This window comes from Hemitrygon akajei, chromosome 32, assembly GCF_048418815.1.
Source record: "Hemitrygon akajei chromosome 32, sHemAka1.3, whole genome shotgun sequence".
Lineage (NCBI taxonomy): Eukaryota > Metazoa > Chordata > Chondrichthyes > Myliobatiformes > Dasyatidae > Hemitrygon > Hemitrygon akajei.
In genome coordinates, this window is record NC_133155.1 from 9,632,133 (window position 1) to 9,920,490 (window position 288,358).

The window sequence follows — 288,358 nt, forward strand, 5'->3', positions numbered from 1 at the left end:
TATTCATGTTCATAGGCTGAGTTTTGTGTGTGTGTGTGTGTGTGTGTGTGTGTGTGTGTGTGTGTGTGTGTGTGTGTGTGTGTGTGTGTGTGTGTGTGTGTGTGTGTGTGTGTGTGTGTGTGTGTGTGTGTGTGTGTGTGTGTGTGTGTGTGCTAAGTGGCCTAATTCTTCTCTTATGCCTTTATAGTTTTATGGATTGAGATATGCTTACAATTTAAAAACAAGCCAGCTAAAAAGTCAATGAAACTTTAACCAAAACATAAGAAGGAACAACCTGGCAGAAGTGATGCGGGTAGTGGAATGGGAATGGGATGACCTAACTAATCATTGGAGACATCTGGCTTGTCACAATAAACGGAAAGATATTGCTCTGCAGCATAGATCTCCTGGATGAATTCTTCAAAAGGCAGTGCCCCATATAGGCGACATCCATCCTGAAGGAGCCTCCCCATCCAGGCCATGCCCTCTTCACATTATCACCATCAGGGAGGATGCACAGGAGCCTGGGGATGCGCACTCAATGTTTCAGAAACAGCTGCTTCCCCTCTGCCATCAGATTTCTGAAACGTCCGTGAACACTACCTCACTATTTTGCTCTCTTGCACTATTTATATATTATATATTTCTTTGTGTAACTTTAAAGTATTTTTTATGTGTTGCACCTACTGCTGTACAAATTTCACAGGGTATGGCAGTGGTAATAAAGCCTGATTCTGATTCTGACTACGTCAAACATTTTATCAACGGCTTGACCTTAAGGGCCACGTGCCAATGATGGCCCTCTCTCTCTGTTACCATCACTGAGATTTGTATAGATGATTGCCTTCAAAGATGGGAAGTTTGTTGATTCAATATAAGCTAATATATTAAGTTCAACTGACTGCACACGACATTGCTCTGTCAATTTCCGAGTGCACCCTTGCCCGTGTATCTCTGTTGGTGCTGATGTCACCGGAGGTACTATCCATCGACAAAGCATTTTGCCAGTGGGATTTCTACTAAACATGGACCCACACAGTCAGCAGCTTGCTAAAGATATACTGTAGGTCAAAAGCTGGTATGTCACAATCCATCATTTGCTCCGCGCAGAGAGAAGAGAACTGGGGCCTGTGCTTCGTTCACAGGCAGCTACAATTGTGTTGGTAGCTGTATATATCTCCCTCCTACCACCCTCTGCAAATGCCAGCCAGGCACCTCGTGAGCTCCACAGCTCCATCAGTGACTTTTACACCAAACACCCCAAACAGGCGATTTTAACCACGAGAACCTAAAGACAGTCCTGACTAAATTCCACCTGCACGTTGATTTTGCTACCAGAGGTGAAAATGCACCAGGTCGGTTTTACACAAACATACTAGGTGCCTATAAAGCAGTCCCTCGACCCCACATTGTAATGTTAATTCCAGCATACAAACCAGTGATCAAGTGGGTCAAACCAGTTGTAAAGATGGTGAAAACCTGGCCTGAGGGTGCAATCTCTGCACTGTAGGACTGCTTTGATCATTCAGACTGGGGAATGTTTGGGGAAGCAGCTGCCTATGGCAACCGTGAGGGATATGTGGGTTCCGTCACCAGCTACTGAATACATCCGGGTGAGGGCAAATCAGAAGCCATGACTTCCTGCAGAGGTCCATGCACGGCTGAGGGATTGTGTTGACCCCTTTAGATCAGGGGATGCGACAGCTCTCAGGGAAGCAAGAACTGTGCTTTCCCACTCCATCAGGAAGGTGAAATGGGCGCATCCTCCGAGAAGTTACGGCCACTTCGGCGATACCGGCGTCAGGAAGCACATGTGGCAGGGAATTCAGAGGATTACGGACTGCAAGCCTACCCCGCACGCCAGTGACCGGGATGCTTCGCTCCCTGAATGTCTTCTTTGCCCAGTTTGATGTGCAGAGCAAAGTGCTGGTGAGGAAGGCACCCCTCCCCCCCCCCAGGGGAGCAGACAGTCTGTCTGGCTGAAGCTGAGGTGAGAGAGACCCTGGCCAGAGTCAACCCACACAGAGCTGTGGGGCCCGATAATCTACCAGGTGGGATTCTGAAAGACTGCACAGTCCAGCTGACGGAGGTGCTGAGGGATATATTCAACATCTTTCTGGAACAATCCATTGTCCCCTCGGTTTTCAAGGTGGCAACCATCGTTCCAGTGTCAAAGAAGGTGACAGTAATCTGCCTAAATGACTATCATCCGGGGGCATTAACGTCAACCATTATGAAATGCTTTAAGCGGCTGGTCGTGGAGCACATTAAAGCCTTTCTCCCGGCTATATCGGCCACAGTCAATCCACGTGGGCAGCAATATCTCTCATCCCATTTCGATGAGCACTGGCGCTCCCCAAGGCTGTGTTCACACTGCTGACGCGCAACTGTATCTCAGGATCTAGTCAAACCCAGTCACCAAGTTTGCGGATGACACAACAGCAGCTGGCCCTATCGAGAACGATGACGAGATGGAGTAGAGAGAGGAAGTGGAGTGGCTGGTGGATTGGTGTGTGAACAACCTAAGGCTGAAAGTGGAGAAGACAAAGGAAATCATTGTGGGCTTTAGGAAGGTGCAGCCAAACCATCCCCCTCTGAGAATACATGGCCCCTCCATAGAGAGAGTTAAGTGCACCAGTTTCCTGGGAGTTCTCATCACAGATGACCTCACATGGCCCCTTAATGTCCCCTCCCTGAACAAGAAGGCACAGTAGTGCCTCAACTTCCTAAGAGGATTAAGGCAAGCAAGGCTCCCACCCCCCATCTTAACTACATTTTACTGTCGCACCATTGAGAGCATCCTGACAAGTTGCATCTCCATCTGGTATGGAAGCAGTCGCGCATCGGAGCAGAAGTCCCTACAAGGGACTGTGGGAACAGCTGAGAGGATCCTAGAGGTCGCCTACCATCCATCAGGGCATTTATCAGGAATGCTGCATATGCAGGACCCTTAGTCTTATTAAGGATCCCACCCATCCATCCAGAATCCTCTTTGACTTTCTACCTTTAGGCAGGAGACTCTGATGCATAAAAGAAGAACAGTCAGGATGGGAGACAGTTTCTTCCCTCAGGCCATTAGGCTTGTGAACGCCTTGCTGCATCGTTTTGATGTTGGAAAGGATGCAAGTGACAGAATAGATGCTGCATCTCCCTCAGTGGTAGAGTCATAGAAAAATACAGCCCAGAAACAGGCCCTTCAGTCCACCTAGTCTGTGCTGAACCATTTAAACTGCCTACTCCCCTCGACCTGCACCTGGACCATAGCCCTCCATACCCCTACCATCCATGTACCTATCCAAACTTCTCAAACATTGAAATCGAGCTCACATGCATCACTTACACCGGCAGCTCGTTCCACACTCTCACCACCCTCCGAGTGAAGAAGTTTCCCCTCATGCTCCCCTTAAAGTTTTCACCTTTCACCCTTAAGCCATGACCTCTAGTTGTATTCCCACCCAACCTCTGTGGAAAAAACTTGCTTGAGGGGGTTGAGGAAAGAGGGGTAGGTAGTAGAGGAGTTGGGAGAGGGAACTAATAGGATTTGGAGGGAACAGTGCTGGAGGAAGAGGGCAGAGTGAGCCGGCTGAAGAATTCCCCTCATGGGCTTTCAGATTACTTTCACTCCATTAACATGCATCCTACTGCAGCCATCAGCAGCATGGCATGCAGCTTAGAGTGGCCGCCCTGAAGCTTTGGTATTGTTTTCAGCCGTCGAGCAGGGAGGTGTCGGACTCGGCAAGCTCCACTGGAGGCAAAGTGTTATGGCGTCCGAGCTGGAGTCGGTGCTTCCCCCTAGTGTTTGCTTGGCAGAAGACAAGCTATACTGTGTTCAACTAGAGATTTCTGCAACATTCACAGACTCAGGATCTCAGACTATTTTTTGTGTGACTGTATTTTACTGATAGCTTATATATGCTTGCTGTCTTATATGTGCTGTATGTGACTGTCGGTACTGTGTTTTGTCCCTTGGCCCAAGAGTAACGCTGTTTCATTTGGCTGTATTCATGGGTATTCATGTACGGTTGAATAACAGTAAAACTTGAACTATGAACTTTGACTTAACAGTCTTCCACTCTTTACCTTTTCACGGTATGTGGAAGGTTGGCTGCCTTAAGTCGATGTTCAGGGCACCCTCACTTGCTGAGCAAGTTAGATGTAACAGCCTGAGACAATCACAGGAGATGTGTGGGATCAAAGTTATGTGACTCTGCAAGGATCTGCCACTGGGGGTCTTTAGGTCCTCATTGTGACATCCACTATTCTTCAAAAAATACTCCTGACAAACACTTGTTCTTCCATCTAATCTCCCTGCACCTGTGGACATGTTTGCTCTTCCTTTAGGTTCCTGCAGGTCATTCCTCTGTAAAATAGAATTCTTCAGAGGTTCTCCACCCAGAAGGAAAAGTCTTTGGCCAAAGCCACGGGAAGTTTAGAACTTTCTATTTCCCAGGCACATTCAGTAAAGTGAAGCTAGCCACTCATCTCTCCAAACTTTCTAGCACTAGCCCAAGATTGCTTGAAATATTACCGAGAATGTTTGCTTCCCAATTAATGCCAGAAATTCCTCTCTAAGGACTGTCATCTTATCATGATGGAGAGGCCAGAGATTTCCTGATGTCCCAAGAGCGATGTATTGTCCATAAAACTGTTTTAAAATATATATATATATATTTAATTCAACATTTAAGAGAAATTTGGATAGGTACATGGATGGTAGGGTATAGGGAGCTATGGTCCCAGTGTAAGTTTACGGGAGTAGGCAATTTAAACAGTTTCAGCATGGACTCGATGGGCCAAAGAGCCTGTTTCTGTGCTGTACTTCTCCATGACTCACTGAGTGTCCAGGAGATGTAGTAGTAAGTCTACAAGCACAACAAAGTAACTTAAATCCAGTTTATTAAATAGATAGCATCAGTAAACCACACAAAATACCACATAGCAAGTCACAAACGTTTCTGGGCTTGCAATTCCTAGTCCAACTCAAAACCACCCCTTGGACCCAGGCACTGATCCCGATCCCAGTCTGGGTGAAATTCCAATGAAGACTCGAAAAGCAGCTGCATATGTTCACAAATACAGAATCATCAGAGACAGGCACATCCTCTGTTTGTGTCACTACCAACATGGACACATGTCGTTTTCATTCAAACAACACATGTGTCCATTAACACAGTCACATAAATCAATTAGAAATTTTAATGGTCACTCCTTGTTATCTCGTTCCTTCATCTCACAATGTCCATGATACACAACATACCTTGGCTTTACACTGTAATCTTTACAGCTAAGCAATAAAACCAAATTCCAAAAGGATCCAGCTATCAAGCTGCCAACAAGCATTTCAACAGTCCACAGACCTCACATGCTAAAAGTTCAGAAAGAGTTAAGTTGTCACCCAACTTGACAGATATTCAATCATTACTCTAAAAATTCCAAATGCCACAGGGTTGGAATTTTTTGTAAAGTTGTTTATGTTTATAGATTTTTATAGGTTATTTTCATCAGAGTCAATTTTCATTTCATAATCTTCAACCAAGTGATTAAATCTGTAATAAAACGGTTGGGCAGTGCCTCTGGGGTTAATTTCCAGATCATTTGATTAGAATTATTTATTAATAACATGAAAGAAAAGACATCTGCAGATCTCAGTTTTTCTGAACATTAATTATGGCCGGCTGGTTGTTCCCTTGCTTCTGTGGGCAAGTTCCTACATGGGTTGACATATGTAGACAATTTGGGCAGAGGTGCAGGGTGTAAGCGAAGGGTGCATGGGCTGTAAATGTGGAAAACCCATACCAATGACAATCTGCACAAGTATAGATCTTTGTAGCCAGGCATTTACTTCCAGTGATCTTAAACATAGATTATGAACTGAGCAAGAAACCTGTTCCTGAACTCTACTCCACTCTACGCCCAACCCATTGACACCACCCTTCCCCTTTCCTCTCTAACTTTTCCTCAACAGCCAGGTCCAAACCTAGTCTGGAGTTGGACCTCTGAACCAATTAACATCACTAGGTCAAATGTAGTGACTCCCTCCTCATCTCACCCTTCTGAGGAGGAGAAATGCTGGAACATTTGCCACACTGGTAGTGGCGGTTATGTTCTATAACTTCAAAACATTAAACTAATTCAAAGGAAAACAAGAGAGTCCAGAGAGGTGAGTCTTAGTTTACTTAGAAACATAGAAAATAGGTGCAGGAGTAGGCCATTCAGCCCTTCAAGCCTGCACCCCCATTCAGTATGATCATGGCTGATCATCCAACTCAGAACCCTGTACCTGCTTTCTCTCCATACCCCCGATCCCTTTAGCCACAAGGGCCATATCTAACTCCCTCTTAAATATAGCCAATGAACTTGCCTTAACTGTTTCCTGTGGCAGAGAATTCCACAGATTCACCACTCTCTATGTGAAGAAGTTTTTCCTCATCTCGGTCCTATAAGGCTTCCCCTTTATCCTTAAACTGTGACCCCTCGTTCTGGACTTCCCCAACATCAGAAACAATCTTCCTACATCTAGCCTGTCCAATCCCTTTATAATTTTATACATTTCAATAAGATCCCCCCTCAGTCTTCTAAATTCCAGTGAGTATAAGCCTAGTCGATCCAGTCTGTCTTCATATGAAAGTCCTGCCATCCCAGGAATCAATCTGGTGAACCTTCTTTGTACTCCCTCTGTGGCAAGAGTGTCTTTCCTCAGATTAGGGGACCAAAACTGCACACAATATTCTAGGTGTGGTCTCACCAAGGCCTTGTACAACTGCAGTAGAACCTCCCTGCTCCTGTACTCAAATCCTTTTGCTATGAATGCCAACATACCATCTGCCTTTTTCACTGCCTGCTGTACCTGCATGCCCACCTTCAATGACTGGTGTACAATGACACCCAGGTCTCGTTGCACCTCCCCTTTTCCTAATCGGCCACCATTCAGTTTGTGCTTACTTTAAGTGAGTCACGCACGTATCACATGGTAGAGTCAGAATGTAAGCATTTCATGTATTTTTACACATAACTGGTAATTAATTATTTAAACAAATAAAGAATGCTTAACCAACAACATATTTACAATATTACTCAAGTATTACTGAAGTATTAATAGCCTGAAAGTTTGTATTGGGATTTGGTAGTGAGCTAAGGAATAGTCAGGAGTGCTGTTTTTGGGTGGATCTCAGTAACCGGAAGAGCTGTGAAAATGACAGCAGCCCTATAAGACCATAAGGTATAGGAGCAGAATTAAGCCATTTGGTCCATCGAGTCTGTTCCGCTATTTCGTTACTGTCTGTTTCAAGCTGGTTACCTTCAAATACTCATCTCTGGTCTCCAGGACCTGGAACTCAACACCTCCCTTTGGAAATGACCAACAAGCTGCTCCACCTCCGCCACGAATATTCCCAACACTGCTGCCCCACAAGGCTGCAGCCTTCATCCCCCATGCTACCTCACGTGCACTCACGAACACTCGAGCGGAATCACGGACAGATTCTGCTTTAGCTCCATTTGTAAATTTGCAGGTGTTATCTCTGTAGTGAGCTGTATCTCAATTAACATGGTGTCATGACACCAATCCCCCAAAAAATAAAAGAGCTGACCAGTTGGACACCCCCACCGCTCCCCCCGTTGCTCCCCCAGAGATCCAAAGACACACTACAACAAAAATTGAAAAAGGTGAACAGAACTCTGATCCATTGCACCCACTACACCATCATGTGCCAGTTCCCAACCGCCAAAAATCGAGGAAAAGCTTTGGTACAGTGGAGGAACTACTGCACGGAACATCCCCCCGAACATACAGGATTGACCTCTGGCAACAAACAGAAGCCAGAACCCCACCGAACAATACAGTGCAAGACCCACAGAAATGTGGCCAGATGGGGCTTTGCTTGACAGACGGAAGTGGTGCACTCTCAACAGAGCGAGAGCGGGAGTTTGTAGGACGGGAGAGAATATGGTGAAGTGGGGTTTAAAGACCAGCAAATCCTGTGAGTGTGGCGAAAGGGTGAACATGTTCTGCACAACTGCCCAATCTCACTTGATTCAGCTGACACTGACCTGCTCAACATCAACCAAACAACACGAGAGTGGCTGGCTGTCTGGTGTGACAAGCTATGATGATGATTTGGACACCTGGACAAGATGGTGGTGCACTCAGACACAGCGACAACTCCAGGTCCAATCAAAGATGTATTTGTTTGTCTTGCATGTCTTTTTTACAATTGCAAGTCACTGCTGGATACTAAGAACATCAAGTACTGCAGGACTATCCCACCAACAAGTTACTCAATAGACACAGAGCTGGACTTTCTGTGTACTGTTGTTGTGTTGTCACCTGAACTTTTGTACCACTGGATGGTGCACAGTCCAAAAAAAAAGGGATGAGTGATTGTCTTGGATGCTTTTTTTAATTGTGATTGCAAGACAATGTTGGACACCGGTAAGGGGGAATACAGTAAGTCCAGATCACTGGTTCATTGGCAAGACCGATGCAAGGGAACTGCATTCCCTTAGTTGTGGTGACAAATAGGTCTGGGCTGCAGAGTCACCTGTAGCAGTCGCCCAAGGGACGAGACATCGAGGTGGTGCGGGACAGGCCTCGTGATATGCTGGAATCCGTTTTGGATTGGGGGCTGGCCACTCTTGTCAGCACTGCCCTCCAGAGTTCACTTGTGGAAGAGCAAGCCAGACCAGATGGTTTAGACTTTTTTTGAATCCATGACCAAGTGTGCTATTTGTGCTATGTACTATGTGCAATATGCTGGATGCTGTTGGAAATGTGTTTTGCACCTTGGCCCTGAAGGAATGCTGTTTGATTTGCTTATATTCATGAATGACTGAATGATAAATAAACTTCAACTTAAACTTGAATTGACTTCAGGAAGGGGGTGTTTTATATGCTCCTTGGTGCTGAGGTTGAGAAGGTTCATATTTGTAGAACTGAACCTGCCCTGGTCTAACCTCATAATTTGACATAAAGTAATTTGGCCTGACTCCTTTGACCCTCGTGAATTGTTATCGAAGCACCATAGAAAGCATCCTATCTGGATGCATCTCAGCTAGGGAAGGCAAATACTACGCCAATGACCGCAAGAGAGTTCACGCTTAACAGAAACCAGCCTCACCTCTGTCTTCACTTCTTGCTGCCAGCATAATCAAGGACTCTATCCATCCCAGGTATTCCCCCCATTCCCATCAGGCAGAAAATACAAAAACCTGTTAGAACATACCACAGGCTCAAGGACAGCTTCTATCTCATTGTTATAGAAATATTGACTGGTTCCCTGGTACGATAAGATAGACTCTTGACCTCACAATCTATCTCATTATGATCATATACCTTATTGTTTACCTGCACTGTACTTCCTCTGTAACTGTAGAATAGAATCGAATAAAACTTTATTGTCGTTGCTCAAGACAGCGAGATTGTAGCGCGACTCCAGTCTGAGGAAAAACAGGTATTTATGGTGCATGCAGCACGGTTTGATTTTTTTTCCATCCAATATTTTTATTAAATTTCACATAGGAAAATACAGAATTCATGAGGATACATATTATGAATCAAAAACAGATAGAATAGTACAAAATGCACTATATTTAAATCATGCTATTGCAATCACAGTACCCCATATTTATAATCAAACAAATGAATTAAATTGAATTGTAATAGTTTCATTAGTATTATAACAAAAGAATCTAAACCCACGACCAAGGTCGAAGCTGTTTGGTAAAGAAAAGAAAGACAAATAAAAACCTTATCACATAGTGATTTATGTTAATAGCCAACATCTGTACTTTAACGCCAGATCAAAGGTTTTGAAAATAGCTCAAAAAAGGTCCACACTGTGTTTGAAAGTCTTGATTAAAATCAGAAATTGAAGAACAGATCTTCTCTGAATTTAAGCATGATGTAATATCACGTAACCATTGAGCGGGAGTAGGCGGAGTAACGTCCTTCCATATAAGCAACACCGCCCTCCCATATTTACATGCAACAGGTGACATTGATAGTTCAAAGGCCATTGGCAAACCGGGTGTAGCATTATTCAGCTGCACAACAGCCCTCGGGAACAAGCTGTGTTTCAGTCTTACTGTCTTGGCTAAGATGTTTCTCTGTCTCCTACCAGGTGGCAGGAAATTGAACAGACAGTGTCCGGGGAGGGGATAGGTCTTTACTGATGTTACGAGCGTACTGTAGGCATCGAGAGTTGCCTACACTTTGTTCTGCGTTCCGTTATTGTTCTGCCTTGTAGAACCTCAATGGCCTGTTGTACTGATTGGATGGAGATGGACAGTATGTAGTTTTTCATTGTACCTCAGTACATGTGACAATAATAAACCAATTTCAGCAATTTGTAAAAAACTACCTCAATGGTACTCAGCTGCATCTATCACTGGGTGTTTTTATCTTCCATCATGATCTTCCTTGGAGAGAAGGTAATAGACACGATTGAATATCTGAGTGCAAGGCTTGATTGTGCCATGTGGGTGGAGGGTACATCATCACTGAAGGGATTGGAGTTAAATCTCTGACTGATAGCACTTGATGGGCAGTGATGTGTTAGCTTGCTTGTCACTCTTTCTATCAGTATCCATCTTGCCAGTGCTGTGTACTTGAATAATAGGTCCCATGAGGATATAAGTGACTCGGAACTGTGATCTAAATCACCAGAGAGACACTGAAGCTGGTGATACAGAAATGTTTATTCACCTCAACAAGCAGGCATCATTCTGAAGACACTTTCAAGAGAGCCTCTCAAACCCAAAGGTACATCATGTTTTATAACCTTAAAATCAAAGGTAACAAGTGCTTCAATACAATTTCATCTCTGGATTAATAACACAGGCCGCTCAATACTGGTCCAATGAATTAACAACTATGACGACACAGCCCTGAACAAAGAAGATGTTGATCTCCAACACCTGGGAGTCCCAATGGTTTATTCCACAATGATTCTGGAATTGTTCAAAGCTTCATTAAATCTCATTTATTAGTCCTGGGATTTGAAAACACATCTTCAGCCTAGAATGAAGCTTAACTTGTGGAGAGGAATAAGCAGATGTTTTAGACTGTAAAGTAAGTGGGAAGAAGACAAAGGCTTCTCATTTTGGCTTCTTTCCCCTTCCTTTCCAGTATTAATGAAGAGTTTTGGTCCAAAACTTTGACTATTTATTCTTCTCTATAGATGCTGCTTGACCTGCCGAATTCCTCCAGCATTTTGAATGTGTTGCTGTAGATTTTTAGCATTTGTAGAATCTCCTGTGTTTGAGATCAGATCTAGGATCAGATTTGGAAATGAGAGTTTGCTGCACCTAGGTATCTCAAAGCAACTTCTGGATGAACATGCAATTGTGAGCTATTTGGATGGCAGGAGTACCATTCATTCAAGATAATTTATCTCCTCGGGTAATCAAGAGCACGATAAAGCGAGAAGAGTTTAGGAAATAATATTGTCAAGGTAATAAAGCAATTCCTTCAAGAGGACCACAACCTTATCTTGGTTTGGAGGCTTGCGTGCCTCAATGCTCCAGTGAGCTATGTTGGGTGGAGGGCTCTTGGTAGGGTCATGCTAAATAGGTTAAAGGTTAGAGGCTAGACTAAGAGTGGTCCACCAGTCCATCAGGTTCAGGGGTTTAACTCGGGGCTAACAGCCCTGACTGGTAAAACAAAATTGTTACGGAAACAGCAATGAAGAATCCTTCTGCACCTGAGCGTGACAGTATTCCCAAGTCTCCACCCGGGACTTGCATGACTGACAGTGGTGAAAACCATTGGGAAACCTCGGACATGATGATGAAAGCCCTTAAGGTCATCAGAGATGGAGGATGTTTGTTGCTGCCCTAAACCCCAGTAGACATAGCAGAGAGAAGTAAGTAACAAATAAGTAGAGCAGCAAGCTCTACCATCTCTCAAGAGGGTAAAATAATCTTAGAAATAAAATGAAAAAAATAGATTTTGAGTTCCTAGCCTGTTTCTTGCACTGTAATATGTTGTATATATAACTTGGGAGGAGGAGTGGAGATACATCTCTACCAAAGGAGGTGTAAGCTGCTCCTTCCCTCCGCTAGCCTGCAGGTCACCCTTGGGCAAGGTGTAACACCTGCTTAGCCTCTTCAGTCAGGGTCACACGAGGCCATGGGGGCAGGCAGTCGATAGTCATATGAGCATATGGTGCATAGCATAAGTCCTAGTTATGTTATAAACTCAGTCAGCTCCATCCTGGGCACAGGCCTCCCCAGCATCCAGGACATCTTCAAGAAAGGCAGCATCCATCATTAGGGACCCCCATCACCCAGGTCATGCTGTCTTCTCATTGCTACCGTCAAGGAGGAGGTACAGCAGCCTGAGACACAATGTTTCGGGAACAGCTTCTATCCCCCCACCATCAGAATTCTGAATAAACCTTGAACTTCAGTATCTGCTTTTTCAGTATTCCACCTCCGTATTTCTTCTCTCCCTTTTTACTCGATCTATTTAATTATCTATATATATATATATAAAGAATTGTAATTTATAGTTTTATTATTATGTATTGCAATGTACTGCTGCTGCAAAACAACACATTTCACAACATTTGCCAGCAATACTAACCCTAATTCTGATGGAATTTAAGTGAGGGGTACGATATCAGAGCAGGACTTGTACAGTAAGGCTCCAAGGGAAACCTTGGGGTACTGTCACACAGATCCCTGAAAGGGGCAACACAGGTGAAGAAGGCATTTGACACAGTCGCTACAGGAGTTGGGACATCGTGTTGCAACTTTACAGATTGGTGGTGAGAACACTGGGAGCTTTGTGTGTAGTTCTGGATGCCCAGATATATGAAGGGTGTCATTAAGCTAGGAAATGATGCAGAAAAGGATCATGGGGATGTTAGCCAGACTGGAGACCTTGAGCTCTGAGGAGATGCTGGATAGATTGGGATTTCCCCTTTCCCCTTTCCCCTGGGTTGCACGGGGCTGAGAGGTGAACTTAAAGAGGTGTACAAAATCATGAGAGGAACAGATAAGGTGAATGACTGCATTTTTTCTCATGGTATGGGCATTTAAAACCAGAGGACATACATTTAAATTGAGAGAGGTCAGATTTAAAAAGGGAAACTATTTCACACAGGGGGTGGTGAGTGTACGGAATGAACTGCCAAAGGAAGCTGAAGGGTTACAATGTTCAAATGACATTTGGACAGGTGCATAGATAGCGAGCGTGTAGTAGTGATTCCCAATCTGGCGTCCACAGACACCTTGCTTAATGGCATTGGTCCATGACATAAAAAAGGTTGGGAACCCCTGGTTTTAGGGGATAAAAGCCAAATGTGTGCAAATTGGACGAGCTTGGATAGACAGGATTGCCTGTTTCTCTGCTGTATAACTCAATAACTCTCTGAAGTTTACAAATAAACCCTTTCAGTTGAAGGGATTTTCAGATGAGGAGAGAATGAAGAGTACCTGTCATTTGTATGGAAACTGGCTTTTAGAAAGCAGCTGACGTCTCTGTCTTCCTGTCCTTCTCAATGCTTTGTTGCAGCCATTTGGGAATGAATGAAATCAACGATGCGTCTAACAAGGCGTTTGTGACATGTTTAATGCAGTGCAGGAGCTATTGACTGACAAGTGTCACCAGAGGCTGTCCGGAGAGCATCACTGCACATAACAGCTCCGTGCTGCTGTCACCTTCACAGAGCAGGGCTCGAGAGAGCCCTTGGTGAGGTGGTTCGGAGCTAGCTTTCATCAGATGGCACACTGCCATCATGGTGTCAGGAGAAAATTCCAAATGGGATCTCTCTGGTTCATGATAATTGTCGTTTGCTAGTTTACATGCTCTGCATCATTTCATCCTCCACGTCTTCAACCTTATCCATGCAATACTGAAAATCCAGAGAAAAACATATTAGCTATTTTTTGATCTAATCATATTACCATAGGATGCTCAGAAACAGAATTGTGGACCGGACTCCTACTGAATTAGAATAAGGTTTATTATCACTGACATGTTGTTGAATTTGCCATGTTTGTGGCAGCAGTATAGTGCAATTATCATAAATTAGAATAAAGATAAACAAATAAATAAACCAACAAACAAATAAATAAATACATAAATGAATAGTACAAAAGGTGAATTGTGAGGATGAAAGTACTCATTAACCATTGAGAAATCTGATGGTGGATGGGAAGAAGCATTGAATGTGCTGCTTCTGGCTCCTGTACCTTCTCCATGATCTCAGTAGGCACGAGAAGAGGGCATGCCCTGGGTCGTCAGCGCCCTTAGTGATGGAAGCTGCCTTCTTGCGGTGTCGCCTTTCGAAGATGTCCTCGGTGTTGGTGAGGTCTGTGCCTGTGATGGAGCTGGCTGAATCTATGACCCTCTAACACCAGGCCATGATGCAACTAGTCAGAAAGCTCTCCAGGGTTCCGAAGGGTCTCGGCCCGAAACGTCGACTGTTTACTCTTGTCCATAGATGCTGCCTGGCCTGTTGAGTTCCTCCGGCAGTTTGTGTGTGTCACTGAAACAGTGATGTTGGTTGTGTGTCATATCCGATGATGACAGGAAACCTGTGCGAGAGGGCTTTTAAAGCAGAGAAGCTGTGGCACTGGGGTAGTTCCTCGCTTGACCTCAGAGGTCGCGGTCTAGTGGTACAAGTAGTCATCACTTCTGGGGTCTTCCTTAGTTTCTGTGGCTGAGTACGACTTCTCCTGAGCTAGTCACAATGGAGTGTTGCAGAACCACCTTCCTGGCCATTGGATCTCTCTGTAGAGCTCACCCGCCTGGTCCGCTGGAGCTGACTTTGCCTGCTGGGACAGGCATGTCCCCATCTCACCAGGGTTTGAGGTCCGCCAGCTACCCTCACCAGGTTTAGCCCACCTGTCGAAGCAGTATGCTGAGGTGTGGCCGCTGTCGCATTCAAACAGCTTCTTGGAGTCACAGGTGAGAGCTGAGTATCTGGTGGGGACCAAGGGTGAGTGAGTTGCCCCAGATTAGACGTGACAAGGCACCTTCACTAAATGTACTACTCCTCCCTGGACACCCCATACACACCATCAAAACAGTGATGACAGACAAGGTAAAACCTGAGAGGCTCTTACCTCAGGAAGGTAGGGAGGTGAAAACTCAGAATAAGGGGTCAACCATTTGAGATCAGGATAAGGAGAAAGTTTCAACTCAGAAGTTAGTAAATCTATGAAACTAAGATTCAGCGGTTCTGGATGTTCAGTTGTGAAGACTGAATTTGATAGGCTGTTTGAATCAAAAAAAGGCAATCTTCCTCAAATACAGAGGATCAGCAACTGGTTAGTTATGAAATGCAGAGCACCCAGAGGGATCACTTCCCCGTGACTTCCTATCATTTATAGAGTTACCCGTGACTTTCTGCTTCATTTAAATGTGCTTCCTGTGTCACACTGAGTCAAGGAAGGGAGATTCTCTTCTCTCCCATTTTGTTTGCAGTTACAAAATCCCAAAACTGAAGAAACTTTGTAATGAAAGACCAGGTCAGGTTACTTCTTCAGTGCTGGAATGAGAATTTAAATAGTTTCAGCAGCTAGACTAGTAGCTGTTCATTTCTGCCTCTCATACCATGATATTTGCATAAACTTCCATTTAGAGCAGCTGTGCCTCATTGCACCAGCTCTGTAATTTCCAGTACCGCTGTCTGTTGTAATGAACCCTTCTGTGCAATCTGACAACAATCTGCAAATTACTTACTTCTACCCTTTGATCAGTTTGAGGATTTTGCGTGAAAACAGAACTTTAGGAAAGACTTGGTTGTTCACCTGCACAAGCCAAACAAAGCACGGAGCAAGCTTACAAAAACTGGCGGACACCGCTCAGACCATCAGAGGAAAAGCCCTCCCCATCATTGGGCACGTCTATCAGGAGCCCTGTCGCAAGGAAGCAATATCCATCATCCAGGACCCCCTCGCCATCCAAGCTATGCTCTTTCCTCACTGCTGCCATTGGGAAAGAGCTACAGGAGCCTTGGGTCCCACTCAGCGGATTCAGGAACAGTTATTACCCTTCAACCATCAGGTTCCTGAACCAAAGTCACTCACCTCAACGCTAAACTGGCTCTACCACCTACGGCCTCACTTTCCAGGGTTCTACAAGTCATGTTCCCGGTATCTTTTTTTTATTCATCTATTTATTTTGATTGCTTAGTTATTATATTTGCACAATTCAAGGTCAAGTTTAATTGTCATTGAACCATATGTGAACACAGCCAAACGAAACAGCGTTACTCCAGGGCCCAGGTGCAAAACACAGTGCCAATGTTCATACACCGCACAAGGCACATAGAAGATGGCAGTACAGTCACATTGAGAAATATCATCCTGAGACCATGAACGTTGCAGCAGTCTGAGGTCGAACACAATACGGCTTGTCTTCTGCAGGACAGCGCTGACGTCTCTGGCACTGACTTGATCCCTCTCTCTTGGACGGCTGCAAACAGGTGACACCGCGGCCTGAGGCCTAGTCCTTGCTGTGACCAAGGCCACGCAGCTCCCCCGCCGTTCGCCAATAGACTCGTGAGCCGGACTTGCGGCATTCCACGCCACCAGTGTCCAACGGGGTCTTGCAATCGCGAACAAAGACAATCTCTCACTGCTGGACTGCGCACCGCCTTCGTGCGCCAACTCCGATGCACCTCTGTAGCAGGCAGCAGCACAGTCTGCATCAAGTCCGGTTTCTCTGCCGACGAGCAACTCGCTGTAGGAGTAGACCTGCAGTACTTTAATTTCAGGGCCTTGCAGTTGTTAAAAAATACGCTTAAGGAAAACAATAACACGTTTAGTTGGCCATGTCGAAGTCGTTGCGTCTGAGTTCCCTGCCATCTTACTGGAATTATCTTCTTTTGCACCTCGATTACTTGTCAGTCTTTGTGTGTATAGTTTTTCATTGATTCTATTTGATTTCTTTGTTCTACTGTGAATGCCTGCAAGAAAACAAATCTCTGGATAGAATATGGTGGCATATACACACTTTGATGAGAATAGTATCACCTCATTTGTAAGCTGTAAAACAAGATCGATATTTTAATTTCTGGAACAACATACCATAAGAAAGCGTAAAGTTATTAACCTTTCTTGCTTTCACAGAATGGAGAGGTTGAAAAACTGAAGTTGCCATCTTTACCAGATTATAGGGTTGAGAGGGAGAATGAACCAGCCATGATCGAATGGCGGAGCAGAGCTAATGGGCTGAATGGCCTCGTTCTGCTCCTTGTAGTCTAAATTACATCACTGCAATGGCACCAGTGGTTAGCACAATACTTTACATTACAGCCAACCCAGGTTCAATTCCTGCTGTTGTCTGTAGGGAGTTTGTGCGTTCACCTCGTGACCATGTGGATTTCCCCCAGGTGCTCCAGTTTCCTCCCACAGTCCAAAGATGTACTGCTTTGTAGGTTAGTGGTGGTCATGGTAAATTGTCCATGGATTAGTCTAGGATTAAATCCGGGGATGCTGGATGACATGGCTCGGAGGCCAGAAGGGATTATTTTGTCCTGTATTTCAATAACTAAATAAACTTCTGCATACATCAGTGAAAGGTTAAAGCCATATGTACTGGTGACTACGGTGAGCAACAATTCATGTTCGACAAGACAATAAATCCATTCATTTCAATAATTATCTCTGAGCAGAACTGTGGCAGCAGCTTGGTCTCCTTGTAGTATTACTGTACTCTGTATGAGTTCCTTGACCTTTGCCTCGAGATCTATGCTGAGCACATCTATATTTTTTTTGCTCACATGCATGTCACTTTCTGTACATACAATCAGTCTATGTCAGGGGTGTCAAACTCATTTTAGGTCACAGGCCGGATTGAGCAAAATGCAGCTTCATGCGGGCCGGATCAGTCGGACGCGTGCGAACGCAGCTTTTGTTGCCTCCGTTTTTTCAGCCTGCTCTCATGTGTCTCAGTCTTTGCTATAACTACAAAGTGTTTCACTTTACAAATTCCGTTTCTTATGAAGAAGACTGCCGAGCAAGACTGCCGAATAAACACTAAAAACCCTGAAAACCTGGTACCTGAATAAACTCAGCATTAGCCATATCATACGCCATAGGCGCTTCAATTACTGGGGCCAGCTTTAATAGTAATTAGATATCATCTCGTGGGCCAAAGATGATTCCACCGCGGGCCGGATTTGGCCCGTGGGCCTTGAGTTTGACATATATGGTCTATGTATATAACAGTTCTTTGTACATTGTGTTTTATATGATTACTTCTATATTTATATTTGTTGATTTTATTGTTTTGTTTATGATTATTGTGTTTTTTTATGCTACTTTGGATCTGGACTAACAATCATTTAATTTTCTTTTACATTTGAAACACCCTGGTTTCCGTAAGTCTAGGGAAGACATTCCCAAATCCCGCCAAACTCGTGAGATTGAGGTGGCTCGTCCCACCCCAAACCCCGGTTTGTGTGGATGCTGTGTAATTTGCTACCCTGCTACAAATTAGTGCCACGAAATAACAGACAGTACACGCATACGATTAAAGGAATTATATTTATGAATCTTTACTTAACTAAAAGGTTTGTAAAGAATAACAAAGAGAAAATGGCCCATTCTAATTAAACAGTCAAATTGAGATCATCCCGACGTTCTCTGTGCTGGGCCCTCGGTCAGTGTGAAAACACACACCACCTTCCGAACGTTGCTCGCAATCCATCTCAAACATCGAATGCTACGACCGGTTCTCGCCAGCATCTTCTCTCTCCATCTCCTGCCAAGCACCAGCCCGAGACCAGTCTTATTGTCCCTCACCAAGAAAACCTCCTGCTAATTGGATGGCACACATTCCACATCATCCCTCATCTTGAACAGGCTGAAAGCAGAACAGACGGCTCTTGCTGAGCTGCTAAATGAAATAGCTCCAGCATAACAGTAAAGATGTGAGCCAGGGCACTACATACTCCTATACTGATGAAAAACAATAAACTATCTTTCATCTTGAATCTTGAATGTCTTGTGGTTACATTTTTATTTTAAACCTCCTTGCTGTCAGTCAAGAAGTGAAACCCTCATTCGGTCTTCAGAGAGCTTTTAAATGTAACAACACAGAAGAGCTTTGGTTTTATCCTTCAGTTTTTTTGTATTCATGCCAATGATCTCCTTTGTCCATTATTGTCTATTCCTAATAGCCCTGAACGAGTGCTGGCTGCACTATTTCAGAGGATATTAAGGACCAATGACATTGGTACAGATTTAAAGATCATTTTGACCCGAATGGATAAAGAGCAACACAGACAAAATGCTGGAGGAACTCAGCAGGTCAGGCAGCACCTGTGAAAATGAGTAAACAGTCGACATTTCGGGCTGAGACCCTTCATCAGGACTGCGAGGGAAGGGGGAAAAGATGCCAGAATAAAAAGATGGGGGAGGGGTGGAAATAGGCTAGCTGGGAGGTCATGGGTGAAGCCAGCTGGGTGTGAAAGGTCAAAGGCTGGAGAAGAAGGAATCTGATAGGAGATGAGAGTTGACAATGGAAGGAGGAGGGGACCCAGGGGGAAATAATCGGCAGGTATGAAGAAGTGAAAGGTCAGAATGGGAAATAGAGGAAGGGAGGCAGAATAAGGAGCAAGAGCCCACTGCCCCAAATGGTGCTTCATTGCTGCAGTTAGATTAACAGCATTCTCTGTCATTTAAAGGACATTAAAAAACAGGCTGTTTCTAGGGGTGCCTACTCATTCATTCGTGCTGTGCAATATGACATGGGTGATCATGATCTTTCCATGACCATGATTGTTCTGGGCAAACTTTTCTACAGAAGTGGTTTGCCATTGCCGCCTTCTGGGCAGTGTCTTTACAAGACGGGTGACCCCAGCCATAATCAATATTCTTCAGAGATTGTCTGCCTGGTGTCAGTGGTCGCACAATGAGGACTTGTGATCTGCACCAGCTGCTCATATGACCATCCACCACCTGCTCCCATGGCTTCATGTGACCCTGATTAGGGGGAAAATCAGGTGCTACCCCTTGCCCAAGGGTGACCTGCAGGCTAGTGGTGGGAAGGGGGCTCCTTACAACTCCTTTGGTAGAGACGTATCTCCACCCATGTGATCTGCTGGTGGAATGTTCTCTATTTTGTGAAAGAAGAACTTTGATCTGCCAATAGCTTGTTGCCTTCCAGCAAAAACAGGCGTCCACAACCCAACACTGCTGACTGGCAGATTCCAAAGCGCAGTAAAGCCAGCTGAAGATGCACCGAAGGTCAGTACGGCCACTGCAAAGTGAGGCTGGACCATTACTGAGGACCAATGCTCCCTCTAATTTGTAATGACCAGCATGCATAAAGATCTTGTGCTGTGCCATTTTCTGCCCAGTGACAACAACATGTGCGCAGTGAATTTTTAAGTAGAAGTAAACCTGAAGCTATTCTAAGGATAATAAACTTTCTTTCTCAATCTTTTTTATTAAGTTTTGAATTGATAAACATAATGATAATGATATGAAGAGATGGGGATTACATTAATAAGGGTTAACGTATACAGACCCAGACTCCGAGTAACGTGTAATCTAAGCCTCCCAATCTCTTAGTAACTGAACACAAAAAAGATTCAAAAAATTTTATACAAAAAAAGCCCCCTAAAAAAAGGATAATTATTAATAAGGATTATTAAGGATAATAAATTATCAAGTCCAGTTTGTTGTTCACTGTTCAAAAGAAATAAAATAATGCACACCAATGAGTCTTATTTCTCATATACTGTACAACAGCATGTAATAATATCCCATCTTTTCACATGTTATTAGAATTGTTTGAAACGGTCAAACCAAACTGATGCAATTACAAAGCTAATTGACACAGTTCGGATCAGAAACCGGAAAAGGAAATGTGATTGTGTACGATTGTGAAATACGCTTAACATGCCATCCAGGTAGAAGCTGTGCGCAGTTTAAAGTCCTAAAGTCTAGTAACAAAAGGTGCGTGCGCGCACACGGGCGTACCTTAGAGGGAACGTTACTGAAGATTGAGGAGACGCACAGCCTCTCATACGCTTCGCAGGAATATTCAGAAGGGAACGTGAATGGCATTGATGCATTGTGAGAAAATGAATTGAATGGATAGTACAATGATTGTAGAGAAAGGTGTGCCCAACTTGCCTGAGAAACTCAGCAGGTCAGTTAGCACCTTATGGAGGAGAATACACAGTTGATGTTTCAGGCCGAGATTCTCCATCAGGGCTGGAAAGGAAGGGGGCAAGAGGCACAATGGTGTGGTGAGGGGAAGAAGTACAATCTGATAGGAGTAGGTGAGAGAAGGGTTTGAAGTAAGAAACTTCTTAGGGAAGTTGAATTGTGAGGTGTGCCCTGATTGTATTTACTACATTTATGGGTAGATATTAAGAATAAATTAAATTTTTGAAAAATAATAGGGAAACAGTTTTAAGCAGTTTTACAGTCCTGATAAAAGAATTCCAAACTTCATTTCAATGAGCACATCTGAAGTCTTCTCCTTTGGCAGTAATCCAGGTTTCTGGATTAGTTATCCACTAACAACTAAGATAATGCGTCCCTGAGGTTGGATGTGCCATGTGACAGCTTTAACAAATGACAGAACAGATGACGTTATCAGACATTTATTTTATTGACTGAGAATAGGCCCCTCTGGCCCAGCAATCCCCAATTTTTAACCCTACCCTAATCATGGGACAATTTACAACGACCTTCCAACCAATCTGTCTTTGGACTGTGGGAGGAAACCCACACGGTCACAGACGGAACGTACAAACTCCAGTCAGGCGGCAGCGGGAATTGAACCCGGGTCACCTGGACTGTAAAGCGTTGTGCTGACCACTATGCTACCGTGCAGTATTCCTACTCCCAGTTCAAGGTCCAAGCAACCTGCTACACACCCCACTCCTCTCAGGTTGAACTTTGGATGTTACATTTAATTCTGACAAAGTCAACCAGTGGATGAAGAGCAAATGAAGTCATTGTAATGATTAATGATCCGTGCCCTAACTTGTTAACTTCCACTTGCAACCAGCCTGATAGCAGGCACTCACCCGGTGTCACTCTGTGACCTCTGACTAAGGGCAGGCTCTTTATGGGACTGCTGCAAGGCTTGAATACAATGAGCACAGCAAATTAAGTATCCACCAAGAGAGTCCATTTTCATCGCAGCCGCATATTGGAGCTTAGAAACTTGCTCACACCAATCAAAAAATGATGTGTAATTGAAAATCAGCAGAGTGATTCTGTGCACGTTTCTGGGCGTCGTGTTGCCTGTTGGGGAATTTAATTCCTGGCTTTCTGCCGTGATTTTTTTGGACCACCTTAGCCAGTTTTGTTTTCAGGTTTTTTTTTTCCATTAACATCCTCAGGTGCAACGAGCAGAATTCATTTGCATTTAAATATTCAACTTCGCCATCTGAGAAGTAACTATCCTTAATTTGCAGCACAACAGCCATGTTTTACAAACTCAACCCCTAAAACATGACGAGTCAGGAATCAGACCGGATTCTTTGTCCCCGCAGGGCTCGGTGATCTCCTGCAACTCCCAATGCCGCCTCCGCTGCGTCCTGCAACACTTTTTCATTAAAGTTATAATTACTTCCAGGATTATTCCGGGCTGCTTCAGCTCAGTTCACAGCTCCCTCTTGTATGAGGGAAATCATCCCAGCTTTGTCCTCTAGGAGAGGAGACTTTACCTCCTTTTCTTTCAGACCACAGGAGAAATTTGAGTAAGCACGGGCAATTGTTGTTATTGCAGACCTCCCCAATGTACAGGGGAAGAAAGGAAGGTTCTGGAAGGTTTTGAAAGCTCCATGTCTCTCCTCACTGGGTAAAAGCCGATGAAGGGCTCATTGACTCTTCTCTACATAGAAGTTCAAAGTATATTTATTATCAAAGTATGTATACATTGGTTCCAAGGTTGTCAAGCCGAGGGGTGGTGGTGGGGACAAGCTCCCTCTATCTAAAAGTGCTCCTCACGGCATGCACCTCAAATAGCCTCTGACAACCAAGGCCAACTCCTGGCCTTCTCGTGTGGCTTCTCCTCTAAGCCTGGCGGAACTGTTTCTACTGACAGGAGAAGGGGCGAAGGCAGGTCCTGGCACCTTAAAACCAGTGCTTTGAGTAGATGGAGCTCATCAGCCTGGGAAGGCAGTCCGTCTAAGAGAGGGAAAACTCTGTTTTCAAACCTCCGCTGCCTTGCGGCCATACCCACTCATGGGAAAGGCTTCGGGAGTAAACCCTGAGGACAAATCCGGAGCTGGAGTCCCTAAGGCTGTCCGACGTTGCCTTCAACCTCGCTCTGGCAACTCCTGCGACGTCACTGGTGCCAAACTGTATCGGCCCTTCCCCTTCCCTTGGACAACATCGGTGTCGTGGAGAGGGGAGACTTGCTGCTTGGGCAACTGCCAGTCTCCCATACAACCTTGCCCAGGCCTGTGCCCTGGAAACCATTCCAGGCACAGATCCATGGTCTCGCGAGACTAATGGATGCCACCATGTATATGTTATACAACCTTGAGATTTAGACCATAAGACATAGGTGCAGAATTAGGCCATTCAGCCCATCGTGTCTGCTCCACCAATCCATTATGGCTGATCCCACATCCCACTGAACCCTATACACCTGCCTTCTTGCCATATCCTTTGATGCTCAGACCGATCAGGAAATGATCAACTTCCGTCTTAAATATACCCACTGACTTGGCCTCCACTGCAGTCTATGGCAGAACATTCCACAGATTTACTACTGTCTGGCTAAAAAAATTACCCCTTTCTTCTGTTCTAAAAGGTTGCCCCTCAATTCTGAGGCTGTGCCCTCTAGTTCTGGATACCCTCACCATAGGAAACATCCTCTCCACATCCACCCTATCTAGTCCTTTCAACATTTGGTAGGTTTAAATGAGATCCCACCTTACAGGCAGCCACAAAACAAAGAAACCCAAAGGAACCCATTAAAAAAACCGTCCAGCACCCAATGTGCAGAGAGAGAAAAAAAAATCAAACCGTGCAAACAATACAAGTGAGGAAATAGTATTTAGAACGAAAGTGAGTCCACAGGCATGGAGTCTGGAGCAGCCAGAGCAGGCCTCAGCCTCAGTTGACCACAAAGCCCGAGTAAACATTGTGGAGCCCTCAGACTCAGAGCACAGAGCAGCTGGAGTAGGCCACAAACGTGAAGCCCAGAGCAGGCCTCAACCTCAGCCTCAGTTTAGTGCAGAGCCAAGTAAACATTGTAGAGCCCTCAGACTCAGAGCACAGAACAGACAGAGCAAATACAAAAATAAAAAGAAAGAATATTAATAAATAAGTAAGCAATGAATATAGAGAACATGGGACGAAGAGTCCTTGAAAGTGAGTCCAGTGGTTATGGGAACAGTTCAGTGATAGCAGCAAGTGAAGTTGAGTGAAATTATCCCCTTTGTTTCAAGTGCCTGATGGCTGAGGGGTAGTAGCTGTTCCTGAACCTGATGGGTGTGAGTCCTAACAAACTTTTCTAACGAACATCTACAGATGTACTGTTGAAACTGTCCTTGCTGGTTGCATCATGGTCTGGTACTGTCCTCTGAAAGGACAGGAATGCACAAAGCTACACTGGACTCTACCCTATATATCACATGCCTCTTTAGTTTCTACAGGAGGTGCTGCCTCAAAGGGGGAACATCTATCATCAAAGATCCCCACCATCTTTTTGCAGCATTTATCAGGCAGGCAGTAGAGAAGCTTGAAGTACCACACCACCAGCTTCAACAGTGGCTACTTCCCTTCAACGGTTCAGTTCTTGAACCAACCAGTAACACCCTAACTGCTGCATTTTAGCAACACTACAACCATCTTGACAAGCTTGCACTAAAATTGACTTTTTATTTGTGTTTTATCATAAATATTATGTATAATTTATGACTAATTTATGTATTTCTTGCTGCTCAGAGGATGCTCTGTGCCTGTGATGCTGCTGTGAGAACGTCCTCCATTACTCCCGTGCACACATGGACGCATGCATGTGACGGTAAACTTGACCTGACTTTGACTTTGAAATAGAGATAAGAAAATTTGCATTTAATGGAACAAAAAATAAGGAGCATGAAATTAATTATAGGCTGTTACTACCCTTGCAGAATTTTGAAGTCTCTTTTCAACAACTCTTTCAAACTAATTGAAGAATTTCATGTAAAACTTCACAAAACCCACTTCCTATGATGTTAGTCCGCAGTGCAATCTGCCAAGTAAATTTCAAAAGCACAGTCTTATCATCTGCTCACAGTGTGTGCCAGGCCTATGGACTAATTCCAATATTTGCTGTTCAGTTGATTCCGCTTTGCTTTTCGTTCTAATTATAATTTGCCAGAGATGAACAGGACAGGGCACACACACACACACACACACACACACACACACACACACACACACACACACACACACACACACACACACACACACACACACACACACACACACTCAGCAAGACAGACCCCTGGGCACCCTCCTCCTGCTCTTTTCCTATGGTCCACTTTCCTCTCCTATCAGATTCCTTCTTCTCCAACCTTTGACCTTATCCACCCACCCCATTTCACCTATCACCTTCCAGCTGGTTTCTTTCCCCCTCTCCCCACCTTCTTATTCTGGCATCTTTCCCATTCCTTCTCAGTCCTGAAGAAGGGTCTCGGCTCAAAACATAGACTGTTTACTCTTTTCCAAAGGCACTGCCTGACCTGCTGAGTTCCTTCAACATTTTGTCTGTGCATCCATGGAAAAGAACAATCAACGTTTCAGGCCAAGAACTTCATCAGTTCTGTGGTGTTGATGATAAGCATTTTGCCTCCTTTTGAGGAACGTTCATAATCAAGCCGTCTAGAAAACTGACAGAGAATTTACTGCACTTGACCTCTTGAAGCAAAGTTGTAACACACATTTAAAGAGATAAATTATTTGCAATTGAAGTAAGCAGAGTATTGATAATTGAGTAGGGGTTGATGTCTGATGCTCAGTCTGTTGGATTCCAAGATGACTCTAAATTTATTGATTGTTTGGGACGGGTGATTTGGTGTCACAGACAGAAATCATGCTAACGTAATCTGCTTAACCACACATTTTCCAAATGGCAAGAGTGCCAATAGCTCCACAGCGTTTATAGATAGCCTATGCAATTTAACGTGGAGAACCTCAAGGGGTGAAGAGTTGCCAGCAAAAGGAAATGAAGATAAGTACAACAGGGGGATGCTGAAGGGGGCAGAGCAATAGAAATTTGCAGAAGTAGAAAGCATAATCCTTTAAATGTGGCAGCTAGTAGATAAAGCCAACTACATTGTGGGTGTTATCAATAGGACAGTAACGAATAACAAACAGATTATAATGCATTCTTCAAAGCAAATAGGATTCATTATGGATGGAAGGACAAATCGTCAAGCTGGTCAAGTGGTCCTACTCTACTGTAAATAGCTTGAATCACTAACCTCCGTCCCTGGTCTTAACCCTGCAAACGGCCTAGCTGCTACTGCTCCCTCACCTTCGTTCAGGGCCCCAGACACTCCTTCCAGGTGAGGCAACGCTTTACCTGGGGATCTCCCAGGATCGTCTGTTGTGTCCAGTGATCCCGATGCGGCCTCCTCTACATTGTTGAGAACTGTCACAAATTGGGGGGATCGCTTCGTCAAGCACCTTGGCTCCATCCATCAAAAATGAAACTTCCTGATGGACCAACATTTTAATTCTGATTCGCCTTCCCATTCTGATATGTCGGTCAGTGGCCTCCTCTTGTGCCACCCTCAGGGTGGAGGAGCAACACCTTATATACTGTCTGTGCACCCTCCAATTTGTTGGCATGAATATCGATTTCTCCTTCCAGTAAAACAAAATTTACTCTCCCTTCCTCTATTCCCCACTCTGGCCTCTTTGCTTTTCTCAGCTGCCTATCACCTCCCCCTGGGTCCCCTCTTCCTTCCATTTCTCCTATGGTCCACTCTCCAATCCTATCAGATACCTTCCTCTCCAGCCCCTTACCTTTTACCACTCACCTATCACCTTCCAGATATCCTCCTTCCCCTCCCCCCACCTTTTTATTCTGGTGTCCTTCCCCCTTCCTTCTCAGTCCCGAAGAAGGGTCTCGGCCCGAAACGTCAACTGTTTATTCATTTCCATAGATGCTGGCTGACCTGCTGCGTTCCACCAGCATTTTGTGTGTGTGTGTGTTGCTTTGGATTTCCAGCACTCACAGATTTTCTTGCGTTTTGAACTTTTTTTCAGTATACTAATCAGAAAACTGTCAGAACTGCACAAGAAAACATCAGGAAACACTAAGCTCTCACTTCAAAAATCAAAGTGCTGATTCTCACCTGGTTATTTTGAGGGAGAAGTGGAGAAAATCCTTGGAGTAATCAAATCCCCAGTAAAACATCCAGAAATCTATCTGCTGCTTTGTATATCGGTAGTGTATTGTAATTGCCAGGTTTTTTTCCTGTTCTTTCATTTCTCCTGAAATATAATACCCTGTAATTTAACTTCGGCGAACCATTTTATTGAAGAAAAAAAAAATACAGGTAGTAAAAACTTGGAACAAAAGCAGAAAGTGTGGGAAACACATAGCAGGTCAGTCAATAATCATGCTGAGAGCAGAATTATTAATATTTCAGGTATGGTCTTTTATCTACCACTTTCTCCTGCAAGACAACTGTTAACAATTGCAGATTAAAGGAAATAACTGAAAATTGTTTCTGTTAACAATAGCGGGGAGAAATAACCTGTTCTAAGAGAGCCAAGAGCTATAGGGAATTGAATAAGAATGAGACACAAGCTCAGGTTTTGGTTGCTTAGTTCAAAAACCACTATGGTGGTGTGTTTCAAAAAAAAAGAATTGCAACCACAATAAAGAGCAGATAACAATTGTCTAACTTTGTTTGTGTAATGAGCTCTTCTGACCTGTGTGGGGCGCCAGGGAGCATTGAGCTTCAAGGCCACCTGAATCAGTTAACTGTTGTTTAACAACAGTCGTTAATCGCTCAGCGTTCCTTGCGTTTTTCTCGAGCAACTCGCTCCTTGTGACGCGGTCTCCTGGTACCTTGTTAAGTTTATTTTAATAGGCTCAGGGATTCCATGTTACTTGTACTATTTAAGTGGATGCCTGGTTAGCGCCAATCGCGGGGTCCTAGTTTTGAGGAGGTTATTTCTCACGGTGTCCCTCAATGTTCTTTTAGAACTATTATGAATAAGCTTCCGCTGCCGTCTCTGCATCGGAGTCTGTCGTCCCTCTGCGCTTGGATCCCAATATTGCCGGTGCACATCATGACTGATTGTCTTAGTCACATTACTGAATTTTCAGGATTTATGAGAAAAAGTCCCTTTTTAACTTAATCAGAGGTCACCACAACCAAAATGTTAACTTTATTGCAATTTAGTTGTTTATTTAACAGTAAAATAACTAACATTTCACAGACAGAGGTTCAAATACCTTTTAATGCAGCACCATAATTTGAAGCTCAGAATTATACTGCTTCCACAACTGCAGAGTTCAATGTTTGATTAACATCCTGCAGAATCATTTTCTGGACTAACTCTTCCTTCATCTTACAATGGCTGCTCCCTTTTCCATTCTAACTGGCAGAAACAAATGTTGCAGTGCTTTTCCCTCCCAACTTATGTCAAAGTAAGGGCTGAAATCTCCTTGCTGCAAAGTCAACTGAGAGAACTGTGTACGTGCGTGGGTGGGAGGGAAGAAAGTGGTTTGTTTTGCTGTTGGTGCTTTGTTGCTTGTTGTGTTCTGTGTTGTTCTGCTGAGCACTGTGGACGTGCTACGCTGGCTCAGTGATACTTGCATACTCTCCCCAGAACCCTTGGGTGTGTTGGTTTTAATGCAAACAACACATTTCACCTTATGTTTTGATGTGCACTTTATAAATAATGTTAAATCTTGAGTCTTGGATCTTTTCATTGAATAAGGAAACAACTAGCACCTATTATGGTTCTCAAAGGCTACTGACACGAGAAGGAGTAAGGACGGATTACTGGTGCCTTTATACCAGTTTCTCCAGTCAGATGGGGCTCATCAGCTATGGTCGGCAGCTCATCTAGGAGAAGGAAAACTGATCTCAAAAGTCCACTGAATTACAGCTTTGTTTCCTTCCTACATGCAATTTTTCAAATTTGGCCAACTTTCTTGATTTTCTTACCAACCACAAGGCCTTTAGCAATTAATGAACCCAGGGCTCTAGTCAAAACTTTCCTTGAAATCTGAGTTTGAATAATCCAACAATCCTTCTTAATCTACAGTATGTCTTGATCAGCTGTTGTACCAAGCATGAAAGAATTTAATTGCACCTCTTTCTGCTTCAACTATCATTCATCTTGACTGATGTTCTACCCCCATGACATTGCACATCCTTCCTTATTCCATCCAAAGCTTGAAGGTCTGCATTGGAAAATGATGAGCTTCTAAGCTTTGTCCTTTCAATGAACAGGGAACATTCTGTCCCTGATTCAAAGATTCAATGTACATTTATTATCAAAGTACTTATGCAGTATACGACCCCGAGATTCATCTTCCCACAGACAGCCACTAAACAAAGAACCATGGAACCCCTTCAAAGAAAAAAACATCGAACCCACAACATGCAAAAAACAGAACAAATCGCACTAACGGCAAAAAATGAAGGGATATTAAAAAATACCAGCGCAAGTGAACAGATCTCTATCGTGCATAACTCTGTGACTTCCAACTGAGATGAAAACTGTTTGTGAAGGAGGGCAGTAATTCTTTGCTTAAATTCACAGAACATACAGATTGGAAGAAATAAAATCTCTTCACACGGCCTTGAACCATATAGGGAATATAGCTTAAATTCCAGATTTAGGTGTCAAGAATGACTGTGTTTGATAACAAGGCAGCATTTGATTGATTGTGGCATTCAAGAATCCAAGAAAAATTAAAGTTAATGACAATCAAGGGAAATCTCTCCTCTGGCTGGAGATTTATGAGAACAAGTCTCATCTCCTTAACTTCCTCAGCGTAGTACCTCAGCATGGACCTTTTCCTCCATGATAAGATCAGAGGCGGGGATGTTGCTGATGATTGTACAGTGTTCAATACCATTTCTAACTCCTCAGGTAATCAAACAAGCTGAGCCAGTGGGCAGCAGGACCTGGAAACGATTGACCGACAAACAGCATTGACCTGGTATTTAGATTCCTTCTGGTTGAAGAAGTTTAACCACCTCTCATTGATACTCCATCGGCCATCCACCCCACGCCCAACATCAAAGTGAGGCCTCTGTAGGTAGGGGTTGACCATCCTAGTTATAAGACCATAAGATACGGGAGCAGAATTAGGCCATTTGGCCCATTGAGTCTGCTTCGCCATTTCATCATGGCTGATCCATTTTCCCTCTCAGCACCAATCTCCTGCCTTCTCCCCGTCTCCCTTCATGCCCTGACCGAACATCAATCAACCTCTGACTTAAATATATCCAATGACTTGGCCTCCATGGCCGTCTGAATTCCACAGATTCACCACTCTCTGGCTAAAGAAATTCCTCCTCCCCTCTGCACTACATGTCCGTTCCTCTATTCCGAGGCTGTGTCCTCTTGTCCTAGACGCTCCCACCATAGGAAACATCCTATCCACCTCCACTCTATTGAGGCCATTCAACATCCGACAGTTTTCAATGAGATCTCCTTTCATTTTTCTGAATTTCAGTGAGTAGTGGCCACGAGTCATCAAAAGCTCCACCAATGACAAGCCCTTCAACCCTGGAATTATTTTCATAAGCCTCCTTTGAACCCTCTCCATATAGATCAGCGGCTCAAAACTGCTCACTTGATACGCAAGCAAGGGCAGTACGACATGGAGACCAATTTGTTGCCCAAAGGAAGAGCAGAGACCGATACACTTTGGCTCCAGCAGCTTCACAGGAGTTACTAGACAACTTTAAACTCAACATAGGACTGCCTTATGGACTCCAGCTTTGGAATTTTCCTCTGGCTTTAACCTGAACCCTTCTCCATGATTGAGTTTAGCCACAGGGCTGCAGATGTCTGAGATCAGTTTTCCTTCTCCAAGATGCACTGTCAACCATGGCTGACGAGACCCATCTGCCTGAAGCGACTGGTTTTAAGGCACCAGTAACCTGCCTTTGCCCCTTCTCCTGTCAGTAGAAAGGGTTCTGCTTGGCTTAATGGTTAAGCCACACATGAAGGCCAGGAGCTGGACTAGGTTGTCAGAGACTTTTTTGAGACACACACTATTGGGAGCATTTACTAAGTAGTGGGAGCTTATCCCCTACATTACCTGGCTATGTCAACCTTAAGGATCCCGGCCATCAATATCCCAGTATCAACATTGGCCAGAAGCGTGAAAAATCCAGATAAGTAATCCAACCATAGGGGAATGAAGGGTTATGGGGAAAATGCAGGTAGGAGGAGATGAGTCCATGGCCAGATCAAGCCATGATCTTATTGAATGGCCGGGCAGGCTCAACGGGCCGGATGGCCAACTCCTGCTCCTGTTTCTTATATTCTTATGTTACCAGCTACAGGAGCCGTTCAGACAGAATCAAATCGGGTTTAATTTCACTGAGGATGTCGTGAAATTTGTTGATTTGCCGCAGCATTGCAGTACAATATACAAAAAAAACCCAATAAATTACAATAAGAAATATATATTTACCTTATATAAGTAATGCAAAAAGAGCAAAAATAGTGAGGTAGTGCTCACGGGTTCATTGCCTGCTCAGAAATCTGACAGAGGAGGGGGAGAAGCTGTTCCTAAAACAGCGAGTGTGTGTGTCTTCTTGCTCCTGTACCTCCTCCTTGATGGTAGCAATGAGAAGAGGGCATGTGCTGGGTGATGGAGGCCCTTAATAATCGATGCCGCCTTTTTGAGTCATCGCTTTTTGAAGCATCGCCTTTTGAAGATGTCCTCGATGCTGGGGAGGTGAGAGCCCATGATGGAGATGGCTCAGTTCACAACCCCCTGCAGCTTTTAACAATCCTGTGCAGTGGCCCCTCCGTACCAGACGGTGATGTGACCATTTAGAGTGTCCTCCACGGTACCCCTGTAGAATTTTGCCAGAGTCTTTGGTGACATACCAAATCTTAAACTCCCAGTGAAATATAGCCGCTGTTCTAGACCCACTTCTGATTGGAAACTTCCATTTTAAATAATTAGTCCCTCTATTACAGTTGTAATATTTATTTCAACAAAATACTTTGTGACAATTAGCCAAACCTTTTTCAGTGACACTTCCCAAACTCTAACATCTCGAAGAACAAGACAAAAAGACATAGCTGTAGGGCTCCCACCAAGCAACAGAACATTCTCTAATTGCGATACTTCACTTTGCCTTCATCGGTGCTTGGTCTTAAGCACGGTGAGAAGGTACTGATCAAAAGGACAAAAGCAATTCAAGAATATGGTCCACCAGCACTTTCTCAAAAGCAACTGGATTTGAGAAACCCCAACTCTCTTCCAACTCTTCTGTACTTCTCTGTCTCTTTTGCTTCATCTCCCCAGCCTTCCACAGCCACTCTCCACTCAACCTAATATGTTGTATCCCCACTGCCCAGGAATGATCCCAATAAACTCATCTATTCCTAAGATGCAGCCTCATGTCACCAGATTTCCTGCAGGACAGGGAGATGCATCTTTCAATCAGGATGGTTTTCTGCTGGACAAAATGCTATGAATACCACATTCTTAAGGCTTTTGGGGGAAAGTGATTGAAGCATAACTCGTTCTCCTTTCTCATTCAAACTTACCATCAATAACACAATTTCAAGACTCCACACTACATAATACTTGCTACGGTACATTATGTAAGTTATGTGTGCTTAGAACAGCTATATCTATTAATTATCGTGTTCTTGTTTATCCTGCATTAAAATATCTGGGTGGTTACCATGGATTTTTATGTCTGTAATAATGGATCAGTTGTAATATAATTTGTGGGACTCTGATTCTAAAACTGCATCAGGTTTATATTTATAGTAAGGTATGGTTATTATTATTGTTGTATGTCTACTTTTTCTCAAGTATGGTGTGTTTTATGAGTTTGTATTTTAAAGCAAGATCTTGATGAATGGTGATTGTGCCTATGTAAGTAATCAGATTGAGTTAAACTGTTACAGGATCCTGTAATGCACTGGATTGTTTCTGGTTTCTCGTGGCATTGTCTGCATTTATCACCTACTATTTGTTGGTCTTTTATTATGTTTCTGATCTGTTTCTTTGAACAGTTAGTCTTTTGCACATTGGTTGCTTGTCAACCTTTGTGTGTAGTTTTTCATCGATTCTATTGTGTTTCTTTGTTCTGAGGTGAATGCCAACAATAGATTGAATCTCAGGGTAGTATATGGTGACATATATGTACTTTAATAACAAACTTACTTTAAACTGTTCAACATTGTTCAGCTTTGCAAGTAAAGTTAGGATCCACTTGCACAAGGCATTCAAATCTATTTATCTGCAACATCTTTTAAGGAGAAAGAACAGCATGATTTATATTGCAGTGACCCAGAAAGATAGCAAATGCCATTAATCTGTGATATTCATGATTAAGTATCCATTGGTGACTCTTTTGCTTCAAGGTACTTGTGAACAAGACCAATTACTTGCTTTCTGTTTTTATTTGCAGAGCAGGCTCCCTTCAGACTGGGATAGTTAGGTTTTAGACAGTGAAGTTAGGCTTTCTGACTTAGTGATCCATTGCAATTAATTGCACATTGGCTACTGAGGATAACTCTCAGAATATAGCCAACACAAAATGTACTGATGTGTAATAATCAGCAGCCTTTCCAGTTACCCTCTGAAACAAACAACAGACAATGCTTTCGGCAATGTACTGTTCATTTTGAAACAGCAAATGTTTCAGGAAGGAGGTACAGGAGCCTCAGGACTCACACCACCAGATTCAGGAACAGTTATTACCCCTCAAGCTCTTGAGGCAAGGGGGATAACTTCACTCACCCTATCACTGAACCAATTTCACAATCTATGGATTCATATTCAAGGACTTTTCATTTCATATTCTCAATATTTATTGTCTATTTATTATTTTGTTCTTTTACCAGTTGAAGCTAGTAAATCTTGAGGTACAGGCATAGTCAAGCACACCTATTTCTCAATTGCTAGGAACTTTCAGACTATTCTAGTGGTGTTTAGTATTGTGGCTTTCTGAAGATTTATATAAATATTGCTGTATGCTAGTGTGTAGTGACTTTGTGATGATACCAGACGTAGGTATTACTATTGGGACTGTGTGTGTGTGTGTGTGTGTGTGTGTGTGTGTGTGTGTGTGTGTGTGTGTGTGTGTGTGTGTGTGTGTGTGTGTGTGTGTGTGTGTGTGTGTGTGTGTGTGTGTGTGTGTGTGTGTGTGTGTGTGTGTGTGTGTGTGTGTGTGTGTATATATGTGTGTGTGTGTATACCCTGTTCATGTTTCCATAGTCTTTCAATTTCCTCTTTTAATTCAGCTTATTTCTGATGATTTTCACTTACAGATTCCATCAGTTTAGGGTGATAATGATTATTATTATTACTTTGTTTTTGTTTATTTGTTGCCTTTTGTTTGTTGCCTTTTGCATATTGATTATTTGTTCGTCTTGTGGTGTGCAGTCCTTCATTGATTGTATCAGTATGCCTGCAAGAAATTGGATCTCAGGGTTGCATATGGTAACGTACAAGTACTTTGATAATGAAATGTATTTGAACTTTGAACTTTGAAATTTCTAATTCAATCTGGTTCAGAATGTCATTAACAATTAATTTTATAAAAGTACAACACATTTAACCCTTAATATTAGATCTAACTTCAAACTCAAGTATTGATGTAGAATAATAGAAAATATCGGCAAGCGAGGCTGTGAACGTGAAGTGAGAAACAAGAGTCAACATTTCAGATCTATAAACCGTTATCCTTGCTTCTCCTTCTGTAGATGCTGTCCGGATTTAGAACAGTACAGCACAGTACAGACCCTTGTGCCCTCAATTTGTGCCAGCACTTTAACCCACTCCAAGATCAGTCTAACCCTTCCCTCCCACATAGCCCTCCATTTACCTTTCTTCCATGAGCCTTTCCAAGTCTCTTAAATGTCCTTAATGTATCTGCCTCTATCACCACCGCTAGCAGCGCATTCTATGCACCCACCACTCAGTATATAAAACTTACCCCTGACATCTCCCCTTTATTTTCCTCCCAATGCCTTGGGTTACATTAACTTGAATTTGCTTTTCATGCCCTGGGAAAAGGGTCTCTGCCTGTCCACTCGACTTATGCCTCTTACCATTTTGTTCACCTCTATAAAGACACCTCTCATTCTCCTACTCCCCAAAGCAAAATGCACGAGCTTGCTCAGTTTATTCTCATAAAGTATGCTTTCTAATACAGGCAGCATTGTGGTAAATCTCCTCTGCGCCCTCTCTAAAGCCTCCACATCCTTCTTATAATAAGGCAACCAGAAGTGAACATAATACAAGTGGACTAACCGGAGGTTAATAGAGCTGCAACATTACCTCACAGCTCTTGAACTGCTGGATGATAATGTAGTGGTTAGCACAAAGCTTTACAGTACCAGTGACCCAGGTTCAATTCCTGCCACTGCCTATAAGGAGTTTGCACGTTCTCTCTGTGACCGTGTGGGTTTCCTTCCCAGTGCACCAGTTTCCTCCCACAGTCCAAAGACATACTGGTTGGTAGGTTAATTGTTCATTGTAAATTGTCCTGTGATTAGGCCAGGGTTAAATCAGGGGTTGCTGGGCAGCACGGCTCGAAGGGCCTGTTCCTCACTGTATCTCAATAAATAAATAAATTAACAATCTCAGTTCCCTGACCAATGAAGGGTGATACACCTTAGACCTTCTTAACCATCGTACCAACTTGCACAGCAAGTGTTCCTCCACACTACTCAGCAATCTGCCATTAACCCAGTATCCTGCCTTCAAGTACGAACTTCCAAAGCGAACCCCTTCACATTTTCCAGACTGAGCACCATCCGCCACTTCTCAGCCCAGCTCCGCATCATATCAAGGTCCTGTTGTAATCTGCAGCAACTTTCTAAACTATCCACAAACCCCCAACCTCCTTGTTACCTGCATACTTACTAACTCACTCTTCCACTTCCTCGTCCAAGTCATTTATCGGAGAGTGGATGTGACCCTGAAGTGATTCAAACATGCAGCCTTCTGATTTTGAGCCTGGTGCACAACCATTGAACTATCAGGTCTTTTCTAAGTATTTCTAGCAGTTGCTGTCTTAACATAATTTTATTTAATACTTCTAGAAACTAACAATTAGCTTTTGGATTGAAGTTCAAAGTAGAGTTATTATCAAAATACATATACATCAGCATATGCAACTCTAGATTCATTTTCTTGTGGGCATACTCAATAAATCTATAGAATAATAGCCATAACAGAATCAGTGAAAGACCACCCAACTTGGGTGTTCAACCAGTGTGCAAAAGATAAAAACTATGCAAATACAAAAAGAAAGGTATAACAATAATAAATAAGCAATAAATATTGAGAATGTGAAGAGTCCTTGAAAGTGAGTCCATAGGTTGTGAGAACATTTCAATGATGAGGCAAGTGAAATTATCCCCTTAGGTTCAATAGCCTGATGGATGAGGAGTAGTAACTGTTCCTGAACCTGGAGGTGTGAGTCCTGAGGCTCCTGTACCTTCTTCCCGATGGCAGCAATAGGAAAAGTGGGTGGTGGGAGTCCAGGGAGTCCTGTGGCTTACAGCAACTCATTGGTTGCTCTCATAAGTGTCAGAAAGCTGGAGGAACTCAGCAGGTCAGGCAGCATCTATGGAAAGGAATAAACAGTTGACTCTTTACTCCCTTTCCACAGATTCTGCCTGACCTGCTGAGTTCTTCCAGCATTTTGTGTGTGCTACTCTGGATTTCCAGCATTTGCAGAATCTCTTGTGCTTAGGGTCATAAAGCTGGAGGCATTGGAACATCCCTCAGTAGAAAAGGAAAATCAGATGTTGTTTTTGATACTGAGGGAGAGTGCAGAGCACACACTAGGAGGTCAGACTGAACTTTATTGATAACACTGCTTGTACAATTTGTGAACTCCTGCTATGTAGGAGTGGCTAATTGAGTGACATAGGGGTAACACTATTACCTACCACAACATCAGACATGTGAATATAATTTTTATTGGCAAGAGTTACTTCCCTGCAGAATTAACAATTAATAATTGTAATAATAACTTTATTTATATAGCTTATAGCACCTTTCATACATTAAGATGCAGGCTCAAAATGCTTTACATTGATTGTAAGGATAAATCAATATGGTCATAAAAATACAAGACAAAATTAAATGGCATTAGTGAAGGCAAACATTATAAAGAATAAAAGATAATCGAATATACCAAATTACATAAATGTAATCAACATCAACAGGCAGTACCTAATCTTACAATTAACCAAATTTAAAAAATAGTTTTTTTTAAGAAGTGGTTTGAAATGTTCCATAGTACTAACCTGGTGTATTTCAGTTGGTAGAGTATTCCAGATTTTTGTTACATAAAAGCAAAAGGCTGCATCACCAGTTCTTATAGGCTTGGCTCTAGGAACACTAAGCAAACCAGTATTCGCAGATCTAAGATTATGATTCGGGATGTAAGGGGATAGACACTCCAAAATATACGGAGGAGCTATATTATTTGGAATCTTATATACAATTAAGAGTATTTTTAAATTGATCCTAAAGGACAGAGGCAGCCAGTGTAATGATGCCAAAACTGGTCAAATGTGCTCAGATTTTCTTTTCTTTTTGTTTAAGATTCTTGCTGCTGCATTTTGAACAAGCTGCAACCGATTTATATCTTTCTTCGGCAGTCCTGAAAGGAGTGCATTACAGTAGTCTAATTGGCTAAAAACAAAAGCATAAATCGATGTTTCCGCATCTTAAGATGCTATAAGAAATCAAGCTCTTGCATTGTTCCTTAAAGGAAAGAATGCAGTTTTAATAATATGGTTAATAATGTGAGTTAAAATTTAACTCAGAGTAAATAATAGCTCTTAAGTTCTTTACTTCTGGCTGGATTTGTAAGGCCAGATGATCAAGTTTATTTACAATTTCTGTTTTACACTATTTTTAATCTAACTATTTAATACACACACACACTTACTGTAATTGGTTTACCTATTTTTTTCTTCCTACACTATCATGTATCGCATTGAACTGCTGCTGCTAAGTTAACAAATTTCACAACACATGCTGGTGATAATAAACCAGATTCTGATTCTCATCCATTCTGTGATGCTAGTAAGACACCAAACCAGAGGGTCTAGAGCCTCAGGGTCATCTGGCATAATAGATGCTAGGCAGTTAGGTGTCTAAGCTGTAGTCGAAGCTCATTCAAGTGTTTAGAAACTTTCCAAAAGTCTATTTGTTAAGATTTGTCAGCTTCCTATTCCAGTATGGAGAATATACAAGTGTACAACAGATGTTTACTGAAAGTACTAACAAGCGTATAATCAGAACTCAGTAAGAGTCATGACTTATGGATTCAGGTTTGGTTTGGGAGCCTGATCCTACATTTTAATTTCAATGCAACTTCTCCATAGTGTTTCATATCCCTGCACATGCCTAACTTTTTCCCTAGTTTATACTCTGTTTAATAATACGAGGGGTGATTGGTAAGTTCGCGGCCTAAGGTAGAAGGAGTCAGTTTTAGAAAACCTAGCAAAATTATTTTTCCTACATTTACAAACTTAGTCCAGCAGTCATGGAGCATACGGATGCCTTCTTTGTAGAAGTCAGCGTCTTGGACCTCCAGAAGTAGTCCACAGCATGGGGTGATTGATAAGTTCATGGCCTAAGGTAGAAGGAGATGAGTTATTAACTTCAAACTTTCTGCATAATCACTCAAAGAGTTGAACTGCACGTGCATGTAACGAGAGCTGTATAACTCATCTCCTTCTACCTCAGGCCACAAACTTATCAATCACCCAGTGCGGTGGCCGATGGGCCTCGACCTCCAGACTTCCATTTTGACTCTCAGGCCTCAATCCAGTCACCGAGCATCAGGCCTCAAACTCTAGACTCACCAGTGATGGCCCTCCAAATATGAGGCCTCAAACTCCAGTGCCGCTGATTCACGAACCCAATCGTTAATTGGACCTCATGAATAGCATGGTGGTTAGAAACAGATTGCTTCCTCTTTTATTCAGTTGCCTTTCCCCTTCCTTAGAGGAGTCGAAGGCCCAATGCCTGCCTTTCCAAATCTGCTGCACGCTGGAGGGTGAAGAAGATGGGTCTTTCTTGGGGAGAGAAGACTGCGTATTTGCGTGGGTGGGAAGCAGTAATGGGGCTTGTCTTGCTGCTGTTGTTTTGTTGCTTGTTGTGTTCTATGTTGTTCTGCTGAGCACTGTGGGCATTGTGTGGCGACACCAGTGGGCTGTCCCTGGCACATGCTCATGTGTGCCAGTCACTAACACAAATGCCGCATTTTGCCTTATGTTTTGCTCTACAGGAGATAAATAAAATTGGATCTTGGATCTTGAATAATGGCAAGATAATAAATTAATTCTGCTAACAAATTAGGCATTGTGGGCAAAGCCAGAGTTATATATTAAAAAAAAATTGTTTTATTTTGGAGAACAAAAAACAGTTCTGGTCACCTCACTACAGGAAGGATGTGGATACTATAGAGAGAGTGCAGAGCAGATTCACAAGGATGTTGCCTGGATTGCAGGGCATGCCTTATGAGAATAGGTTGAGTGAACTTGGCCTTTTCTCCTTGGTGCGACGGAGGATTAGAGTTGACCTGATAGAGGTGTATAAGATGATGAGAGGCATTGATCGTGGTGATAGCCAGAGGCTTTTTCCCAGAACCAAAATGGATAACACAAGGGGCATAGTTTTAAGGTGTTTGGAAGTAGGTACAAGGGGCATGTCAGGGGTAAGTTTTTCACACAGAGGGTGGTAGGTGTGTGAAATGCACTGCCAGTGACGGTGGTAGAAGCAGATACAATAGGGTCTTTTAAGAGACTCTTAGATAGGTACGTGGAGCTTAGAAAAATAGGGCTATGCAGTAGGGAAATTCTAGGCAGTTTCTAGAGCAGGTTACATGGTCAGCACAGCATTGTGGGCTGAAGGGCCTGTAATGTGCTGTAGATTTTCTATGTCTTTGTATTTCTATTTAATAGAACAGGCTTGCTTCATTTCAGCCCACCTAAATGTACTATCTCTACCTTCATCTTCACTCTGATATGAGATGATTCCACATCTCTGCTCCACACCTGTTTCTAAACCTGATTTTCTAAAAGACTCGATTTTATTGTACGCCCAGTCTGATTTTGTTTATCTCCCTGGCCAACTTCTCAGATATCATAGCATCTGCATCAGCGGAACCTTTCATCTGTCAGACTGCTTTGCAAAACAAATTAGTTCTTATTTCAAAATACTGTATGTGGAAGCCGAACCGGACAAGTGACACATTAACAAATTAAAAGTGTGTTTTATGCTAGTAGTTCCTTCAAGCTTCCTTCTTTCTATAAATCTTCAACCTTCTATAAACTTTCAGAACTAACCGATGACACCAATCATCATGAAGTGCTTTGAACGGCTGGTAGTGGCACATTATCAAAAACTTCATTCCTGCTATCCTCGACACTTGCCAATATGCTTGCTGATAGAAATGCTCTACAACAGATGCCATATCATCTGAAAAAGAACTAATTTGTTCTCCAGAGCAATCAACATAGCAACTGTTATGCACCAGCCCTCGACACACCAAGAAAACAAGGACACTTAAGTGTCTGGATTCTGTTTCTGGATTTCAGTTCGGCATTCAACACCACTGTCCCATCGAACCTGCAGCGGATAGTGAGGTCAGCTGAGAAAATCATCGGGGTCTCTCTTCCTGCCATTACAGACATTTACACTACACGCCGCATCCGCAAAACAAACAGCATTATGAAGGACCCCACGCACCCCTCATACAAACTCTTCTTTCTCCTGCCATCTGGGAACAGGCACCGAAGCATTCGGGCTCTCACGACCAGACTATGTAACAGTTGCTTCCCCCAAGCTATCAGACTCAATACCCAGAGTCTGGACTGACACCAACTCACTGCCCTCTACTGTGCCTACTGTCTTTATTGTACTGCCTGCACTGTTTTGCGCACTTTATGCAGTCCTGTAAGGGTCTGTAGTCTAGTGTAGTTTTTGTGTTGTTTTTACGTAGTTTCAGCGTAGATTTTGAACTTTTTCATGTAGCAACATGGTGCTGAAAAACATTGTCTCGTTTTTACTGTGTACTGTACTAGCAGTTATGGTCGAAATGACAACAAAAAGTGACTTGACTTGACTCGAACTTTGACGAACAAACTCCTACTCCTCGGTCTAAATACACCACTGTGCATATGGATGTGGGACTTGCTAACCAACAGACCTCAGATAGTCAGGATGCAAAATTGCTCCTACCTCCCTATCACCCTCAGCATGGGTGCTCCCCAGGGCTGTGCGCTGAGCCCAGTGCTGTACACTCTCCTCACACATAACTGCACAGCCAAACACCCGAGCCAGCACATCATCAAGTTCTGTCATGACACGTCAGTGGTGGGGCTCATCAGCAGCAGTGCTGAGACGGTGCACAGAGGGGTGGCGAAAGGGCTGGGAGCCTGGTGCCTCTTCCTCAATGTCAACAAGCCAAAGGAGATGGTTAGACCATCCTAACAAGCTGCATGGGTTGGAAACTGCACTGTGCCGGCCAGGAAGGCTCGACAACAGAGTCAAAACTGACCAACACATCACTGGCACCAGCCTACCCACCATCAGAAAGGTGCTGGAAAAAAAAGGCCAGTAATATCATGAAGGATCCCACCCACCCTACTCGTGGAGTGCTTGCCCCACTCCAATCAGGGAAGAAGCTATGTAGCATCTGTGTCAGGACCACCAGACTCAAAATCAGTTACTTTCCCCAAGCAGTCAGGCTGATCAACACCCCCACCCACTAACCCGCCCCTCCACACCCCCAACCACCACTACTTTATCATTTCCTGTCAGTCACTTTATGTACAGACACTCCTGTGCCTAGTGTCACTTTATGGACATAGAATCAATCTATGTATATAACCTATCTTATGTATTTATATTTATTGTGTTTTTAATTATTATTTGTTATTTATTTTATTGTTTTTTTTTGTGCTGTATCAGATCCAGAGTAACAATTATTTGATTCTCCTTTACACTTGTGCACTAGAAATTACGTTGAACAATCTTGAAACTTGAATCTCTTGAATCTACACCAACTATTTCAAGAGCCGCGAGGTGATGTTGCAGCTCTATAAAACCCTGGTTAAACCACTCTCAGAATGTTGTGTTCAGATCTGTTAGCCCCGATACAGGAAGGACGTAGAAGCTTTAGAGAAGGTGCAGTCGAGATTTACCAGGATGGTGCCTGAGTTAGGGAGCAAGGCTTAAGAGAATAAGTTCAGCAAGCTTTCAGGTCTGCTTGTGTTGGCACCTCCCAGTCTCCACCCCCAACTAGCAGGGCTCACCTGCCACTTGCTCCAGCCTCACCACCCTACCTTGCACCGGGGCCCACAATTCATCCTCCGCTTCCGGTGAACCTTCCGCTGCCCCCCCGACACCTCGGTGAGTTTGACCTCCGGCTATCGTCCGCAGGCCAATGCTCAGTCAGAAAGAGCCAATCGGCGAGTGGAGGTGTTTCTACACGATGCTTCGCCGCATCTAACCCTTCCACATGGGAGACCCTCTGGGACAGAGGGTCCCACAGTCCACACACCTCCACTGCCACCCTTCTCTGTGGATAGTCACCTTGTCGTGGTGGAGAAGCTTGTGTGGTCCTGAGATCCTGAGAGCGATGCCATCTGGAGCTATGCTCCTGGTAGGGTCACCCATGGCGGTAAGGTCGAGGGTGAGGATCCTGACAAAGAACAATCCAACCAAGACCTCAACAGTGGAACAGGCGGACGAAGTCACTTCAAAGTCAACGGCTGTGAAGGCGGATGAAGGCTGCAACAAATCCATCAGCTCTGATCGTCGTGATTTCCATGCCTTCGGAAAGTATCGTGAAGTATTGTGAAGTATCGTGTGCTTCTAGGAGTGCAACATCAAGTACATGTTAAACGAATACACGCACAGGCATCTTCGCTCTGTGGGCCACATCTGATCAACGGAACAAAGACCATCATCCATGACCTCGAGGGATAGCCACCACGACGACGACCCTTTGAAGTTCATCATGACTACCAACCTCCACTTCTCCCCACTGAAGAGCGCACAGTGGAGGTCCTGACCCCAGAGCCCTGGTTCATCACTGCTGGAATGCTTGGAGGAGGGCATGGGAGGGCCATCCTAGCTGCCAACTGCACCTACTGCCACCAGGTCAACCACCATTGGTGCCCAGCCAGACTATTCCGGCCTGGGGAATGTGTCTGGTTGTCCACCTGAGATCCACTCCTGGGCACCGACTCCCACAAGCTCTCAACCCAGTTCACTGGTCCCTTGAAGGCCTCCCATCACATCCATTCAGTCACTCACTGTCTCCAGCTCCCACCGTCCCTCAGGATCACACCTACCTTTCACGAGTCTTGCCTCATGTCCGTTGTCCAGGGATTACCCTACCCACCTGAACCTGCACTTCCAGAGCCTGGGATTGTGGAAGGTGATCCATAGTATACAGTTTGGTGGTAAATCGATTCCTTTGCCAAGGATGGGGTGTACAGTTGGGCGAATGGAAAGGGTACTGCCTTGAGGAGAGGTCTGAATTGCTGTTCAGTTACATCTTGGATCCATTGCTCATTGGTGAGTTCCATCGGACTCATCCGAATTATCCTGAGCATTTGGGAGCCAGCCTTGGTGGAGAGGGGTCCTGCCAGGCCTGCTCCCGTTGACATTTTCCAGCCTGCACTTGAACACCCCTCCCAATCTCCACCCAGCTGGTAGGACTCGCCCGCTGCTCAATCGAGACTCATCACCTGCAGCCTATTTAACCCCCATTCTCATCCGCAGTTTGTGTTCACTCATCGAACCAGCCATCCTCAAACAGTTCCAGCTTTCACTCTCCCGGCCCAAAGTTCATTACATTGTGTTTCGTTTCTGGTTCTCTCTTGTCTTGGGTCCCTTTGTGACTTGTTATTTTGTGATCTATTATTAAAGCTATTATTCACCACTGATTCATTTCCACTACTCTGCCTTTGGGTCAAGCCTCCTCTACAATTCCTGACACAAGCTAGGGATTTTCCCTTTGAAGCAAAGGAGGACGAGAAGCGATGTGATAGCAATGTACAGATGATAAGAGGCATAGATCGAGTGGATAGCCATAGACATTTTTCCAGGGTGTAAATGGCTGATATCAGGGGGCATACTTTTAAAGTGGCTATCAGAGGCTAGTTTATTACCCTTCTTCGGCCCTTAGCTCCCAGTGGAGCATAGTCCATTGATGAGCTCCTGTCTTTGTCATCCAAAGTCAATGATGTGGGTGGAGTTCATCAATGTTTGTTACAATCACTATGTCTACTGTTTATTAGGAATTAAAGATATGGGGAGAAGGCAGAGATGAGTCAATGGTCAGATCATCCATGATCTTATTGAATGGCAGAGCAGGCTCAACAGGCCAGATGGCTTGTTCTTGCTCCTATTTCTTATGTTCTTATGTTTCCTGTTTGTTAGTCAGTCCTCCAACCACGTCGATGTGCTACATCCTGCACTACACCTGCTTTTCCTAACTTATAAAAAATATGTCACTATACGCTACCCTAAGATTCATTTTCATGCAGGGTTTCACAGTAGAACAAAGAAATACAGTATAATCAATGAAAAACTACACACAAAGACTGACATACAACGAATGTGGAAAAGAAGACAAACTGTGCAAATACAATAATAAATAAACAAATAGATAGATAGATAATTCTGACTACATAATTTGTAGAGTCCATAGGTTTTGGAATCAGTTCAGTGTTGTGGTGAGTGAATTTGGCCATGCTGGTTCCGGAGCCTAATGGTTGACGTTAATAACTGTTCGTCAACCTGGTGGTGTGGGACTCAGTCCTCTTGTAACTCCTTCCCAATGGCAGCAGCGAGGAGAGAGCATGGGCTGGATGGCGGGGTTGGGGTGGGGGGGGGGGGGGTGCTCCTTAATGATCTTTGGTGCTTTATTGTGGCAACGCTCCTTGCAGATGTGGTCAATGGTCGGTACAGTTTTTCCTGTGATAGCTGGGCTGTACCCACTACTTTTTATAGACTTTTTTTCCCGTTCCTGAGCATTGACGTTTACATTCCTTCCATAAATCCATAAATAGACAATGGGTGCAGGAGTGGGCCACTCGGCCCTTCGAGCCAGCACTGCCATTCAATGTGATCATGGCTGATCATCCACAATCAGTACCCCGTTCCTGCCTTCTCCCCATATCCCTTGACTCCGCTATCTTTAAGAGCTCTATCTAACTCTTTCTTGAAAGCATCCAGGGAATTGGCCTCCACTGCCTTTTGAGGCAGAGCATTCCATAGATCCACAACTCTCTGGGTGAAAAAGTTTTTCCTGAACTTCGTTCTAAATGGCCTACCCCTTAATCTTAAACTGTGGCCTCTGGTTCTGGACTCCCCCAACATCGGGAACATGTTTCCTGCCTCTAGCGTGTCCAATCCCTTAATAATCTTATATGTTTCAACAGATCCCCTCTCATCCTTCTAAATTCCAGTGTATACAAGCCCAGTAGCTCCAATCTAAATACATGTTCGGCCTGGTAAATTTCATAGACGGTTCACATTTAAGTTGCGGGTGCCTGACTTTTTGGAAATACTATATTATAACTTTTTATTTAACTGAACTTGTTCGCTATCTGCTCTGGGTGGAATTGCAAACACCTAAATAAAGCGTCTTTGTTCCGGCAGGATTTTGCAGACAATCCATCTTGGGCGTACAGCCAACGTTCTTTTAGACAGGTTTCGGTGTAAAGCCCCGTCTGATCGCGAATTTTGAAGCCTCAACAAATGCGCTTTGGTTATCTGCGAAGAAAGGAATTGCAAAGTTGGAGAGCGATCAGCGGGCAGCCGCGTTCCGCCGATCCATTGGCCTGCAGTTTCCTGCGTTCCTCGGTAGCTGGCGCCCTCCAACTGCACAGACAGACGCAGGGATACAGCAGCGGATCATTTGCGTTTGGAGCAGGACGCCGATGGATAGCTCCCTGAAGACGATTGCACTGGCTTTGGGCGATATATTGTTGTAACCTTTTGGTGGGATTTCTCTCTTCTCCGTCTCTCTCTGCTGACAAGGACCCTCGCGTTAAGGGGGAAAAAAAACTTTGCACCCGCCGTCTGGGATTCTTACCGGGAATTCTAATGCAGCTCTCTCCAAGGTGCTGAAATGCAGTCCGCCGGTTCGGAGGTGGCTACTACGGGCTTCGCAGCCGAGAAGTTACATCGCAGTTTCTAGCGCAATGGCACGTGAAGATCTTCACTTCTGATGCCGAGGGCGTTCGCATTCCTTTCAGGATGTACGGCAGGGTTTGACGGAATGGGCCGTTTTCTGGTGTGCTTAAGATCAACTGTGCTGCTGTTGTTCAGCTATTTTAACATCTGCCTTATCACAGCAGGTAGGTCAAACACCGGCTGCTGCCCGTTCCCTCGGCCCCTGCAGCGAGTTTGTCAAGAAATGTTCCGTGCCGTGCATTTGATCGTTTTGTTTTGCCCCAGTAAGTCTGCCCGTGGGTACTGAACGGGGCAGCGGCATAGGTAGTCAACGTGAATTCATCCGAAACTGTTCTGTGCTGGTATGAAAACAGGTGTCAAATTTCCTAAAAGACCGATCCTAAACATAGACCTTTTGTTTACGAAGAAAAACTTGTAAGAAGGGTCGGGCGACCTAAGCAGAGTTGCCCCGTTTTATAACCTCTATTTCCCATGCTGCTCATTTATAAATAAGCTGCCAAGATTCGTTCCTCGATAAATGCCGCCGTGTACGGTATATGTTTTACGTTTATTGAAACAGAAAGCAGAACTACCTGATCTCGACGTACCTTAACCCTCACCTTAACCCTTTTAGTGCTGCGCCCAGTTAGAGTACCACGGTTCAAGGCGAGTTCCTATTTTTCGCCATTGACCCACACTTACTGGTGAAAACGTAGTTCTGTTTTGTCATAGTACAGCAAAATTTAAATTTGCATATTGTTTATAGAGGCAGACTGAGAAAGCGTGAAAGGCCATTTGGAACCGAATGGCTTTGTCAACAGGGTGCCCGCAACTTGGAAACGTGCACAACGGTCGGGCGTAAACAATTCAAAATGGTTTTTGGAGAAAAATTCTACAGATTGAGAATGGGGGGGGGGGGGGCTACTGCACAGGATCGAATTAGGCTGCAGAGAGTTGCAAACTTAGCCAGCTCCATCGTGGGCACTAGCCTCCGTAGCATCCAGGACATCTTCGATCAGCGGTGCCTCAAAAGGTAGCATCAATCATTAAGGACCCCTATCACCCAGAGCATGCCCTCTTCTCACTGTTGCCATCAGGAAGGAGGTACAGAAGCCTGAAGGCACACACTCAGCGATTCAGAAACAGCTTCTTCCCCTCTGCCATCCGATTCCGAAATGGACATTAAACATATAAACACTACCTCACTACTTTTTTTTTAATTTCTGTTTTTGCACTACTTATTTAATATATGGACACTTACTGTAATTCACAGATTTCCCCCTCGATATTCTCATGTACCGCTGCCGCAAAATTAGCAAATTTCACGACACATGCCGGTGTTATTAAACCTGATTCTGATTCTGAAGATGAATTTTCTGAGGGAGACCCACACATGTTAAATCGCTATGTTGTCTTTTGTAAACTACGCTGTGTTGCCGCCCGTGTCTGACCATCTCCAATGTGAACTGCGCCCGTGGCTGCGTTCTGACACTAGTCAGGGGTGGATGATCAGTGGGTTGTGCACGCTGTTTATTCCCGTCGCAGCATGTTGCATACTTTTGGAGCTACCTGAACCGGATGTTTGCCGGTGGTGACTAGTCGTGAAAATTGCAGCATCGTAATGAAAGGAAAATGAGTGAAGCAAAGCTTGTCTGATACTTCCAGTGCATTGCGGGATGTTAAATGGCAAAAAAAAAAAGAGGTTATCAGTCTTACAGGGGAATAAATGTGGAAATGCGAGTAAAGAGTGATAAAATAGTAATTACTTAATGAAGTACTGATGACAATTTAATGGATAATAAAGTTTCATTATCACAACGATTTTAATACTATCTTCTCTAAAGTAAAACTATTATTTGCTGTGGTAAATGAGTGTATGTGGGGAAAAAAACTAATTTTTATTCAAAATGTAAATTTAGTGCAATGAAATATGAAAATGCTTAAACAGTAATTTTGCCAAGGCATTACTTCAGTATATGAGATGTCCTGATTTTATGACCTAGCAATGATGAAGGTCTCAGATTTTTAATAACAGATGATTGCTTATGACATATATTCTCAATTCACTAGTAGTCTGCGGAGTCGACTGAAAAACACGCACTGTGCTAATATATTGAATGTTGAAAGGCCTCCGTAGAGTGGATCTGGAGAGGATGTTTCCTATGGTGGGGGTGTCTAAGACCAGAAGGCACTGCCTCAGAATAGAGGGGCGTTCTTTTAGAATGGAGATGAGGAGGAAGTACTTTAGCCAGAGAGTGGTGAATCTGTTGAATTTATTGCCAAAAGCAGCTGTAGAGGCCAAATCATTTGGGTATATTTAAGGCAGGGGTTGATAGATTCTTCTTTATTCAGGGCATGAAGAGATTTGGGGGGAGGGAGGACAGGAAGCTGGGGCTGAAAGGGAAAATGGATCCACCGTGATGAAATGGCAGAGCAGACTCGATGGGCCAAATGGTCTAATTCTGCTCCTATATCTTATGGTCTTAAGTACGTGTAATAGACACTAAGTGAGCAAATATTCAGGGTATGCCCTGAATTTATTTTTGATAAATTGAAAGGAATAGATGTATATTTTTCTTGTTTTCTATTTAGTGTGAATGTTCCTAACATTGCCTTGAAAGGGTTAAAACATTAGACTAATCTACCATAACACTGGCAATACTCTTACACAGAATGGGCACCAAACATAATGTATTAAGCAGTTATTTATTCCCTACGTTATAATATGCTGATTACCACAGTAAATCTGAATGAAAAAGCAATGAAACTCCTATAGAAAAGATCATCAATGGTGTGATCTTTATTTTACCCTATGAAATTTTCTGCATCCAAAAAAATGTTCTTAATTCGTTTCAAAAAATCCAATCAAGATATATTTTCTTTAATTAAAACCACTCTGAACATCTGTGCCTGTGGAGAAATGATTAAAGGCAATAGCAACTGTGGGTACAAATTTAAAATGCAAGAGGAACAATTTAATGTGAAATTTGTAAAAGCTCATTCAAATAAATTTATCTTTGAATTGCAGTAACTGGGTATTGTATTCTTTAACGTGAATTCCACCTAGCATTAAACATAAAAATTGGTTGGTGTAGCTGTCAACGAAATAATTGGCAATGCAGTATATTGAGAGCAAGCCTTTGAAGCTGTGAAATATTAGAAGTTTAAATTGACAATGCCCCAACTAACATTGTCATCCATGCCCTGCCAAATCATGAACAGTTCACACAGTAAGTGAAGGAAATTATTCTTTAATCAACGCCACATTAAATAAATGGAAACTTTCTGATTCTGTAATTGGTGTGTTAACCATCATGCTGAAGAATAAAACAATGACTCCCAAATACATGCAATCAGTGGCTATTTTATTAGGTACACCTGCTCCTTTTGAAGTACCCACTGAGAGTATGCTTATGGTCATCTGCTGCATGTGGCCTATTCAATTCAGGTTTGACATGTTGTGCGTTCTGAGGTGCTCTTCTACACACTACTGTTGTAATAGGACCATAGAACATTGGCCCTTCTTGGCTGTGCCGAACCATTTTTCTGCCTAGTCCCACTGACCTACACCTGGACCATATCCCTCCGTACACCTCTCATCCATGTACCTGTCCAAGTTTTTCTTAAATGTTAAAAGTGAGCCCACATTCACCACTTCATCTGGCAGCTCATTCCACACTCTCTGTGTGAAGAAGCCCCCCCCCCCCAATATTCCCTTTAAACTTTTCCCCCTTCACGCTTAACCCATGTACTCTGATTTTTTTTCTCCCCTAGCCTCAGTGGAAAAAGCCTGCTTGCATTCACTCTATCTATACACATCATAATTTTATATACCTCTATCAAATCTCCCCTCATTCTTCTACGATCCAGGGAATAAAGTCCTAACCTATTCAACCTTTCTCTGTAACTCAGTTTCTCAAGTCCCAGCAACATCCTTGTAAACCTTCTCTGCACTCTTTCAACCTTATTAATATCCTTCCTGTAATTCGGTAATGTGTGGTCATTTGAGTTTTCTCCCATCTGCTTGAACCAGTCTGGCCATTTTCCTCTGACCTCTCTCATTAACGAGGCATTTCCACCCACAGAACTGCCACTCACTAGATTATCTTCTTTGCACCATTCTCTGTAAACTCTAGAGGCTGTTGTGCATGAAAATCCCAGGAAATCAGTAGTTTCTAAGATACTCAAGCCACCCCATCTGGCACCAACAATCATTCTACAGTCAAAATCACTTGGAGAGCATTTCTTCCCCATTCTAGTGTTGGGTCTGAACAGCAATTGATTCTCTTAACCATGTCATTGAGTTGCTGCCACATGATAGGTTAGTTAAATATTTGCATCAACTAGCAGGTGTAACTAATAAAGTGGCCACCGAGTATACTTTTACAGCTGTTTATACCAATGTGTGAAAAATCAAAAGAAGTGAGGTTTGGAGAGCTGAGTAAATCTGTATTAATTGAATTTTGAAGGGTAATCTGTTAATTAATCAATGAGTGAATGAAATATGGATTTTTAATTAAAAATAGACAACTTTTAAATGAAAATAAGCACTCAAGGCAAAGTTAGTTTTGTAAGACATCAGAGTAACCCCAGGACTGCTGGAAGGGTAGATATGGCTGGTTTGCAGTTAAAGAATTTATGAAGAGATTATTTAATGCTTAATTTGATATTTTTTCCAAAATAGTTTAATGATTGATCTAATTATTTTAATTGGTGTTTTAATATTGAAAATGCAGTTTGGGAAAATCCTCTGTCCATTCTATATGGACATGAGATTTTACATTAAGAGTTTACCATTCAAATTATGAAATAATTTCCAATTATTAAAATGTTTGGAAATATTAGTTGTAAATAGAAGGAAGATTTTAATCATTTGCTCTCAAGCATTAAATACCTCAAATGCTGGAAATCTGAATGGAGAATGCTGGATAATGATAGATATCTGAATGGAAAGATGGAGAATGCCAGTTATCCTCAGCAGATCAGACAGCATTTGGGAAGGAATTAATGGTTCAAGAAGATGACATTTCATAAATCTGATATGTTACCTCCATTCCTATCTCCATAGATGCTGTTTGGCTTCCTGAATATTTCTGATAATTTCTGTTACTGACAGTCAATTAGACCATAAGATCTAGGAGCAGAATAAGGCTATTTGGCCCGTCGAGTCTGCTTTTCCATTTCATCATGGCTCATTCATTTTCCCTCTCAGTCCCAATCTCCTGTCTTCTTCCTGATTTATCCTAAATGACCTGACTAATCACAAATTTATCAACCTCTGCCTTAAAATATACTTGCTCTAACGAATTCCACAGGTTCACCTCTCTCAGGCTAAAGAAACTCCTCCTCATCTCTGTTCTAAATGAATATCCCTCTATCCTGAGACTTTGCCCTCTGGTCCTAGACTTTCCCACCATAGGAAATAATCTCTCTAGATCCACTCTATCAAGGCCTGTCAACAGTCAATATGTTTCAATGAGGTCAACCCCTTTTTCTTCTGACTAAAGGGTGACACATTGAAAACATTTCTTCAGAACACACACAATCACCCACATTCTCTGGTCTGTCGCAATGGAGGATATCGGTACTAATCTCAAATAACAACCCCCCCCCCCCATGAAGATTCAGAGCTCTCTCTGACATGAATTTCCTCTTTCTCCTTATTTGTTGTTTACTGCTATATTTGTGAGAGATATCTGTCACCCAATAACAATGGTACTTTCAATCTAAAATGAAGACAAAAGGTGATGGGAGCAGCAGATTAGACAGCATCTATAGAAAGGGAAATAGAGTTAACATGAGCCTTCATCAGAGTTGGAGAAGCAAGAGAGGTTAATGAAGGGAATTCCACAGTTCAAGAGCTGCATAAGTAAAGGCATAAACTATTAATGGTAAAGGAGGCAGCGGAGATCAGAAATTACACAAAGAGGAGAAGATCTGCAGACGCTGGAAATCCAAGCAACACCCACAAAATGCTGGAGGAACTCAGCAGGCCAGGCAACATCTATGGAAAAGTGTAAACAGTCGACATTTCGGGCCAAGACCCTTCATTAGGACTGCAAAAAAAGATGAAGTTAGAGTAAGAAGGTGGGGTGGGGTGGGGAGGAAGAAGTACAAGGTGATAGGTGATGGGTGAAACAGGGAGAGGGGGAGGGTGGTGAATACAGAGCTGGGGAGCTGATTAGTGAAAAAGGCAAAGGGCTGGAGGAAGGGGGAATCTGATAGGAGAGGGCAGAAGAAAGGGAAGGAGGAACAGCAGAGGGAGGTGATGGGCAGGTAAGGAGAAAGGTGAGAGAGGGAGACAGGAATGGGAAATAGTGAGGAGTGGAGGGGCAATTACCAAACATTCAAGAAATTGATGTTCATGCCATGGTCAGGAATGCTCACAACGTCTGCATTGGAGGATTGCAGGGGCCTCTGACAGCCACTGTGCAGAGGAACAGATAGAATTGACAACCAGCACCTCTTCCCCAGGGCACCACTGCTCAATACAAGAGGACATGGCTTTAAGGGGGATATTAGAGCAAGGTTTTTTACTTGGAGAGTGGTTGATGCGTGGAATGCACTGCCTGAGTCAGTGGTGGAGGCAGATACACTAGTGAAATTTAAGAGACTACTAGACAGGCATATGGAGGAATTTAAGGTGGGGGGGGGATATATGGGAGGCAGAGTTTAAGGGTCAGCACAACATTGTGGGCCGAAGGGCCTGTACTTTGCTGTACTATTCTATGTTCTATGTTAAAAACTTATAAAGAAAAGGATCAGAATCAGGTTTTCATATCACCGGCATACATCATGAATTTGTTGTTTTGCAAATGATAAATTACATTAAGAAATATGTACAGTATATATATATATATATAAAATTAAATAAGTGGTGCAAATAGAAGAATTAAGAAGTCTGATGGTGGAGTGGACAAAGCTGTTCCTGAAACTTTGAGTGTGTGTCTTCAAGCTCCTGTACCTCCTCCTCGATGGTAGCAATGAGAAGGGGTCAAGTGCTGGGTGGTGGGTAGGATCACAAAAGAATTTTAACACATGGATGTTAACTTTAAATTAAAAGCATTCACGACTGAATGTTGATCAAATTAACAAGCAGAGGTCAGAGTAGAATGAGACTCCCTATCAGAAAGGAAATGTGCAAGAGAACTTTCAATGGACTTTAAATTTGCAGAATGCGAAATGGGAAACCAATTGAGAGGGCATTCAAGGATTTTGGCAGCAGGTGAAATGGGGCAAAAATGGAGATAGCTGAAGTTATAAAATGACACCAGCAGACCTGGTGATGGAGAGAGAATTGAGCAGTGCGTTGCTGATCTCTGGTCTCGTTGCAGGAGTGACTTCTCTCTTCCTCGATGGAGAGAGGGAGAGCCTGTCTGAGAGACTGAAGTGCTTTCTCATGGACTGTAGTCTTGATGGATTTTGGATTGGGATCTCTTTGGGGGGCTTCTTGCGTGGAGGGTGGGTGGTGACGTTGGGTCGGTGCTTCTGCAAGCACGCGTGGTGGGCATGGGGGGGGTTCATTGCTGTTGTTGCTGCTTGTGCAAAGGAAGGGAGAGAGGGGCTTCAGGGGCTTCAATATTATTCATTGTATGAGGCTCTTGTTTTGTGGATGTCTGTAAAGAGTAAGAATTTCAGGTTGTATACTGTATACATTCCCTGATATTAAAATGAACCTTTGAACCTTTGAATAAGAATTGTTATTGGAGATAATGGAACCTCAAGCCAAGATTATAACCTGCTGACAATTTTATCAGTTAAATGATCGAGCTTCTGGAACATTTTATTGGTGGGTGGATTTGGTTGAAATATTCTCCTATTTTGTTTAGTTCCCTTTGGCAACCAAAATCTGTTTAGTGTCTGAAGAAATCTATGCCCCATAAAGATCATTAAATGTGTTCCTGTACTTAGCTTAGGTTTTTGTTTATTTATTTATGTGCTATTACAAAGGAAGCAAAATAACATAAAGAAATTTATCGAGCTTTAAGATACCTGGATTTCTAAGGGGATTAACAGGGATGCCAAGATGCTCAAATTTTAAAATATGTCAATTAGCTTTTCTCTTAGTATTTTATTATTTTTTGAATAATAACAAATGAAGAAAAAAATATCTCCCACCCCCATCTATTCAGGCCTTTTTACCTCTCAGTTGTCTAACACCTCCCACTGGGTCCCCTCTTCCTCCACTCTCCACTGTGGTCCACTCTCCTCCCCTATCAGATTTCTTCCTCTCCAGCCCTTGACATTTCTCTTCATCTTTCACTTTTTAGCTATCCTCCTTCTCCTCCCACCACCTTTTTATTCTGACGTCTTCCCCCTTTCCTTTCCGGCCCTGAAGAAGGGTCTCGGCCTGAAACTGTTTATTCATTTCCATAGAGACTATCTGGCCTGCTGATTTCCTCCAGCGTCTTGTGTGAGTTGATCTGGATTTCCAGCATCTGCAGACTTCCCAGTGTTTATGAACAAATGAGGGAGCCTTGCATGCAAAACTACAAGTTACTGGGGTCATTATGTGAGCTCTATTTTCTAGTGAATAATCTGCTGTCCTTTGAGTCGGTACGTCAGAGGTTAATAGCAGATGGCTTGCCTTAGTACTGGCGAGGTAAATAACAGGTCTGCACAGATCTCTGAATGCTCTCTCACCCAGCTGACGGTGTTTTTTATCAATGATTATAGAGTAGCTAAGAGCAAGAGTGTGTCTGTAATGGTTGATGCTCTAGAGAATGCCCTGCTGGCAAGCACGTACCTAGTGTGACAGATGTCAAGGAGCTCTGCAGACTAGACTGCAGGTTATCATAGTAAGGTAGAATGCAGTGTGCTAGCACTTGTTACACACTCAGTGGGGCACTTCATTAGGTTCACCTGCATGCCTGCTTGTAATGCAAGTGTCTAATCAGCCAATCATGTGGCAGCAACTCAATGCATAAAAGCATGCAGACATGGTCAAGAGGTTCAGTTGTTGTTCAGACCAAACTTCAGAATGGGGAATAAATGTGACGCCAGTGACTTTGACCATGGAATGAATGTTGGTGCAGGACAGGGTGATTTTGAGTATCTCAGAAACTGCTTATCTTCTGGGATTTTGATGCACAATAGTCTCTAAAGCAGGAGTCCCCAACCTGAGGCACATGGACCCCTCGGTCCATGGTAATGCTCCATGGCACAAGAAACGTCGGGAACTCCTGCTCTAGAGTTTACAGAAAATGGTGGGAATTAAAAACATCTATTCAGTGGCATCTCTGTGAGTGAAAACATCTTGTTAAACAAAGAGACTGGTTCAGGCTGACAGGAAGTTGACAATAACTCACATAGCCATATGTTATTGGAGTGGTGTGCAGAAGAGCATCTCTGAACACACATGTCGAACCTTGAAATGGGTGGGCTACATTAGCAGAAGATCACACCAGGTTCCTTTCCCATACCTAATAAGTGGCCACTGAATGTGTCAGATTATTTTGTCCTCCAAAAATACAGCTGTTAGGAGACTATTATTATAAAAACATAGAAAATAAGAGCAGAAGAATGCCATTCAGCCCTTCAAGATTTCCATATGATCATAATAAGACCATAAAACATGGGAGCAGAATTAGGCTATTTGGCCCATTGAGTCTGGTCCGCATTCAGTCGTGGCTGATTTACTTTCCCTCTCAACTCCATTTCCTGCCTTCTCTCCTAACCCTTACTAATCAAGACCCTTAAGCCCTTGCTCATCAAGCACCTGTCAAAGTCCACTTCAAATCCACTTGGTCTCTATAGCCATTTCTGGCAATGAATTTCACAGATTCGCCTCCCTCTGCCTAAAGATGCTCCACCTCATCTCTGTTCTAAAGGGAAATCCTTGTATTCTGAGGCTGTGCCTTTGGCCCTAAACCCTCCTACTATTGGTAACCTCCTCGCCATGTCCACTCTGTCTAGGCCAACATGGTGATCACTGACCCCTCAGTGAATTGTAGGGTCCATGGCATAAAAAGGTTGGGAACCCCTGATCTAAGCCTTTTCAGTATTTGAAAGGTTTCATTGAGATCCTCATCATTCTTCTTCTGATCATCCATAGTTGTTCCTCAGTTTCCCGACAGTTTCTGATCCCTCTAGTCCTGAGAACTATATCTAACCCCTGCTTAAAGATATTTAATGGTTTGGCTTCAGTTGCCTTTTATAATATATCCTTATATTAATCTATTAATGTATTTTGCTTTTTCTAAATAATCATGTCATATTTTTTGGCCTAAACCTATTGGTTTATATTGAGGTTTTGGCAAAGTCTTAGGAAAGAAATGAAATAATTCCCAGGGTGAAATATATTTATTGTCTGGATAGCAAAATCAAAGACTTGCCATGTCTTATCTGAGCAAGGAATGGAGTCAGGGATGATCTCTCCGGGGTGCGCGATGTTCACGAGTCCAATGGAGTTTGGAGGCCCGGAGGTAGCCTGTCCTGAGGTTGGAGGTCTGTGTGTGTGTGGGGGTTATTTTGCTGTTGTTGTTTTGTTGCTGTTGCTCCATTGTTGTTGTTTGTGTTGTTTTCCTAAACATGGTGGTGCTTGCTAAATAGGCACCAGAATGCGTGATGGCGCTGGTGGGCTGCCCACATCTATATGTTGTGTTGGTTATTCATGCAAACAATGCATTTTACTGTACATTTCAATGTATATGTGATAGATAAATAAATGTAATGTACATAACGTGTGCATGATGAGATCACAACGTGTCCATGCAGAAACTGAAATTAGAAACTGATGTGCATTCTGAAAAGTGTGTCACAGGAGCGCCAATCCTGGAGCCACATCAGAAAAGCTCAGAGGCATTTGAGGCTGCAAATTGTTGAGCCTTACTGAAGCTCTGTGGAGTGTGAGTGTAGGGATTTAGGGTGTAATTGAATAGGTTAGGACTTTATTCCTTGGAACGTAGAAGATTGAGAGGAGATTTGATAGAGGTATACAAAATAATGAGGGGTATAGAAAGTGTAAATGCAAGCAGCCTTTTTCCACTGAAGTTGGGTGGGACTACAAACAGAAGTCAAAAGTTGAGGGTGAAAGGTGAAAAGATTAAGGGAAATTTCTTTACTCAGAGGGTGGTAAGAGTGTGGAATGAGCTGTCAGCACGAGAGGTGCATGTGTAATGCTTACCCAACAGTACATTGTACACGTGCAAGATAGATTTCAACATCTAAGTTTGGACAAGTACATGGATGGTAGAGGTATGGAGGGCTATGGTCCAGGTGCAGGTCCATAGGAGTAAGCAGTTTAAATGGCTTGGCATGGTCTAGAAGGGCTGAAGGGTCTTCTTCTGTGCTCTAATTTTCTATGGCTTTGACTCTTTGTGAAGACCATGTGTTGGGGTTGGGGACAAGGACAAGAAGGTCCAGCAGTCAGGGCCCAATTGATGCCTTTTGATAATGGGTGGTCCTAGATAGTGGGATGAGTAACATAGCTCAGGGCCTCAATTATAGATTACAAGGTGTTGGAGAGTTCATAAAGTTGGAGACAAGTTCATCAGTGGTCTAGAAGAAGGATGTCAGGGTGGGCAATGGGAAGGCAGGGTCTGGGGCAAATAATGAATGGGATTTATCTCAATAAGACCCTTGGTCCAAGAATTCTTCTCTTCTATTTTGTCAGGGGAATATATTAATATATACACAGTTCTGTGTAAAAGCCTTAGGTACATATATATATAGCTAGGGTGCCTAAGACTTTTGCACAGTACTGTATTTGTCAACTTGGAGTGGATAGCCTGTTTGAATATCTGGCGTGAACAAAAGATGTTGGGAAGGTGAGGTTCGGGTGCCTCTGGAGGGATGTGGGACAGGTGGCAGAGACAGAGTGCCAGGGGTGGGGAATGGTGCTGGTGCAGTTACACCTAGCCCTTGAGAAACCATTTGATTCCAAACAATTGGTTTATTGATCATTACAGAATGTCTCTCTGGTGCTTCCTGCTCCCTCCCCTCTCCCTTCCCCTTTTCCCAAACATGAATCTCCTCTCCCTGCCCCCTTCCCACTCTCAGTTCACAATAGAGACCCGTATCAGAATCAGGTTTATCATCACTCACATATGTCATGAAATCTGATTTTTTTTTTGTGGCAGCGGTACAATACTACAGTACTGTGCAAAAGCCTTCGGCTCCCTAGTGATAAATATGTACCTAAGATTTTTACACAGTACTCTACAGATGAATTAAGAGCAGAATTATGTTACTTAGCCTGTTGAGCCTGTTCTGTGATTTGATAAGATCATAACTGGTCTAAATGTAACCTCATCTCCATGTTCCAGCGAAACCATGCTAACCTTTCAGCCCCTTGTATATCAGAATCAGAGCCAAGTTTAATATCATCGGCATATATTGTGAAATGTGTTAACTTTGCATACCTGTCTGCCTCAATCTTAAAAATATTCCAAGGTTCTGCATCCAACACCCTTGGAGGAAAGGGGTTTTAAAGACTCAAAAATCCTTTGAAAGGAAATTAAATTCCCTCAACTCTATCTTAAATTGATACCGTTTTTTGTCTGTAAGGAGTGTGTTTGTCCTTCCCATGAACACATGGTTTACTCCGGGAGCTCTGGTTTCCTCCCACATTCCAAAGTACCAGTTAAAGGTTAATTGGTCATTTCCAATCGTCCTGTGATTAGGCTAGGGTTAAATATGTGGGCTGCGGTATGCTGTGGCTCACTGGACCGGAAGGGCCTGTTCTGTGCTGCAACTCTTAATAAGAATAAATAACAATTTTAAGCAGTGATTCATATATCTAGGTTCTCCCACAAAAGGACGTGGCTCTTTTATGTTTCAATCAAATCGCCCTCTCACTCTTCTACATTCCAGCAAACAGACCTTTAGCCTGTCTAAGCATTAGTCTGATAAACCATCTGTGAACCGCTTCCAATATTTTAATATTATTGCTTAAATAAGGAAACCAATACTGTTCACAGTATTCCTGATCAGGTCTTTCCCAATACCATACATAATTGAATGTAACATTCCTACTTTACTGATGTCAATTGACCGGTGCCCGGTGGGGGGTGTTTAAAGGTGAAGGTGAAACTAAAGGTGAAACTGGGCTGAATATGCCTACAACCGCAGATTTCCAGCATCTGCAGATTTTCTCTTCTTTGTGATTTGAATATGCCCAGTTGAATTCCCAGAATGGCAAAATTTTACCCCCAAATAGTTACAATTATTTTTTTACTCCAGAAAAGAAGGATATACTGGCTTTGGAGGCTGTGCAGAGGAGGTTCACCAGGTTGATTTCCAATACGAGGGGGTTAGACTATGAGAGATTGAGTCGCCTGGGACGGTACTCACTGGAATTCAGAAGAATGAGAAGAGATCTTATAGAAACATATAAAATTATGAAAACTATAGATAAGATAGAGGCAAGAAAGTTGTTTCCACTGGCAGGTGAGACTTGAATTAGGGGACATGGCCTCAAGATTCGGGGGAGTAGATTTAAGACAGAGATGAGGAGGAACTGCTTTTCCCAGAGGGTGGTGAATCTGTGGAATTCTCTGCCCAATGAAGCAGTGGAGACTATGTCAGTAAATATATTTAAGACAAGGTTGGATAGGTTTTTGCATAGTAGGGGAACAGGGGAAAGTCGGGTGGGTGGAGATGAGTCCATGGCCATATCAGCCATGATCTTATTGAATGGTGGAGCAGGATCAACGGACCAGATGGCCGACTCCTGCTCCTCTTTCTTATGTTCTTGTAATTAATTTACAAACACAACCTTGAAAGGTTCAAGGCCTGTGTGTCTCCAGGGAGAACCATGTCTCAAGATAGTCAACAGCAGTTAAGGATAAGATATTCTTCCTATGCCGAAAACTAATACATCTATGGAACAGATAGATTGCTCAAGTCCTTAGACCCTACTGAACCAGCATGGAGTCTGCAAAGGAAATCACTACATTGGAGCCCGGGATCAGGTCACAGTGAGGGTTCAGACAGAAGAGAGGGCCAGTGGAAGGAACACAACCTGGGCATGGGCCAGTGATTCTAGCTTGCAGATCAGAGCTTCAGTAAGACAAAGTTCAGAAGGTTGGAAGCTTGGGAAGTTGGGGTGGTTTGAAGGAGCCGGTAGTTAGGATGATTTGGGGGGGGGGGTGGAGTGGTCAGGGGTGAACTGTAGAAGGGCAGAGCCCCAGTTAAGTGATAAATACTGTATTGCATCCAGGTCAAAGGGACATATCTCTGGCTTAGTTAGAGATATGACATGTTAGGCATCTGATAATATTAATCTGATGAGGCCTCTCAATGATTGCAAAGTCTCATTATGTCAGGGCTCTGGAGCAGGGATCCAATCACAGACCCAGTACTGTGCACTCAGTAATATTAATTGAGTAACAAATCCCAAGGTGCAAACAACGTCAGTGTTAAAATTCAGGCAGAGATCAAAACATCCAGAGAAATCCAAAAACCAGAATCGGGAAACAGGCAGAGTCAATATTCAGACGGACAGAGTACAAATACGGATGCTAGAAAGGCTCAGGAAAATTCACTGGCACAATCTGGCAACAAACAGGTGAAGACACAGGACTGAAATACACTGAGCAATAAACAGAGAGGCAGATGATAGGTGGAGCACAATGAGACACAAGTAGCAGCAAAACAGGTAATAATGAGAAACAGGTGAGAGACGGAGTACTCAGTGATACAGGGGATGGAGGAGAGCAGGAGTGGGGACAGGAGAAACACACAAAAAGACAGAGTTCAACTGGAGGTACTGACACATTGAAATGTAAGATTTTGAGACTGATTGAAGGTTAGAAACTGAAAGTCCATTTGCTCTGGATGGAGAGCCCAGAACTAAGCAGAATGGTCTCACCGTAAAGAGAGGAATATTTATAACAGATATGCGGAATAATTTCTATGCTCATTCTCTACAGAGTTTGTTCACGATTGAAATCCATCTATCTTTGAAAATGGGATGAGGTACAGAATGATCCACAATCTTCTTCCTCTTCTTAAGTCCATCACCCCTACTGGGGTATAGGCCGCTGACAACAGCTCACTGGAGTCCCCTGTCCTGGGCCAGTCTTCCAGTCTTTCAAGGTGTTGCCCTTCAAAGATCCTTTTTTTCCCCAGGGATGAGATCTTTGGAACTTCTGTTGGCTTTTTTGTAGCGCTGGAGTTTTGACGGGATGGAGTTGCTAGGCCCATACCCAACCCTCCTCCATTTGCAGCCGGACTTGGGACCATACATGGTGGGGTTCCACAATCGTACAGTGCATGAAGAATGTTTAAGGGTCTGGAGGACATGATCCTGTTTCCTCTTCTAACTGCACTCTTGTGGTTTTCTGCACTCATTTGCCACCAAGGAAGTCTGAAAACAATCCTCCATCGGTACCAATTTGTTTTTGTGGAAAGCCCTTCCTCTGAGTGCACTCAGCTTCTAAGTTAAGGGTAGATCATATCTACTGTCACAAGACATAGATGGATCATAGCTCTATTCCCATTTTGTGTTTTTTTTGTACATGGGTGCTTACATTAAAAAAGCCTTCAGTGACGAGAAGCCTAGGTAGGGAGTATTGTGATTTCATATTAACATAAATTGTTAAAGTATTATATTATCAGTGCTTGCTTAGATGATGAGCCAATTGCGAGACTGTTTCTCTACACCATTAGCAAGTTAACAACAGAGTGAAGCCTGCATTCCATCACAGTAACATGCATGAATATAAAGTACTGTGAAGGGCTATCTGCTCTGAGGCAGGGAGCTAATGATAACTTGCTCCTTTGGAAGGAGCAAACTTGCCCTTCCATTAATCTGACTAACCTTTGAAACAAAATGCTTGGTAAAGCTGGCCAAGAACTCACAGACCAAGCAATTACTTCTACATTATTTGTGGTATATTTATTCATGCTTTACTTTCCATAAACTTCATCTCCTTCCAGCGCCTCTTTAACTGTCAGGAGTTTCTGGTGTCCATTACCAAAGGGAAATAATGAATGGCTGTCTGGCCACTTCTGATTAGCTTTCTGCTCTGAATTCTGAGTGCAAGGATTCATTCTGAAGTATACCTTATATTCAGTTGTTCACCTCTGTACTCTTCAGAGATGATTAACTCTGATTACACTTTTCTTTCATATAACAAACCATATCCTTACAGCAGACTACATTTGGAATGAGCATAAAGATCAGTGGAGAAAATCAAAGATGTAAATAATATTGAAAGAATACAGAGAAAATTTACCTAGGATGTTATCCAGTCTGGAGGACCTGACTTATAAGGAAAGATTGATTAAGTTAGGACTTTATTCCTTGGAACTTAGAAGTCTGAAAGGATATTTGTTAGAGGTACAGAAAAAATTATGAGGGGTATTGATAGGGTAAATACAAGCAGGCCTTTTCCACTGAGGTTGGGTGGGACTACAACTAGAAGTCATGGGTTAAAGGTGAAAGGTGAAAAGAAGAGGAACATGAGGGGAAACTTCTTCACTCCAAGGGTGGTGAGAGTGTGGAAAGAGCTGCCAGCACAAGTGGTGCATGCAAGCTTGATTTCAAAGTTCAAGAGAAGTTTGGATAGGTACATGAATGGTAGGGGTATGGAGGGCTGTGGTCCCGGTGAAGTTCAGTAGGAGTTAGCAGTTTAAATGGTTTTGGTATGGACTAGATGGGCTGAAGGGCCAACTTCTGTGCTGTACTTCTCTCTGACTCTATGAGTGAGAGAAAGAGTGAGATTTTGATAAATAGCCACTGACCTGAAATTTAAACTCTCTTATTCTTTTTCTCTCCACGGATATCGTCAAACTCCCTCAGCATTTACAGAATTTTCTGTTTTTATTTCAGATTACCAGCAGCTGCAGTATTTTATCTTTCTAAAAATAGCGTAAAATATTTCTTGTAGTGGATTCAACAAGCAAATACAACCAACTATAATCCCAGTTAGTCCTGACGAAGGGTCTCGGCCCGAAATGTCGACAGTGCTTCTCCTTATAGATGCTGCCTGGCCTGCTGTGTTTCACCAGCATTTCGTGTGTGTTGTTATAATCCCAGTTGTACTGAATTTATCACACAAACAAGGATAATCCCAAATGTAAAGAAATTAGAGATTTTGAAGCTCGGCAGAGCAGCCAGGAAAGACAGCTGAGAGTGTGTCGTCATCATGGTTATGTTCTGTGCTGTGTAACATGGGCGATCGTGGTCTTTGATCATGATTTTTCTTGAAAAATAGATAAGAGAGCATTTTTACAAAAAGAAGTATACTGAAATAACTAATTATAGAACTAACCTTTACAAAGTAGTTTCGTTTGTAAGGCTGACAGATAAGTTAGCTTTGCTAATAATTAAATTAAGTACAGATAGTAGATTTTTTTATCCTAGGAATGCAGTTCTAACAGAGCCAATTATTTCTCACCCTTGACAATTTTTTAGTTGTAGTAGCAAATGAGATTATAATTTATTTATTTGTTCGTTTGTTAAGAAATATAGCGTGAAAACAGGCCCGTCCGGCCCTTCGAGACATGCTGCACGGCAATCCCCCAATCTAATCCTATTTTCGACTGTCAACACAAAATTTTGGAAAATCCAAAAAGACTACAGCTTGAACATAGAACACGTAAAGGCCCTTTAGCCTATCATGTGCACCAACCATGATTTCAGTCTACTTCCATCTGCCCGCATATGATCAGAATCAGGTTTAATATCACTGGCATAGTTCATGAAATTTGTTGTTGTGTGGCAATGTGTAATAAAAGATGATATTGTAAATTTCAGAAAAGAAGTATATGTATTTAAAAAGTTAAATAAGTAGTACAAAAAGAGAAATAATAAAGTAGTGAGGTGGTGTTCATGGGTTCAACGTGTATCAAGAAATCAGATGGCAGAGGGGAAGTAGCTGTTCCTGAATTGTTGAGTGTGTGCCTTCAAGCTCCTGTACCTCCCTCCTGATGGTAACAATGAGAAGAGGGCATGCCCTGGGTGGTGGGAATCCTTAATGAAGAATGCCATCTTTCTGAGGCATCGCTCCTTGAAGATGTCCTGGATGCCACGGGGGCTAGTGTCCATGATGGAGCTGACTGAGTTTACAACTTTCTACAGCTTCTGTCGATTCCACCCCCCAAACCATACCAGAGGGTGATACAGCCAGTTAGAATGGTCTGCACAGCACATCTGTAGAAATTTGTGAGTGTCTTTGGTGACATACCAAATCTCCTCAAGCTCCTAATGAAATATAGCCACTGCCGTGCCTTCTTTGTCACTGCTCCGATATGTTGGGCCCAGAATAGACCCTCAGAGATGTTGACACACCAGAACTTGAAACTGCTCACCCTTTCCACTTCTGGCCGCTCTATGAGGACTGGTGAGCGTTCCCTCGTCTTACCCTTTCTGAAGTCCACAATCAATCCTTTGCTCTCACTGACGTTGAGTGCAATGTTGTTTCTGCGACACCACTCAATCAGCTGATCTATCTCACTCCAGTGTGCCTTCTCGTCGCCATCTGAAATTCTGCCAACAATAGTTGTGCCGTCAGCAAATTTATAGGTGGCATTTGAGCTGTGCCCAGCCACACAGTCATGGGTGTAGAGAGAGCAGAGCAGTGGGCAAATGCTTGTGGTGTGCCAGTGTTAATTATCAGCAAGGTGGAAATGTTACCTCCAGTCCACACAGACTGTGGTCTTCTGGTGCGGGAGTATCTGTTTATTCCATGATCTGTTTCCTTTTATTCCCTGTGTGTTCATTTGTCTGTTTAAATCCCTTTTAAATGTTTTTTTTCTGTTCCTATTACCAGCCCAGACAGCATGTTCCAAGCACCTATCTGTGTAAAAAAAATTTGCTTCATAAACCCCTTGAAACCTTCCCATCCATCCTGAAACCTAAATCCTATTGTATTTGGCACTGCCACGCCAGGAAAAGTACTGTGACTATATTGGAAAATCCATTTTAGGGCAATATATTACAGGGTGGAATTTTGTCACAAAGCCATTCACTAAATTTGATCTGGCACTTCATTAGCCAATAGGAATTTTGTTTGGAATCTTCCAAATAAAAATATAAAGGGACACCCAAAGTCTGAAGTGAAATCAAACCATGCAGAGCACTCATTTAGCCATCACTTGGTGAAAGTTATGGTACCGTGCAAAAGTTTTGGGCACCTTAGCTATATATATGTGCCTAAGAATTTTGCACAGTACTGTATTTGTCAAGCTGGAGCAGAGAAAGTTTGTAAATCTGGCAGGAACAAAGGATGTTGAGAATGGCAAGGGTGGAGTGCTGCAGATGGTGTGTGGGGCAGGTGACAGAGAAGGAGTGACGGGTGCAGACACACCCAGCCCTGAGTCACCAGGCAAGGCCATTTGATTCCAAACAATTGGTTTATTGATCATTGCAGAATGTCTCTCTGGTGCTTCCCACTCCCTTCCTTTTCCCAACCATGAAGTAAGTGTGTGTGTGTGTGTGTGTGTGTGTGTGTGTGTGTGTGTGTGTGTGTGTGTGTGTGTGTGTGTGTGTGTGTGTGTGTGTGTGTGTGTGTGTGTGTATATATATATATATATATATATATATATATATGCAGTATTGTATTTCATGCATACAACACCAGCTGGCGATTCTGGTCTTGCACAGAAATGCCTCCCTTGCCTAGCTGAGCACTATATTGGCAAACACACTGGGACAGTGCCCGTGAGTCTGAAGCAAACACCTTCTCCCTGGTAGACTCTCTTTTAAATCCTTCTGTTAATGATTGCTCGTACCTCACACTCTCTCTTCAGACCCCATCCCAACCACATCGCATGAACCTGCAAAAGTGTAAATTAATGAAGTAGGAACAAAAAGGGGGGGGCACTTGCCTCTTCCCCTCCTCTCCACAAACTTGCTTTGGCATTTAACTAGATTATGGATTATCTGATTGTATCCCCCAACTCCACATCTCTGACCACTCACTGGCTTCATTAGCAAGTCCTCTTCCAGTCTGAAGGCCTCTTCCTCTTTTGAGTAATCATCTATATCATCGTGCCAATTCACTCTATTCCCCATCATACATCCAAAATGTGCTGATCCCTGAGAATGTCTCCTTCTCTGCGTCTGGCTCACTACCTCTGAAAGCTTGGCAATGGTGTAAGTTCACAAATGAAAGGACGTGTTTAGTGTGATTAACGGTATGCCTGTGTGATTCCTTGGAACTCTATGATGGACTATCAGTCCCCATTAATCTCTTCCAGCAGTCCATCCTGATACCTGTTTAACGGTGGGGGTGCATTTTTTTACCTCTGTTTCTGTAATCATCCTGCTTCATTCTCATGCGAAATGGAATTTGTGTCCAGTTACTTTACTTAGTCCTGCTGGAATGATATTTAGTCGACATTTTCAAAGAGACTCATTCAATAAATTGGCACTGCTTTACTGCTTCTTGAGTTTTATAAAGTTGCAACATCACTTCCTAACTTTGGAACTCAAAACCTCAACTAATAAAAGGCAGGCATGCCATATGCCTTCTGTAACGTTCTTGCTCGGGTGTGACGGAACCCGAATTAAACATCGAGTTAAACCGTAGTCAATGAAAACAAGGTCGCAGTAAGATTAACCATTTACTGTTCACTCTTCGCATTAACGTATGGTGAAAACTGTTGATAAAACAATACAAGATTGGTACAGTGTTTGTTTCCTTCTAGATATCACATTTACATCGTGAATACTTGCAAAGGTAAAACTACAATAACTACATTACATTAAAGTGCAGCATACAGTCAGAATCTACCTGCTCCATTGACTGCTTTAAATACACTTCAATACAAACTATCCCGACTCTTTAACTAACGAAAACATAAACCTTATTGACCGTCGTTACTTTTAACAGAATCGGCGTTAACATTTTAACTCAACATATCGATTATCTAATGGCTTACAGCGTTGCTTTCACTGTGTCTTTGGTGCGTAGAGAAAACTTAACTAGCGCTGTGGCGCCACATCTGAGCGACCCCCACCCTTGCGTTTATCCCAAACCGGTATTTTCCCACAAGACGCGGCGAAACCGGATGTGACGTCATCGCAGCCGCGATATATTACAGACAAATGAATTTACTTAAACAATCCTAACTTTAACTAAAAAATGCTAACAAACGAATTACTAAGCAAAAATATTATAAACTAAATAACTGCCATAAAGGCAGCACACCTTCTTAACTACCCTATTAACCTGTGCAGCCACTTTCAATGAGCTAAGAACTTGGACCCGAGGATCCTGTCCCTTTGTGTTTGACCTACCAAGGTACAACACTTTACATATGGCCGGGTTAAATTCCATTGGCCATTTCTCCACCCATATTCGCCACTGACCTATATCCCGCTGGATTTTTTGCCAGTCACCTACACTGTCCACAACACCACCAATAGTTGTATCATCTGCAACCCACTCATCTACATTTTCATCCAGATTATTTATATAAATCACAAACAGCAGAAGTCCCAGTACAGATCCCTGCAGAACATTTGCACACCTCCAGCTAGAGTAAGTCCCTTCACCCACCACCCTCTGTCTTCTATGGACAAGCCAGTTCCGAATCCAAACACCTAATTTACCATTAATCCCATTCATCTTAATCCTCTGATTGAGGCTCCCATGAGTGATATGGTCAAATGCCATACTAAAATCCATGTGGACAACATTCACAGCTCTTCCTTCATCAAACACCCTCGTCACCCCATCAAAATCTCAATCAAGTTAGTAAGAAATGATTTGCCCTGAACTAAGCCATGCTGTTAGGTTTTCCAAATGCTCATAAATCCTACTCCTAAGAATTCTTCCCAGAGATTTCCCTACCACTGACATCAGACTCACCAGTCTAGAGTTTCCAGGATCATCCCTGCTTCCTTTCTTGAATAATGACACAATAAATGCAGAGAAAAAAAATCTCTGTAATCTGTAAAGATGGTGCAATGGTTATTTTTTAATAAGTATGATTGAAGCAATATTTGTTGAAGTTTAAATCAGCAACTCCATTTCTATTGCTTTCTCTTTTTTTTATTACCTGACTAACCCGAGTTACTTCAACCATTGATTCAAAGGCTCATTTTCTCAGAGCCACTTACACCTCCCCAGCTTTAACTTGGCCCCATTCCTGATTCTGCAGCGATGTCTCCTTATTTAATTTCCACAATGTTTATTTTAATTCCTCCCACAACTGTTGGCATTCTTCCAAGACATTACGAGTTGTTGCTGCTGCATGAATTTCGCTTTCTCTGAACTATGGCATATTCAGCTATTAACTTCTCAATGAACTTCTCCCTTACTTTTATATAGAGTCTTACTGTCTTTTCAATGTGCTATTAAGTATCATCATATTTAACCTCAGGGTGGAGGAGCAACACCTCATATTGCACCTGGGCAGCATCGAACCTAATGGCATGAACATTGGATTTTCCTCCGGTAAAATTTTTTCCCTCTCCCCACTCCTACCTCTTCTCATCTGCCTATCACCTCCCCCTTGGTCTTCACCTCCTTCCCTTTCTCTTATTGTCCAATCTCCTGTCCTATCAGATTCCTTCTTCTCCAGCACTTTCCCCTTCCTACCCACCTGGCTTCACTTCTCGCCGTCCAGCTAGTCCTCCTTCCCCTCCACCGACCTTTTTAATTCTGGCGTCTTCCTCCTTCCTTTCCAGTTCTGAAGAAGAGTTTCGAACTGAAGCATTGGCTATTTGTTTCTTTCCATAAGTAGGAGATATGCATCTGTATTGTATTTTTTGTTGTGTGTTTATCGTGAGTAGTTAATCACATGGGTTGAGGCACAGTCCAAGAGAAGAGTTTAATTATGTAGTCATGCTTTGTCTTTACACCAGTCTAGTTTGGGTGGAGCTGGAGAGTGGGCAGGGTGATATCTTTTTGTAGACCGCTTTAATATACCTAAATATGCTTGAATACATTTGAATTTGCTAAATAGGCTTAAGTATCTTTAAACACTGTTTATTTTGTTATGCCGCTAGTTTTAGATTTTGGAGTTTTCATTGTCTTAAGATTGTTTGGTTTGCTAGTTTCTTAAATGATCAAAAGTATTCTTTGATTTTGGAACCTAGTTATTTGATGGATAGCATATTGTGCAGGATCAACCACATCCCCCCCCCACCCCCGAACCATGCTTATAGGTTTCAAAGGTATATTTAATGTATACAATATACATCCTGAAATGCTTTTTCTTCACAAAACAGAGCAGTGTCCCCAAAGAATGAACGACAGTTAAATGTTAGAACCCCAAAGAACCCCAAAGTCTCCCCCCAGCTCCCCTCCCTCCCATGCGCAAGTGGCAGCGAGCAACAATTTCCCCTTCCCCACCGGCAAAAAAGTACCTGCCACCGAGCACTCAGGCGCGAGCAAAGCAACAGCAAAGACAAAGACTTGCAGTTACTCCAAAGACTACTTGTTCACCCGGCATTCGACATACCGCAGGCTCTCTCTCTCTCCCTAATAAGGGAGAAAGAGGCATCTCTGTTTCACAGTGAGAGGGGAGACATAACAAACAACTCGCTGGTTTATGACGTTAAAGAGGTAAATAAGGTTGAAAGAGTACAGAGAAAATTAACAAGATTGTTGCCAGGTCTGGAGAGCATGAGTTGTAAGGAAAGATTGAATAGGTTAGGACTTTATTCATTCGAATGTAGAAGACTGAGAGGAAATTTGATGGAGATATACAAAACAATGAGGTGTATAGATAGGGTAATGCAAGCAGCTTTTTCCACAGGGGCTACAACCAGAGGTCATGGGTTATGGGTGAAAGGAGTAAAGTTTAAGGGGAACATGAGGGGAAACTTCTTCTCTCAGAGGGTCATAAGAGTGTGGAATGAGCTCCCAGCATAAGTGGGGCATGCAAGCTCAATTTCAATGTTGAAGCAAAGTTCGGATTGGTACATGGATGGTAGGGGTACGGAGGACTATGGTCTCAGGACAGGCCAATAGATGTAGGCAGTTTAAATAGTTCAGCATGGAGCCAGTTTCTGTGCTGTATTTCTCGAGTACTCTAAGCGGCTTTAGTTCATCTTCAAGTAATTGCTACACCGTAGATGCTGCCTGACCTGCTGAGTTCCTTCAGCATTTTGTGTGTGTTGCTCTGGATTTCCAATATCCGCAGAAAATCTGGTGTTTATCATATTTAATAACCAAGATTCATTGTACACAATAAGTATGCTTTCACCTTCCTTTATTTTCTTCTGAGAAATAAATTTGCTATTGATGCATTCTGTACTTCCTAAAACCATACATTAAAGAAAGGCAATTAGTGTTTGCAATGGTGGACATCAAAAATAAAATTGAAGACTGGAGTTTGTGCTGCACAGGAGATTTAATTTTACGTGCAGTCCCTCAGCAGGGTCCAGGCACCAAGAGCGTATCGAGGCAACCGAACCTGATGTCTGGACGACGATTTCTGCATTGGGCCAAGTTGGAAAGATTGGGTACAGGCCAAGTTGAGGTGGTGGGGCCCAGGAGCCAGAGCATTTTGAAGTGACTGAACCTGATGCTTGGATGATGTTTCAGGCACCGGGCCATGTTAAAGAAGTCAGGTTGTTGGGGCCCAGGGTGAGGGTTGGGCCAGTTCTGCTTGCTTTTCCATGACAATACTCAGCTCTCTAAGGGTCTCTCTTTGTGAGCTTCCGTTCAGAACACTATTTGCTTACTCTTATTGTTTGCGTGACTTGTTTTTTTGGGAGCTTGACGGCCTTTATTTTAGTGGGTTCCTTTGTGTTTCTTTGTTTTGTGGCTGCCTGCTAGGAGACGAATGTTGACCTTGTATAATATATACATCCTTTGATAATAAGTGTACTTTAAACTTTGAACCTTAATCTTTTTATTGTTAGTGGAACTGCAGGGTAGCATAGGGGTTAGCGTAACACTATTACAGTTCCAGCGGTCACCAAGTGGGGTTCAATTCCCATCGCTGCCTGTAAGTAGTTTGTATGTTCTGGCTGTGGCTGCATGGGTTTCCTCCCACAATCCAAGGGCCTATGGGTCAGGGTTAGTAAGTTGTGGGCACCAGACGACTGCTGATACTTTGGCTGCCCCCATCTGATATTCGGACTGCGTTATTTGTTGGTGTAAATGACGAGTTTCTCTCCATGTTTCGATGTATACATCATCATCATTATGTACTGTGTCGTGTGACGTGAGTGACTGTAGTCTTTCCATGACAGCAATTGTTCTTAGTAAATTTTTCAGCCGGTGGTTTGCCATTGCCTTCTTCTGGGCAGTGTCTTTACAAGACTGTTGACCCCAGTCATCATCAGTACTATTCAGAGATTGCCTCCCTAGCGTCAGTGGTCGCATAACCAGGACTTGTGATGTGCACCAGCTGCTCAAACCACCACCACCTGCTCCCATGGCTTCAAATGACCCTGATCCAGGGCGCTAAGCAGGTGCTATGCCTTACCCAAGGGTGACCTGCAGGCTAGCAGAGGGAAGGAGTGCCTTACTCCTCTTTTGGTAGAGACACATCTCCACCCCGTTATCCTGTCAACGTACACAGTATGTGGCAAATAAAGCTAATCACATCTTTATCTTAATTTGCAGTTGGGTTGTGGGATCCTCTAGTGATTCCTGTTATGTCTTAGGAAAACCAAATTTGTTAAACCAAGTTGAGAGAAACCTTTAACATTCTCCATAATCTCCACACGTAACACTAGACAACAAATTTTTTTGAAAGTGTTGCTTCCTCAGAATTTGTTTTTTTGTTTATGATAGACGGCTTGATGCTGAATACAAATATAATTCCAGACTCTTAGTATCATGTAGAGATTTGGAGAAACAAGAAATTAACTTTTATTGAATATAATGTAGTTAATTGCATAATGGCACTGGTGCTTTACAATAAATCAACTAAGCTAAAATGTTTTATTGATGATTTTCATTTGTACTCAGTGTCTGAGGCGTCTCGCTTAAGTGTCCAACAATAATCAGCCAGCACTGATGGATTCCAGTTGCCCTGATAACGTTTCTCCATGACCACAATGTCCTGGTGAAACCTTTCACCGTGCTTGTCACTGATAGCGCCGAGACTTGCAGGAAAGAATTCTAACCGGGAATGCAGAAAGTGAATCTTTAGTGACATGTTGCACTTCACGTTCTTTTATGCTTGATGCATGTTGGCAACCAGCTGCATGTGGTCTGGTGCTCTGTAGTTGCCAAGAAGATTTTCAACATCTTTGAATGCCTTCCATGTGATTTTCCCCAGTCCTGTCTTTGATGACCTGTTTGATTTGTGGGCCAACAAAAACGTCTTCCTTAATCTTGGCATCAGTTACGCTGACTTCAATTATGAATTGAAGTAACAAATATACGTGATTTCAAAAAACGGTGCATGATAGGGGAATTTCATGGTGATTTTCATGATCGGCAGCCCAAAATCCATAAGGTATACAGTAATGCATGAATCTATTTCTTTTAGCACCCTTATCACTAATTATTGACTCAGTTTACACATGCATTTTGATTAGTTGCTCTCTCTTCAAAGTGAATATACACGTTAACTTCTTCTCTGTGTGTGTGCCTTTATTAATTTGATATGTTGTAGTACATCTGCAACAATTGACAATGAGTATGAACCTGAATATAAGTGAATATCACCAACTGTACCAATAGTTAGGAGATGACAGAATTCGGAGGGAAGGGGGACAGTGAAAGTGAAGAGGGAGCCAATATGGAGAAGACGGTCATGGATGCTAGAAAAGGGTGTGTGAGCAACAGTGCAGAGTACACAGTGAAAAATGCACAGCTAACAACGCTAAAATAAAAATAACGTTATGGTGGCCTTAAGTGGGAAAGTTGATGAATTTGATAGTGAGGACTGGGAATCGTATATCGAGAAGGTCGAACTGTATTGTAATGCTAACAATGTGGATGAGGTAAAGAGAGTCTCCACACTTCTTAGCTTAATGGGTGCTAGAACGTCAGTCGTTTGTGCAGCTTAGTGACTCCTGAAATGCCAGCAAGCAAGATGTTCGACAAAATTGTTGCAATTTTTCACTTGAGCCCAATCCACTAGTAATAGCTGAGAGATTTAGCTTTCACAAAAGGAAGCAGTCAAAGGATGAAGGCATTTCTGAATACATTGCAGAACTGTGCAAACTTTTTCAACACTGTGACTCTAGAGATGGACTTTCTGATGCAATAAGAGACAGGCTTGTGTGTGGCATGCATAGTCAAAGCTCTCAAAAGAGGTATTGTCAGAAAGAGACCTAACCTTAGAATGGGCATTGACTATTACAATATCATTAGAGACTGAAGTAAAGGATGCCCCAGAACTACAGAAAAAGAGTTTAGAATGTGAAACGCACAAGCTGACCCTAAGTGGGGCAAAAAGCTAAAAATGTTATTGATGTGGCAGCTCCTCCCATAATGCAAATGATTGTTGGCTCAAAGAAAAACTTTACAGAAGGTGTCACAGACAAGGCCATGCTGAGAGAGTGTGCAGGTTGGACAAAAGGCACAGCCAAAGAGAAAAAAAAACACGCAGAGTGAAAAGTTTTCAACACAAAACTAAACAAGTGCATAAAGTGACTAAATGTGAAACTGAATCAGATAACACAGAGTCTGACAAAAGTGCGCTGTCATGCCTAGAACTGTATAGCATTACTAAAGCAGATCATGAAATCATATGGATCACAACAGATGTGTCTGGTGTAAAACTGAAAATGGAGCTGATTACAGGGTCAGCTTTGTCTGTAATTTCAGCAGCTGACTACAACAGACTGTTTTCTAAGCTGCCTTTAGAAAAGACCTCATGATACTAAAAACCAACAGAGGTGAAAAAGTGTCTCCCAAAAGTAAACTGAAAGTGAATGTGATGTATGGTCACCAGACACAGCAATTAGAACTTTACGCGTTGAAAAGTGGGGGTCAGCCATTTTTGGATGTGAATGGTTGAGAAAAATCCAACTAGACTGGCACACAATCAAAGCTCTCAATGTGTCATCGACAGGCAATGGCCACCCAAATGGTAGCACTAACCAGAGACTGTCACAGCTGCTTAATGGTAATAAGAACGTGTTTGAGAAGGGGATTGGTAAACTCAAAGGCATGAAGACCAGAATTAAACTGGATGAAACAACAGCACCCAGATTCCAAAAAGTGCATCCAGTGCCTTATGCACTACATCCTAAAGTGGATGCTGAACTTCAAAGCTTGGAGGCATCTAGCTTTCTCTCCAAGGTTGAGTTGGGCGATTGGGCCATGCCCATTGTCCCAGAGATCAAGGATGGGAAGGCTGGAGCTGTTCATTTACGCAGGGACGTCACAGTGAAAAATCAACCGTGCAGTGTTCCCTGCCGCAAATAGAAGACATCTTTGTATCTTTAGCAGGTGGGGAGAGGATTTCAAAGAATGACTTGTCACAAGCCTATCTGCAAATGGAGATTGAGGAGTCAAGCAGGAAACTCCTCTCAATCAATACTCACAAGGGACTGTTCCAGCATAATTATCTTGTTTTTGGCGTCGCATCAGCTCCAGCAATTTGGCAAAGAGCAATGGGCCAAGTGCTCCAAGATATCCAGGAACACGATGTTACCTTGATGACATCATCATGACTGGCAAGAACCTTGGTAAAGTGCTGACCAGGCTAAGTGAGACAAATGTGAGTTTTTCAAGAATGAAATCTCATATTGTAGACATTTCATTGACAAGCATGGCTTACACAAGTCACAAGAAAAGATTGAAGCAGTGTGGCAGACACCCAAACTGGAAAATGTGTCACAGCTCAGGTCATACTTGGGCCTTGTAAACTACTACTACTAGTTTCTTCTAAATCTTGCTGCAGTGCAGCGCCCATTGAACGCATTGTTACAGACGGGAGCAAAGTGAGGATGGTCGGAAAGATGTGATAAAGCATTCAAGGAAACAAAGAGACTAATAACATCTGATGAACTGCTCACCCATTATGACCCATCCCTGCCCATCAGACTGGTGTGTGGCATGTCCTCTTATGGTATTGGTGTTGTTTTGTCACACCAGTTGAAAGATGGATCTGAATGGTCAATTGTATTTGCTTTAAGATCACTGATGTACACAGAATGCAACTGTGCACAGATTGACCGACAGGCCCATAATCTAGTATGAGGAGTTCTACCATCACCTCTGTGGACCAAATTCTACTTAAGTGGCAGACCACCAATCCCTTGTGTCCATTTTGAATCCCAGGAAGGGAATCCCAGTGATGTTTGCTACCCAGTTGCAGCGTTGGACACTTTTCCTAGGAGCCCACTCTTATGACACAGAGTTCAAGGGTACCAGACAACACAGCAACACTGATGGCTTGTCGCATCTTCCACTGTTGGCAACTGAAGAAGAAAAGTCTTCATTCTGTGACCCAAAAAAGGTGCTCTACACAGCACTGGGGGACCAGCTGCCAGTACAAATTCTGAAATTCAAATAGAAACAAGGAATTCTTTTTTCCTCCAAAAGTACTTTATTCAGAAATATTACAAAATAAAGTTACATTATTTACAATAAAATAAAATTATTAACGATAAACATCCAGGCGTTGACTCCCATTCCTTTACCGAAGTTCCTTTACGGGCTATACATTTCCAGCCACTCCTGGGGCACCATGTTGATTCATCTATCCACACTGCTGATGAGGGTTATTCTCCTCCCCACCTGACCCCTCCCACTTCTGTGGGTGATGAACCTTAAACTGTGGTCCTTCCCCACCGGGCCTTCGCGGTGGCTGCACCAAGCTTGAGTGCATCCCTCAGCACGTACTCCTGCAGGCGAAAACGTGCCAGCAATCAAGGAATGGCCTGACGTTGTCAAAATTCTGTGACATCACCATGCAATGATGGCCAGCTCATGATATTCCTATGATTCCAGAGTTCTCAGTGTGATGGGACCGACTGTATTTCACAGAATGCTGATGTGTGAATCTTGTGTTGTGGTTCCCTCTAAATTGTGCACCAGAGTGTTAGAAAATCTACATGACGGACATCTAGGTACAGTCAAGATGAAGAGTCTCAACTGGAGCTATGTGTGGTGGCCGGGAATAGATAGACAGATTGAAGTTTTGACCAAAAACTGATTGGGATGCCACAAAGTTCATAATGCACCCCCACAGACACCAGTACACCCATGGAAGTGGTCGTCCTTGCTATGGCAAAGAGTGCATATTAACTTCGCTGGGCTATCATGTCTCTGATTGCTGTGGATGCTCATTCGAAATGGCCTGAAGTCACAGCAATGAAGTCGACCACATCAGAAGAGACTGTTTCCACTCTGAGGACTATTTGATCCAGAAATGGCTTACCAGAACAAACTGTGAGTGACAACAGACTACAGTACACGTCAGAAGAGTTCAGGCAATTCGTGGAGAAAAATGGCATCAAACATTTCAAGTCAGTTCCTCACCACCCAGCAACAAATGGGTCAGCTGAAAGGTTTATCCAAACCTTCAAGAAGTCCATTAAAGCTATGGACAAGGAGGACATTTCTCTCCAGCACGAGGTGGTCAATTCCCTTTTAGAGTATCAGAACTCTGTTCGTGTGCTGAGGAACCAAACATCTGCAATGCTGCTCGTGAGCAGGAATCTGAGATCTCCCATAGACCTCCTGAAACCAGACTTATGGAGGGAAGTGCAGAATAAACAGTTCAGCCAGTTGCCAAGTAAATCAGCAAGGAAGTCCTAGCGCCCGATTACTAAGACAAGGGGACACCCAGTAGGATAGCGACAAGAACCGGACCACTGATGCACACAGTGGATGTTGGAGATCATGTGGACCAGATGCTGGATGTTCAGCTAAAGAACACACCTGAGTCAACTGCATCCAACAAGACGGACGCATTACAGCCACCAGACTTACCTCTCAGTGATGATCATGCCACTGAAAGCAACCTGACACTGGCAAACGAGAAAGTTTCCTCTTTAATAAGACACCTGCCAAACCTAATGCCTCTTCAGGGGTTCAAAGGCACTATCCTGAAAGAAACAGAGCACCACCTAAAAGACTGAATCTTTAGTATAGTGGAGTTAGTTATGGCCTGTTATTGTGAAAGTGTGTTTATCTGAATATGGTTTGTTAAAGGGAAACTGTTACAAATACAGTTTTATGTTACACTAATCTAAAGGAGGAGGAATTGTAATGTATGATTCTATTTCTTTTAGCACAATGACTCCCCTTAGCACTAACTTACACGTGCACATTTATTATTTTGCTCTCTCCGCAAAAAAATCCACAAGTTAACTTCTTCTCTGAGTGCGTGCCTTTATTAGACACAACACTCACCCAAACATATTCTGGAAGCAGAATCTTTGTTGTCCAGTGTTATTAAATACTGTTTCAGCAATGAAATCACATGCATTTATACTGTATGTAGTACCCTTCATATCAACTCTGTGACCCTGAGATGCTTAGCTGTCACAAGGATTACAAACAGGCAGCCAGTGCTTTCGCAATGGGGCCCTACAAACAGCAACTAAGTAATATCAATAAATCTTTATCAGTGATCTTGACTGAAGGGCTGCCGCTGGCCAGAACTACCCTGCCTAGTGGATAGAAAGGAGTCTCTCACTTCTCTTGTGAACACTTCATTATTTATAATCAGAATTAAACAATCCTTAGTGGACAGAAGCCTTTAAGCTTTTGTAAGTCTGTTGGAAGCCAGTGCTTAGCACCCATTTAATTTATATAATATGAGCCAGGCTCCTAATTTCTCATCTTTGCCGGGTTCAAGTGCCTCGCTAGCTTATCGCGTGGCATCTCAGTGAAGGACGGATGAGATTCACCCAGCTGAGACAAACGTGTTAATTCGGCTGGTGAACTACAGAAGATTTGCTCTTTTTTCCCTTCAGTGGTAAACATGCACTTTGCTGGCAATAAGTATTTAATTGAGATGTTTTTTTCAGAACTGCGCGATTATCATGCAGGTGGTTTAACCTCTCCTTCCAGATCAGTCGACCTATATAAGGAATCAGGTTGGTGAACGTAGTTATTCTCCCCATCTTTCACATGTACTTAGATACACAGTCTTCCAGTGGACGTTTCATGAAGTCAGTTATGTCAGCGAGATATCTTTACTCCATTGCATTTGAGGCCAAGTTACTTTACGTTGGTTAAGTTACTGCAGGTCAGTAACTCTAAATTCCTTGGCATGATCATATTGGTGGATCCCTCCTGGGATCAGCAGGTAAGTGCAATTACAAAGAAAACATGACAGCGCTTCTACGTTCAAAGGTTCAGGGGTCATTATCAAAGCATGTACCCATATACAACTCGGAGATTCGTCTTCTCCAGATAGCCACGAAACAAAGAAAGAACATGGAAGTCGTTTGGAGAGAAACAGCAAACCCAGGCACCCCCCCCCCCCAGAAAAAAACAGCATCCCAATCGGCAACCCCCATACCCCCTCCCCCATGGCACAAAAAGAACAGAATCCCAGTCAGCAACCCCCATATCCCCCTTACCCCCCACACACAAAATGCAGCAAGAACATCGATCCCCAACCCTCCCTCTCCCCACACAGAAAACTAACAGAACGCAACAAGAATATCAACCCCCAAACCCCCTCCCCTCACACAGCAAAACAGGAAGTCTTGTGCAGATACCTTCACTCACCTCAACACTGATTGGTCTCACTTTCAAGGACTCTAAAACTTATGTTCTCAGTTTTATTTATTTATTTGTTTGTTTGTTTATTTATTTATTTATGAGTTCTTATTTTGTATTTACACAGTCTGACTTCTTTTGCATGTTGGTTGTTTGTCTTTGTGTATAGTTTTTCATCTATTGAAATGCCTTGTGCAAGGTTACTAATTAATTCTCACACAAAATTCTTCAGGAACTCAGCAGGTCAGGTAGCAGCAATGCAGAGGAATAAACAGTCGATGTTTTGGGCCACGACCCTTCATCAGGACTGGGAAGGAAGGGGGGGAATAAGGTGTGAGAATAAGAAGGGGGGAGCTGATGGAGTACAAACTAGAAGGAGACAGATGGAGGGAGAGCGGTAGATGGAGAAAGAAGCTGGGAGGTGATAGGTGGGAGAGATAAAGCGCAAGAGAAGAGAAGAAGGAATCTGACAGGAGAGGAGAGAAAGGGCAAGAGGAGGGACGCCAGGGGGAGTTGATAGCCAAGTGAGGAGAAGAGGTAAGTGTGGGGAAATAAGGGTGAGGAAGCCCATTGTTTTCCAGTCCTGATGAAAGATCTTGGCCCAAAATGTCAACTCTTTATTTCTCTCCATAAATGCTGTGTGACTTGCTGAGCTCCTCCAGCATTGTCTGTGTGAACTGAGTCATAGAAAAATACAGCACGGAAACAGGCCCTTCAGGCCATCTAGTCGATGCTGGACAATTTAAGCTGCCTACTCCTATCGACCTGCACCGGGACCACAGCCCTCCATACCCCTACCATCCGTGTACCTATCCAAACTTCTCTTAAACATCAAAAATAAACATGGACCACTTGTGCTGACAGCGCATTCCTCAATCATCACCCTCTGAGTGAAGAAATTTCCCTCATATTCCCCTTAAACTTTTCACTTTTCATCCTTAACCCATGACTTCGGGTTGTAGTCCCACCCAACCACAGTGGAAAAAGCCTGCTTGCATTTATCCTATCTATACCTCTCATAATTTTGTATACCTCTATCAAATCTCCTCTCAATCTTCTATGTTCCAAGGAATAAAGTCCTAATCTATTCAATCTTTCCTTATAACTCAGGTCCTCCAGTCCCATCACCCCTACTGGGGCATAATTCCCATTACCCCTATTGGGGCATAACTCCCATCACCTCTACTGGGGCATAACTCCCATCACCCTTACTGGGGCATAATTCCCATTACCCCTACTGGGGCATAATTCCCATTACCCCTACTGGGGCATAATTCCCATTACCCCTATTGGGGCATAACTCCCATCACCCCTACTGGGGCATAATTCCCATTACCCCTACTGGGGCATAACTCCCATTACCCCTATTGGGGCATAACTCCCATCACCCCTACTGGGGCATAATTCCCATTACCCCTATTGGGGCATAACTCCCATCACCCTTAATGGGGACTAAGCTCTGTCACCTCCTACAGGGGAATAAGCTTCATCATCCCTTCTGGGACATGTCCCATCACCCTTACAGACAGACAGACATACTTTATTGATCCCGAGGGAAATTGGCTTTCATTACAGCCGCACCAACCAAGAATAGTGTAGAAATATAGCAATATAAAACCATAAGTAATTAAATAATAATAAGTTAATCATGCCAAGTGGAAATTAGTCCAGGATCAGCCTATTGGCTCAGGGTGTCTGACACTCCGAGGGAGGAGTTGTAAAGTTTGATGGCCACAGGCAGGAATGACTTCCTATGACGCTCAGTGTTACATCTCGGTGGAATGAGTCTCTGGCTGAATGTACTCCTGTGTCTAACCAGTACATTATGGAGTGGATGGGAGTTATTGTCCAAGATGGCATGCAACTTGGACAGCATCCTCTTTTCAGACACCACCGTCAGAGAGTCCAGTTCCACCCCCACAACATCACTGGCCTTACGAATGAGTTTGTTGATTCTGTTGGTGTCTGCTACCCTCAGCCTGCTGCTCCAGCACACAACAGCAAACATGATAGCACTGGCCACCACAGACTCGTAGAACATCCTCAGCATCGTCCAGCAGATGTTAAAGGACCTCAGCCTCCTCAGGAAATAGAGACGGCTCTGACCCTTCTTGTAGACAGCCTCAGTGTTCTTTGACCAGTCCAGTTTATTGTCAATTCGTATCCCCAGGTATTTGTAATTCTCCACCATGTCCACACTGACCCCTTGGATGGAAACAGGGGTCACCGGTGCCTTAGCCCTCCTTAGGTCCACCACCAGCTCCTTAGTCTTTTTCGCATTAAGCTGCAGATGATTCTGCTCACACCATGTGACAAAGTTTCCCACCGTAGCCCTGTACTCAGCCTCATCTCCCTTGCTGATGCATCCAACTATGGCAGAGTCATCAGAAAACTTCTGAAGATGGTAAGACTTTGTGCAGTAGTTGATGTCCGAGGAGTAGATGGTGAAGAGAAGGGGAGACAGGACAGTCCCCTGTGGAGCCCCAGTGCTGCTGACCACTCTGTCTGACACACAGTGTTGCAAGCACACGTACTGTGGTCTGCCGGTCAATAATCCATGACACCAGGGAAGCATCCACTTGCCACATTGTCAGCTTCTCACCCAGCAGAGCAGGGCAGATGGTGTTGAACGCACTGGAGAAGTCAAAAAACATGACCCTCACATTGCTCGCTGGCTTGTCCAGGTGGGCGTAAACACGGTTCAGCAGGTAGACGATGGCATCCTCAACTCCTAGTCAGGGCTGATAGGCAAACTGGAGGGGTCTAAGTGTGGCCTAACCATAGGCCCAAGCTGCCCTAGAACAAGTCTGTCCAGGGTCTTCATGATGTGGGAGGTCAATGCCACCGGTCTGTAGTCATTGGAGCCACTGGGGCACGGCGTCTTCGGTACAGGAACGAGGCAGGACGTCTTCCACAGCACGGGAACCTTCTGGAGACTCAGGCTCAGGTTGAAGACATGGTGAAGTACTCCACATAGCTGGGGGGCACAGGCTTTGAACACCCCGGGGCTGACAACATCTGGGCCTGCAGCCTTGCTTGGGTGGAGACGTTTCAGCTGTCTTCTCACCTGTTCAGCTGTGAAGCCCACCGTGGTGGTTCCAGGTGTGGGAGGGGTGTAGTCACGAGAGCAGGGTGGAGGACTGTGAGGAGGGGTAGGAGGGGAGAGTGGAGTATGTGTTGGTTGGGGGCCGAAAACAGATGAATCATGTGGGGGATGGGCAGGGGCCACAGTGTCAAATCTGTTGAAGAACAGGTTAAGTTCGTTGGCCCTGTCCATACTGCCTTCAGCTCCTCTGTTGCTAGTTTGCTGGAACCTAGTGATGGTCCTCATCCCACTCCAGACCTCTCTCATGTTGTTCTGCTGGAGCTTCCACTCAAGCTTCCTCCTATACCTGTCTTTAGCCTCCCTGATCTTGGCTTTCAGGTCCTTCTGTATTGTCCTCAGCTCCTCCCGATTTCCATCTCAAAACGCCCTCTTTTTAGCGTTCAGGATGTCCTTATTGTCTTTTGTTACCCATGGCTTGTTATTTGAATAACAAAGGACAGTTCTTGCCGGAACATTGCAGTCCACACAGAAGTTGATGTAACTAGTGATGCACTCTATGAGCCCATCAATGGGACATAGAGCGCATCATAAACCCATCAATGGGGCAAATTACTGGGGCATAAGCCCCATCACCCCAATGGGGCATAAGCTGCTGATCACCAGAGTCTAGAGTCACCAGAGGCTTGGGCCTTTCTTTCATGTTGTCCACTGGTGTAGCCCATCTTCTTGGTGGATCCTTCCTCTCCCAGGGATGAGGTCTTTAGAGCTTTTGTTGGCGTTTCTGTGGCACTGGGTTTTTTTTCAGGATGGGGCTGCTAGCCCCATGGCCGACCTTTCTCCTGTCACAGTAGGGCCTGGAACCATCCAAGGTGGAAGTGATATTACAGTTAACACATACCAAATACTGCGGGAACTCAGCAGGTCAGGAAGCACCTATGGAGAGGAATAGACAGTCGATGTTTCAGGCTGAGACCCTTCATCAGGTCTGGGGGGGGTGGGTAGAAACTAGAGTAAGCAGGTGGTGGAAGGTGGGGTACATGGGTGGTTATGGAGGGAATGAAATGAGAAGCTGGGAAGTGATAGGTGGAAAATGTGAAGAGCTGAAGAAGAGGACAGGAGACAGGACTATGGTTGATTGTTTATTCATTTCCATAGATGCTGCCTTATCTGCTGAGTTCCTCCAGCATTTGGTGTGTGTGACTTGAGTTTTCAAGCATCTGCAGAATCCCCTGTGCTTGTGATATATAGTTACCTTGCTGTTCTCAGTCGATCAGCTTCCTAATTTACATCAGCTCCCCTTCTGACACTGCAGGCCTCTCCGGTGTTTTTCTAACACCTTCAACTGTGTGAAATAAGTACCATAAAGATCCTGAATATATTTGCACATTCCCTGTTAGCAAACAGGAAGGGAAACTGTTGTTGTTGTGTAACAGTTCAAACATCTTCCCCCGATGCCTGCTCTGGTAATGGCAGTCCGATCGCAGTTGACAGGAGCAGACCGTTGTCCTCTTCAATCCAAAACTCTGTCAGTTCATAGGATTTTTATATTTTTATGTCATTTAAAGATACAATGTAGAATAGGCCCTTCCTATCTTTCAAGCCCTGCTTCCCAGCAATCCCCCAACTTAACCCTAGCCTAATCACCGGTTAATTTACAATGACCAATTAACCTACTAACAGTACGTCTTTGGGCTGTGGGTAGAAACTGGAACACCCAGAGGAAACCCACATGGTCATGGGGAGAATGTACAAACTCTTTACAGACCTGGTTTTCTGCGAACAATTCTTAAGCAAACATATGGACCTCGATCCTATTTAAGAGCCGATGTGGGCAAAACTCCAGACCACGACACACAAAGTTTGCAGAGCAGCCGATCAGATTTCCTCCCCACATCACAACTGAGTTTCCGAAATGATGTCCAGTCAGCTGATTGAAAAGTATACAAAGGCCGAGCATTTGGAGGACACACCGCAATCTACAGTGCACTGATGAAACACTTGCAAGTAAGTTGCTAAGATCAAAGAGCACGCAACCTAACAAGCATTTCAACTGTTTCAAGGACTCTGCGGTTTGATAGAACCATGGAACCACAGAACATTACGACACAGAAACAAGCCTTTTGGCCCTTCTTGGCTGTGCCAAACCATTTTTCTGCCTAGTCCCACTGACCTGCACCTTTTCCACACAGTAGGCTTATTCAGAAAGTCAGAAGGCATGGGATCCAGGGAAGTTTGGCCAGGTGGATTCAGAATTGGTTTGCCAATGGGGTGTTAGCTTTCATAAGTTGAGGGATAGAGTTTAAGAGACGCGATGTAATGATGCAGCTCTATAAAACTCTAGTTAGGCCACACTTGGAGTACTGTGTCCAGTTCTGATCGCTTCAGTATAGGAAGGATGTGGAAGCATTGGAAAGGGTACAGAGGAGATTTACCAGGATGCTGCCTGGTTTAGAGAGTATAGATTATGATCAGAGATTAAGGGAGCTAGGGCTTTACTCTTTGGAGAGAAGGAGGATGAGAGGAGACATGATAGAGGTGTACAAGATATTAAGAGGAATAGACAGAGTGGACAGCCAGCCCCTCTTCCCCAGGACACCACTGCTCAGTACAAGAGGACATTGTTTTAAGGTAAGAGGAGGGAAGTTCAATGGGGATATTAGAGGAAGGTTTTTCACTCAGAGAGTGGTTGGTGCATGGAATGCACTGCCTGAGTCAGTGGTGGAGGCAGATACACTAGTGAAGTTTAAGAGACTACTAGACAGGTATATGGAGGAATTTAAGTTGGGGGTTTATATGGGAGGCAGGGTTTGAGGGTCGGCACAACATTGTGGGCTGAAGGGCCTGTAACGTGCTGTATTGTTCTATGTTCTATGTCCCTCCATACACCTCTCATCCATGTACCTGTCCAAGTTTTTCTTAAATGTTAAAAGTGAGCCCACATTTACCACTTTATCTGGCAGCTCATTCCACACTCCCACCACTCTCTGTGTGAAGAAGCTGCCCCCCCAATGTTCCCTTTAAACTTTTCCCCTTTCACCCTTAACCCATGTCCTCTGGTTTTTTTCTCCCCCTAGCCTCAGTGGAAAAAGCCTGCTTGCATTCACTCTATCTATACCCATCATAATTTTACATACCTCTGTCAAATCTCCCCTCATTCTTCTACGCTCCAGGGAATAAAGTCCTAACCTATTCAACCTATCTCTGTAACTCAGTTTCTCAAGTCCCGGCAACATCCTTGTAAACCTTCTCTGCACTCTTTCAACCTTATTAGTATCCTTCCTGTAATTCGGTGACCAAAACTGTACACAATACTCCAAATTCAGCCTCACCAATGCCTTACACAACCTTACCATAACATTCCAATTCTTATACTCAATACTTTGATTTATAAAGGCCAATGTACCATGTTTAACAATCTGTACGTTTTTGCTCGTTTTCTGCCATTTTCACGATTTATTTCTTCTATTTGTGTGTTGGGTGCTTGATATTTGTCTTGAACGGGTTCCGTGATGTTCCCTTGATTTGTGACTGTCTGTGGGAAGACGAATCTCAGGGTTGTATACTGCATACATACTTTGATAATAAATGTACTTCGAATTTTGAACTTGTTGACAGAAGGGCTCATTCCCCTCGTAAATCAGACTTTACATTTACAACAGCACACCAAACCATAATGAATTATATGTGCCAAGATGTGATAACGAGTCGAGAAAACAAGGACTCGCCAGATACATAAGAAATATATAAAAATGGCCAATAGATTACACTGTTCCTTCGTTTAACACTACTTTATCATTGCCCTGTACTTAAATGTATTTGGAAATTCCTCCCGAAGTCTGCAATGATTTATAATCAGTAACCAGCTCTTAACATGAATTTTCATCTCTCGGGACTCTCTGCTGTGTTGCATTGATTTTAATTTTTGTACGGTCCTGCGGCAGTGTTTCTTAACATAAATACAAAAATTATTAAAGCAACAATTCTTTTGTGACACAGTCACTAAGACTACTGGGTGAAAGGTGTCTGGAATAAAATATGCCGGTATAACCGCATGGGGTCCACAGCCTCAATCACCAGGTTACTGTAACACATCAGTTTGCGCAGATAAAGATCCTTTCTGGAAAAGATAAATTTATTTCACCACAAATAAGCAGCAGGTGATAGGAATGAAGAGATTTACTCATTAAAGAGTTGGAACAGTCTCAATAGGCTGAATGACTCGATGCTTTACTGAAGTTGTGAGGTGGAACGTTACATAGGATTCAGATCATAAGAGATGGGAGCAGAATTGGGCCATTTAGCCTAGTGAGTCCACTCCATCATTTCATCATGGTCTCCTTTCTCCTTCCCTGTAACCTTTCACACCCTGACTAATCAAGAACCTATCAACCTCTGCCTTAAATACAAGATTCCTCAGAGGCACATTGAAAAATCACTGTCCAGACACCTGAGACCAGTTTGACCCGTGTAAAATGATCTACCTGTATTGGAATCAGAACCACTTTGCTGCCTGTACGTGAAACATACTAGGAATGATTGTGGTTTGGTGCCAAGCACAAAACACAAGACTATAACGTAACAGACAACACAATATTACAAGACAACAGTGCAAACAGCTACGAGTAATCAAAAATTAGCGGAACAGTCACATGCGCAGAATGGTCAGTAAATGTGATCATGTGAACAGGCTGAATTGCTTTCAATGGAACAAGGATAGCAGGAAAGACCTTTTGTACGTCTTGGACTCTTACCATTGACCGAGGTGTCCTTGGATTCCAGGTTGGGAACCCCCGATTAAACGGATGTTAGTGTGTTACAACTGAGTGAGCTTCGTTGTGAAGCTGGATAGCTTCAGGAAAGAAGCTTCGGAGATGACGTGTAGTCCTGGTGGTGGTAATGGACTTGTAGCATCTCCCTGAATAGCAACAGGCAGATGATTGATCGTAGATGCAAGGGTAAGATTGTGGGGACATGTTTGTGGCTGTAAGAGGAACTTTTGTAAATGATGAATGATTCTTTTCATCATTTCAATGATGAAATCATTGACGAATGATGAACAAAGTTCAAAGCAAATTTATTATCAAGGTACGTGCTGTGTATGTCACCAAATTAGGCCATAAGAGACAGGAGCAGAGTACTCATTCTTGTTAATGTAAATAATTAATTATGGTTATAGGTAAATATAGGTGAATTGCATATGTCCTCATGCTACTACGTGATATGTGTATACCTTTTGAAGAGATGTGACCTGTAGGGCTGTGGACCTTGTGCTGCACAGAGGGATAAATTTAGCTAGACTCTATCACCTGGCTCAGATACTATGGGCCAAAAGTCCTCTTTCTGTGGTTAATTTTTTAAAAATAATTATTTGCCAATCATTTCATTGCACCACAGTAGAGTAGTGATTAATGTGACGCTACTACAGCTCGGGGCATTCCAGAGTTCAAAGTTCAATTCTGCCACTGTTCAGAAAGGAGTCTCTTTACGTCCTCCCTGCGGAATGTGTGGGGTTTCCCTGGCTGCTTCAGTTCCCTCCCACAGTCTAGAGACACACTGCGTAGGTTAATTGGTCATTGTAAATTGTCCCGTGATTAGATTTGTGTTAATTGGGTTTGTCAGGGTTTACTGTCGTACTGTGACTCGAAGGGATGGAAGGCCCTATTATTCTTTCTGTTCAGAATAATGACATTTTGCAACGGAGTCAGCCACGTCAAACACTTCTGTGCAAAACACTTCCTTCTAAAACTCTATCGTCATATCAAAGAACTACCTCTCAGGCCTGCACAGTCACACACCTCGCAGCCTCCACCCAGCTAACTGGAATCATCTGCCAGTCGTTTCTAATTCATCACCTGCAACCTATTTAAACCCAGCTCTCCTTCACAGACCTTGTCCGCCCCTGGATCAAGCCAGCCTCAACCAGTGGCTCCTAGCCTTCAGCCAGCTTGTTGTCTTGTTAAGTATCTGTGTCCCTCTCTCACTTCGTGGCCCCTCATCGCTTGTTATTTTACAGTTCACTCAATGCTAAATCATCCCCGCCGCTCTGAGTTTGGGTCAAGCCTCCTCTACATTTCCTAACACTATCAGGACAATTCTGGTAGTTATTCTTTAAAGCAATCCATATTGAGCTAACACTATTGAGGGCAATGATCACTCAGCCGGTCCAGCAGCGTCTGAGCAAAGAGAAATCAAGTTAGTGTTTTGTATCCATCATACTTCTTCAGAATGAGTAAGTTCTTTTTGAATTTTATTAGATATTATTTGTATGTTTCCTCCCAACAATCTGGCCCCTAACTCTAAGATCCAGTAGGTTAATGCTTGCGTCATTGAATCCCCATTGATGCCTTCTTTGGACTGAAGATGACGTGACTCCACTGGATTTTGTGGGGCATGAGACCTCCATGCCCGAAGCACTGACTGGAAACCCCTGCCCCGGTGAGCATTCCTAGGTCTAATCCTCAACAACACAGGGTATTGAGCATCTGTATAGTTGGAGCTTAAAAATTAACGAATTCGTGGGAAATGCTGGAATCTGAGTGGGTCACAGGGTGCTTGTGAGATGAGGTGAAGTCATAATCAACATGAAGAGCAGGAACTGGAGAACTTTTGAAGAATGAGCTAGAAGATGACTGACGGTCAGAAAACTGATCAAACACTTGGAAAATGTCCTGGATTATTGGAAAAAGTATTTGGTATTGAACACTGTCAAATATTTGGAAACATTTCCGCCCCCCCCCCCCCCCCCAGGGCTGTTGTAATGCTTTGTAACTTGAAAGCATTACACTAATTCAAGAGAAGAGACGCGAGTCCGAAACCTGAGTCAAACTTTGTGTTTACTTTAAGTAAGGCATACACGTATCATGTGGTAGCATAATGATGTATTTTTACATGTAACCACAATGAATTATCTAAATGAACAAGAATGCTTACTCAAACAATATATATATATACACAAGATTACTCAAATATTATTGAAATATTAAATTCACAACAGATATCACCAAACATTTCTCAATATCCATGAGTCAAATTCAAGCATTACTAACAAAGCATTTCCTTTCAAAAACTGAAGTAGTTTAAGATTTGTACCTGATTAGTTTTTATATCAACCAAAGTAGACATACATATTGAACCAAAAGCTTGAGCAATGTAGATACTTCTTTTAAATCAGTTGGCCATAAGATATCGTTCGTTTGTTATGTGCTGTGTTGTATGACATGGGCGATCACGGTCTTTCCATGACCATGATTGTCTTGGCGAATTTTTCTACAGAAGTGGTTTGCCTTGGCCTTCTTCTGGGCAGTGTCTTTACAAGGCGGGTGACCCCAGCCTTTATCAGTACTCTTCAGAGATTATCTCCCTGGAGTCAGTGGTCGCGTAACCAGGACTTGTGATCTGCACCAGCTGCTCATACGACCATCCACCACCTGCTCCCATGGCTTCACATGACCCTGACCAGGGGGTGTGGGGGCTAAGCAGGTGCTACACTTTGCTCAAGGGTGACCTGCAGGCTGGTGGAGGGAAGGGGCATCTTACACCTCCTTTGGTACAGACATATCCACTCAGACATGGACACAGACAGAGGAGCATTATAAGGCCATTCAGCCTATCAAGTCTGTTAACCCATTCCATCATGGCTGATTTGTTATCCCTCTCAACCCCATTCCTCTGCCTTCTCCCTGCAACCCTGACTAATCAAGAACCTATCAACCTGTGCTTTAAATATACTCATTAACATAGTCTTCGTAGCCATCTGTGGTTGTGTAAGCATTACAGTGTGAAATGTTACCACATGAAGCTGCATTCTGCTGTGAGATTAGGTATGGTTCTAATGGGAAAAACAATTTTAAGTCATAATATTGATCTGTCACTACTGCCTGTCATCACTTTATATAGTCATTAAATGAAATTCCAAAGTGCACTTAGAACCAAAACTGTTACGTGGTGACAGGAGTGTTTTTCACCATGCAATAGCTGTGGCAAAAAAGCTAGACAAAAAGGCATTCAATTTCATGGATTTTTGTTACTCATGCAGTACATTCAATGGTTACAGTTCAACCCACCCTGAAATGACACAGTTTGCTAAGAAACAAGAGTAAATGTTCATCGTTCACCCAAAGAAAGTTTTGTAGAGAAAAAAATCAAAAAGAAGCAGAAAACAGCACTGGATGAGGTGATGTAGAATTGGGCATCTGCATAGTGTAATTTGCAAATTCTGAGAATATTATACTGTTTGAACCTCCTCCCTGATGAGAATGAGAAGAAGCTCCCTCATGGGCACTAGCCTCCCACCATCAAAGCATTCTTCAAAAGGCAATGCACCATGAAGGTGCCATCTATCATTAAGGGCCCTTACCATCCAGGCCCATGCCCTCTTCTCACTGGTACAATCAGGGAAGAAGGTACAGGAGCCTGAAGGTACATATTCAACATTTTAGGACCACCATTAAATTTCTGAATGAACCATGAACCCATGAACATGGGTGGCATGCTAGCCTGGTGGGTAGCACCATGCTTTACAGTACGGGCGATCCGGGTTCAATTCCCATCGCTGCCTGAGAGTTTGTACGTTCTGCCTGTGACCGCGTGGGTTTCCTCCCACAGTCCAATGACGTATTGGTTGCTAGGTTATTTGGTCATTGTAAATTGTCCCATGATTAGGCTGGGATTCAATTGGGGGATTACAGGATGGAATATCTTGAAGGGCTGTTAGGGACGATGCCACACTGTATCTCAATAAATAAATAAATAGATAAACAAACAAACACTACCTCACATTTTGCACTACTTATTCATTTTTATATTTCTTAATATGATGTATACTAAATTTTTTATGCATTGCACTGTACTGCTGCAAAAAAACAACAGATTTCACAATATATATCAGTGATAATAAAACTGATTCTGATCCTGAAAAAAATACCAATATTATTTTTACTTCTCTGAACTTTTAAATTGATTTAAGAAAGTGACTGAAAGTTTACTCTGTTCAGAATGGACTAACATGATTTTACTCTGTCTTGGACTGCTGAGACCAATAGAGGGCATTTCACGTGCAGAGCAAATAAGCAGTTTTATTGAGTTGCTCCATTGTTGGATCTGGATATATTAATGGGAAAATGGAAATCATAAAAATAGGAGACCAAAAAACATGGAGCAGAATTAGTCCATTTGGCCCATCGAGTCCACCCTGCCATTCAGTCATGGCTGACCCTTTCTTCCCCTCAGTGAAAAAGGAAGCAACCTGAAGAAGCTTGAAGTACGGCAACTGATTGCTTCACAAATTTGTTGCAATTGTAACATCATTGCTGTGAAAGGATTGCACATATGGTAGACCCACTAGCTGAGTTCGATTCTGAACTGCACTGTTCTTTGAAGTTGTGGAATCTGGAGCTTTCCCCACAGACTGAGATAAGAGCAAGTTGGGAATAGATGTGAGAAATGCATTTCACTTGTATATGTTAATAAAATTGAACTCAGGCAGTTATAATAAATATTGCTGTACAGTGTAATCAGATTCTTTCATCACCGCTTTAATCTTTGGGGATACCAGTCCGCTCCAATTATAATCCCTTACTTTTAGGGCACACTTTAATAAGTGTAATCAAAATCTGATATAACCACTGCAATGTTAGGGCCATAGAGACATGAAACAAAATTTATACTGAATAAAACAATTATAGAGAGTGGAAGCACTGTTCCTGAGACTGCTTAATCCATTAAGTTGCTAAGATACAAAACAGCTACAGTTACCTAGGGTAGAAACAGGCCCTTCGCAGTTATAGTAGTCAATTTCCTTATCAATGTACATAACTGTCTTACGCAAGCCTCCAAACCCTATGACAAGGTGGTGATCCTCTTGTAGGTTCTTCCATGTCAGCTTATTTTTGAATTGTTACACTTTTAGTTTTAAAATGTGTATCCCAGAAGAAAGTATTATCTGAATCAAACTGGTCCAAAATATATATGAATTAGAATAGATTAGTGGCACCTGTGACTGGGGTTGCACCCTGACCTCTATCTTAATGAAGTTTGCACATTCTGTCTCTATGAGCTCATGGCCTTTCTCCAGACTCTCCAGTTTATTCCTAAATCACAAAGCTACGTCCTCCTAGAAGAGCACAACCTTGCCATAGGGTTTGGGGGCTTGCATGCCTCAATGACCCAGTGAGATATATTGGCTGGAGTCAGGGTTTTATGCTTTGGCTCTTGGTCGGGTCATCCATGCCAAGCAGGTCAAAAGGCAGAGGCCAGACTAGGAGTGGTCCACCGGTTCTCCAGGTTCAGGGGCTCCGCTCAGGGCTAACAACCCTGACTGGTAAAACAAAACTGTTACAGAAACAGCAATGAGGAATCCTTCTACATCTGAGAGACTGACTATAGTGAAAACCAAGAGAAATATACTGACATGCTGAGGGAAGCCCTGAGCCCTGTCAGAGATGGAGGACCTTCATTGCTGCCCTACATGCCAGTGGCATAACAGGCAGACTCTGACATGGAAGAAATATTAGCGAAAGAACAGAAGGATTTGACGCTGTGATGGCATTTTCAATGATTTCCCAGGACCATCTGATAATGAAGCAAAAAGATGATGAGATATTGCTCTTGTAGATACCCAGGGGATGAATTATAACTAAACAGCAAAAAGTATGTTCTAAATAATGAAGTTCATAGATGAGAAACATTTACACATGTTGCAGTGAATTGATAAAGTAATCCAACATGACTTCAGGGCTAATTAAGATGCAGTTAAATTTTAATTTAATTTACTCTATGGTAAAATCAGCAAACTCAATATGGTAGTTAAGGAGATAAGTGCCGGCTTCTGTTTAAATCCTCCCGAAGTCAGTTAATGATATTAATGTTTACAAATTAAGTCCCTGATAATTTACAATGGTCACATTTTGAGGCGTGATATGGCAGAGTCCATAAACATTCAGCAGTGAAACAATAGATTGGCTATAAACCCCACCTGCCCCCCCCCCACACCAGTCAGTGACGACAAACAGGTGGTTCAATGGGAGAACCAACAAGTTGCTGTCCAAGTTTCCCAAGAGAGAAGGTGCACGGGGAGAGTAACTCTAACAGGACTTTGGTAACTTCAAGGACCGGTGCCTCAGAAAGGCACTGTCCCACCACCCAGGTCATGCCCTTTCTCACTGTTACCGTCAGGTAGGAGGTACAGAAGCCTGAAGGCACACACTCAGCGATTCAGGAACAACTTCTTCCTGATCTCTGAATGGACATTGAACCCATTAACACTACCTCGCTATTTTTAAAAAATTTCTGTTTTTGCACTACTTATCTTAATTGAGCTATTTAATATACATATATACTTACTGTAATTCAGATTTTTTTCTATATTTATCATGTATTGCATTGTACTGCTGCCGCTAAGTTAGCAAATTTCACAACATCTGCCGGTGATTTTAAACCTGATTGTGAGCCAGTTTCCCACAGGAAACTGGCGTTGTGGTTTTGTGCTCCAAGTAGAAGTGGGTTCAGGAGGTAGCAATGAACACATGGATCAAATATGGAGAAAAATACAGAAAAACAGTTAAAATAAAATCACCATAAGACGATCAGACTTTAAGATCAAAATTAGGCCACTCGGCCCACTGGGTCTACCCCGCCATTCCTTCAGGGTGGCAGAATAGGGTAGCGGCTAGCTACACTTTACGGTACCAGCAACCTAGGTTCAATTAACACGGCTGTCTGTAAGGAGTTTGTACGTTCTCCCCAATAATGTCTGGGTTTCCTCCAGGTGCTCCAGTTTCCTCCCACAGTCCAAAGACGTACCAGTTGGTGGGTTAGTTAGTTGTTGTAAATTGCCCCATGATTAGACAAGGGTTAATTGGAGGGAGGGGAGGGGGGTTGCTGGGTGGCATGGCTCTAAGAACCAGAGGGGCCTGTTCTGCACTGTATCTCAGAAAATAAAATCTTGCCTGATTTATTACCCTTTACAAATCCATTTTTCCACCTTCTCCCCATAACCTTTTATACCCTGACTAACCAAGAATCTATCAACCTCAGCTTTAAATATACTCAGTGACTTGGCTTACACAGCCAGTCGTGGCAATGAATTCCACAGATTCACCACCCTCTAGCTAAAGAAATTCCTCCTCATTTCCATTCTAAATGGACGTCCCTCTATTCTGAGGCTGTGCCTTCTGGTTTTAGCCATGAGTTTTCACCTATGAGTCTAACATCTTCTCCACATCTACTCTGTCTGGGCTTTTTTATTCGACAGGTTTCAATGAGATTCCCCCCCACCACCATTCTGTACTCTAGCAAGTTCAGGCCTACAGAAATCAAACACTCCTTACACAGTACTATGTAATAGTCTTAGGCACATAAATATAGCTAGGGTGCTTAAGACTTTTGCACAGTACTGTATTTGTCAATGTGGAGCAGACGGGGAGTTTATAAATCTGGCAGGAGCAAAGGATGCTGGGAATGGTGAGGGTGGAGTGCCATGGGAGGGGTGTGGGACAGGGGCATAGAGTGGGGTGGGTGCTGATATAGCCAGCCCTGTGACACCAGGCAAGGTTGATTCCAAACGATTGGTTTATTGATCGTTCCAGACTGTCTCTCTGATGCTTCCCACTCCCTCTCCTCTCCCTTCCTCTGTTTCAGCCATGATTCCCCTCTCCCTGCCCCTTTCCCGCTCGCAGCCCACAATAAAGCTGCTTATCGGAATCAGGTTTATCATCACTCACATACGTCATGAAATTTGTTATTTTTTGTGGCAGCAGTACAGTGCAAAACATAAAATTACTACATTACTGTGCAAAAGACTTGTGCACCCTAGTTAGATATATGTGCTAAAACATTTGCACATTACTCTACGTTAACACTTTATATAAAACCGTAGGAGATTGGAGTAGAATTAGGCCATTTGGCCAATCAAATTTGCTCTACCATTTGATAATGGCCGATCCATTTCCCTCTCAACTCCATTCTCCCGCTTTCTCCCTGTAACCTTTCACACCCAGACTCAAGACTGATTCCACCTTAAATACACTCAAAGGCCTGGCCTCCACAGCCACCTGTGGTAAAAAATTCCTTAGATTCATCACCCTCTGGCTGAAGAAATTCCTCCCCATCTCTGTTCTAAATGGACATCCCTCTCTTCTGAGGCTGTGCCTTCTGATCTTGAACTCCCCCTCCTCTTAGAAACATCTTCTCCACGTCCACTCTAAGTCTTTCAACATCTGATAGGTTTCAGTGCAAACCCTCTCATTCTTCTGAATTCCAGTGAGTACAGGCCCAGAGCCATCAAACACTCCTCAGATGATAAGCCTTTCAATCCCAGAATCGTTTTCGTGAACCTTCTTTGGACCCTCTCCAATGACAACACATTCTTTCTTAGATAAGGGACCCAAAACTGCTCACAATACTCCAAGTGAGGCGTCACCAGTACCTTATAAAGCCCAGGCATTACATTCTTGCTTTTATATTCTAGTCCTCTCGAAGTGAATGCCAACATTGCATTTGCCTTCCTCACCACCGACTCAACCTGCAAGTTAACCTTTGGGGAATCCTGCACGAGGACTCATAAGTCTCATTGCACCTCAGATTTTTGAATTTTCTTCCCGTTTAGAAAAACAGTCTACACTTTTATTTCTTCTACGAAAGTGCACGACCTTTCTCTTCCTGACACTGTATTCCATCTGCCATTTCTTTGTCCATAATCTTAATCTGCTTTAGTCCTTTGCAGACTCCCTGTTTCCTCAATACTACCTGCCCCTCCAACTATCTTCTTATCATCCACAAACTTGGCCACAAAGCCAACAGTTCTATCATCCAGATCATACAACATAACAAGTAGTGGTCCAAATAGCAACGTACGTGGAACACTGGTAGTCACCCGCAGCCAATCAGAAAAGTCTCCATTTAGTCCCACACATTGCTTCCTGTCAATCATCCAATGCTCTATCTATGCTAGTATCTTTCCTGTAATACCATGGGCCTTATCTTGCTAAACAGCCTCATGAGTGGCACCTTGTCAAAGGCCTTTTGAAAATCCAAGTACACAACTATCCATCAATTTCATTTGTCTATCCGACTTGTTATTTCCTCAAAGGATCCTAACAGATCCTAGATTTACAAGGATGTTGCCTGGATTGGGGAGCAAACCTTATAGGTTGAGTGAACTCAGCCTTTTCTCCTTGGAGAGACGGAGGATGAGAGGTGACCTGATAGAGGTGTATAAGATAATGATGCATTGATCGTGTGGATTGTCAGAGGCTTTTTCCCAGGGCTGAAGTGGCTGCCACAAGAGGACACAGGTTTAAGGTGCTGGGGGGTAGGTACAGAGGAGATGTCAGGGGTAAGTTTTTTACTCAGAGAGTGGTGAGTGTGTGGAATGGGCTGCCAGCAATGGTGGTGGAGGTGGATATGATAGAGTCTTTTAAGAGACTTTTGAATAGGTACATGGAGCTTAGAAAAATAGAGGGCTGTGGGTAAGCCTAGTAATTTCTAAGGTAGGAACATGTTCGACACAACTTTGTGGACCGAAGGGCCTGTATTGTGCTGTAAGTTTTCTATGTTTCTAGATCAGTCAGGAATGTAGGTGCTTCAGATCCCTCCAGACTAAGACTAATAGGCACTGGAGAAGTTTTTTCCCTACTGCGGTCACTTTGCTGAACAGTTAACTGCCGGTTAACTGTCGGCTAACTATTACTTGGATTGCACTACCTGTATGTATAATCTATATTTTCATTTATATTTATCATTATTATTGTTATGAGCAGAGAGACAACATCTGCCGGAAGTAAATTCCTTGTATGTGCATAGGTACTTGGCGATTAAAATCTGATTCTGATTCTGATGTATCATAGGCCTCTAAGTATCCCAACACCTCAATCTTACCAATCGACTCCACCATCTTCCCAACTACTGAGATCAGGCTAACTGGCCTATGATTTCCTTTCTCCTGCCTCCCTCCCTTCTTGAGGAGTATTGATGTTTGCAATTTTACAGTTCTGCAGAACCGTGCCAGAATCTTGTGATTATTGAAAGATCATTACTAATGACCTTTCATTACTTTAATTCCTGGAATCGTTATCGATAACCTCCTCTGGACTCTATCCTTGCTCTTCTATTCTAGTCCTCTTGAAATGAACGCTAACATTGCTTCTGCCTTCCTCACCACCAACTCAACCTGCAAGTCAACATTTAGGGACTCCAGCGCAAGGATTCCCAAGTCCCTTTGTACCTCTGGATTTTGAATTTTCTCCTTGTTTAGAAAAGTCTGTGACTTTACTCTTTCTAGCAAAGTGCATGAACATACACTTTCCTACACTATATTCCAGTGGCCACTTCTTTGCCCATTCTCCCGATCTGTCTGAATCCTTCGGCAGTCTCCTGTTTCCTCAATACTACCCGCCACTCTACCTACGTTTGTATCATCTGAAAGCTTCATCACAAAGCCATCAGTTACATCATCCAAATCATTGGCATATAACATAGAACGTAGCGGTCCCAACACAGCCCCTGTGGAACACCACTGCTCACTGGCAGCCAATCAGAATAGGCCCCCTTTATTCCAATTCTGCTTCCTGTCAATCAGCCAATCTTGTATACAAAGTTCAAAGTAAGTTTATTACTAAAGCTCATATAGGTCTCCATATACAGCCCTGCGATTCATTTTCTTGTGGGCAGACACAGTAATTCCAAGAAACATAACAGAATCAACGATAGACTGTACCCAACATAACAGACAACCAATGTGTAAAAGACAACAAACTGTGCAATACAAATAAATGAATAAATAAATAAATAAACAAACAAACAAATAAACAATAAATATTGATAACATGAGATGAAGAGTCCTTGAAATTGAGTCCATTGATTGTGGGAACAGTTCAGTGAGGAGTCCTGAGGCTCCTGTCCCTTCCTCCTGATGACAGCAGTGAGAGGTGAGCATGGCCTACACAGTGGGTATCCCTGATGTCCGATGCTATTTTCCTACAACAGTGCTCCGTGTAGATGTGCTCAATGCTGGGGGGGAGGCTTTACCTGTGATGGGCTCAGCTGAATTCACTGCTTTTTGTAGGATTTACCATTAAAAGACATTGGTGCTTCCATATCAGACTATAACCATATAACAACTACAGCACGGAAACAGGCCATCTCGGCCCTTCTAGTCCGTGCCGAATGCTTACTCTCACCTAGTCCCACTGACCCGCACTCAGCCCATAACCCTCCATTCCTTTCCTGTCCATATACCTATCCAATTTTTTTTTAAATGACAAAATCGAACCTGCCTCTACCACTTCTACTGAAAGCTCGTTCCACTATGATGCAACCGATCAATATACTCTCCACTGCATGTCTATAGAAGATTGTCGAAGTTGTAGATGTCATGCCGAATCTTTGCAAATTTCTAAGAAAGCAGAGGTGCTGCTTTGTTTTTTTTTTGTAAAGGCACTTTTATACTGGGCCCAGGGCAAGTCCTCTGAAACGATAACATTGAGGAATTTAAAGTTGCTGACTTACTCCGCCTCTGAACCCTGATGAGGCCTGGCTCACAGACCCCTGGTTTTCTCCTCCTGAAGTCAATAGGCAGCTCCTTTGTCTTGCTGACATTGAGTAAGATGTTGATGTTCTGGCACCACTCAGCCAGATTTTCAATCTCCCTCCTATACCCTGACTTGTTACCACTTTTGATTGGACAAAGGACAGTGGTGTCGTCAGCAAGCTTATAAATAGCATTGAAGCTATGCTTCACCTCACAGTCAAGTGTACAGTGAGAAGAGCAGGGGTCTAAGCACACAGCCTTGTGGTGCACCTGTGCTGATGGAGATTGTGGAGGAGATGTTGTTACCAATCGGAACTGACTGGGTTCTGCAAGTAAGGACATCGAGAAGGTATTGAAGCCAAGGTCTTGAAGCTTAATGATTAGTTTTGAGGGGATGATGGTATTGAATGCTGAGCTGTAGTTGATAAAGAGCATCCTGATGTGTACATCTTTGCTGTCCAGATGTTCCAGGGTTGAGTGAAGAGCCAGTGAAATGGCATCTGCTGTGGACCTGTTGTGCCAGTCAGCAAATTGGAAGGGATCCAAGTTGCTCCTCAGACAGGATTTGATATGTTCCATTACCGACCTCTCAAAGCTCTTCATCACAGTGGATGTAAGTGCTATTGGATGATAGTCATTGACACAGGTCACCACGCTCTTCTTGGACACCGGTATAATTGAAGCCTGTTTGAAGCAGGTGACTACCTCAGACTACTGAAGTGAGAAGTTAAAGATAATCGGTGAACACTCTGGTCAGTTGATCAGCACAGGTCTTTAGTACTTGGCCAGGTACCCCATCTGGTCCGGAAGCTTTCCGTGAGTTCACTCTCTTGAAGGATGCTCTCACCTCAGCCTGAGAGACTGAAATCACAGGGTGATTAGGGGCTGTGGAAGTTTGTGAAAGTTCTTCCATGTTTTGATGGTCAAAGCGAGCATAAAAGGCACTTAAATCATCTGGGAGCGAAGACTTGGTTTCACTTTGTAAGAATTAATAAAATTCAAGCCCTGCTACAGCTGTCAAGCATCCTTTGATAATTTGTTTAGTCTGGAATTGCCTCTTTGCATGTGAGATGGCTTTCCAGAGATCCTATCTGGATCTCTTGCATCTTGCTTGGTCGCCAGACCTGAATAGCACTAATCTAGCCCTCAGCAGGTTGCAGATCTCATGGTTCATCCAGGGCTTCTGGTTGGGAAAGACTCTGGATGACTTGATGGGGACACATTTGTCTACGACTGTTTCCATGACAACCGTGGTGTATTCATTCAGATCCATTGAAGAGCCCTTGAAAACATTCCTGTCCACTGACTCAAAGCAATCCCGTAGCTTCACCTCTGCCTCCTGTGACCACCTCTTTGTTGTCTTTAGAGTCCTGCTCTTTAGCCTCTGCCTGTATTCAGGTAGGAGAAGGATAGCCACGTGATCAGATTTCCCAAAGTGCAGTCTAGGCATGGAACAGTAGTCATTCCTTATCATTGTACAGCAATGGTCGAGTGTGATTAGGCTCCTGGTGCTGTAGGTTCTACGCTGATAATTGGGCAGAGATTTCTTCAAACAAGCTTGATTGAAGACCCCAACTATGGTTTGAAATGTGTTGGGGTGGGAAGTTTCTTGTTTGGTGCCGGCAGCATTCAATATCTTGATTGCCTGATTAACATCGGCTTTTGGTGGTATGTGAACTGCATTCAGGATCATGGAGGAGAGCCCTCTTGGTTGGTAGAACGGTCGACACTTATTCATGAGAAGTTGTAGGTCAGGGGAACAAGAGTATGACAAAACCCGCCACAGCTGAGCACCGCAATGAGTTTATCATGAAATACAGGCTCCCACCTTTTGTCTTCTCCAATTCAGCAGTTTGGTCCAGGCTGTGGTTTGAGAGGCCTTCAGGACTTACTGATGCATCCATCATGTTTAGAGTGAGCCATGTCTCTATGAAACCCTGAACACAGCAATTCCTCATTTCCCACCGATACAGCAATCTTACCCTTAGGTCCTCAATCTTGTTCTTCAGTGACTGTACATTTGCTAACTAGGTGTCAGGTAGAGGGAATGTCATTCTTTTGTGTCTTAGCCTGGCTTGGAATCCTTCCCTGCTCCCTCTCTTCTGGGCATGGCAATGTACCTTCAACCTCTTAAACGTACCGTACCTGCATGCTTGAGAGTTAAGTCCACTGACTCCTTCAGAAGATCATCGAATCACTAGTTCATATAGACAGTTCAAAAGTAAGTTGCTTAAAGGGAAATTACAAGCTGCAGATTGCAATGAGATTAATTCAGAAGAGGTATATTTAGGAGTTTTGTAAGCAGACCCCAACATGTTGCCGTGGTTCAGAGGCACCAACTTGGAAGGCGCCATCTAAGAAAATCCTTGCTAGACTCTTTCTAAGAAGACTACAGGCTCTTACCTTGTTTAGCAGTCTCATGTGCAGCACCTTGTCAAGGACCTTCTGAAAATCCAAGTAAACAGCAACCACTGACTCCCCTTTGTCTATCCTGCTTGTTATTTCCTCAAAGAATTCCAACAGATTTCCCCTGAAGAAAACTATGCTGACTTTGGCCACTCAGGGTCCCAAACAGTTCTTCCAGGTGAGGCAACACTTCTGTTGGGGCCATCTACTGTATCCGGTGCTCCTAGTGTTTCTTCCTGTATATTGGTGAGACCCAATGCAGACTGGGAGACTGCTTCACCAAGCACTTACACTCCGCCTGAAAAAGCAGGATCCTGAGTTCTACTTCCCAGTCCCATTCCGACGTGTCAATCCACGGCCTCCTATACTGCCACATTGAGGCCACACTCAGGTTGGAGGAGCAATACCCTATATTCCTCCAACCTCAAAGTTCAAAGAAGAAACCTTTGATATCCTCTTTGATTTTATTGGCTAGTTTACCTTCATATTTCATCTTTTCTCTCCTTATGTTTTTTATTTAGTTGCTTTCTGTTTGTTTTGAAGTGTCTCAATCCTCCAATTTCCCACTAATTTTTGCAATATTATATGCCCTCTCTTTTGATTTTATACTGTCTTTGACTTCCCTCATCAACCGCAGTTGCCTCATCTTCCCTTTAACATACTTCTTTATCTTTGAGATGTATATCCTGTGCCTTCTGAATTGCCCCCAGAAATTCCATCCATTACTGCATGCTGTCAGCCCCGTCCCTTTCCAATCAATTTTGTCCAGTTGCTATCTCATGCCTCTGTAATTCCTTTTACTCCACTGTACTGCTGATACAGCTGACTCTACCTTCTCCCTCTCAAACTGTAGGGTGATTTCTGTCATATTATGATCACTATCTCCTAAGAATTCCTTTACCTTAAGCTCCCTAATCAAATCTGATTCATTACACAACACCCAATCCAGAAATGCCTTTCCCCTAGTGGGCTCAACCACAAACTGCTCTTAAAAAAAACCCACCCTGTAGGCATTCTACAAATTCCCTCTTTAGGATCTCGCACCATCTTGATTTTCCCAATCTGCCTACTTATTAAAATCCTCCAGGACAATAGTAACACTGCCCTTATTACATGCCTTTTCTATTTCTCATTAAAATTTATATCCCATGTCCTGGCTGCTGTTTGGGGTAGTGTATATAATACTCATCAAGGTATTTTTCCCTTGCAGATTCTTAATTCTCCCACAAGGATTCTACATCTTTCAATCCTATGTCACCTCTTTCTAAAGATTTGATTTTTCAAGTCAAGTCAAGTCACTTTTTATTGTCATTTCAACCATAACTGCTGGTACAGCACACAGTAAAAACAAGACAATGTTTTTCAGGACCATGGTGCTACATGAAACAGTACAAATACTACACTGAACTATGTAAAAACAACACAGAAAAAAACTACACTAGTCTACAGACCTACCCAAGACTGCATAAAGTGCACAAAACAGTGCAGGCATTACAATAAATAATAAACAAGACAATAGGCACAGTAGAGGGCAGTAAGTTGGTGTCAGTCCAGGCTCTGGGTATTAAGTAGTCCGATAGCTTGGGGAAGAAATTGTTACATAGTCTGGTCGTGACAGCCCAAATGCTTCGGTGCCTTTTCCCAGATGGCAGGAGGGAGAAGAGTTTGTATGAGGGGTACGTGGGGTCCTTCATAATGCTGTTTGCTTTGCGGATGCAGCGTGTAGTGTAAATGTCTGTAATGGTTGGAAGAGAGACCCCGATGATCTTCTCAGCTGATCTCACTATCCGCTGCAGGGTCTTGCGATCCGAGATAGTGCAATTTCTGAACCAGGCAGTGATGCAGCTGCTCAGGATGCTCTCAATACAACCCCTGTAGAATGTGATGAGGATGGGGAGGTGGGAGATGGACTTTCCTCAGCCTTCACAGAAAGTAGAGACGCTGCTGGGCTTTCTTTGCTGTGGAGCTGGTGTTGAGGGACCAGGTGAGATTCTCCACCAGGTGAACACCAAGAAATTTGGTGCTCTTAATGATCTCTAGAGGAACCGTCAATGTTCAGTGGGGAGTGGTCGCTCCGTGCCCTCCTGAAGTCAACAACCATCTCTTTTGTTCACATTCAGAGACAGGTTGTTGGCTCTGCACCAGTCCGTTAGAAGGTGCACCTCCTCTCTCTATGCTGACCCATCGTTCTTGCCTATGAGACCCACCACGGTTGTGTCATCGGCGAACTTGATGATGTGGTTCGAGCATTTTATACAAACAGAGCCATTCCGCCCTTTCTGCCTGCATGCCTGTCCTTTAGATACAATGTGTATCCTTGGATGTTAAGCTCCCTTCTATGATCTTCTTTCAGCTATGTCTCAGTGATGCCCACAAAGTTAAACCTGCCAATCTCAAAATGTGCTACAAGATCAGTCTACCCATACACTGCATGCATTCAGGTATAACGCAGTCAGTACTCAATTCATCACTTTTTTTTGATTTTTCCCAATATTACACTTCAATTCCCGCTGACTGTAATTTTGCCTCATCGTCACCCTGTCCATCCTCACAGTCTCACTGCACACTGCATCGACTTGTATACCAACTGCCCCATCCTCAGCCCTATCACTCTGGTTCCCATCACCCCTGCAAACCCTCCCGGACAGTTCCAGGATATTAGAACCCCCGGGTTCAGGTGTAACCAAAAATAAGAATAAATCTGCAGGTGCTGAAAATCTAAGTTATACACCTAACTTTTTGGACAGGTCATGCTTCTCTAGAGGAGATGCCAGTGATGCAGAAATCTGAAACCCTGCCCTCTGCACCAGTTCCTCAGCCACTCATTCATCTACACTATCATCCTCACTATCAGGTGACACTGCATGTAATCCAGAGATTACTGCCTCGGAAGTCCTGTTCTTCAGCCTTTTCTCGAACTCCTTACACACACTGCACAGGACCTCTTCCCTCTTTCTACCCATGTCATTGGTGCCAATGTGCACCATGGCCCCTGGTTGCTCACCCTCCCTCTTGAGAATCTTCTGCAGCTGCTGTGAGACGTCCTGGACCCTAGCACTTGGGAGGCAGCACACCACCTTGGCTTCTCCTTCACGTGCACAGAAACTCCTGTCCATCCCCCTAACTGTGGAGTCTCCTTTCACCACCGCCCGATTTGACTTTACCCTTCCCTGCTGAGTCTCAGAGGTCACCCTTTTAGATCATCCTGCCCGGCAGTATCCAAAGGAAAACGAGGGGGACAGCCACAGGGGAACCTGTACTGACTGCTTATTCCCCTTGCTTCTCCTGGCAGTCACCTATCTACAATCTGAATCCCGCATTTTGAGTGTAACTGCCTCACTAAACTCATTTATGAGGTTTTTGGCCTCCCGGATGGCCCTGAGTGCATCCAGCACCACCCCCAGTTCCTCCACCCTGTCGATGTGTCTGATCTGCTTTGCCTGGTTTTTGTGCGGGAGGGGGCATGGGGGGGTTCAATGTGCCTGTTCCGTTTTAGTTCATTTTTTTTGCGGGAAGAGGGAATTTGGGGCCTGTAGCGGTGTGCTACACGCGGCGCTAAAATAACGACACAGTGCTTGCTGGAACCATAGGTGAGGTCGTAGCGTCCAGAAGCTTGGCAGTTTCAATGAAACCGCATGAACAGATGCGGCGTCAGTGATCTCCAGTCCAAATATCGTTTGGACCGTCGGGGTCACCAATTGTAGCGGTGTGCTACACGCAGCGCTAAAATAACGACACGGAGTTGGTAAACTGCAATCAAAGATAATTTTATTCGAACTTCACAGCCTTGCTTTAAAGCCTCCCTCATCCCGCCCTCCCCGGGCGCGGATGCTCTAAGGGACACGTACTCACAAACCCCCGCAGGCTTTTTGCCTTTGTTGTGGACCTGGCCTTTGTGCCTGCGCGCTGGCTAATTGTGAGCCGGTTCGAGTGCGCTAGGAAGTGGGTCGCCACAGGCCTTTCTTTTCTTTCTTGGTTTCGTGGCTACCTGGAGAATTGAAGAATTTCAGAATCGTATACTTTGAACGCTCAGTTTAATTGACAGTTGTGGCAGATTGTGAGCTGCGGTGGGAGCATGGTGGAGTGTAGGGCCTCAAAGATGTTGCTGTCAGTGCAACCAGCTCCTTGCATGTAGCAAGGCCCTCCGCTGCTCTGGCATGTGCTGATGCATTGGGACATAGGTTCCTCAAGGATGATTGTATCAGTGACCATGCTGGAAGATACAAAGTGGTCCAGAGTGCAGGAGACTGGTGAACCCAGGGTAGCAGAAAACCTGTCCCATTAGTGGTGCAGTGGCAAAACTCATTGCCTCGTGGCTCCAATGAACTTGGTTTGATTAGAATCTGTGCAGAGTCTGCATGTCTGTGTAGTAGTAGGCCTCCGTTAGTCTCGATAGACCACGGATTTGCAAATTGGAAAGTTTCCAGGGCGTAAGCCTGGGCAAGGGTTTTTTTTATGGAAGACCGGCAGTTGCCCAAGCAGCAAGTCTCCTCTCTCCACGCCACCGATGTTGTACAAGGGAAGGGCATTAGGACCCATACAGATTGGCACCGGTGTCATCGCAGAGCAATGTGTGGTTAAGTGCCTTGCTCAAGGACACACACACACAGCCTTAGCCAAGGCTCAAACTAGTGACCTTCAGATCATTAGACGAATGCCTTAACCATTTGGCCACTCTCTGTGTAGAGTTTATACAATGGAGCATATTCTGCCTAAATGGCCTTTTGCAGGGATCTGCTCTGGGACCCCTTCTCTTGTGCTTTACTGTTCTTTTACCTAAGGCGGTGTGCATTTCCGCTTGGGCAGGCTGGAATTCCTTTTGCATCCCAATGACATGCGGTGTGCGTTGCAGGTTAAATGCCCAGTGTATTTTGCTTCTAACATGTAGGTGAGTGGTGGAATCTTCTATTAGTTAATGGCAATGTTGGAAAGATAAAATGGTATTAAAGTAAATGAATGTGTGATAGTTGGTGAGGACCAAAAGGGCTGGTTCCTTGTACAGGAACTCATTTGATTATTAGGGTTAGGAACACGTGTGTGTCAACGTTTACAGTGTCCAAATTCAGGCATGGGACGTGGTGTGAGTACTGTCATTTACTTAGTTGGCAAATCCTTGTTAAGTTTAAAAATTGAATTTAGAGCAACAGCAAAAATAATTCAAAGTTCAAAGTTAATTTTATTATCAAAGTACATATACGTCACCACATACAACCCTGAGATTCATTTTCTTGCGAGCATTTACAGTAAATACAAAGAGAAAGGGGAGGTGCTCTGTAGATGTGTCTCTGCCAAAGGAGGTGTAAGGTGCTCCTTCCCTTCACTAGCCAGCATGCCATCCTTGGGCAAGGTGCTTAGTCCCTCCCTGCTTAGTCCCTCCCCAACCCCGGGATCAGGGTCACATGAAACCATGGGAGCAGGATGTGGATGGTGAATGTGAGCAGCTGATGCATATCACAAGTCCTGGTTATGTGACCACTGACACCAGGCAGACAATCTACAAAGAGTATTGACACTGGCTGGGGTCACCCATCTTGTAAAGACACTGCCCAGAAGGCAGCAATGGCAAACCACCTCTGTAGAAAAATTTGCAAGAACAGTCATGGGCTTGGAACCATGATCAGCTACGTGATATGACACAGCAGATAATGATGGAATAAAGAGAAAAATAAATAAAAAATAAGCAATAAATTTTGAAAACGATGATTCCTTGTAGGCTCTTCCTTTGTTTAATTGCAAAGGAAGTAAAAGTTTCAGAACTTATCCTCTGAGTTACTGATCAAATGGTAACTAGAAGACACAGCTGGGAAGAAACTTAAAAAGTGACCAACTTACACCTCCCTGTTAATAAAGGATTCAAAGAATTCAAAATATTATCAAAGTATGTATGCTGTATACAACCCTGACATTCATTTTCCACCACAAAACAATGAAGACCATGGACCTGTGCAAAAATCTCCCCATATTGTGACAGGAACATCCAGGGCCCCATCAAAGGGCAATTTGAGAGAACAACTCTGATGAACTCTGCTGTCACAAAGTTAACAAATTTCACGACATGTGCTGGTGATATTAAACCTGATTCTGACGAACATCAACCCTCCCCCACATGCTAAACAAAACTAATCGCACAAAACGGTGACAAGAAAGAATGGAAAGAATGAGCGAAATCAAAGAAAATTAAATACAAAATCAAAAGGGTCTACATTCATTTCGGAGATCAATTACATCTTCTTGGGAGAGTTTAATACCTGATAATTACACTATAAGATGCCATTGACATATCAGTTCTACTTTGAATTGCACTCTGTGTACAATCGAGATTGTGTGATACTTTGTGTTTCATTTATCTGACTTATTGCTCATGGGCAGTCATGCCTCATAACAGTAAGAATAGAAACAGTAAAATTGAGAACAGTATCATTTGGTTCTAATCAATGCAGTTTGTGGATTGGACTTCGTATATCACTTTATGACATGCTGTAGTTCTTGTTGCCCCTTTCTTTGTTGCTATTTTTGAGCGATTTTTGAAACAGGGTGTTCTGCGGATAATGAACGCTGAGCAGAACGATACTGAGATATGCCTTTTGATTTTGTATTTTCATATTCTGTCTTTTTGCTCATTTTTTTGTTGCTGTTTGTGCAATTTGGTTTTTTGCAGGTGGGGAGGGTGACGTTTTCTTTGAATGGGTTGGTTCCGTGGTTCTTTGTTTCAAGGCTGTCCATGAGCAAGATAAATCTCAGGCTTGTATACAGCATACACACTTTGATAATAAGTGTACTTTGAATCCTTTGAATTTGGGTAAATATGCAACTTCAAGCAAAAAAAAAGCACTTTTCCAGTAATTAGAAACACAGAAACATAGGAATCTACAGCACATTACAGGCCCTTTGGCCCACAATGTTGTACCAACCATGTAATCTACTTTAGAAACTGCCTAGAAGTTCCCTACCTATTCCCTACCTATGCCCTCTATTTTTCTAAGCTCCATCTAAGAGTCTCTTAAAAAACCCTACTGTATCTGCCATCGCTGGCAGTGCATTCCACTCACTCACCACTCTCTGTGTGAAAAACCTACCTTTGGCGTCCCCTTGTACCTAGTTCCAAACGCCTTAAAACTATGCCCCCTCCTGTTAGCCATTTCAGCCCTGTGAAAAAGCCACACGATCAGTGCCATCCCATCATCTTGTACACCTCTACCAGGCCACGCCTCATCCTCCGTCACTCCAAGGAGAAAAGTCCGAGTTCACTCACAGATCAGTGTACTTTAAAGAAGTCAAAGAGATTTGTTTTAATGAGATTATTTTCTTTGTTTGTAGACATAATAGCAGCCCCTGTCAATGTCACGGTGCGACATCTGCAAGCCAACTCGGCAGTGGTATCGTGGGAAGTTCCTAATGGCGATGCAGTTATTGGCTATGCTATATCACAACAGGTATTACTGCATTTACTTTTTAGAAACTTTTTAATACAAATTCCTCCCACCTGATTTTGTGTTCGTGCCTTATCTGTTCCGTAAACTGTGAGAAGGAAACAAGAAATAAGAACTTTTTTTGAAGATCCAAATCTACCAAAAGTAGATTATTTTCTTTGCAATCCAATTGCTGTTTAAGTAAGGACTGCTAGTCTTTTGGGTAGAACTCTAGGCAGGTGACGCTAAAGCACTAAATGAATTCAGAATTACTATTTCAGATATTACCTGTGTTTGCTCTGGGAATTGTAAATGGAAACAAAATTCTAAATAATTAGGCATCCTTAGGTTCTTAAATATTAATCAAGCTGCTAAATATTAAAATTTGATGAGTTTACTCTGTTGTGTGCATAGAGACAAAATAGTCTTAGTACAGCAAAATTATTACAAAACAGAACTGTTTTGATGAGCGTAGAGTAAATTAGTTTCTTAAGGCTGTTATAGCGGGGGTGGTAGTAGTGATAAGCTCCGACTGCCTATTAAATGCTCCAAATGATGTGTGTCTCAAATAGCTTCTGACAACCAAGTCCATCACCTGGCCTTCATGTGTGGCTTAGCTACTAAACCCTGTGGAACTGTTCTGCTGACAGGAGATTGGGCAAAGGCAGGTTACTGGCGCTTTAAGACCAATTGCTTCAGGCAGAGAGGGCTTGTTAGCCATGGCTGGGCAGCACAACTAGGAGGAGGAAAACTCTGATCTCAAACTTCTGCTGTTTTGCGGCTATACCCACTCACGGGGAAGGTTTTGGGGGTAAACCCCAAGGAAAGTACGGAGCTGGAGTCCCTAGGGCAGTGTTACGTTGAGTTGAATTCTGACTGAAACCTCCTGCGACACTGCTAGCAACAAACTGTTCCAGTCTCCGCCATTCCTTTGGATTCATCAGCTGTCTGGAGAGAGAGAGCTGACTACATGGGCAACAGCTTGCTCTTCATTTCATACTGTCCTGGCTTGCAAATCATGTAGACAGCTGGGACACAATACCCATGGTTGACCCCAACCAAAGGAGGGCCTCAAACAAAGTGAATTCCCCTTTTACTGGGCGCCCCTTGCTAACAGCCACTCGATTCCCACCTTCCTCAGGCTTCGTATGTCCGGGATGTACACGACTTTTGTCCCAGCAAGCCCGTGAGGTTGGGATATCTCGCCCACCCAGAACCCAGTGTGAATGCTGTGTGCTCTACTGCCCCTGGCAAGGAATAACAGATTCACTCTTAAACAGTTAAATATGCACTTAAGTTGGAGCTCATCTTGAAATTGTCTGTCACTCATGCTCTGGACCCTCGGTCTGTGTGAAAGCACACATCATCTTCAAAACTTCATTTGAAATCCATCTTGAACAAATGGGTCTCCCACGGAAGCACTGGTCCTTCCTTCCTCCTTGATGCCATTCATCTGCACAAAATACCTTCTGCAACAGGGACAGAACTCTTCAGCTAACTCCCGCCGACAAAGACCTTCGACCCAGCATTCTCTGGGACCTTCTCCCAATACCTCTATCCTGATTGGCTGACCGCACATCCCTAAGTTGAACAACAAAGCTTCTTATCTCAGCTCAAACCCAAACAGGCTGGAAGCAGAACAGACTGCTGTTGCAGAACTGCTAAAATGGAATAACTACAGCATAGCAGTAAAAATCTTACCCAGGCTGTTACAAGAGTAAATTAGACATTTGCCACCAGAGTTGAAAAGCGTAGAGAGAAAATGAGAAACCGGCCAATTTTGAGGATGTGAGCATCTCTTGTGAGGCCAGCATTTATTGCCACTGCTTAATTCTCCTTGAAGAGGTGCTGAGCCAGTTCCTGAACACTGCAATCTCTCTGCTGAAGATATACGCACAATGGTCAGGATTTAAATGCAGTAGCCGTGGAGGAAAGGTGATTTAATTCCAAGTCAGCGTGTTATTTGAGTTGGTGGGGATTCTGCAGGTGGTGGGGTATGCCTGCTGCCCTTGTCCTCCTTGGTAGCAGAATTAGTAGCTTGGGAGATGAGCAGCCTAAACACATCTTTTCGATGACACATGCAGCAATCATTGTGTACTGATAGCACAGGTCATGAAGATAGATACGAGCATTTGACTGGCATCTAATCGCTTCTGGTAACATGAAATGAAATGTGATTATGGGTCATGAAGAGGATGCACAAAGACTTCTAAGAGACACACACAAGCTGAGTGAGTGTACAACAGCATAGCTGAACATGATGTGTAAAAAATATGAGATTGTTTACACTGGAGAATAAAGTAAAAGGGCTGAGTATTTTTGATACTGAGTGGGAGACAGACTAATGTTTTTCTTTAAGTTTGAAGTAAATTTATAATCAAAGTACATAAGTGTCACTATATACAACCCTGTGATTCATTTTCTTGTGGGCATACTCAATAAATTCATTATAGAATAATAACCATAATAAAATCAATGAAAGACCACACCAACTTGGGCGGTCAACCAGTGTAAAAAGACAACGAACTGTGCCATTACAAAAAGAAAGAAATAATAATTAATAAATAAATAAATAAATAAATAAATAAACAAACAAACAAATAAGCAATAAATATCAAGAACGTGAGATGAAAAGTCCTTGAAAGTGAGTCCATTGGTTGTGGAAGCATCTCAAAGATGAGGCAAGTGAAGTTGAGTGAAGTTATCCCCTCTGGTTCAAGAGCCTGATTGTTGTGAGGTAATAACTGTTCCTGAAACTAGCTGTGTGAGTCCTGAGGCTCCAGTACCTTCTTCCTGATGGCAGCAGCGAGAAGAGAGCATGTCCTGGGTGTTGGGGATCGTGATGATGGATGCTGCTTTCCTGCAACAACATTTCAAGTAGATGTGCTCAATGGTGCGGAGGGCTTTACCCACGATGGTCTGGGCCGTATCCACTACTTTTTCGTAGTACTGTACTTTCCATTCAAGAGCATTATCCATCTCTACCCATTAAGCCCACAAATATTTTGCATTGATTCAGCCAGTCAATATACTCTCCTCTGCGTTGTTGGTTGATGTTCAGTGGGTGCACCAATTAGGAAGTAAAATAGTACTTAATTTTTATTGAAAGAAGACCGTTGTGATCACCTTATCTGAGGATGAATGTATTTGCCTTAGTGGGAATAACACAGACTCCTGGAATGGCAGGTCTGTCATATACGGAGAGACTGAGCAGGTTAGGCCACTATTCCTTGAGTTTAGAAGAGTGAAAAGTAATGTCATTAAGACACGTTGTGCTCTGTGTTGTTCTGCCAAGCGTGGTAGCCATGTTGCCCTGCAACCCCACAGCCCTGATTAACTCTAGCCTAATCACGGGACAATTGACAACGACCAGTCGACCTATCCAGTACGTCTTTGAACTGTGGGAGGAAACCGGAGCATCTGAGGAAAGCCCACGCATTCCACAGGGAGGACGTGCAGAGACTCCTTACAGAACGACACCGAACCAAACTCCAAACTCCGGAACGCCCACAGCTGTAATAGGGTCGCACTAACGTGGTTCCCCGGTTTTGGCACCGGAATGTGTGCGACACCTGTGGGCTGCCCCCAGCACACTCTTGGGCATGCTGGTTGTTAATGCAGACGACGCATCTCACGTGATAAATAAATCTGAACACAAAAGGCTTTGCGAGCTTGACAGGGTAGAGAAGGAGGAAATGTTTCCTTCGACCAAGAAGTCTTGAAGTACAGAGTTACAGTCTCATAGGCTTTTAGGACTGAAATGAGGAAAAATTTCTTCACTCGGTGGATTGTGAACCTTTGGTATTCTAAACTCCAGAGGACTACGGATTTAATAATTGACGCCATTGAAAACAGAAATCTAAAGATCGACTGAGTGACATTGAATTCTTTGCCGCTGCATTACTATGACCATTAAACGCTGCCTGATCTGCTGAGTTCCTCCAGTGCCTTGTGTGTTGCTTGCTCCGTCAGCTTGAATCTTCACCGCTTCCAAGGTGAAGCCTGGCACAGTTGTGTCTCCACTTTGTGGAGGAGTTGAGAATCAACCATATCTCTAAGGGACTGGCGTTATGGGCAGGCAGGATGAGAAAGAAAAGCACATTTCCTTCCCTGCTGGACCTCAGTGAAATAGTTGGCATCACTGGAAATCATAAAACCAACACTGGCCTTTCATTCCAAGCTATTTAATTAAATTTCCCTGATGCCACAGTGGGATTTGAATTCCTGTCTCTGAATCTTTGCTCCAGGCTTTTATTTCACTAATGTAACTGTTTTTCTTACTGCCTGTTATCTCACTGGTGTTTAGGGCAGCAGTGAAGGTCCCTTATCTCTGTCTGAGTTCTTCATCGTGCCAGTAGAGTAGCTTCCTCTCGGTTTTCACGACTGTCAGCCATGCAGTTGCCAGCTGGAGACTCAGGAATACCATTGCATTCAGATGTAGAAGGAATCTTCATTGCTGCTTCCGTAACAGTCAGGGTTGTTAGCCCTGAACCTGGAGGACCGGTGGACCACACTTAAGTCTAGCCTCTGCCCTTTGACCTGTTTGGCATGGGTGGCCCTACCAAGAGCCAAAGCATAAAGCCCTGACTCCAGCCAACATAGCTCTCCAGGTCATCGAGGCACGCAAGCCTCCAAATCACAACACAATTGTGGACCTCTTGGAAAATTTTTACTTCAAGCCTTACCTAATATCCCACCATACCGTTCTCTCTGGATGAATTTCACGGCGAGTGAACAGACTGTGAGTTACTGAAACAGTGGTATTGAAAGCAGAAGAGAAAATCGGGAATCATCCAGTGGGCATTTCTGTGAAACTCAGGCTGGGCATTGAAGTGGCAAAAACACAAATTAGTTGACACCCCACATTATCCACCTCACTTAATCGAGAGAGGATGCCATGGAGTCAGGCCAAGCGATGGAGTACAATATTAAACTGCACAAAATTGAGGAATTAAGATTTGAAGTGACTGCCTGCTGGGAGGGCAGTAAACTCAGATAAGAATTTTAATAAGTGCAGGCAGCAGAGGGAGAAACTCAGCATGCATTTCCTCAGAATTACTTTCAATCCCTGAAATAATTACGGCACTTTTTTTGATAATGCAATCAGCACATGGAATTAAATAGCTCTTGGAAATTTGTATAATTTATCCAGAAAGTTGAAATTTGAATTATGCCCTTAGGCTTTGCTGAGGCAATTCTCAAATATAATTTCAATATTTTCTTGGAAGAAAGCCTTAAATTTTTTCTTCTTCCTATTACCTTTACAGATATTTATATCAAAAATGTGTTCACTTCTGTGGAAATAATTTATGGACTGTTTAATTTATACCATGAAAAGATTACATACTAGAAGCCTTGTGCCTTTAACTCTAGTCTATCAAAAACACACTGTTAAACGAGGAGGAATTTCTTTAGCCACAGAGTGGTGAATCTGTGAAATTCTTTGCCATGGAATCTGTCAAGGGCAAGTCACTGGGTATATTTAAAGCAGGGGTAGATTGGTTCCTAATTAGTAAGGGTGTCAACCGTCATTAGGAGAAGGCAAGAGAATTGGGTTGAGAGGGATAATACATTTATTTATTTATTTATTTATTGAGATACAGTGTGGAATAGGCCACACTGCCCAGCAATTGCCCGATTTAATCCTAACCTAATCACGGGACAATTTACAATGACCAATTAACCTACCAACCAGTACGTCTTTGGACTGTGGGAGGAAACCCACCTGGTCACCATTTGGTAACCTTTGTCATCATCATCATTATGTGCCGTGTTGTATGATGTAGGTGATCGTGGTCTTTCCATGACCATGTTTGTTCTTGGCAAATTTTTCTGCAGAGATGGTTTGTCATTGCTGCCTTCTGGGCAGTGTCTTTACAAGACGGGTGTCCCCAGCCATTATCAATACTCTTCAGAGATTGTCTGCCTGGTGTCAGTGATCACATAACCAGGACTTGTGATCTGCACCAGCTGCACATATGACCATCCACCACCTGCTCCCAAGGGCTTCACGTGACCCTGATCCGGGGCTAAGCTGGTGTCACACCTTGCCCAAGGGTGACCTACAGGCTAGCAGAGGGAAGGAGCGCTTTACACCTCCTTTGGCAGAGACGTATCTCCACACTGCCTCCAGTAGTCTCCTTACAGCCCAAAATTAATGGCCTTACTTCACTAATCTGACTGTTATTAGGAAATTAATTGCAGAACATAAAGAGTCCTGCTGGCACTAAGCAATTGTGTCCAGCTTTCATATTCTTTTCCAGCTCGGTTGTTTCCTCGAGAATGTTCAAAGGTCAGTTTAATTCTGGTCCGTTGTTAAAAGTTTCCTCTTTATTTCTAGAGGAAGGATGTGCGAATGCTACGCCTGATTCAGGAAGTGAATACCACAATGCGATCCTGCGTGCTGTGGGACCTGGAGGAGGACACCGAGTACACTGTCCATGTTCAGTCCATCAGCCTGACAGGCGTTAGCCCGGCCAGCGAACCCATCTCCTTCAGGACCCCAAAGGAGGCCGAAAAATTGGCCTTGAAAGGTAACAGTGAACCTGTACCCTTTAATAGAACCGTTTAATGGTGCAAGTTCAGTTACCAGCTGTATTCTGCAAAATTAGTAATTTCAGGGACTTGTCATCATGCTTAACTCTGTATATATGAACAAGCTACTTCAAATAAGTGTCTGTTGACTTATATTAATTTGGCAGAAGATTCATTAGTAATCTCTTAACTGAAAATATAAAAGGTTTTATTTTGGCAGTGAGTGAAAGTTGACACAAAATGGATGCAGTTCTAATTTTTAAATATGTTTGTTGAGATTCAGCGTGGAGTAGCCCCTTCTGGCCTTTCGGATCACATCGCCCCAGCAACCCCTGATAAACACAATTAACCCTAATCTCAGGCCAATTTACAATGACTTATTTACCCATCAGGTACGTCTTTGGACTGTGGGAGGAAACCGTAAGCCTCTAAGACATAGGAGCAGAATTAGGCCACTCAGCCCATCGTGTCCTCTCTGCTATTTCATCATGGCTGATCTATTTCCCTCTTATCTTCCTTTTCTTGCCTCTTCCCCATAACCTTTCACACCCTGACTCATCGGAATCCGGAGAGAACCCACACATTCCACATACAGAGACTCCTTACAGAACAGCTCCAGACCTGAAATCCTAACTCCAGAATTCCCCTTGTTGTCATAGCCTTGTTGCACAAGGGCTCACAATCTCATTGGGTTGAAAGTCAGAATTTTTTTTCTTTTGACTTATATATCTTCTTGTATTCTTCCATGCAGAAACTAATAAAAGTATTGAAAGAGAAAGTCTGAATTTAGCACTCAATTTGCTCCTAACGTTTGATTAACATGACGTGAATTTACCTGGGGATGCTAAGTCAGAAACCTGCAGGGGTGGCATTCAAGAAATGTTTAGAAACATAGAAAACCTACAGCACAATACAGGCCCTTCGGCCCACAATGCTCTGCCAAACATGTACTTACTTTAGAAATTACCCAGGGTTACCCATAGCCCTGTATTTTTCTAAGCTCCATGTACCTATCCAGGAGTCTCTTAAAAGACCCTATTGTATCCACCTCCACCACCGTCGCCGGCAGCCCATTCCACGCACTCACCACTCTCTGCATAAAAACACTTACCCCTGACATCTTCTTTGCACCTACCTCCAAGCACCTTAAAACTGTGCCCTCTCATGTTAGCCATTTCAGCCCTGGGGAAAAAGTCTCTGACAATCCACACGATCAATGCCTCTCATCATCTTGTACACCTCTATCAGGTCACCTCTCATCCTCCATCGCTCCAAGGAGAAAAGCCCGAGTTCACTCAACCAAGGCATGCCCCCCAATCCAGGCAACATCCTTGTTAATCTCCTCTGCACCCTTTCTATAGTTTCCACATTCTTCCTGAAGTGAGGCGACCAGAACTGAGCACAGTACTCCAAGTGGGGTCTGACCAGGGTCTTGTGGTTAGATTCATCCTTACTGGTAGTATAGGTGGGCTAAGCTACACCAATTTCCAATGATGGTTTGAGGTGCAAACAACAGCAGGCAATAGCATACTGTCTGCTATGGTCCTCAAAGAGGGATTGGAGGTCTTCTGGAGAAGGCAGAGTGAAGGAGAATGTCCTGTGTCCATGCACAGAAGGGGCTTTGCCCCCACCCACCTTTGCAACTCACATAAAACAGCAGAGCATAGAAGCAGAGCCTTGGGCCCATCATGTTGGTGCTAACCACAATGCTCTTGTGCACTAACCTATCTGCCTGGACATGCATTCCCCCTCTGCTCATTTGTCTGTCTAAATGGGAAGAGAATTTAACAGAAGCAATCTTGGAAAATAAAGGAATGAAGACCAGGAAAGACACAGTTGGGAAAGGAAGTGGGAATGTTATAAATGTGGAATTTAGAAGCAGGTAAGATATAAAGGGCCTGTACAATATTGAAAAGGAGACCATGGGCGGAGCTTGCATCTGGATTTGATAAGGCAAACAGACTGATTCAATCCGAGTTTGTAATCTGGTTCCCATCGGGTGGGTGAAATGAAAACCAAAACAGTGGAGAAGAGTTGAAGGAGGGTGATGTCAAAGATAGAGAAAATTCAATATATTGAAGATGTGATGAAAGTAATCCCTAGATGTTAATGTGTTGCTTTAACTGAAATTGTTTTGTTGCGGTGTCAAGAATCGGGATATCAAATTTGTGAGATCCAAATATGAGTTATTTGAAAAGCTGGAGTTAATTTGGAAGAGATCCACTTGGAAGTAAAATATCCATTGAAGATTAGTAGGGATCTTACAAGGGCAAAGGAGTTGGTGGTGATTATCTTTAATTAAGACTGTTTTAAAAGAAGCCCCCAACAATACCAAATGTGAGATACTCCTTTACGTCAGCTGTTGTAGGTGTCAGTAACAGAAACCGGGTGGTCACAAAATTAGCAAGAATCACATTAAAGGAGTGGGAAGACTCTGCTGAGATTCCCAACCTGGTGTCCACGGATCCCTTGCTTAATGGTATTGGTCCATGGCGTTAAAACGGTTGGGAACCCCTGCTCTAAGGCAATGATATTGGATAAAATGTCGTGAGTTGCTGGAAGCTTGTGAATAATTCATGTAAATTGACAGTTTAAGCAAAAGTGATTATAACCTTAATAGTGCAGTAACCTTTAGTAAGTAGTACTTAAGTTAAATGTTGGACTTCATTAGTCATTAGCTTAGGAGTCTATTGACATCCTTTATGCCACATCCCATCATAGGGAGACATTTTGTTGTCGAGTACATTTTGCTTCTGTTGGATCAATGTTTAATTTCTGATCCTTAGGGTCCTTTCAGGAGTCAAAAATGGTGAACAATCATGTTTCTGAGATTTCAGTTTATTTAGAGTACAAACATACATACAAATACTAAGCAAAGTCAATAAAGAGCTGAGAAATGGTGCTAAGATTGGTATTAATACTTAGGGATGTAAGACAAAGGAGTAAAAAGAAATATAAATGGCACTTCTGAAAAATCTCCTACTTTTGTGGATAAGATGAGGGAAATTCCTTACATAGGATTAAACTAGTTAATAGGCTACATAATTAAAACAATTACATCACGTGGGCAATGTGCTAATACTTAACCAATGAAAAATGGGAAAGGTGATAAACCGTTAGTTTAGCTGCCATACCGCTTTCTGCCAGTGACTGTGAAAAATTCATGAGTGTATTAAAAAGTACAAATCTTATTAAAAACATTATTTTTTAAAAAAACAGAGGTTTCCAATACTTCTGTGATGGTGTTTAGTCAACACTAGGTTACAATATTCCTCTAGATCCGGCTGCAATAATGTGCAAGTACTATACAAAAGTAATAATAATAATCTGAAAACAATTAGTTTAACATCGGAAAATTGCACGTAGAACACTTAAGCTATGATTATTAATTTTTTCTGCCATGTTTTTAATATAAGATATAGGAGTAGAATTTGGCTATTTGGACCATAGAGTGTGCTCTGCCATTTCATCACGGCTGATCCATTTCTCTCTCAGCCCCAATCTCTTGCCTTCTCCCCATATCCCTTCATACCCTGACCAATCAAGAATCCCTTGTCGTCTGCCTTAAATATACCCAACGCCTTGGCCTCCACAGCAGCCTGTGGCACAGATTCACCACTCTCTGGCTAAATAAATTCCTCTTCACCTCCATTCTAGATGAACGACACCTAATTTTGAAACTGTGTCCTCTGGTCTTGGACTCTCCCACCATTGGAAACATCCTCTCCACATCCATTTTACTGAGGCCATCACATTCGATAGGTTTCAATGAGATGCCCCTTCATTTTTCTGAATACTGGTGAATACAGGTCCAGACCACCAAACTCTCATCATGTGACAGGCCTTTCAATCCTGGAATCATTTTCATGAACCTCCTTTGAACCCTCCCCAACATCAGCACACTTAGGTAACAGGACCCATCTGCTCATAACTCAACAAGCGAGGCTCCAATGTCAGCACATTCTTTCTTAGACAGTATCCAATGATGTATATTTTCATTTCCTTGCCATCCAAGTTCTTTATAGCGCATGTTTGACATTATAATACGCTGTGTGGCACCTAAAACATATGCATGGCATTGGAAATTTTATAAAGGAGGAAACCATTACCCTAGAGGTAGTCATTGTAATAAAATAAATCCTCTTACGAGCAGACCAAGAGGAAAAAAAAGCTGTTAAATCGAATTACTTCTGTTCAGAATCAGGTTTATTATCACTGGTATATGTCATTAAATGTATTGTTATGTGGCAGAAGTACATTGCAATACATGATAATAAAAACTGTGAATTACAGTAAGAAATATACATATTTTTTTAAAAGTTAAGTAAGCAGTGCAAAACGAGGGGGAGAAAAGTAGTGAGGTGGTGTTCAAGGGTTCAATGTCCATTCGGAAACCGGGTGTCAGAGGGGAAGAAGCTGTTCCTGAATCGCTGAATGCTGTTATAAATCTATTTTAGAAATCTTGTGAGCATTTCCTATTATTTCTGAATAATAAATCAAAGCAACACACACAAAAAGCCAGAGGAGCTCAGCAGATCAGGCAGCACCTGTGCAAATGAATAAACATTCTGAGTCCTGATGAAGGGTCTCGGCCCAAAAACGTCAACTGTTTATTCATTTCCATAGATGCTGCCTGGCCTGCTGAGTTCCTCCAACATTTTGCATGAGTCACTTTGGATTTCCAGCATCTGTAGTCTTTCTCCTGCCTGTAATAAATCGAAGAGCTGGTGTCAAGGCAATGGAAAAATGTAGTGACAATGTTGGGCTTCAGCTGAAATTATACAATAATCAATTGGACCAACAAAATGCATGGATGGATGAAATGAAACTTACAATGACTTACCACTAGTGTCTTTTATGTGTAGAATTAATTTCAGTTTATTTATCTTGCATAATTGTTTGTTTCTTTGAGTAAATGTAAATAATCAGCATTTAGAATTTTTAATATACAAATTGGAATAATGGGAGTGTATGTCTACCTACCTTCCTGCTCTACTACTGATGTATTGTCTCAGGTAATACTCTGAACTACTTCATTGACTGCCAATTTCTTGATGCACTGAGATTTTGTATATTTATCAATTAGTAAAACTATTGAGGCGGAGGGAATCTTTAACTCCCAATATAAGTAACCTGCATAAAGAAATAAGTCTTGAAATTGTGTTGTGGCACGTTATTGTACAAATTCCGATTCCCATTCAAAATGCCAATCCATGGCCTCCACTTGTGCCATGATGAGGCCACCCTCAGGGTGGAGGAGCTCACTCCACCTGGGTAGCCTCCAACCAATGTTCCATGGACACGGCTTAACCTCGTGGGTTCCTCCAGCACGTTGCTTTGATTTCCACTACAAATCGTTGAATGTTCTTGTGACATTCAGTGTTCTAGTAATTTTAAACAACCTAATATAATAAATGAAAGAATCTCAGACATCTACACTTGTTGCTCATCCATTAGTGTCCCACACTTCATAACAATGGAATATACATAGAACAAATAAACTAACACAATCTTACTCCACAGTCATTCCCCCGGTACTGTAGGTCAGCACTGCTGACAACTTAAGAGGCACCAATTCTTAAACCACCCTGTGAGCTTATATTCTTGAGGTTTGCGAATTGATTGAGAGTCAGCATAATTCTACACTACCCAAAGTAAATCCAAATTTTATTTTCTTACTTATTGTCCATTACTCCGTTGGTGCTTAGGAAAGCAATGGGAGTCCTCCACCACCTTCTCTATTGTGCCCCAGATGTGGTTCAGCATCCTCATTTCTGCCTCTGCAGAACGGTGCCAAGTTGGCTTTGGTCTCCCAGATTTCCTCTTCTCTTCAGAAGGCCAATGAAGTGCTGTCTTGATGATGGAGTTGGCTTCTCTTCTTGTCACATGGCCAATCCATCTCCAATGTTTCCTCATGATGATTATGGCCATGTCCTCTTGGTGCCACTGAAGGAGTAGGGCGTGGTTGGAGATCTTTCTTGGCCAGAAAATATGGAGGATCGTCTGGAGGTTCATGGTATGGAATGACGACAGCTTGGCAAGGTCCTTCTCTGCTGCGCTCCAGCATTCTGACTCGTACAAGAGTGTTATCAGCATGTAAATCTGTTACTGTTTCAGGGTTAATGCTCTTATTTAGTTGTTCTTCCAGTAAGTTGTAACAGCAAGCTTCATCCTCTGCATCATTACTTGATTCAGTTCTGATACTGGGGTGAAAGCAGGAGAAAGGTGGAAAAATCTGAGGACACTATAATTAATTGTCAAAGCTGAAGACCAACTACAGCCTCAGCCCAGATCACCAGCAGGTTTGCTCGCCACGCCGTCTGACCGGCCACTGCAAGTCGATCTTGGCAAGTAATTAAAGTTCCCTGGCTTGATAACATCATTGTCAAAGCTGGGGACCAACCACAGCCTCGGCCCAGATCTCCAGCAGGCTTGCTCACCACGGCGTCTGACTGGCAACTGAAAATCGATCTTAACAAGCAATTAAAGTTCCCTGACTTCATTGCATCATCATCCCTGAGGCCTGACACGGTCGTTCTGTCAGCAACCTCGGAGCAGGTGGCCATGGTAGAACTGACAGTGCTTTGGGAACACCAGGCTGAGGAGGCATTTGAGTGTAAGAAAGCCAAATACCAGGAGCTGGTAGAGCAGTGCCAGAGACGGGGTGGAGATCACAATGCGAGCCTGTAGAGGTGGGGTGTGGAGGTTTTGCTGCCTGCTTGCTGTGCAGAACCTACTCTCTCCTTGGTGTTACAGGGGCTGCAAAGAGAAAAGCCATCAGGGCCGTCACAGAGGCTGCTGAGCGAGCCACCAGATGACTATAGATCAAGAGGTGTGACCTGTGGACCAGTGCTGTTGGAACATAGGCCAGAGCTTGATCAGCCCAGGTTGGGTCACCCAGACAAAGGTGTCTGATGTTTAAGGTTCAAGGTACATTTATTTTCAAAGTATGTATGCAGTATACAACTCTAACATTCATCTGCTCCAGACAGCCACAAAACAAAGGAAACGATAGAAGTTGTTCAAAGAGAAACATCAACCCCCGCGCCCAGGTGCAAAAACAAATTGCACAAATGGCAACAAGAGCACCAACCCCCCCCCCCACATGCAAAAAGCAAACAAGTCACGCAAGTGACAAGAACATTAACCCGCCCCCATGTGCAAAAAGCAAATAAATCACACAAATGACACAAGCATCAACTCCCCCCCCACGTGCAAAAAACAAACAAATCGCGCAAATGGCGGCAAGAAAGAATGAACAAAAATGTAGTGCATAAAAACATAAAATCAAAAGAGTCGAATTGAAATACAATCAAACTCCGATGCACTCTATAAACTGCAGACCCAGAACTTTGGTCCCATCCTCCAATGGCATTGGAGGAGAAAGAGAAAGACCATCGAACATAGGGGCCTTCTCTTGGGAGCAGTGTGCGAAAGGGAGAGAGAGTCTGTCACACACAAACACCTTCCTTCAGTAGTAGTGAACGAGAAGCTGATAGACAGCACTGGACACTCACTCGCCTCGATGTTTCCAATCTTCCTCAATGCTTTAATCTGCGAGATTGGTGAGAAATGGAGTCGCTCATGGGCTTGCTCACCACTTAGCTTGAAGTCTCCAAGTTTCTTGGCCTCGAGGTCGCTCAGCTCCTGGAATCTCCTCAGAGACAGCAAACCACCAGATCAGTCAATCAGCTCGAAAACGTGCCTTCAAACTGTAGATCACAGACTCCTACAGTACCAGAAACACACTTCAAAGGAAAAGAAGTTCAAGTGAAAGTTTTGTGGACTCTCTGGAAGACGTCACCCCAGGTAGTGTTGTTTGCTGGCACTATCTTGAGGTGAAGACCAGATGTTGAAAGACCCGAAACACCCGCTGACCCAGGTCACATCACGGATGATGTGTCCCAGCGCATCCATGGATGTTTCTTGGTATCAATGCTCCCAGGCCATAGACAGCGAATAACTTATTACTGTGTTTATTCCTAATCATTGTCAGAAGAATACCATTGGAAATCATGACATGCAAACACCAGGGAAGATTCAGATTGATGTAATCACTGACTGGCTTCACACAAGAACTTTGTTAGTTTTGTTTTCACAGAATCGGAGCATTGCTAGCATAATCGATATTTATTGCCATTCTATTGGTAACAGCCCGTATCATGATGTTGTGTTTCAATAAAGAGTGTAAACAAGAGCAAGATTTTGCTGTTGTACTGAAGTTTCTTGGGCTAAAGACCAGAATACTTGTAGAAGGGCCATTAATCAATGTGTGGTATGTGGGGAGAATGTCATTGTGACCCAGCTGGAGATCATATCATATGGTATCACCTCACTGAGAACATGGCACTGACATCCATGATACTGCTTTTAGGGTGGGGCTTTCACTGCTGCCTGCTGACTATACGAGTTCACATTTCAAAGTTTAAAGTACATTTATTATCAAAGTATGTATACATTAAACAACCTCGGGATTTGTCTCCTTACAGGACGCCATGAAACAAAGAAACCCAAAAGAACACGTAAAAAAAGACGGTCAAGCACCCGATGTGCAGGGGAAAAAAACCAAATTATGCAAACAATAAATGCAAGCAAATATCGTTCTGAGCTGAAGTCCACAAGGAAAGTCCATCCCCAAACCCATAGTTCATTGCAGAGCATCGCAGCCAGTTGAGCCTGCCTGTCCCCTGACTCGGACCCGACATCCTGACCTCCTCAACCTGGCCTGGCTCCTAAATCGTCGTCCAAATATCAGGTTCACTGTGACACACTTGTGCCTGGCGATGATGATATTCGTTGGCATCTTTCATGCTGTTTGTTCAAGGTTGCAGCTTTGCAAGCCACATCAAACATGAGACTCTTGCAGTTTTACAAATTTATCCGGATCCGAATAAACTCTTCTCTGGCTTCCAGCCGGGTACAAGTACTGATTATAGCTGATGTTTCGATGACAAACTCTGCCATTTTCATCGGGGATGATGCCTGGGCATGTCTAGTCCAGTGGTATTTATACCCCCATAGCCTGTCCCTCCTGATTGGTTAGTCCTCATCCAATCAGGTTCCCACTCTCCCACCTTGTTTACAATTGAATTCCAGTTCTTACTTAGAGCGAGAGTTTCGTCTTTGTTAAAATTCTTTTCCTCTAGTTTTATTTCAATGGCTTCCTTCCCGAGGTGGTCCCAAAAGCCATTGGCGCGGCACAACAGTTTTATGCCATCGAAGTCAATCCTAAGGCCATTGCGAATGCAGTGTTCTGCACTGCTGATTTCTCCGGGTAATCCAAACAGATGTACCTCCTGTGCCCCTTGATGCGAGTTTCCACCGTGTGTCCCGTCTGGCTGATGTACGTTTCTCCGCATTCGCGGGGAAATCTGTAAATGTCTCCCTGAGGAAGTAAGACCATTACGCACGATGTTCCTACAGAATGGCTACAAGGTGAAGGAAATCAAACGGGCCCTTAAAAGGGCCGACGAAAAAACCAAGAAACCTCACCAGGAGGAGGAACCTGTTGCTACCACCTGTCTTCCCTGTATTTCCACGGTTTATGGAAGGATCGCCAGGATCCTGAAGAAATACGGGATTAATACCATCCATAAGCCTGTAAGGAGGCTTAAATCAGGATTCCCTGTGAACGCGAAGCAGCGTATATCAGCCAGACGGGACGCACGGTGGAAACCCGCATCTAGGAGCACAGGAGGTGAATCCGTTTGGGTTACCTGGAGAAATTGATGGTAGCAGAACATTGCATTTGCAACGGCCGTAGGATTGACTTCAACTTCACAAAACTACTGTGCCGCGCCAATGGCTTTTGGGGCCACCTGGTAAAGGAAGCCGTTGAGATAAAACTAGAGGAAAAGAATGTTAACAAAGATGAAGGTTTCGCTTTAAGTAAGAACTGGAATTGTAAACAAGGTGGAACAGCGGAAACTTGATTGGATGAGGACTAACCAATCAGGAGAGATGGACAATGAAGGTATAAGTACCACTGGACTAGACATCCCTGATGAAGAAGGCAGAGTTTGCCATCAAAACATTGGTTTTAATCTATACTTGTACCCGGCTGGAAGACTGAGAGGATTTTATTTGTCATATACGCTGGGAAAGCACTGGATCCATTCATCATTTAAACTGCAAATCTATCCTTTAGTGCAGGGGTTCCCACCCCAGGATCCACAGACCCCTCAGTTGATGATAGGGGTCCATGGCATAAAAGAGGTTGAGAATCTGCTTTTTAAATATTCCCAAAATTTCAATGACTCAAGAACTCTTTCAGCAGAACTACATATGGGTGGCATGTTGCCAAGTCACACAAGCCTGCCCATAACGATTTATGATGACATAAGCACAAACTGTCTCTTCAGTTCTTTAATTCCTTGTGCCTAAGTTATAGCTCTCTGCTATCTATAATTGCTCTGAATTAAAATATCCTTCAATCTGTCTGAAGAGAAGAGTTTTACTTATCTATAAAGCTTCCATTTTTTTAAGCTTGTGAAAGGTCTCAGAACCAATCTCCAAAGTCTGTTAATAATCTACATTTTTTGGCCTCTTATTTCAGTATTCCATGCCTGCAGGTTCTCAGCACTATCCTGTACTTCAAAGGTTTCAAAGGTACATTTAATGTCAGAGAATTGTATACAATATACATCCTGAAATTCTTTTACTTTGTGAACATCCGCGAACACAGAGGAGTGCCCCAAAGAATGAATGACAGTTAAATATTAGAACCTCAAAGTCCCCCCCCCAGCTCCCACCACCCACACATAAGGAGCAGCAGAGTAATGACCACCCCCCACCAGCAAAAAAAGCATCAGCGCCCCCCTCCGAGCACACAAACGTGCAGCAAAGCATCAATAAAGACACAGACTTGCAGTAGCCCAAAGGCTACTTATTCACCTGGTAGTTCGACATACCACAGGCTCTCTCTCTTTCCCTAATAATGGAAGCAGAGGTGTCCCCATTTCACAGCGAGAGGGGAGACATAACAAACAACTCACTGGCTTACGATGTTAAAAGTCTGTTGTGTTGCTTCTTCTGAGCTTCAAGAGTATTGTCCCTCATAAAGAACTAATCCAACCCTTCCACGTAAGGTGGGGGTGTTTCATAATCAATTGGATATCACCACCTATCTAGAAAGAATATCTGTGTCCGTGCCACTTGGTGATTCTTGCTGCCTGAACAAAAACACCATTGCCCTTATCGTTTGTTTATTGGGATTTGATTTTTTTACTGCCTGTTACGCCACCAACATTTAGGCCAGCAATGAAAGTCCTTCATCTCTGGCAGTGTTCAAAGCTTCCTTCATTATATCGGTAGCTTCCTCTCGGTCTTCACTGCAAGTCATACAAGTCCCGGGTGGAGGCTCAGGAATACCATCACACTCAAGTGTAGAAGAATTCTTTGTCACTCTTTCCGAAAGTTTTGTTTGACCAGTCAGGGTTGTTAGCCCTGAGCTGAACCCCCCAAACCTGGAGGACTGGTAGACTGGCCTCTACCCTTTGACCTGTTTGGCATGGGTGACCCTATCAAGAGTTAAAGTATAAAACCCTGACCACAGCCAACATAGTTCTCTACGTCATTGAGGCACACAAACCTCCAAACCTAACCACAAGGTTGTGGTCCTCTTGGAGGGGAACTGGATATGAAATTAGTTTAGTATTGGCACACGTCCCAAGATACAGTGAAGATTTTGTCCTGTAAAGAGTATATTTCTTACATTTAGGTTACACATGACCCTGGTCTTTGAATTTTTTTTGTGTTTAATTGCAACTGTCCATGTAAATTTCTTTACTCCCTTTTGCACCCAGGAGAATGTTGGAAAGAAAATCCTAAAGGGCCTGTGGACACAGGATGTGGCAAAAATATCTTCTCTTTCTGAGCAGATATGTGTTTACAATCCTTGATACCAATTGTGTATTAGCAGGGGGTCTGTGTGCCAGTCTTGTGCTTGTCAATTCTGATTATAAACATCTCTAGGTACCAGGAGGTTTTGGAAGAAGGATGTGCTCTTTATAATAGGCTGATGAAAGCTAATGAGTAGGTACCTAAGACCATGAGACATAGGAGCAGAATTAGGCCATTCAGCCCATCGAGTCTGCTCTGCCATTTCATTATGGCTTATCCATTTCCCTCCCATCCCATTCTCCTGCCTTCTCCCTGTATCCCTTCATGCCCTGACTAATCAAGAATCTATCAACCTCCGCCTAAATATACCCAGTGACTTGCTCTCTGCAGCTGCCTATGGCAACAAATTCTACAGATTCACCACCCACTGGCTAAAGTTCTAAATGGACATCTATCCATTCTGGGATTGCACTCTCTGGTCTTACACTCCCCCGCTGTAGGAGACATCCTCTGTGCAGTCACTTTATCTTGGCCTTTCAACATTTGATAGGTTTCGATGAAATTACTCCTCATTCTTCTAAATTCCAGCACGTACAGGCTCAGAGCTCTCAGACGCTCCTCACATGATAATCCTTTCTTTTGAATCATTTTTGTGAACCTCCTTTGAACCCTCTCCAATATCAGCACATCCTTTCTTAGATAAGGGGCCCAAAACTGCTCACAGTACTCCAAGTGAGGCCTCACCAGTACCTTATAAAGCCTTAGAATTACATCCTTCTTTCTAAATTCTAACATCATCAAACCTTGTTTTTTATATTCTTCCATGTGAAATCATTCTGATACCAGCATGCATATTGAGATTTTTGACATATACACTCAGTGGCCATGTTATTATGTAGCTCTTGTTCAATGTGTTGTGCGTTCACAGATGCTATTCTGCACACCACTGTTGTAATGTGTGGTCATTTGAGTTACTGTCGCCTTCCTGTCAGCTTGACTGGCCATTCTCCTCCAATCTCTTTCACTAACAAAGCATTTTCGCCCACAGAACTGCTGCTCAATAGTTTTTTTGTCCTTCACACCATTCTCTATGAGCTCTCGAGATGGTCGTGTGTGAAAATCCCAGGTGATCAGCAGTTTCTGAGATACTCAAGCCACCCCATCTGGCACCAACAATCATTCTACGGTCAAAGTCAACTTGATCTAATTCCTTCCCCATTCTGATGTTTGGTCCAATCAACAGCTGAACCTCTTGACCATGTCTGCATGGTTTTATGCATCAAGTTGTAGCCATGCGATTGGCTCATTAGATATTTGCATTAACAAACAGGCGTACTGGAAAAGTAGAAAAGAGCAGTGAAATACAGGTACAATAAGGTACAAGGGAGAGCTGGAGCAACAAGTCTTCTGCCAGAGGAACTACTGGATTGAGCAGCATCTGTGAGAGGAAAAGACAAGGTTTCGACCCGAAATGTCAGCTCTTCTTTCCCTCCCACAGAGGCTGCTTGAACTACTGAATTCCTCCAGCAGGTTCTTTGTTGCTTAGTGAGAGGCTTGCCTGCCACCTCATAAGCACACTAGTACAGATACCACAGAATATAAATTATACCGATATATTATACAAGATTGTGAAAAGAGAATTTTTTGACTAAACACATTGACGAAGGTAGAGCAGTAGATGTAGTGTACATGGATTTCAGCAAGACATTTGATAAGGTACCCCATGCAAAGCTTATTGAGAAAATAAGGAGGCATGGGATCCAAGAGGACCTTGCTTTGTGGATCCAGAACTGGCTTGCCCACAGAAGGCAAAGACTGGTTGTAGGTGGGTCATATTCTGCATATTCTCCATATGATGGGTCATATTATGCCTCAGGGATCTGTTCTCGGATCCCTTCGCTTTGTGATTTTTATAAATGACCTGGATGAGGAAGTGGAGGGATGGGTTAGTAAATTTGCCAATGACACAAAGGTTGGGGCTGTTGTGGATAGTGCGGAGGGTTGTTAGAGGTTAAAGCAGGACATCAATAGGATGCAAAACTGGGCTGAGAAGTGGCAGATGGAGTTCAACCCAGATAAGTGTGAGGTGGTTCATTTTGGTAGGTCAAATATGATGGCAGAATACTGTATAGTATTAATGGTAAGACTCTTGGCAGTGTGGAGAATCAGAGGGATCTTGGGGTCCAAGTCCATAGGACACTCAAAGCTGTTGCGCAGGTTAACTATGTGGTTAAGAAGGCGTATGGTGCATTGGCTTTCATCAACTGTAGGACTGAGTTTAAGAGCCAAGAGGTAATGTTACAGCTTGATAGGACCCTGGTCAGACCCCACTTGGAGTACTATGCTCAGTTCTGGTCACCTCACTACAGGAAGGATGTGGAAACCATAGATAGGATTCAGAGGATATTTATGAGGATGTTGCCTGGATTGGGGAGCATGCCCTATGAGAATAGGTTGAGCGAACTTGGCTTTTTCTCCTTGGAGCGACAGAGGATGAGAGGTAACCTGATAGAGGTGTAGAAGATGATGAGAGGCATTGATCGTGTGGATAGTCAGAGGCTTTTTCCCAGGGCTGAAATGGCTAACAGGAGAGGGCACAGTTTTAAGGTGCTTGAAAGTAGGTACGGAGGAGATGTCAGGGGTAAGTTTTTTACGCAGAGAGTGGTGAGTGCGTGGAATGGGCTGCCGGCTGCACTTGCTCATTCACCTTCAGTGACTGATGAACAAGGACTCCTAGATCTCTTTGTATTTCTCCCTTACCTAACTCTACACCGTTCAGATAATAATCTGCCTTCCTGTTCTTACTCCCAAAGTGGATAACCTCACACTTATTCACATTAAACGCCATCTGCCAAGTATCTGCCCACTCACCCAGCCTATCCAAGTCACCCTGAATTCTCCTAACATCCTCATCACATGTCACACTGCCACCCAGCTTAGTATCATCAGCAAATTTGCTGATGTTATTTTCTATGCCTTCATCCAAATCATTAACGTAAATGGTAAACAGCTGTGGTCCCAATACCGAGCCCTGTGGCACCCCACTAGTCACCACTTGCCATTCCGAGAAACACCCATTCACCGCTACCCTTTGCTTTCTATCTGCCAACAAGTTTTCTATCCATGTCAATGCCTTCCCCCCGATGCCCTGAGCTTTGATTTTACCCACCAATCTTCTATGTGGGACCTTATCAAATGCCTTCTGAAAATTGAGGTACACTACATCCACTGGATCTTCCCCGTCTAACTTCCTGGTTACATCCTCGAAAAACTCCAACAGATTAGTCAAGCATGATTTACCCTTGGTAAATCCATGCTGGCTCGGCCCAATCCTATCACTGCTATCTAGATATGCCACTATTTCATCCTTAATAATAGACTCTAGCATCTTCCTCACCACCGATGTCAGGCTGACAGGTCGATAGTTCTCTGTTTTCTCCCTCCCTCCTTTCTTAAAAAGTGGGATAACATTAGCCATTCTCCAATCCTCAGGGACTGATCCTGAATCTAAGGAACATTGGAAAATGATTACCAATGCATCCGCAATTTCCAGGGCCACCTCCTTTAGTACCCTAGGGTGCAGACCATCTGGACCTGGGGATTTGTCAGCCTTCAGTCCCATCAGTCTTCTCATCACCGTTTCCTTCCGAATGTCAATCTGTTTCATTTCCTCTGTTACCCTATGTCCTTGGCCCATCCATACATCTGGGAGATTGCTTGTGTCTTCCTTAGTGAAAACAGATCTAAAGTACTCATTAAATTCTTCTGCCATTTCTCTGTTTCCCATAACAATTTCACCCAATTCATTCTTCAAGGGCCCAACGTTGTTCTTAACTATCTTCTTTCTCTTCACATACCTAAAAAAGCTTTTGCTATCTTCCTTTATATTCCTGGCTAGCTTGCGTTCGTACCTCATTTTTTCTCCCCGTATTGTCTTTTTAGTTAAGTTCTGTTGTTCCTTAAACACTTCTCAATCATCTGTCCTCCCACTCACCTTAGCTCTGTCATATTTCCTTTTTTTTAATGCTATGCAGTCTCTGACTTCCTTTGCCAACCACTGCGGCCCCTTTCCCCCCTTTGAATCCTTCCTTCTCTGGGGGATGAACTGATTTGCACCAAGGTTCTGCACGGAAGGTTAGTTAGGAAGGTTCAATCGTTAGGTATTAATATTGAAGTAGTAAAATGGATTCAACAGTGGCTAGATGGGAGATGCCAGAGAGTAGTGGTGGATAACTGTTTGTCAGGTTGGAGACTGGTGACTAGTGGTGTGCCTCAGGGATCTGTATTGGGTCCAATGTTGTTTGTCATATACATTAATGATCTGGATGATGGGGTGGTAAATTGGATTAGTAAGTATGCAGATGATACTAAGGTAGATGGCGTTGTGGATAATGAAGTAGGTTTTCAAAGCTTGCAGAGAGATTTAGGCCAGTTAGAAGAGTGGGCTGAACGATGGCAGATGGAGTTTAATGCTGATAAGTGTGAGGTGCTACATTTTGGTAGGAATAATCCAAATAGGACATACATCGTAAATGGTAGGGCATTGAAGAATGCAGTAGAACAGAATAATGGTAGGAATAATGGTGCATAGTTCCCTGAAGGTGGAATCTCATGTGGATAGGGTGGTGAAGAAAGCTTTTGGTATGCTGGCCTTTATAAATCAGAGCATTGAGTATAGGAGTTGGGATGTAATGTTAAAATTGTACAAGGCATTGGTAAGGCTGAATTTGGAGTATTGTGTACAGTTCTGGTCACCGAATTATAGGAAAGATGTCAACAAAATAGAGAGAGTACAGAGAAGATTTACTAGAATGTTACCTGGGTTTCAGCACCTAAGTTACCAGGGAAAGGCTGAACAAGTTAGGTCTATTCTTTGGAGCATAGAAGGTTGAGGGGGGACTTGATAGAGGTATTTACTTTGTAAAATAATGAGGGGGATAGATCGAGTTGACGTGGATAGGCTTTTTCCACTGAGAGTAGGGGAGATTCAAACAAGAGGACATGATTTGAGAGTTAGGGGGCAAAAGTTTAAGGGTAACATGAGGGGGAATTTCTTTACTCAGAGAGTGGTAGCTGTGTGGAACGAGCTTCCAGTAGAAGTGGTAGAGGCAGGTTCGGTATTGTCATTTAAAGTAAAATTGGATAGGTATATGGACAGGAAAGGAATGGAGGATTATGGGCTGAGTGTGGGCCAGTGGGACTAGGTGAGTGTAAGCGTCAGCACGGACTAGAAGGGCAGAGATGGCCTGTTTCCGTGCTGTAATTGTTATATGGTTATATGGCAACGGTGGTGGAGACAGATACGATAGGGTCTTTTAAGAGACTCCTGGACAGGTACATGGAGCTTAGAAATATAGAGGGCTATGGGTAACAGTAGGTTATTTCTAAAGTAATTTTCATGTTCGGCACCGCATCATGGCCCAAAGGGCCTGTATTGTGCTGTAGGTTTTTTCTATGGTTTCTATGTTTCTAAGCTGCTGGCAGTAATGTTGGGGTAGGCCTCAGGCTGTAGGTGGAGAAGGGCAGTAGTGATGGCAGCCATTAGTGTGACATCTGCTACTCCTGGCATTGCACTGGAGTAAACATGAAGCAACTAAGCTCTGATGACAGGAATGATGCCCACTTAAACTAGTTCTCTCCTGATTGCCTCTTAATAACATCTGTTTATTTCCTTGTCTTATTAATTTTACAGGTTCTTTTGGAATAAAACAATTCTCAGAGCAATATTAAAAAGACAATAACCTTCTGGCATGTACTTCATCCCTGTTTTCATGCATCTACATTCAAATTAAAATATCGGGCAGTAAAAGATATTACTTTAAGTTTGAACTCCATTATACCTTTTTGAAAATCTCAGCATTTTCCTACTCTCCCTCTCTCCTCCCTTCCTCTCTCATTTTGCCGCTCTCTCCTTCTCTCTCTACCTCTCTATGATCCTCCCCCACTCACTCTCTCTCTTCCTCCCTCTCTCTCTCTCTCTCTCATTCTCTCTCTCCCTTTCTTCCTCTCTCCGTCTCCCTCTCTCCCCCCGTCTCCCTCTCTCTCTACCTCCCTCTCCCCTCTCTCTACCTCTCTCTCTACCTTTCTCTCTCCCTCTCCCTCTCTCTACCTCTCTATGATCCTCTTCCTCTCTCTCCCTCCCTCTCCTTCTCCCCTCTCTCTACCTTTCTCTCTCTCTCTTCCTCTCTCCATCTCCCCCTCTCCCTCTCTCTCTCACACAAACACACACATTCTCTCACACTCTCTCTCTAAAATCAAAATCCAAATTTTTAAATTTGGCCAACTTAGTCCCACTAGCGTCTCCTCAGTCCTCACTGTGGGTGGGGTGCAGCCAAACTTGGAAACGGATGTTGCCAAGGAAACAGATGGTGAGGGACAAAGGGAGAATAAGGCAGGGGCAGAAGAAATTAGGAAGTAAATGAAACATTATATTAGCGAAAGGGGAAACATACTGAATTTGCTAAATTCATCAAAACCATTAAGTTTATTGTATATTTTATAACAACTGCAGTATTTAAAAATTCTTTCTATAGCTGAAACAGTTTATAATTGTCCGTAACAATCTTCAATATATCTTAGGTCTCTGTATACTCGGAGAATATACTCTGTATATTCAGATTTTGAAAAGAATACTGCTATTATTATGCAATATTTTTTCATGGAGATTTGCAGTGGTATAAACAATATCTCTAGTCATTCAACGGCATGTGGTCGATTCGTACAAGTAACCTTGTGCCTCTCTCAGTTTGTTGTTTGACCTCTGTCTTGCAGATGAAGTGACAACGAAGATGCTACAGAGACGGTATACACAATTACGGACAGGCGAGATGATCATCATTGTGGTGGTTCTGGTCATGTGGGCAGGTGGGTGATGTTACACACTTGCTGTGCTCTTGGCCCTCAGGGAAGTACATGTCTTGTACCGCAAGGCTCTGCGTTGTACCTCAAGGCTCTGCGTTGTACCGCAAGGCTCTGCGTTGTACCGCAAGGCTCTGCGTTGTACCTCAAGGCATTGCGTTGTACCTCAAGGCACTGCGTTGTACCGCAAGGCTCTGCGTTGTACCTCAAGGCACTGCGTTGTTCCCCAAGGCTCTGCGTTGTACCTCAAGGCTCTGCGTTGTACTCGCATTGCCTGCTGTCCAGTCTGGCACTGTGAGAGGGTTGGCACTTTTTATTTCAAATACAGAATCATTTTGTTTGTACTTAACGAATACAGCAATCAATTTTTACAGCCAATTTATTCAACATTTAATATATTTATTACCCCATTCCAAAATATTATTGGATATGAGTGGATCTGGATCATGGGCTTCCAACCTGTTACCAGCTGAGAATGAACCACACAGATTTAACAGTTTGCTAATCATTTATATGAAGCCAATTACATCACTTAGATCTCACTTGTAATCCTACCCAGTACATTTCTTTCATTAATGTACACAGTTCCACACCCCCACCATCCCTCTCTTTCTCATTACTGCCACCTTCCTTTTGCCAAAACTGATTTATTAATTAATCACCTCTATGTTTTACTTTTCATAATTTCTTATTACCAAGCTCCCATGCCGTAATTAGGTTCCTCGTCTTATTTTCTGCACCAACCCAGCCTTTATCCTTCAGGATCCTCAAGCACACCAAATTAAAATTGTTATTTTACGTTGGAATCAGTCCAGCATCTCTCAGATCAGCTGCACCCGCAGTGATTTTGTGCAGCTGCTGTTTAGGGCAGCAATGAAGGTCCTCCAATTCTGGCGGCGTCCACGGCTTCTTTCACTGTGCCAGCAGCCTCCTCTGGGTTTACTGTCAGTCATGCAAGCCCCAGGTGGAGACTCAGGAACACTATCACACTCAGATGTAGGATTCTTTATTGCTGTCTCTGTAACAGTTTTGTTTTACCAGTCAGGGTTGTTGCCCTGAGCTGAACCCCTGACCCTGGAGGACCGGTGGACCGCTCTTAGCCTGGCCTCTACCCTTTGACCTGTTTGGCATGGGTGACCCGACCAAGAGACAAAGCAGAAAGCCCTGACTCCAGCCAGCATAGCTCTCCAGGTCATTGAGGCACGCAGGTCTCCAAACCATGACAAGGTTGGAGCCAGTGAACTCTCCTCTCCAAAACCCAAACAAAAAGGAGAATGCTAACATGTTCAGCTCTTTGCTTTCTGTAAGTTCCTCATTAAACTCCTCCCTGTTCCTACTAGTCTCCCCAGTTTCAGAAGCTTTCACAGAGTCTAGGCTAAGCTGTCCCTTGCCTCCATGAATTCTGCAACTGCCCAGTCCACATCTTTAATTGCACTGGGTCAGATGTGACATTTCAGTTGCCCTGTCGACTCTGACAATCTGAATACAGGTTGACTCCATCTAGTCCAGCACCCTTGGGACCTGTCTGGTGCTGTATCACAGAAAATCTGGACCGTGGAAATTGCCCCCCATCGGCTTCCTCTGAGCCAGAGAACTGGCTACCAAGCTACATAAGGGTTACGAGAACTATCCACAACCTGGAGATTCCTTTCTTTCTTTCTTTTCAAATCTTTTTATTAATTTTTAAGAACTGGAGATTCCATGTCGGAAACATATCATTGTGAGATATATCTGAGATTATTGTGGGCTGAAATTGCAAAAATTACAGTGGAAAGGTAATTAACTACAAACTAGCACAGATTTTTAAATTATATTTTATTAAGAGATACACAGTGGAACAGGCCCTCCTGTCTCAACAGGTCGCAATGCCCAGCAACCCTATTTAATCCTAGCCTAATCGCAGGACAATTTACAATGACCGATCGTCCAACAAAACAGAGCAACACACACAAAATGCTGAAGCAACTCAGCAGGCCAGGCAGCATCTATGGGAAAAAGTGGTCAATGTTTCAGGTCAAAACGTCCACTGTCCTCTTTTCCATAGATGCTGCCTGGCCTGCTGAATTCCTCCAGCATTTTGTGTGTGTTGCTCGGATTTCCAGCATCTGCAGATTTTCTCTTGTTTGTGATCTGAACTTACGAACTAGTACATCTTTGGAATGTGGGAGGAAACCGGAGCATCGGGAGGAAACCCACACACCCACGGGAAAGATGCGTAAAACTCTTGCAGACGGTGTCAGATTTGAACGCTAAACTCTCTGAGCTGTAATAGCACCGTGCTAACCGCTACACCACTGTAGTTCCTCTCATCTTAGTCAGTATTAGATCTTGGTTAAAATCAGCACTTAATACAGATCAAAACCACAGCGTGTTGGACTAGAGAATTTCAGCCAATTCTTCTGTTCCTTTCCAGAAGTTAATGGCTCAGGTGTAGATTTTAACTTATTGACTCTCAATAAATTTGATCTGCTAGATGCCCAGCAGTAAATTATTCTGCACAAACACCATCTCAGTATTGATCCAGTGCTTCAGTGTTTTGTTCAATAAGTATAGTAACACTTTTCAGTGCAGTATAGCACAACACCCTTGGGCAGGAGCTGATGTCGCAGCTGCTGAATTTACTAAGTAATTAACTCAGGCCACATGCTTTTCTGCCAAGGATTTAACGGGTTTGAATGGAATTACAGAATGAGTTATTCTCCCATTTCTGAAAGACCTGACTCAGGTGACCAACTGTGTCATGTCACAGAGTCATAGAGTTAGACCATAAGCCTGTAAGATATAGGAAAAGAATTACACCATTTGCCCCATCTGTTCTGCTTTTTCATCATTGCTGATCCATTTTCCCTCTCTGCCCCAATCTCCTGCCTTCTCCCTATATCCCTTCACGTCTTGACTAATCAAGACTCTATCAACTGTCTTAAATATACTCAATGACTTGGCCCCCACAGCCACCTGTGGCAATGAAAGCCACAGATTCACCGCTCTCTGGCTAAAGAAATTCCTCCTCATCTCCATTCTAAAAGGACGCCCCTCTAATCTGAGGCTGTGTCTTCTTGTCTTAGACTCCCCCACCATAGGAAACATCCTCTCCACATCCACTCTATCGAGGCCTTTGAACATTCGATAGGTTATAGATATCAGTGAAGCACCAGCCAGTTGAACAGTATGGATCTGCAGTACTCGGTAGGTACTGTGTCGGGGCTGGATGCTTTGCATGACTTCACCCTCCTAAAGCAGTGATTCTCAACTGTTTATCGGCCACGGCTCTCTTAGGAGCTCTTCTCAGGTTCCGGGGCCCCCCTTTCAAACAGGGATACAACACGAACAGATAGACAGAAAATCATTTATTATTGAACACCAAGAAAACTTGACCATTCCGACATACTGGACAAAACTTTAAAAAAGACTGTATGAAATTAAACATCTATCAAGCCTAATGCAATCCTTGAGCTTGGTGCTTTTCTGCAAGTTTCATGACATCGGGCTCCAAATTAGACAATGACAGTCGGAGGTCACCTCCATTATTGACTATAGTCTCCAATAAAGGTTGCTGCTTGGGTATTTCATTGGTTCAGTTACCAGGGCCCCCATAGACACTTGGGGCTCCCCTTCTCACAGTTTTCAGTTGGTGGCCCTCTTCAAATGTGCCAGGGCCCCCAGGGGGGCCATATGGCTCCCGTTGAGAATGGCTGGCCTAAAGGATGATTTCACATCAGACTCAGAGACTCACATCACAGAGTCATCGGGGTCTGTGGGATTTTGTGAAGGTGCTTCCATATTTTGACGGTCAAAATGAATATAAAGGACTTTTGAGCTCATCTAGGAGTGAAACCTTGTTGTCACATTTGTTCTTTAAATAATAAAAATGTATGACCCAAACAAGATTAACATCACAACAGAATGAAAGCTGAACAAAGCATTTCTAAATCTTTTATATGATTATGCCAAAGCAATTTTTCGATTTTTCAGTAGTCACCCAGTTTCATGATCTCGAGATCTCCAAAAGGCCAATTAAATATCTTACTTACTGTTACATTTCTATAAAATGGGAGGTCTGCCAAACAATTAGCACACCTCAACATTCACATAAAACCCAAACATTTCCCGCTCAGGTCAATGGTTGTTCCGCGCAGCTGCAAAAACCAAATGAGAAGCAACGTTAATGATTAGTGAAGGACAGGGACAATGAAAGTTTCTATGATTGCTACTTGGACAGGAGAATTTCAGCTATGAAGAAAAAAATTGCAATAGGCAGTTGTTTTTAAGAACTGAGGAGGCTGAGGGAAGGTTTAATCGAAGTTTATAAAATTATGAAGGGTTAAAATAAAGTGAATAGGATGAATTCTATTTGCCTTAACAGTGAGGCCAAATTCAAGGTTGCTTAGATTTAAAGAAAGTAATGGAAGGGGATGTTGAGTATATCTTTTTATCCAAAAGGCGAGGAAGTCTGAAATCGATGCTTAAGGGAGGATGGACACAGAAACACTTCTGCATTTAGCAAGCACCTGAATGAGCACTAATCCTGCCAAAGCCTCCAAAAGGATGAACTAAGAAGAGGACTTGGGCTTTAGTTTTGAGTCTATTATTTATAGATACCTTCGTCAGACCCTTCCGGGGCAACGAGCTGCACCGCCCAGCAACACACCCACTTATCTTTAGCCAAACCATAGGACAGTTTACAATGACCACTAACCTACTAACCTGTATGTCTTTGCACTGTCAGAGGAAACTGGAGAACCCAGAAAAAACCCACACATTCCACAGGGAGAACGTACAAACTCCTTACAGGCGACAGCAGAATTGAACTCTGAATGCCGATGCCCTGAGCTACAACAGCATTGTGCTAACTGCTACACTACTGTAGGCCCTCCTGTTAGATAGAGCCTGAATTGTTAGTTTTCATGTAGTTCAACTGTCTTTATGTTTGCTTATAGGTTTGTATCATTCCCTGTTCATCTGTGCTTGTTCAGTAAATTTTCTGTAAGAGTAGTTCAGCTGTTTCCATATCTTTACAAAGTTCAAAGTACACATATGCAACCCTACGATTCATTTTCTTGTGGGCATACTCAATAAATCTATAGAATAATAACCAGAACAGAAACAGTGAAAGACAACCCAACTTGGGCGTTCAACCAGCGTGCAGAAGACAACAAACTGTGCAAATACAAAATGAAAGAAATAATATTAATAAATAAATAAGCAATAAATATCGAGAATATGAGATGAAGAGTCCTTAAAAGAGAGTCCATTGATTGTGGGAATGTCTCAATGATGGGGCAAGTGAAGTTGAGTGAAGTTATTCCCTTTGGTTCAAGAGCCTGATGGTTGAGGGGTAGTAACTGTTTCTGAACTTGGTAGCTTGAGTCCTGAAGCTCCTGTACCTTCTTCCTAGTGGCAGCAGCGAGAAGAGAGCATACCCTAGGTGGTAGGGGTCTCTGATGATGGATGCTGCCTTGCTGTGACAGTGTCCTCATTGGTGGGGAGGGCTCTACCCATGATGGACTGGGCTATACCCACTACTTTTTGTAGGATTTCCCATTCAAGGGCTTTGGTGTTTCCATACTGGGCTGTGATGTAGCCAGTCAATATACTCTCCATCACACATCTATAGAAGTTGGTCAAAGTTTTAGATGTCATGCCGAATCCTTGGCAACTCCTAAGGAAGTAGAGGCACTGCTGTGCTTTCTTCATGCTTCCTGTAGCTTTTCTGCAGCCTGGGTCACACCATGGAATCCAGCCACCTCATAGTTTGCTTCTTATCAACAGAATGAATCTTATCTGTCTACCTTGAGCTAGTTTTTCATATAAGACAGCCACAATTTCTTCCTTCTTTGCTCTTTCTTTGTTCTCTCCCTTTGCTTTCTTTCTTCCTTACAGTAGGTTGGGTTGGCTGCTGCTATATCCATGTTGATGAACATCCAATTACAACACTTCCACCTCATTCTTGACTCCTGAATCATAACATCTCCACATTCCACAGGCCAGACAGCTCTTTCTCATAATGTGCTAATATCAGAATCAGGTTTAATATCGCCGGCATATGTCGTGAAATTTGTTGTTGTACAGCAGCAGTACATTGAATTACAGTAAGAAGTATATATATAAAGTTCAAAGTAAATTTTATTATGGAAGTACATAGGTAGAATAGGGTCTTTTAAGAACTTAGAAAGATAGAGGGCTATGTGCTAGGGAAATTCTAGACAGTTTCTAGAGTAGGTTACAGAGTTGGCACAACATTGTGGGTCGAAGGGCCTGTAATATGCTGTAGATTTCTATGTTTATACGTTAGCACACACAATCCTGAGATTTATTTTTCCTGTTGGGCATACTCAACAAATCTATAGAATAGTAACTATAACAGGATCAATGAAAGATCAACTAGATCTAAAAAAATTAGAGAGGTGGTGTTCACGGGTTCAATGCCCATATAGAAATCTGAATTTGAATTCTTCGAATCAATAAAATCTATTAACCCATAAGCGCCCTCTCCTCTGGGTACCAAAGAACGATCAGAACTACAGACTCTGTGTTCGTAGGTGCTAAAGAATTCCGCTGACGGAGTGCAATTGATGTGATGTGGCGTTTCCTTCGTGTGCTCTTCCAGCATAGTTTGGGTATTTCTACATCCTAAGTCCTGATTGACAATCGACTCCTCTTTTCTATTTTCCCAGGTGTCATTGCTTTGTTTTGTAGGCAGTATGATATTATCAAAGACAACGAACCTAACAATAATAAGGACAAAGCCAAGAGCTCTTCAGAATACAGCACTCCAGAGCACCCAACGGGAGGGCTGCTACGCAGCAAGGTAGGAGAAAGTGGCTGCCATTTTAAGTGTTTATACTTAAATCCTGGTTTACATTGAAACAAATCAAACCATATTAATATATAATAGGATATAAATGTATCGGGAAAAAGCCAAAAGATAAAATTGTAACGATTTGCGCATATCAGCCACTCACTGACTGATGAGTCAAGAAGCTTTTGGGTATATTTAAACCCATAAAACCATAAGATATAGGAGCAGAGTTAGGCCATTTGGCCCATCAAGTCTGTTCTGCTATTTCATCATGGCTGATCCATTTTCCCTCTCAGCGCCGGTCTCCTGCGTTCTCCCTGTATCCCTCCATGCACTGACCAATCAAGAATCTATCAACCTCTGCCTTAAATATACGTAAAAACACAGCTGCCTGTGGTAACAAATTCCACAGATTGACCGCTCTCTGGCTAAAGAAATTCCTCCTCATCTCCGTTCTAAAAGGATGCCCGTCTATTCCGAGGCTGTCCCGTCTGGTCCTTGACCCTCCCACCATAGGAAACATCCTCTCCACACCCTCTCTATCGAGGCCTTTGAGAATAAAACATTAGGTTCATTTAAAGTGGAGGGTGAGAGGTCCTGGATTAATAAGGGTATCAAAGATTACAGCGAAGACAGAGGAATGGGGAAAATAATTCAGCCACAATCAAACAACAGAGCAGACTTGATGGGCTGAATGGCCTAATTCTGCTCCTTATAGTCTTATAGTTGTTGAGTTGGAAGTATTTTGGATTTAACTGCATCATAACTCCAATTTAAAATAGACACTTCTGTTGTTAAAGTTCCAGTTTTAGTCAATTTATTTTTGTAAACCAACAGTATGTGTTTGTCTTTGCCAACCCCTCGATAGTGACCTAGAGTCAGGAGAGGATTCCTACTCTTCTTGGCTCTGCATGATGTTTTCTAAAAGAACTCTAATGTTTCATTGCCGAGAGTGGTGGCTGCAGGAAAAGCAGACACGATATTCAGCTTCTCCTCTTGGATAGGCGCGTGTAAAACCAGAACACTAATAATCATCTTTGGCATCAAGCCCACTTGTAAGTTCAATAAAAACGCCTCGAGGATGACAACAAGCAATATGGCAGGGTGCACTGTTTTTTTCTACCAAGACACAAAACACTCAATGGATTCAGGGAAAAAAGCTAAAGGAATAAATGTCAATGAAGTTCTTAACCCAACAATTAACCTCCCAATCTTTTGGACCTTGGGAGGAAACTGGACCGTCCGGAAGAAACCCGCACGATCATGGGGAGAATGTACAAACTCCTTCCGGCATCTTCCCCCTTCCTTTCCAGTCTTGATGAGGGGTCTTGTTCCGTAAAGTCAACAGTTTATTCACTTCCATAGAGGCTGCCTGACCTGCCGAGTGCCCGCATCATTTTGTGTGCACTACTCTAGATTTCCAGCAACTGGAGAATCTCTTGTATTTATTGTCATCACTTCCCTCCTTAAATGCCTGCACTGTGTATAGCAATACAACTTATAAACCAATAGTACAGCTGTGAAACAAATCGTGTAACCACAATAGTTAGTAACATTTATCATTTTAATGTGTAGTTATAATATACACTGAATGGCCACTCTGTTAAGTACAGGAGTGGAACCCGGTGAGGTCTTCTGCTGCTGTAATAAAAGCATAGAAACATAGAAAATTTACAGCACAATACAGGTCCTTCAGCCCACGATACTGTGCCGAATATGTACTTACTTTAGAAATTACCACAGGTTATCCATAGCCCTCTATTCTTCTAAGCTCCATGTACCTCTCCAGGAGCCTCTTTAAAGACCCTATTGTATCCGCCTCCACCACCGTCGCTGGCAGTCCATTCCACGCACTCACCACTCTGCGTAAAAAAACTTACCCCTGACATCTTCTCTGTACCTACTTCAAAGCACCTTAAAACTATGCCCTCTCCTGTTAGCCATTTCAGCCCTGGGAAAAAGCCTCTGACTATCCACATGATCAATGCCTCTCATCATCTTCTACTCCTCTATCAGGTCACCTCTCATCCTCCACTGCTCCAAAGAGAAAATGCCAAGTTCACTCAACCTATTCTCATAAGGCATGCTCCACCATCCGGGCAACATCCTTGTAAATCTCCTCTGCATTCTTTCTGTGGTTTCCACATCCTTCCTGTAGTGAGGCGACCGGAACTGAGCTCATCCTATGTCGCTCCAAGGAGAAAAGCCCACCCACTTCCAGGTTCAACATGCTGTGCATTTAGAAATGCTATCCTGCACATCATTATTGTAATTGAAGCCTGATTATCTGAGTTACTGTCACCTCTCTATCTGCTTGAACCAGTCTGACCTTTCTCCTCTGACCTCCCTCATTACCGAGGCATTTTCTCCACAGAACTGTTGCTCAGTGAATGTTTTTTTGTTTATCGCACTGTTCTCTGCAAACTCTAGAGACTGTAGTGCATGAAAACCCCAGGAGGTCCCAGCAGTTCAGAGATACTCAAGCCACCGTGTCTGGGCCAACAATCATTCAACAGTCAAAGTTACATTTCTTCACCATTCTAAAGCTGAGTCTGACCAGCAACTGTGCCTTGACTGTGTCTGCGTGCTTTTAAGCATTGAGTTGCTGCCATGTGATTGGCCAACTTGATTCTTGCATTATTGAGCAGATGGACAGGTGTATCTAATAAAGTGTCATTGAATGTATAAGGAAGTATTGACAAGCAATTTGTATCGCTTAGTAATCCCAATTCTTAGATCCATTAAAGACACAGTGGAGATCATCACATGATTAAAATAATCACAGTCTTCTGTGTCTATTTCAAATGATTTTTTTGGAATTTACTTTATGCAGAAAAGAACTGGAAATTAGTTGTTATCCAGTGAAGATTAAAAACTATTTGCCAGAAATACTGTTCTAACCCACAGAAAATGTAACCTCCATTTCAGATGAGTTGTCAATCTAATGGTCTCTTATTAAGTATTGACAAGTTAATTTGGGGTGGCACGGTAGTGTAGTGGTGGGCACAATGCTTTACAGTGCCAGTGACCTGGGTTCAATTCCTGCCGCTGTCTCTAAGGAGTTTGCACGTTCTCACCGAGATCGTGTGGGTTTCCTCTGGGTGCTCCGGTTTCCTCCCACAGTCCAAAAGATGTACCGGTTGGTAGGTTAATTGGTCTTTGTAAATTGCCCCGTGATCAGGCCAGGTTAATTGTGGGATTGCTGGGCACTGCTGTTCAAACGGCCAGAAGAACCAATTCCATACTGCGGCCAGTAAATAAATAGTTCAAAGTTCAAAGAAAATTTATTACCAAAGTATATATATGTCACCATATACAACCCTGCAATTTATTTTCTTGTGGACATGCTCAATAAATCTATTGAATCGTAATCATAACAGAATCAGAGACCGTTCAACCAGAGAGCAAAAAGAATAATAAATAGATAAGCAATAAATACCGAGAATATGAGATGAAGGGAGGTTGTGGGACACATTTCAATGATGGGGCAAGTGAAGTTGAGTGAAGTTATCCCATTTGGTTCAAGAGCCCGATGGTTGAGGGGTAGTAACTGTTCTTGAAGCTGGTGCTGTGAGTTCTAAGGTTGTTGGACCTTCTTCCTGATGGCAGTAACGAGAAGAGAGCATGTCCTGGGTGGTGAGGTTCACTGATGATGAATGTTGCTTTTCTGTGACAATGGGATTAAGAGCAACAAAGCATTAAAACAGAGAAGTCCCAACACAAAGTTCCTTTTATTATTTCTCCTTTTAATAATAATAAAAGTTCCTTTTATTATTAAAAAAGCTTTCCTTTTATTATTTCTCAAATCCCCTCAGTAAGTACCTATTGAAACTGCTTTCAGGGAGAATGCTGCAGATCAGATCACTTCATTGTGCCTATAGATGCTGCCTGACCTGCTGAGTCCCACCAGCATTTTGTGTGTGTTTTACTCGGATTTCCAGCATCTGCAGATTTTCTTCTGTCTGTGGCGCCAGCTGGTTTGCTGGATCCACTAGTTACTCCAATCCTTGCACAGTTCAATACATGTTTACCTCATTTACTCTTAACACAACTGTTTAGAATTTAGACCAATGCTTGTCTTTCTAAGTTTCTTGGTTCTACTGCATAACTGAAGTTTGTCATTTCTTGGTCTGTTTGACAATTATATCATTATGAATAAACTCTTCTCGGGCTTTCAGGTATCGATTATAACTGACGTTTCGATGACAAGCTCTGTTATCTTCATCAAAGATGATGCCTGGGCATGCCTAGTCTGGTGGTATTTATACGCCCGCCGTCCATCCCTCCTGATTGGTTAGTCCTCATCCAATCAGGTTTCCACTGTCCTACCTTGTTTACAATCTAATTCCCGTTCTTACTTAGAGACCTTTACCTTTGTTAAAATTCTTTTCCTCTGATTTTATTTCAATGGCTTCCTTCACCAGGTGGTCCCAAAAGCCAATGGCGCAGAACAGTATTTTTTGTGCCGTCAATCCTATGGCCATTGCAAATTGCCTATATTTCCACAGTTCCTGGAAGGATTGCCAGGATCCTAAAGGAATACCAGATTAATACCATCCACAAACCTGTAAGGAAACTCAAATCACAACTTACGCAGGTCACAGGTGACCTGGGACTCAGGACTGCTGGCGTTTACACGATTTCCTGTGACTGCAGAGCAGCGTGTATCGGCCAGGCAGTGGAAACCCACATCGAGGAGCACAGGAAGTGTATCCATTTGGGTTACCCAGAAAAGTCGGCGGTAACTGAACATTGCATTCGCAATGGCCATAGGATTGACTTTGATGGTACAAAACTGCTGTGCCGTGCCAGTGGCTTTTGGGACTACCTGGCGAAGGAAGCAATGAGAATAAAATTAGAAGAAAAGAATTTTATTAAAGACAAAGGTCTCACTCTAAGAAGGAACTGGAATTTGATTGCAAACAAGGTGGGGCAGCGGAAACCTGATTGGATAAGGACTAACCAATCAGGAGCGACAGATGATGGGGTATAAATACCACCGGACTAGACATGTCTAGACATCATCCCTGATGAAGATGGCAGAGTTTGTCATTGAAACGTAGGTTAAAATCAATACCTGTAGCCAGCTGGAAGCCCAAGAAGAGTTTATTCGTCATATTGGCCAGGAAAGCGCTAGCTCCTTTTCCAGTTCTATCATTGGTTTAGAGGATACGCTCTATGCTATAGATTCATTTCAGTGAGAGTAATGGCAAGAATGCAGTCATCGTCATTATCATTATTTTATTTTATTTATTTATTGAGATACAGTGTAGAGTAGGCCCATCCTACTCTTCAACCCTTGACGCCCAGTAATCCCTCAACTTAACCTTAGCCGAATCACGGGATAATTTGCAATGACCAATTAACCTACCAACCAGTATGTTTTTGGACATTGGGAGGAAACCGGAGCACCCAGAGAAAACCCATGCAGTCACGGGAAGAACGTACAAACTCCTTACAGGCAGTCCTGGGATTTGAACCTGGGTCACTAGTACGGTAAAGCATCGTACTAACCACTTCACTACAATGCCACCAATTATGTACAAGGTCACATGATATAAGCGATGGTGTTCTTGGCAAATTTTTTTAAAGAAATGGTTTGCCATTGCTTCTTCTGGGCAGTGTCTTTATAGGATGGGTGACTTCAGCCATTATCAATACTCTTCAGAGATTGTCTGCCTGGTGTCAGTGGTCGCATAACCAGGACTTGTGATCTGCACCGGCTGCTCATACGACCATCCACCACCTGCTCCCGTGGCTTCAGGTGACCCTGATCAGGGGCTAAGCAGGTGCTACACCTTGCCCAAGGTGACCTGCAGGCTAGCGGAGGGAAGGAGCACCTTACACCTCCTTTGGTAGAGACGTACCAATAGAATGCATTGCATGTCCCATTAAGATTTAGACCGAGTTTCCTAAAGTCTCTTGTGCAGAAATGAACAGTTCTTCAGCTGAGAGAGTCCTCATGGGTAATAAAGTTTTCACATAATTTCCTTACTGTTACAATCAATGTCTGAACTTGGACTCTTTCAGTTTTATGTTTTCATATTCTGTGCCTTCGCCTGTTTTTTCTTGTTGCTGTTTGCGTCATTTGTTTGTCCTTTTGTGCAGGGGGAGGTGGCGGTGGGGGTTGGGGATTGGCGTTCTTGTTGCCGTTTGTGTGATTTGTTTGTTTTTTGTGTGGGGGAGGGAGTTGGAGCGTGTGGTTTGATGATCGTATTGCCATTTGTGCAATATGTTATATTGCACTTGGGGGTGGGGGTTGACCTTCTTGTTACCATTGGCATGATTTGTCGTTTTTTTGCGCATGCGGGTGTTAATGCTCTTGTTGCCATTTGTGTGATTTGGGGGTTTTTTTGTGTGTGGGTAGGTTGATCTCTTTCTTTGAACAACTTCCATAGTTTTCTTCGTTTTGTGACTATCTGAAGAAGACAAATCTCAGAGGTGTATACAGCATACATTCTTTGATAATAAGTGTACCTTGAACCTTCTACTGTACTTAAATGATAAAAATAAAGTACTGTTGGTACTGAAAACATAGAAAATAGAACAATATAACACAGAAATGTGTTTAGCCAATGATGTCCATGCTCTGCATGATGCTAAATTAACCAAATCACTTCTGCCCGCACAGGATACCTATCCCTCTTTTCCTGAATATTCATGTCTTTCTCTAAAAGTCTCTTGGATGTCACTGTTGTATCTGCTTCCACTACCACATTTTAGACAGTCTCAGTGTAAAAACAAAATCCTTGCCGCACACATACCCTTCCAACATTCCCCTCTCACCTTAAATTCACACCCTCTAGCATTTGACATTTCTGTATTAGGAGAAAAGTTTCTGGCTGTTTACCCTATCTATGTAATTTTATAAACCTGTCAGGACTCCCCTTGGCCTCCAAATCTGTCCAATCTCTCCTTACAGCTAATACCCTCTAATCCAGGCAGCATGCTGTTAAACCTATGAAATGGGCTAAAAATGGCAGATGGAATTTAATGCAGACAAGTTTGAGGAGGACATGCTAGGATAGGACATACACACTGAATGGTAGGACAATGAGGAGTGTGGTAGAACAAAGGGATCTGGTAATATACGGTGGATCAACAATTCCTTGAAAGAGGCATCATCAGTAGATAGGGTCATCAGAGAGCTTTTGGCACGTTGGCCTTCATAAATCAAACTCTTCAGTACAGGAGTTGGGACATTCTGTTGAAATTGTACAAGACATTGCTGAGACCAAAGTTGTCGTATTGTATGCAGTTCTGGTCACGTACAGGAAGGACATCAATGAGACTGAAAGATTACAAAGAAAATTTACAAGGATGTTGCTGGGACTTGAGGACCCGAGTTATAGAGAAAGGTTGAGTACTTTAAGACTTTGTTCCCTTGTGCATAGGTGAATGAGGAAGATTTGATGGTGGCATACAAAATTTTGAGGGGTACAGATAGAGTAAGTGCAGGCAGGCTTTTGCCACTGAAGTTAGTTGAGACTAGAACGGGAAGTCATAGGTTAAGAGTGCAAGGTGAACTATCTCAGGGGAACCTGAGGGAAAAATTCTTCATTCAGAGGGTGAGACGAGCTGCCAATGGAACTGGTAGATGTGGGTTCGCTTGCAGCATTTAAGAGAAGTTTGGATAAGTACATGATTGGGACGCGTATGGAGGTTGCAGGGGCAGGTCAATAGGACTAGACACAATAACCGTTTGCATTGATGGGCCACCGAGCCTGTTTCTGTGCTGTAGAGCTCTATGATGCTTCTGAACCCTCTCCAAAGCCTCGAATTCCTTCCTGTATTGGAGCAATGAGAACTGTAAACTGTACTCTCATACCCATCACCATCATTATGGGCCATGTCGTATGACACAGGCGATCGTGGTCTTTGACCATGATTGTTCTTGGCAATTTTTTCTACAGAGGTGGCTTGCCATTGCCTTCTTCTGGGCAGTGTCTTTACAAGACATCATCGATACTCTTCGGAGATTGTTTGCCTGGCATCAGTGGTCGCATAACCAGAACTTGTGATGTGCACCAGTTGCTCCCACGGCTTCACGTGACCCTGATCGGGGTGGGGGGGGGGGGGTTGGGGCTAAGCAGGTGCTACACCTTGCCCAAGGGTGACCTGCAGGTTAGTGAAGGGAAGGAGCACCTTACACCTCCTTTGGTAGAGACATATCTTCACCCCACCTCCCAACTATACTCTAGTGCTGCCTAGTCAAAATTTTACACGATTACAACATAACGTCCTGATTCTTATACTCTGTGCCTCTAGCAATAAAGGTAAGCTTTACCCTTCTATTTACTTGCGTTGCCACCTTTAGATAGATACGGACATGAACCCCAAGATCCCTCTGTACATCAAAACCTGAATAAACATGTCTGGCCATCTTTCAACAGATTCTGACATCATTTATCGATTCTCCCTGTGACCTTGTGGGACTCGTCTGTGTGCTCCAATTTCCTCCAAAGATGTGCCAATTAGCAGGTGAATTGGGCATTGTAAATTGTCCTCTGATTAGCCTACGATTAAATCAGGGGATTGCTGGGTGACGCGGCTCGAAGGACCGGAAGGCCCAATTCTGCGTGGCATCTCAAGAAATGAAATACAGCAGTTGCTAGAATCTGGAGCAAAAAGCAAGTTGCTGGAGGAAGTTAGTGGGTCAAGAGGATCTGTGGAGGCAAAGGGATGGCCAATGTTTTAGGATCAAACTGTGGATCAGGGAAGATCAGCAGTGTGGGCAGGTGAGAAGGAGGGGTGAGGCAGGGGCTGGTAGGTGATAGGTGGCTCTACGTGAGGGGAGCCTGGTGTAGAAGGGGGGAGTACAGTAACAGAGGATCATGGGTGATAGGTGGAAACCAACAAGGAAAAATTGAAAACTGAACCTTGGTGGCCCAGTAGGAGTTTGTAAGAAAGATTGTGTGTGTGGGTTACCTAGAACTGGAAAATTTAATGTTTGTACCTAACTGAGACAAATTTGTAATCAGTTCTTTGGGCCTGTGTGGGGCGCCAGAGAGCATTAGTCGCCAAGGTTTTAGAGCACCTGATTTGGTTAATTATTGGTTAATGGGAGTCATTAATCATTTAGAGTTCCTTGTGTTCTCCTAGAGTGACTCTCTGTTTGTAATGCAGTCTCCTACTGTTTAAACTTGTTAAATTTATTTTGATAGGCACCAGGATTCCGTCTTATTTGTATTATTTAAGTGAATGCCCGATTAGTGCTATTTGCAGGGTTCTAGATTTGGGAATATTACCTCTTGTGGTGTCACTCGGCCGAGCCACTGATTTTCTTTAGGAATTACTATGAATAAACTCTCATTGCTATCTCCACGTCAGAGTCTGTCTTTCCCGCACAGCTGGGTTCCAATGTTGCCAGCGCACATCAAGATGGAACTGAGTTATTAAAGTTGACAAACCTTCATGAGAATTGGAAATCAAGAAAAGCAAAGTTATATAATGTAGAGAATGGTATGATGGGGTGACAGAAGTGATTAAAAGATAAAGGGAGTGATAGTGTGAGATAACGTGATTTTAGATTATATGAAATTATTGAAAAGATGTTGAAGGAATGACAGATGAACGCAGTAAAAATGCCAAAATATAATTTTACTTAAGATGTTGAATTAATTAGTATTGGAAGTCTGCAAAGAGCATCACTGGAGGAAATGATCGACAGTGAAACAGTTCAGCATTTTCAGGGCAAAGTTCAGAGCAAAAGGGAGGTGGAGAGTAAGTGAGAAGCAACTGGAAATGAGAAGTTTCCCCTCAGGAGGTAATGGGTCATTGGTTTATCCTCCCTCCTTTTTCAATCAGGTGTAGTAATTATTATCCAGAAATCACCTGGGACCTCCCGTGCTTTCAAGCAGATTTGCAAGATCATGTATGGACTCTGCAGAATTTCAGTTCCAGGATGCATGCTACTAGTCTCTGTCATTTTCTAGTTTGAAGACTGTCAGCTTTTTGTATACCTCCTGTTTAGTTATTTTTATTGATGTCAATATTCCCCCTGTCCCGTTCGTTAATCTACAGTGGTAATATTCTCTTTTCAAGTCAAGTCAAGTTTATTGTCATTTAACTGCCTACATGTATATAACATATATAATGTATATAGGAACAAGACAACGTTTCTCTAAACCAGCATGTAGTACACATAACACACAATGACTTATGAAGGTAAGGATAAAATCTACAGATGAATCACAGATAAACAACAAACTAAAGTGCATTAATATTAAATATTGTAAGACACAGAACAGATTAACCAGTGACACTTGCAAACACAATGCAGCCAGGAGTTCAGAAGCCGAATAGTCCGAGGGAAGAAACCGTTTCCCATCCTGACCGTTCTCTTTATGCAATGGACTCTCCTGCCTGATAGTAGAGTGTCAAAGAGGATTCTGGATGGATGGGTGGGATCCTTGATAATACTAAGGGCCCTGCGTATGCAGAGCTCCTGATAAATGTCCCTGATGGATAGTAGGGAGACCCCTGTTATCCTCTCGGCTGTCCTCACAGTCCTTTGTAAGGACTTCCGGTCCGATGCTCGGCTGCTCCCGTACCAGGTGGAGATGCAACTTGTCAGGATGCTCTCAGTGGTGTTCCAGTAAAATGTAGTTAAGATGAGGGGAGGGGGAAGGTGGGAGCCTTGCTTGCTTCAATCTTCTTGGGAAGTGGAGGCACTGCTGTGCCTTCTTGTTCAGGGAGGTGACATTAAGGTCATCCGTGATGTGAACTCCCAAGAACTTGGTGCGCTTAACTCTCTCTGTGGAGGAGCCACGTATTCACAGAGGGTGGATGGTTTGTCCGCACCTTCCTGAAGTCCACGGTGACTTCCTTTGTCTTCTCCTCATTCAGGCTTGGGTTGTTCTTCTCACACCAATCCACCAGCCACTCCACTTCCTCTCTGTACTCCGTCTCGTCATCGTTCTTGACAGGGCCAGCTGCTGTTGTGTCATCCACAAACTTGATGACACGGTTTGAGCTGAATCCTGCGACACAGTCGTGCGTCAGCAGCGGAACGAACACACAGCTTGGGGAGCCCCGTGCTCAGCGTAATGGGACGAGAGATGTTGCTGCCCACACAGACTGACTGGGATCTTAGCAACACGCACAATAAGCTGGAGGAACTCAGCAGGTTGGGCAGCATCCGTGGAAATAAACAGTCAGCGTTTCGGGCCGAGACCCTTCGTCAGGACTGGGGTCTTATTGTTAAGAAGTCCAGTAACCGATTGCAGAGGGAGGTGTTGAGACCCAGCAAGGATAGTTACCCCACCAGTTTCTGGGGTGTGATGATGTTGAACGCCGAATTGAATTCTATAAACACCAGTCTGGCATACAAGACCCCATTTTCCAGTGGGACAGGACAGAGTGGAGGGCAGAGGCTATTGCATTATCAGTGGATCAATTTGAGCGATAAGTGAACTGGAAAGGGTCCAGCGTAGCCGGGAGAAAGGCTTTAATGTGCTCCATGACCAGCCACTCAAAGCATTTCATAATGGGTAGTGTTAATGCCACCATACAATAGTCATTTAGGTAGGCTACTGCCACTTTCTTTGGCACTGGAATGATGGTAACTACAGTGAAAGCAAATCCAAAGTATTCACCCCGGATTTGGCTTAAAATGCGGCAGGCAAGGACAACTGCCAGCTGCTAATCCTGAGATATTGATAAAAGTAGTCAAAGACAACTCCCACCACTAAATACTGTCATCTCGATAGATATCCTTTCGTTGCCCTCACTTTCACCCTTCTAGCTTGCTTTCTACTCTGTACACGAACCATTTCCTCTCTGGAGTACTTCAGTTGTCCAGTTACTATCCTTCCCACCAGTTTCTGGTTCTTGATAATTTGGCTAAGGTTCGTTTTCAACTCACAAAAATTAGTCCCATGGATCATTATGATCTTTAGTATTTTTATGCTCTAGCCTTGCCCTTTTTCATAAATATTCCAAACATAACAATATGATGATCGCCGTTCCACAAATTATAAGTTAGGAAGACTGGGCACTTTACTAAATGGGTTAAGAACTCCAGCCCAGACTAACGATGAAGCTCTAGTTTACACTGGCCTGGAGATAAGATGGCCTTGATTTTAATTATCTTAGTAGCCTTGACAACTCTATTAAGGACCGTTTCTAGTTTTTCCTACTCGCAGGAGTGATAATAGTAATCAAAATAATCTTTAGTGGTGTATCAGTTGGACTGCACTTATACATGACTTAAATAGCACTGCTCCATGAGGGAATTCTGTGTTATTGCTGAAGAATAATATTAATCCTAAAACCTTCATGTCTTCACTTTATAGATTGTCAAGCTTCTCCTTACCCTTCACCTGAGACCCTGACTCTAATTTCTTAAACACGGTAACGTACCACATTATGGTACAGGTGCCCTGGGTTCATTTCCTGCTGCTACCTGTAAGGAGTTTATACATTCTCCCCGTGACCGCTTGGCTTTCCTCCGGGTGCTCTGATTTCCTCCCACCGTCCAAAGACGTACCTGTTGGTAGGTAATCAGTTATTGCAAATTGTCCTGTGATTAGGCTGGGGTTAAATCGAGGGTTGATGGGCAACACGGCTCGAAGGCCCAGAGGGGTCTGTATCTCAATATAACAATAAATAATAACAGAACATTTCACACATTGCAGAAAAGGGTTTTTTTCTTGTGAAAAGAAATACCAGCAACAGACTTGAGAATATTTCAGTAACAGCCCTGGGATTTTAATTCTAGTATCTGTTTCCAGGATGCACTAATCACTGGCATCATTAAAAAGAAAGGGCAGACATGCTACAGCACATTGAGAAAAGGAACTCAGTTTTGCTTGGGGACGTGCTGTTATAAACCAGGGAACTATTTCTTAAGTTGCAGAGATTATGTAAAGGTCAAAAATATATTTATTTTGACTTGTTATGACATCTGACATTTTAAAATATTCTTTGAGTACTATTTTTAAACAGTATATACAGTACAAAACAGGTAATTTGTAGAAGGAACTTTGTAGGAAGCACTTTGCTTTTTTGTCGCTCTTTTGGGCGATTTTGAATTGGGTCAGCCTGAAGATAATGAAGACTGAGCTGAACTGAATATGCCTGGGCTCTTTCGATTCTGTGTTTTGTATCCCGTGTTTCTCGCTCTTTTTTTTTTGTTGTTGCCATTTGCGCAATTTGTTGTTTTTTTTTGCACGCACGGGGTGTTTATCCTTTTGACAGGTTCCGTGGTTTTCTTTGTTTTGTGGCTGTCTGTGGGGAAGGCGAATCTCAGGGTGGTTTAGTGCAGACATACTTTGTTAATAAATCTACTTTGAATCTTTTAGTCTGTGTACAAAAATTCCCCTAACTATCAGCACAATTAAGATCAATTGATCTGTTTTATTTGATGTTGAAAGATACTGAGGATGACTCTCCTGTCCTTCACACAGTACCATATGATCTTTCAAATTCCTTTGGCCCTTGAAACATCTCACAATATAATAGGCAAATCAAAATTGCTCTAAGTTATGTAGCCTGTAGTTTTCGGAACCATGTTTTGGAATTGAAGTACAATATCCAGTAGGTATTACTCATCTCTGCATTGAACTGAAGCTGTGGCCTGCAAGTAACTCACTTTCATAACTTCAGTTCTGAATACTATTCACTTACTTTTATTGTTTGCACGGTTTGTCTTCTTTCTCTCTGCACATTGGGTGTTTGGGGGTCTTCTTTTGTTTAAATGGGTTCTACTGTGTTTCTTTGTTTCCTGGCTGCCTATAAGGAGACGTAGCTCAAGGTTGTAGAAAGTGTACATATTTTGATTCTGTATTTGGTAGATTTGAAAGTTCCATTTCTAACCAAAACAACACATCCAAATCCAGTACCATTCGCAATGCAGCAATCTCTCAGCAACGCAGTGAGGCCTCGGCCTGTTTTACTTGCACTCAAGGGTAGGGCTTGGACTAATAACATTCTGCATCAGAGACGAGCGTGCTGCTGCTTGAGGCATGACCGATATTGTTGCTTTAGCATCGTTTGTTTCACATGGGAAATTTGTAGTCTTCATATTTTCCCCATTTAAGTTGACATATGACTATCACTGCATCATAGAATGAAATGACACTGAAAGAGACTTTACCCTATCCTACCTGTTCTGGTGAAGTTATCCAGTCCCTTGCTCTTGCCAAATTGTCCTGCATTCTTTTCCCTTTCAAGCAAGTTCCTTTTGAGAGAGAACCAACAAATCATCTCCCTACTTGTTTTCAGCAGGTTATGAAAACTTGGCATGCAAACTACTTTTTTTCCCCCATATGGCTATGAATACTTTTACCAATTACCTGGACATTTTGTATATAAACGATAGCTTGATTTGTCACATGTACACTGAAACATACGGTGAAATGTGTTGTTTGCGTCAAATCAAATCAGCGAGGGTTGTGAAGGGCAGCCCACAAGGTGTGCCAAGCTTCCTGCACTAACATAACATGCCCACGTCTTACTAACCCTAACTATGTCCTTGGAATGTGGGAGGAAACTGGAGCAACTGGAAGAAACACATGGGGTCACAGAGGAAACATACCAATGCCTGACAGACAGCAGCAGCAATCAAACCCAGATCTTACAGCTGTGATAGCGTTACTCAGACTACTATTCCCCGGTGCCTCACTTATAAATATATATTTTGTTTGTTTGTTTATTTACTTTACTTAGAGATACAGCGCAGAGTAGGCCCTTCCAATCCTTTGCGCTGTACCACCAGCAAACCCCAACAACCTCGATTTAACTGTGACCGAACCACGGGACAATTTACAATGACCAATTAACCCTACCCAGTACGTCTTTGGACCGCAGGAGGTAACTGGGGCACCCAGGGGAAAAGGCATGCATTCCACAGGAAGGGTGTACAAACTTCTTACAAAGGATGCTGGGATTGAACTCCAAACTTTGACGTCCCCAAGCTGTAATAGTATCATGCTCACCGCTACGCTACCGTGGCACCCATGGTATTTACGTAAATTTCTAAGACCTTTATGTACGCACTTGCCCCGGTTCCTGTTATTCATCAGCTGCCGACACATTATTGATGGGAAACATAATGCTTACGTTCGATGCCTTTGCTGTGTCCCACCCAGCTCAGTCCCAATACAGCCACAGACAGGAAAGCCGTTGCTCCGGGAGGAGTACCTGAAATTACGTTCTAGAGCGCCCTAGAATGGGTTAATTCTCTTGCACCTCCGATGCAGCAGGTGGAAAGATCTTCAGATGAATTTCCTATGCCCGTTCTGCTTTTATTTCACCAGCTCAGGTGAATTCAACATGATTTATTGTTTTGTAGAAGCCATTAAGGGAAGTATTAGCTGCAGACTGACTGAGAAACTAAAGACTGAGTTGTATAAAAAATGTCAACAAGAAAGACTGATACACTGAAATTTCTAAAGCCAAATAGTATCATATCTGACCTTTACTCTGTAAGATGGGACGATCAGAGAAATGGGTAGATTCTTACACTAAAACATAGAGCATAGATCACTACGCACAGTACAGGCTCTTTGGGCCACAACTTTGTCCTGAAGTTTTAACCTGCTCTAAGATTAATCGAATCCTTCCTTCCTACATAGCCATTCATTTTTCTGTCATCCATGATAGGACAGCACGGCAGTGTAGCAGTTAGCACAATGCTTTACGTTACCAGTGACCCAGATTCAATACCCACTGCTGCTTGTAAGGAGTTGTAAGTTCTCCCTGTACTACGTGAGTTCCCTTCAAGTGCTCTGGTTTCCTCCCGTAGTCCAGGTCATTGTAAATTGTATCGTGATTAAGCTAGGGTTAAATCAGAGGTTTGCTGGGCAGCACAGCTCGAAGGGCCAGAAAAGCCTGTTCCACACTGTATGTCAATAAATAAATAAAATAAAATAAATATGCCTATCTAAGAATCTCTTAAATGCCCTTTTCTGCTCTCTCTGCCTCTACTACCACACCTGGCGAGGCGTTCGTGCACTCAACACTCTCTGTGTAAAGATGTTACTTTTGACCTCCCGCCCCCCACGCTTTCCTCCAATCACCTTAAAATTATGCACCCTGGTATTAGTCATTTACACCCTGGGAAAAAGTCTTTGGCTATCCACTTGATCCGTGCCGGTTATCATCTCGTACTGGGTTGGGGGCTGGAGATATGTCTCTGCCAAAGGAGGTGTATGGTGCTCCGTGCCTCCGCGTGCCTGCAGGTCACCCTTGGGCAAGGTGTGGCACCTACTTAGCACCTGAAGCCAGGTGATGGATGGTCTATGAGCAGCCGGTGCATATCACAAGTCCTGGTTATACGACCACTGACACCAGGCAGACAATCTCTGAAGAGAATTGATAATGGCTGGGGTGGCACTGGCAAACTACTTCTGTAGAAAAATTTGCCAAGAACAATCAAAGTCATGGAAAGATCATGATCCCCCATGTCATATGACATGGCACAAAACAAACATCTTGTACACTTCTATCAAGTCACCTCTCATTCTCCTTCAGTCCAAAGAGAAAAGCCCTAGCTTGCTCAGCTATCCTGCTCTCAAATCCAGGCAGCATCCTGGTAAACCTCCTCTGCACCCTCTCTAAATCTTCTCCATGAGGCGACCAGAATTGAACACAACAGTCCTATTGTGGTCTAATCAGGATTCTACCTTTATTCATAAATCGGCAGGTACTATGGCATATGGAGGAAGCTGGATGTGAGGAGGAGGATTCGAAATATGATCTCATTGTCTTCATAAGCTCCAGCATCCTCATAGGTTGGAGCCCCTGTAATGTGCACCTCCAACTCCTTATCCTTGTGATATTCATGGAATAAGAACGGTTATGTGATACAGCCATGTCTGCCCCTTTCACCAGCTGCCACTGCCAGAGATTGCCCTACCCTGTCTTCCCAGCGAGGAGGAGGTGGTTTAGTGCCTGCTGCTTAATGGGGCATACCGCAGTGTGCACAGATATTGAAATGTGAGAGTGAATCTTGTGGATCTCTGTGTTTTGGGGTGTTTGCTCTCATATAATAGTATGTAATAGTGTTAAGTATTCCTGACTAATAGGCGTTGCTTGATTATGAGGGTGGTCAAGTGGTTGAACACAGAAGCTAGTGGTGGAGTGGTATTTGAAAGTGGCCTTAATCATCTATCTGAACCAGATCTTGACAAAAGTTTTGTCAAGACTTAACAAAGTCAAATGCTCTGGAGTGAGCCAGAGTATTTTATACTGAGCTACCATCTTCCACTGTGCTCACTGTGTGGCCCTGAAGGAGCTTGAACCCATTGCCCCTCCCATTCCTGAGCCCCTTGCCCATCCCCATTCCTGAGCCCCTTGCCCATCCCCATTCCTGAGCCCCTTGCCCATCCCCATTCCTAAGCCCCTCTCCACCATTGGTAATCTGCACATCTGGTCCTTGTCGTCTCCTGCACTAAGCACCCAGTTCAGCTGCAGGCAAGTGCAGAGCCTGCAGTGGCTGCCCTCCCATTCAGCAGTACCTGAAACTACACCACCTCTTGCCTTCGTAAGAAGGATTCATCTTTTCACCAGCACAGATCCATTTCAACCAACATTGCTACTCAACTTCACCATAGCTGATCTCAAGCCTGGTTGCGAAGGAGGAGGGTTGGGCATGGAGAGGGGTTTCCCTCTCCAGTAAAAACCCTATCTAGAGCTACAGCAACACCGACAGAAGCTCCAAAGATCTGATCCCTGGGAGAGGAAAGATCCTCGCCTAGATGTATGAAGTTGTGTGGTGCAAGATCAAACTCTGGCCTGAGATGGGGGACTCTGGCAAGCTGTTGTTGCCCCAGTAGGGGGTGATAGGATTAAGAAGAAACATAAGTGTTGCTACTCTCTGAATTAGACTCCCTTCCTGAGGCTCCAGCCAACATAACAGTACAGTGAGCTAGACGTTACAATCACACTTGTGTGTAGCATCCGTTAGTCTCGTCCTCTCCAGGGCACAGGCCTGGGCAGGGTTGTATGGAAGACCGGCAGCTGCCTATGCAGCCAGTCTCCCCTCTCCATGCCACCGATGTTGTCCAAGGGAAGGCCGAGGGCCGATACAACTTGGCACCAGTGTCGTCTCAGGAGTTGCCAGATAGAGGTTGAAGCCAACATTGGTTGACGTCCCCGCCTTAGGGACTCCAGCTCCGGATTTGTCCTCAGGGTTTACTCCCGAAGCCTTTCCCATGAGTGGGTATGGCCACAAGGCAGCAGAGGTTTGAAATCAGAGTTTTCCCTCTCTTAGACGGACTGCCTTCCCAGGCTGGCGAGCTCCATCTACCCGAAGCACTGGTTTTAAGGTGCCAGGACCTGCCTTCGCCCCTTCTCCTGTCAGTAGAAACAGTTCCGCTGGGCTTAGAGGAGAAGCCACACGAGAAGGCCAGGAGTTGGACTTGGTTGTCAGAGGCTATTTGAGGTGCATGCCGTGAGGAGCACTTTTAGGTAGTGGGAGCTTGTCCCCACTACCACCCCTCGGCTTGACAACCTTGGAACCTGATAAGCAGACAATCACACTGATAAGCAGACAATACAAATTTATAGATTGCTTTTACTGGTTTGATTCAGCATGGTTTAATTACACATTGCAAACGCTGTGCCTTTTTATCTGGAGCTATCTAATGAAACTCCAGCAAAGAAAAGGTCCCTGGCAAATGATAAATTTTAAGACAACACACACAAAATGCTGGTGGTACGCAGCAGGCCAGGCAGCGTCTATAAGGAGAAGCACTGTCGACGTTTCAGGCCAAGACCCTTCATCAGGACTAACTGAAAGGAGAGATACTAAGAGATTAAATCTTAAGATGTTGTTTAGGGGGTGATACTTAAAAAGCCCAGCATAAGGAGCGATTTCATTATTATTACTCCTTATGTTGGGTAATATGTTAGCGCGATGCTATTACAGCCTGGGACGTCAGAGTCCAGAGTTCAATCCCAACATAAGGACGCTCTGTTCATCCTCCCTGTGGAATGCATGGGTTTCCTCCGGGTGCTCTGGTTTCCTCCCACAGTCCAAAGACGTACCAATTGGTAGGTTAATTGGTCATGGTAAATAGTCCTGTGACTAGGTTAGGGTTAAATCAGGGTTGTCGGGGTATTGCTGGGCGATATGACTTAAAGGGCCAGAAGGGCCTTTTCCGCACTTTATCTCAAACTAAAAAATAAATAAAATAAAGATTGCTGGGAATCTCAGCAGGGATCTCCATCCTGATAGAAGCAACAGCAGGCACAGAGCTAGCTCCTAATGCGATTTGAAATGTTGTGACAAATAGCTGCCATGTTGGCGAGGTTTGTATCTGCCACAACAGCTCGTGCTAGGACTGATCCCAGAAAGGAAAAGAGCTGGATCGGGCCAAAAGGAAGCAATATTTACAAACCGTGGCAAACAGAGAACGTTTAGCTCACAAAAGCTTAATTCACACATTTAAGAGGTTATTTTGCCATTTTGGTGACATGCAAGTGCTAGATAAAGGCAAAAATAAATACTTTACATCACAGCCAATTTTACCTTAATTCCATTTCCCTGAATAATCTCCAACATGTCTTGATTCTACCATATACACCATAAGACAGAGAAGAATTAGGCCATTCGACCCATCGAGTCTGCTCCACTATTCAATCATGGCTAATTTATTTTCCTTTATTGAGATACAAAACGGAACAGGCCCTTCTGGCCCTTTGAGCCGCGTCGCCCAGCAAATCCCAGTTTAATCTGTGCCTCATCACGGGGCAATTTACAATCAACCATCGAGTTGCCAAGCGGTACATCTTTGGACTGTGGGAGGAACACGGAGCAGCCAGAGGAAACCCACACAGTGATGGGGAGAACGTACAAACTCCTTACAGACGGTGCCTTCTAGCTAGATCTCCTTCCCCTCCCCCCACCTTTTTACTCTGACATCTTCCCCCCTTTCCTTCCCAGTCCTGATGAGGGGTCTCGGCCTGAAAAGTCAACTGTTCATTCATTTCCAGCGGGAATTGAACCCAGATCACCTGTACTGTAAAGCATTGTGCTAACCACTACACTATTGTGCCTCCCCAAACCCATTCTCCCTCTCAACCCTATTCTCTTGCCTTCTCCCTGTTACCTTTGACACCCTTACTAATCGAGAACCTATCAACCTCCGCTTTAAATATAACCAGTGACTTGGCCTCCACAGCCATCTGTGGCAATGAATTGTGCAGATTCACCACCTCTCAGCTGAAGAAATGCCTCCTCATCTCCGTTTTAAAGGCACTTGGTAGAGCCATAGAGATTTTATTATGCTAATAGAACAGTACAAATCCAAGCTATTATTGTTTACAGAGAAAATGTGCAGTACAGTGGAGTGAATCCATTTATTGTTCAGCAGGACAAGATGCTGGAGGTCATTTGGAATGTGATCCCTGCGGGAATCGCAGCATTCAGTTCCATTGGACAGTTACACACTTTGGCTACTTTATCAGGCACCTCTTGAAGCTAATAAAGTGGCCACTGGGTGGATGTTTGTGGTCTTCTGCTGCTGTAACCCCTCCACTTCAAGTTTCAGCCCATTGTACGTTCAGAGATGCTCTTCTGCTCACCACTGTTGTAACGCGTGGTTATTCAAGTTACTGTCAGCTTGAACCAGTCTGGCCATTCTCCTCTAACCTCGCTCATTAACAAAGTATTTTTGCCCACATAACTGCTGCTCACTGGATGTTTTTTTTTAATTTCCAGGAGATCAGTCCTTTGTGAGATACTCGAACCACCCTGCCTGGCACCAAGAATCATTCCATGGTCAAAGTCACTTAGATCATATTTTTTCCCCGCTCTGATGTTTGGTCTGAACGACTGAACCTCTTGACCATGCCTGCATGCTTTTATGCATTGAATTACTGGCACATGATTGGCTTATTAGATATTTGCATTAACGAGCAGGTGTACAGGTGTAACTATTAAGGTGACCACTGAGGGTATGCAATCTATATGCTTCAGTGCAAATTACAATATTGTCATCCACTTAGCAGACAAAATGAAATGTGTATGTTCCCTGGCATAGCACACCCTAGTTAATAGGCACAGTGACAGAAAAACGATGATAGACTTGGCTTATGATTTTTGAGAAAATTGATTAAAACATTTACACATTGTTAAATTGGCATCACTATTTATATTCTTGGAAATGCTTTGAAAGCCAACATATTGCTTCAGAATAAACTTATAGCAGGAGATCAGAGGCTTGGACCCAAGCTGAGGTGGGGCAAATCTTAGACAATTACTGTATGCAGAAGAGTAGCAGGTATTTGTAATATATCTCCTGCTTCTATGTGGAGGTAAAATTTGAATCATTTAAAGCTGTGTTTATGTTGCGCACCGCTGCACAGCTCCAATTCCAGTCCCTGCGTAGGCTTGTGTAACATAGCACAACATGTACGCAGCATTGGACACAATCGGATGCAGTATTTTCATCCTTCTGGTGAATGCTGTGTACATACGTCTACCGATGCCACTGGACACATCTTCAGTGATGTTCCTGGAATCATCGGGTGTTTCGGGTCTTTCAACATCGTACACCCTTCTCCAGGTGACCCAGCCGGGGCTGATCAGACCCCAGCTTGTGTCCAGATGGCTAGCTACATATGACTCCATGGTTCCCCTCTCTTGAGCCACAGCCACCTTGATGCCCTCTCTGCCGCATCGGTGGTACTGCGGATGGCTCTCCTCTTCCTCTCTCCCTCGATGCCCAAATTGCTGTAGGCTCTGGCTAAGGAATGGGCTGTGAATCCCCTACAACCAACCTCCACTGGGAATTAAAAGCCAGCTCCTTCTCTGATTGGAGATAGATTCTTCTTGCGCTCACAGACTTTGAGTTTGGGCATTCAGTGAAACAGTTCTCCATTTCCTCGCTTCAAAAGCAAAATTCAATGAGGATGAAAGATCTGAATTGAAAACAGAAAATGATGAAAATTCTCAACCAAGTCAGACAAATTCTGTAGAGAGTGAAACAGGGTTAACATTTCAGGTAAATTTTAACTCTAGTCCTTTCTCTGCGGTGCAGCTCATCTGAGTATTCCACCACTTCAGATTTATTATAGATCTGAGCCAGAATGACAGATTTATAATAAACCCTGTAAACGTGCAAACAAGGTGGGTTCTTACTGTTACGGTATGTGTTTCTCCGAATCGAACTTGTACAAGGATCAGTCTAACACAGCACAAGCCCTTCAGCCCACAATGTTGTGCCTACCTTTTAACCTACTCGAAGATCATTCTAATCCTCGCCTTCTACATAGTCCCCCATGTCTCTGTCATGCATGAGCCTGTCCAAGAGTCTCACAAAAATTTCTTACGTATCTGCCTCCACCAGTGCTCAAGAAGAAAGCGGTAACCTGCCTCAGTGATTATCCTCCAGTAGCACTATGATGAAGTGCTTTGAGATGTTGGTGGTGAAGTATATTATCCCCTGCCTGAGGATCGGTTTCGATCCCCTCCAATTCACCTACCGCTACATCAGGTCAACTGCAGGAGCCGTTTCATCGGCTCTTCACTCAACTGTGGAACACCTGGACAGCGAAGGTGCATGCATCGGAATACTCTTCACTGACTACAGATCTTCATTCAACACTATCATCCTCTCAAGATACACAAAATGCTGGAGGAACTTCGCAGGCCAGGCAGCATCTAGGAAGAGAGTACTGTACAGTCAACGTTTCGAGCCGAAACCCTTTGGCAGGACTGGCTTCAAGACCTTGGCCTCAATACCTTCTTCTGCAATTGGATCCCTGATGTCTTCGCTTGCAGACGCCAATTGGTTCGCAGTAGCAACAACATCTCCTCCACAGTCTCCATCAGCACAGGTACACCACAAGCCTGCGTGCTTAGCTCCTGCTTTTCTAGTTCCAAAGCCGCAGTTAAATTTCCTGATGACATTGCTGTGGTTGGCCGTATCAAAGGAGATGTCATATAAGCAACTAGAAAAGAGACTGAAAACCTGGCTGAATGCTGCCAATAAACCAACCTCTCATTCAGAGTCAACAAATCAAAGAGTTGACTATTGACTACAAGAGGAGGTCACCAGAGGTCCGTGAGCCAATTCTCAGCAGAGGATCCGAAGTGCAGAGAATCAGCAACTTTAAATTCCTCAGCATTATCATTTAGGAGGATCTCTCCTGAGTCCAGCACATACAGTAAGTGTTATTACAAAGAAGGCCCGGCAGTGCCTCTATGAGGGGTGATTGATAAGTTTGTGGGCTAAGGTAGAAGGAGATGAGTTATACAGCTCTCGTTACATGAAGGTGCAGTTCAACTCTTTGAGTGAAAGTGCAGAAAGTTTGAAGTTAATAACTCAGCTCCTTCTACTTTAGGACACAAACTTATCAATCACCCCTGCTGTGGGCCACTGCTGGAGGTCCAAGATGCCGACTTCTACAAAGAAGGGATCCGGATGCTCCACGACCGCTGGACTAAGTGTGTAAATGTAGGAAAAATAAATGTGCTAGGTCTTCTAAAATTGACTCTTTCTACCTTAGGCCACAAACTTATCAATCACTGCTCGTACTTTCTTAGAAGTTTGCGCTGATACAGTATGTCATCTAAAGCTTTGACAAGCTCCTTTAGATGTGCAGTGGAGAGTGTACTGACTGGCTGCATCACTGTCCTTGAATGTCCTTCAAGGACTTTTTGTAAATCCTACAAAAAGTAATGGATTTGGACCAGTCCATCACAGGTAAAGCCCTCCCCACCACTGAGCACATCTACACGGAGGGCTGTTGCAGGAAAGCAGCATCCATCATCAGGGGCCCCCATCATCCAGGCCAGGCTCTCTTCTCACTGCTGGCATTAGGAAGGAGGTACAGGAGCCTCATGTCCCACACCACCCTCAACCATCAGGCTCTTGAACCAGAGGGATAACTACATTCACGCCAACACTGAACTGATTCCAAGCCTATGGACTCACCTCTAAGGACTCTATAACTCTCATGCATTTGATACTCATTGTATTTATTTATCAATGTTGTTATTTTACTGTCTTTATTTGTATTTGCGTAGTTGGTTGTCTTTTGCACGTTGGTTGCTTGTCTGTATTTGCTGTGTGTCTTTTCATCGTTTCATTGTGTTTCTTTATATTTACTCTGAATTCCTGCAAGAAATATTCCATATGGTGCTGTATATGTACTGGATTAATAAATTTACTTTGAACTTTGGATTACTGTCCCTGGCAGAGTGTTCCACGCACCCACCACTCTCTGTGTAAAAAAAACATTCCTCCAACATCCCCCTTATACTTTCCTCCAATCACCCCCTCAAATTAGAGATAATCTTGTGAAGAGGTTCTGTGTACTTATAAAATAAGTTTATAATATAATTTGCAAAGTGTATTGTGTGAATGGGACATTTAGTGGTACATTTTTTATATACAGTATTTTGAGATGAAACCTCCCTTAATGTTTACAGCCTTTCTGTTTGTATTCAAGCCTCTTTGCAAACACTGGACTATCCCCCTACTGACTTTTGAAATACAATCCATGAACTTACTTTAGTAGAAATTCAGTAGAAACCATTGTGGTGGAATAAAGTGGCAGGCGCCTACAGATTCGCAGTAGTGCAGCTGGAGAACTCCAAGGAAGTTTCCCCCAAAAATAGCTTTTACCTAACCTGAAGCATATCATGGGAGATTGTTAGGGTAATTACAGTGATACAGAACAATGAATAATCTGTTGAAGATTTGAAAAAATGTATTCTCTAGATGATTTATGAGGCTTTACAGCTGTGAAAAGTAACGATCTCACCGTCCCGCTGGAAAAACAAACACAAAATATTTACAGTTCTGGGTAAAGTCTTAGGCACGCGCGCACACACACACACACACACACACACACACGCACACACACACACACACACACGCACACACACGCGCACGCACACGCACACACACGCACACACACATATATATATAATACATAAAATTACTACAGTACTGTGCAAACGTCTTCGGCACCTTAGTTATATATATATATATATATATATATATATATATATGTGCAGTACTGTGCAAAAACAGAAAACCTTTCAGCAAAGCCCTAGAATTTTTAAGCTGATATTTCCAGAATGAAAAATATTTTAAAGATAAAAATTCTCTCAGGTAATGCCCAGCTGTAATGCTTCACGCAAGAGAATGTTTTGCAAAGCTCATTAAAGTTTGGAACATTGTGTTCCAGTAGTTCACTTCTGCGAACATGAACCAGTTACAGAGGCTGCTGGTCAGTTGCAAGGACATGAGTCTGGGAAAAGCACAGGAGCCCTGCCATGTTTTTCAAAACCCAGCCCTTCGTCTGGACCCTGTGAACGGCACAGCCTTGAATACTGAGGCTGCTCTTAACCAGATGGTTGAGTCTTATTGTAATTACCCAAAGGGATCATCTTCTCCTGGACATTACTGGAGATTCTGAGGTTTCCTGGCTTCATTTTTTAATCTTGCTGCTCAGTATTTCCACCAATTATCTTACTAAACCACTAATCTCGTCCCTGGGTGGAAATATGTCTCTACCAAAGGAGGTGTAAGATACTCCCTCCGTCCACTAGCCTGCCAGTCAGCTTTCAGCAAGGTGTAACGCCTGTTTAGCCTCCCCCAACCCGGCCCTGATCAGGGTCACATGAAGCCATAGGAACTGATGGTAGATGATCGTATGAGCATCTGACACATATTACAAGTCCTAGTTATGCGATCACTGATGCCAAGCAAGCTCTGAAGAGTATTGATAACGGCTGTGCTCATCCGTCTTGTAAAGACAATGCCCGGAAGAAAGCAATGGCAAACCATTTCTATAGAAAAATTTGCCAGGATCAATTAAGGTCATGAGAGCATGATCGCCCAAGGCATAGAACACAGCACATAATGATGTTGATAAATCCCTTCCCACTAGTAACCTCTTCCCAATTCCTGATCTTTGAGGGTGATCATCTTCCCCCTCTCCCTCCAACGCCAATATTTTGACCAACACATTACTTCTTGATAACCATTTGCAGAATGGCAGGAATCCAAAAAGGAATGACATGCGTGCCCATTTACATAGACATGTCTTATTGGCTTGTACCGCCTCATGCAGGCCTTAGGCTTCCCTCTCACTAAAGTAACTAAAGCTCTTGATCAAGCAATCAGACTGTCACAGGTATTTTCCACAGTGATAAGCTTTCAAACATTGAAAGTATTAAAACCCTGAAACAAGCAAATAAAACTTTAGAATTAATTCCCCACAACATTGGAGTCAGTGCAATATAATTTAAGGCCATAGGGTGTAGGAGTGGATTCAGGCCATTGAGTCTGGTTTGCTGCTCAATCATGGCTGAATGACACTTTTTCTGTGGAAGATTGTTGTAAACAATCACCATAAGCAATGAAGAGGTGGGTGAAAGCAAGGGCTGATCCGAGGGTCGTGGCACGCGGGTGTGAGACGGAGTTGGAGCATGGCCGAAGCGTGTTCGAGGGGCTGGAGCGAGGTCGGGGCAGGTTCAAGGCGAAGTCGGAGCTGGAGAGAGTGGAGAGGAAAGAAGTTGTTTAGAAGCCTGCCCACCTGGGTGTGAGGTTGGACCAACCTAAGCACCAGGCCAACTTGGAAACGCGAGGACGGACCAGCCTAGAGCATATCGCCGCGGCGGGGCCCGGGTCCTAGTGCGGTTGTCGGCCCAGGTGGACTGAAAAGGCAGGGTGTCAGCACCAGAGGCGTGGGTCGAGCCGGTTTTGTTACGTGACGTTTGACTCCACTCTCCTCAGTGCTGAGGCTGAGCCTGTGGCTTATTCTGGCTGCTCTAGTCTTCTTGTCTGTGAGCTTCGTGGCAATTTTCCCCTCTGTGTGATGAACTGAGACAGAGGCTATGGGCCATTGGGTCTATGGACTCAGTTTTGTTCTGAATGCTGATACTTGCTTCATTGTTTGCATGATTTGGTTTTTTTTGCTACTGTCTCCGCACATTGGGTGTTGGATGTTTTTAACTGGGTTCTTTCAGGTTTCTTGTTTTGTGGCTGCCTGTAAGCAGACAAATCTCAAGGTTGTAAATTTATACATTCATTGATAATAAATCTACTCTGAACTATTTTGACCCTGTCATCCTACCTTCTCTGCACAATGCTAATCTCCTTTACTAATCAAGAATTTCTGCTTTAAATACACTGAATAACTTGGTCCCCACCACCCTCTGGGGAAACTTAAAGGTACAGTGCTTGACAAAATGCAATAAAATGTAGGCTTAGAAACAGCTTTTCTTATATAATAAGCTCAGTGGACGATGGATTGTACTGAATTATGCAGCATATCATAAATAATTGTTAAAACATCTCAGATCAGGTGCAGGTTATTCTCGAGAGGGAGGGCAAGAATCCAGATGTTGTGGTCCATGTAGGGACCAATGACGTGGGTAAGGTGAGTGAGGGGGTCCTACGTAGGGAGTTCAGGAGTTAGGTGCGAAGCTGAAGAGCAGGACCTCCAGGGTAACAATCTCTGGATTGCTACCTGTGCCATGTGCGAGTGAGGCAAGGAACAGAAGGATTATAAAGATTAATACGTGGCTGAGAGGATGGTGCAGGAGGGAGGGCTTCAGGTTTTTAGATAATTGGGCTTTGTTCCAGGGAAGGTGGGATCTGTTCCGAAGGGATGGTTTACACCTGAACTGGAGTGGTACTAACATTCTTGCAGGGAAGTTTGCTAGTGCTTTTGGGGGGGGTTTAATCTAAATTTGCAGGGGGCGGGGATCCAGAATATGGGAGAGGATAGCAAGAGGAAGAATAAAGGACAGGTGGAGACTACATGGTTCCGGAATTAAGTGTGTAGTAGAGAAAGGTGAGGCGGAACAAGTGATAAGGAGGACACGTACAGCGGGATGATCTGATGGAACATGGAGTTAAATGTGTTGAAAGAATAAGTAAATTTAGGAAGGACAACAAAATTCTAGGGGCGTATAGCCCGATGGGAGTTCGGGGAGCTGGGTTAAGCACAATAGGCAGCGATTCAAACAGAGAGAGGAGAAATGGGCTAAAAATTCTATATCTGAATGCACGAAGTGTCAGAAATAAGGCGGATGAGCTTGAAGCTCAGGTGCGAATGGGTAACTATGATGTTGTTGGGATAACGGAGACATGGCTGCAAGGAGATCAGATCTGGGAAATGAATGGACAAGGGTATACGTGCTATTGTAGGGACAGAAATGTGGGCAGAGGGGGTGGGGTGGCCCTGTTGGTGAGGAATGAGATTCAGTCCTTTGCAAGGGGGGACATAGGATCAGAAGTAGAGTCTGTGTGGATAGAACTGAGGAACAGTAAGGGCAAAAGGACCCAAATGGGTGTTGTCTACAGGCCGCCAAACAGTAGTATGGATATTGGGTGCAAGTTGAATAGGGAGTTAACATTGGCATGTGGCAAAGGTAATGTCGCAGTAGTTATGGGGGATTTCAACATGCAGGTGAACTGGGAGAATCAGGTTGGTGCTGGACCCCAGGATAGGGAGTTTGTAGAGTGCCTATGGGATGCATTCTTGGAACAGCTTGTACGAGAGCTGACCAGGGACAAGACTATTCTGGATTTAGTGTTATGTAATGAACAGGATTTGATAAGCGATCTTGCAGTAAATGAGCCATTAGGAGGTAGTGATCATAATATGATAAGTTTTTATCTGCAATTTGAGAAGGATAAGGGCAGATCGGAGGTGTCAGTGTTGCAGTTGAACAGGGGAAACTATGGAGCCTTGAGGGAGGAGCTGGCCAAAGTTGACTGGACGGATATCCTAGCAGAAAAGACAGTGGAACAGCAATGGCAGGTATTCTTGGGAATAATGCACAAGGTGCAAAATCAGTTCATCCCCCAGAGAAGGAAGGATTCAAAGGGGGGAAAGGGGCCACAGTGGTTGACAAAAGAAGTCAGAGATTGCATAGCATTAAAAAAAAAGGAAGTATGACAGAGCTAAGGTGAGTGGGAGGACAGATGATTGGGAAGTTTTTAAGGAACAACAGAACTTAACTAAAAAGACAATACGGGGAGAAAAAATGAGGTACGAACGCAAGCTAGCCAGGAATATAAAGGAGGATAGCAAAAGCTTTTTTAGGTATGTGAAGAGAAAGAAGATAGTTAAGAACAATGTTGGGCCCTTGAAGAATGAATTAGGTGAAATTGTTATGGGAAACAGAGAAATGGCAGAAGAATTTAATGAGTACTTTAGATCTGACTTCACTAAGGAAGACACAAGCAATCTCCCAGATGTATGGATGGGCCAAGGACATAGGGTAACAGAGGAAATGAAACAGATTGACATTAGGAAGGAAACGGTGATGAGTAGACTGATGGGACTGAAGGCTGACAAGTCCCCAGGTCCAGATGGTCTGCATCCTAGGGTACTAAAGGAGGTGGCCCTGGAAATTGTGGATGCATTGGTAATCATTTTCCAATGTTGCTTAGATTCAGGATCAGTTCCTGAGGATTGGAGAATGGCTAATGTTATCCCACTTTTTAAGAAAGGAGGGAGGGAGAAAACAGAGAACTATTGACCTGTCAGCCTGACATCGGTGGTGGGGAAAATGCTAGAGTCCATTATTAAGGATGAAATAGTGGCATATCTAGATAGCAGTGATAGGATTGGGCCGAGCCAGCATGGATTTACCAAGGGTAAATCATGCTTGACTAATCTGTTGGAATTTTTCGAGGATGTAACCAGGAAGTTAGACGGGGAAGATCCAGTGGATGTAGTGTACCTCGATTTTCAGAAGGCATTTGATAAGGTCCCACATAGGAGATTGGTAGGTAAAATCAAAGCTCATGGCATTGGGGAGAAGACATTGACATGGATAGAAAACTGGTTGGCAGATAGAAAGCAAAGGGTAGCGGTGAATGGGTGTTTCTCGGATTGGCAGGTGGTGACTAGTGGGGTGCCACAGGGCGCGGTATTGGGACCACAGCTGTTTACAATTTACATCAACGATTTAGATGAAGGCATTGCGAATAACATCAGCAAATTTGCTGATGATACTAAGCTGGGTGGCAGTGTGACATGTGATGAGGATGTTAGGAGTATTCAGGGTGACTTGGATAGGCTGAGTGAATGGGCAGATACTTGGCAGATGACGTTTAATGTGAATAAGTGTGAGGTTATCCACTTTGGGAGTAAGAACAGGAAGGCAGATTATTTTCTGAACAGTGTAGAGTTAGGTAAGGGAGAAATACAAAGAGATCTAGGAGTCCTTGTTCATCAGTCACTGAAGGTGAATGAGCAAGTGCAGCAGGCAGTGAAGAAGGCTAATGGAATGTTGGCCTTTATTACAAAGGGAATTGAGTACAAGAGCAAGGAAATCCTCTTGCATTTGTACAGAGCCCTGGTGAGACCACACCTGGAGTATTGTGTACAGTTTTGGTCTCCAGGGTTAAGGAAGGACATCCTGGCTTTAGAGGAAGTGCAGCGTAGATTCACGAGGTTAATTCCTGGGATGTCTGGACTGTCTTACGCAGAGAGGTTAGAGAGACTGGGCTTGTACACGCTGGAATTAAGGAGATTGAGAGGGGATCTGATTGAAACATATAAGATTATTAAGGGATTGGACAAGATAGAGGCAGGAAATATGTTCCAGATGCTAGGAGAGTCCAGTACCAGAGGGCATGGTTTGAGAATAAGGGGTAGGTCATTTAGGACAGAGTTAAGGAAAAACTTCTTCTCCCAGAGAGTTGTGGGGGTCTGGAATACACTGCCTCGGAAGGTAGTGGAGGCCAATTCTCTGGATGCTTTCAAGAAGGAGCTAGATAGGTATCTTATGGATAGGGGAATCAAGGGATATGGGGACAAGGCAGGAACCGGGTATTGATAGTAGATGATCAGCCATGATCTCAAAATGACGGTGCAGGCTCGAAGGGCCGAATGGTCTACTTCTGCACCTATTGCCTATTGTCTAAAACCATTTGCAAATTTGAAGAGAGGGGCTCCGTCACAATACATACAAAAAGTATGCTTGTTGTTTTGATATTGTTAATACTTTTTGTTTTTGGCTTTGCTTGTCACAAGTGCCGAGATATGGTGATAAGCTTATCTGGCATACTGTTTATTCAGATCAAATAATTCCACAGTGCATTGAGTTAGAAATAGGTAACTAAGAATAAAGAGTAAAAGCTGTCGAAAAAGTGTAGTGCAGGCAAATGATAAAGTGTAAGATCATAACGAGATAGATTGCGAGGCCAATAGACCATCTTATTGTACAAGAGGTCTATTCAAGAGTCTGACTACAGTGGGACAGAAGCTGTCCTTGAGCCTGGTGGTATGTGCTGTTAGATTTTTGTATCTTCTACCCAGTGGGAGAGGGGAGAAGTGGTAGTGTCAGGGTTGGGTGGTTATGATTACGTAGGCTGATTTAAAGTATAGACAGAGTTAGAATGTGGAACAGTACAGCACAGGAACAGGCCATTCGGCCCACAATGTTGTGCTGAATCAGCTCAAAGGCAAATCAAAAACACCCAAAACTCATCCCTCCGACCTACACTATGTCCATATCCCTCCATCTTCCTTATATCTATGTACCTATCCACTAATGCCTCTACCACCATACCAGACAGAGCATACCGGGCATCCACCACTCTCTGAGTAAAAAGCTTACCCCTCACTTCCCCCTTGAACCTACCCCCTCTCACCATCAATGCATGCCCTCTGGTATTAGACATTTCAATCCTGGGAAACAGATACTCCCTGTCTATCTATGCCTCTCATAATCTTGTAAACCTCTTATCAGATCTCCCCTCAGCCTCCGACGCTCCAGAGAAAACAATCCAAGTTTTTCCAGCCGCTCTCATGCCCTCTAAGCCAAGCAGCATCCTGGTAAACCTCTTCTGCACCCTCTCCAAAGCCTCAACATCCTTCCTATAGCTCATGGAGGGGAGATAGGTTCATGTGACGTGCTGAGCTGTACCCATAACTCCCTGCAGTTTCTTGCAGTTACCATACCAGGCCGAGATGCATCCAGACAGAATGCTTTCTCTGGTGCATCGATAAAAATAGGTAGAGTCGACATGGAGAATTTCTTTAGCCTCCTGAGGAAGCAGAGGCATTGCTGATCTTTATGACATCAATGTGAGTGGACCAGAACATTGGTGATGTCCACACCTAGGAACTTGGAGCTCTCGATTCTCACAACCTCAACACGGTGGTGGCCAAAATAGTAGTCTTTCTCTCACTGATGCAGTCTCTTTGTCGGCAAACAGATGAAGAATGTGCGTAAACACTGGAGGCTTTTATTCTGTGTGCCTTGGTTGCACATGAACCATAATTGTTATGCCAGTCTGAAAATTAGAGGAGTGTTGTGCTCTGCTTAGCTAAGTGTCAAAACAAAATGGCTAAAGCTGCCATCTGGTACAATTGATAGTAAAAAGAATAATTAAAACAGTTCTTCAGGCGCTGTGGCTTCCACTTACTATTCGACACTCAGGAAATTTGATTTGACTTTCCAGCTGTTTGTATTGATCTGCCCTAGATCTGAAAATCATAGTCATAGAGTCATGGAAAAGTATAGCACAGAAACAGGCCCTTCAGCCCATCTAATCCATGCCACACCATTTAAACTATCTTCTCCCATCGACCTGCACCAGGACCATAGCCATCTATACCCGTGCCATCCATGTATTTATCCAAACTTCTCTTAAGCATTGACATCGAGCTTGCAGGCACGGCTTGTGCAGCCAAATTGTTTGCTGAGATACATAGCTAGCTGCCAGAAGATTCCTTAATGATTTTTTTGCCAGATCCTGATATTCAGATGTAACTATCTTCCCAGATAATCTTAGAACAGTTCTAAGTTGTCTAACCGTTCAAAAAAAATTGTACATTGTCCATACAGACCCAAAGGGAGAGTCAGTTAGGACTTTAACAAGCATTGTTTTTAGTTAGAAAGCCTAAGATCTTTGATTGTAAAGGCTAGGCATTTGGGAGGCATTTAAAGGATGTTTTGCAAGTTCAGGGAGTTGAGGGCATCAAAGAAGATTTGGACAAATCGACCAACCATATTGAATGCAGATTGAATCATATTGAATGGTAGGGCAGGCTGGAGAACAGAGAAGCCTCCTTCCTCTCCTATTACCTTTGTTATAATTTTCAATTCAGCTAAAATTGTGAAAGGAAATGACTGGGATTGGGCTGATTCCATCCAGCACAAAGACTGTGGGCAGGATGCCTCCTTATTGTTCTGTTTTTACTTCAGCCACAGCACGGAACCAGCCCTTTCATTCCTTCGAGCCGCGCCACCAGTAGCCCCCCGATTTAAACCTAGCCTAATCACGTTGCAATGGCCAATTAATCTACCAACCCGTAGTTTTTTGGACCAGAAGGATCCCACGTAAGAAGCTCCTTACAGACAGAGGTGGGAATTGAACCCAGGTACTGTAAAGTGCCGTGCTAACCACAACGCTACTGTGCCGCTCCACGGCAGCACTGTATTACTTATGATCTCTGTATCAATCTCCAAATAAATAAAACATTCCTTTACTCTTCATAAACAAATTTATAAGAATTCTCCAATGGCTAAGCATCGCACAGATCACCCGTGTTTATGGAGGGAGTCATGACAATACTTGTGTTAATGAAATGCAATATAATAACAATTTCATCCTTTTGCTCAGTTTCCGAAGAACAAGCCTTCTGTAAATATCATTGAAGCCTGACTGCTCTGCGGCCAAGAGGATGGTCCATTAACCCATTAACTTACCCTTGGGAGGAAGCAGCCAGCATTGGAATACTCCAAACACCCTGCTTCATAAACAGAATTAAAAGCACACATTAAGCAAGATTTCCTAAAAGAAGATCATCTTCAACAAGGACACGATACACTTTAATTCCTCAACTGTGGAAAAGACCCAAAGGTTCTGATCATTTTGTACACTGCAACTAAAGGTAACAAAGGTTTCATCTCTACCTTCCTGTGAAAGAAGACTGCTGCAGAAACAAAGATTTAGAAGTACCGGTGTAGCTTCGAAGTTCACTCACTGACAGTTCATGGGATGAAATATTAACTATTGACAAGAGCTGTTGTGGAAATGCAACATACCGATGATGTGCAGACCTTAAAGGAGATATTTAGCATCTTTAAAGATACAACGAGGAAGGTAATTTTGACGATAATTACTAAGGTGATATTACTTCATGATCTAAGTACATTGAAGGGTAGCTTCTCTACAAGGAGAATGGCAGAGCAACTTTTGAAGTCCCTTTATTGCAAAGATTATTATATTTCTATTTCCATAATCAATTATATTATATCTCTGTTTTGCTCATGAATGTTTTTTTACTTGCAAGCTGGATATTTCCTAGAGCATATGGTCTGTAATATGAAATTAATCTACAAAGAATTAGCACTTTCTTATTTTTCCAACCATTTGTTTGCCCACAAACCATTAACACCAAACAGCACAAAACACTTTCACTATTTTTTAGAATTTATCTAACAGTGCGCCTTTAAAAATAGAGACGACCAAACTCTTAATTACAAAAATAATTGGCAAATTGAGAATGTTCTTCTAACTTTTCCATCTTAGCTGAAGCTGTATCAAATGAAGGAGCAGTGAGGACTTGGTAAAAGCATTTTGAACTTCATCTATGATAAAAAGTGTGGTCGTAGTTTAGAGTGTGATTAAAACGATTAAGGTTACAGAACCTACTTGCTTTTACACCACGTCTCTAGCGTACAGAATGATTTCGAAATACGTACGCGTTTTTCTTTGTTAAAGGATCCAGTGCTTTTCCTTTTACTTTAATGAACTAATGAGCATGTAAGGAGAGAATAAATTGCAGACCTACAGGGACATAAGGAGGGGACTGGGACAGATGGGATATCTCATCGTTTTTAACAAATATTTTATTTATAATTTTCTACAAACTACAACGAAGAAAAGAAAATCAATAATATATATGGAAGGATCATTGCCATATAAACAAAAATAACAATAAGACATGTCTTAACAAATGAGCAAGTCACCCATAGTAAAAAAGGGAAAAAAAAGAGAAAAAGAAAGAAAAGCACCCAATCCATCACCTATCCAACTCCAAGCCAACCATTATATGAGATAGACTTTTATTACCCCAGAACTATATATTGTAATAAAAAAAAGGGGGCCACCTGCTACCTGATCAGGAAAAAAAAGTCAAAAAAAAGCTGGAAGTGTAGGGTCCGATTATCAAGGCAAAAAAGAGCAAACACCTGTCAATCTGGGTGAGAGTTATGAAAATATTCGAGAAAAGATCCCCACACCCTATGGAACTTTATGTCCGAATTAGAAAGTGAGTAGTGAATCTTTTCGAGATCTAAACAAGACATAATATCCCTAAGCCATTGAGCATGGGTAGGGGGACCTACATCTCTCCATTTAAGAAGTACTGCTTGTCTGGCTAAAAGAGAGGCAAAAGACAATGTTCGTTGTTTAGCCAGGGTCAAATGCTTGTCAGGGTCTCGAAGAATACCAAAAAGAGCGATCAAAGGATCCAAATGACAATTTAATATAGAAGATAAAGTTAAAAAAGCATCTTTCCAAAATTTTTCCAGAGTAGGACAGGCCCAATACAAATGGAAAAGGGAGGCCTCACCTCCTTTGCAATTGTCACACCAGGGACTAATATCAGGATAGAACTTCGCCAATTTGGTTTTGGACATATGAGCCCTGTGGACGACTTTAAACTGCAGGAGACAATGACGAGCACATAAAGAGATTGAATTGAAGGATTTAAGAATTGAATTCCAAACCTTGTTGGACAAAGAAAAACCTAAGTCATGCTCCCAAGCAGTTTTAATTTTATCACAAGGGGCTCGTCTGAGAATCATAAATTTAACACGAATAGTAGAAATTACACCTTTGCCCAAGGGGTTCATTTGAAGAAACAAGTCTACAACATTTTTATCAGGTTGTTCAGGAAAATGTGGTATTAAAGGACTAATAAAATGTCTAATTTAAAGGTATCTAAAATAAATGAGTATTTGGTAAATTAAACTTTATAGACAACTGTTCAAAAGATGCAAACCAATTGTCTATAAAAAGATCTTCAAAACGCCTCTCCTACACCAGTCTTGGAATGTGGAATCCTGCATAGACGGTTGAAATAAATGATTGTATAGAATAGGACTAGAGAGGGAAAAACTATAAAGACCATGGTATTTTCTAAATTGAGCCCATATTCTCAGAGTATGCCTGATTACAGGATTAATAATAGATTTTGGCAATTGGCAAGGAAGAACAAATCCAAGTAAAGCTGGAATAGATAATTTCTTATAAGCGTTTAATTCCATTGCCATCCATGTTGGAACAAACAGACTGATTATAAAAGTAGGACCAAAAGATAATATTACGAATATTGGCTGCCCAATAATATGAATGAAAATTAGGCAACGCCAAGCCACCTTCTCTTTTAGGCTTTTGGAGATGAGCTTTATTGAGTCTGGGCTGTTTACCCTTCCATAGGTATGACGAGATAATAGAATCTAAAGAATCAAAAAAAAACTTTCAGAATAAATATAGGTAAAGATTGAAATAAGTATAAAAATTTAGGGAGAATATACATTTTAATTACATTAATTCACCCAATTAAAGACATGGACAGAGGTGACCACTGTGCTAATCTCTGTCTTGTAAAATTTAAAAGATTATTGAAATTCTCATCGAACAGTCGATTATAGTACCTTGTTACGATAATACCAAGAATAAGTAAAACAATTGTTTACTACTTTAAAAGGGAGATTGTGAAATTCTAATTCTTGTGCTTCCTTATTTATCGGATCGCATCTCATCTGGGATCAGGCAGGCTGAAATCCCAACTCATGTAACACAGTAAGTAATTAAGAGACAGTTTAGTATTTAATTAATTAGAGGAATCTTTCAACAGAATTGTGCTTTAAGACTATTGCAGGCCTGTGCTGACATCGGCTTTTTTTGTGGTGTAGTCCATGGTACGTTTCTGCATTTACCAGTATAAGTGAATTGTGATGATTTTGTGATGCCTACCATTTTGCCTGAAACATATGTAGTTGTGGAGCAATAATCCTTAATCAAAAAGTACTAAACCTGAAGTATAGATTAGATTACCACATTATAAATGTAGACACAGGTTGAGTACCCCTTATCCAAAATGATTGGGACCGGAAGAGTTTCAGATTTCTGATTTTTTCAGATTTTGGAATTTATAATGTGATAGCTTGGGATCGCCATCATTTCTGACTCTGAATTTATGTGCTTCCGGTAAGTAGTCTTTGTCTTACAATTGCTCATCACACATATGTACTTAACAGTAAGAATTATTACATACTATTAATAAAATGAAAATATAATCTGTGCAGGGTAACAAAAGCAACATCGGGAGAGTACCTGAATCAGCAGTTGAACAACAACAAGTAACGGCAGTCTTTCAGTCTCCACCTACAATGCCTTGTTTTGATTAAAAGATTACAGTACACTGTATTTGATTTCACTTTTTTTTAGGTTTTATGTAAGGTATAAAAACAATCGGCATTGTAGACTTGTTCTGGTATTAGGTTTTCATGAGCAACAATCTTGGCAAACTCAACAAATTTCTCTGCTGCTTTGTGATCAGCGGAAGCTTTAAAAAGTTAATGCCGTGCCTTTTCTTAAATTTCTGCAACCAGCCCGCTGAATATTCACAATTACCTTCAATTTCAGTTTGCCATGTTAGATATTTGCTTGCTTCATGACCTGCAGGCCAGTAAGTGGCATAAGTTCACTGCACCACTGACAAATCCGCTCCTTCAATGGAGATCTTCATTTTTCACTTTATGCAGTGTTTTTCTATTTTTCATTATTTTTTGATCATTGCATTTGTGAGGTGACTTCTCAGAATTGTCTGTGGTGTGCAGAGACATGCACATCGCATGAGAACCTCCCCAGTGCCTTGTAAAACTTTGACGTCAAGTCAGCGTTCAAAAAATTTTGGATTTCGGAGGTTTTTGGATTTTGGAATTTTGAATAAGGTGTACTCAACTTGTGCAAAAATACTTAACCTGATACTAAACTTTTTTTTAAAACATCTCTTTTGAGTTAGAAAAATGAAGGGTAATTTTTTCAAATCATACAAGATCTTAAGTGCTCAAGATGTGCACATTAAGACATTTCCATTCGTGGGTCTCAAAAGAGTGGACATAATTACAATGGAGTAGCCATTCACTTAAAACCAATTGTGTGCAGTAACTTTTCCTTGCAGAGGGTGAAAAATATCTGAAATTCTATACCCTAGAGGGTTATGGAGAGTTGATCACTAGAGGTATTTTAAAGAGCAGAAAGATCATTTCCTGAAAGATCGGGGAATTGAGGGCCATGTGCTACTCAGACACAGGCCACAAGGACCAGGACAGATCAGCAGCTGCGTTCACATGGAGCGGCAGAGCAAGCATGAAGGACAGGTGCTCTGTGATTTTCTTTTGTTTTTCTTATTTTTGTTTTAATTTCAACATTTGCATGTTAAAATTGTAGACAAATAATTAAGCAGGGACATCTAATTCCATTTAGACAGTTCACAAATAAATTTAAAAATTCATACTACAGGGTAATTCATCAAAACACAGAACTCAACTTGACATTGTTTCGGTGCTTTGTTTTCCTCAAGTCTATGGCTGAATTTTTGGCCGAAGCCTTTCTCTTGGATAGTGAAATAATGAGGTACATGGCCAAAGCTGGGTGAATTTGTTAAGATCTCCTTGAATGATGCAAAGACCTTTAGCCAAAAAAAAATCTGAATTGATCTTCAAAGGTTACCCACCACAAGTGATTCAAGCATCACCCACCTACACATGGAGCAACCCAGTAGTTATTTTACCATCATAATTACTGTATGTGCTGTGTTGCATCATGATCTTCCTCTATCCATGACCATGACTGTTCTTGGCAAATATTTCTACAGAAGTGGTTTACTGTTGCTTTCTTCTGGGCAGTGTCTTTGCCAGATGGGTGACTCCAGCCATTATCAATATTATTTGGAGATTGTCTGCCTGGCATCAGTGGTTGCATAACCAGGGCTTGTGATGTGCACCACTTTCTCCCATGGCTTCAGGTGCTATGACCCCAAGGGTGAACTGCAGGCTAGCGGAGGGAAGGAGCACCTTATACCTCTTTTGGTAGAGACATATCTCTACCCCGCTACCCAAACCATTTGGCTGGATACTAGATTATCACAGATTTTTACTGCACAGTGATGCTGAGCCATGCTTGAGTTTGGAAAGCGTGGTTGGTGGCTGAAAGGGAAAAATAGGAAGCTGGATTTCCCCTCTTCCTTACAATGTTCCAGTTAAACCCATTACTCGATCTGAGTCTGTGCCAGCCTTCATAGTAATACTAGGGAAATCGGGGGGGAATTTGGATATTTGTTGCTGATAGGAAATTGGATGTTTTCCTTCTACATGCTGTCCATGAAGTTTTGCCAGACACAACAGTGAGGAAATCACCCCCTCCCACCCATGTCACTTTCCCTATTTGTACTCCAGTAGAACTGTGAATTGGAGCTCAGATAATCTTGATATAGAGGAATGAGAAAGCACAGCATCTCTGCAGTGGATGGCAGTGAAACAAAAGTTTAAATCAGAAACAAACTTGTATAAATGATGTGCCTTTATAAATAGATCAGCGGTTCCCAACCTGGGGTGCACAGACTCTTTGGTTAATCGTAGGTGTCCATGGCATAATAAAGGTTGGGAAACCCCTGAAATAGATAGACATTTCCATGAAAATGATTATATAACCCTTTGTCACTCTATTAAACCAATGACAAGGGTTCCATGTTTCTCAGATTGAGCAAAGTCACAGTGGGATGTCAGCCTAGTTTTTTTAATGGAGAAGCTGAGCAGGAGTGTGAGTAAACTGCCTATGATTTTTATCACCCGTGTACACTATGCATTACTTTTATAAAAAGTGAGCTGGCTGTATCCACGATGTCTTATAATTCCACCCTTACCGATCCTACACAACTGTTGCTGTGTGATGCCTCCATGGCTCTCCATACCCTAGTCCAGAACGAGAGTTTGGATGAAGTTTGACTTCTTATTTTTTCACACACTCACTGATTTGTTCTAGAAAGTCATATTACTCCTTACAATTCTCCCTGAAGGCAAATTATATTGTTGTTTGAGATTGATTTTAAACTGACCTTTAGAAAATCATGCCTAAATAATTTATGTGCTTCCAAATATACTACTTTTTATAAAATGTGTTCATTTTTCAAATCTAATTTCTCTAAAGCAATGTTCTTTCATTGAAAATAGGTCAAGGCTTGATTATAATCATCAAAATTCCAGATTTGAGATAGGATTTCAACCTTAACTAATACATACCAGCTTCTTATAGTATTACACTGCAAATCCTTACTTTATTCACAGATCATTTCCCTTATACTCTTGCTGTTAGGCACTGAATATCTCAGTGCAAGCTAAACATGTATGGGATAAAATAGGGTGGCAGGGTAGCGTAGTGGTTAACAGAGCCCTTCAGGGTACCAGTGACCCGGGTTCAAATCCCGCTGCTGCCTGTAAGGAGTTTGCATGTTCTCCTCGTGACCACGTGAGTTTCCTCCAGGTGCTCTGGTTTCCTCCCACAGTCCAAAGGCATACCGGTTGGTAGGTTTATTGGTCATTGTAAACGGTCCTGCAATTAGGCTAGGATTGAATCAGGGGACTTCTGAGTGGCCAAGCTCTAAGGGACAGGAGGGCTATTCCTCGCTGTATCTCAATAAATATTTTGCATGAGTGAGCTCCTTGCAGCAGAACTACTTCAAGTTTCATAGCATCTGTCAAACATAATTCACTTCGGAATTGAGTTAAAGATACTCTTGATGTTTACATTGTTGGGGAAACTCAGCAAGTCAGGCAGCATCTACAAAAGAAAATAAGCAGTTGACGTTTTGCGCTGAAACTCAGGGACCTGATGAAGGGTCTTGGCCTGAAACACCGACCGTTTATTCCCCTCCATAGATGCTGCCTGACCTGCTGAGCTCCTCCAGCATTTTGTGTATGTTTCTCAAGATTTCCAGCATCTGCAGAATCTCTTGTGCTTATGTTCCTATTGGAACAATGTTACATAAATATAATTGTAGATCACTTTTTTCCTATAAAATACTTAATGTGAACCATGCAACTGAGATCATGAGAATATTTGCCACTATGAAAAAAAACTCAGACTATAACAAGGTCATTTCTGTTACTTCTCTTCGATATAAGTTCCTTGCAACGCATTGCTTTCCTTAAGCTATAATCTTAGCTCGGACTCACATACAGTATGAATGACCAGTTCACCACGATTACCATAGCAGTCAGTGCTCACCTATGACTCACTCCACAAGCCGCCTTCAATCAATAGGTTTTAGTTTGCAAGAGATTAAACCAGAACAAAATCATTTCATATGCTTCTTCAGAGTTTTGATATTTATTTATTTATGTAGAAACATAGAAAACCTACAGCACAATACAGGCCCTTCGGCCCACCAATTTGTGCCGAACATGTCCCTACCTTAGAAATTACCAGGCTTACCAATAGCCCTCTATTTTTCTAAGCTCCATGTACCCATCCAAAAGTCTCTTAAAAGGCCCTATTGTGTCCACCACCATTTGGAAAGACCTAGTGAAAGACATAATCTATATATTGGAGGACAGTTCTGCATTTTGTTTCATGAACAAAAGTCTTCAGAATGACCATATTTCATCTGAGTGCAGTGTTAAACTATTGATCACAGACTGCTTCTGGGCTATGTAAATGATGGAATGAATTCTGCCGGTGCTATTAGTTTTAACAATGTTAGCTGGATTAACTCCAGCTTTATAATTTATTATAAAAGACAGCTTCATCTACATTAATACAATCCTTTAATATTGTAGTCATTCTGTGGTGTATGCTATTAATACTTGTCGAGATTCTTTTTCCTAATCACTATTTTCAGGGAATATCCGTGGAAAATGTTTTCAGAATCAGGTTCAATATAACAATTACAATACAGAAACAGGCCATCTCAGCCCTTCTAGTCCGTGCCGACGCTTACACTCACCTAGTCCCACCGACCTGCACTCAGCCCATAACCCTCTATTCCTTTCCTGTCCATATACCTATCCAATTTTTTTTTAATGACAAAATCGAACTTGCCTCTACCACTTCTACTGGAAGCTCGTTCCACACAGCTACCACTCTCTGAGTAAAGAAGTTCCCCCTAAACTTTTGCCCCCTAACTCTCAACTCATGTCCTCTTGTTTGAATCTCCCCTACTCTCAGTGGAAAAAGCCTATCCACATCAACTCTATCTATCCCCCTCATAATTTTAAATACCTCTATCAAGCCCCCCCCTCAACCTTCTACTCTCCGAATAATAAACACCTAACTTGTTCAACCTTTCTCTCTGGCATATCACCGGCATATGTTGTGAAATATGTTGTCTTTGTGGCAGCAGTACATAATAATAGAGGGGAAAAAGCTGTGGATTACTATAAATATATAAAATAGATAAATAATTAGTGCAAAAATAGAAATAAAAATGTAGTGAGGTAGTGTCCATGGGTTCAAAGTCCATTCAGAAATCAGATGGCAGAAGAGAAGAAGCTGTTCCTGAATCGTGTGTGGGCCTTCAGGCTTCTGTACCTCCTTCCTGATAGTAGCAATGAGAACAGGTGATGGTGATCCTTTTTGATGGACACCTCCTTTCTGAGGCATAACTTCTTGAAGATGTCTTGGATGCTGGGGAGGCTGGTGCCCGTGATGGAGCTGACCGAGTTTACAAGTCTCTGCAGCTTACTTCCATCCTGTGAGGTAGCCCCCACCCCCCACCCCAAACCAGATTGTGATGAAGCCAGTTAGAATGCTCTCCACGGTACATCTGTAGAAATTTTTAGAAAGAACCTTTTACACACCATAATGTACCTGTGGAGTGTAATCACTGTTGGGGAAATGTGGTAACCAATTTTCACATTGCTATCCTACAATCTATCATCAAATAATTACAGATAAATTTTAATGAGTATAGAAACAAGTCTTCACAGTCTTCAAAAGTAGATATTAAAACTGTAAATTTGCTTTAGTCTACATGGAGACACAAGAGATTGCAGATGCTAGACGTTTGTATAGATTCAGCATATCAAAGTTCAAAGCAAATTTATTATCAAAGTACATATACGAGGGTGATTGATAAGTTCGTGGCCTAAGGTAGAATTAGTCAATTTTAGAAAACCTAGCACATTTATTTTTCAACATAGTCCCCTCCTACATTTACACACTTAGTCCAGCGGTCGTGGAGCATACGGATCTTGGACCTCCAGAAAGGGTCCACGGCAGGGGTGATTGATAAGTTCGTGGCCAAAGGCAGAAGGAGATGAGTTCTACAGCTCTCATTATGTGCACATGCAGTTCAATTCTTTGAGTGATAATGCAGGAAGTTTGAAGTTAATAACACCTCCTTCTACATTCTGCTTTCCTGTGACAATGCTTCATGTAGATGTGCTCAGTGGGGAGGAGGGCTTTACCTGCTATGGACTGAGCTGTATCCACTACTTTTTCTAGGATTTTCCATTCAAGGGTATTGGTGTTTCCGTACCATCATCAAAAACTTTGACGAACTTTATAACTACACGGCGGTGTATCAAGGCCTTGTATGGAAACACCAATCCACAGGAATGGAAAGTAATTGGCATTGAGTACACTTAGTTGCAGCACCGCCACAAGAAAGCAGCATCCATCATCAAATATCTCAGCCATCCAGGTCATGCCCTCCTCCCGCTCCAACCATCGGACAGGAGATACAGAAGCCTTAGGTGCCATCCCACCACCAGGTTCAGGTTCAGCAATATCGTACAACCACCAGGCTCTTGAACTGGCATGAATAACTTTACCCCCCACTGCTACATGATTCAAAGACCCATAGACTCACTTTCAAAGACTCTTCACACCTCCTGTTCTAAGAATTATTTTTATTTGCACAGTTTGCTTTCTTTTGCACGTTGATTGTTTAATGATGTATAGTTTCTTGTAAAATTCTCACTGTAAATACCTGCAAGAAAATGAATCTCAGAGTAGTCGATGGCAACATGTATGTACTAGGATAATAAAGTTCCTTTGAACTACTGAAAAATGAACATCTGGAGCTCAGTTGGTCAGGCGGCATCTGTGGAGGAAAGAGACAGTCAATGTTTGGACTGAGAGGAGATTTTCAATCTAGATCAGAGGCTCCCAACATGGGGTCCAAGGACCCCATGGCATAAAAAGGGTTGGAAACCCTTGGTCCAGATGAAGGATTGACCGCACTTTATTTAGACTGATAGGGTGGAAAGGATACACAAAATCCTTCCCATGAAAGACCAACCTTTTCCAACTATGATCTTCCTTTCTATTTCTTATGACCCATGGCATTAAAATGTCAGCCATTTTGGGGGAGAGGTGGGCCAGCTAATTCTAATCCTTCTGATCCCTGTGGTATCAATATTACAACACACACTTAGAGTCAAGTGCATTGCAAAAGTGCTTAGGTTAAAAATTTGCATTATCTTGGAAACATTGCATTTAATTTATTCCATTCACTTAAGCTGCTGTTAGTACAATTTATCTTAAAGGGGATGATTGCCTATTTCCAGCTCTTCTGTGGCCAGATACTTGAAACATTCAGTAGCAGAGTGGAAGTATTTCTCAGAGTACCCAGAAGCTAATTGGGTATCAAATTCTAATTTTTAATATACCCTCTCTCTGAGGAGTTGGGCTTGGGTCAGTTCAGATACTGGCGTGTGATCCATCAAAGTTCTTCGGATGGTTGACAGCACCAGAAAGGACCAAAATATGAGCGGGGCTTGGATCCGTTCAGATACTGGCATGTGATCCATCAAAGTCCTTCGGATGGTTGACAGCACCAGCTCTCAATGTGCAACATGAAGGTTAACCCCATGTCCAAGTGCACATCCACTAGCAGATAGAGAACAATTCTGAGGAAGTTCTCAATTACTGCAAAGGGGCACAATTTCCTGTAATCTTTGTAGTTTTACATTGCTCTCATAGTTTTTTTTTTTAAACACAAAATGCCATATATTCTGCCTTTTTTTTAGAAAAAGTTCTTATGCCTGTGGTTCAGATACTAGGTTACTAGAGTTAAACCTCTCAATAAATGAATTCAGATCTCACCCCCCCCCCCCACCCCACACCACCCCCAGAATGCAGGCCCATGGTGCAGAGTGAAATTGGCAAAGGTGAAGTTATTTTCAGATACAATGGCAATGTATGAATGCCCGGAGAGGTATGTACTGTATAAATGAGATTGAATGACATTAATGTTACAAATAAAAACAGACACCCATATAAAGGGTAGAGAAATGAAGACACATATGGCAAAAGACAGAGAGTCTATATAACGGAAAACTTTTACATATAAATCAAAGATGAAATATCTAAGGAATGATGCCAATAGGTAAAAGACACCATGTTAGCTTTTATTCACAATTAGAACTTGAAATGAAACTTCAGAAACTTATGTCACAAGCAGTTAATGGTGAAGGGTTGATCATGTCTGATAATTTTGTTCTAAAGAGTGCTTACATCCCTGGAATAACTTCCTAAGAGGTTTTCCAAACAGAGATCATGTCAAAGTTGTTGAGAGTGGCAAATGCTTTACTCATCTCCAAAAAAAACAAAATGATAAAGGGATTAGCTGGGTAACTACAAAACACCCAGTTTCATTTTAGTACAGAAAAAAATGTATGCCAGCCAAAGCAAATGGTGATTTTGGATAGAGATGACATGAAATCTGAAGCGAAATGTGGAGCTGACCTTTCCATTGCATTAAATATCATCTCAAAAAAATTTAAGCGGTCACCACGGAGACAAGAAGATGTTCACACAGAGTGTAGTGGAACATTGGAATTCACTTTCCAACTGGAGACTCGGTTGTCCATGTATTCAAGGTTGGCTCTGTTGGGCAGGTCACATCATTCACATGTCCAATGGTGGACTTCCAAAAGAGCCACCCTATCTCTAGCAGGACACACCAAGTGCTGGAGGAACTCAGGAGGCCAGGCAGCAGCTATGGAAAAGAGTGAACAGGCGACGTTTAGGCCTCCAACATTTTGTACGTATTGCTTAGGATTTCAAGCACCTGCAGATTTTGTTGTGTTTGTGATTTACTGTCTCTAGCGGGTCATGGGGGGAGAGATGATCAGGTAGACGGAGGAAAAGATCCAAAGATGTCGAGTCTTCCCTTGATTCTTCAAAGTGAAAAAACGTGGGTCATCTTGGGGGGAAAAAACACATGAGTTATGACCTGTAATTTTACCAAAGGAAAAATGGCTGGAGTCACTTAACACTTTAATGCACGGGTGTTTATTGGGTTTGTCAAAATGAGTGAAAATAGTGAAAATGCCAATATTTACAAAAAGAAAACACAGTAATAGCTCTGTACTTACTCTTGTTCAGTGTGAACTCTTGCCAGCCCCGATCTTTCTCCCACACTGAGGGCAATGAGCCATACCATCTTTAATTACCAATAAAGTTAACTTAAGACTACATATAAATCAAAATATCATGCACTGCACAATGTAATTACGATCATATTACAGGATTGTGTGAAGAAATGCTGGTCCTTGTATCTGGAGCACACAGCAGCCCTACACTGCCAATGGGGATGCTGACAGAAGTGTTCAAACTCACTGAACAGTTGCAAAGGTTAACATTGCACTAATTATAAGGGTGGAGAAACTGTTTTTTTTAAAAAAATCATCAGTGGCTGATTACAATACTACATCGCTACAAATAATTGATGAAAACAATTCAATAATGTCTTGACTATTAAGCAGAATCATTACATGAAGCTGAATAGTACGGGGAACAAAGCAGGAGGATGTGATTGAAGTTGATCGTTTGAATCTCTTGAGTAACAGGAAATGCCCAGCAAATGCTTTCCATTCCTGTAATTGTTAATCAATTTGTTCAAGCTCTAATGTACCTGCCATTTGTTGAACTTCTATCATTTGAAGTTGTATCTGATATCTGAATTATTTTTTGTTGAGAAAATAATTGGCATGGTGACTAAACAAAAATTAGGCATATTGAGAGTTTTGTATTTTGCAAATATGTTAAATATTATTAACTATTAAGAGGGCTAGCATGATTACTTATTGCTGTATATAAATTAGAGGATTTTACATTTTTACCAATGACTTTACATATTGTAAAATGATAAAAAAATGTATGAGGCATATTTTCAAAATAAAAACTGTACTATATACTTGTGTTCGCTCTATTTTTCCTCAATATACATGTTAAAGGTAATTTCAAATGTGCTTTGGTGACAATCTATTAATTCTTTCATTGATTACTAGAACCAGAATCAGGTTTAATACCACCAGCATATGTCATGAAATTTGTTGACTTTGTGGCAACAGTGCAATACATAATAGGGAAACAAAATGAATTACAGTAAGTGTGTATGTATATATAAATAGTTAAGTTGAATAAGTAATGCAAAAATAAAAAAAGTAGTGAGGTAGTGTTCATTGGTTCAATGTCCATTCAGAAATCGGATGGCGGAGGGAAAGAAGCTGTTTCTGAATCGCTGAGTGTGTGCCTTCAGGCTCCTGTACCTCCTTCCTGATGGTAGCAATGAGAAGAGGGCATGATTTGGGTGATAGGGGTCCTTAATGATGGACACTGCCTTTTTGAGGCATCGCTCCTTGATGATGATCTGGATATTATGGAGGCTAGTGCCCATGATGGAGCTGAGTTTACAGCTCTCTGCAGCTCACTTTGATCCTGTGCAGTAGCCCTCCCTCCTATACCAGACAGCGGTACATCGGCCTTCTTAAATTAACGTATTGAGAACAGAATGTGGGATGTTATGTTGAAGTTGTATAGGATACTGGTGAAGACTAATTTGGAGTACTGTGTGCAGTTCTTGTCACCAACCTACAGGAAAGGTATCAAGAAGTTGGAAAAAGTGCAGAGAAAATTTACAAGACTGTTGCTGGGACTTGAAGATCTGAGTTATGGGGAAAGTTTGAATAGGTTAGTTATTTATTCCCTGGAGCGTAGGAGAATGAGGGGGAGATTTGATTGGGTTTACAAAATTCTGAGAGGTACAGACAGGGTAAATGCAAACAGGCTTTTTCCACTGAGGTTGGGTGAGACTAGAACTAGGGGTCAGGGGTTAAGAGTGAAAGGTGAGATGTTTAAGGGGAATATCTTCACTCAGAGGGTGGCGGGAGTGTGAAATGAGCTGTGGGTTTGATTTCGACATTTAAGAGAAATTTGGGTAAGTACATCAATGGAAGGGGTATGGAGAGCTATTGTCCGGGTGCAGGACAATGGGACTAGTCAGTATGATAGTTCAGCATGGACTAGATGGGCCACAGGGCATGTTTGTGTGCTGTAGTGCTCTACAGACTTAAAAATTACCCCATTTACAAAGTTTACTTAAAATGTAAAAGTTGCAGCTTCTTTAATATACCTGGATTTATCTAAGGCTTCAGAAACTGGCATTACTGTGGCAATGAGAGTACATGGCCACAAACTTTTCAAAAATGCTGAAATCCTACCTCTTAACTCTTGGATATTAACAAACCTTTGAGATATGCATATTAATGAGGCACTGTGGCCAGTGCAATATTTGCCAATCTGCTTACTATTGAATAACTGAACAGAATTAAAACTGAAATCAGAATGAAATGAATTTATCATTGGTGCATCAGAATGCTGGTATAGTATTTTATTTTTTCTATTAGGAGATATCGCGCCAAACAGACCCTTCTGGCCTAACTAGCTGCACTGGCCAGCAACTCACTTGCTTAACCACCGCTCCCTCTAAGCTGTGCAAGTACACGGCCACACGGTAACTGAAATGCTCCCACACACATAGCCTTCGTAGCCACGCAGCTGGAACTATCTTTTATATTATGTTAACATAATTTTGAAATCTATGCTAATATAATGTAATTAATTATCTGTTAATGAATATAATCCATAAATTTTCTAAATAACATACAACCTTTATACTTTGAAACATTTTAGAGTTTCAGCATAGTTACGTTCTCAGCATTTCAAGTTACAAACACTGTTACAAATTGTAACAATATACACAGAATGGAAGTCAGTAGCTAATTTTTAATACACCTCCGGACAGTGGAATACCCATGCCATCTAGTCAAAACATACTACAAAGAAAAAAAATTAAGTGCCATACAGGTTTCAGACCATGTAAAAATTTGCTGCTCGAAGCAACGGTTGGTCCATGCAGCTGTAAAAAAAAATTACAGGGAACACATTACATCTTTGGACCATAGGAGGTCTGCAATTTAATCCTTTTTAACTTTAATAATGGTTAAATGTGATGTACTGTTTCGTCAATGTGAAAATATTTTACAATTTTTTGAATTGTAAAATTGATTTTGAATATAGTTACTGTGGTAATGCATGAACACAGCAATCAAATTACTCAGACACTTCACAAACACAAGAGAAATAAATTAGAAGCATTTCTGATTCAGTTATTCATTGAAGAAATTAATTGGCACTATAATTTGGTGCTGTTATGGATGTGTAACTGAACATCGAGATAGTTGAAGCAAACAACAGGATCGGAAATTCACAATTAGAAAACTCTGCGTTATTTATGTCTTCAAAGTCAAAGTTTAAAATATGTATGCAAAATACAATTCTGACATTTGTCCTCCTGCAGGCTGCCATGAAACAAAGAAAGACCGTGGAATCCGTTCAAAGAAAAACGCCGAACACCCAACCAGAGGGAAAAAAGAGCAATTTATGCAAACAGCGAGAAGTGAGCAAACGACACTTAAAGTGTCCACATCGATCCAAGAGTATTGTTTAGTCCAGTTCAGCACCGCTAGCCGATGGCAGGCAGCAGAGCTAGTCTTCACCAGAGCATCGATCAAAGCGCTCAAAAAACAGTAAAAAGAGAGGAACCAGAATCCAGAAACACATGCAACAGGAACCTCAAATCCACAGCTACGAGCCTCGTTGATCAACCTGTGCAACTGCCCGTTGGACTTCTGACCCACAGCGTGCTGCATGTCATTTTGTATTGCAGGCCACGTTACTGTATTCGGGTCCCACCATTAGCATGGGGTGCCCCATGAGAAATTCCTGGTCCTTTAATAATACAACGCCACAGTTCCGCCAGCAACACGCACAAGATGCTGGAGGAACTCAGCAGGTCGGGCAGCATCTACGGAAATGAATAAGCAGTGAATGTTTCAGGCCGAGACCCTTCTTCAGGACTAGGAAGTAAGGGAGAAGATGAAAGAATAAGAAGGTGGGGGGAAGAGGAAGGAGAACTAGCTAGAAAGTGATAGGTGAAGCCAGGTGGGTGGGAAAGGTAAAGGGCTGGCAAAGAAGGAATCACTTGGAGACTGGACCATGGGAGAAAGGGAAAAAGAAGTGGCACCAGGGGGAGGTGATAGGCAGGTGAGGGGGAGAGGTAGGAAGCCAGAGTGGGGAGTAGAACAGGAGGGAAGGGGGAAGACAAAATCGATGTTCATACCATCAGGTTGGAGGTGACCTAGACAGGGTAAGAGGTGGTGCTCCTCACCCTGAGAGTGGCCTCATCTTGGCAAAAGAAACACAGCATTGCTTTTGGAAAAATTATGAAAGCAATATGATAACCATTTTCAACAAACTATAAACATGAACCCTTGAGTTCAAGAACCACAAGATAATGCTACAGTTCACACTTGGGAGTTTAGTGTTGCGTTCTGGTTGTCTCATTATAGGAAGTATATGGAAGCTTTAGAGAGGGTGCAGACGAAATTAACCTAGATGCTGCCTGGATTAGAGAGCATGTCTGATGATAAAAAGGTTGAGCAAGCTAGGGCTGTTTTTTGAAGTGGAAAGGAGGATGAAAGGTTACTTGATAAAGATCAGAGGCATCGGTAGAATGGACAGACAATGGCTTTTGCCCCCAGAGGTGGAAACGGCTAATAAGAGGGCATAATTTTAAGGTGATTGGAGGAAAGGATAGATTGGATGTCAAAGGCACAAGACATACAGAGCCTATAAAAAGTATTCACCATTCCCTCCTGGGAAGTTCTCATGTTTTATTATTTTACAACATTGAATCACAGCGGATTTAATTTGGCCTTTTTTGACACTGATCAACAGAAAAAGACTCTTTCATGTCAAAGTGAAACAGACATCTACAAAGTGAACTAAATTAATTACAAGTATAAAACACAAAATAATTGTTTACTTAAGTATTAACCCCCTTTAATATGACACGTCACATCATCGCTGGTGCAGCTGATTAGCTTTAGAAGTCACACAATTAGTTAAATGGAGATCACAGTGTGCAGTCAAGGTGTTTCAATTGATTGTAGTAAAAATACCCCTGTACCTGGAAAGTGCCACTGCCGGTGAGTCAGTATCCTTGCAAAAACTACACCGTGAAGACAAAAGAACACCCCAAACATCTCTGTGAAAAGGTTACTGAAAAGCATAAGTTGGGAGATAGATACAAGAAAATTTCCAAGTTACTTGGAGTACAGTTAAGTCAATCATCATTAAATGGAAAGAATATGGCACAGCTGTAAATCTGCCAAGACCATCCTCAAAAACTGAGTGAGCGAGCGAGAAGGGGACTAGTGAGGGAGGCCACCAAGAGACCTACGACAACTCTGGAGGAGTTACAAGCGCCTACTGTTGGCGGCATTTCAGAGCAAGATCCATTCCAGTATCTTTACGCCCATTTAAAGAACTGAAATGAATAAATTTTAAACTCATTTATCCAACTAATTGGCAACAGGAGCAAGAGTCCCCATATGAGAGAAGACAATGTACAGATGAGCCTATAATGATTTTCAAAAGAAAAACTAATAATGTGCACTGAGCGGGAAAGAAACACAAAATTGATACGCGGCGAATGATTTTAAAAAGTATCAATTAGAAAAACTTTTGTTTATAGGGTGAAATAATTAAGCATTTACTGTTCTGAAGTAACCACTACGAGCATCTGCAGATTTTCTCCTGTGACCACAAGATATAAGTGTGTGTTAACACAGAACAGTACAGCACAGGAACAGGCCATTCAGCCCGCAGTGTTGTGCTGAACCAGCTAAAAAGCAAATCAAAAATACCCAAACACTAATCCCTCCTACCTACACCATGTCCCTATCCCTCCATCTTATTCGCATTTATGTCTCTTAAAAACCTTTAACGTATTTGCCTCTCAGAGCATTCCAGGCATCCTCAACTCTGGGTAAAAACTCTTACCTCGTGAAACTAGCCCCTCTCACCTTCAATGCATGCCCTCTGGTATTAGACATTTCAACCCTGGGAAACAGATACTCCCTGTCCACTCTATCTATGCCTCTCATAATCTTGTAAACCTCTATCAGATCTCCCCTCAGCCTCCTGCACTCCAGAGAAAACAACCCGAGTATCCAGCCTCCCATGATAGCACATATCATCAAATCCAGCAATAATCCAGCTAAACATTTCTGCACCCTCTCCAAAGCCTCAATGTCCTTCCTATAGTGGGGTGACCAGAACTATGTGCACTACTCCAGATGTGGCCAAAACAGAGCTTTATAAAGTTGCAAAATAACCTCCTGACTTTTGAACTCAATGCCCCAATAAAAGCAAGCATTCCATAAGCCTTCTTAGCCGCCTTATTACCTGTGTCCCCACTTTCAAGGAGCTATCAACTTGAATCCCAAGATCTCTCTGCTCAGCAACACTTAAAGATCTTGCCCTTCACAGTGCACTGTACCCTTGCATTTGCCCTACCGAGGTGCAACACCTCACATTTATCTGGGTTAAACTCCAGGGAATCAGGGAACGTGTGAAAACTGTAAAATTATGAGCAATATTTTAGCAGATCCACTTAGCATTCAGAAATTCCATTTTCCCAGAAACATTTACTACCGATTTCACAGAACAATTGCAACTTGTTCAGGTTCTGCATTTTCTAACTTCTGCAGAGCTGTGCAAAGACCTCAGGCGCATATTACAATTAGGCTGGCTAAGACTTCTACTCAGTACTGTATTTGTCAATGTGGAGCGGAGAGCGAGTTTGTAAATCTGGCGAGAGCAAAGGATGTTGGGAATGGCAAAGAGGGGCGCCACAAGAGGGGTGTGGGACAGGTGGCAGAGAAGTGCCAGTGGCGGGGTTGGCACAGGTGTAGGCACACCCAGCCTTGGATCACCAGGCAAGGTCATTTGATTCCAAACAATTAGATTATTACACTCATCTATTGAAATGTTCCCACAACTAACGACCTCACTTTAAGCACTTTTTATCTTGTTATTTCATACTCTTGCTATTTATTTATATTTGCATTTACACACAGTTTATTGCCTTCTATGCTCTTTCATTGATTTGCTGTGAATAGCCACAGAAAATGAATCTTTGGGTTGTATGTGGTGACATGTAGGTACTCTGATAATAAATTTTACTTTGAACTTTATTGATCATTAAAGGAAGTCTTTCAGGTGCTTCCCACTCCCTCCTCTTTTTCCCCAACCATGATTTCCCCTCTCTCTTGTTCCCCTCCCACTCCCAGTCCACAGCAGAGACCCATATCAGAATCAGGTTTATCATCACTCACATATGTCATGAAATGTCTTTTTTTTGTGGCAGCGATACAGTACAATATATAAAATTACTACAGTCCTGTGCAAAAGGCTTAGACACACTAGCTATGTATATGTGCCTAAGACTTTTGCACAGTACTGTATGTATAATTTGTATAAGCTATTCAGTCAGAATAAACTGTCACAAACTCTAGAATGTGTCATTAAGTTAACAGCGGAAAGAAAAACACAATTGGCAAACATTTAGAAAACATCTTTAATTAAACATCTGAAGAAATATAAAACTGGCAAAAAGTAACCGGAAGATGCTGAGATCAATAAGGGAGGACAATGATAACTTTTCATTATGCAATCTGTATTGTTGGTGAGTGACATTGCAAAACAGCGTTGGCTCTTGGCAGGGTCACCCATGCCAAAGGGAAGAGACCAGGCTAAGAGTGGTCCACCAGGTCTGGGGGTTCAGCTCAGAGCCAACAACCTTGACTTGTCAAAAACAATTATGAAAACAGCAATGAAGAATCTTCCATAAAGACAGAGATGGAGGACCTTCAATGCTGCCCTAAACACCAGCGGCATAACGGGCAGTAAGTAAGTAAGTTTTCATTTTCATAGCCTATGAAGTGATTTCCTAGAAGTTGACCTAGAATTTTCCAATGAACCCTTTATTAATTGATGTACTTTATTTCTAAGTGTGGGATGTATGTATATCAAAATAATAAGAGATTGTAACAAATCCTCACTTTAAATAAATTGCTTAAAGTTAGTTTTTAACTAACTTTCAAACTATAACATTTACGTTTCTCTCAGTCACCTCCTCCTCTGTCTCCAATCGTTAAAGCCAGAAAATCAGGCACTCAAGTACAGCTTTCTTTTCTATAACACCATCAGGTTCCACCCCGAAAACTCTCAACAATAGATTTTGGATTGGCACGTTGAACCCAAATATGCTTGCAGAGCTGAACAATCTTAGTCACCCACCAACACATCTGTACACAATTCAAAATAAAAGCTGTATTTCAATACTGATTTTGTCTCACAAAATCATTAGGCCTCACTGTCCCCTTCTTTCATGTGAACCATAGTGTCTTTAACCAACCAGAGACCTTCCAGACTCCTCACTTCGCAGGAGAGATCGGCTACTTGATGCACCAAGGAGGGGCTCCAGCCGGCCTTGAGTGATCATTCTTGACTATAGCAAAACTTTCAAGATCAATAAAACGTGGAAAGATTCAAGCAAGTGAGAGCTGGAGGTAGAAGCCAGGAGCTCAGAATACAGGAGGCGGCTCAGGTAGAGCCACACATCTGTTGAGGACTGCTGTAATGATAAATGTAATTTTCTCAAGAGCAGATGACTTGGATAATATAACATTACAACATTAGTATCACGTCCCAATAAATTATATCAAGATTTAAGTTGCTATACAACAGTGCAATATTATTATCATACTTTCACACAATATAGCAATCACCCACACAATTGCCAAGTTCGTTTTTAAAACTATTTTGCTGCCATTATTTGCATCTGTTTGATTCACAATATGTCAACAGGGGATTCTGCTTGATAATGGCATGATGTAACATTAGCTGACAGTCAGTTTGAGCCTTGAACGTTAAACTGTAACAATATCAGTGTACGGTAAAATCAATTCACACTCAAGATACAATCATGGCCTTCACCAATTAAAGGCCGATACATAAATATACAAGGCATAAAAATATTGCTACAAGAACAGCATGAGAAGGTAAAATATTAAAAGACCATTCAACTCTACTCCCATTATCAGATGGCGAACTGGTAACTGTCAGTTATCATAGAAAATATAAAGGGGCAGTGATCTAAAAGAGCAGGTTTAACATTTCAAAAAATATTTTAAAATTACAATTCTCTATCTTAAGGCACAGTAAATAAGGGAAATACTTTTCTGCCCATGCAGTTTTTTTTCCCAATGAGGTCTGAAGATAAATTGCACTTTTTTTTTAAACTACGAGATAAATGTAACACAACCCAAAACGCAAACATGAAGCTTCAGCAGAACCACAGCACATGGTGCAGGTCTGGCACCATTCCCATTAATGCTGCTGACAATAGGGCTCAGACTCCTCTGTGGGACTGACCGAAGTGCACTGAATAAACCAAAACCATTAGACTATGAATAAACAGTTGTTGTAAGATCATTTCCCAAGTGTGCAGAATTTAAAAGGTCATCAAACATAACTGGCACTCAATCTGCACTGAACTCTGAAGGAATGAGATATTGGGTTAACAGCTATTCAGTGCTTCCTTTACCACCGTATGAAACTTTCACAGACAAGCACAATTGTTTTGTACATATCATGACCAAAATTACTACAGCTTTGAAACAGTAATAATGTAATCTACTGCCTGGTAGAACTTCACAAAATACTGAATAATGCGATGCAGAAGACCTGTAGAATTCTGCTTCTAATTGGCCAAATGAATCACCTTCAATTTCTAAAATTACTACTTTCATTAACAAACCTGAATTTTTCAGGCAATCTACAATTTAGGGTCTCATTTGCAAGAACAGGCATTATTGTGCTGAGGATTAAACACAGCTGATAAAAATTCTAATGTCTCTCAATTGCTACTCCTTTAAACTTGTTAATGGCAGCTCATAATTGCATACACTGCTTCAAAACGAAAACAGTAATTGCTCATGTTCATCCAATTTTCCTGAGAGTCTTCTGCCCTTAAGACAGAGTACAGAACATAGCTTTAAGCACCTCCCCAACCACCCCCATCCCGACAGGAAAGTACGTATCTATACTCTCAAATCAAGCACCCATACTTTTAAAACTAAACATAATGCTTCTCTAACAAGCACAAGATCACGCTTCAGAATATAAACAGCCCTCAGAAACTTCAGACACAAACGCAATACACAGACTAAATCTAAAACTTTGTGCTATGAATGTCCGAGGGATAGAACGGCTTCTCGGCTGTGCAACTTAGGAATGAGAACCACGCTGGTGAGATTGTGCAAAATTAAGAAAACGAGGAGCTTGCCCATTCCTGGACCAGTCGTACAAATCAATCTTGGGTCGGTCTCTGTGCCGTCTCATATAATTTCTGGAAAAAGAAAGTATCGCAATGTTAAAACAGATTTACAAACTATTTCCACAGTAAGCAAAATATAGCAATATTAAGTTTCTAGGTAGCACTCATATTCAAGGTCTCTGGATAGAAGTAATTACTTACAGAGGCCAATGGCCTATGAAAAAAAATGATTACTCCCAATTTCAAGACCACTGATCCATAAAATAAGAGATGTGATATTTTCCTGTTTTTCCTATGAAAAAAAACACTGACCTTCACAGTGTTTCCCTCATTTGTGTCTGTCAGTATCTTCCCTGATTTATATTCACTCAAATTTTTTTTCTCTGTGGCTTGTACAAATCCAATTAATGACAATTGCAGAACATTCCCCCTGACAGTAGAGCTCATAGGACTTAATGTTTCAATCCCTATGATAAGTCGGCACTCTCGATGTTGGCATTGGACTTGAAGTGGTGACAAGGAGGGTAGGCACCTCATTGGGGTCATCAGGTGGGCACCCTCCTTCTTTGACATCTTGTTGAGAAGCCCTCGACGTCTCTAGAGGGCTCAACGGTGCTACCTAGCGTCCCAGATACACCACCCCTCAGTTCCATACCCTCCTGTCTTCATCTTGCAGCCCAGTTGCTGTCTTTCCTTTTAATCCAAATCCAATTGCTGCTTCCTTCTGCTGCATTTGACAAGGATTTGATTGCTTGTTGGAGTGAATAACCCCTCACCCCCATCTTCTTCAATAGACTGGTCATAGATGTAGCCACGAATCCCCTGCACCCCACTTCTACAGGGGAAATCTTGGTCTTCCAGCCGTTCTGGGCAGCTTCAGTTGCCAGTTCAGAGTACTTGGTCTTTTTCCTCTCATAAGCTTCTTCAACACATAAAACAGTAAATCAGATTTTTAAAAATATCTTGCTCTTCCAGGACTAGATACAGTCACAAAAAAAAGATTTAAACTGCAAATTCAGCCAATCAGCAGCACCTCCACTTCCTAAGGAGTTTGAGACAAGCAAGGCTCCCCATCCCCATCTTAAATGAATTTTACAGGAGCACCATTGAGAGCATCCTGACACGTCGCATCTCCATCTGGTACGGGAGCAGCCGAGCATCGGAATGGAAGTCCCTACAAAGGACTGTGGGAACAGCCGACAGGATCATAGAGGTCTCCCTCCATCCATCGCGGACGGTTATCAGGACCGAGGCATTGGCAGGGCCCTTAGTATTATTAAGGATCCCACCCAACATCCTCTTTGACTTTCTACCGTCAGGCAGGAGACTCTGGTGCATAAAGACAAGGATGGTCAGGATGGGAAACAGTTTCTTCCCTCAGGCCACTGGGTTTCTTTCCGTATAACTGAGGTCCTCCACACCTGGCAACATTGCGCAAAGTTTTTTCTGTACTCTTTCAACCAAATTTACATCATCCTGTAACGAGGAGAGGAGCAGTAACAGTCACTCTAAGCCGGCAACATCCCACCTCATGCTCGAGTTTAGAAAATATATTCATGGAATGGATGGTGCAGGATCTTGTGAGTATCAAGGGGGAGAATTTAGTCAGCCACCGAGAGGAAAGATGTCATGGGTTAAGGGTGAAAGGTGAAATGTTTAAGGGGAACATGAGGAGAAATTTCACTCAGAGGTGTTTGGGTTTGTGCTTCAAATTATGAGGGTAAATGCAAGCAGGCTTCTTCCACTGGGGTTTGGTGGGAGGACAACCAGAGGTCATGGGTTAAGGGTGAAAGGTGAAATGTTTAAGGGGAAGATGAGGAGAAATATTTTCACTCAGGACGTAGTGATGGTATTGGAATAAGCTGCCAGTGCAAATGGTGCCTCTGAGCTTGATTCCAACATTTAAGAGAAGTCTGGATAGATACATAGTAAGGGTATGGAAGTCTGTGGACCCAGTGCTGCTTGATGGGAGTAGGCAGTTTAAATGGTTTCAGCACAGACTAGATGGACTGAAGGGCCTGCTTCTGTGCGGCAGTTTTCTGTGACCCTAAAGTTAAGAGAAAAATGCCATAAATATGCAACAAAATGTTCAATTTTTTTTTAAACTGATGCTTCAAGATGTCAGGTTTACCTGACAGTGAGGTCTAAGTGGTGTTGCCAGGATTTGTAGTAACCTCCGACATCATCCATCAGGGAGTGTAATTCTTTTAAAGTTCCTGCAAAATAAATGCTGTTAAATCCCGATTCACTTCACAATAACATTTTAGAGGTTTTCCAATGTTTCAAGATGCAAGGGTCCTACATGGAATGCATTAAGCTGTCACCATGGAACAGACATGGAAGGAAACCTAGTTACTGTTCAAATTTACTGAATATTTACATGTTTTCAAACCAAAGTCACGTCCAAAAAAAATTCAATTTAATATCAGAGAATGTATACAGTATACAACCTGAAGTTCTTACTCTTCACAGACATCCACCAAACAAACCCCAAAGTATGAATGATAGAACCTCAAGGACCCCGCACCTCCTCCCATGCACGAGCATCGACCCTCCCCTCCCCACCCTCCACCTGCGCCAGCAGAAGTACCGAACGCCCCCCCCCCCGACCCAGCCGCCACGCAAACAACAGCGAAGGCCTCCAAAGAGACTCTGATCTGGAGTCCATTCAAAGCTACAGTTCATAACCCAGCACCTCGGCATATCAGACATACATTTCCCAAAGCTTGGTCAGCTCACTTTTATTTGTCGATACCTTGTGTGTTTATTTATTTATTTAGCTATTTAAAAAGACCACGGAGCAGGCCGTTCTGGCCTAATGAGCTGCCCCACCCAATAACCCACCTATTTAACCCTGGTCTAATCATAGGACGGCGGGGCGGAGCTACATCTCTACCAAAAGAGGTGTAAGACGCTCCTTCCCTCCACTAGCCTGCAGATCACCCTTGGGCAAGGTGTAGCACCTGCTTAGGCCTCCCAATCAGGGTCACGTAACACTAGGGGAGCAGGTGGTGGATGGTTGTATGAGCAGCTGGTGCACATCACAAGTCCTGGTTATGTGACCCCTGACGCCAGGCAGACAATCTCTGAAGAGTATTGATAATGGCTGGGGTCACCCGTCTTGTAAAGACACTGCCCAGAAGGTGGCAATGGCAAACCACTTCAGTAGAAAAATTTACCAAGAACAATCATGATCTTGAGACCATGATTGCCCATGTTGTATGACATGGCGTATAATGATGTCATATGACATGGCACATATTGATGATGATAAACCACCAGTTAACCTATTAGTTAGCACGTCTTTGGACTGTGGGAGGAAACCGGAGCAACCGATGACATACATGTCGTCATGGGGAGAAGATACAAACTCCTTACAGAGACGCTGGAATTGAGTTCTGAACTCCGACACCCCAAGCAGCAATAGTGTTGCAATAACTACTATGCTAACGTGGCATAGTTAGCATGGCACGTGAATGGCGTGTGCTAGCTTTTGCAAACATTCCTTCATCTCCACTTTATCAGAAGAGAGTTTTCTCTGAAAGCAAATTTGGATTAATATTACATTTAACCTCTGTGTTTCCCCCGGATTATACAATAATGAATACAATATAAAAAGAAAACTTTCTCATATGCTTGAACAATATAAGTGGCACGGTAGCACAGTGGTTAACACAACACTTTACAGTGCAAGTCACCCAGGTTCAATTCCCGCTGCTGCCTGTAAGGAGTTTGTCTGTTCTCCCCGTGACCGCGTGGGTTTCCTCCGGTTGCTCCGGTTTCCTCCCACAGTCCAAAGACATACCGGTTGGGAGATTAATTGGTCATTTTAAATTATCTTGTGATTAGGCTCGGATTAAATCGGGGGATCGCTAGGCGACGCATTTCAAAGGGCCGGGTGAGCCTATTCCGCACTGGAGCTCAATAAAATAAATAAATTATCAATAGTTAATGAAGACACCTTCATTTGAACCCCAAAGTGAAAAAGAAAAGACATTTACAAAGCAAAATAAAAAACCACTGAGTTGTGCCCAACTTTATTTCAAGTTGTGGAATATTTCAATTTCTAACATGAGTTATTTTACATTTTTAAACAATTAAACCAACAAAATAAGCCATATATTGTCAATTTAATTTATGAAAATTCTTAAGTTGACATAGAGAGGAGATAAATATTTGATTGTCAAAATTAATATCTGCTCAAACTCAGAGTTCAAGAAATCAACTTGTGTCTTTTTTCAGCTTCTTCAGTTGAGTCAATAACTTAAGCACGTTCCTTTCAACTTGACTTGCCTGAGTAACCAGATTAATCTGAAGTTCTTGTAAAAGGTCAGGTAGATTGAAGATTGCTTAACCTTCAGTGGATAAAGCAAACCACTTTTCCTTTCCATTACAATTAATGGATTTATTTTATTTTATTCAGACACAGCCCTTTAAAACCATGCTGGCCTGCAGCCCCCGATTTAACCCTAGCCTAATCACGGGACAATTTACAATAACTAATTAACCTACCAGTCAGTAGATTATTCAGACTGTGGGAGGAAACCCACACGGTCACGGGGAGAATGTTCTAACTCCTTACAGGCAGCACCCGGGTCGCTGGTACTGTAAAGCGTTGTGCTAACCACTACGCTACTGTGCCACTTCAAGGTATATTCTGATGATCAGAAACAATTTGTAACTCTTAAGTCATGATTCCAAAAAAAGGTATTGTTCAATTCCTAAATACCTCCAGCAATTTTTACACAGAGAATGATGACACTGTAATCAAATTTATTATGCACATTAGTCCTTTGGTTTCCTCCCACAGTCCAAAAATGTACCAGGTAGGTTAAATGGTCGTTGTAAAATTGTCCCATGATTGGGATAGGTTTAATCGGGGGATTGCTGGGGCAGAGTGGCTTTGGGAGCTTGTCTGCCTCAATGACCCAGTGAGTTATGTTGGCTGGAGTCAGGGCTTTATGTTTTGGCTCTTGGTAGGGTCACCCATGCCAAACAGGTCAAAGGGTAGAGGCCAGACTATAAGAGTGGTCCACCGATCCTCCAGGTTCGGGGAGGTTCAGCTCAGGGCTAACAACCGCGTCTGGCTGTTACGGAAACAGCAACGAAGAATCCTTCTACATCTGTGAGCGACGACGTTCCCGAGTCTTCACCCGGGACTTGCATGACTGACAGCAAACTGAGAGGAAGCTGCTGACAGAGATAGAGGACCTTCATTGCTGCCCCAAACACCAGCGGTATAACGGGCAAGAGACGGAGATGACGTACAGAGCAACAAAGATCATCTTAAACCGGAAAGTGACGCTTCATTTACAGACAAGAAATCAGCCATCGTCTCTATTCCAAAATGATATATTGGTAATTACAACCAACATAAGTATGGGTGAGCTCACTAGGTGACTCCCCAGGAAAGAGAGCCTCTTGTGCTTAAACGGTCCAAAGATCACAATGCATGATCAAGCTCGAAAAGACGTAGCAGGATCAAGGCAGAAAGGTTTTACTTGAAGCTTTAAATTTCACGATTAGATTTCTGAATGGACATTGAACCCATGAACTCTACCTCACCACTTTTTCTTCTTCCTTTCTTTTTGCACATGTAATTTAAATATATATTTTACAGTAATCCAGTGTTTATTACATATTGCATTGTACAGCTGCCGCATAACAGCACGTTTCATGAGGTGTGCCAGTGATAGTGAATCTGATTCTGATTCCGAGTTGAAATGAATGCTTCAAAGTGCTTTCCCTTTGAGGAACGCGGGGAACTCAGCAGGTTGAGCAGCATCCGACGGAGGAAAGGAACTGGCAAAGCCTCGGGCCATAACCCTGCATCAGGACTGGGAGTGCAGTGGAGAGGGCCAGGGGACAGCAGGCTGAGGCAATTGACGGACTCAAGAGCCGCAGCCACTCTCCGAAATCTACCACCCCAACAGGTTCTTCCCCCAAGCCATCAGACTCCTCAATACCCACAGTCTAGACTGACAGCTACATCATTTATTATAATATTGAAATTTGTCCTCTACTGTGCCTATTGTCTTGTTTATTAATTATTGTACTGCCCTGCACTGTTTTGTGCACTTTATGTAGTCCTGTATAGGTCTGTAGTCTAGTGTAGTTTTTGTGTTGTTTTACGTAGTCTCGTGTAGCCTTGAATTTTTTTGAATTGAATTGAATTGAATTTTGGTTTATTGTCATTTAGAAACCACAACTGCAATGCAGTTAAAAAATGAAACAACGTTCCTCCAGAATGATATCACAAAGTACACGACAAGACAGACTACACCAGGAGATCCACATAACATTTGGCAATCCCCAAATTCAGAGTCCGGAGAGGCTGCTGCGTATTAATATTGTGCTACCATCTTAGCGCGTTCCCCGGAAAGGAGCTCCAAATCCACCAGACAAAACAAGACTACCCAGACACACCAAGTCAGGAGACCAACTCCACCACCCTACAAACCAAAAACTAAAGCTACAAGATCTACACAAAACCACATAGTTACAACAGTGCAAACAATACCATAATTGAAAAAAAAACAGACCATGGGCACAATAAAAATAGTCCAAAGATGTTGTCTCACTTAGTCTAGTGTAGTTTTGCGTTGTCTCATGTAGCACCAGGGTCCTGGAGGAATGCCGTTTCGTTTTCACTGTGTACTGTACCAGCAGTTTGTGGTCGAAATGACAATAAAAAGCGACTTGACTTGACTACTTGAACAAGTTGTGTCGAGTAGGGGTGGTAGATTTGGGAGCGAGTGCAGCTGTATAGAGGCAAAGAGGAGAAAAATTAAGAGGTAGGGTGAGGTGGCGGAGGGCTGGAGACAGCCAGCAGAGCAGAGTTTCCCAACCCGAGGTTCGCGGACCCCTCGGTTACTGGTAGGGGTCCATGGCATATAAAAGACAGGGAACCCCTGCACCGATGGAGATAAGCAGGGACACAAGGGGTGACCCAGTGTTGGAATCTGATATGCAATGGAATCACTGGAGTGGGGGATTGGGGCTAGCTGAATGGCAGATGAGGTAGGAAAGGCGAGGGCAGCAGAACGTGTGTGAATGTGAGGCAAGGAGAGATGAGAGTGGGGGGGGGGCTTAAGGGAAAAGGGGGCAAAATCGGGAGGGCCTGAGGATGATCAGAAGGGAAAAGGGGAAGAATCCATTGGTTAGAAGGTTACCTAAATTTGGAAAACTCAATGCCACAACTGCTGCAATGGTTAACACCGGGTTAATCACTACCAAGAGCAACATTTAAAAATTAATTTTCAATAATCCTCAAGGAGCATTAAGACAGCTCATTTCCCCACTGATCATAAAGGTGAACAAAGATGAGGAAGAAGATCTCACCATTTCTACATTGATGTTCCTTTCTATATTAATAATTTATCAATATACTATTAGATACTGTAATAGGGTGGTGGGGTGGAGCTATGTCTCCTTCAAAGGAGGTAAAATGCTCTCCTTCCCTCCACTAGCCTGCAGGTCACCCTCAGCCAAGGTGTAGCACCAGCCACCGATTAGGGTCAGATGAAGCCACCGATTAGGGTCAAATGAAGCCACCGATTAAGGTTAGATGAAGCCATAGGAGCAGGTGGTGGATGCAGCCGGTGCAGATCACAAATCCCGGTTATGCGACCACTGACGCCAGGCAAAATCTCTGAAGAGTATTGATATTTGTAAAGACACTGCCCAGTAGAAGACAATGGCAAACCACGTCTGTACAGAAATTTGCTAAGAACAACCATGGTCACAGAAAGACCATGATTGCTCATGTCATATGTTATGCCACATAACAAGTGAATGAACTATATAATAATTATATTGCTATATAATAATTACTATTATATTGCTATATAATTACCATTATATATTCCCATATAATACTATATTAATATTACAAGAAACAATTCCCTAAATCTTGCAGAATTAGCAATCACATTTATTTATTTAGATATACAGAATATCTGGATATTCGACCCACACCCCTCAGCAACCCATGACAAACCCCTAGGTAACCCTAATCCAATCACTGGACAATTTACAACGACCAATTAACTTACCCGGTACGTTTCTGGACTGTGGGAGGAAACCGGATCACCTGGAGGAAACCCACACATTCCATGGGTCTGACGTACTGAGAATTCCGAACTCCGATGCCCTGAGCTGCAATAGCGCCATCCTACCACTATGCTACAGTGGCGCCCTTCACGCTTCCCAATCAAACAATCCGACAGATGAACAAGAGCTACAGGACAGTGGGGCCTAAAAGTATTTGTCATTACCAGGTTAAGCTGCCAGACCTGCTACTTCATTCTCAAGTGGGGAAAGACAATATGGATCCTCTGTCCACTATGAAGCAGAACTGCTCAGTTACGCGTTGTTTGGCATATCGGGCAGCAACCTTGTCGTTTCTTTAGTGCTTGTCTGTTTTACAAGGCCGAGTTGAAACCTCAATGCAAGCATGCAAGGAGGCAGCCGGATTTAAACCTGGGACCTCTGGCTCCAAAGCCCAAGTGCGGATACCACTACACCACCAGCACAGACAACTTACTTATTGGAAGGAAGTAATTTGGATCAGCTTGATTACGCATTGGCTGATGAAGAGTTTGAAGTGTACTATCATATGTACAATTGCTTAATGTCTATGCAAAGGACATAGATGTAAAGCAAGGTATTTAATATTTCAGCAATATTTGAGTAATCCTCTAAACATGTTGTTGATTTGTAGGTTTCCGTAAATTGAACAGCAGAGGCATTTTAGGGGAAACCATAACAACTCACTTTACTGTCAACCCAACACAGAACATAACGTGCGGGAAAGAAAAACTTCACGTAGAGGATGTTGCCTGGATTGGGGAGCATGCCTTATGAGAATAGGTTGAGTGAACTCGGCCTTTTCTCCTTGGAATGGCGGAGGATTAGAGGTGACCTGATAGAAGTGTATGAGATGATGAGAAGCATTGATCGTGTGGATAGTCAGAGGCTTTTTCCCAGGGCTGAAACAGCTAACACGAGAGGGCACAGTTTTAAGATGCTTAGAAGTAGGTACGGAGGAGGTGTCAGGGGTAAGTTTTCTTTTAAAAACGCAGAGTGTGGTGAGTGCGTGGAATGAGGAGGTGGAGGAGGAGGATACAATAGAGTCTTTCAAGAGACTCCTGGATAGGTACATGGAGCTTAGAAAAATAGAGGGCTATGAGTAACCTTAAGTATTTTCATGTTCAGCACAGCATTGTGGGCCAAAGGGCTTGTATTGTGCTGTAGGTTTTCTATGTTTCTATCATCATGTCAGACCAGCCTCTTAAAGTGAAACCCATCTCACTGTCAGTGGTTGTGAATTATGCATATCTTTCCACCCCTTACATTACCCTACAGATTAAGCATTCTACGTTTAACTAATTAATTACATCTTATATGTATAAATATGTGAACTACGTACGTCATCACACTACCACATGATGCACGCGTGCTTTGCTCTGAGCTAGACTCACATTTCGGACTCCTTTGACTTCCTTGTGAAGTAGTTTAATGTTCTGAAGCTGCAAAGCGTAACGGTGTTGGCTTTGGTCTAGCGGTTACGTAGAGTTGTATAGCATAAACTAGGCGGCCATTCCAGTGCAGCCTTTGGGGAGCGTAGCCCCACTTCAGGTGGCACCCCAAGGTGAAATAATAAGCCAAACCCCTGTTTTTTATTATCCCAATGGTTACAAACCGTAAGTCTGTACAACTGAAAGGAGAGTTCAACATTCATTCCTTGCACAACTCCAGAAAATATATTCTACCTTGCTCAGGGGTGTTTACCTTGCTGTAAGAAAATTACCATTGGCTGCCCTGAAATTGTAAAAGACACTGGCCACATCTATCCAGCAGGATAGTATCAATCCAATTTACCAACCGTGCACATTGGCTGAAACCTTAATGGCTGAGATCCTGAAGATACCAAATGATTTTTGCACCAAGCACGGTATAATTTAATATCTGCAACTATTTTGGAGGTGCCTTCTGAAAATTCTGAAAACTTTCGTCTCACACTTGCTATATCATCAACTTTTAATTTCTTTCATTGCCAGAACTGTTATTATTCTCCCATGCTTTGTCCTTTACAATATTCATGAATCTGCAGCACAAGAGCAATTTATGGAAAATACTTTATAAAGTTATTTAAGTGTTTAATATATATATCTACTGTAATTCTTTTTTTTGTCTTTTATTATGAATTGCATTATACTGCTGTGCAAAGTCAACAGATTTCACAACATAGGAGAGAAAGGAGCAGAATTAGGCCATTTGGCCCATTAAGTCTGCTCTGTCATTTCATGATGGCTGATCCAATTTTCCTCTCAGCCCCACTCTCCTGCCTTCTCCCTTTATTCCTTCACACCTTGACCAACCAAGAATATATCAACCTCTGCCTTAACTATACATAAAGACTTGGACTCCACAGCTGCCTGTGGCAAAGAATTCCACAGATTCATCACTCTCTGGCTAAAGCAATTCCTCCTCATCTCCGTTCCAAAAGGATGCCCTTCCATTCTGAGGCTGTGTCCTTGGATCTTAGACTCTCCCACCACAGGAAACATCCTCTCCACATCCACTCTATCAAAGCCTTTCACCATTCGATAGGTTCCAATGAGGTCATCACTCATTCTTCTGAATTCTAGTGAATACAGGGCCAGAGCCATCAAACAATCTGCATATGACAAACTGATCAGTCCTAGAATCATTTTTGTGAACCTCCTTTGAACCCTCTCCAGTATCAGCACATCTTTTCTAAGAAAAGGGGCCCAAAACTACCCACAATACTCCAATGAGGCCTCACCAATACATTATAAAGTCTCAACATTACATCCTTGCTTTTATATTCTAGTCCTCTTGAAATGAATGTTAATATTGCATTTGCCTTCCCCACCACACTCAACTTGCAAATTAACTTTTGGGGAATCCTGCACAAGGATTCCCAAATCCCTTTGCATCTCAGTTTTTTGTATTTTCTCTCCATTTAGAAAATAGTCGATCCTTTTATTTCTTTTACCGAAGTACATGACTATATATTTCCCGACACTGTATTCCATCTGCCATTTCTTTGCCCATTCTCCTAATCTGTCTAAGTTCTTCTATCACCCTCTCTACTTCCTTAAAACTACCTGCCTCTCCACCTGGCTTCATATTGTTTGCAAACTTTGCAACAAAGCTTTCAATTCCAACATTCAAATCATTGACATAGACCATAAAAAGAACTGGTACCGACACAGACCCCTGTGGAACACCACTAGTCACCAGCAGCCAACCAGAAAAAAGCTCCCTTTATTCCCAATCTTTGCCTGCTGCCAATCAGCCACTGCTTTAACCATGCTAGAATCTGTCCTGTAATAACACAGGCTCATAGCTTGTTGAAGTGGCACCTTATCAAAGGCCGCCTGAAAATTCAACATCAACCGATTCTCCTTTGTCTATTCTGCTTGTTATTTCTTCAAAGAATTCCAACAGATTTGTCAGGCAAGATTTTCCCTTGAGGAAACCATGCTGACTATGGCTTATTCATGACTTACTCAGACAGGATGAAGAGATCAATACTCCCCAATGCCATTCGGCTTTACAATTCAACTGCCAGGAGTAAGATATGTTAAAGTGACAGGGTTAGGATTTTACCTATTAATGTATTTTAGTAAACTATTTAAGAACTTTTTAAAAGCTATTAATGCTTTTTGAGAGGGTGATTTTAGATGCATATCATATTTATACTGAGTTAAGTATTGTATGTAATTAGTTTTGCTACAATAAGTGTATGGGACATTGGAAAAAATGTTGAATTTCCCCATGGGGATGAATAAAGTATCTATCTATCTATGTGCCTCCAAGTACCCCGAGACCTCATCCTTAATAATCGACTCCAACATCTTCCCACCCACTGAAGTCAGACTAACTGGCCTATAGTTTCCTTTTTCCTTTTAACCAATCCAAAATCTAGTGATTCTAGAAAAATAATTACTAATACCTCCATGATTCTTTCAGCCACCTACATCTTTCAAAACCCAGGGGTGTACACCATCTGGTCCTGGTGACATATCTACCTTCAGAACTTTTAGCTTCCCAAGAACTTTCTTTCTAGTTATGGTAAAGTCACACATTTTATGACCCCTAACACCTGGAACTTTAACCATACTGTTAATGTCTTTCACAGAGAAGACTGATGCAAAATACTTATTCAGTTTGACGGCCATTTCTTGATCCCCCATTATTACCTCCCCAGCATTGTTCTCCAGCAGCCTGACATCTATTCTCATCTCCCTTTTACACTTCATGTATCTGATGAAACTTTTGGTATCCTCTTTAATATTACTGGCTAGCTTACTTTCTTATTCCATTTTTATCTTAATGCGTTCCCAATCTGCTAACCCCACTAATTTTTGCTCTATCATATGCCCTCCCTTTGGCTTTTATGTTGGCTTTGACTTCTTTTGTTAGCCACGGTTGTGTCATCTTTTCTTTAGAATACTTCTTCCTCTTTGGGATGTATATATCCTATGCCTTCCTAATTGCTTCCAGAAATTCCAGCCGTTGCTGCTCTGCCGTCATCCCTGCCAGTGTTCTTTTCCAATCAATTCTGGCCAACTCCTCTCTCATGCCTCTGTCATTCCCTTTACTCCATTGTAACATTGACACATCTGACGTTAGCTTCTCTTTCTCAAATTTTGGAGTAAATTTAATATTATGATCACTTGCCCCAGTGGGTTCTTTTACCCTAAGCTCTCGAATCAGTTCTGGTTCATCGCACAACGCCCAATCCAGAATAGCTGATCCCCCAGTGGGCTCAACCAGGAGCTGCACAGGGGACATCACGTGATGACGTAGGATCGAGACGCAGGGACCCAGCTCTCCCGTAAAAAGTTAATAAATTAATGTTTAAATGAAGAAAAGTTAGTCAATACTTTCTAAAAGTTACTTATAAACGACTCCGGACTGTGTCAAGCTATGCCTCAAGGAAGGAAGATGAAGAAAACTAATACCGGGAAGACTACGCAAGTTGGAACAAGAACAAGGCCCACGCCTACCGAGGAACCGCGGTCTCAGGTACATTATATCACCGGCGATACGGAACAGGAGACTGTGGCAACATTGGCCACTTCCAAAGGAGAAAACCATCGTGAACTGCGCAAACGCGAAGGATGGAGCATGCGCAAACGGGAGCAACAAGAACTACAAAGCCCAGCTACCACTGCAACTGAAAGTGATAGCGAATCGGAGGGAGAGTCAAATCTCTCGGAAGGATCAGATGAAGAAGGAGTTAAAAGTCCTTCTAGAAATATAGAAAAGACTTTGAGACAAATAATGCGTAAATTAGACACATTAAAAGTAATTAAAAATAATCAAAAAATACTCGGAAAAAAAATGACCAATATGGAGATTATGCTTGATAAAATGACAAAGAGACAGGAAAAAAATGGAAAAAAGAATTACGGACTTGGAAACTACAACGGAAGACATGGTTGAAAGAATGGACAAAATGGAAAAGGAAAATACTGCTTGGACATCAGAAAGAAAACAATTTATGGAAAAAATTGATAAGCTTGAAAATCTCAGTAGACGAAATAATATTAAAATTGTTGGACTTAAAGAAGATATAGAAGGAGAAGATCCAATAAATTTTTTTCAAAAATGGATCCCTGAAAAATTGGAAATGGAAAGAGAAACTCCAATTGAGATTGAAAGGGCGCATAGATCTTTAAGGTCAAGACCGCGAGCTGATCAAAACCCACGATCAATTTTGATAAAATGCTTACGATACCAAGACAAAGAAAAGATCCTAAAGGCCGCTGCCCAAAGTGCCAAAAATAGAAACGGGCCACTGATGATAGCAGGGAAACCAGTTCTTTTTTATCCTGATATAAGTTACAACCTGTTGAAGAGAAAGAAGGAATTTAACCCAGCGAAAAAAGCTTTATGGGAAAAGGGTTATAAATTTACAATGCATCACCCAGCAACACTGATAATTTTTTTGGAGGAGGGAAAAAAATTTTTTTCCCGATTATCGAAAAGCGGAGGAGTTTGTACAAGAACTTCCATCTATTCGCTAAATACACATAGAGGCTTCCAAACGTAATGGATTAAAGATGAAGATAGACCCAAGGAACAGAAGTGATGGACATTTATGGATATTATAGAAGAGAAAAGCAAAATTTTAGAAATACTAAATGAGAATAGTATTTTTTTTTCTCTTCTTATACATATACTTTTTTATGTTGCGGGGGGGCTGGGAGGCTGTGGATCGGTTACTGCGGGATTCACGTGTGTAATCATGGCAGTTGCCATGACCCGTACAGCAGAGGGGGGCAATGTTGTGTTTTTTTTTCCACAACATTAGTAGGGGGGTATTTTTTTTTTCCTTTATATTTTAATTTTTTTCTATCTTTTTGCCTGGATGATTGGTGGGGACACACATAGCAACATGGAGATTTTTATAAAGATTTCCCAGGATACCACGAAAGTGGAAAGATTAGGTATTATTATAGATTGGAGTAATATAATAATAAAAAAAAATGACTGATCTACTAAATTTTTTAAGTTTTAATGTTAATGGGCTTAATGGGCCAGTAAAAAGAAAAAGAATTTTAACATATATTTAAAAAAATGAGAACTCCGTGGAGCATGTGGGGATCTTCCAACAACCATGCATCCCTTTTTTTTTCTTTCTTATTTTTTTAATAGGGATGTTAGGGGGGAGGGGTTAAGGGGAGGGGGGCTGGGTAACACTTTTTTTCATACACATTTATTCTGTAACTATTTGAAAACAATAAAAAAAGTTTTTAAAAAAACAAAAAAAAAACCCAGAAAAAAACAAAAACCAGGAGCTGTCAGGAGCTGCACTAAAAAGCCATCTTGCAGGCACTCTCCAAATTCCCTCTCTGGGAATCCAGTACAAATCTGATTTTCCCAATCCTCCTGGAATCCAGCACAAACCAGGTCTTCCCAATCTACCTGCATTTTGAAGTCCCTCATGACCATTGTAACATTGCCCTTTTGGCTTGTACTTTCCATCTCCTGTTGTAATTAGTAAGCTACATTCTTACTACAGTTTGGTGGGGGGGGGGGGGGTTCTGTATACAACTCCCAACAAGGTCCTTTTACCCTTGCAATTCCTTAGCTCTATCCACAACGATTCAACACCTTCCACCACTAACTCAGCTCTTCCTAATGATTTGATTTCATTTTTTACCAACAGAGCAAGTCCACTCCCTCTGCCTTCCTGCCTGTCCTTTCGATACAATGCGTGTCCTTGGACATTAAGCTCGCAGCTATAACCTTCTTTCAGCCATGATTCAGTGATGCCTACAACATCATACTTCCCAATCTGCAACTGTGTGGTAAGTTCATCCACCTTATTCCAAATACTGCGTGCATTCAAATACAACACCTTCTGTTCTGTATTTACCCTTTTTGATTCTGTCCCCCTTTTACATTGCAACTCATCCTGTTGGCTGCAATTTTCCCCTATCAACAGCCTCTCTTCACTACACATTGCCTCCTGTTTGTAAACCCGCTACCTCATCTTCAGCATATAATACTTTCTGGCATACTTTCCTACAATACTTCTTGCATTGAAATATCCGCAGCTCAGGACACCGTGCTCAACCTTTTGATTCCTGACTTTGTCTGAGGTCTTACCAACATCTGCCTCCACAACCTCTCCATTATTGGTTCCCATCCCCTGCAACTCTAGTTTAAACCCTACCATGCAGCATTAAAAAACCTTCCTACTGGGATATTAAATCACCCTCCAGTTCAGATGCAAACCACCCCTTCTATACAGGTCCCACCTTCCCTGGCACAGAGCCCAATGATCCAAAAATCTTATGTCCTCCCTCCTAAACCAATTCCTTAAGTCACATATTAAACTGCATAATCTTCCTAGTTCTATTTGCCAGTGATATTGAACCCGATTCTGAATTAATATAGCATCTTTTGCTGCTTTCCACAGTTTGCTCTGCGCTCTTACCAATAATTTTGGGTACCAGAAGCCCCAAGAACTGCCGAAGAGTACAGAGTCTCTGCTACAGAGTATACATCTGTAAGCAGCCCTCGAGGTCAGAATTGTGACATAATGCATCAGGACTCAGAAAAAGACTTCACTAAACTGTGAACACTACCTTCAGCAGACTCAAATACAGATTACGTGGCAAGTAACTTTATGCTCTCTCTCGCTCAATGTCTAGATCAACGACAAAGATTTAATGCAATTTGACCACTATAGTTGGCTAACTAGAAGAATCGAAGAGACACAAGAGACTGCTGACACTGAAATTAGGAGTTAAAAACAAATCTGTGGAGGAACAGCGAGTCAGATGGTTAACATTTCGGGGTGAGGAACTGCAGTTGAGTGTCAGCATACAGTTTTGTGTAAAAGTCTTACGGTTAGGCTGCCTTAGACTTTTGTACAATACTGTATTTGTCAACAAGGAGCGGAAAGCGAGTTTGTCGACCTGGCGGGACCAAAGGATGTTGGGAATGGTGAGGATGGAGTGCCACGGGAGAGGTGTGGGACAAGTGGCAGAGGAGGTGTGCCAGGGCAGGGGTTGGCGCAGGTGCAGACACATCCAGCCCTGACACACCAGGCAAGCTCATTAGATTTTGAACAATTGGTTTATTGATCATTACAGAATGTCTCTCTGACACTTCCCAAGCCCTCCCCTCTCCCTTCCCCTTTCCCCAACCATGATTCCCCCCTCTTCCTGCCCCCTTCCCACTCTCAGCCCACAATAGAGACCCATATCAGAATCAGGTTTATCATCACTCACATATATCATGAAATTTTATTTTTTTTCTCTTGCAGCAATAGTGCAGTGCAATACATAAAATTACTGCAATACTGTGCACCTTAACTATACACCTGTGCCTAGGATTTTTGCACAGTTCTGCAAATAGGTCAGGTGGGGCGAGACAGGGGCTAGTAGGTGATTGGTGGAACCAAGCGAATTGAGGGATGAGGGGCAGATGTAGCCTGGCAGGGCAGAGGGAGATACTAATGGCTGATCGGTGGAAACAGATAAGGAAACTAAAGCTAATGGAGCCGAACGTGTGACGGGAAAGATAAATTGAATCAACGTGTGGTGGCGATCTATAAACTATGTCCTTTATGACATGAGTACTACATTTGCAAAGTAGTAGCCTACTAAATGTTGGCACCCCAACGCTAACTGATCCAATTGTTTCAAATATTTACGGAAGTTTCTAAATTAATTATTATTTCTTTTATTTAGAGACATAGCATGGCTCTTCAATCTAATGAGCCCATGTTGCCAATTACACCCATGTGAGCAATTACCCTACTAACCCGTATGTACAGTATTTGGAACGTGGGAGGAAACCAGAGCACCCGGAGGAAACCCACGCGCTCATGGGGAGAACGCACAAACTCCTCATAGACAGGGGCAGGAATTAAACCCGGGTCACTGGTGCTGTAAAGCACAACGCTAATCGCCATGTGACTGTGCCGCCCCCTTGTGGTATGGTTAATGTAACGCAGTTATAAAATACGATCAATTAAAATTTGTTCCCAGTACCATTATCAGCATTTCTGTAACTCAAATATGCAACAAAGATGATTGTTTTCCGCAATGAAATGTCTTTAGCAAATACGGAAATAACCTCCAGAATCAGATTTAAAATCACTGGCGTGTGCCAAGAAATTTGTTAAATTTGCAGCAGTAGTACAATACATAATAATAGAGAGAATAAAGAAAATATATATTAAATCATTGAATTAAATAAGTTGTGCAAAAAAATAGGAAATATAAAGTAGTGAGGAAGTGTTCATGGGTTCAATGTCCATTCAGAAATTGGATGGTGGAGCGAAGAAGCTGTTCCTGAATCACTGACGGCGTAACTTCAGGCTCCTGTATCTCCTCCTTGATGGTAGCAATGAGAACAGGGCATGTCCTCTGGGTGATGAGTCCTTAATGACGGATGCTGCCTTGACACATCACTCCTTGAAGATGCCCTGGATACTCTGGAGGCTAGTGCCCATGATGGAGATGGTTAATTTTACAGCTCTCTGCAGCTTGATCCTGTGCAACAGCCTCCCTCCTGCCCCCCTCACCCACACCAGGCTGTGATGCACCAGTTAGAATGCTCTGCATGGTACATCTGTAGAAATTTGTGAGTGGTTTTGTTGACATACCAAATCTCAAACTTCTAATGGCTGTCATGCCTTCTTCACAGCTGCATCGATATGTTGGGTCCAGGTGAGGTCCTCAGAGATACTGACACCCAGGAACTTGAAATTGCCCACACTTTCCACTTCTGATCCCTCTACAAGGACTGGTGCGTGTTCCCTTGTCTTGCCCTTTCTGAAGTCCGCAATCAGCTCTTGGTCTTACTGACGTTGTGTGCAAGGTTGCTGCTGTGACACCACTCAATTTGCTGATACATCTCGTGCCTGTACGCCCTCTTGTTACCACCTGAGATTCTGCCAACGATGGTTGTATCGTCAGCAAATTTATAGATGGCAGTTGAGCTATGCCTAGCCACACAGTCATGTGTATACAGAGGGTAGAGCAGTGGGCTAAGCACACACCCCGGACGTGTGTCAGTGTTGATCGTCAGCGACGTGGAGATGTTATTTCCAATCCACACCGATTATAGTCTTCAGGTTTGCAAGCTGAGAGTCCAGTTGCAGAGGGAGGTACAGAGGCTCAGTTTCTGGAGCTTTTCGATCAGAATTATAGTTAAACACTGAACTGTAGTCAATAAACAGCACATTTATTGTCTAGGTGATCCAAGGTCACGTGGAGAGCCAGTGAGTAGATATGATCCTATTGCAGTTCTCCAAAGTCATAATGATGAAATTATTATTATTTATTGTTTATTAATTGACGTACAGCTCAGAATAGGCCATTCCAGCCCTTCCAACAACACCGCCCAACAACTCCTGATCTAATCCCAGCCTAATCACGGGACAATGTACAATGATCAATTAACCTACCAACTGGTACGTCTTAGGACTGTGGGAGGAAACTGGAGCCCCCGGAGGAAACCCACACGGTCACAGGGAGAACGTTCAAACTCCTTTCAAGTAATGCCAGGAATTGAACCCGGGTCACTGGCACAGTAAAGCATTGCGTTAACGACTAGGCTACCGTGCCGATAAAATAATGATGTACAGTCACCAGCTGAATGCCGCAAAAGAGATATAAAATAGGGAAAATAAAAAAATATTTAAAAATTTAAAAAATTTAAAAAATAAAATAGGAAATCAGAATGCAATCTAATTAAAACCTTTCCTCTCTGCTTTCATTGAAAATTACATTTTAAAGAGACATTCAAAGCCTAAGAGAAAGAGGAAATAGAACATTAAGGAACATTTAGGACAGCACTGTAACATGGTGGTTAGCACAACGCTTTACAGTACCAGCGACCAGGGTTCAACTCCCGCCCGCTGCCTGTATGGAGTCTGTACGTTCTCCCAGTGAACACGTGGGTTTCCTCCAAGTGCTCTGGTTTCCTCCCACTGTCCAAAGACTTACCAGTTGGTAGGTTAATTGGTCATTGTCAATTGTCTCACGATCAGGCTAGAATTAAATTGGGGGATTGCTGGTTAACGCGCCTCAAAGGGCCTATTCTGCACTGTATATTAATAAATAAAAAACTGAAAGGTAAACAAAAAAGGATTTCCTCTTCCTCAAACAAGGTCGATTTACATAGACTTTACGAATGAAACTTACCTTAATTACAGGTTAGCCAAAAACAATCACAAACCCAAGAACTTTATGAATGGACAATTTCTATGTTAATTTGATTCAGAGATTAGTTTGTTCAACCACACCCCACCCACTATAATATAGTAGCATTTGTTGTTTCGAAGACGAGGATGATTCAAAATTTCAACACATTTCAGGAATTCACGGACTTTTATTTCAAAATTTTCCACACTCTGTTCCACGCACTACAGGTTACCTTGATGTTCATAACTTCCCTTCACGTGGTTCAAAACATCCCTAAGATATTGGTATTTCTCTCGTTCCATCTCCTTACTAAATACAGGTTTTGATCTGAAAAGGAAACATGAACTCATCAATAATCCTGGACAAAATACATCACATTAAACACGAGAAAGTCTGCAAATGCTGGAAGTCTAAAGCAACACACACACGCACACAAAATGCTGGAGGACTACAGCAGGTCAGGCAGCATCCATAAAAATGAATAAACAGTCGACATTTCCGGCTAAAAAGGACCGATTGGAAGACGCCAAAATAAAAAAGACTTTTCTTTCTTTCAATTAAAGTTGAGCGCTTTATTTTCACACAGATGCATGACATCCTAGATTGGAAGCACTCCAAGCAAACAGAGCAGATAATGTGTGTGTAAGGAATGCAAAAGAAATTGGGTAACCTAATGCCATTACAGAAGCACCTATTGGGGGCACTACGGCTGCTTTGGTTCGGCATAAATCAATACTTCCATCTAGAGGCCGAAGGGAATACTGGAAGTGATAGATCAAGACAGATAATAACCAGATGTACATTAATATGTGGAAAACAAAACAGGTATCAAAACAATATTTAAAAGTTTATTTCTGGGACATAACTCCAAAAATAATGACTATTTTTGGGAAATGAACTGTGCTGACTGATTTAACTGGTGAGATACATGTATCAGTCTCCAATCTAAACCAAATTCATAGAAGTCCTTCCAGGTGAGGCAAAAGTTCACCTGTGAATCTGTTGGGGTCATCTATTGTGACAGGTGCTCCCAATATTTCTTCCTCTGCACTGGTGAGACCTGTTGTAAATCGGGGGACCGTTTCATCGAGCATCCATCCCAGTGGGCAAATTTTTTAATTTTGATTTCATTCTCACATGTCGGTGTATGGCCTCTTCTTGTGCCAAGATGTAGACCACCCTCAAGGTGAAGGAGGAACACCTTCTATTCCATCTGGGTTGCCTCTAATCTAATGGCATGAGTGTCGATTTCTCTTTCTGGTAAGAAGCTATTTTTTTTCCTCAGCCTACGTTAATCTCAGCCCAAAATGTCGACTGTTGATTCCGCTCCACAGAAATAATTAAAACACTGATTAACAGTAATTTCAAGACTTGATTAGACACAGAGTGGGATTTGATTGGAAATCTGTAGCATAAAGTAGGCCGGGTTATTTTTTAAATATTCCGCATTTTCTAATTGTTTAATTTGCCCCCACCACCCAGGGCATGCCCTCTTCTCATTTCTACCACCAAGAGGAGGTACAGAAGCCTGTAGGTACACACTCAACGATTCAGGAACAACTTCTCAGCTATCCAATTTCTGAGTGGACATTAAACCCATGAACACTACCTCATTCGTCTTATTTCTATTTTTTTTTGCACTATTTACTTAATTTAACCATTTTACATTTTATATAAACACACACATATTTACTATAATTCAGTGTTTTTCCATTATCATGTATTGCATTGTACTGCTGCCGCTAAATTAACAAATTTCAATACATATGCTGGTGATATTAAACTTGATTCTGTTTCTGATTTACATCTATCATTTAAATCCCCCAAGTTCCTCCAACATTTTACATGTGACGTTGAAGGTTTCCAGCATCTGCAAAATCTCTTGTGCCTTCCTGGCGGCACACCACTCCACTTACTGACCACTAAGTCATTTGTATATGGCAAACAACAATGGTCATCACCGATCTCTGTAGTGTGAGATGAGGCCACTCTCAGGTTGGAGGAGCAACACCTTGTATTCCGTCTGGGTAGACTCCAGCCCGATGGCATGAATATCAATCTCTCAAACTTCCAGTTATTGTCCCCTTCCCCATTCCCGGTTTTCTCTCTCACCTTATCTCCTTACCTGCCCATCACCTCCCTCTGGTGCTCTTCCTCCTTCCCTTTCTTCCTTGGTCTTCTATCGTCTCCTGTCAGATTCCCCCTTTATCTCTTTCACCAATCGACTTTCACTAATTTACTTCACTCCCTCCCCCTCTCCCAGTTTCACCTATCACCTACCACCTTGGACATCTTCCTCCCCCTGTCACCTTCTTATTCTGACTTCCCAGTCCTGATGAAGTGACTAGGTCTGGTTTACTCTTTCCCTATAGGACACCCACTGATTATAGAGTCTTCCACTAAGAAAACCACCCCTCGAATGCTAACCTCTGCTTCTGGTAAGTGAACAATCTGTTTGTAGCCGCTACTCGAGCAAACCAACGTCACTTAGAGACTAAGCACGGTAAGGAGGGGTTGACCCTGTATGAAGTGCTCTGCAATCCAAATAACAAGGTTCCAATGTCAAAGAATACGTTCAATCTTTTATTAAGAAACTAGCAAAACAAACAATCTTGAAGTGATAAAAACTAATGAAACAAAAACTGGCAATATAAAGAAATAAACAGTTTTAGCATATTTAAACATACTTAAGCTTTCGCCACTGTAATTAAAGTTCAAAGTACATTTATTATCAAAGTATAAATTATACAACCTTGAGATTCATGTGCTTACAGGCAGCCACACAACAAGAAACCTGAAAGAACCCCAATTTAAAAAATAGACCAACACCCTCATGCGCAGAGAGAGAAAAAAAAACAAATTGTGCGAACAATAAACGCAAGCAACAGCATTCAGAACAAAAGTGAATCCATAGACACGAAGCCTGGAACAGGCCCATTGCCTCAGTTCATCGCACAGCGGGTCAAATCAGCATGAATCTCATAGACACGAAGCCCGGAGCAGGCCCATTGCCTCAGTTCATCACACAGTGGGTCAAATCAGCATGAATCTCGTAGACACGAAGCCTGGAACAGGCCCATTGCCTCAGTTCATCACACAGCGGGTCAAACCAGCATGAATCTCGTAGACACGAAGCCCGGAACAGGCCCATTGCCTCAGTTCATCACACAGCAGGTCAAATCAGCATGAATCTCGTAGACACGAAGCCCAGAACAGGCCCATTGCCTCAGTTCATCACACAGCAGGTCAAATCAGCATGAATCTTGTAGACACAAAGCCCGGAGCAGGCCCATTGCCTCAGTTCATCACACAGTGGGGAAAATCAGCATGAATCTCGTAGACACAAAGCCCGGAGCAGGCCCATTGCCTCAGTTCATCACACAGCAGGTCAAATCAGCATGAATCTCGTAGACACAAAGCCCGGAGCAGGCCCATTGCCTCAGTTCATCACACAGCGGGTCAAATCAGCATGAATCTCGTAGACACGAAGCTCGGTACAGGCCCATTGCCTCAGTTCATCACACAGTGGGGAAAATCAGCATGAATCTCGTAGACACGAAGCTCGGTACAGGCCCATTGCCTCAGTTCATCACACAGTGGGGAAAACCAGCATGAATCTCGTAGACACAAAGCCCGGAGCAGGCCCATTGCCTCAGTTCATCGCACAGCGGGTCAAATCAGCATGAATCTCGTAGACACGAAGCTCGGTACAGGCCCATTGCCTCAGTTCATCACACAGTGGGGAAAATCAGCATGAATCTCGTAGACACGAAGCTCGGTACAGGCCCATTGCCTCAGTTCATCACACAGTGGGGAAAATCAGCATGAATCTCGTAGACACGAAGCCCGGAGCAACCTCACAGCCTGAGTGCCGTACAGAGCAGCATCAGCCTGACTCTTGTCTGCGGTCCAGGCACCCTGCCTTTTCAGAGCAGCTGGGCCAGCACCTAAACTGTCCTAAAACCGGGTTGTCCCCTGAACTATGACCTGGGCCCTGCCGCAGCGATATGCTGGGCCTGGACCCAACTGCCACATTAAGTCTACATAATTAAACAAACTTAAGAGGTGAACAAAAAAGTTTAACACCTCCTAGCTCACTCCCTTATCTCTAAACTAACCCTAATGACAAAGCATGAATATGCACCTAACAACTGCATCGCCAGCAACCCATCCCACGTGACCAACTACCTATAATACATCCTTGTTTTTTTCTTTTCGGCTGTCCATCGATTTCGTCGTTGACTGAGGCCTGGGCAGGGTTGTACGGGAGACCGGCAGTTGCCCATGCTGCAAACCTCCCCACTCCACGCCACCGATGTTGCCCAAGGGAAGGGCCTAGTCCGAGACAGCTTGGCACCGGTGTTGTCACAGAGCAATGTGTGGTTAAGTGCCTTGCTCAAGGACACAACACGCTGCCTCAGCTGAGGCTCGAACTAGCGACCTTCAGATCACCAGACCGACGCCTTAGCCACTTGGCCATGCACCATCACAACCTATGATACAATGCAGATTGACAACAGATACATGGCTCCTACGCTGTTACTTTTGAGATGAATGCAGCCTTTAACAAAGATAGCATCAGCAACTTCTCAAGGCAATTTGCCAACTCACAGGTGAGTTTACCTTGTTGCTGGATACGTTCTGCCTGTTTTTCGCGGGCGGTATTTCTGCGGTTCCATTTCTTGTGAAGACTCTGCCGCACTCTGCTGGTGTTTTCGGGGTTCCTGGAAGACATTCCGGCAATTTTTCCACATCAAAACATAATATACAATCTGAGGCCACCAAGCTTACAACACAAATCTCCCAATATTCCACCCGCCTCCATTTGACGAGAACAATGACTTACTGCCTGTTACACCACTGGCATTTCGGGCAGCAATGAAGGTCCTCCATCTCTGGCGGTGTTCAGGGCTTCTTTCATCATGTCAGTAGCTTCCTCTCAGATTTCACTACTGTCAGTCATGCAAGTCCCGGGCGGAGACTCGGGAATCCCGTCACACTCAGATGTAGAAGGATTCTTCATTGCTGTTTCTATAACTATTTTGTTTGACCAGTCAGGGTTGTTAGCCCTGAGCTGAACCCCTGAACCTGGAGGACCGGTGGACCACTCTTAGTCTGGCCTCTACCCTTTGACCTATTTGGCATGAGTGACCCTACCAAGAGCCAAAGCATAAAGCCCTGACTCCAGCCAGCATAGCTCTCTGGGTCATTGAGGCATGCAAGCCTTCAAACCCTACGACCAGGTTGTGAGCCTCCTGGAGGACATGATCAAGGAGAAGCGATAGAAATATAGAATTGAGGAACATGAAACCGGAGAGCAGGTTGCAATGCTGGTAAAGTGATATTAGATGCCATATGATGAAAATATATTTTAAAAAACTTTTGAGTGCTGTACAAATTTCGGTATCACTTAGTGAAAGGAAATAAAACCAATTGCATGAATTTATCAGGACGGAGATTTCGTGGGAAAAAGTAACAGGCCAGATTCTGCTGCATGAATGTTTTGGTGAAGCACATACTGGGTTATAATGGGGAAATACAAATTAAACATGTGGTATCTGCACATGCATAGTTAAAACGTACCAACGTAGGGATCTCCTCTTCTGCACACGCCCAACAGAACAATCAAAGCGTGAACTTGAGCTAATTCTCCACTAAGAAACAGCTTTGTGTTCAGGAACCATCAACCATCAGGTTCTTGAACCAAATGGGATAACTTCACTCACCTCATCATGGAAATGTTCCCACAACCTAAGGACTCACTTTCAAGGACTCTTCATCTCATGCTCTGGATATTTAGTGCTTATTTATTTATTATCATTTTGATCTTTTTGTTATTTGCACAGTTGGTCATCTTTTGCACACTGGTTGAATGCCCAAGTTGATGCAGTCTTTCATTGGTTCTATTGTGGGTTTATTGAGTACACCCACAAGAAAATATATCTCAGGGTTGTAAATGGTGACATATATGTACTTTGTTAATAAATTTACTTCGAACTTTGAACTTTTGAACCTTGTGAGGGCACAAGAGGTTGCAATTGCTGGAAGCTGGAGATGCTGAAGGAACTCAGTGGGTTGGGCAGCACAGGTGGAGTGAAATGGACATTCAACACTTGGAGTCAAGACCCTTCATCTGGACTGAGAGATAGAGTGGAGGATGCCTTTGTAAAGATGTAGATACGAGGGGAAAGGGGCAGAACAAAAGCATAACGATCTTGATTGTTTTTGACATACAGAAACATTTAACAATTAAAATTAAGTGCCTAATTACAAATTAGCTTTTAAAAATAGACTTTCTAAATTTACTAAAATGCTTAGAAATAATTAAAACATTAATTAACTACAATTAATTAAGGGTAACATCAAGAATTGAATCCTGTGCCATATTAGACTGGGATTTGATTGATCATCTGTAGCATAAAGTGAGCCTTTTAATTTTTTTTAAATCTTCTGTATTTTCTAAATGTTTAATTTGATATATTATATATATCTCATTTAAATCTAATTTACTACTTTATTTCTTAATAATCTTCATTTGAGTTTCATAATCTCTTGGGGTTAATACTGCCTGAAGCTCATTGGTAGTAACACTCTTCCACTTCTTCCATGTGAGACTTTGGGATATTTTACACGGACCCAAAGGAACCGACTACATCTTGGCTCATTTTTTTTTAAATGACAAGTACAACAGTGAAGAATTCCTTCCTAGGTGCCTTCAATTTTGTGCTTCAGTTTCTAAGAAAATACATGCTAATCAACCATATTTAATAGTGATAGTTACAGAGGCTCGGTTAGAGACTTCCATACATTATTTAATTTACTCCAGCAGTACAAGACAAATTCACCACATAACATCTTATACCATGTAAAGACAAAAAGAATTGCTTATTGCCTGTTTACCTTTACCTCAAGGACTTCGTCTTCCCCACATTCAGTAACGTCAGTGGCTTCTTTTACTCTTCCATCTGCAGCCTCTTCTTCAGAAATATTTTGTTCCAGTGTTGAGTTATCATCTTCCTTAAGCAAGCTTGATGAAGATCCTGACGAGACGGCATTCTGAGTTTCGGGATCTGCTTCGTTGCTGCTTGTATGGTCTCTCTCATCTGTTTGTTCATCTGCACTACCTTGCAGGGGAGTTACCGCGACAACGCTATCGACTGTTACATGATACGGCTGCTCTGATTTCTCTATTTCAGTAATTTCGTAAATAGAATTTTGGTTATGCTTTTCAGGCTTAACACATTGATTAATCTCTTCATCCACTTTCAATGCAGCAACATTTGTCATCAAGGCATCACCTTGATCACTTGCTTCTAAATCATCAATAACAAGGGAGCTTTTGGGCAAATGTGATGTATTTGGGGGAGATAAAGAAGAAAGATTATGTGTATGCTCATCGAGTGTATCGGTGCCTATTCCATTCACATCACCACATTTAAGTGAATCAAAGTTATAATCAATGTCATCATCTGATTCCCGGAGAATCTCATCTATTTCCTCGGATGTGAAGTTAATTAGATCCTCTTCATCATCTTCCTTTTCGTCCAGCTCCAACAATAAGTCATCAAGGTCTTCATCCTCATCTGACGTTTGAAATGAAGGAATGTGCCTTTTGTCTGCAGCTACACCCGAGTCTCCTGTCAAGTTATTTGACTGAAAGTGAAGTCGACAGCCTGCTGGTGACTCCATTATTTTAGAACATAGTTTATTACCAGAAGACAAGGAACATGTTTCTTCAACAACTCTTGGCTTTTTGAATGGAAAATGCAAATGAGTAGTGGGTGAAATTCCTTCCTTGAATTGAGGAACATGCAACTCTTTTGCTGAAGCACATCCAACAGGTGCATTATCATTACCTTCAATCTTCAGTTCTAAGTTGCAGAAGACTTCATCTTCAGCTCCATCCATTATTATTTTCACAGTGGATGTATTACGTCCACCTAAAAAGTATATATACTTTATTGATACACTTATTGTAGGGTCTTTAAAAAGACAGATGAAATGCTAGCAACAACTTGCATTTATATAGCACTTTTGACAAAGCTAAATGTTCTGAAACACTTCACACGAGCTCCAGCAAACAGAATTTGAGCCTGTGCCGTAATAAATAAGCTGCATTGCTATGGCAACAACGGGTTAGTGCGGGAAGCAGGGTGCAAGAAGGGAAAATGAGTAAAAAGAGGTTGACAATGAGAAGACTCTGGCGGTGGAACCCAGGGCCATTGTTCAAAGGTTCAATTTAATATCAGATAATGGATACAGTATACAACATGAAATTCTTACTCTTCAATGAAGAAAACCCCAAAGGGTCAATGCCAGAAAAACATGAGCCCCAAAGGCTCTCCCAACCCCTCCTACACACAAGCAGCTGCAAAGCATCACCCTCCCCCCCACCCATTTGTTCCAGCAGGAAGCATAGTGCCCAGCGCCCACCATGCAAGCATTTGCAAAGCCCCCAAAGAGCTCACAATCTGCAGCCTGCACTGTGCAGTCCCCATGGTGATCAGAATCTCACAAAGGTTTGGAAATTGTCTGGGAATTTGGGAGCAGCAAGCGGGTCCAGAGGTCAGCCAGAATAAACCTACGGAGTGATTTTTAAAAATTAGGGAAAGTTAAACCCAAGGCGTTGCCAACTAAGACCCACTTAGAAAGACCTTTCTTAGAAAGACCAAGAAAGACCTTTCTTCCTTTCAGTGAAGAAAGGGACACTGGTGCAGGTTCAGACATGGCAGTCGTGGCCACAAAAACTGCAAGGTGGGAGGAGCGTTAAGGGTACACCAGAATAGTTGGCTGGAAGCAACAAAAGTTATGGCTACAAGTTTCAGCAGGTGAACTGAAGCAAGAGTAATGGCAGGTGTGATGACACCAGTGGACTTGACGTGGAGGACGCGGGGGCAGAAGTTTACCTGCGGATCAAACAGGTCCCAAAGCTGCAAAAGATCCAATCATCCTCAAACAACACTAAAAAGGTGGGGGGGGGGGGGCGGGGGGGCCAAGCTGCAAACAGATTGTTATAATCTCTCCGACATTTAACGAATGGCTTCTTCTTACTTATTCCCATAAAACACTCTCAAAGTAATGAAAGGACCTCTAAACTAGTTCACGATTGGAAAGAGGGGAGTGTCTTTATTCAGGAGGGGATGAAATTTTAGAGACCTCAAGGGCAGCACAGTAGCGTAGTGGTTAGCACAACGCTTTACAGAACCAGCGACCCGGGTTCAATTCCCGAAGCTGCCCGTAAGGACTTTGTACGTTCTCCCCGTGACCGCGTGGGTTTCCTCCGGGCGCTCGGGTTTCCTCCCACAGTCCAAAGACGTATTGGAATGGTGATTGCAAAACTGTCCCATGATTAGGCTAGGATTAAAATCGGGGGATTGCTGGGCGGCGGGGTTCAAGGGCCAGAAGGGCCTATTCCGTGTTCTATCTCAATAAATAAATATAGTGAGTGCATTAAAAATGAGCGGCGTCAGGGTTTTATAGGATAGAAAGATATATCTGAGGTAGGTGATCAGGTTTAATCTTTCTGAAGGGCAAAACAGGTACGAGGGCTGATTGGCAACTCCCAGTTCCACCCTTCAGGCTCAGTATTTTCTTGTATATGGATAGAGAGGTGCAACTAAGCACAGCTAGCTGAGGAGGTGAGTAAAGTGGTGGTCAGATGGGCTGGATGATATCAGTGTAGATATGGCAGTGTGATGTGTTCTTGAGTGATGTCAACAACGGGCATCTTAGAGAGACAAGGAATGGTTGGGGATGAGGGAAGAAAGAAGTGGGGGGGGTGGGGGGGAGGAGAAACAGTCCAGAATGTTGTGGTTCCAGAGATTTTAGTGCAGAAACGCGAGGGGAAGTCATCATTAGTGATTACCTGGCAGTAGAGCTCTCTACATGCACTTGACAAAGTCTAATACCACAGGGCATGCATTGAGGGCAAGAAGGGTTCAAGGGGGATGTGTGGAGTAAGGTTTTTATACTCGGAGAGTTGTAGATGCCTGGTATGGTGGTAGAGGCAAATATATTCAAGGCTTTTAAGAGATGTTTAGATAGCCTCATGGAGGCAAGGACAATGGAGGGATATGGCCATAGTGTAGGTAGGTGAGATTACTGTTTGGGTTTTTTTAAAGCTGGTTTGGCACAAAATTTGGGACTGAATGACCTGATCCTATGCTATACTCTTCTAGAGGAGGATGAGGCTGAACTATTGAGGCTTTTGTCCAGTACAGACACAATGGGACAAATAGCTTCCTTCTGCATTGTATCCATTCCATGATACTACATCCAAAATGAGCAGCAGAAAATAAAGCTTGCATTCTCGAAGTCACTGATGGTCCCAAGCCAGCCACGCTCACCTAGTCTGAGCATGGAAGACTCACCTCACTGTCTTTCTGCCCCATGGTGTCAGGTGGCAGGGTCACAAATGTGCAGATGCTTGCAGGGTCTGCAAGACATTACTTCCTACAAAGCAAAACCCAGTAGCATGAATGGCAGCAATGCTTCACTACCAGATGAACTCAATGCCCGCTTTGAAAGGGAGAACACAACTACAGCTGTGAAGATCCCTGCTGCACCTGATGACCCTGTGATCTCCGTCTCAGAGGCCGATGTTAGGCTATCTTTAAAGAGAGTGAACCCTCGCAAGGCGGAAGGTCCCAATGGAGTACCTGGTAAGGCTCTGAAAACCTGTGCCAACCAGCTAGCGGGAGTATTCAAAAACATTTTCAACCTCTCACTGCTAAGGGAAGAAGTTCGCACTTGCTTCAAAAAAGTAACAGTTATACCCAAGAAGAATAATGTGGGCTGCCTTAATGACTATCACCCAGTAGCACTCACACCGACAGTGATGAAATGCTTTGAGAGGTTGGTCATGACTAGACTGAACTCCTGCCTCAGCAAGGCCCTGGACCCATTGTAATTTATCTATCACCACAATAGGTAGACACAATCTCAATAGCTCTCCACACGGCTTTAGACCACCTGGACAACAAACACCTATGTCAGGGTGCCGTTCATCGACTATAGCTCAGCATTTAATACCATCATTCCCACAATCCTGATTGAGAACTTGCAGAACCTGGGCCTCTGTACCTCCCTCTGCAACTGGATCCTCGACTTCCTAACCAGAAGACCACAATCTGTGCGGATTGGTGATAACATATCCTCCTCACTGACGATCAACACTGGCACACGTCAGTGATGTGTGCTTAGCCCACTGCTCTAATCTCTATATACACATAACTGTGTGGATAGGCTTGGCTCAAATACCATTTACAAGTTTGCTGACGATACAACCATTGTTGGTAGAATTTCAGGTGGTGACGAGAGGGCGTACAGGAGTGAAATATGCCAACTAGTGGAGTGGTGTCACAGCAACAACCTGGCACTCAACGTCAGTAAGATCAAAGAGATGATTGTGGACTTCAGAAAGTGTAATACGAAGGAACATATATCAATCCTCATAGAGGGATCAGAAGTGAAGAGAGCGAGCAGCTTCAAGTTCCTAGGTATCAAGATCTCTGAGGATCTAACCTGGTCCCAACATATCAATGTAGTTCTAAAGAAGGCAAGACAGCAGCTATACTTCATTAGGAGTTTGAAGAGATTTGGCATGTCAACATGTCAACATGTTGTACCATGGAGAGCATTTTGACAGCCTGCATCACTGTCTGGTATGGAGGGGTTACTGCACAGGACTGATAGAAGCTGCAGACAGTTATAAATCTAGTCAGCTCCATCTTGGGTACTAGCCTACAAAGTACCCAGGACATCTTCGGGGAGCTGTGTCTCATAAAGGCAGCATCCGTTATTAAGGACCTCAAGCACCCATGCCCTTTTCTCAGTGTTACCATCAGGAAGGAGGTACAGAAGCCTGAAGGCACACACTCAGTGATTCAGGAACAGCTTCTTCCCCTCTGCCATCTAATTCCGAACTGGACATTGAATCTTCGGACACTACCTCACTTTTATTTTAAAAATATACAGTATTTCTGTTTTTGCACATTTTTTAAAAATCTATTCAATATATGCAATTGATTTACTTGTTTATTTATTACTATTATTTTTATTTATTTTTTTCTCTCTGCTAGATTATGTATTGCATTGAACTGCTGCTGCTAAGTTAACAAATTTCACGTAACATGCCGGTGATAATAAACCTGATTCTGATTCTCCCCGGAAGTTCTTACTCCTGATGGATTTAGACAGAAGGCATTACTGGGGCTCGGTTTTCTCTTTTGTCAAAACTGTCAAGGGTTAAAAGACCTTCTCCCACAGCGTATGACTCCGAAACCTCAAGTTATTATCCCCCTTTGGCAATGTAGAGACCCTTACAAATTATATCTTTATTTTAAAAATCTTTCAAAAATAAAAAAGCTATAGAAAGAAATAAAAATGTTATGCTGAGGTTAAATAAAAATCCCCCTTTGCCTCTTAATTCACGGGTCCAGAATGCTATTGAAAACCTTCGGTTATTGGATACCATGCCCTGGAATATAGGAGGAGGAGGAGATCTTATAAAGATATACAAAATTATGAGGGCTACAGATAGAGCGAGGGCATGAGGGCTTTTTCCCCTCAGGTTGGGTGGGACAAGAACTCGAAGTCATAGGTGAAATATTTAAAAGGAACCTCAGAAAGTGGGTGTGAGTGTGCTAGCGCACACTGATTTAAACACTTAAATGAAGTTTGGATGGGGAGGGATATGGTGTGGGTGCAGGTTGATGGAATTAGGCAGGATACTCAGGTTGGAATGAACTAGAAGGGCCAAAGGAGCTGTTTCTGTTTTCTATGACTTTATGCCTGCATGAAGACATGGAGAAGTGATTCCTCCGTGTAATGGTGAATAAGTCCAGCAAGAGCGGAGCCCGCTGCCAGATTCGATGTACAGATTTTGGGCCATCTTGTCTTGTCCATACTGCACCAACCACCGCTACTGGGCTATAAACATACAGGAGCAGTGTGTGGTTAAGTGCCTTGCTCAAGGACACTCACGCTGCCTCAGCTGAGGCTCGAACTAACGACCTTCAGATCGCCAGCCCAAAGCCTTAACCACTTGGCTGCGCGCCATCTGTCTTTACAGCAAGCCTCGGACTTGCATGCTCACCGTGCACGCAGGGATGACCACGACTTATCAACGGTCTGTGGTTCCAATCCTCAAACTAGCTAGATTCACCCCACTACTGTAAAAAGCTAAGCAGCTTCAGCTAGAATCTCAAAAGCAAACACCAGGAAATCTGCAGATGCTGGAAATTCAAGCAACACACACAAAATGCTGGTGGGACACAGCAGGCCAGGCAGCATCTATAAGGAGAAGCACTGTCGACGTTTCAGGCCGAGACCCTTCGTCAGGACAGGGTTTTGGCCCGAAACGTCGACAGTGCTTCTCCTTATAGATGCTGCCTGGCCTGCTGCGTTCCACCAGCATTTTGTGTGTGTTGCAGTTAGAATCTCTTTAGGTTTACAAAACTATTTTTAGTAGAATGCATGTTCTTTATTTTCTCAAAATCCCTCAACAGTAAATTCCTTTCAAAGGAAAATTTATACAATTACCACTGTAGTCAGTTTATTAACGGCTATGAAACCATCATGAATTCACAATCTTTCTATGGACAAGTGAATGGCAGAACACCTCCCAAAAATATATTCACAATGTATTTCAACAGCCATCATTATCAAACCAAACTTGAAATTCAGTTAAAATCGTACACTGTTTATTTAGCAACAAAAAAATATAAGAGATTCTGCAGATGCTGGGAAGCCAGAGTAACTCACACAAAATGCTGGAGGCACTCTGCAGGCTAGGCAGTATTTTTGGAGAAGAATAAAGAGTCAACTTTTCGGGCCAAGACCCTTATCAGGATTCAATATTTAGTATCAGGATGTCCCGGAATCAAACTACAGTCAGGATCGCTCCTGTTCACCAACATCAGTAAATAGAGAAATAGTCATTTTGAGATTAACATGAACATATTCAATGGAAGAAAATACAACGTGTATAGCAACAAGACAGAATTACTTCCACAGCTACAATTCTCAGTAAAATAAAGCAATGACATAGACAGTAAAAGGTACAAAAAATGTTCTTGTGAAAGTGTGATGAACTACATATACCTGTCTGGACACGCCCCCCCTGCTGACTGCTCCTGTGGCTCCTCCCACAGACCCCGGTATAAAGGCAATTGGAGACACAGACCCTTCCTCAGTCTCCAGGATGTTGTGTGGTGGTTGCTTGCTGCTTGTGCTTTCTTCCAGCCAATAAAAGCCTACCTTAACCCACGTCTCAGAGTTATTGATGGTGCATTTGACTTTCTCCTTCCATTGATGCTGACTGACCTGCTGGGTTGTTTCCAATATTTTCTGTTTCTAATTTAGCTACTAAGTTTAACAGAAGATGTTCACAAATTAACTTTTATACATGCGAGGGATATACAATTAGAATAGATACCCTGGGGGGGGGGGGGTTATAACCTAGTACCACTATTAAATATAAATTCATTCCCCAATCAAGTTGCTCTTTACATACACCACTCATTTAACATGAGAAACAATGACAACCATTTCAGTCTTAAATGTAGTTGTCTTTTGCACGAATCCAGCTGCGTAATGCTGGTCAGCCTCACAGAGCGAGGCACTAAAGCACTAAAACAGAAACATACTAGAAATAAAATTAATTACAGCACTATAAATAATAAGATATTATAAATGAAACTGAACACCGTATCATATAAAGTATGACATAGCACCCTGTAGTAAAATGTCTTCTGCACTTTCAACAGCATATAGACCATAGGACCATTGAGACTGCTCCACAATTTCTTCATGGCTGATCCATTTTCCTCTCAGCCCCAATCTCCTGCCTTCTCCCCGTACCTTTTCATGCCCTGACCAGGTAAGAATCTAACAACCTCTGCCTTAAAAATACGTAAAATCCTAACCTCCACAGCCGCCTGTGGCAATGAATTCCACAGATTCACCACTCTCTGGCTGAAGAAGTTTCTCCTCATCTCCATTGTAAAAGGACGCCCCTCTAATCTGAGGCTGTGTCCTCTGGTGCGAGACTCTCCCAGCACAGGAAACATCCTCTCCACATCCACCCGATCAAGACCTTTCAACGTTCACAAAATGCTGGCGGAATGCAGCAGGCCAGGCAGCATCTACAGGAAGTACAGTCAACGTTTTGGGCCGAGATCCTAGGTCGACTGTACTTCTCCCTATAGATGCTGCCTGTCCTGCTGTGTTCCACCAGCATTTTGGGTGTGTTGCTGTTTGAATTTCCAGCATCTGCAGATTTCCTCGTGTTTGCCTTTCAACATTCAATGGGTTCACCCCTCATTCTTCTGAATTCTAGTAAACGCAGGCCCAGAGCCATCAAACACTCATCATATGACAAGCCGCTCTTTTGACTTTAACTGAAACTTCAATCAGAAGTACTTCTCTCTAATTTTCAACACAAATCACAAGGGAGCTCATTCCTGTCTGTGCAATCAGCTTTCTTTCCAGTTTCTTTGCTAACAATCTTTAAATTTAGATAATACTCACATATATAGTTCTCTTTAACTCTAGGCGATTTTGTGTAAATCACTCATGCCAGCAATCCCTCAGACAGCCTATTCCCATGTGTAGTGGAGAACAATTCTATCCAGAGCTACTTGCAAATTTCCCTTCCCCCATTTCTCCTTATTTGGTAAAACAAACAGACACACCTATGATAAGGTGATTCACCAAACCCCCTTTGACTGATGTCAATCTTCTTGGCAGCTAGCTCATGAAAATGGTTCCTACTAACTATTTAAAAGGTGTCTACTTAAAAAGAGACAAAGTGTCTCCCAAAAGAAAAGCATCCTTTCTCATCACACAAATAGGTGCATCCTAGGCATCGTTTTAAAAAGGAACATTTTTAAAAAAGCTGATACTGGCTTTCAATCCAGCAACCAGAGTAACAAACGCTTCAGGAAAGAATCCAAGTGTGGTCCTAGTGCAGGGTTCTGACCTGAATCGCCAACAATTCCTTGACGTTGCTTGACGGTGTGCTTTAGCTGATTGATTTGTCATTTTAGATTCCAGCCTCTGCAATCTCTTGTCTACAACCATTCGAGTTTAGTGGGACCAACCGAAACAAATGATCTGCTGAAGAAGTCTAATGGTCAAACTGCTTTAGTTTATTCATTTTTTTGGAGACACAAGTTGGAACGGAACTTTCCGGCCCAACGAGTCATGCCGCCTCGTAACCCAGCTATTTAACACTAGCCTGATCACAGGACATTTTACAATGACTAATTAACCTACTACAAAAGGCGAAAAGCGAAAATAGCGTTCAGCGTTTGTTTTGCAGCGCCCCCAAGCTCCTTCCCCGGGAACTACACTCAGCATCAAACCGCCATAGCTTAAACACGTGTCTGTGAGCATCTGTGCTTTATCTTGATTTATTCCTTGCATCCATTAGCAAGATGTGTCCCAAGGTATTGGAAAAGCCTAAGAGAGCTCATAAGGGTGTTACGCTTAGTGTAAAACTGGACGTAGTTAAGCATTTCGATCGTGGTGAACGAAGTAAGGACATTGTCTGCACGTTGAACTTGCCTGAGTCCGCCATTCGCACTATTTACACGCAGAGAGAAAGAATCTTGAAAGTTGCCGATGTTACTGTTGGTTCTGCTTGTAGCAAAGTGCTCTCTCTTAGTCGGCGTCCAATAATGGATAAAATGGAAAGTCTATTGCTTGAGTGGACTGATGGGTGTACAAAGCGTGGTGTTCCATTAAGTTATCTTATACTTAAAGAGAAATCAGTCAGTCTTTTTAATAAGCTGAAACTGAAAGCACTGGACGATGGTGTAAGTGTTGCGAAAGTGGAATTTAAAGGTAGTCATGGGTGGTTTGATCGGTTTCTGAGGCGAAGGGAGCTTCATAGTTTAAAGGTTACTGGAGAGAGTGCTTCCGCTGATACTGAAGTTGCCGAAAAGTTCCCTGAAGAACTGAAGAAAATAATTACAGAAGGTAGTTATTCATATGAGCAAGTGTTTAACTGTGATGAAACTACAATTTATTGGAAAAAAATTGCCGAGCAAGACATTTATTTCGATAGAAGAAAAGCAGACTAAGGGACACAAGGCATCGAAGGACAGGTTTACCCTAATGCCTATTATTAACGCCACTGGTGATGTTGTCCTTAGGCCTCTACTAGTGTACCATTCAGAAAATCCGAGGGCACTTAAAGGTGTTGATAAGGAAACACTTCCTGTTGTGTTCCGTTCACATCCGAGTGGTTGGAATACCCAAGTGATTTTTTCTGGGTACAAGTGGATACATTAGTCCTTTCATTGAAAAATACTGTAGAGAAAATACCCTCGATAATAGGTGTCTTGTGATTGTTGATAATTGTGCTGCTCATCTACCTGGCATTACCAAGTGTGGCAGTAACATTCGTGTTGTGTTCTTACCGCCGATTACGACATCGTTGCTGCAGCCATGTGACCAAGGCCTAACAGCCACAATCAAGGCTTACTATACGCAAAATGTGATGTGTTTTATTGTAAGTGCCATTGACAGAGGGGGCAACTCTGAAGTATCTTTGCGAGAGATCTGGAAAGACTACAATATAAAATTGGCAATTGTCAACATTGGAGATGCTCTTGATAGGCTAACAGTCTTGATGAGAAATGGCATTTGGAGGAAACTATGTCCCGAAGCAGTGAAAGATTTTAAAGGCTTCAAACCAACAACAATAAATACGGCAATAGTGACTTTGACTAAGGAGGCCGGGTTTGTGGAAGTTGATGATGATTTGAAGAGGTTTTGGCATCCCATGACCAAGAACTGACAGATGAAGAGCTGATGCAATTGCAAGAGGAAAGGATATGAATCGAAACCGAACGCAGTAGCGAACGGCCCGAAAGTGAAGTCGTCCAGGAACTGAACGTGAAGCAATTGTGTGAGTTTTTCGCTACGGTTGACAGCGCTGCAATGATTGCAGAAAAGTATGACTTTTATTTTGAAAGGGCACATGGGTTTAGGGCAGGTTTGCAGGATGGTTTGAGTGCTTACAAAGACTGTATGATAGGAAAGTGCGCGAGGCAAAGCAGTCAAGCATACGGTCGCATTTCAAGCCTTCCACATCAGCCACAGCAGACGACGAAACTTGACCTTCAACATCGAGGCAGGCAGACATAGAAGGTGGTGTAGTAGATGTTAATGACCTGCCTGCCCTGATGGATTCAGACAATGATGAGATGTTAATAGATGACCCTCTTCCTCTCTCTCCTACACCCCAGTCTCCCGTACCTCCCACCACCCCAACCTCCGACGACTCAGCCTAACACACCATCATCAGTGTGCTCTCTGTCTTCCCGATTCCGGTAAGTGAAACTACACTGTACATACATTATTCCTACTTTATATAGGCTGTGTATTTATCATATCATTCCTGCTTTTACTATATATCAGTGTTATTTTAGGTTTTATGTGCTATTTGCTAGATTATTTTTTGGGTCTGGGAGCGCTCAAAAATTTTTCCCATATAAATTAACGGTAATTGCTTCTTCGCTTTACGACATTTCGGCTTACAAACGGTTTCACAGGAACACTCTACTTTCGGATAGCGGGGGGTATCTGTAAATTGTTTTATATTCTATATTTTCACTTGCTTTTTTCATTGCCACTTACGCAATTTTTTTGCCCATGGGAGGAGGGTTTGATATTGGATGCTTTTCTTTGAATGGGTTGGTTCCATCGTCCTTCTTTGCTTTGTGACTCTGTGAGGATAACTAATTTTGGGGTTGTATACTGCATACATACTTTGCTTTGAATTGGTACGTCTTCGAACTGCGGGAGGAAACCGGAGCCCCCGGAGGAAACCCACACTGTTTACAGGGAGAACGTACAAACTCCCTACAGATGGCACCTGAATTCAGCTCTAAACTACGGTGCACCCCAAGCTACAATAGCGTCACACTAACCACTACGCCACTGTGGCACGGAAAAGCATCTAAAGGAGTTGCTGATATTTCAGTCCTGATTTTGAGTCAAAAAAAACGTGGGCAGTTCTTTTCCCTCCAGCCGATGCTGCTTTGGCCTGTTGAGTTCTTCCATCAGAATGATGCTTGCTTCAGATTCCAGCATCTGCAGCCTCTCTTGGTGGAACAAAAAGTTGCTATTTCTCTCCAAATTTCAGACTATGTGGAGTTCAGAGCAGGAAAAAAAGATTCATTCCCTTCAGTTCACAGTATTTTTTTTTTAAAAAAGTTTATTTAAAAAAAAGCTCTGAGCTTCTTGCAGCACATTTGGTTTAAAAAAAATTGGTCCTCTTTTATTTATGCCCATTTACGAGGAGTTAAACACATCCTTGCTACAGATTGTCCAGTGGATGAGATAAGCTCTTGAAAACGACTCGACATTCCTACGCTTCAAAAACACTTCACTGGCTTTGCTATAACTCTTAAAGGTCATAATAACTTTTTCATTTCTAAAATAAATTATTCATTAGCTACAAGGTACATTTCAAATCTTAAATTAATTTCTCTCCCTTTAAAGAAAAGCTTCTAAAGATCACAGGATGGAGAGGGTCATTAATTTTCTATGCAGAGAGATTGTAATACCATGACAACCAATTGCTTCTTAATTGATTCCAGGATTTCTGCACCACCATTTCTGGGAGTCTATTCCATGAGATATGAAGAAAAATCCTTTGAGTTATTGGTCCCAAACTTATCTTTTATCTTTATCCTTTTATTTTATATTTTGTTCTCTCTGAGGCCACTGTTGGTCAGGGTTGACAATGGATATTGCGTTGTAGTTGTCTAAACACACAAGCCATGGCAGTATGATATGGAGATCAAGCTGTTGCCCATGTAGCAAGCTTCCCCTCTCCACACAGCTGATAAATCCAAAGGAACAGCAGAGACTGATACAGTTTGGGACCAGTGCTGGAGTGGCTAGTCAGCATTGAACTCAACATAGCCCTGCCTTGGGTATTCCAGCTCCAGATTTTTCCCTCAAGGTTTACTCACAGACAGACAGACATACTTTATTGATCCCGAGGGAAATTGGGTTTCGCTACAGCCACACCAACCAAGGATAGTGCAGAAATATAGCAATATAAAACCATAAATAATTAAATAATAAGTAAGTTATTCCAAGTGGAAATAAGTCGAGGATCAGCCTACTGGCTCAGGGTGTCTGACACTCCGAGGGAGGAGTTGTAAAGTTTGAGGGCCACAGGTAGGAATGACTTCCTATGACGCTCAGTGTTGCATCTCGGTGGAATGAGTCTCTGGCTGAATGTACTCCTGTGTCTAACCAGTACATTATGGAGTGGATGGGAGACATTGTCCAGGATGGCATGCAACTTGGACAGCATCCTCTTTTCAGACACCACCGTCAGAGAGCCCAGTTCCACCCCCACAACATCACTGGCCTTACGAATGAGTTTGTTGATTCTGTTGGTGTCTGCTACCCTCAGCCTTCCCCGTGAGTCGGTGCAGCCACAAGGCAGCAGAGGTTTGAAATCAGAGTTTTCCTTCTCCAAGATACCTGATGAGCCCCATCTGCCAAAAATGCCTAGTTTTAAGGTGCCAGTAGCCAGTTTTTACCCCTTCTCCTGCCAGTAGAAACGGTTCCACGGGGCTTTGTAGCTAAGCCACACGTGAAGGCTGGGAGCTGGACTTGGCTGTCAGAAGCTATTTGAGGCACATGCCATTGGAAGCCTTTAATAGGTAGTGGGTGCTTATCCCCACTACCAACCACGGCTATAACAAGGTTGTTAGATATCCACAGTGATTCTGAGTCATCTTTCCAGGTCACAGTGGGCGCCATGGTAGCGTGGTGGTTCTGGAGTTCAGAGTTCAAAGTTCAATTCCGGTGCCATTCAGTAAGCAGCCTCTGTACATCCTCCCCATGGCTTTCCTCCCACAGTCCAAAAGGTATCCTGTGATTAGGTTAGGGTTAATCGGGGTTGTGGAATTGCCGGAGCATTGTGGCTCGAAGGGCCAACTCCACGTTGTATCGCTAAGTAAAATAGAGTCGGTGTGTTTCATTCTTCCTTCATGACTCAGATCCCCATCACAGGAACTCAGCTTCTTCCCTGAACACTGAATATCTCCCACGTAGCCTGGCAACCAGTGCAGGAGGCGGAATTCAGAGTAGCCAGAGGGCTAAACAAGCGATCGTCACTGTCTCTGAATTGCATTCAGTAGTTCTCACAACCTCATTCAGCAACAATGACTGCCATGCATTGGTATGCTCCAGTGAGCCCAATGTGCCTGTCTTTCTCGACATCCATCTCGTCAACATCTCGTACACAGTAATTAACGCAGCACAAAGGTGATTCAGCATTGTGCGGGAACAACACGAATGCAGCTTAACGTCAAAATTCTGTTCAAAGATATTTAGCTGCTCAAACAGTACGTTGCTAATCATTCGTTGGGAGCAATTTTGAATGGTATTATCCAACGAGATTTTAAGTATTCAAAAATGGCAGAAAATATCTGAAGGCCAGGCGACTAGGCCATTGCATTTCAAAGTTCCCAGATGCATGCCAGTTTAGTTCCGTTCCTCATTCCCACAACAACCTGTTTGTCCTTGGACTCCTCCACTACCCAGTGGAGCACTCGGTAGTCTATCAGTGTTCCCCCCACCTGATCCACTTTTCTCTCTCTCTCTCACCCTGATCTACCTCCTCCACCTGCCCCAAACCACCATCACCCTCTTTCTTTCCCCTTCTTTGTCTATTTGATTTGCCCATCGCCTACACACCCCTTCCGCTGGACCCCTTCCCCCTACTGTTCCCATCTGTCCTCACTACAGCACCGGCTAGCATCAAATTACCTGGCCATTTCCAAAGATTTATGTCAAAAACTCCCCCTTCTTCTCGCTCCTTGCAGCCGCTTTAAGATTGGGCTGTATTTCGCACAGCCCATAATCCCTCCTTGTACTAGGATGGACTTGGGACAAATTAACCCTGGTTCTCGTGTGCCTGCATTGCCCTCAGTGCAAGGGGAATATTATGTACATTTCGTTTCCTTGCAAACTATAGGACCTGGTGATGAAGTTGAAGATAGTATGACCAGTGTTGTGTGGGTTCGGATCTTCCCACCACCTCTCCGTATACCCAGCTCTTGTTTGCTACACTTTTCCTCACGGAAGCTGCACACACTCCACGCAAATGCAATCTGCATGTGCTCGCAACTGATGCATGTTATGCTCCCTACTGCAAGCAACCCTGATTATATATCTGACATAAGAGATTCGTAGTAAGGAAAAGTGACTTCTTGGCTCCATAACACAGTAGCGATCAGGGGAGATAATCACGTAGCAGAGAGATAAATGACGACTCTACAGGGTCTCTACCAGGCAGTGAATATCTGTCATAGCCTCGAGGTAGTCACAAACTGTAGATTGAAGTGACACCAGCCTAACACTAACTCCATACATTCATGAAGGAAGCTTTCCTGTGGTGGGGGTGTTGGGATCAGATGGCACGGCCTCGGAGTGGAGGGATGTCCATTTGGAGTGAAGACGGTGGAATTTCTTTGGCTCGGGAGCAGTGGGTCTGTGGAATTTCTTGCCACAGGTGGATATAGAGGCCACGTTATCAGGTATATTTAAGGAAAGAGGTTGATAGTTCTTGATTAGTCGCATGTAGGGTTGTGGGGAGAAGGTGGGAGATTGGGGCTGGGGGGGAATAGATCAGCCATGTTAAAACAGTGGAGCAGACTCGATGGTCCAAATGCCCCAATTCAGCTCCTACATCTTACGGCCTTATGAAGTAAAAATGGATTGACTCACAGTTCTTGTGACCTACAGGCACACAGACTGTGATGCTATAACAGACTTACCTCACTCTGTGCGTGCTTAGTACATGCAGGGTAGAAATGGTGGGGGGAAAAGCTGACAAAAACAATGAAAAATTGGACTGGGGAGCATTTGTTCCCGGACAAGCAACTCTCCTTGTAATAAAGAAAATAAAAATTGTTCTTAAGATAATCACAGGACTCCATGTGAATTCTTTCCATCTTCAACAGAAATTCCATTCCTACCTGTGGCCATCAAACTTTACAACTCCTCCCTAGGAGTGTCAGACACCCTGAGCCAATAGGCTGGTCCTGGACTTCTTTTTTCCACTTGGCATGATTAACTTATTATTATTTAAGGTTTTATTTTACTATATTTCTTCACTATTCTTGGTGGTGTGGCTGTAACGAAACCCAATTTCCCTTGGGATCAATAAAGTATGTCTGTCTGTCTGTCCCAACCTGGGGTCCACGGAGCCTTGCTTAATGGCAAACAAGAGAAAATCTGAAGATGCTGGTGTGGTGAACTACATATACCTGTCTGGACACACCCCCCCTCCCCTCTGTTGACTGCTCCTGTGGCTCCTCCCACAGACCCCAGTATAAAGGCAATTAGGGCCTGAGCCCCGGTCTCAGTCTCCAGGATGTAGTATGGTGGTCAATTGCTGCTTGTTCTTTCTTCCAGCCAATAAAAGCCTATATCTCGCCTCACGTCTCGGAGAGTTATTGATGGTGCATCAGCTGGAAATCCAAGGCAACACACACACAAAATGCTGGAGGAACTCAGCAGGCCAGGCAGCATCTACGGAAAAGAGTAAACCGTCGACGTTTCGGGCCGAGACCCTTCGGTAGGACCTTGCTTAATGGTATCGGTCAATGGCATAAAAAAGGTTGGGAACGCTCAACAATTCAGGAACAGCTTCTTCCTCTCTGATATCTGATTTCTGAATGGACATCGAACCCATGGATGCTACCTCACTACTTTTATTTCTATTTTTGCACCACTTATTTAACTGCTTAATTTATATCTACTCGCAGTAACTCATGTTTTTCTCTGTTATCATGTATGGCATTGTACTGCTGCCGCAAAGACAACAAATTTCACAACGTATGCTGGTGATATTAAAGCTGATTCTGAACCCAGGATCTGCAAAATCCAAGAGCTGTAAGACGGGGAGTTCGCGTCTGAAGGAAAACCCTCACAGCTGCCTTCAGCTCTTTTGGCCAATTGAATTCAGCCGTCGGGTTGGAAGTGCATTGAAAATAGCATCACGGTCCCACATTTTAATGTCATGCTTTTGTGCTGCTCTGTGAGCTCGCGGGCATCGAAACTTCCTTGTTCTTTTTATCTGAGAGACCACAGATAGTGGCACATCGGAGACAGCACTCTAATGATACACTGTCACACTGGAGTGTGAACCAATATTCCATCTCCACGGTGCAACCTCAGCCAGCGGCCGCCTGACTTGGAAGGTGAGAACGTTACCACTGAACTGGCACTCTTAGCAATTCGAGACACTGGCACGTAGCTCCTGCAACCCAGGTCTGGGTGCGACACTTGGAGTGTGTCTGTTCTCCCTGTGACCTCCCATCGCTCCTTCACATCCCATAAACCTGCTGATAGCTAAAAGACAGAAATGAATTACCCTGATAGGAGAATCAGTGGTCAGCTGGCGGCCATGTCAGTGAGAAAGAGTTACAGGAAGATGGCGTTTAGCGCCACGCTGTTACAGCTCGAGGCGTCAAAGTTCGGAGTTCATTCCTGGCGTCCTGCGTAAGGAGCCTGCAAGTCCTCCCCGTGGGATGTGTGGGTTTCCTCCCGGTGCTTTGGTTTCCTCCCGCAGTCCAAGGACAATGTACCGGTCAGTAGGTTAATTGGTCATTGTAAACTGTCCAGTGATTAGGTTAAATCGGGCGTTGTCATGGGTTGCTGGGCGTTGAGGCTCAAAGGGACAGAACGGCCTATCCTGCGCTGTATCACTAAATTAAAAAACAAACAGAGGGCAACGGGCCAAGGGGACTGTTGCCGGAGCTGACATTAACTTTATGGGACAGAATTTTTCTTCCTGCACTGTACGTGTCAAAATTAAATTTTGTTGACAAGCTTGACTAGCTAAGTATTGCTCAAGATTTGGGCCGTGGGAGTGACAGAATAACATGCAGACGATGCCTCGCTTGTGCGAGCTAACAATAGGTCATGCCGGTAATGAGGTATTATTAACCTTTGTCTGAAACTGTCTGGCTAATAGGGGAACTGACTGCACTGCAGATGTACAGTTCTCTCTTTGTTTGCTGGAACATTTGTGAACTGCTAGATACCTCACAGATGCTTCTTAAAATCACTAAGTATGTTCAGCTGATGGCTATTGCCCAAAGTTTACTGTATAAATTTAAGCTGCAACCTGACACCGGTGGAGTTGTAAGGCAACGGCTCCCCGTGTTCACGTATTAAAGGGTTAACCGTGGTCTGTGTCTATTTCTGTTTGATAACGGGGTAAATTCTCTTATAGTAAAATACGGTGAAACAAAGCAGATACTCTGATAGTAATCCGGCAACGAGGATGGGAGCCCTATGACACGGAATTCCGAACAGGCCCACCCGTGAGACTTGCTTGAAAGGGTATACGACGAGTGCGGACGCGGGTGCCGGAGCTGTCCCACGTCGGCCAGTGACTGAGACCAAGCGGAGAAACAAGATGGGGAGCAGAAGAAAGGACACCAAGGACTCTGGGAGAGTAAATTTAGACTAAATGTAAGAGAAGAGGCCTCAGTGTATGGTAAATGGTTGTCCAACCGTAGGGGGAAAGGGATTGTAAATATTGCCTGTAAAGAACATTAAATTTTGTATAGTTGTTAAAAGATTGTTTCAACAGTAAACGGAGGAAGAAAGTGGGTTAATAACAACGGTAAGTTTCAATAGAATTCTCAAGGAAAATGACTCCAGTGTGAATCATCTCTCCCGTCAAGGCCTGCCGATGAAATATGTTATGCTTTATAAAGCCGTGGTAAATAATCAAATGCCTTTGTCAAAAAATATTTAGGACATTAAAATGGATCAACTTTGAGGCTGCATCTGGCTCTGCAGTACTGCCTGTGCAACTAAAAGCAAAGGAAATCCTTATCCATCACTTAGTTCAGTATAAAAGGCAGCTCACTGCAAATATGTAAAGCTTTGGTACGAAAGCAATGTCGGGTATAGACCTGGCCCCAATAGCCAAGGAAAGAGACACTTCGCAAGGAAGGAATGTAACCAAGGTTCACCAGAGTGATTCCTGGATGGGGGCATGCTGGTGTTGTTGGAGTAGACATTAAGCAGAATAGGCATGCTGGTGTTGTTGGAGTAGACATTAAGCAGAATGGGCTTGTACTCTGGAATTTAGACATTAACGAGACGTGATGTCACAGGGAATGTGAAGTGGAACAGGGACGATGTTTCTCAAAGGCAAGATGCCTAGAAAAAGAATGCATTACATTCTCAGTATAAAGCAGGATGTCCACGCACCTCTTGGTTAATGATATAGGTCCATGGCACAAAAGTGATTGGGAACCCCTGGTATGTGACAACCACCTACAGGAGAGGAGACAAAATGTTTTATCACCCCGGGACTAATTACACTTTGAAATTTTCTGCCCTGTAGTTTCGGCTAGTCAGTCTCTGCAAATACAGGTTTTCCCCCGCTATTCGAAGGTAGACCGTTCCTATGAAGCTGGACTGTCGTAAAGCGAAGAAGCAAGTACCATTTATTTATATGGGAAAAATTTGTGAGCGTTTGCAGACCCAAAAAAAACCTACAAAATCATGCCAAATAACACATAAAACCTAAAATAACAGCAGCATATAGTAAAAGCAGGAATGATCTGATAAATACACAGCCTATGTAATGGAGGAATACTTTTCTGCAATTATTGCAGCACTGTCCACCACAGCGAAAATCTCACGCAAGCGCTCACGGCAGAAAGACTCGGCGCAAGCACTCTCTGCAGAAACACTCTTTCCAGTAACCTTTAAGCTATGAAGCTGCCCAATCATACCAAATAACACATAAAAATACACAGCCTATATAAAGTAGAAATAATGTATGTACAGTGTAGTTTCACTTACCGGAATTGGGAAGACAGCGAGCACTCTGATGATGGTGTGTTAGGCTGAGTCGTCGGAGGTTGGGGTGGTGGGAGGTAGAGGAGACTGGGGTGTCATCTCATCATCATCTGTTTCCATCAGGGCAGGCAGGCCATCTTCTATGTCTGCCTGCCTCGATGTTAAAGGTCGAGGCTCGTCATCTGCTGTGGCTGATGTGGAAGGCTCGAAATACGACAGTATGCTTGACTGCTTAGCCTCGTGCATTTTTATATCATACGGTTCTTTGCAAGCACTCAAACCATCCTGAAAACCTGCCCTAAACCTACATACCCTTTAAAAATTAAACTCATACTTTTCTGTAATCATTGCAGCGCTGTCAGTCGCAGCAAGAATCTCACGCGATTGCTTCACGTTCAGTTCCTGGACGACTTCACTTTCGGGCCGTTCACTACTGTGTTCGACTGCAATTGTTATCCTTCTCTCTTCATCAGCTCTTCATCTGTCAGTTCTTGGTCATGGGATGCCAAAACCTCTTCAACATCATCTTCGTCAACTTCCACAAACCCTTAGCCAGACTCACTATATCCTTACTTCATTCACCACGATCGAAACGCATTATTATGTCCAGTTTTACAATGAGTGTAACACCCTTACGTGCTCTTTTAGGCTTTTCCGATACCTCAGAACTCATCTTGCTAACGGATGCACAAAATAAATCGACATAAAGCACAGATGCTCTCAGGCTAGAATGCAGTTCCGCGGGAGAAACGGTGAAAACACCTCCTGTTAGCAAAAACAGGTAACTAATGTAGGTCTTTCGTAACAGCGAGGTGTCGTAAAGCGAACGTTCGAAAAACGGGGGGATACCACTGAGATAAAAAAAATAGACACAACTGTAATGAACTTACAGGAGTGTGATAGGCTGAATGGCCTAATCCTGCTTCTATCTCTTTCATTTGATTAGATGTTACGCCTGTGCCCCCTCCTTTTTGAGAATCACAAGATCGCTATTAATTCATGTCAGGAGACCCAGGAAATGAGAGAGAGACGCAGAATCCACAGGGGGTTTGGAATGTCCTGGCCCTCAGCGATTTCAAAGCCATGGGAACCGGCCATTGTCTCTTGGAGACGGAATTGTGTATTGAGCACTGCGCTATTCATTGACGTCCTCAAGGAAGGAGCAACGTGGGCTGGTTGGGGGGATGGCATCCTCCCCAACCTGACTGACATCTGAGACCCCGTGAGTAAGGATAAAAGAGGGTCTGGGGAACAGCCCCTTTAGACGCACCAGAAGAAACGCTAGAAATCCTGTAACAGCGTAATAGCGAAAGCCGGTGGAAAGCCCACGTGCGTCCTTTTCCATTTGCCTCGGAATTGGTGGGCCTTACCACGGAAGAACGGCTTTAGCTAAAACAAAGGAGAAATCAGCCCCAACGACTCTCGAAGGATTGACATCATAAAAGGAATGGGCAAGTTTTAAACTCTCTCTCTTGACTCCAACCAAAGGCTGCAGCCTGCAGCTTGAATGAACTTGAGTGACTTTTATAATTCCATCGAACAATACATTATCCCCTAGACAACGATAGAGCTATTTCTGATTTATTATTATTATACCCGCACATTTAGATTTAGTATTGACGACGTATATTATCTGTATGTTTGCATCAATATTATTTTTGTGTATTTTTATCAATAAATACTGTTAAAAATAGTACCATCAGACTTCAATGGACCTCTCTATCTTTGCTGGTAAGTGACCCAGTTACGGGGTACGTAACATAGATCACTGCTACATTGTCCATTTTCATCTACTTTTTGAAACAAAAATTGAGCTTTACATGCCCTGCCATCAAAATTAGGCTGAAATGAAGGTAAATGTAAAAATCAGCTTTAAAACTTACTAAGAGGTGTATTACACTTGGGACTTAAGGTCATTTTTTTTTTACCTGTGCCTTATTAACTGACCACTGCTGACTTCAGGCCTTCTTCCAGATACAATTCTCATAATGGACCAAAAGAGGACAAACTTTACACTTCTACAAGCAGCCATTTTATTGATCACATGGCCTGCATATCATGTGATCTCACCATTTGTGGTTGGCTAAGAACTTTAACCTTCAGAATATTTTAAAGACACCCTACAAGTTAACAGACCTAAGTCAGTAGAATTGAATTTTTTATACTATCTTCATCTGAGTTATTTAGGCTATCAACATTTGAAAAAAAAATAAGCAACTGAAGATGGCTGTAAGTCAGGAAGTGTCAAATTCCATTAATGAAAAGGTCTGGTAATTCATTCTTGTAATTTATTCCAAACAAACATGTCGAAGACAAATTACGACACTAAAACCAAGTTGCAATCTCTCGACTAGCATCATAATCAAATTTACTTGGCATCAATCTCACTAATGTGTGCTACTCCAATAAAACTCCAATTTTTCAGAAATCCTGCTACTTCAGCAATTCGTTCGCTGAGCTCTTTTCCCCCACACTCTTCTCAAATGCACCAGGACCTGGTTACTTCTGAGCCTTTTAAACTCAGAGTCATTCACTTTCCACTGGGCCATTTAAACTCTCCCAGTTCACCGAAAAATTTATTTTTAAAAATCATTTTATATTTAGCGATACAGCGCGGAGTAGGCCCGTCCGGCCCTTGAGCCGTGTTGCCCAGCAACCCCCAACGAACCCGATTTATCTTGAACCTAAGCACAGGACAATTCATGATTACCAATTAAACCACTACCCAGCACGTCTTTGGACTGTGGGAGGGAAACCGAAAATCCGTGAATTCCACGGGGAGGACGTGCAGAGGCTCCTTTGCATTTTGACAGTCTTATTCATCCATGGAATCAAAAACTGGGGGGGGAGGGGGGGGGGCGAAGGGATTTAAGGTGAGAAGGGAGAGATTTAAAAGGGTCCTGTGGAGCAACATTTTCAATACATCAGCCTCACTAACGCTGGCCTATTGTTAAATTAAATAAATAGTGCAAAAATAGAAATATAAAAGTAGAGAGGTAGTATTCATGGGTTCAATGTTCATTCAGAAATCTAATGGCAGAGGGGAAGAAGCTGTTCATGAATCGTTGAATGTGTGCCTTCAAGCTCCTGTACCTCCTCCCTGGTGGTAGCAATGAGAAGAGGTCATGTCCTGACTGATGGGGATCTTTAGTGAAGGATGCTACCTTCAAAGATCTGCTTCTTTGTTGCATTGTTATATAATATATAACATACAAGAAGGTGTACGAGCCTGAATTAGGGCACAAGCAACCATGGAAAATAAAGCAGACCATTTTCATCAAACGTCTCCCAGAAAACTTCCTTACTAGAAAGAAAAATCACAAAAGCTGAGCTGTGCACCTGTTAAAAGCTTTCTAAACAATACATGACTGCTGGAATAAAGATTGAACGTCAAAGTTCTTCTCCAAACAAGTTATGGAGGTTTCAAGCTAATTCTACAGACCCATAAAATTGTCTCACATTTTACACCAGCAATTAACAAGGCTACAAGAATAGATACTGACACATCAACAAAACTGTAATTACTTACATCTGAGACTAGATGAAATATTAATTTTTAACACTGTTACCGACAATGGGGTTTTCAGAGGACATGAGTTGAGAGTTGGGGGCAAAAGTTTAAGGGTAACACAAGGGGGAACTTCTTTACTCAGACAGTGGTAGTAGCTGTGTGGAATGAGCTTCCAGTAGAAGTGGTACAGGGAGGTTCGATATTGACATTTTAAAAAATTGGATAGGTATATGGACAGGAAAGAAATGGAAGGTTATGGGCTGAGTGCAGGTTGGTGGGACTAGGTGAGAGTAAGCGTTTGGCACGGACTAGAAGGGCAGAGATGGCCTGTTTCCGTGCTGTAATTGTTATATGGTTATATGTTATATGGTTTGACCATAGAACACAAAACTCCCCCACACAATGGAAACCTACTGCAATAATTATTGGTTTATAACTCCTTTGACTCTTACTAAACTGGGAAAAATATGAAGAAAATGATGGAGAGGTACTTTTTAGGAACAGCTCCTCTGCCATCCAGTTTATCATGCATTGCATTGTACTGTGCCTGCAAAGTTAACAAATTTCATGACATTTGCCAGTGATATTAAATCTGATTCTTATCCTTTTTTAAAAGACAGGTCGTCCAAGAAATTGCAAAATCCAAAGATAAATTCTTATACTCTGGATAGTTGAGTACATTGTAAAGCCTGCATAATAACCCCTATTTTGCATTAAGCCTTTCTCCTCCTCCCACTATTTTCACTGAATCTAATTAGTGAACTATCTCTTCATTATGTAAACCACTTCAGGTACTTTAGAATAACCTATCCAAAAATAACTTTAAGATGAATTACTGAAGAATAGTCTCCTGTTTCACATAGAATAACACAGTCTTTCAAAGCAGCAATATCAACAGAACAGTGATAATAACAATTGAACTGAATTAACTGTTTAAATCAAGACATTCACAATAACACTCAGTAAAGTTTAAGAAACAAGTTGCTGATGATAAATACTCAAGATTCTTTCTCGGGGTGTTCCTGTTCCCTTCAGGTGCCAAAGCTGAGCAAGTCGATTGGTACAGCAAATTAATAAGTCCCTGAAATTTAATAAAAGCTTGTGCCTTTGATTCAGAAGTGCCTTTGACAAACTGTATCCGGGCAACCTACATGACAGTAAACAATGAGTTAACGGCCTAAGTTTCACTTCCCCTTGGCCTTGTTCACAACTTTGAGAGGGTCAGAGGCAGGGCTGGGTCTGTACCAAGGGGATAGGGAGGACACTACAGTTGGCTGATTGCATGAATCATCTGTAGCTTTGTGACAAAACGGATGAGTTTCTGTCCTGGTTGCTTGAGGTCTGAGTGAAGACAGTGGAGGAAGAGAGTGAAGGCAGTGTTTAGCCATGGAAAGTGGAAAGTTAATTTTATTTTTTTATTCCACAATGGTGTTATAATCACGGAAGTTGTTGTGGAGAATGAAGTGTGTGTCATACTTGGGTCAGACCTGATAAGATGGTAAGAAAGATAAAGATGCAGGAGCAGTTCGTTCATCTTCAAACTTATTTTACTATTCAATTAACACTTTATCTGGTTTTCTTAAAGCAGTCAACACCTTGAGTATGTAATGAGGTCTTCCGGCCTGTGTGGAGCGCTGGAGAGTATTGGGCGCCAAGGTTTTAGAGCACCTGAAATGGTTAATTGATGTTTAAAAACAGTCTTTAATCGTTCAAAGAGTGATCTCCTAAAGCCTTCTGTTTCAGCTTGTTAAGTTTATTTTGACAGGCTCAGGGACTCCGTTACTTGTATTATTTAAGCAGAAACATGAATAGCGCTAATCGTGGGGACTTCCTGTCACGATGTGTGCTGACAATATCGGAACCCAAGTGTCGAGACGGCGGCAGGAGTTTATTCATAATTCCAAAAGGACATCGGTGGCTCGGCCGAGTGACACTGCAAGAAGCAACATTGTCAAAACTAGGACGCTGCAATTCGTGCTATTCGGGCCTCCACTTAAATAATACAAATAACAAGGAATCCTTAAGCCTATCAAAATAAAGCTTAAACAGACCGCGTTACAAAGAGTGAGTCACTCAAGAAAAACAGAAGGAACTCTTAAACGATTAACGAATTGTCAAATAACAATTAACCAGTTCAGGTGCTCTAAAAACCTTGGAGCCCAAACCTTTGCAAGTGCCCTGTGCAGGACTGAGGAACTCATTACAGAGTGTTATCAAGGAAAGTCTGGGGCCTGCGCACAGATGTATTATGACAGGCGAATAAAAGTCTGGGTAAATAGGCCAGCAATGAAGAATAAAAACAGAAAATACTGGAGAAGCTCAGCAGGTCGGGCAGCATCTGCGGAAGGAGAAACAGTTGACATTTCGGGTCTGAAGCCTTCTCCCAGAACTGACAAAGAGCTTTAAGAGCAAAGGGGGAAAGGGATAAAGTAGCAGTTTTGAGCGTCGCCGAGATCTGACAGTTTTGGGGCTGAAAGAAGCTTTGGGGAAGAGAGTACGAAGGGTGGCAGAGTGATTAAATAAAATTAGGAAGACTACTGTTGTCTAATTGAACGATTGTGCAGACTCAAGGAACTGAGTGGTCATTTCAAACACTCGTTGATATATTGAAACGGCACACACAAAATGCCGGAGGAGCCCAGCCAGCCAGGCAGCATCTATGGGTAAACAGTCAACGTTTCAGGAGCCCTGATGAAGTGTCTTGGCCCGAAACGTCGACTCTTTACTCTTTTCCGTAGGTGCTGCCTGGCCTGCTGAGTTCCTCCAGCACTTTGTGTGCGTTGCTTTGGATTTCCAGCATCTGCAGATTTTCTCGTGTTTGCGCTGAAATTGGCCAAAGATTGGCAAATGGAAGCAAACAGTAACATCGTGATCTAGTTAAGTGGGTCCATGTGGTTATTAATGTATTTGTTTAATAATTGGTAGAATGCAAATAAACCCGATATGACCCAGCATGCCGGCATTGTTTTTTCACTGGCTTTTTGCATGTAGAAATTAATTTTTAGATGTTATTACAGCAAGACACTTCCTAGCCCAAGGATTTTGTGGTCCAATTAACATGACTATTCAAACCGTGACATCACTGAGCAAGACTCTCGCTCATACTCTGCATCATAATAGGTTGGTATCTTGGGTAAACCCAAGGGCGGGGGCTGTCTGGGTTAAAGAAAGGGAGATACACTGCTCAGGAGCAAAAACAATTGACTAGAACATCCACTGAAATTAGATTGCGGTCTGAAAGGTTAGACAGAAAAGTTGAGAAGTTTAAAATCTTCTGTCTTACCCTCTTTATCTTGAAGCAAATATGTAAGGTGACGGAACACTTTAACAGATGCGGTAACATTGATGCAAACTAGGTAGCAATTGTCCTATCAAAGGTAGAACTTTTATGCCCTTACTTTGAGGGAGTGAGCCGTTACTGAGCCTCATTCTCAGGCCCCTCAACAGAATAGCAGCACCCCTCCTTCAAGTGCCATACTGCAGCTTGTTTTCTTTAAACACACTCCAGTACTTAGCATTGGCAGTCCTATTATCCCTTCCTCGGAATAGTTTGGAGGATAGCCAAAGACATGAAATACACACTGCGAAGAGATTTCCCTCTAGTCATAACAGAGATTAAAAGAACTGCTTGCTTCATCTCCTGTGACCCTTCTCTCAGGGAAGCTGACGAGTTTCGTTTCCAAAGTTTAGTCCTCTATTTGTTTTGTAACTCCGAAAGAAAAAGGTGGGAGCCTGGGATAACCCCAGTAGGCTTAGTTTCTCTTTAGTGAGGCGCTCAAATATGATGTAGTGGTGTTATGACGTATGCCGTTCATGTACTTCTCAAACATAACCCGTAGTTAATTATGTAAACAAAGAATGCTTAATCAAGCAATACAGTATATTTACAATATTACTCAAATATTATTGAAATATTAAACACACTACACTCCTCCCTGCTTAGCAATAAGCTCCAACACAATATAGAATACATCTTGACGATATATACAGTCTACCAAATACAACCACTATATGGACGTCCACAGCATAGTAAATTTTAAATTGTCCCATTCACTGTGGAGAATTCTTTACTCTTGAGGGATAATGCCTTTCCTGGCCAGAAGGAGTCACTCTGCTTGGCAGGTGGGACTTGTGACTGTGAAACAATCTCAGGTTCTGCGGCCTCTGTGGTGGTTGTATGAGTTGACTCTGGGACTGCAGGAGGTGGTTCTGACAGCTCTGGCCACCTTGCTTCTTGAACAATTGACTCTAGTCTCCTCAACTGATTGATGTGACATCTGCAATTGACATTAGATGCAATCTCCACTGTGTTGGAGAATGGTCAAGTTCTGTCCCTAATCTTGCCAAGTACCCACTTTTGATCATCTCTGTAGTCCCTCGCCTGCTTGTCCAGGAGTGGAACATCGAACCTCCTTGTTTGAGGAGCCCTTAATTTGTCTCAGCTGTTTGCCATGCATACTCCTTCTGAGAATGGGTTTGAGGAGATCCCAGTGCAAACACAAGGGACGGCCCAGGAACAGCATGGTCGGTGAGTCATGGATTGTGGAGAGTGCTGCACTGTGATATGCAAGGAGGAAATTGGAAAGCATCTGAATCAGTGTCAGTGTAGTGTGCTCTGCTGACGTTGCTTGAAGTGTGTTCTTTAGACCGTGGGCAAATCTTTCCACCAAGGTGGAAGGTACGGTGCAGATGTCATATGTCTTATTCCATTCATTTTCAGGAACGTCTGAATCCGTTCTGCAACAAACTGTGGTCCATTGCCACTGACTAAGCGTTCTGGAACACCGGTCCTTGAGAAGAGGCTTTTCAGCACATCAGCAGTGTCTGAGGCTGTAGTGGAGGCTACTGGGAACACATCCCGCCATTTTGTAGCTGCACTCACTACTAGCAAGAAATTTGTGCCCGTGAATATTCACATGAATCTTCAGCCAGGGTGATGCAGGCCATTCCCAGGGATGGAGAGGCACTGCTCTTGGCATCCTCTGGACATGTTAGCATCCCGAACAGTGCCTACTATAGCGACAAAGCCCTTTGTGAGTGTTTATGGTGGGAAACACTTTGGACATTTCTTCCATCTTCATCTGTAGGTAGGGCTCAGCTAAGCCCACTTTGCTGAAGTGTTTTCCTCCAGAAAGGTTTGCAAAGATATTCACTATCCTGGGCAGAGGGCCTTGATCTACTTTCAGTACTGGGGTGATGGTGACCTTAAAATCACCTCAGATCCTTCTTGGCTGCTGGGACCACTGGTGTTGTCCATGGGCTCCAATCAAACTTGAATGAATTCCTTTAGCCTCAATGCAACCTAGCTCACTGGCTACTTTATCACGAATGGTATAAGGAACCAGACGGACTTTTGACTATGGTATTTTCAATTAACACTATTTTACCCTTCACATGTTTGCATTTTCCAGTGCCATCCTTGAACATTGCTGTGGCATCATCCAGTACCTTTCTTAAATCTCTTTCAGTTGACTCCATTGTCGGGGATATGACATGAAAATGGTGGATGGATCTCCAGTCAAGTTTGAGTTGTCTCAGCCAATCATGTCCCCACAATGCTGGCCCTCCTGGTTTTACCACAAACAAGCCCAATGTAGCTTGTTGGTTGTTGTATTTCACTTTTATGAATGTCATTTCCATAGGAGTTAGCTTTCCTCCAGTGTAAGTTCTTAGCTGGCTATCTGCCCTCTTCAGTTCAGTATCTTTGAAATGCCACTCAAACTCATTTTGTGGAATGACTGAAACAGCTGAGCCAGTATCCAATTCCATTTTAATTAATTTGCCATTCGCTTCTGGTATCAGTCATATTGCTTGTCTCTTGATAGTTTTCACAATGTTAACCTCAAGGCTTCTCAGTCCTGTGTCACTCTCTTCATTGTCAGATTTTTCATCAACAGCAGGCAGATTAGTGCATTTTTTGAAATTGCAACTTCACTTTTTAGCTTCTTCTCTTCCCTGTACAGTCCATTTAGCTTTGACTTCCTGACATGATCTTTGTATGTGTCCTACTTTGTTGTATTTTCTGCAAGATTCACCTTCAAACCTGCATTGGTCTCGTTTACGTGAGCCCCTGCCACCATGTATCACAATTTGTTCAGCCAGGCCAGTTTCTGCTGAATCGCTACAGTTCTGCTCACACTCACTTTCGCTCCTGACTGCAACAATGTTGTACCTCTGTCTGCTGTTTCCATTGATACAGTGATTTCAACTGCTTTTTAAAATGTGAGCTGTGCTTCAGTTAGGAGCCATTTTTTAATGCTTTCTTGTAAGATTCCACAATCTAAATGAACCCAGCACTGAACTGGCAATGCTCAATCTCTCCAATTCAGCCATGTACATTGAAATGTATTCACCTTCCTTTTGATTCTGCTTATCAAACCTAAAGTTTTTTGCAGTCAACAATGGTTTCAGTTCTACATGTTCCTGCGTTACTTTTAAGATATCAGCAAAGCTCATTTCAGCTGGTTTGGTTGAAGAAATCAAACTTCTAAGTAAACTCCATGCTTTTCCATCTATTAACCTCAGCAACACTGGCTCTCATTTTGCATTGGCTATTTCATTTCTTCAAACTACTGCTCAATTCGCTCAGTATACATACTCCAGTTATGTGTTGCACAATCGAATGTGTCAATCTTTCCGATCTGGCCAGCCATTTCTGCTTTTTTTAAAATTTATGATCACTGTTTCTGAACGCATGACTTTTGTCCTCTTTCTGGCTTTTTTATTAATTTGACCATCTCTCTCCTTTTCCAAAGAAACACATGCTTTGCTTTTTTTTAAAACTCGAACATCTCTCTCCTTTTGTGAAGGAAGAATGTGCTATGCTTCAATAGGTAGGCCATCATCTCGGGTTTGTTTTGAAACTTACTCGTTGCCACTGTTACGTTTCGTGACTCCAAAAACTAATTGAAAGAAAAACGGGGGAGCCCAGGATAACTCGTATTCACCTAGTTTCTCTTTTCTGAGGTGCTCAAATACTGCATAGTGGTGTAGTGACATATGCCATTCACGTACTTCTTACATATATCCCATAATGAGCAATGTAAACAAACAAAAAATTGCTTAATCAAACAATATATTTACAATACTACTCAAATGTTACTGAACTATTTAGTACACTACAGGATTCAGATTCCTCCAGAGCCCCCTACTGGTAACCCTGTATCACAGCAGTAGAACATGATGGTTGATTTCCAGGTACGTCAAAGGCTTGTACCTGGAGCACTACACCTGTGATCAGAGGCAGCTGCTGACCTGCCTAGTACTCCAAAACCCAGAGGCTATCTGGAACTCACTGGAGATTGTTATGACCCCAGCCCCCTCCTTTGTGAGAATCGCGAGAGAGAGAGAGAGCAGCCTTACAGTTTGGAATATGGGCGGGCCTCTCAGCCAGACAAAAGCCATGGACATAGCCATTGTCTTGGGAGACACCTTTGTGGAATAAGGGACTGGACTACGTGCAAACCCTCAGGGCAACGTGGGCTGGGTGATGGGGGAAAGATTGCCTCACCCCCACCCTGATTGACATCTACAACCCTGCCAGTCCAGATAAAAGGTGGGCTGCCGAGGCGGGGCATCAGACGCACCAAGGAGACACACGAAGAAGACACGATAGTGCTTCCCATCGGAGCGGGAAGCCATTTTGAAGGAAGCCACGTGCGTTAGATTCCAAATCGGGAGTCTGTGGCTGAAACCAAAGGAAAACCGTTTTAACTAGCAACAGGGATTTGCTTCGCAAAGACGACGGGCAAGTGTTCCTTCTTTCTCACCACTCTCTCTCTCCAACACGTGAAATGCCAGCGGTTCCCAAACGGAAAAGCCTGCAAATTTATGAGTGACTTTTATATTCCATTGGACTCAGTATTCCCCTAGACAACGATAGAGCTTATTTCTGATTGATTATTACTATACCTGTGCTTTAGATTGAGTTTTGACGATGTATATGATCTGAATGTTTTGTATTAACCATACGTTTGTGCCCCTTTATAAATAAAAACGTTTGAAAATAGTATCATCAGACTTCAGCGGACCTCTCTATCTTTGCTGGTAAGTCACCCGGTTACTGGGAACGTAACAAAATCGGCAACCATCCACTACCAGGTGAAGACAAACATCACTATCGTTCCCAGCCATATGGAAAATATGTTTATTGGGTTCAAGTGTATTAACATTTTTGACCCAAAGCGTAGGAGATTATGCAACATTAAGGCATCGTCTGTTGAATGGGAAAATTCGAGCAGTGACATCATAGAGCAAGCTTTGCATCACAATGAGAACAGATATCACAATTGGATGGTGTCGAAGAATCTACCCTGTTTTACCATATTTTACTGTAGTGGAATTTACCTCGTTATCAAACAAAATTAAAGACGCAGACCTCAGCATACAGTTGACCCTTTAATACGTGATCATGGGAAACCATTGCCTTAGAACCCCGCCAATGTCGAGCTACATCTTAAATTTATACAGTAAATTTTGGGCATTAATGAACAGCTAAACATACATAGTCAGTGATTTCAAGAAGCACTTGTTAAGTATCAGCTGGTGCACAAATGCTTCTGCACGGTACACAAAATTAGAACCACACATCCTTATTCAGTTCTTCTATTAGCCAGACAGTTCAGACAAAGGTCAGCAATACTTCATTACTGACATAATCTATTGTTAGCTAGCACAAGCAAAGCGTCATCTGTCTCTTATCCTGTCACCCCCATGACCCAAATCTTGAGCAATACTTAAGCTAGTCAAGTTCGACAACAAAATTTAACCCAACATTTAATTCTCTTCTTAATTTTTTTCCACAGATGGTCTCCTGAGGAAATCTCAAGCACTTACAGTACAGAAGAGGGAGGTAGACCAGCAACAAGTGATCTGTTGAATCCTGAACGACGTGGGCAGCTGGAACTACTCAACAAGAAACTACATGAATGAAATGGACTGAATTTTGAACGGTTTGTCTCGCCTGCCTGCCTGCCTGACAGCATTTGGGAAAGAGAAAAGCAACCCGTCTAACAGATAAGGAAATACTGGTCTACGTGAGCAGCAACAGCTCATGAATACACAGACAGCATGTTCGGAACAGCAGGCATGGCTGGGCATTGTGCTAAATTCAAGTTCAAGTTTAATTGTCATTCAACCACACACATGAATACAGCCGAAAGAAAGGAGTTTGTCTGGGGTCAAGATGCAAATCACAGTACCAACAGCCACACACAGCACACAACACATAAGTCAAGTTTATTGTCATTTAACTATATACATATAATATCGAAATGTACAGTATATAATCTATATATTGTATATAGAAACAGGATAATGTTTCTCTGAACCAGGGTGTAAAGGACAATAGTACACCTAACACACAATAATTTATGAAGGTAAGAATAAAATCTACAAATAAATCACACATTAATAACAAACTAAAGTGCATTAATTAAATACTGTAAGCTACGGATCAGACTAACCAGTGACACCTCGAATGCGATGCGGCAGGGAGTTCAGAAGCCTAACGGCCTGAGGGAAGAAAACGTTTTGCATCCTGACATCAGAGTCTCCTGCCTGAGTCAAAGTATAATTATGATTACAGATAAACATACACTAGACACAAGAATATTACAGCACAGTACAGGCCCTTTGGCCCTCGATATATTCCGTTACAAAATAATTATTAATAAAAAACAGTAACATGATCCAGGTTCCCAGGTGTCATGGCTTGTAGACTGATAGTATAGCATACTCTGGGGATTCAGATGACACCACAGTCACTGGGCCCTGCCAAGAGAAGGGAGACTGAGAAGCTAAGCAATGTATGTACCACATATATTGGTAACACACCGTGTTCACAGTACATTGTCTATATTAGGGGATACTGTAAAGCTGGGGTTCCCAACCTGGGGTCCACGGATTCTCGGTTAATGGTAGGGGTCCATGGCATAATAAAGGTTGGGAACTTCTGCTCTAAAATTGTGAAATTATGGATAGCAGATATAAATTTGATATTAGCGGTTGGCGCAATCTTAACTTACCTTAACCTTTTTACCTTATCTTAATTAAAACGAGGACATAAAGACTCCAGAACTAGTCCTCGGGAAATAAAGCCTGCTCACAATTTAACTTCAGCCTGATACTTTGAAGGCTATTGAAACCAATCGCGGAGTGAAGGGTTTTCTAAATGTGTTTTATTGAAACTATGCAGTGGAAGGTGATTAATGAATGTTTACAACGGACTGCAGACGCTGGGATCTGCAGCAATACACAATCTACTGGAAAATTTAGCAGGTTGAGTGGCATCAGTGGGAGGAAAGGCACTGTTGGCTTTCCGAGCCAAAACCCTGCATCAGAATCAGAATCAGAATCAGGTTTATTATCACCGGCATGGGACGTGAAATTTGTTAACTTAGCCGCAGCTGTTCATTGCAATACATAATCTAGCAGAGAGAAAAAATTAATAATAAATAAAATAAACATAATAATAAATAAACAAGTAGATCAATTACTTATATTGAATAGATTTTTTAAAATGTGCAGAAACAGAAATACTGTATTTTTTTAAAAAAGTGAGGTAGTGTTCACGGGTTCAATGTCCATTTAGGAATCGGATGGCAGAGGGGAAGAAGCTGTTCCTGAACCACTGAGTGTGTGCCTTCAGGCTTCTGTACCTCCTCCCTGATGGTAACAGTGAGAAAAGGGCTGGAGGTCCTTAATAATGGACACTGAGAATGGAGAAATGAGGTGGCCAGCACAGCGAGGAGAGCCTTCTCTCGTAACCTTAGATGCCCTTGCTAATCAAGAACCTATCAACCTCCAGTTTAAATATACCCAATGACTTAGCCTCCACAGCCATGAATTCCATAGATTCAGCACCCTTTGGTTAAAGAAATTCCTCATCATCTCTGTTCTAAAGGGATGTCCTTCTATTCTGAGGCTGGGCCCTCTGGTCCTACACCACCCACCCCCCACCCGCCACTATAAGAAACATCCTATCCTTGTCCACTCTACCTTGGCCATTCAATCTTCAATAAATTTCATTCAGATCTCCGTCACTCTTCTAAACTCCACTGAGTAAAGGCCCAGAGCAATCAAACGCTCCTCATACTCTAACCCTTTCATTCCCAGGAAAATACTCGTGAGCCTCCTCTTGACCCCCTCCAATGCCAGCACATCTCTTTTTTAGATAAGAGGTCCAAAACTGCTCACAATATTCCCAGTGCAGTCTAACCACTACCTTATCAATCCTTAGCATACATCTCCAATGTCGTGATGTCATGTCAGTTCACTTCTCGGACCACTGCCTACAGAAGGATCATTAAGTAGGCGGGGAGACATGGAAGCTGAATGTAAGGCCGCTGACCTCAGAACCTGAAGAGAGATTACACAAGCTGACGAACAGTGAAATCCCTCTTGACTCTCTGATGCACTGGCAGTCTGTCCCAGAACAGGCTTTGAGAGAAACTTATAATCTACATTCAACAGTGATAAACATTGCCAATTTCTGATGTCTTCCTTGTTCTTCTTCTGCTTCTCAATGAAGGTGACGATAATCTTTCATCACCTGATATATTATAGAATCAGAAACAGGTTATTATCACTGGCGTATGTCGTGAAATTTGTTAATTTAGCAGCAGCAGCACAATGCAATACATGATAAATACAGGAAAAAAATCGATTACGCTAATTACATATGTATACAAAATAGTTAAATTAAAAATAGTGCAAAAACAGAAATAATAAAAAAGTGAGGTAGTGTTTGTGGGTGCAAAGTTCAGTTAGGAATCGGATGGCAGAGGGCCTGGTGGTAACAATGAGATGAGGGTATGTCCTGGGTGATGAGGGACATCACCTTTCTGAGGCATCGCTCCTTGAAGATGTCTTTGATACTACAGAGGCTGGTCCCTATGACAATGATGATTAATGTTACAACTTTATGTAGCTTCTTTCAATCCTGTCCAAGAGTTTGCAGATCCTTAATATATGAAGGTATCACTGATATCTTTATTGTGAGGTAGTGTTCAGGGGTTCATTGTCCACTCAGTAACCTGATGGCGGAGGGGAAGAAGTTGTTCCTGAAAAATCGAGTGCATCTTCAGGCTCCTCTACTTCCTCCTTGATGGTAGCAATGAGAAGAGGGCATGTCCTGGGAGGGGTCCTTAATGACTTCAATTTAGTCACACTATTATGGTAGGGCAACTTCCTGCAAAAAAAAAGCCACACCAGCTCTTACTCCAAGCTCACACATATTATGCAGTGTTTTCACACCATGCACGTTGCTTTGCAGATCCAGAGCTTGCGGTTTTAAAGGTCAAAGTCACGTTGTCGCAGGTTACGTTCTGCCTGCCCCAGATTTAGCAAGTTCTGCACTGTTTGTGCACTGAGCTCCAGGCAATGGTCTCCCGTCAGGGATGGGCACCCCGGCGATGTTTCTGCGGGGAGAACAGCCCGGCTCCCCGTTAAAGTTGTCGCCCCCAGCGGTTTCTGGTCTGTGCTGGTGTTCTCGGCCTCCCGCATCGTGTGGCTCCTGGTCTCCAGTGTCACTGGGCTGATAAACTCCGTAGCGGGTTCCTAACTATCACACTCCTTCACTCACCAGTTCCCTTTGCCTGCAACATCATCGTCAGCTGGTGAGGTTTCACCCTGGGACACATGAAGGCACACGCTCAGCAGCTTCCTCACCTCTGCCGTCAGGTTCCTGAAAGGTCAGTGAGTCCCTGGCCACCATCGCTCTGTTTTTGCACTGCCTGCTAAATTTCTATAACAACAGTTCTGAATTGTCTTGCTGTTCATTTCTCGACAACCATCAGGGACAAAAATCACTGCTTTTTGAACACAAGGACACACAGCTGGTGCTATTTAAAAACCGTTCACTCTAAGTATGGTGTAGTGTTTAACGGCCACACAGGTGCATGTGTGATGGGTGTTAGTCAGAAACTTCGGCAATAGTTTCCTGTCCCAATTGTGCAGCAAAGTGTCCCAAATCAGTGGCCACCCTGATTCACTGAGTGTGTGTGTGTATATATATACGCACACCTGCTTGTTAATGCAAACATCTAATCAACCAATCATGTGGCAGCAATTCACTGTATAAAAGCATTTAGACACAATCTAGGGTTTAGTTGTCATTCAGATTAAATATCAGAATGGGGAAAAAATATAATCTAAGTGACACTGACTAGCGAATGATTGTTGGTGCCAGATGGGATTGTTTGGAGTACCTCAGAAGCTGCTGATGTCCTGGGATTTTCACACACAACAATCCCGAGCAGGGGTTCCCAATCTGGGGTCCACGGACCTTTGCTTAATGGCATTGGTCCATCGCATAAAAAAAAGGTTAGGGACTCCTAGTCTAGCGTTTACAGAGAGTGGGTAAAAAAATATAAAACATCCAGTGAGCACCAGTTCTGTGGGCAAAAACGCTTTGTTAATGAGAGGGGTCAGAGGAGAATGGCCAGACTGGTTTGACTTCTGTCACTTTTTCTCACTTGTCACCGTTCTCTGAGGTCCCCTAACCTTTGGGCATCCATCCCTGCTTCTTCCCCCCCACAGCAGCTTCCCCTTCCCTTGACTGAATCATGGCAAGAGTCCGGCAGCTTGGGCTGGCTGGGCCTGCTGGCCTCTTGGCAGGCGGAAGATGAGGGGTGGGGGCATGTTCTCCTTCCTTGAGGATCTGTTGGCAGCTCCTACTCTCATGACTCCGCCATGGATGGTCTCAAGCCTGCCTATGAAAGGAGGAGGGTTGGACATCCAGTTAGCAATCCTAACTCAAAAAGAACAATAGATACACCAAGGCCCAAATCCTTGGAGAGGTAAAACCTTGAATTACGGGTTATGGGGAAAAGGCAGGTCGGTGGAGATGAGTCCATGGCCAGATCAGCCATGATCTTATTGAATGGCGGAGCAGGCTCGATGGGCAAGATGGCCGACTCCTGCTCCTGTTTCTTATGTTTTCATGTTGTTATGAAGTCATGAGGTGAAAGTGGAAGACCCAGAGCCGATCGACCCTCGATCATCTGGGAGACGGGTCCAGGACAGACGACTCTGGGGAGCTGCTGTTGGCAGCCTAAGCCCCAGAAGAGGTGACGGGCTTAAAAAAAAAACTCCCCTCTTACTGCCTGGGCCTAAGTACAAGCACACTTGGATCAGGCCCAGTGGACGTGTCCTGCATCCCCACCCGGGCAGCTGCTGCTGATCGCTTTGCAGTCCTAGTAGATGACAGCATTGGACTGTGCTGCCCCATGCCCTGGTTTGTCACAGCTACGGTACGCCCTAGGCAAACCTGCATGCGCCATGTTTCTGCGATTTACAGACACGGAGGGCAGCTGGGTGATGACTCCCTTCTCAGATTCAGATTTACTTAATCACGTCCACTTCGGAACATAGAGTGAAAGTGGTTGTTTGCGTTAACAACCAACAAAACCTAAGGAAGTCACAAACACGAGGAAGTCTGCAGAAGCCAGAGGTCCAAAGGAACACGCACAAAATGCTGGAGGAACTCAGCAGGCCAGGCTTTTACCCTGGTGAAGTACTCCAAGCTGACACACATTGTGAAGTGCTTTTCACACCATGCGTCTTGCTTTGCATACCCAAAGCTTGTGGTTTTAAAGGTTAAAGTCGCGTTGCCGCAGGCTATATCTGCCCCAGATTTAACAAGTTCTGCACTGTTTGTGCACTGAGCTCCAGGCAATGGTCTCCCTTCAGGGATGGGTACCCCGGTGATGTTGCTGAGGGGAGATCAGCCCAGCTCCCCGTTGATGTTGTTGCCCCCAGCGGTTTCTGGTCTGTGGTGGTATTCTCGGCCTATCGCAGCTGGGGTGCAGTGGACATTGTGTTCCTCCTTTTTTTTTACAGAATTCCTTTATTACAAATATCGGTGCTATACAATATATACAAAACAGTGACTAACACAATCACTTCACTACAAATAGACAATACACATTACACCAAAATGTTCCCATCTCTATCGATGATGGCATTTACACCCCGCGGAGCCCAACGGTCCCAGAACACCTCTAAGGTCGCCGTGGACTGCGCGCGTTCCTTTTCAATATTTACCCGAGCACGAACATACCCTCCTCGACACCCACAAGCCCATTCAGGGATGCAGGTAGGAGGTATCTGTATGGGCTGCTGCTCCACACCCTCCACTTCCTTGCCCTTGTCCACCGTCCCAACACGCCATGGCGGTTGGTCTTTCCACCCGGAGGTGAGGAGGGTCCCCACTGGAAGTCCCTTTACGAGGGGGTTCTTCCCACGCACCTGGGAGATCTCGGCTGGAGGGTGCTGCATAGAGCGGTGCCCTGCAATAAGTTCTTCAGTCTGTACACGGATCTCACACCCACATGTCATTTCTGTGGGCTGGAGGAGACCGTGTACCACATGTACCCGGAGTGTGCGAGGCTGCAGCCCCTTTTTGCGTATTTGCGTGGGCTGCTTTTCGCCTTTTGTTTGCACTTTAACCCCACCCTACTTATATATGGTCATCCAGTAAGGAGGGGGGCATGGAGGGATGAGGATGTCCTTGTTAACTTGCTCCTGGGGCTGGCGAAAACAGCCACCCGAGGGTCTTGGAAATGGGTGGCGGGAGGATCTGCCTGGCAATGTTTAGAGGGTTTCCTGGTTTCCAGCGTCACCGGGCTGATAAACTCCGTTGCAGGTTCTTACCGATCACGCCCCTTCACACACCTTCCATTCCGCCAGTTCCTTTGCCCGCAACATCATCATCAGCTGGAAAAGAGCAAACGGTCGACGTTTCGGGCCAAGACCCTTCATCAGGACTTCCAAGGTCGGAAAACTAAGGAAGTGCTGGGGGTTAGCCCACAAGTGGCACAAACGTTCCAGCGCCAGCGTGGCATGCCCGCAAGGTTCAGCTGAACAGCACAAACAACAACACAACAACTTTAGGATGGTGGTGAATATTGGTAGCTCTGGTTGAGTTGCTTGATGTGCTATCAGAGGAGATAACTCCTTAAACAAACGATCGATATAGACACTGTCTACGGACCCCTAAGAGCTGAAGAGATGCCAGCAAATAGAAGTCAAAGGTCAACTGAAGGTTAGCCAATCAGGACCGAGGGAAGCGAACGGGGTCCTACATGAGAGGAACACCGACAACTGCGCACTAAGGATGTCACCTCGGCTGGTGACGGAACGCCTGCAAGCTAATCGCCAAGCTCGGCGGACAGCGCGACATCAAACACGACAACTCTCAACAAGGCCCTCAACACAAGAACTCTGCAGGTGCTGCGAGTCTCGGCAACGCGCGCAAAATATTGGAGGAACTCAGAAAGTCGAGTGAATACAGGGAAGTAAAGAGTTGACCCTTCATCAGGACTGGAAAGGGGGGGGGGGTTAGAAGCCAGAATAAGAAGGTGCGGGGGAGCACAAGCTATCAGCAGCTCAAATCCTACATCTGCCCCTACACCTTCGCCCTCACCACCACTATTTAAGCTGCCCTTCTAGGTGTGGTGCTGGTCTGTTGGGGTTATCAACTATATCCAGCGCTCCCAGTGTAGCTACCTCTACATCGGTGAGACCCCTCGCAGATGAGGGACCACTATGTTGAGCCCCATAGCTCTGTCCACTGCCAAAGGCAGAACCTCCCAGTGGCCACTCATTTCAATTGGGCTTCCCATTTTAATTCTTATATGTCTGCCCATGACCTCTTCCACTGCCATGATGTGGCCGATCGCAGGCTGAAGGAGCAGCACTTCATATTTCATCCAGTTAGCCTCCAACCTGACAGAAGGGGGAAGACACCTAGAATAAAAAGGTGGGGGTAGGGGGGAGGAGGCGGATAGCTAGACGGTGATAGGTGAAACCAGCTGAGTAGGAAAGATAGAAGTATTTTAAGTATTTATAGCACAGTGTGTTGACGGGGTAACGGATAGAGAGAGAAATAGAATAGTTGAACAGATTAACTGCCTGGGAGAAGAAACTCTGAAGATAGCTTGAAGTTTTTGTTTTAACAGCCCTTTAGTGCTTTGCAGAAGAAAGCTATTTAGTGTTCAGAATCAGTGGGGGAAAGCATACAACAAAGAGAAACACTTTGATACACATCTTTCATTATAAATTCATAGATAAATTTTAATAGAACTGGTTATACGAAGGAAGCTGCAAAACATCTTTAGATGATTCATTGCAATTCAACGAATTTTGCGGGTTGTTTTCCTTTGGCCACAACACAAGTGAACTGTTGGTACTTGCTAAATCATGAAAAAGAACCTGACAAGATGTAATAAAACCACAGAGAAAGGTTTTCACGTATACACCAAGTAAAGTCAATTCTACATGATACTTATTGCACAATAGCAGGTCTTCTTTCTTTTCATGTTTTTAAAGATAAAATGCCAGAATTCCTCAAAGAACTATCCAAACCCAGTCAATAGTTGTAGATCGAGTTCTACCCAATCCTGCAACGTCAACATTCCAGATATCTTAGCTCATCACCAATATTATTGGCCTTAGGTCTGACATGGATGATCGTGGTCTTCCCCCCCGACCCCCCTTCACACTGGTATTCTATCCATGACCATGATTACGCATGGCCAATTTTCTACAGAAGTGCTTTGCCATTGCCTTCTTCTGGACAGTGTCTTTACAAGACGGGTGGCCCCAGCCATTATCAATGCCATTCAGAGATTGTCAGCCTGGCGTCAGTGGTCGCATAACCAGGACTTGTGATCTGCACCGGCTGCTCATACGACCATCTACCACTACCTGCTCCCATGGCTTCACGTGACTCTGTTCAGAGGTGGAGGAAGGGACTAAGCAGGTGCTACACCTTGCCCAGAGGTGACCTGCAGGCTAGCGGAGGGAAGGAGCGCCCTCCATCTCCTTTGATAGGGACGTATCTCTACCCCGCCACCTGCTTCTTAGCTCAGTACCCAAATAAAATGTTAAGTAAATGTCAGACGCAAGGAATTGATTGCATGGATTGACATTATTACGTGGGACATGCTGTTGGTATTGGAATTGGTTTGTTACGGTCACATCAGCCGAGATACAATGAAAAGCTTTGTTTCCAATGCCGTCTGAACTGATCACGCCATACATTATTGTATCCAGGCAGGCCCACAGTCACTGAAATCACCAACAGCAAGATCCCTGTCACATCCCCTACCCCTCCGCTTTCTGCATGGGTCGCTCCCTCTGAGATTTCCTTCTCCACTCGTTCATTCGTCCCTCCCCACTAATCTCTCACCAGGCACCTACCACTACAAGTGGGCCAAGTGCTGCATCTGCCCACCTCCATTCAGGGCCCCGAACAGTCCACCCAGGTGAGGCGGCACTTCCCCTGTGAATCTGCTGGGGTCCGGAGCTCCCAATGTGGCCTCCTCTACACTGGTGAGACCCGTCGTGTATTGGGGGACCACTTCATCGAGCAACCCCTGCACCAAGTGGGACCTCCCGGGGACCAAGCATCTTAATTCTGATTCCCATTCCCGTTCTGATGTGTCAATCCATGGCTTCCTCCTGAGCTTAGATGAGGCCACCCTGAAGGTGGAGGAGCAACACTTTCCAGTAAACAAATTCCTCCTCCCCTTCCTCTATTCCCCATTCTGACCTTTTACCTTGTCTCACCTACCTATCACTTCCCCCTGCGTCTCCTCCTACTGTCCACTCCCCTCTCCTATCAGATTAAGTCTTCTCCAGTCTTCGACCTTTTCCACCCACTTGGCTTCACCTATCACCTTCCAGCTAACCTTTTTCCCTTCCCCCTCACCATTTTATACAGACATCTTCCCTGGCCCCCTACCCTCTCAGTCTTGGCCCAAAATGTCATCTGTTTACTCTCTTCAGTAGATGCTGCCTGACCTGCTGAGCTCCTCCAGCATTTTGTGTGGGTGGCTTAGGACGGTTCCATGTCTGCTGGTACATCGTGTCACGTGCAAGATGTGACACGCGTGACTCAGCATGATATTTCCTCGTCTGCCGAGCTGACCGTGCTCACTTGTAGCACGTGCGTGAATTGACCTCGCGTGCCAGTGCCTGGTCTTGCACGTTCGTGGAGTTTCATTTTCCACGTCTGGATTCGGTTCAGCGTGAGCTTTATTTGTCACCCGTACATTGAAACACTGAAACCTACGGTGAAATGTGTCGTTTGCGTCAATGACCAACGCAGCCCAAGGATTGCCCAGCACGCTTCTGGTACCAACATTAGCAAGCCCACACTTATTAACCCTATCCGGCCACCTCTGAAGCATGTCGTGTCTCTGAATGATGCCTGCTTGTTGTACTGAATAAAGACTTCTAGCTTTTAAAAACTTGCAGAAGGAGACTAAGAAGGTCATTAGGAAAGAAAAGATGAATTATGAAAGGAAGCTGGCGACTAATGTCTCTCCGGTAACTTTGATCGCAGTCACAACAACCAAGTGTAGGTGAGCAATTTTGCAAAACACCTACACTCGCCCGCACTGGCCATCCTGACCTCCCGGTCACAGGCCATTTCAACTCTCTTTCCCACTGATCTGTCAGTCCCTGACTTTCTCCGCTGCCATGGTGGAGTCTGATACAAACCAGTTAAAGTGGCATTTCGTGTTCTGCCTGGGCTGGTGGTCTACATCCTGAACTTTCCAGCTCCAGGTAACTGCTCCGTTCTCTCAACTTATGGTCCCCCCCATCCCGTCACCCAGTTTATACGCCTCCCCTATCTGACCCTCATTACTTCCCTCGTCTGCTACACTTATCACCTTCCTTACTTAAGTGATTCCACCAACTATAAACTGTTTACCTCCATCCTGCCCTCTCCCAACCTGGCTACATTTACCCCTTTTTCCCTTTCTTTATCTACCTCTAACTATCACCAACCAGCCACTGTATCCTGACTCCATTCTTCCCTCTCCACTTGTCTGGTTCCATCCATCACCTTGCCACTCCCTGTCCCAAGTTCCCTCTCACTTCCTAATACTATCTCCCCTCTAACACTCTCAGTCGTGATAAAGGGTCTCAACTATCTCTTTGCCATCATAGACGCTTCTTGACCCATTGATTTCCTCCAGCAGATTATTTTGAAATGAGAGGCAGAGAAAAATATTTGCACACAGGCAGTTGGGTTCAGTGTAAAATCTGCACAATAACAGCCCTCTAAAAGAAAAATCTTCTTCCCTGAGGCGCTTTCCTCTTTGACTAAATGTTACAAAGAAGCAAATAATACTTTCTTATAAGATTATGACAGTCTTACAATACTGTGCACCAGAGTAAGAAGCCAGCGTTTACCTTCAGTCCATTTGATGCCAAACTTCATTGGCACAAAAGTTCCATCTCTCAGGAGAAATGACCAATAATTGGCTGAATTAGAACTTCATCTACATCTTCTCAAACGTGAATGGGCCACCCTTGAGAAGCAACAAATGAGTTATTTGCTCTATTGAATCCTTCATCTTACCTTCTTTCTGTCATGTGTTTTTTACCAAATCGCTCCAAACACCTTCCTGATAAACTGCAAAAGACGTGTCCTGGCTACCAGCTCTGGACGTGTTCCACAGCCAATTACATCAGTAAAATGAATTTGCCTTTCACTTAACTTATTCGACAGCTAGTTCAGCCTGCTCGTTGCTTCAAGTGTTCCAGGTTTTTCTGAATGCTATTAAACACTTCAGCAGTCAAAGGAGAAGCTAGGTTGCACACGTCTTCATTCGTACCGTGTTTTGCTCTGTTTCCGGAAAAGGAAAATGAAACTTATCAGAACATAAATGAAACTTAATTGCTGTGACTTTTTTTGTGCCAGTCACCACTTGAAATAAAAGAGGCCACACCCACTAACACGAGAATCCCACATTCCCTGGAATTCAGCGGGATGAAGCAAACTGTTGACTCAATATTAACTGTCTTGTCAAACAAAAGAGATTCACATTAGTTTTAGTACAACTTTATCAGCACACAAGTTACCTTGACATGCCAACATACAATTAATTATCCACAGCTCCACACTTGGCTCATTGTTCTAAATCATCTCTCATTATACTTAAAAAAAAATTTTTTAATTCAATTTTCAAGGTTACATAGAATAGAATAGAATAGAATAGAATAATAGAATAATATCAGCCCTTCCCCCTCCCCTTAATCCCTCCCCCCATAACATCCCTATCTAAAAAAAACAGAGAAAAATAAAGAAAGAAGAAAAAAAGAAAGGAAAAAAAAGACTGCCTGGATATCAGAAGATCCCCACATGTTCCATGGAATTCAAAATAACTTTAATATATGTATTTGTTTCTTTCCCCAGAGGACCAACATCTTTATCATCGGAGCACCTATATATATAATCCTATCTTTTGTAAATAAGGGTGCCAAATACTCAGAAATGTGTCATATTTATTCCTTAAATTATAAGTAAAATGTTATCTCTCATTATACTGAATAGCAAGAGCTTGGAGTTAACAACTGATACGGTTTGTAACCTTCCAAGTTCAGGGTCTTTAGCGCTCGTCTGTTTTTTTGTTTATGAGGCAGAGTTGCTCACTCGATGCCCAACTCATCAATTCAAGTTTTATTGTCATTCAACCACACATCAACTCATCCCTGAGGGAAAATGTGCAAGGAGTCGGCTGGATTCGAACCTGGGACTACTCGCCTCAAAGTCCGGTGTGGATGCCACTACACCACCAGCCAGCCTCACACAGTGCTTCGAGGTAATGTAATTTAATTCAGTTCAATTCGATCAACTCAATTCAAGTTTTTATTGTCATTCAACCATACATGAATACCTATGAATGCAGACAAACGAGACAGCATTACTCCAGGGCCAAGGGTCAAAACATAATACCAACAGTCACACACAGCACAAAGCACTCATAACACGTGCAAGATATTAAACACATGAAATGTACCAGTAAAATCCGCCACACGAGTAAGAAAGTCCTGATCCTGAGTCCGAGAATGCCGCAGAAATCTCCAATCGACCACAATACAGCTTGTCTTCTGCCGAGCAAACACTGGGGGCAGCACCGAGTCCAGCCTGGATGCCGCGCCACACCGCCCCCTGGTGGCTGTAAACAGGTGACACCGCGGCTTGAGGCCTAGCCCTGTCTACGGCAAGGCCACACGGCAACCCCCGCCATCCGCCAATCAGACTGGCAGCATTCCACTTTAGCAATGCTCTGAAGCGTCTTGCGATCACAAGAAAATCAACTAAGGCAGTCGCTCACTAAAAGACCGCACACCTCCTTCACACTCCGACCCCTCCGGAGCCTCACTTTCCTAAGCAGCAGCACGTCCAGCTCCTTCAGTTTCTCCGCCAACGATCAATTCGCTGAGGGGGATTGGGTAGGCCTGCAGTGCCTCCTGAAGGTAAAGCAATAACAGAGTGTAGAATAAAGTGCTACATTTACAGAGAACGTGCAGTGCAGGCAGAAAATAAAGTTCAAGGTAATAGCCAAAAGGATTGTGAGGTCAGCAGACCAACTTATCGAACTAGGAAACCACTGAATGGTCTTACAAAGGCCGGATAGAAGCGGTCCTTGAGCTTTCAGGCTTTGTATCTTCAGCCCAATGAGAAAGGGGAGAAGAGGGAATATGCAAGGTGGGTGGGGTCTTTCATTAATGTTGTCTGCTTTACCAAGGCAGTGAAGATAACAGACAGAATCCATAGAGGGGAGACTGGTTTTTGTTCTGCGTCCAGAACGAATGCTTTCCACGGTGCCACAATAAAAAATGTTGAGGGGCGTGCCAAATCTCTTCAGCCTCCTGAGGAAGTGGAGGGTTTAGTGAGCTTTCCTGACCAAGCGATCAGTGTGGCTGGACCAGGACAAGTTCACTGTTAGGAACTTGAAGATCTCAACCTGCTCCCCCATCTGCTCACTCATTCAGCTTAAAGTCTGTCCTGAGCTCACCAGGACAGTGCTTATGCCGGTTTCCGTGCGACTGAGAGTACAAGACACCCCCCAGATAAGATGCCGGTCTATCACGAGGTTAACCCCCAGTTTTTGCCGGTACCCATTTTCAGCTGGGTGGACTGGAGCAATGTGTGGTTAAGTGCCTTGCTCAAGGACACAACGCGCTGCCTCAGCTGGGGCTCAAACTCACGATCGCTAGTCCAAAGCCTTAACCACTTGGCCACGCACCACACATTCATTCAGGCAGCAGTGGGAATTGAACACAGGACACTCATATTGTAAAACGTTGTATTAACCACTACGCTACCAATGTAGCGTGTCCACAACTTACTAACGCTAGGCCGTACGTCTCTGGTATGTGGGAGGAAACCAGACAACCTGAAGGAAACCAATGTAGTCATGGGGAGAACGTGCAAACTCCTTCCAGACAGCAGTGAAAATTAAATCCCGATCGACTTTTCTGATGGTGCTATGAAGTATTGAGCTAAGAGCTGTGCTCTTTGCCAACCAAATTCATGTAACATTGACATATTCTCATCATACTCAAAAAGGTTTAGCTGTTAGACGTACACCTACACTTTCAGGGGAGCATGGGGAATAGAACCAGGTGATTTCCAAGGATGCATGCCGACCACAGCCCCAGTGCACGAGAGGGAAGACAGAAATCAGAGCATTAGCGTGTGAGGAAGAACACGGGGAGCTGAGGCCCCACTGGGTGGGAGGAACTGTAAGCTTCGGATCCACAGTGAGTGACGGGGAGCACAGGATCCGGATCCCCAGTGAGTGATAGGAGGTCCTTTGAAGTATGTAGGCCTCTTCTTCACATATTCTACCAGTCTGTAGTCCCCAGACCAATCTCCTATGCGGTGGTGTGCTGGAGCAATGGCATTAACACGGGTGATGCCAACAGGCTCAATAATCTGATTAGAAAGGCTGGCTCTGTTATAGGAGTCAAACTGGACTCACTGGAGGCTGTGGGAGAACAAAGGATCCTATGGAAACTCCTGGCAATTCTGGACAATATTTCTCACCCTCTGCACGCCACCTTGACTGAACAGAGGAGCACTTTTAGTAATAGACCAAGACAAACGTGCTGGTCCGAAGAGTGTTATACAAGGTCATTTTTACCCTCGACCATTTGGCTCTATAATGAGGTAATCTACAGCCAGGCAAGTGATGACCCCCCCCCTCCTGTTAGACTGTATGAGGCAATATATTTTTTTATTCTTTCTTACTTCTAATATTTGTATAACTGGGCACTTGTAATGCTACTGTGACACTGTAATTTCCTTTGGGATCAACCCACTTACCCATCTATCCAAGGCGTGCGCGCGCGAGAGAGAGAGAGAGAGAGAGAGAGAGAGAGAGAGAGGGAGAGGGAGAGGGAGAGGGAGAGGGAGAGGGAGAGGGAGAGGGAGAGGGAGAGGGAGAGGGAGAGGGAGAGGAGAGAGAGAGAGAGAGAGAGAGAGAGAGAGAGAGAGAGAGAGAGAGAGAGAGAGAGAGAGAGAGAGAGAGAGAGAGCGCACAGGATCTGGTGCCCCAGTGTGAGAGAGAGAGCACGGGATCTAGGGCCCCAGTGTGTGAGAGAGGGAGCACGGGATCTAGTGCCCCAGTGTGTGAGAGAGGGAGCACGGGATCTAGTGCCCCAGTGTGAGAGAGGGAGCACGGGATCTAGTGCCCCAGTGTGTGAGAGAGGGAGCACGGGATCTAGTGCCCAGTGTGAGAGAGGGAGCACGGGATCTAGTGCCCCAGTGTGAGAGAGAGAGCATGGGATCTAGTGCCCCAGTGTGAGAGAGAGAGCACGGGATCTAGTGCCCCAGTGTGTGAGAGAGGGAGCACGGGATCTAGTGCCCCAGTGTGTGAGAGAGGGAGCACGGGATCTAGTGCCCCAGTGTGAGAGAGGGAGCATGGTATCTAGTGCCCCAGTGTGTGAGAGAGGGAGCACGGGATCTAGTGCCCAGTGTGAGAGAGGGAGCACGGGATCTAGTGCCCCAGTGTGAGAGAGAGAGCATGGGATCTAGTGCCCCAGTGTGAGAGAGAGAGCATGGTATCTAGTGCCCCAGTGTGTGAGAGAGGGAGCACGGGATCTAGTGCCCCAGTGTGTGAGAGAGGGAGCACGGGATCTAGTGCCCCAGTGTGAGAGAGGGAGCACGGGATCTAGTGCCCCAGTGTGTGAGAGAGGGAGCACGGGATCTAGTGCCCAGTGTGAGAGAGGGAGCACGGGATCTAGTGCCCCAGTGTGAGAGAGAGAGCATGGGATCTAGTGCCCCAGTGTGAGAGAGAGAGCACGGGATCTAGTGCCCCAGTGTGTGAGAGAGGGAGCACGGGATCTAGTGCCCCAGTGTGTGAGAGAGGGAGCACGGGATCTAGTGCCCCAGTGTGAGAGAGGGAGCATGGTATCTAGTGCCCCAGTGTGTGAGAGAGGGAGCACGGGATCTAGTGCCCAGTGTGAGAGAGGGAGCACGGGATCTAGTGCCCCAGTGTGAGAGAGAGAGCATGGGATCTAGTGCCCCAGTGTGAGAGAGAGAGCACGGGATCTAGTGCCCCAGTGTGAGAGAGGGAGCACGGGATCTAGTGCCCCAGTGTGTGAGAGAGGGAGCACGGGATCTAGTGCCCCAGTTAGTGAGAGAGGGAGCACGGGATCTAGTGCCCAGTGTGAGAGAGGGAGCACGGGATCTAGTGCCCCAGTGTGAGAGAGAGAGCACGGGATCTAGTGCCCCAGTGTGAGAGAGGGAGCACGGAATCTAGTGCCCCGGTGTGAGAGAGAGAGCACGGGATCTAGTGCCCCAGTGTGTGAGAGAGGGAGCACGGGATCTAGTGCCCCAGTGTGTGAGAGAGGGAGCACGGGATCTAGTGCCCAGTGTGAGAGAGGGAGCACGGGATCTAGTGCCCCAGTGAGAGAGAGAGAGTACGGGATCTAGTGCCCCAGTGTGAGAGAGGGAGCTTGGGATCTAGTGCCCCAGTGTGAGAGAGGGAGCACGGGATCTAGTGCCCCGGTGTGAGAGAGAGAGAGAGAGCACGGGATCTAGTGCCCCAGTGTGTGAGAGAGGGAGCACGGGATCTAGTGCCCCAGTGTGTGAGAGAGGGAGCACGGGATCTAGTGCCCAGTGTGAGAGAGGGAGCACGGGATCTAGTGCCCCAGTGTGAGAGAGAGAGCATGGGATCTAGTGCCCCAGTGTGAGAGAGAGAGCACGGGATCTAGTGCCCCAGTGTGTGAGAGAGGGAGCACGGGATCTAGTGCCCCAGTGTGTGAGAGAGGGAGCACGGGATCTAGTGCCCCAGTGTGAGAGAGGGAGCATGGTATCTAGTGCCCCAGTGTGTGAGAGAGGGAGCACGGGATCTAGTGCCCAGTGTGAGAGAGGGAGCACGGGATCTAGTGCCCCAGTGTGAGAGAGAGAGCATGGGATCTAGTGCCCCAGTGTGAGAGAGAGAGCATGGTATCTAGTGCCCCAGTGTGTGAGAGAGGGAGCACGGGATCTAGTGCCCCAGTGTGTGAGAGAGGGAGCACGGGATCTAGTGCCCCAGTGTGAGAGAGGGAGCACGGGATCTAGTGCCCCAGTGTGTGAGAGAGGGAGCACGGGATCTAGTGCCCAGTGTGAGAGAGGGAGCACGGGATCTAGTGCCCCAGTGTGAGAGAGAGAGCATGGGATCTAGTGCCCCAGTGTGAGAGAGAGAGCACGGGATCTAGTGCCCCAGTGTGTGAGAGAGGGAGCACGGGATCTAGTGCCCCAGTGTGTGAGAGAGGGAGCACGGGATCTAGTGCCCCAGTGTGAGAGAGGGAGCATGGTATCTAGTGCCCCAGTGTGTGAGAGAGGGAGCACGGGATCTAGTGCCCAGTGTGAGAGAGGGAGCACGGGATCTAGTGCCCCAGTGTGAGAGAGAGAGCATGGGATCTAGTGCCCCAGTGTGAGAGAGAGAGCACGGGATCTAGTGCCCCAGTGTGAGAGAGGGAGCACGGGATCTAGTGCCCCAGTGTGTGAGAGAGGGAGCACGGGATCTAGTGCCCCAGTTAGTGAGAGAGGGAGCACGGGATCTAGTGCCCAGTGTGAGAGAGGGAGCACGGGATCTAGTGCCCCAGTGTGAGAGAGAGAGCACGGGATCTAGTGCCCCAGTGTGAGAGAGGGAGCACGGAATCTAGTGCCCCGGTGTGAGAGAGAGAGCACGGGATCTAGTGCCCCAGTGTGTGAGAGAGGGAGCACGGGATCTAGTGCCCCAGTGTGTGAGAGAGGGAGCACGGGATCTAGTGCCCAGTGTGAGAGAGGGAGCACGGGATCTAGTGCCCCAGTGAGAGAGAGAGAGTACGGGATCTAGTGCCCCAGTGTGAGAGAGGGAGCTTGGGATCTAGTGCCCCAGTGTGAGAGAGGGAGCACGGGATCTAGTGCCCCGGTGTGAGAGAGAGAGAGAGAGCACGGGATCTAGTGCCCCAGTGTGTGAGAGAGGGAGCACGGGATCTAGTGCCCCAGTGTGTGAGAGAGGGAGCACAGGATCTAGTGCCCCAGTGTGAGAGAGGGAGCACGGGATCTAGTGCCCCAGTGTGTGAGAGGGAGCATGGGATCTAGTGCCCCGGTGTGAGAGAGGGAGCACGGGATCTAGTGCCCCAGTGTGTGAGAGAGGGAGCACAGGATGTAGTGCCCCAGTGTGAGAGAGGGAGCATGGGATCTAGTGCCCCAGTGTGAGAGAGGGAGAGCACAGGATCTAGTGCCCCAGTGTGAGAGAGAGAGCACGGGATCTAGTGCCCCAGTGTGTGAGAGAGGGAGCACGGGATCTAGTGCCCCAGTGTGTGAGAGAGAGCACGGGATCTAGTGCCCCAGTGTGAGAGAGGGAGCACGGGATCTAGTGCCCCAGTGTGAGAAAGGGAGCACGGGATCTAGTGCCCCAGTGTGTGAGAGAGGGAGCACGGGATCTAGTGCCCAGTGTGAGAGAGGGAGCATGGGATCTAGTGCCCCAGTGTGAGAGAGAGAGCACGGTATCTAGTGCCCCAGTGTGAGAGAGGGAGCACGGGATCTAGTGCCCCAGTGTGTGAGAGAGGGAGCACGGGATCTAGTGCCCCGGTGTGTGTGAGAGAGAGAGAGAGAGAGAGCACGGGATCTAGTGCCCCAGTGTGTGAGAGAGGGAGCACGGGATCTAGTGCCCCAGTGTGTGAGAGAGGGAGCACAGGATCTAGTGCCCCAGTGTGAGAGAGGGAGCACGGGATCTAGTGCCCCAGTGTGAGAGAGGGAGCATGGGATCTAGTGCCCCAGTGTGTGAGAGAGGGAGCACAGGATGTAGTGCCCCAGTGTGAGAGAGGGAGCACGGGATCTAGTGCCCCAGTGTGTGAGAGAGGGAGCATGGGATCTAGTGCCCCAGTGTGTGAGAGAGGGAGCACGGGATCTAGTGCCCCAGTGTGAGAGAGGGAGAACGGGATCTAGTGCCCCAGTGTGTGAGAGAGGGAGCACGGGATCTAGTGCCCCAGTGTGAGAGAGGGAGCACGGGATCTAGTGCCACAGTGTGAGAGAGGGAGCATGGGATCTAGTGCCCCAGTGTGAGAGAGGGAGCATGGGATCTAGTGCCCCAGTGTGAGAGAGGGAGAACGGGATCTAGTGCCCCAGTGTGTGAGAGAGGGAGCACGGGATCTAGTGCCCCAGTGTGAGAGAGGGAGCACGGGATCTAGTGCCACAGTGTGAGAGAGGGAGCACAGGATCTAGTGCCCCAGTGTGAGAGAGGGAGCACGGGATCTAGTGCCCCGGTGTGCGAGAGGGAGCATGGGATCTAGTGCCCCAGTGTGTGAGAGAGGGAGCACAGGATGTAGTGCCCCAGTGTGAGAGAGGGAGCACGGGATCTAGTGTCCCAGTGTGTGAGAGAGTGAGCACGGGATCTAGTGCCCCAGTGTGTGAGAGAGGGAGCATGGGATCTAGTGCCCCAGTGTGAGAGAGGGAGAATGGGATCTAGTGCCCCAGTGTGTGAGAGAGGGAGCACGGGATCTAGTGCCCCAGTGTGTGAGAGAGGGAGCACGGGATCTAGTGCCCCAGTGTGAGAGAGGGAGCACGGGATCTAGTGCCACAGTGTGTGAGAGTGAGCACGGGATCTAGTGCCCCAGTGTGAGAGAGGGAGCACAGGATCTAGTGCCCCAGTGTGTGAGAGTGAGCACGGGATCTAGTGCCCCAGTGTGAGAGAGGGAGCATGGGATCTAGTGCCCCAGTGTGTGAGAGAGAGCACGGGATCTAGTGCCCCAGTGTGAGAGAGGGAGGACGGGATCTAGTGCCCCAGTGTGTGAGAGGGAGCACGGGATCTAGTGCCCCAGTGTGAGAGAGGGAGCACGGGATCTAGTGCCCCAGTGTGTGAGAGAGAGCACGGGATCTAGTGCCCCAGTGTGAGAGAGGGAGGACGGGATCTAGTGCCCCAGTGTGTGAGAGGGAGCACGGGATCTAGTGCCCCAGTGTGAGAGAGGGAGCACGGGATCTAGTGCCCCAGTGTGTGAGAGAGGGAGCACAGGATGTAGTGCCCCAGTGTGAGAGAGGGAGCACGGGATCTAGTGCCCCAGTGTGAGAGAGGGAGAGCACAGGATCTAGTGCCCCAGTGTGAGAGAGAGATCACGGGATCTAGTGCCCCAGTGTGTGAGAGAGGGAGCACGGGATCTAGTGCCCCAGTGTGTGAGAGAGGGAGCACAGGATCTAGTGCCCCAGTGTGAGAGAGGGAGCACGGGATCTAGTGCCCCAGTGTGAGAGAGGGAGCACAGGATCTAGTGCCCAGTGTGAGAGAGAGCACGGGATCTAGTGCCCCAGTGTGAGAGAGGGAGCACGGGATCTAGTGCCCCAGTGTGTGAGGGAGCACGGGATCTAGTGCCCCGGTGTGAGAGAGGGAGCACGGGATCTAGTGCCCCAGTGTGTGAGAGAGGGAGCACGGGATCTAGTGCCCCAGTGTGAGAGAGGGAGCACGGGATCTAGTGCCCCAGTGTGAGAGAGGGAGGACAGGATCTAGTGCCCCAGTGTGTGAGAGGGAGCACGGGATCTAGTGCCCCAGTGTGAGAGAGGGAGCACGGGATCTAGGGCCCCAGTGTGAGAGAGGGTGCACGGGATCTAGTGCCCCTGTGTGAGAGAGGGTGCACGGGATCTAGTGCCCAGTGTGAGAGAGGGAGCATGGGATCTAGTGCCCCAGTGTGAGAGAGGGAGCACGGGATCTAGTGCCCCAGTGTGAGAGAGGGAGCACAGGATCTAGTGCCCAGTGTGAGAGAGGGAGCACGGGATCTAGTGCCCAGTGTGAGAGAGGGAGCATAAGATCTAGAGGAGTGCCAGGGAACAAGATGCTGAACCATCAGGATTTCAAAATTAGCAAAAATTGTTGTTTCCCTGCATGTTGTTAAAACACGGAACAAGTCAAAATGAATTTCAGTCCACACAGGTCAGGCCTGGAGTGTGAAACAAAACACAAGTTAAAAGATACCAAAGGGGCTCATGAGGAATGAGGTAATTGGAGATAATGGAGCCACCCCTGCTACTGTCACCATGGTAACCCCAGCCTTGGCTGAATAAAGAGCTGCTTTAGGCATGAGATAATGAGACCCCATTCAAATGTAATAGAGACTGAAGCAAGTAAAGTCAAGCAGGAAAGGTAACATCATATGTGACTGGATATGAGCCTTTTCGTCTTAGGTTGATCGGGAAAAGTACGTGTGAATAAATGTATATTCTGCATATAAATGTAAATCTGTGCTTAACATTTTAAGCACAGATACATATATAGCTAGGGTGTGATGCACCATCAATAACTCTCGGAGACGGGAGGCGAACGATAGGCTTTTATTACCAGCAAGAGACTACCACACAACATCCTGGAGACTGAGGGAGGAGCAGTGCCTCCAATCACCTTTATACCGGGGTCTGTGGGAGGAGCCACAGGAGCAGTCAGCAGGGGTCAGTGGGAGGAGCCACAGGAGCAGTCAGCAGGGGGGCGTGTCCAGACAGGTATATGTAGTTCACCACAGGGTGCCAAGGACTTTTGCACAATACTGTATTTGTCAACGAGGAGCGGAGAGCAAGTTTGTAAATCTGGCGGGAGCAAAGGATGTTGGGAATGGTGAGGGTGGAGAACTGCAGGAGGGGGTGTGGAACAGGTGGCAGAGAAGGAGTGCCAGGGGCGGTGGGTGGGGTAGGTGCAGACTCACCCAGGACTGATAAACCAGCCAAAGTAATTTGATTCCAAACTCTTGGTTTATTGATCATTACAGAATGCCTCTCTGATGCCTCCCCTTTTCCCAACCATGATTCCCCTTCCCACTCTCAGTCCACAATAGAGCCCCATATCAGAGTCGGGTTTACCATCATTCACATGTGTCATGAAATTTGTTGTTTTTTTGAGGCAGCAGTACAGTGCATTACATAAAATTACTACAGTGCAGTGCAAAAGTCTTCGCTATAGTATATGTGCCCACAACTTTTGCACAGTACTGTACGTAAACTGCTATGTACAATCGAAAAGCGTATGTGTAGACTGCCTGGTAGAAGGACCATGTTTCTCTCCATCTCTTCATGATGAAAGATTAATCAAATAAATGCATCTATATCTGCACTGAGATATATTTATATATATACATACACAGATGTATTTGTAAGATTTGTTTGGTAGCCCCAACACAAGGGTTCAATCTAAGGCACACTGCCTTTTCTGAAAGTTCATCTAGGAGTCCCTTGGTTCCTCTTGGGATGTGGAGATATGAGCAGTTTCTAGCCGATGTTGGATTTTCCTGAACTAGTCAAGCTTGCTGCAGGTTTGCGCAGGTTAGGCTGATGAGGTGGTGAAGAGATGAAAGACAACAGGTGGATGGATTGAAAGCAGAAGACAGGTACAGTAGTTTGAGTATTGTATTGACATGAAGAGGCTGACCAGGATGCTGCCTGGTTTGGAGGGCACGTGCTATCGTGAGAAACTGGACAAGCTTGGCCTGTTTTGTCTGGAGTGGCGGAGGCTGAGGGGAGATCCGAAAGAGGTTTATAAGATTACGAGAGGCATAGATAGAGTTGATAGGGTAGAAATATATACTGCCAGAGGGCATGAACTGACGGTGAGGGGGATAGGCGATGTGAGGGGTGAGTTTTTTTTCACTCAGAGAGTGCTGGATGCCTGGAATGTGCTGCCTAGTATGGTGGTACAGGTTAATATGTCAGAGGTTTTTTTTTTAAGAGCTGTTTGAATAGATACATGAATATGAGGAAGGTGGAGGGATGTGGACGTTGTGTCGGTGGGAGGGGTTAGCTTTCGGGGGGGATTTTGGTTGACTTTTTAGCTGGCTCAGAACAACATTGTGGGCCAAAAGGCCCGTTCCTGTGTTGTACTGTTCTATGTTCTATGTACTGTCAATAGATAGATAGGCTGGCAGTGTCATTGCAGTATGTGTGAAAACAAAGGCATTTGGTACCATTAAAGTAAAAACTGAGCTGCACATTACATATATTGTGAATTATATTTTATTAACTTATTTATGGTGATATTTTGGTTTATGTACTGTGTATGATATACAGTATGTATGTCTTGTGGGTGGACTGTCGTCTGGAGGAATTTTAGACCGTATGATGTAGGAGCAGAATTAGGCCATTTGACCCATCAAGTCTGCTCCGCCATTTCATCATGGCTGCTGATCCACTTTCCCTCTCAGCCCCAGTCTCCCGTATCTCTTCATGCCCTGAATAATCAGGAATCTATCAACCTCTGCCTTAAATATCCCCAATGACCTGGCCTCCACTGTTGTCTGTGGCAATGAATTCCACAGACTCACCACTCTCTGGCTAAAGAAATTTCTCATCATCTCCATTCCAAATGGACATCCCCCTATTCTGACGCTGTGACCTCTGGTCTTAGACTCCCCCACTTCCGAAAGCATCCTCTCCACACCCACTCCATCAAGACCTTTCAACAATCGATAGGTTTCAATCAGCCCCCTCATCCTTCCGAATTCCAGTGGGAAGAGGCCCAGAGCCATCAAAGGCTCTTTCTGTTTCATTTGGTTGTGTTCACGTGCAGTCAGGTGACAATGAACTTGAACTTAAAGCATCAAGATAACAAAAGAGTCTGAGACTTACACCAAGGTAAAGAAGTTGCTCCAGATAACTACCTATCCCTAAAGCCACTATCGGTGATATCTATATCTCTGACCAGAGTCAGGTTTAATACCACCGGCATATGTTGTAAGATTTGTCGTCTTGCAGCAACAGTACATTGAAATAAATAATGAAATTTATAAGTTACAATAAGTATATAAAGAAGGAAATTAAAGTATTTATTATTTAAATTTATTAATAATTAATTATTAAATATTTTATTATTTAAGTTAAACTATTAGCCACACAATCGTGGATGTAGGCAGAGCAGAGCAGAGGGCTAACCACATATCCTTGAGATGCGCCGGTGCTAATTGTCAGCGAGAAGGAGATGTTATTTCCGATCTGTACAGACTGTGGTTTCCTGATGAGGAAGTCAAGGATCCAGTTGCAGAGGGAGGTACATAGGCCTGGGCTTTGGAGCTTGTTGATTAGAACTGAGGATAGGATTGTGTTGAACGCTTTTCAATCATTGTTTTTTGTTTCAAACTGTTTAAATATTAAACATTTAACTCTTCAGATTGTTTTAAGATGCCATTTATTCTTGACTCTCAGGCAGATTCTCATCATAGGTTTCCACCGCTTCTTAGAGAGAAGCTGAAGATGACTTGTTCCTGCCCCATCGTTGTGAGTTCTGCGATTACCGATAAGACCCTTGCACAGTTCAGCAGGTGCTGGTTCTGTAGTGACCAGGGGGTGGTCTGTGACATGGTGCACTCCTTCCAGGGTTTGTACAGGTCCTGTCCATGTCACCAGGCATTGAGTGATACTGCAGAGAAACAGGGCCTTTAACCCACCCAATCAATGCCAATGCCAATGGGTGGTGGGGAGGAGATAGGTCTCTACTAAGGAGGTGTAAGGCACTCCTTCCCTCCACTAGCCCGCAGGTCACCCTTGGGCAAGGTGTAGCACCTGTTTAGATAGTAACCCCCCAACCCCGATCAGGGTCACATGAAGCCATGGGAGCAGGTGGTGGATGGTTGTACGAGCAGCCGGTGCATATCACAAGCCCTGGTTATGTGACCACTGACGCCAGGCAGATAATCTCTGAAGATAATGGCTGGGGTCACCCGTCTTGTAAAGACACTGCCCAGAAGAAGACAATGGCAAACCACTTCAGTAGAAAAATTTGCCAAGAGCAATCACGGTCATGGAAAGACCCCGGTCGTCCACATCGTATGACATGGCACATAATAAATGAATGAATCAATACCAACTAACAAATATCCACCTTTCCAAATCTCATTTACCAGACTTGTTCAGTAGCCATCAGCGTCTTGGTTATTAAATGCTTGTCTAGATACTTTTAAACATTGTGTCTCTGCCTCCATCGATCTTGCATTCCATACAGCAAGCAGCTTCTGCACATAAGACTCCATAAGATATAGGAGCAGAATTAGGCCATTCTTCCCATCAAGTTGCTCTGCCATTTCATCATGGCTGCTGATCCATTTTCCCTCTCAGCCCCGATCTCCTGCCTTCTCCCTGTACCCCTACATGCCCTGACTAATCAAGAATCCATCAACCTCTGCCTTAAGTGTACCCAAAGACAAGGCCCTTACAGCCACCTGTGGCAACGAATTCCACCAATTCACCACCCTCTGGCTAAAGAAATTCCTCTGTTCTAAAGGATGCCCCTTCATTCTGAAGCTGTGTCCTCTGATCTTGTCTCTCCTCCACCATTGGAAACATATCCGCCACATGTACTCTACCGAGGCCTTTCAACATTTGATAGGTTTCAATGAGGTCACCCCTCATTCTTCCAAATTCCAGTGTGCACGTGCCTAGAACCATCAAACGCTCTTCGTATGACAGCCTCCAGTCCCAGAATCATTAACGTGAGCCTCCTTAAATCTTCTCCAATGTGAGCACATCCTTAATAATGGGCCCAAGTCCTGACAAAGGGTGTTGGCCTGAAATATCGGCTCTGTATCCCTCTCCACAAACGCTGCCTGACCTGCTGAGTTCCTCCAGCATTTTGTGTGTGGTACTCTAGGTGAAAGACAATGTTTTTTATAATCCCTCCGAAACTCTTTCACCTTAATTTAAACAATCGGCTATGCGGAGAAATTTGCCACCATCCGCTCTATCCAAGCCCCTCATAATTTTGCAAACCTCTTTCAGATCTCCCCTGCTCCAGTTTATCCAATCAATGCCCATGATACTCCATCCTGGTGGATATTCCACGCAACCTCTCCGGAACAATAAATCCTTTCTGTACTCTGGCCATCAAAGCTCCATTCAGTATTCCATATGTGGCCTGACCAATGTGTATCATTACTTCCCTGCTCCTGTATTCTACGCTCTGGCTAATGAGGACTAGCATCTCACATGTGTTTATCATGACATTTACCTGTGCTGCCCCTTTCAGGGGCAGATGCACTTGGACACCAAAGTCACTCTGTTCCTCAATGCCAGATCTGGAGTATTGCTTACAGTTGTGGTCGCCCCACTGTAGGAAGGACGCTGAGGCTTTGGAGAGGGGGCAGAAGAGGTTTACCAGGATGCTGCCTGGTTTAGAGGGCATGTGCTATCATGGATAAACTTGAATTGTTTTCTCTGGGAGTGGCAGAGGCTGAGGGGAGATCTGGCAGAGGTTTATAAGATTATGAGAGGCATAGATAGAGCAGACAGGGAGTATCTATTTCCCAGAGTAGAAATATTTAATTCCAGAGGGCGTGCATTGAAGATGAGAGGGGGTAGATTCGAAGGAGACATAGAAACATAGAAAACCTACAGCACAATACAGGCCCTTCAGCCCACAAAGTTGGTGCTGAACATGTCCCTACCTCAGAAATTACTAGGCTTACCCATAGCCCTCTATTTTACTAAGCTCCATGTACTTATCTAAAAGCCTCTTAAAAGACCCTATCGTATCCGCCTCCACCACCATTGCCGGCAGCCCATTCCACGCACTCACCACTCACTGAGTAAAAAACTTACCCCTGACATCTCCTCTGTACCTACTCCCCAGCACCTTAAACCTGTGTCCTCTTGTGGCAACCATTTCAGCCCTGGGGAAAAAGCCTCTGACTATCCACACGATCAATGCCTCTCATCATCTTGTACACCTCTATCAGGTCACCTCTCATCCTCCGTCGCTCCAAGGAGAAAAGGCCGAGTTCACTCAACCTATTCTCAACAGGCATGCTCCCCAATCCAGGCAACGTCCTTGGGACGTGAGGGGCAAGTTTTTTTACTCAGAGAGTGGTGGATGCCTGGTATGGTGGTAGAGGCAAATACATTAGAGGTTTTTGAGAGAGCTTTATGAGGAAGATGGCAGGCTATGGACATTGTGTAGGTAGGAGGGATTAGTTTTGGGGTTTTTAAAAAATATTACCTTTTAGCTGGTTTGGCAAAACATCATGGAATGAAGAGCCAGTTCTTGTGCTGTACTCTTCTATAATCTGTGTCTAATCATTCATTATGTCCGTCCTGACCTCATTTGAGCTTCCAACACCAAAGCTTAGCTTAATTTGTCACATAAACATTGAAATATACAGTGAAATGCATCATTAGTGTCAAGTCATATTAGTAAGGGTATGGTTCTTACCACAGAGCATACCCACCTCTCACTAACCCTAACCGTACATCTTTGGAATGTGGGAGGAAACCAGAGCATCTGGAGGAAACCCTTGCAGTCATGGGGAAAGCATAGAAACTCCTTCCAGACAGAGGCAGGAATTGATCCCTGATCTTATACCTGGTACTGTAAAGCGTTGCTAAGCGCCACCCGTCAGGGCTGTAACCTGGGCAGGTGGTTCTCAACACCTTTCTGAATGGTTTTGCTTCACCTTGCACAGTCAGAGGGCAAAGGTTCCCAAGTGTTAGTGAGAAGGCGGCAGTTGTCCAAGGAGGGTTTGAGCACGTTCCTGCATCTTCTGCTCGATCTACCTAGAAGTGTCTAATGATGGAGCTCAGGATAGTGAGCGTTCTTCAGGAATCTGGTGTCAGGGAAGTAAAAGATATGCCCTGCCCACTGCACCTGACTGAGTGTAACTGAGGCCTAGTGCTACGATGTTGGTCTGGGAGAAGATGCTGACATTGTTTCACTTATCCAGAGCCTAGTGATGCCTGATATACTGTAGGCAATCTTGGTTTCAGAAACATAAAGTACTAAATGAACATAAAGTCCTGACGAAGGCCCGATAGGTCGACAGTGCTTCTCCTTATAGATGCTGCCTGGCCTGCTGTGTTCCACCAGCATTTTGTGTGTGTTGTTTGAATTTCCTGCATCTGCAGATTTCCTCGTGTAAATACTAGAGGAACTCAGCAGGTCAGGCAGCATCTATGGAGAGGAATAAAGAGTTGACATTTCAGGCTGAGATCCTTCATCAGGATTGGGTTCAAAATATTAATGTAACTGTAAAAGGACCAGGTGGGATAGAGTTTGTCAAATGTATTCAGGAAAGCATCCTTCATCAGTAGTAGAAGTCCCAGTGAGAGAGAGTGTGATACTGGTGACAGGGCAGGTGTCAGAAGTTTGTGTGGAGGAACACTTTGCATCCAGTGACCACAATAGATGTTTGTCACCTATATCAACGACCTGGATGATAATGTGGTTAACTCGTCAGCAAATTTGTGGATGCCACCAAGATTGGGGTTGTAGTGGACAGTGAGAAAGGTTATGATAGCTTGCAGAGGGATCTGCATCAGCTGGAAAAACAGGCTGAAAAATGTCAGATGGAATTTAATGAAACAAGAATAACTAGCATATAAACATAATTAACAAAATAAGCATTCCAGTAAGCATAACTAAGTGGTCAACAAAAAATGTCACCCTTGGCTTATCCTCTTTCAACTAGACTAAACTATCTAAGACAAAGGGACATTACATAACTATACTCATTTACTTCTCTACCACGCCCTAACCCTTGTGACAAATTACCCATTATAAAAACAACATAAAATACAATACAGACAGAAAACAGATACATGACTCCTACTGTACAACACTGTGCCTATGACCCTACAAGGCATCAAAATCATGTGAAATTTAATTTTAAATTAGAATAGGAATAGACAGTCACATTTTTTCCTCAATAGTAATGTTCTCCTATTTGAATCAGGTTGCAATTGAAATGTCATCCGGAGAAGATGGTAGCATCTTGTTAGGTCTATTGCTTTAGAGTTGTGAGAGAATGCCCAGCAGAGGTTGATCTTCCTATGCCAGTTTAGGAAGCCTAATGTCTCAGGGTGTATCCTGATGAATTTTTACTGAAAGTGTTGTGGTCACCTCTTTCACTCTTTTCCATAGATGCTGCCTGGCCTGCAGATTTCCTTCAGCATCTTGTGGTGTGTCACCTCTGTCACCGTTTGCCTCCTCCCTCTGCAAGTCCAGGTGTCCACTCTGCGGAGAAGATCATTGGTTGCCTGCTGCCAACATTAAGAGACCTGTTCATCGCCAGAGCGAAGGAAAGAGCTGGAAACATTACTGCTGACTCCACCCGCCCTGGCAGTCACTTAATCACTAAATTGCCATCAGGGAGACGCTACAAGTCCATCACTACCAGGACTGTGTCATCTCTGAAGCTTCTTTCCTGCAGCCACCCAGCTTCTCAACAAAACTCACTCAGGTGAAATACCCTAACTGTCCCTGCACAATATCCATTCTGCAGATCCTTCCTGCTCTCTTTGTTCTATCAATAATTATTAAGTCTGTTCGAATGTTCACAGTTATTTCAGTTTGATTATTGACACTTGCACGTGACCATTCTGCTAATTGTTGCTTGCTCATGACTGTTGGCACTATTGTCTTGTAAATAGTTGGTTGCTATTGTCTTGTCCATTATGATATTGTCCTGTGTTTTATATTTGGCACCGGACCACAATCAATTCTGGTATGTTTCACATACGGGAAATAAAGTGGTTCTGATTCCAATTCTCATTCCATAACACTCTCGGAAAGGCAGAGAGATTCCCTGTTGTCAAAGTCACCTTCATTTTTTAACAAATTCACCTTCATTTTTTAACAAATTCCAGTACAGAAACAGTCTTTAATCAGCTGCTCCCCCAGTTTGCCTCAGTTCCCAATACACACATAAACACGTCTTCTTTCTGAAAAATACAACATCCTTCATGGTTAATGACTCCTGGGAGATCAGCAACCCCTCCCATGGCAGAGATAATCCAGTCTTCCCTTGATAAGAACTAGACTAACCTTGGTTCCCAGCACGGCTGTCTGCTCACGCCTCATGTCCCAGCATGATTTACAGCTTCCCATATTTCTGTGAGATTTGCTTTTGGATAGAAGATGTTCAGTTCTTTTGCTGTTTCCCCCACAATCTGACGGTTGTCTGCAAAAGACCAAGTAGTTTCTGAAACAGAAACAAGCAGAATTGCACCACATTAACACAAGCTTGGAATCGGGCGACACAGTAACGTAGCGGTTGGCGTGCCGCATTACTGTGTCAGCTGGAAGAACACGATTCAAATCACAAACAAGAGGAAGCCTGCAGGTGCTGGAAATCCGAGCAGCACACACAAAACGCTGGAGGAACTCAGCAGGCCAGGCAGCATCTATGGATAAAAGTACAGTCGACGTTTTGGCCCGAAACCCTTCAGCAGGACTGGAGAAAAAATGCCGAGGAGTAGATTAGAAAGGTGGGGGGAGGGGATAGAGAAACTTGGAGGGGGAGGGATGAAGCAAAGAGCTAGGAAGTTGATTGGTGAAAGGGACAGAAGGCCACGGAAGAAAGAAGAAAGTTGGGGGGGGGGGGGAGCCCCAGAAGGAGTTGATGGGCAGCAAGGAGATAACGTGAGAGAGGGATAAGGGGATGGGAAATGGTGAGGGGGGGTGAAGGCATTACTGGAAGTTTGAGAAATTGATGTTCACGCCATCAGGTTGGAGGCCACCCAAGCGAAATATAAGGTGTTGTTCCTCCAACCTGTGTGTGGCCTTATCCCGACAGAGGAGGAGGCCATGGATGGACATTTCGGAATGGGAGTGGGAAGTGGAATTAAAATGGGTGGTCACTGGAAGATCCTGCTTGTTCTGGTGGACGGGCTTGGTGAAGCAGTCTCCCATTGTACATCGGGTCTCACCGATACACAAGGGGCCACACCGGGAGCACCAAACATAGTATATGACCCCAACAGACTCACAGGTGAAATGTCGCGTCACCTGGAAGGACTGTTTAAGGGCCGAAATGGTAGTGAGGGAGGAGGTGTAGGGGCAGATGAAGCACTTGTTCTGCTTGCAAGGCTGAGAGCCAGGAGGGAGGTCAACGGAGAGGGACAAATGGACAAGGGAGATTATGATTCAACCCTACCATTGTCTGAAAGGAGTTTGTCCATCCTCCCTGTAACCGCATGGGTTTCCTCTGGGTCCTCCAGTCTCCTTTCACATTCCAAAGACATACGGGTTAGTATTAGTATGGAGTGGAGAGCGAGCTTGTGAAATTGGTGGAGCAAAGGATGTTGAGAATGGCAAGGGTGGAGTGCCGCTGGAGGGATGTGGGGCAGGTGGCAGAGAAGGAGTGCCAGGGGCGGGCAGGGATTGACGTGGGTGCAGACACACCCAGCCCTGAGACGCCAGGCAAGGACATTTGATTCCAAACAATTGTTTTATTGATCATTACAGAATGTCTCTTTGGTGCTTCTCGCTCCCTCCCATCTCCCTTCTTGTTTTCCCAACCATGATTCCCCTCTCCCTGTCCCTTTCCCACTCTCAGTCCACAATAGAGACTCATATCAGAATCAAGTTTATCACCATTCCCACATGTCATGAAATCTGATATTTTTTGTGGTAGCAGTACAGTGCTATACATAAAGTTACTACAGTACTGTGCAAAAGTCTTAGGCATCCTAGCTCAATATGTGCCTAAGACTTTGCACAGTACTGAATGGGTTAGGATTAGTAAGTTGTGGGGATACCATGTTGGCAATAGAAGTGTGAAGATATGTGGGGGGCTATCCCCAGCAAATCAAATGCAATTGAAGAATTTCACTGTACGTCTCAGTGTACATGTGAGAAATAAAGATAATCTTTATCTGTAATCTTTACATTTTACACCTTGTTGTACAGCAAAAAGAATCACTTCATTTTGTCTGTTTATATTAATTGTCAAGTTCAAGGCATCTTATTACTTCAAAAGTCTATTAATTGGGTGGCGGGACATAGATAAGTCTCCATCAAAGGAGGTGTAAGGCGCTCCTTCCCTCTGCTAGCCTGCAGGTCAGCCTTGGACAAGGTGTAGCACCTGCTTAGCCCCAGTCAGGGTCATGTGAAGCCAGAGAGCAGATGATGGATGGCCGTATGAGCAGCCGGTGCAAGTCACAAGTCCTAGTTATGAGACCACTGACGCCAGGCAGACAATCTCTGAAGAGTATTGATAATAACTAGGGTCACCCATCTTTGTAAAACTCTGCCCAGAAGAAGGCAATGGTAATGGCAAAAATTTGTAGAAAAATTGCCAAGAATCATCATGGTCATGGAAAGACCATAACTGCCCACGTCATAATGACGATGATGAATAGTGAAAGGAGAAATTGAATGATCAACACCCAGGTATGCTCAAAGTTCATTGTTTTTCACCTTCCAAAGACATACAGTAGGGGTATATTCTCCAGGGAATGTTCATTCCTCTCTCCGTGGTGAAGAGGCTGTGAACTAATCCGACTGCTGGTGTGAAAACTGGGGAACAAGGCCTGGTTA

General features: G+C 43.5%; 2 protein-coding genes across 5 annotated transcripts; one reads left to right on the top strand and one right to left on the bottom strand.

Moving 5' to 3' along the window:
• The first annotated feature begins 46,070 nt into the window (after positions 1 to 46,070).
• On the top strand, positions 46,071 to 176,978 carry fndc5a (fibronectin type III domain containing 5a). The gene is made up of 6 exons (XM_073034640.1): positions 46,071 to 46,497; positions 108,105 to 108,220; positions 114,537 to 114,729; positions 133,343 to 133,435; positions 140,104 to 140,237; positions 173,789 to 176,978. Exons 1-6 carry the CDS (start codon positions 46,368 to 46,370, stop codon positions 173,828 to 173,830), a joined length of 708 nt encoding a protein of 235 aa, XP_072890741.1. The 5' UTR covers positions 46,071 to 46,367; the 3' UTR covers positions 173,831 to 176,978.
• A 17,003-nt stretch (positions 176,979 to 193,981) lies between these two features.
• On the bottom strand, positions 193,982 to 267,429 carry LOC140719603 (uncharacterized). Of its 4 annotated transcripts, XM_073034311.1 has the most exons (7): positions 267,187 to 267,429; positions 256,274 to 256,367; positions 223,328 to 224,367; positions 221,051 to 221,151; positions 216,660 to 216,754; positions 198,850 to 198,934; positions 193,982 to 196,790 (listed from the first exon to the last, which is right to left on the bottom strand). In XM_073034311.1, the coding sequence occupies exons 2-7, from the start codon at positions 256,344 to 256,346 to the stop codon at positions 196,670 to 196,672; spliced, it is 1,515 nt and encodes a 504-aa protein (XP_072890412.1). In that variant the 5' UTR covers positions 256,347 to 256,367; positions 267,187 to 267,429; the 3' UTR covers positions 193,982 to 196,669. The 4 variants fall into 4 exon arrangements, with proteins under 4 accessions (XP_072890412.1, XP_072890413.1, XP_072890414.1 ...); XM_073034312.1 differs by lacking the exon at positions 256,274 to 256,367; XM_073034313.1 differs by lacking the exon at positions 256,274 to 256,367 and having other exon boundaries at positions 267,326 to 267,401.
• Positions 267,430 to 288,358: the final 20,929 nt, after the last annotated feature.

Bases quoted from the DNA above. Each gene is read 5' to 3' on its own strand.
- fndc5a (XM_073034640.1), top strand. From the start codon at position 46,368: ATGCCGAGGGCGTTCGCATTCCTTTCAGGATGTACGGCAGGGTTTGAC. The intron at 108,221-114,536 runs GTATTACTGCAT...CTTTATTTCTAG, and splicing joins GCTATGCTATATCACAACAG to AGGAAGGATGTGCGAATGCT. The intron at 133,436-140,103 runs GTGGGTGATGTT...CTATTTTCCCAG, and splicing joins GGTTCTGGTCATGTGGGCAG to GTGTCATTGCTTTGTTTTGT.
- LOC140719603 (XM_073034310.1), bottom strand. From the start codon at position 256,403: ATGTTTATCTGTAATCATAATTATACTTTGACTCAGGCAGGAGACTCT. The intron at 221,152-223,327 runs GTAAACAGGCAA...AATGTCTTCCAG, and splicing joins ACGAAGTCCTTGAGGTAAAG to GAACCCCGAAAACACCAGCA. The intron at 216,755-221,050 runs GTAAACTCACCT...TTTCCTTTTCAG, and splicing joins AGAACGTATCCAGCAACAAG to ATCAAAACCTGTATTTAGTA.